The sequence below is a fragment of the Oryctolagus cuniculus genome, chromosome 5 (assembly GCF_051225735.1).
Source record: "Oryctolagus cuniculus isolate XC-2025 breed Fujian yellow rabbit chromosome 5, ASM5122573v1, whole genome shotgun sequence".
Taxonomy (NCBI): domain Eukaryota; kingdom Metazoa; phylum Chordata; class Mammalia; order Lagomorpha; family Leporidae; genus Oryctolagus; species Oryctolagus cuniculus.
The window spans coordinates 26,416,513-26,704,870 of record NC_142871.1 but is presented as its reverse complement, the minus strand read 5'-3'; the positions used below and the strand labels follow the sequence as shown (position 1 = coordinate 26,704,870).

Sequence of the window (288,358 nt, the reverse complement as noted above, 5' to 3'; positions counted from 1 at the left end):
TAGTGAAATAAGCCAGATCCAAAAAGACAAATATCAAATTTTTTCTCTGATTTATGTTAGCTAATATATAGAGAACAAAATTTTATATATATATATATTTGTGAAATTGATATCTTGGGATTTGAGTGCTGATTGTAGCCCTTGTCTTTATGTCTGCTGAACAGTGGTCTTTCTACATTTTATTTGTTGAACTCTATTTAATGGAAAATTAAACCTTTGATTATAAAGCAAATTAAAAATGGTATCACAGAAATTAAAAGGAAAGAAAGGAAAAAAGAGGAATGAAGTAAGAGAGGAAGGAAGATAGGGATGGAGGGAATGGGAGGGAGAAATGTAGGGAGAGAAGTATTTATAGAATTGTATCTACGAACTGCATGAAATCTTGTCTGTTCATATTAAAGATGTAAATATAAAACTTTAAAAAAGAAAATGTAGAATATAATTTAAAGTAAAATTAAAAAGTCATAATTTAAATCATATTAATAAATTACTATGATTCAAAATAACTTTTGCAATTTGAATCAAAATAGAACATAGATTCCCAGTTGTCTTATTGAAAAGAATGCAGGTGAGTTTGCTGCTTCTTGGTTCTGACCTCAAACTATAACATATTTCACCTAGAGGACAACTGAAAAAGACCCACAGTCATTCCTTTTCATTCTTTGAGAATTTAGAGATTTTTTTTCTTATAAACGCCTCATCAGATATTGTCTTCTGAAAACTTTGTTCAAGGATTTTAATGGCCTGCACTAATACCACAATTCAGACACCCACAGCTCCATTTTTAAAATCAAAAAGCAATTTTGGGCACAATTGTCTACCTTTACAATCTCATTATTAACACAAGTCTCCAAAGGAATGTTTTTCTTCCCAATATGACTTCTACTTTATTCATGATTCTTTTTTGTTATACCAATGCATGTTTTATGATTTCAAAAATTCCTCTCTCTTTCTCTCTCTCTCTCTCTGGCTTAGTCAATGCTTTTGCTAACTATTTCACTGATTTTCGCAGAACATACTGGATTTTAGATCATCTGTCTTCTCTTCCCACATATGAAAGTCAACAGGACAGTACTGCAGGACTGAGTTTTTGCCAAACTGATATCATTGCAAATTTGTGACATCTGCTTTACTTGAACTAAATCATTAATATCACTAAAAATAAAATACACACACACATACACACCAAACACACACAAACACACAGACAGTAGGTTTCCTTTGCCAATCTCCAAAGCAATAAGCTACTCTGTCTTAGCAAATAAACATACCTATTAATTTACAGTGAAAACTGAGCCTCAGTGCAGTACCCGTAGCTTTATATCCCACCTTCAAAATACTGCATATATTTACCTATATTTCCTCATTGGTTTTGAAGGAAAATTACTTCATATTTTGTTTTTTTTTTAATCAGGAAACTTTTATTTAAGGCATATAAACTACATGCATTTCATAAATACCTGTAGTTCTCATTCTCTGTTGCATCATTTTCAAGTTCAGGAATTAAGGTGATCCTGTCTTCACAGAAGGAGTTTGGAAGATTCTCTCCCTTTCAATTGCTTTGAATAGCTTGAGAATAATTGAGATTAGCTCTTTTTTAAATGTCTGGTAGAATTCAGCAGTGAAGCCATCCAGTCCTGGGCTTTTAATTTTAGAAAAATTATTTCTTGCATTCGTAGATAATTAGTAAAATACAATGAGCTACATTAAGATTCAGATACTTTGTTACTTACATGGAGAGTAGTCCTAGTGTCAGCTCTTCATAGGCCTTGCCCCACCCCTTACAAAAAAGATGCAATGAAATGTATGCGACAAAAATGCAAGCTGTGGGATTCCCCAATTGCTGAGCAGACAGTTCTAGAAAAACAGCTAACAGATTTACTTACTAGTCTGCAGCTACATACTGAGAGGGCTAAGACAGAAAGCCTGGTACTCCCATCAGAATGTGGAAAACAATGTGAAACGCAAGAGAAGAACCAAAGGAGACAAGATGCTGAGTAAGAGATGGTTTCAGGAAACTCTCCACAGGCCTTTTCATCCCCTGAACTGCTAGAAAAAATCTGGAGGGTTCTGGTAAGGCTCAAATTAGGTGAAGCTCAAGCTTTTGCATGCGTATCTTATGTGTATATGTGCAGCATTTCCAGAGAGCCATGGTGGAGCCGCTCCCCTGCAGAAGGACCACACCATTGCTATGGTACTGAATTAGTTATAGAGAAAAAATTACTCTGGATATGCCATATCCACAGATCTACAATGACTCAAGTTTATGCCATAACACATTGTTTTTTTTTTTTTTTAAAGATGTTTCTACTGTGCCACAATGTGAGGAACTTGCATGCCATGCTGGAGTGCCTGGTTTGAGTCCTGGCTATTTCACTTCTGATCCACCTTCCTACAAATGCATCCTGGGAGGCAGAAGGTAATAGCCTTAGTACTTTTGGTGTGCCTCCCATGTAGGAGACCCAAATAAAGCTTTGGCCTCCTGGCTATGGCTTGGCTCAGCTCCTGTTATTGCATCCATTTTTGAAATGAACTTGTAGATGGAAGACCTTGCTACTTCCTTCCACCTCTCTCTCTCTCTCTCTCTCTCTCTCTCTTTCAAGAGGATACAAATAAATAGTTATAATAGAAAGCAATACAAGAAAATCTAACAAATGCCTATTTAAAACTACAACATCTAGAACACCTTCAAAATGACTAGGAAAAGAGTAGAGAAACAAGAAAATAAGATTTGTACAAAGGAGAAATTTGAGCACAGAAACGATAGATATGAAGTTACTAGTATTAGTGGAACACAAGGGATCCATTCACTTTGGGTGTTATTGAATAATGAGTCTCAAGAAGTAGTTGCAAAATTCACATTTTGAGATTTAGTTATTGTTTACAACCCTTGTCTCTACAGTTGAGGAACAGCATTTTGTTCTTAATATTTGTTGAATTCTTTAATTAGTGGAAGATTAAGCATATGATTATGAAACAAACTGAAATATGTCTTTGCAAAAATTAAAAAGAAAAAATAAGAAAGGCAGAAAAGGGAGGGTGGGAGCATGGGTGGGAAAGAGGGTGGAGAAGGGGGAATATCACTATGTTTCTGAATCTGTATATATGTGATAAATGAAATCTGTTCATCTTATATAAATAAAAAAATTGAAAAAAAACTCTAATGAGCAAACTGTTTCAGATTCTCTGTTATTGCTCCTGTGCCTCCATCTTGCCTAAATCTCAAACTCTTGGTTATAGTAGTTAACAAGGACTATAAGACTTCTAGTATCAATTTTATAAAAGTGCATGGGTCTTCTCACATTTAATTGAATCTGACTGTTCATTTTATGCACAGTATTCCCCAAATAGAAGCAACTAACGTCCATCAGCAGGTGATTGATTAAACAAAATGTGGTGTGTTTACACAATGGGATATTGCTTAGAAACAAAAGAAACTAGTGATGCATGTAACACCATGGATGGCCTTAAAATTTTGGGAGTGAAAAAAGCCAGATGCAAAAGAACACAAATTGTAAAATTACATTTGTGTGAATTTTGGAATAAACATAATTAATCTAATCTGATAGAAGTCAGAATAAAAGTTGCCCTTGCTCAGTAGGAGACACTGTCTGGAATATGATAAGAGAAAATTTTCTTGGAAGATCAAAATATTCAATACTTTGGGAGCAAAGTTATATGAACACATGCATTTTTCAAGATGGTTAACTGTTCACCTGTGCAGTGCATCATACATAAATTAAGTCTCAATTTAGAAGGAGAATTATAAAAATGTCATAAGACAATTGAGATGAATAGCAGACATCTGTTGAGTACTTGGTTTTGTCTAAAACTATCACTATTTTCTTATTTTTAAGAATCCTCCTCTGCCTGATTTTGGCTTGGGTATATTTAATATTAATTACTCAGGTGAGAGTAGCTACTCATAAATATAAGATATATGTGGAATATTTAGAGGATAAAGGTGTCATAATATGAACTTATCAGCGATCCCCAAATAATATTATCTTATCCTTCTTTTATATCTAAATGTGGAATAATATAATCACAATAGTACTATGATATCCTTTATAGGATGTTTTCACATCATATATTTTTTCCAATTTTTATCTTCAGTACTTCAACTTCTGATAGCCAATAAAAACTGGAGATGTACTTTTATTTCCAACAGTGAAATGGAAAACTGACTAAAACTAAGGGAGTCAAGACAGTTAAATGAATTTTACTAGCTTTTATAAAAAGCTTGAAAGAATAACCTTCTGCGATAAGGAATGCCTTTTTCTTTAGAAATGAAAAAGGCTTCATAAAAGAACATTTACTGGGCTCATAAAATTCAAATGAGTATATTATTACCAAGTTTCACAATATTAGAAGATAGATGATAAAAGAAGCAATGAAATACATGAGAGAAGATTGAAATTGATCATCAAAAATGCTAGAAATAAGAAACCTAAAAAATTCACTGGTAAACCAATTAGGATTATATTATATTTAAAATGATTACCATAAAAGCTGTTATAATCTAATATTATATTTCATTTTTCAATTTTGTCAAGTAAAAGACAGAGCTAAGCTAAGTATATTCAAAATGCTAATCATTTATCAAGTGTCTGATAATGCAAAATAAATCAAACTCTGGAATGGCAATGTAATATAGTTATTCAATAAGAGTCTGGTTAATTGACTAAATTAATGTGTTCCTTAATCATATTTTCTAGTCATTGAAATGAAAAAAAGGCAACAATTTAATCTGTGAGGATAATCATGAGAAATCATTTGATTCTTACATCTCTTTTGTAAATATATCATTTCCGTAAAATGAAAGCGGAGGCCAAATGAAGCTTCCATTGTTTATCTGAGTATCAGCCATGAGATATTAAGAGAAACTACAGCAACTTATAAAATCACACCTTCAGAGTGGCTACCAATGAGCAACATAATCCCCTCTGTTTCATCAGCAGTTTTTGTGTTAAATAAGAGGAGTAATCACTTTTCTTAAGCACATGACTACAGTTATTCTATCCTTTACCACATACTTCCTGAAATTTTTCTAAGTAACCCAATTAACAATGATATTTCTATCATTCTCTGTATAAAATTAAAACATATCAACTATAAAAACAAGAAAGTAAACATGAACTTTTACCATGAAGAGACTATTTTAAGGAGCTTCAGGTTTAGAGAAACAACAGAAACTATGAAGTTCCTATACACACCCTCTCACATGCAATTTCCCAATTAGTACCATCTTACATTCTGAGTAGTATACTTATTACCAATGATAAACCAATACGGTTATTAAGTAAATTCTGTAGTCTACATTACACTTTCCTGTTTGTGTTATACAGCTCTTTGGATTTTTACAAATGCATAAAGTAACACATTCATCATTATAGTATCATACAGAACAGTGTCACTTCCCTAAAACCTCAGGGGCACTCACCTGCCATCTGTTAATCGTTCCTCCAAACCTCTGAAAACCACTATCTTTTACTGTCTGTATAGTTTTATCTTGTTCGTATTATAGTTGAGTTTCCCTCCAGACTGGCTTCTTTCACTTAGCCATATGTATTTAAAATGCTTCCATGTATTTTTACAGATTAACAGATTTTCCTTATTGAAAAATATTTCATTATATGGATGTACTACAATTTATCTGTTCACCTACCAAAGGACATAATTCAAATTTTGCTTTCAAGCTTAGGCAATTATAAATAAAGCAACTATTGGAGCAAGAATTTAGTGCAGTGGTTAGGACACTGCTTGAGATGCCTACATTCCATATTGGAGTTCCTGGGTTCCAGTTCCAGTTCTGCTTCCAATTACAGCTTCCTGCTAGTGACTGCTCTTGGAGGCAAACAGGTGATAATGCAATTATTTTAGTCTCTGTAACCCATATAGAGGAACTGGATTGATTTCCAGGATCCTGGGTTTGATCTGCTTCAGCTTCCAGCTATTGTGGGCATTTCAGAAGTGAACCAGCTAATGGAACATACGTATTTTTCTCTCTGTTTGTTTCCATCTCTCTTTCTTACTCCTTCAGTGTGTGTGTGTATGTGTGTGTGTGTGTGTGGTGTGTGTGTGTGTCTGCCTTTCAAACAAAAATAAATATAAAGCCACCATTAAGCCTTATGTGAAGGACTTTGTATGGACATAAGTCTCTAATCCATTTGAACCAGCAGCAAGCAGTGCACTGTGAATATAAAGACAGGAAATAACTCTCTTTTTACCAAAACTTAAGGGTGAGCTTCATATTGAATATAAACAGGTAGAAAAAATACTAGATATATGGTAAAACTGTTTATATTTGTAAGAAACCTCCAAAATATATTCAAAAATTCCTATACCATGTGTATTCTCACTGAAATTGAATGAAAAAATTCTTGTACTCCAATGACACATGACTAATTAATTCAACATTAGTAAATCAATTAATGCAATCCTTCACATCTAAAAACTGATTAAGAACATCAGGTGATCATATCCATAGGTGTAGGAAAAGCATTTGACAAAACCCCATGTCATTCATGATGCAAACTTTCAGCACATTATACACTAAGCTGTGTTTTGTGATGAGTCAACTTCACCTATGATGTAGTGTTTATTGTTGCTTTATTTGCTCCTTAGAGTTACATGTCTTTCTCTATATTCAATCACTTTTCCTTGCTGTTACTAAATAATGGGGACTGGATAACTTTAGAAAAAAATAGAGCTGTTTTCTTTCATGGTCCTGAAGTTCCAAGGTCATCACATCACATTGGGTAAGATTCTTGATGCTGGCAGAGTTCTGAAGTGATGTGGTACATAACACAGTAAGACACGGGGTCTCACTTATAAAGTCACTAAAGTTCAATTATAGAGACCACATTCAGATGATCTTATCTAATCTTTTTAAAATTTATTTATTTTATTTCAATTTTAAGGAATACAAATCCCATAAATACAACTTTAAGAATATAGTTATTCTTCCCACTATACTCACCCTCCTACCCACACTACCATCCTTCCTCCTCCTCCCTCTCCCCTTCCTAGTACCATTCTCCATTAAGATTCATTTTCAATTAACTTTATACACAGAAGACCAACTCTATACTAAGTAAATATTTCAACAATTTTCACCCACATCATGCATGTGCACACACACACACACACACACACACAGTTTGAGAACTAGTTTTATAATTTAACTCTCATAATACAACTCATTGAGGACAGAGGTCCCGCATGAGTAGTTAGTGCTCAGTGACTCCTGTTGTTAATTTAACACTTAATACTCTTATGTATGACATCAATGACCACCCAATGCTCTTGATATCAGCTGGCTAGGCTATGGAAACCTCTTGAGTCCAAAATACCCGTCAGTATTTGGACAAGGCCATAAGCAAAATGAAAGTTCTCTCCTCCCTTTAGAGAAATGAATATCCTTCTTTGATGGTCACTTCTTTCTGCTGGGGTCTCACTCACAGAAATCCTTCATTTGGGATATATTTTGCCACAGCATCTTGGCTTTCCATACTTGAAATGCTTTCCTGGGCTTTTCATCCAGTCCAGGAAGACTTAAGGGCTGATTCTGAGGTCATAGTGTTACTTAAAGTGATTGTCATTCTATGAGTCTGCTGTGTGAACTGCTTCCCATGTTGGAAAATTCTCTCCTTTTTAATTTTATCTATTATGATTACCAGACACTTGATCCTATTTATATATAATACTTAATCCGCCCTTCTCTTTCCCTTGGCCTCTTGCCAGGAGGGGGCTTCCTGTAGCCCTCTATCTCCAGGCAGGGTGTATGACCTTCGGGCCACCCGCCCTAGGTTTCCAGGCCTAGGTGCTCCTCAACGTGGCCGGTTCCTGGTGCTCGGTATGAACCCAGATTTACCTCTCTCCCTTAGATAAATCCCTCACTTTTCTATGCACCTTTTGCACTAAATAAAAGCCTAAAAATGTTAAAAAAAATACTTAATCCTATCTATGTATTCACTTTAACACTGAATATGATCACTTTAACAATTAAGATGGCATTTTTAACACCAAGCTTAATGGGATTTGGAGCCACATGACAATTTTTAAAACTGTGCCCTTAGAAGTAAGTCTGTAGGAATTTGTGCAGAACTATACAGCTTAACAGTTACAAACTTATCTGATCTTAATCATCTCTAAAAGCCCCAATTCCGAACAGCCTAGTCTAAGTTTCTGCCCTCCTTATTCCTCACAATGAGAATTAAACTTCAACACCTGAATACCTGGGCAACACTCACACCACATCCAAACCACAGCCTTTGTCTCACATTACTCCTCCATTTCCTGTATGTCATTCATATTTCCCACTGGTGGCTTTAAAATATCATAGTCAGTCTTAATTCTTAGTCTGATAATTCCAAGTTTCTATCACTTCTGTATATGGCATAGAGTCTAAGTCTGTTTTGTCCACTCAGACTGTTTTTGGCCCATTAGTATCACCTGTAATTTTTTGGTAGAAAGTTAGACATGAGGCAAGTGATAAAAAGAGCTGATATAAATAAAGACTTTGGTTTTATGTTGATCTGTTCAGAAGCTAGACTGTTGTTTGTTGCAGCTGTAAAGTTAGTCAATAAGTTTTCTCAAGTGTCTTTTTTTTATCCTCTATTTTCTTCATGTTTTTGTGGAGATTCTTTTTAAAACAAACTCTGAGCATTGCAGTTCTTTCAGTTGTAAACCCCTCTTATTGAAGAAGAACCCAATGAGACGTGTGTTCACATTTAAAGGGGTGAATGATACAAAGCACCGTGTTGTCATCTGTTGATGGTGAACCCAGAAGCAGTGATCTCAGGTTTTATCTGAAAATATTTATTTTTATCATAAAAAGTAAGAACTAAGGATCGGAGGCAAGATGGCGGAATAGGAAGGGAGCACATTGATAGTCCGGGGAGAGACAGTTTAATAAAAGTGGAGATACTGCAGGTTCAAGGAAGAGTAGGGGAAGAAACAGCAGAGGAAACTCTTCCAGAACGTGTGATTCACAGTGGACCTGCGTGGAGAGCTTGGGAGCCCACAGTTTGGGACACCAGTGGCAGACTCAACACACCAGCACTGGAACGCGAGGTGAGCTGAACCTCAATAGCCCGAGACACCGGTAGGCAAGCGGAAAGAGGAGACTAGAGGGAACGATCCCTGTGGGGGAAAAGTTCACCAGGCTAACTAGAAGAGAGAGAGAAAGAAAAAAAAAAGTGACTGGTATGGACACGGGTTTCTCTCTCTCCGCTCACCTCTCAAAGGCGAGCAAGACAAAGAGCAGGCGCCATCTTGTACATACGTCATAAGCAGAGTGACCTCAGGTCTGCACCGGCCCTGAGCCTAGCAGAAAAACCTGACTCCGGGCAGGGCGAATTAACAGGAGATTAGGACCTAGTAAATTTGTGGTGCTACTGAACTGAGACTGTGAAAAAAGAGATGGTGGGGGAGAGAACTCACGGAATTCACATGAGTACTCTCCAGAGACACTACAATTCCATAACTTTGGCAACCCAGTGGGAGACTGAAGGAGAATTTGAGCCCACTCTGAGGGCCGAACAGATTCCCTGTGTGGTCCTTGGGAAACAGCTTCTGATCTCTGGCTCCTATGGGTATATCATTTGCCTGCTAACTACCTCCAACTTCGTTCACCTGTACGGAATTACTTCCCTTTTGAATCAAAAAAAGAAAGAAAGAGAGAGAGAGAGATCTACCACGCCTAACCTGGGAGTGTCACCTTTGGCACACCAAACAGAGTTCTCAGGCCACACCCATCTCAAGCCTCTAAGGCTCCATCAAAAACAGACAGTCCACTTAATCTAGAGTCATAGTATAACAAGAAAAAGCACCACAGTGAAGAAACCAAATATCTCCAATATGCCAAATAACAAACGCAAAAACCAAGGTAATAAAAACAAGGAAGTCACCATGACGCCCCCAAATGAAAAAGACACCCCAATTCAAGATTATGAAGATGATGACATAGAAGAAATGCAAGAAGCAGATCTCAAAAAATTGATAAGAACATTAAGAAGTTCTCAAAAACAAATTCTGGAACTACACAAATCCTTAATGGACAAGATAGAAAATCTCTCTCGTGAAAATGAAATATTAAGGAGGAATCAAAATGAAACAAAACAACTAGTACAACAGGAAACTGTGATAGTGACGAGAAATCATAATGAAGTGAACAATTCAATAGATCAAATGAAAAACACAATACAGGGCCTTACAAACAGAATGCATGAAGCAGAAGAGAGAATATCGGCCTTAGAAGACAGAGAACAGGAAAGGATACAGTCAAACCAAAGAAAAGAAGAGGAAAATTAGGAATCTAAAACATATTGTCGGGAATCTTCAGGATACTATTAAAAAACCCAACATTTGGGTTCTAGGAGTTCCTGAAGGCATGGAGAGGGAGAAAGGATTAGAAGGCCTTTTTAGTGAGATATTAGCAGAAAATTTCCCAGGTTTGGAGAAGGACAGAGAAATCCTAGTAGAGGAAGCTCACAGAACCCCTAATAAACACGACCAAAAGAGATCCTCACCACGACACGTTGTAATTAAACTCTCCACAGTGAAACATAAAGAAAAGATCCTAAAATGTGCAAGAGAGAAACGTCAGATTACTCTCAGAGGATCTCCAATCAGACTCACAGCTGACTTCTCATCAGAAACCCTACAAGCCAGGAGGGAATGGCGAGATATAGCCCAGGTACTAAGAGAGAAAAACTGCCAGCCCAGAATATTATATCCTGCAAAGCTCTCACTTGTGAATGAAGGTGAAATAAAGACTTTTCATAGCAAACAGAAATTGAAAGAATTTGTTGCCAATCATCCAGCCCTGCAAAAGATGCTTAAAGATGTGTTACACACAGAAACACAGAAACACGGTCATCAATATGAAAGAAGGTAAAGGAAGGAAACCTCACAGCAAAAGATCACAGGGAATTCAAAGCATATATTAGAACTTATCTTTGGCAAATGGCAGGGCAAAGTTACCACTTATCTTTAGTCACATTGAACGTTAATGGCCTGCACTGTCCAGTTAAAAGACACAGATTGGCTGATAGGGTTAAGGAACAAACCCATCTATTTACTGCTTACAAGTACACATCTTTCCAAAAAAGAACTTTCCAAAAAATCAGCCAAAGGAGGAGCTGGTTTTTTGAAAAAATAAACAAAATTGACACCCCATTGGCCCAACTAACTAAAAAAAGAAAAGACCCAAATCAATCAAATCAGAGATGAAAAAGGAAACGTAACAACAGACACCACAGAAATAAAAAGAATCATCAGAAATTACTACAAGGACTTGTATGCCAGCAAACAGGGAAACCTATCAGAAATGGATAGATTCCTGGACACATGCAACCTACCTAAATTGAACCAGGAAGACATCGAAAACCTAAACAGACCCATAACTGAGACAGAAATTGAAACAGTAATAAAGGCCCTCCCAACAAAAAAAGCCCAGGACTAGATGGATTCACTGCTGAATTCTACCAGACATTTAAAGAAGAACTGACTCCAATTCTTCTCAAACTATTCAGAACAATCGAAAAAGAGGGAATCCTCCCAAATTCTTTCTATGAAGCCAGCATCACCTTAATTCCTAAGCCGGAAAAAGATGCAGCATTGAAAGAGAATGGCAGACCAATATCCCTGATGAACATAGATGCAAAAATCCTCAATAAAATTCTCGCCAATAGAATGCAACAACACATCAGAAAGATCATCCACCCAGACCAACTGGGATTTATCCTTGGTATGCAGGAATGGTTTAATGTGCGCAAAACAATCAATGTGATTCACCACATTAACAGACTGCAGAAGAAAAACCATATGATTATCTCAATAGACGCCGAAAAAGCATTTGATAAAATACAGCACCCGTTCATGATGAAAACTCTAAGCAAACTGGGTTTGAAAGGAACATTCTTCAATACAATCAAAGCAATCTATGAAAAACCCACTGCCAACATTCTATTGAATGGGGAAAAGTTGGAAGCATTTCCACTGAGATCTGGTACCAGACAGGGATGCCTACTCTCACCACTGCTATTCAATATAGTTCTGGAAGTTGTAGCCAGAGCTATTAGGCAAGAAAAAGAAATTAAAGGGATACAAATTAGGAAGGAAGAACTCAAACTATCCCTCTTTGCAGACGATATGATTCTTTATTTAGGGGACCCAAAGAACTCTACTAAGAGACTATTGAAACTCATAGAAGAGTTTGGCAAAGTAGCAGGGTATAAAATCAATGCACAAAAATCAACAGCCTTTGTATACACAGACAATGCCATGGCTGAGGAAGAACTAATAAGATCAATCCCATTCACAATAGCTACAAAAACAATCAAATACCTTGGAATAAACTTAACCAAGGACGTTAAAGATCTCTACGATGAAAATTACAAAACCTTAAAGAAAGAAATAGAAGAGGATACCAAGAAATGGAAAAATCTTCCATGCTCATGGATTGGAAGAATCAATATCATCAAAATGTCCATTCTCCCAAAAGCAATTTATAGAATCAATGCGATACCAATCAAGATACCGAAGACCTTCTTCTCAGATCTGGAAAAATTGATGCTGAAATTTATATGGAGACACAGGAGACCTCGAATAGCTAAAGCAAACTTGTACAACAAAAACAAAGCCGGAGGCATCACAATACCAGATTTCAGGACATACTACAGGGCAGTTGCAATCAAAACAGCATGGTACTGGTACAGAAACAGATGGATAGACCAATGGAACAGAATTGAAACACCAGAAATCAATTCAAACATCTACAGCCAACTCATATTTGATCAAGGATCCAAAACCAATCCCTGGAGTAAGGACAGTCTATTCAGTAAATGGTGCTGGGAAAATTGGATTTCCATGTGCAGAATCATGAAGCAAGACCCCTACCTTTCACCTTACACAAAATTTCACTCAACATGGATTAAAAACTTAAATCTACGACCCGACACCATCAAATTACTAGAGAGCATTGGAAAAACCCTGCAAGATATAGGTACCGGCAAAGACTTCTTGGAAAACACCCCAGAAGCACAGGCAGTCAAAGCCAAAATTAACATTTGGGATTGCAACAAGTTGAGAAGTTTCTGTACTGCAAAAGAAACAGTCAGGAAAGTGAAGAGACAACCGTCAGAATGGGAAAATATATTTGCAAACTATGCAACCAATAAAGGGTTGATAACCAGAATCTACAAAGAAATCAAGAAACTCCACAACATCAAAACAAACAACCCACTTAAGAGATGGGCCAAGGACCTCAATAGACATTTTACAAAAGAGGAAATCCAAATGTCCAACAGACACATGAAAAAATGTTCAAGATCACTAGCAATCAGGGAAATGCAAATCAAAACCACAATGAGGTTCCATCTCACCCCAGTTAGAATTGCTCACATTCAGAAATCTACCAACAATAGATGCAGGAGAGGATGTGGGGAAAAAGGACACTAACCCACTGTTAGTGGGAATGCAAATTGGTTAAGCCACTATGGAAGTCAGTCTTGAGAATCCTCAGAAACCTGAATATAACCCTACCATTCAACCCAGCCATACCACTCCTTGGAATTTACCCAAAGGAAATTAAATTGGCAAACACAAAAGCAGTCTGCACCTTAATGTTTATTGCAGCTCAATTCACAATAGCTAAGACCTGGAACCAACCCAAATGCCCATCAACAGTAGACTGGATAAAGAAATTATGGGACATGTACTCTATTGAATACTATACAGCAGTCAAAAACAACAAAACCCAGTCATTTGCAACAAGATGGAGGATTTGGAAAACATCATGCTGAGTGAATTAAGCCAGTCCCAAAGGGACAAATATCATATGTTCTCCCTGATTGGTGACAACTAACTGAGCACCAAAGGGGAAACTTGTTAGTGAAATGGACACTGTGAGAAACAGTGACTTGATCAGCTCTTGTCCTGACGGTTGATATACAATGTAATACTTTATCCATTTTAGTATTTTTTGTTCTAGTACCATTGGTTGAACTCTGTAATTAACACACAATTGTTCTTAGGTGTTTAAATTTTAACTGAAGTGATCCCTGTTAGGAATTTGGAAAACATTATGTTGAGTGAAATTAGCCATTCCCAAAGGGACTTCTTCTCCTTGATAGGTGACAACTAACTGAGCACCAAAAAGGAAACCTGTTAAAGTGAAATGAACACTATGAGAAATGGTGACTTGATCAGCCCTCGCCCTGACTGTTGATGAGCAGCTTAATATGTTATCCCTCTTAGTATTTTTTGTTTGTTTGTTCTACTTAATACTTTTGGTTGAATACTGTAATCAATACACAATTCTTCTTAAGTGCTGAAACTTAACTGAAAAGTGATTGCTGTTAAATATAAGAGTGGGAATAAGAGAGGGAAGAGATGTGCAATTGGGACATGCTCTAGCTGACTTACCTCAAACAGTAGAGTTAGAAACATACCAGGGGATTTGAATTCAGTCCCATCGAGGTGGCATGCACTGATGCCAGCTCACTAGTCCCAGTGATCAATTTCTGTTCACAATTGATCGTAATGATAGGACTAAGAACCAAGGGGATCACATAAACAAGAATAGTGTCTGCAAATACTAGCTGATAGAATCAAAAAGAGAGAGAATGATCCAACATGGGAAGTGAGATACACAGCAGACCCATAGAATGTCAAATGTCCTAACAGCACTCTGGCCTCAGAATCAGCCCTTAAGGCATGCGGATCCAGCTGAAAATCCCATGAGAGTATTTCAGGCATGGAATGCCAAGACACTATGGGGGAAATAAAAAAAAAAAACTAAATGAAAGATCTCTGTGAGTGAGATCCCAGTGGAAAGAATGGGTCATCAAAGAAGGAGGTACCTTTCTCTGAAGGGAGGAGAGAACTTCCACTTTGACCATGGCCTTGTCTAAATATGATCAGAGTCAGTGAACTCAGGGGGCTTCTATCACCTTGGCAGCTCTTGACAAGAGCCTAGGGTGATTATTGATGCCATAAACAAGAGTGTCAATTTGTTAAGTCAACAACAGGAGTCACTGTGCACTTACTCCTCATGTAGGATCTTTGTCCTTAGTGTGCTGTACATTGAGATTGAATGCTCTAACTAGTACTCAAACAGTATTTTTCACTTTATGTTTCTGTGTGGGAGCAAACTGTTGAAATCTTTACTTAATGTATGCTAAACTGATCTTCTGTATATAAAGAGAATAGAAAATGAATCTTGATGTGAATGGAAGGGGAGAGGGAGTGGATAAGGGGAGGGTAGTGGGTGGGAGGGACGGTATGTGGGGGAAGCCATTGTAATCCATAAATCGTACTTTGGAAATTTATATTCATTAAATAGAAGTTAAAAAAAAATAAAAATAAAAATAAAAATAAAAAAGGGAAAAAAAAAGAACTAAGGATCCTTCTATTTGTGTTTCAAGGAAAATTTCCACAAAAGAGATAACATTTCTTTTCATATCTCAAAAGAGGAAAAGTCAGGAGGGATATCCCTCTTCTAAACCATATGCTTAGTTTGTGATTTCTTGCCTATAGCACAGACTCACACTTATTTAGGATAACATCTAGCTCTCACTGAGTCACTTGGGAAAGAGGGAATTGGAGTATGGATGAGTTCATGCAGCTATTACTATATTTGAGTAATAATTAACAAGTCCCTAGCTCAGAACCCTCATATCTACTTGTAGGATAATATGAAAAAGTGTAAATATGGAAAACTTAATGTTACAGAGGAAATTACTGATAATCCTGATAACATTAAAATTTTTAAAATTTTATAGAATGAAAGACACTATACGGAAATTGAAAAAAAAATAAATATTTCTAGATAAATATGACAGTCATTCCAAATGTTGATGGAAAAAATGGAACTAAATGTTAAATTTATTTTGATATAAAAGATCTGGAATCCATGTAGGTTTTTGCATCATATGTGCTTTCTATGAATGTACTGAAAGTTCTTGTATTCAAGATTTTCAAAATTTGTGCCAAAATAGCCATTCTAGTCTGTCTACTTTTTCATAAAATTTTTTGCAGTCCCCTCACATTATTTATTTAAAAAGATGTATTGATACATTTAGCCACATAAGAGAAACTTTTTTATTGTAGAAGACAATATCCTGAAAAACTAATAGTATGACAATGATACCGACTCATCCATGAATTGCATGTTGGAATTATCTTAGTTTTTGGTTTTTTTTTTGTTTTTTTTGTTTTTTGTTTTTTTGTTTTTTTTTTTTTGCCTTTTTTTTAACTTTTATTTAATGAATATAAATTTCCAAAGTACGACTTATGGATTACAATGGCTTCCCCCCCATACCATCCCTCCCACCCACAACACTCCCCTTTCCCGCTCCTCTCCCCTTCCATTCACATCAAGATTCATTTTCAATTATCTTAATATACAGAAGATCAGCTTAGTATACATTAAGTAAGGATTTCAACAGTTTGCTCCCACACAGAAACATAAAGTGAAAAATAATAGATGATTTTTTTTAAATGATGATGAAACCAGATCAGACCTATTGTCATGTTTAATCCCAGTGAGAGTCAAGTTGGGAATTGATAATTTCTTTTTTTTTTTTTTACAGAAGATCAGTTTAGTATCATTAAGTAAAGATTTCAACAGCTTGCACCCCCATAGAAACACAAAGTGAAATATATTGTTTGAGTACTCGTTATAGCATTAAATCTCAATGCACAGCACATTAAGGACAGAGATCCTACATGAGGAGTAAGTGCACAGTGACTCCTGTTGTTGACTTTACCAATTGACACTCCTGTCTATGGCATCAGTAATCTCCCTATGCTCCAGTCATGAGTTTCCAAGGCTATGGAAGCCCTCTGAGTTCTCCGACTCTTATCTTGTTTAGACAAGGTCATAGTCAAAGTGGAGGTTCTCTCCTCCCTTCAGAGAAAGGTACCTCCTCCTTTGATGAGCTGTTCTTTCCACTGGGCTCTCACTCACAGAGATCTTTTGCCAGAGTGTCTTGGCTTTCCATGCCTGAAATACTCTCATGGGCTTTTCAGCCAGATCCGAATGCCTTTAGGGCTGATTCTGAGGCCAGAGTGCTATTTAGGACATCTGCCATTCTATGAGTCTGCTGAGTATCTCACTTCCCATGTTGGATCACTCTCCCCTTTATTTATTCTATCGGTTAGTGTTAGCAGGTACTAGACTTGTTTATGTGCTCCCTTTGACTCTTAGTCCTTTCATTATGATCAATTGTGAACTGAAATTGATCACTTGGAATAGTGAGATGGCATTGGTACATGCCACCTTGATGGGATTGAATTGGAATCCCCTGGTATGTTTCTAACTCTACCATTTGGGGCAAGTCAGCTTGAGCATGTCCCAAATTTTTTTTTTTTTTTGACAGGTAGAGTTAGACAGTGAGGGAGAGACAGAGCAAAAGGTCTTCCTGCAGTTGGTTCACCCCCCAAATGGCTGCTATGGCCGGCATGCTGCGCCAATCCGAAGCCAGGAGCCAGGTGCCTCCTCATGGTCTCCCATGCGGGCTCAGGGCCCAAACACTTGGGCCATCCTCCACTTCCCTCCTGGGCCACAGCGGAGAGCCAGACTGGAAGAGGAGCAACCAGGACAGAATCCAGATCCCCAACTGGAACTAGAACACCCATTACCGGCACCACAAATGGAGGATTAGCCCAGTAAGCTGTGGCGCCGACCAAGATTGTTTTTTAAATTATCAATATCCACATCCCACCCTAGACCAATTAAATCTAAATATTTAGGGGCTGGCACTGTGGCATAATGGGTAAAGCCATTGCCTGCAGTGCCAGCATCCCATATGACACTGCTCCACTTCCGATCCAGCTCTCTGCTATGGTCTGGGAAAGCAGTGGAAGATGGCCCAAGTCTTTGGGCCTCTATACCTGCATGGGAAACCCAGAAGAAGCTCCCAGCTCCTGGCTTCGGATCTATGCAGCTTCGGATGTTGCAGCCATCTGGGAAGTGAACCAGCAGATGGAAGACATCTCTCTCTCTCTGCTTCTGCCTCTCTGTAACCCTGACTTTCAAATTAATAAATGAATCTTTTTTAAAAAATCTGAATATTTAGGGTGAACAGTTTCTGACACTGATACATACAAAGTAAATAAACATGCTCAATATAGCATAATGATGGGAAAATATAGAAAGTAGCAAATTCATAGAGAAATATAAACAAGTCTAATCTTACTAAATTCAGTGAAATATAAATTATTATAATTTGAATACATATGCTAGAGAAGATTAACAAGATTGTTAATGCTTAACATCTATAAATCATTCAGAAATGGAAACCTTTACATATTTTTGATAGGGATACAACCAATTTGGAGAAAATGGTGCTATTTATGAAAATCTTAATTTTGTCAGTCACTGAACACATAATTCATCTTTTTGTTATACAATGGAAGCATATAAAATTTAGAGTAAAACCTCTTCTAACTGACCTTCACTTAGCTAATATACAAGGTAAATTAATATTCATTTATAAACGACTTGAGTAGACAGATTGCTGTGGCTTGCCACATGTTAATGAGCCCACTAGAACATGCAGACACTCCTGCTCACAATGAACTTGATCCCCACCAAGTCAGTGTGTTTATAGCCAAATCTGATATCCCATGGAATTTGTAATTCTAATTATGGAATTTTATTAATTTAGATACACAAGGAAAAATGAGACAAAATTGTGACTCCTAAAAGTTTTGAAAAGAGTTAAAAACTCAAGTCTCTAAAATGTACTGTCATATTGCTTGTAAAAAGTAGTAAGAAAACAACCTTAAAATTATCCTGCAATTCAATATTTTGTAAATGTGTTTAAATTCTCACTGAACTTTTATAAGAAAAGTAAACCTGAAAAACAAAAGAACAATGACTTATAAAAGACAGCATATAAATTTAATTATCATTAATCAAATATATAAAGTGATAAAGCTGTACATTTAAGTAAATCACACTTAAAAATTATATTTCTACATAATGTTTATTATAAGTCTTCATTTTAGCTATCTTTGGATTACTCAATCTTAAGTCCTCAATGAATTGTATAACATCATTTTAATTATTTACACAACTATTTATTACAATACTTTTGTAACCAGAAACTGGAATCAAAATTAATGAAATATTATAACATTATAAGTAGTGCTTCATTATATTAATAATGTTAATTTTATAGTTAATTAATAAACAATGTTAATAATATATTACAATTAGTAATGTTTGAATATGATTAATTTCATTATCATTAATGAAATATTATAACATTATAAATAATCAAAACTATATAAAGTACTAAGAAAAGATATCCTCCCAAAATTGTTAATTGGAAATTCAAGGAACAAATAGAATATTAAGGAAACTATGTATCTCACTTTTTGTTTGGCAAAAGTATGTTCATATAGAGTAACACATTGTTAACTAAAAAAAAAATGAAAATTTTCCTTTTTCTTGATACTTTTTTATGTAAGTATATGATATATGGGGAAAAAAATCTTAATTTTTTTACGAATAGCCTGTACCAGAGAATATATAACCCAATTTGTGCAATTTTCTTCTAAAAATGTTTTGTACAACATTATACAACTTTACAATATTATACAATTAAACAATATTGCATTTGTTTCGAACTAATAAAATAGATTTCGAATAAATGGCACTTCCTTTCTCTATCATCTTCGCTTTTGGAGACTAATGCTGAGCATGCACAGTTATGTGGCAGAGCTTCAGATTTTAAGCCACCTGTCAGTCACTTAAATTGCTGATTAATTTTGGCTTGGCACCACTTATCATTTTAGATCAAGTGCTTGATGAAATAATCAGTCATCTGTGCCTGCTTTGAGAAATTAGCATGCGTGTTTATTTGTCAAAATGTCAAAGTGAGTCTTTAATTCTTAATTACCGTCCTGCACAGCATATGTCAACATTTCTCAACGTTAAGAGGGCAACATTCTCAAAGCAAGGGCAACCATGATTCTTACAGCAAGGCCACCATTCTAAACCTTCCTCAGATGTTTTCCGTTAGGAATTCCTTAAGTAGGGGGAGAGCTGGACAGTGGTGATGGATTTCTCAAGATTTTCCTATCAAATCCATAAACTAAACTATATATTCCTTTTTCATCTCTTAAGAAAGTGTTTTGGCATTATTTTATTAAATGGAGTTATTAAATAGAAAGTAAATAACTAATCTAGGTGTTGGGAAAATGAGCCAACCATTATCCCCAAGGTGGAGGATGGGTGCCTGTTGAGCATAGAGTGAGCATTTTGACATCAAACCACTTCAGTATTTATGGCTTAATATTTTTTGAGGTCACCATGTGTAAAAAGCTTTAATTCTAAAAGTACATAGAAAGCCAATTGCAGAAGTGTTCATAATTGGCAGTTATACATCACAGTCAATCAGTGTCAAACATAAAGGTACCATCCCTTCCTTGAACTAACACAATGTCATTAACCCATTAATAGTAGCATCTAGAATTGCAGATGCTTTTTCAGCAGAAGATATAACTTGTACTGATGCAATATTTTCTTCTTTCCATTAATAACTCTATCATTAACACTTAACTATTTATTCAACTGTTGCTTGTGGTAAATTAGAAAAAGTTTGTACTGCTTTTAGTTTTGTTTTTTTTTTAGATTTTATTTATGTATTTGAGAAGTAGAATTACAGACAGTGAGAGGGAAATACAGAGAGAAAGTTCTTCCATCCAGTGGTTCACTCTCCAAATGGCCACAATGATAGAGCTGAGCCAATCCAAAGCCAGAAGCCTAAAGCCAGGAGAGTTTTTTCTAGGTATCCTACAAGGGTACTGGGGCCTAAGTGCTTGGGCCAGCTTCTACTGCTTCCCCAGGCCATAGCAGAGAGCTGGTCAGAAACGGAGCAGACAGGGCTAGAACTGGAACCCATATTGAATGCCAGTGCCTCAAGCAGAGGATTAACCTACTGTGCCACAGTACCAGCCCCCCTCTTTTAGTTTTATTATGTGTCTTAAATAGCCTTCTCATAACAATATGTAGATAAAAAATTAAACTGAAAAGAATTTTTTGTTAGTTATTATTTGAAAGGTCAATGTGCTTCTACAGAATAAAAGAAAACAAAGCATACATGGAAGAAGTTACTATTCTCTTGATTGTGGAGCATATAATCAATCCCATGAGTGAGAGATAGCTTTGTTAAAGTTCCTAACTTTTACTTGCTTTATAATACATATAAATGGGCAAGTGTTGGGCAAGAATGAATATGAAGAGTAAGAAAACGTCAGCAAAAAAGAGTGGCTGACACATAAAGGAAGCCAAGTCTATAAATAAATGTTTACTAAGTAGCTGCTATGTTCCAGACATCCAGATGACCTGTGAACAAGATATTCCACCTGTAGAGAATTTCCTAATATAATTATTAAGCATTACAAATAGACCTGTATTACTGTATTAGCTTTATCTCCAAATGTTATATATGTATTATAATTATCATTTATTTCAAACATATTTTTAAAGAATTTTATTTTTTTATTAGAGAAGTGGAGTTACAGACAATGAAATGGAGACAGAGAGAAAGATCTTCGATCCGCTGGTTCACTTCCCAAATGGCCACAACAACAAAGCTGAGCCAATCTGAAGCCAGGAGTCAGGAGCTTCTTCTGGGTCTTCCACACGGATGCCGAAGCCCAAGCACTTGGGTTATCTTCTACTGCCTTCCCAGGCCATAGCAGAGAGCTGGATTAGAAGTTGGTACAGTGGATTCGTTCTGAGAGGAAGAGCGTGGTGGGGGCAAGGGGCTTGGATTTGCCACACAGACCCCAGGAGTCAGGTGAAAGTGGGCCAGAGGTGAGCAGCCCGCAAACTTGTTTATTTCACTTGGTACAACAGCTTATATAGCTAAGACAGCCAATCCGGTCAAGGGGCGGTCTATGCCCTAACCAACCACAGCCTGTTGCCAGGCAGTATCCAAAGCCATCCAATCATAGCTTGTTGCCAGGCAGGCTCTGTTGCCAGGTGGTTTCCCAGGGGGTTTCCAAAGCCACTCCTGAGTAATTGACACTCGCTTGCCAGCGGCCATCTTGGCATGGCTTTCTCATTCCACCACATTTCTAATTCCACCACAAGAAGTGGAGCAGCTGGGACCAGAATCAGTGCCCATATAGGATGCCGACATCACAGGCAGAGGATTAACCTACAGCGCCACAGCCCTGGCCCCTCATATTTTTAAGCTTCCCATGTAGCTTAGTATTCTGCCCATGGATTATTCAGATAACTGCTGTTTGATTTCCAAGTATTTGTAGATGTCTCTATATGTCTTACTATATAATTGGCTTCTATTTAATTTTATAGTGATCAGAAAAGCTGTTCTGCATGTTAATCTTCTTAAATTCATTGAGATTTGTTTTATGGCCCACCATATGGGCTCTTTTTTTGTTAATGAATAATATGCATTTGAACTACAGTTTTATGATGACAGCATTTGGTGGCTAATTCATTGAAGATAATGGGAAAGGAGCAGAGTGAAAAATACATATCTTTTCCTAGATAGTCACTCACTCAAACACACATGCACACACATATATACACACACACAAAGTAAGATCAGAAGAGAGATGTGGATGTCAGTGGATCTGTGGGGCACATGTATAAGTATGTGGTAGAAAGATAAGATGGTGGCCCAAAATGCTAGATGTTTAGACATGATGATTTTTAACCAACTGAGAAACTTAGTTGAGGGTAACCAGTGATAGCTCACTGTACAAATAGTGAACTCAGGTAAGAGGTTTATAATGAAATACTACTAAAAAAAAAGGTACAAATGAAACTGTAAAGCATCTCAAAAAGTTTGGAGAAAATGCAATTAAAAACAACTTTAGGGGTGGGCATTTGGCAAAGCAGTTAATATGCTCATTGGGAGGCCAGCTTCCCATATTGGAGTACTTGGATTCCAGTCCCAGACCTGCTCTCAACTGTAGTTTACTACCGAGGCAGACACTGGAAGGCAGTGGTTTCGGCTCAAATAATTGGGTTTGTACCCAATATACAGAAAACCTGGATTGTGTTTCTGGCTCCTGGCTTCAGACAGCCCAGTCTTGAATGTCATGGGCATTTTAGTGATTGAATCAGTGAATGGCAATTTATCTCTCTTTCTCTATCTCTCCCTGTCCATCCCAAATAAAGTAAATAAATAAAATAACAGATTATGTTTCCAATTTTGAATTTTTCCTTTTAAAAAAAGATTTATTTATTTGAAAGGCAGAATTAGAGAGAGGCAGAGGCAGACAGACACACACACACACACACACACACATACACAAACACATAGGAGGAGAGAGAGAGAGAGAAAGAGAGAGAGAGAGAGAGAGAGAGAGAGAGAGAGAGAGAGAGAATCTTCCATCCATTGGTTCACTCCCCAAATGGCCACAGTGGTCAGAGCTGGGTCTATCTGAAGCCAGGAGCCAGGAGCTTCTTCCAGGTCTTCCACAAGGGTACAGGGGCCCAAAGACTTGGGCTATCTTCTACTGCTTTCCCAGGCCATAGCAGAGAGCCGGATGAAAAGTTTAACAGCCAAGACTCGATCCAGAGCTTATATGGGATGCCAACACTGCAGGCATTGGCTTTACCTGCTGTGCCACGGCACCAGCCCCAAATTTTTACTTTTATAATTTACACATGATACCTAGCCAGCTTTGCATATTTTTTCTGATCTTTGTTAGTATGGATATATTGTGGTAAACAACTAAGGGAGAAGGGCTAATAGGGCAAAAAAATTCAAACAAATTCACTATTCCAACCATTTATTTTTGAATCTGTGACACACACACACATGCACGCATGCACACACAAAGTAAGGAAAGAACAGCAAGTCTATTCATCGGGAGGACATTTCTAAAGGCTTTCCTTTCTAGAAGTATTGAGTAGGACTACACCATTGAGAGAAGTCTTTCTTTCCAGAAGAAACAAACACAGGATTTGGTGAAAGAATCGGAGGCTGGCTTAGCTACCCAGATGAGTCAATAAGCTCAAGGATCTGTTCAGCACAGGAGCCAGAGGCACACACCTTCAGATCTTTTGCACATAGACCGTAGAAGCCTTATTTCATTTTTGAACCATGACTATGAGTAATCCCTCCAGGAAAATAATAATCCTTACTTGTAGCTGGCTTAAGCAATTATATTTAAAGTCCTTGAATTCACAAGGCAATTACTTTTGGTTTGGGAATAGTAACATCTAATTAGAATATTAAATTAAGTTCAGTATGATTCTATACTTCTTTATAAATATAAACTAATTTCTGTAAAGTAAATTTAAACAACAAAGATTATTTACCTGGTCACTATCCATTATAATAAAATTATGAAGAAGATTTTGAGATTGGATAACCAAACAACTCACTCAGTTTCCCATTGAACAAGGGAAGATCAAAAGGAGGGTTGAGGAAGAGGAAAATATACACCAGGAGATCAAAAGTACAGACACCTTTGGAAGGCAGCAATATTAATCAATGCTTTTCCAGGCCTCAGAAAGAATACTCATTAATCAAATACATTTGAATTGCTGAAAGCAAACTAACAGAGCCCCGGACATCTACTACAGAGACAATGGACAACCATAATCCAAAAAGTCCTGGCAGTCAATCTTCATCCATACCACACCTCTTACCAAAGGTTTTCTCTTCATTTTACAACAAAAGATCTATTTATGAGACAGTTTGAATGTGTTAATTATTAATTACTTTGTGTTTTGACAACATGAATCACAGTTCACCTTGATCTTTTACAAATGATACCACCAAGGACTCCACCATCCATCTCTCCAGATCTGGGGCTGAACAAGAGCTTATCTTCTTGAATTGTTGAGACAAATCCCAGCCTGCCTCTCCAGCAGTATCTGGCCATTGTCTCCACAGTTTCCAAGAGCCAATGATTCCTTCCTTTGGCAGGAAGAGGAGATCTCAGCAGACTGGTAAGCAAGGGAAAGCCTGGGGCTGAGGGTGAGGTTGCCACACTGGAAGCTCTATGTCTTGCTTCTCTCTGGACCTGGTTTGACTCAGAGACAAAGACTTGTATTTTGGCCAGGGTTGTGTAGTAAAGGGGTCTTCAAAAGCTTCATGGACACTACCTATCATGGAAAAAAAACTATGCATGGATTTCAATTTTCTTTTCTTTTTTTTTTTTTTTTTGCACACTAATGTGAACTTATCTTTTGATTTCCATTTTTCCTCAAGCTTTTTCATGCACCACAGTAGAGCAGCAAAGCTGAGATTTAGTTGGGTTCCTGATGTCTCTTGGTTCTATTCCATCCATGGTGATCATTTTCAACTTCATGGCATTGAATACTTGTTCTGCAACAGCCATTTAGGGGACTGAACCAGCAGATGGAAGATTTCTTCCTCTCTATTTCTCTGCCTCTCATTCTCTGTCACTCTGCCTTAAAAATAAATAAATGGATGGATGGATGGATGGATGAATAAATAAATAAATCTTTTTTAGAAAATAATATAGGCTCTGTCTACAGTATTTACAAGGACACCACATCCCATATCAGAGTGCCTGGTTTGAGTCCCATCTACTCTGTGTTCCAATCCAACTTCCTGCTGGTGTACCTGAGAGGCAGTGGATGATGCCAAGTACTTGGATTCCTTCCACCTATATGGTAGACTCAGATGGAGCTCACGGTTCCTGGCTGTTGCAGGCATTTAGGGAGTGAAGCAGCAAATGAAAGCCCTCTCTATCTGTCTCTAACTCTCTCATTCTCACTCTGTAACTTTGCCTTTCATTTAAATCAATAAATCTTAAAACAAACAAAAAAGGAAACTTAAAAGTAAGCAAAAAGAATAGGCATTTATTCTAGAAGTTGAGATGCCCACATTCCACGTCAGAGTGCTTAGACTCTATTTCCAACTCTGACTCCTGACTGCAGCTTCCTGCCAATGCAGAACCTCAGAAGCAATAGAGATGGTTCTAATGATACAGTACGTGCCACTCACTTGGGAGACTTGAATTGAGTTCCTAGCTCCTGGCTCTGACCCTGGCTATAACAAGCATTTGGGGAATGAACCAACTGATGCTTGCAATCTCTCTCTCTCTATCTCTCTCTCTCTCTCTCTATCTCTCTCTCTCTCCTTCTCTGTGTGTGTGTGTTTCTATGTGTGTCTGGTTTTCATATGTAAATTTTAATTTTTTGACTCAGTAGATTTTATCATTGTGGTTAAGATAATGAGTAGAAGTGTAACATGGAACAGACATATGAAATCTCTGAAGTTGACACATTATATAAACAGAAGCCATAGGAGTCAATGTCGGTAATTCTCCAACATAGAAACAAGTAAAGAGGTGAGCATGGCACAAGAGGTTAAGCGGCTGCCTGTGACTCCAGCATCCCATATAAGTACTGGTTTGAGTCCCAGCTCCACTTCTAATACAACTACCTGCTAATGACCTGGTAAATCAATCAAAGAGGGCCCAAATATTTGATCCCCTGAACCCCTGTGGGAGCCCTAGATGGAGTTGCAGACTCCTAGCTTCAGCCTGGCCCAGCCCCAACCATTGTAGCTGTTTGGAGGAGTGAATCAGTGGATTTAAATATAATCTCTCAAGTAACTAACTAACTAACTAAATAGTCTTAAAAATAAAGCAGTAAAACCAAGGATGGGTATTGTGCTGAATTCTTCTCAATCAGTACCCATCAGTCAAGGAAAATACCATTCCTGGCCCTGAAAGCAAATCCAAGAGTTTAAAGGCTATATCAAAGATAACTCCATTGAAGGACTTATTTTCAATGAACTAGTATTCTAAGACCTCTGGTGCACTGATGCAAAATAGACAGCATCTCAATAGCTGTTTGTAATGAGTCATACATTGAGTTGAAGGCTACATCTTCAGAGTGTACACTTCCCAAGAATTTGCCAACCATAACCTAAGTGAAATTTTTTACTTTTGGAAATCTACTGGCCAAAGATGCATTCTATCAATGTGAATCTCAATACACTATCCCCATCTAAAAAGTGTGCATTGCTATCTTTGGCAGTTGGACTCATGCATGCAAATTCCTAGGAGCAACTTCAATCATCAGCTTTAAGTTTGGATGAATTCCCTCCTAAGCAAAAGAAAGAAATTGAGGCAGTTTGGCTAAGGCAATTATTCTTCAAATCCATTGCTCTATTTCACTATGATTTTCTGAATGAATGATGGAATAAAGATAGCTCTTTATAATGTTTCCATCTCTTTCAAAATGAATTTGCACTCAGGGAGAGATGTCTTCCTGGTCTCTGGTTATCACTGTTCTCCTTAATCAGTATGGTTCTGTATTAGGTGTGTGTACACGTTTCAATTCACAAAATTTGTTTGTGGTAGTGCTGATTTATAAATTTTGACCTTAGATCTCAAATTTACAACTATACTTTCAATTATTTTCCCTATCTTAGAATTTAGAATATGAAATAAATTTAATACATTTTTCTGTTTTAAACATTTCTTGGGGCTTTTTAAAATTTACATCTTCCCCAACTTTCTGAGCATAGGAAGCATTTTGATAAAAGTTTTTAAAACATCTCACCCTCTCTACTATCTTCTTAAGATTTCCAAGCAAATACTCAGAGGGACTTCACTTGTGACTATTCATTAATATATTCTAACATATGAGAATATATCTGAATAGCAAATTTCAATACATCTAATCTTTTCTTATTCAAGTGTAAGTTATAGTTTTTATTTTGTAAATAGAGTAGAATTATCTATTTCTTCTTATGTCAATATCATTGGAAAATGATGGATGTCAATGTCATCTAAACAATACTATCAACGTGTAGACTACTAACCTTAAATAACTTTTATGAAGTTTGTTTTAGGATACCAAGTGCCTTAATTCTACTTTCAGTTTTCACAGTTTTATCTTGCAGCTTGCAACACTGTCTCCCAACATCACTGAAATTACTTGTTCAGGACATCCTGAACTTCCACTCTTACAGATGAGTCAACTGTCAAATGTGAAGTGATTTCACAGTAGGATTTTTAGAGAACAAATGTTCCCTGCTGTATGTAATCTTGGAGATTCTTCCTAAGGAATAAAATCAGGTAGATACAAAGGGCAGTAATACTATGTGACATGGTGACAGAGAGAAATTTTTTTAAGATTTATTTATTTATTTGAAAGAGTTACACAGAGAGAGGACAGGTGGAGAGAGAGAGAGAGGTAGAGAGAGAGAGAGAGAGAGAGGTCTTCCATCAAATGGTTCACTCCCAATTAGCCACAATGGCCGGAGCTGTGCCGATCCAAAGCCAGGAGCCTGGATCTTCCTCTGGGTCTCCCACATGGGTGCAGGGGCCCAAGGACTTGGGCCATCTTCTACTGCTTTCCCAAGCCATAGCAGAGAGCTGGATCAGAAGTAGAGCAGCCGGGTATGAAACCAGCACCCATACAGGATGCCAGCGCTTCAGGCCAGGGCGTTAACCTGCTGCACCACAGCACCGACCCCAATGAGTGAAATGTTACATCAGTAAATCTTGGTAGAAGGATGGACATAAGAATGTCCAAAGAATGAATCACTATCTAGAAGTGCAAGTCTTGGAGGATCACAAATCTAAAAGACAGGCATGGGAAATCCAAAGAAGCAGTAAGAAAATGAAGCAATGTCTTGCTGAAACACATGAACAGGAAGGAAAAATTTTCCATTAACAATATGGTCAAATTGTGATAAATATGTAGGCCATGCGATCTTTATATATTTACTCTTACTTGATAAGACAAGTTATTCTCATCTTCTGGCTTTAATGAGTCTTTTCCCCCTTCCTATGTTATCTTAAAGTGTACTCTCTGGATTTTATCACACTGAATTCTGACCACTGGTTTGATTAAAGAAGCAAATTATACTTTTTCTTCCTTCTGCCTTGACCACTAACTTATTTATCAAGAAGAATGATTAGATATCCGACAATTACAGAAACAATACTTCAAAGCCAAAAATATATGTACTCTTTTTTTTTCTGAATTTCTTCTCTTTCTCTAAGTTTCCTTATATTCTTGAAAAACAAACAGAAAAAGTTTTATTGTTAATAAAACATGGGTCAATAAATTTTTATCCCTCACTTAGTCCTCTTTGCCTTACTGTAAAGACATGATCTTAATTACTTTTGATAAGAGAAAGCAAAAGCTTACTGCTGCTTAAAAATGTAATTTCATTTTATTACAAATAGACATGATATTGGAAGAATCAGATAGTATTCCAATGAAATATATGCTAAATTTTGTTCTCTGTAATTCAGAATACATTGTCACAAAGATTTTTTTTCCTGATGAACAAAAACAACTTGACATATACAAACTTATCAAGAGTCTGTGGGGCATTCAAATGAATTATGCTTTTCTGCACTAGAAACATTAAGAGCAGGATGACTAAATATGTTAACTATTTTTCAGTTTAGGCACTAACAAAGCTCTCTATAAAATCTAAAATTATCTCCAATTTAGCTTTCAAGAGACTGAGTTTGCCTCACTTTTTATTTTTCATTAATGATGAATGATTGCATTCTTTTTTTTTTATTCTCCTGCCTCTTGTTTAGCCCCAAATTCTAAAGGAGCTCCCCCAACCCATGGGTCTACAGCTTGAGGAATGCATCTTTATAGGAAGGCTGACAACCTTGGTGCACTCCCCCAAGGTGGTGGTTTAATGAACTTGGCATTGTTAGCCTCCTGATGCATACACGTATTTCAGCTCATTAAGAGAGGCCAGAGTAGACAGCAGAAGCCATGCTTCACTCTGCAGACATCAGTGTGGTTAACATTGAGGGAGCAAGAATAGCAGCAAGAAAATGAAACCAGTGACACTAGTCACAATCCCTAAGCTGGCTTTCCTATGGACACGGTAGTGTGATGGGGGCCCACTCTGTCTCCCTGTGTGTTTCTTTTTTTTTAACTTTTATTTAATGAGTATGAATTTCCAAAGTACAGCTTATGGATTACAATGCCTTCGCCCCCCATAACTTCCCTCCCACCCGCAACCTTCCCCTCTCCCACTCCCTATCCCATTCCATTCAAATCAAGATTCATTTTCAATTCTCTTTATATACAGAAGATCAGTTTAGCATATATTAAGTAAAGCTTTCAACAGTTTGCACCCACACAGAAACTTAAAGTGTAAAATACTGTTTCAGTACTAGTTATAGCATTAATTCGCATTGAACAACACATTAAGGACGGAGATCCTACATGGGGAGTTAAGTGCACAGTGACTCCTGTTGTTGAATTAACAAATTGAAACTCTTGTTTATAGCATCAGTAATCACCCTAGGCTCTTGCCATGAGTTGCCAAGGCTATGGAGGCCTTTTTGGTTTGCCGACTCGGATCATATTTACACAAGGTCATAGTCAAAGTGGAAGTTCTCTCCTCCCTTCAGAGAAAGGTACCTCCTTCTTTGATGACCCGTTCTTTCCACTGGGATCTCACTCGCGGAGATCTTTCATTTAGGTCATATTTTTGCCAGAGTGTCTTGGCTTTCCATGCCTGAAATACTCTCATGGGCTCTTCAGCCAGATCCGAATGCCTTAAGGGCTGATTCTGAGGCTATAGTGTTGTTTAGGACATCTGCTATTCTGAGTCTGCTGTGTAGCCTGCTTCCCATGTTGGATTGTTCTCTCCCTTTTTGAATATCAGTTAGTATTAGCAGACACTAGCCTTGTTTATGTGATCCCTTTGACACTTAGACCTATCATTATGATCAATTGTGAACAGAAATTGATCACTGGGACTAGTGAGATGGCATTGGTACATGCCACATTGACTGGATTGAATTGGAATCCCCTGGTATATTTCTAACTCTACCATTTGGGGCAAGTCCAGGTGAGCATATCCCAAACTGCAAATCTTCTCCCTCTCTTATTCCCACTCTTATATTTAACAGGGATCACTTTTCAGTTAAGTTTCAACACTTAAGAATAATTTTGTATTAATTACAGAGTTCAACCAATAGTATTAAGTAGAACAAAAAAATAATAAAAGGTATAAAGTATTAAGTTGTTCATCAACAGTCAGGGCAAGGGCTGAACAAGTCACCCTTTCTCACAGTGTACATTTCACTTCAACAGGTTTTCTTTTTAGTGCTCAGTTAGTTGTCACCTATCAGGGAGAACATATGATATTTGTCCCTTTGGGACTGGCTTATTTCACTCAGCATGTTTTCCAGATTCCTCCATTTTGTTGCAAGTGACCATATTTCATTGTTTTTACTGCTGTATAGTATTCTATAGAGTACATGTCCCATAATTTCTTTATCCAGTCTACTGTTGATGGACATTTAGGTTGATTCCAGGTCATAGCTATTGTGAATAGAGCTGCAATAAACATTAAGGTGCAGACCATTTTTTGTTTGCCAATTTAATATCCTTTGGGTAAATTCCAAGGAGTGGGATGGCTGGGTTGAATGGTAGGGTTATCTTCAGGCTTCTAAGGAATCTCCAGACTGACTTCCATAGTGGTTTAACCAGTTTGCATTCCCACCAACAGTGGGTTAGTGTCCCTTTTTCCCCACATCCACACCAGCATCTGTTGTTGGTAGATTTCTGAATGTGAGCCATTCTAACCGGGGTGAGGTGAAACCTCATTGTGGTTTTGATTTGCATTTCCCTGAGTGCTAGTGATCTTGAACATTTTTTCATGTGCCTGTTGGCCATTTGGATTTCCTCTTGAAAAATGTCTATTGAGGTCCTTGGCCCATCTCTTAAGTGGGTTGTTAGGTTTGTGGTTGTGGAGTTTCTTGATCTCTTTGTAGATTCTGGTTATTAATCATTTATCTGTTACATAGCTTGCAAATATTTTTTCCCATTCTATCAGTTGCCTCTTCACTCTCCTGACTGTTTCTTTTGCAGTACAGAAACTTCTCAGTTTGATGCAATCCCAATTGTTAATTTTGGCTTTGACTGCCTGTACCTTTAGGGTCTTTTCCAAGAAGTCTTTGCCTGTGCCAGTATCTTGGAGGGTTTCTCCAATGTTCTCTAATAATTTGATGGTGTCAGGTCGTAGATTTAGGTGGTTAATCCATGTTGAGTGGATTTTTGTGTAAGGTGTAAGGTAGGGGTCTTGATTCATGCTTCTGCAGGTGGAAATCCAGTTTTCCCAGCAACATTTATTGAATAGACTGTCCTTGCTCCAGGAATTGGTTTTAGATCCCTGATTAAATATAAGTTGGCTGTAGATGTTTGGGTTGATTTCTGGTGTTTCTATTCTGTTCCATTGGTCTATCCAACTGTTTCTGTACCAGTACCATGCTGTTTTGATAACAAATGCCCTGTAGTATGTCCTGAACTCTGGTATTGTGAAGTCCCCTGCTTTGTTTTTGTTATACAAGATAGCTTTAGCTATTCGAGGTCTCTTGTGTCTCCATTTGAATTTCAGCATCATTTTTTCCAGATTTGAGAAGAATGTCTTTGGTATTTTGATTGGTATCACATTGAACCTATAAATTGCTTTTGGGTGAATGGACATTTTGATAATATTGGTTCTTCCAATCCATGAGCATGGAAGATTTTTCCATTTTTTGGTATCCTCTTCTGTGCCTTTCTTTAAGATTGTGTAATTCTCATCATAGAGATCTTTAACATCCTTGGTTAAGTTTATTCCAAGGTATTTGATTGTTTTTGTGGCTATTGTGAATGGGATTGATCTTAGCAGTTCTTTCTCAATGATAGCATTGCCTGTGTATACAAAGGCTGTTGTGTGTAAATTTTATTCATTTTTTCAAAAAACCAGCTCCTCATTTGTCTGATTTTTTGTAATTTTTTTGGATTCAATCCTGTTGATTTCTTCTCTGATTTTAATTATTTCTCTTCTCCTACTAGATTTGGGTCTGGTTTGCTGCAGTTTTCTAGATCCTTGAGATGCATTGAAAGCTCATTTATTTGGTGCCTTTCCAATTTCTTGATGTAGGCACCTATTGATATAAACTTTCCTTTTAACACTGCTTTTGCCGTATTCCATAAGTTTTGATATGTTGTGTTTTTATCCTCATTTACTTCCAGAAAGTTTTTGATTTCTCTTTTGATTTCTTCTATGACCTATTGTTCATTTAGGAGCATGTTGTTCAGTCTCCATGTGTTTGCATGTGCTCTAGGGATTCCTGTGTTGTTAATTTCCAACTTCATTCCTTTATGGTCTAGAAGCTGCATGGTATGATTCTAATTCTTTTGAATTTGCTGAGACTTGCTTTATGGCCTAGTATGTGGTCAATCCTAGAGAAGGTTCCATGCACTGCTGAGAAGAATGTGAAGTCTTTAGATGTAGGATTGAAAGTTCTGTAGATATCTGTTAGATCCATTTGGGCAATAGTGTCAATTAAATCTGCTGTTTCCTTGTTGATCTTCTGTCTGGATGATCTGTCTAATCCTGAGAGTGGAGTATTGAAGTCCCCCAGTACTACTGTATTGGAATCTAAGTCTCCCTTTAAGTCCCTTAACACATATTTTAAATAAACCAGTGCCCTGTAATTAGGTGTATATACATTTATAATAGTTAATCTTCCTGCTGAATTGAACCGTTAATCATTATATAGTTCCAGTCTTTGTCTCTCTTAACAGTTTTTTGTGTCAAAGTTTATTTTGTCTGATATTAATATGGCTACACCTGATTTTTTTTTTGTTTCCGATGGCATGGAATATCTTTTTTCAACCTTTCACTTTCAGTCTACATACATCTTTGTTGGAAAGATATGTTTCTTGTAGGCTGCAAATAGATGGGTTTGTTCCTTAATCCATTCAGCCAGTCTGTGTCTTTTAACTGGAGAGTTGAGGCCATTATGTTCAATGTGACTATTGATAAGTAGTAACTTAGCCCTGCCATTTTCCCAAAGATATTTCTAGTACATGCTTTGAGCTTCCTATGATCTTTTACTGGGAGGTTTTCTTCCTTTACCTTCTTTCATATTGATGGCTGGGTTTCTGTGTTTTTGTGTGTAGCACATCTTTAAGCATCTTTTGTAGGGCTGGACGAGTGGCAAGAAATTCTTTCCATTTCTGTTTGCTATTAAAGGTCTTTATTTCACCTTCATTCACAAATGAGAGCTTTGCAGCTGAGCAGAATTGAGGGTAGTCAATGTATGAAATCTGGCCCTTGTGGGTATAATATTCATCTGCTCTGCCCCAAGGACCACACAAAGGGTCTATTCAGTCCTCAATGTGATCTCAAATTTCTCTGCAGTCTCCCACCGGGTTGCCAAGGCTACTAAGTTTGTATACTCCATGAGTTCTCTCGCCCACCCTCAGATTTTCACAGTCTCAGTTCATTAGCTCCACATCTTCACTAGATCCTAACCTCCTGTTATTTCTCCCCACCAGAGTCAGGTTTTTCTGCTTGGCTGATGGCTGGCATCATTTTACGTATGTCCAAAATGGCGCCTGTGCTTTGTCTTGCTTGCCTTTGTAAGGTGAGTGGAGAAAGAGGTTAGTGTCCATGCCAGGCCCATTTATTTATTTATTTATTTCTCTCCTCTAGTTAGCCTGGTGAACTTTCCCCAGCAGGGTTTCAAGCCTCATTCCCTCTAGGCTCTTTCTGCCATTTCCCCACCAATGTCTCAGGCTACTGAGGTTTCACCTCACCTCCCCTTCCAGCACTGGTGCATAGATTCTGCAGCTGGGCTCCTGAGCTGTGGGCATCCTTGTTCTCCCCATAGGTCCTCTGTATCACATCCACTAGATCTGGAAGAGTTTCCTCTGCAATTTTTTCCCGAGCCTTTCCCTAAAACTACAGTAACTCCTCTTTTATTAAACTATCTTTTCCCGGACTATCAGTGCACGCCCTCACTATTCCACCATATTGGCTCCACCCCCTAATTATATTCTTGATCCAAACACATCAATTGCAGGTACATTATAAGTGTATCTTTTATTGTAAACATAACTATTCTGTTGTCTTAAATTTACATATATATATATTTGTAAAAACTTATTTGTATTTGGATAAATATAATCTTAAATACCAATGTGTTGATTTCCTTGTCATTCTCTCCTATGGTGGTTTTTACCTGCAATGTTTTTATGTAAACAAAAGACCACTTACTTATCTAAGGTTGAAAAATCCTTAGTGAATAATAATAGTCATCTCTGGAAAATGATTTCACTTTGTGAAGCCTTTATTTCTTACCTGTAGAGTAAATAAAATGTTGAGATGTCTTTTAGAACCCTATAGAAGCCTTATTCCCCATTATTCTAAGGAAGATTAAGCAGAGTCATCTCTTATAACTTCAATATAGGTAACACATTTCATTAAAATTGCATAGAGCTACATAAATTCTTGAGTCCTGAGCCATTCTCAAGAACAGTTAGTAGAGCAACTGGAGAATTGGATACTTTTTAAAAGAACTACATTTAATTTGGGCTGCAGTACCACAAAATTTGCCTGCTGTGTATATTTGCAAAGACACAGTTCTAGTACAAAGGAAGAAAAAGTTAGAATGAAACCAAGAAAAGTTAAAATGAAAAAATCTCTGGCCAGGATTGCCTTAAAGCTAGTTATTCAATTTCACTCTTAGACTTGGCTGTCAACGTTTCAATCATTATGGTGCTGTTTTCATGATGTTTTACATCTTACTTACACATTCCTCACTGATTTTCCTATTTTATTGTCTCAATCATTTCTAACTGGATCTGTAACTACTACCAAACAAAAATTTCTCAAAAACATCACTGCATCAAGCCATTACTCTTGATTAAGAATCTTCACTCTCTGATATTCAGATCTTACGCTTTCCATGTTTGAAGTGCAACTGTTCCACAAAGGTAGCCCTCACCTCACACAAATATTGGCATTCTAAATTTTTACTTGCAAATTAAGACATGAAAATGTTCTTCAAATTGAAGCTCCCACAAGTTGAACCATAACATTAAATTTTTCTTGTAGTTGGACTTCCAGGATATTTGAAGAACAGCTCTTTGAAGTCTCTTCGTAGTTAGCGTGAGAGAAAATTGTCCTGGACCTGAAAGTGTAGCTGATTTTTGAAGCAACTTGGGGAGAGGAAGAAGCACATCAAGGTTTCTCTGTTAGATTGTCCCACAGACCAAGGTAGCTGATGATGAAAGGGGGCAAGAGATAGATGAGGGTATGGACAATGACTGTCCTGCATCAGGAGGTTTGTAGTGGTTAAGATCTAGGTAGGGAGGTAGCTAACAAGAAGGAGTTGAGATTTGAGATCCCTGCAACCCTGCCTGCACTGGCCAAACCACTCTCCCATACACACAGTGGAAAACCACATCTTCCAGGGTTTTGCTGCTTAGAACCAGTGCTGGCTAAAAATATCCAACATGGTTATCATCTGTGTCCCCACAATGACTTCTAGCTCATCCCAGGTTCTAGTCGCAGTTGGGCGGCCAGATTCTGTCCCGGTTGCTCCTCTTCCAGTCCAGCTCTCTGCTGTGGCCGGGGAAGGCAGTGGAGGATGGCCCAAGTACTTGAGTCCCTGCACCCACATGGAAGACCAAAAAGAAGCACCTGGCTCCTGGATTTGGATTGGCACAGCGCCAGCCGTAGCAGACATTAGGGGAGTGAACCAATGGAAGGAAGACCTTTCTCTCTGTCTCTCTCTCACTGTCTATAACTCTACCTGTCAAATAAAAAAAGAAAAACACCATTATAATGAAATTATCTTGCATGGCACCCCCACTACCATCATGTATCTCATACCATAACACTTCGGTAATTTAAATTTAGCACAGGGGAATGGGAAATATTCAAAATCCACCCCCCAAACTCTACCTCACTTGAATATTCAATTAAGCTCCAGTTCAGACACCACCTCTTATGCCTACAGATCATATAAAGGGAAGACCTCAGACCCTATTGAGTGCATTTCACTAACTGCACATACCCAAACTCCATTTTTTTCTAAAATTTACTTATTTACTTGAAAGGCAGAATTACAGAGAGGTAGAGGCAGAGAGAGAAATAGAGAGAGGTTTTCCATCTGCTGGTTCACTCCCTGGATGGCTGCAATGGCTAGAGCTGGGCCAACCTTAAGTCAGGAGCCTGGAGCTTCTTCCAGGTCTCCCATGCAGATGCAGGTGCACAAGGACTGGGGTCATCCTCTACTGCTTTCCCAGGCCAAAATGAGGGCTGGATAAAAAGTAGAGCAGCTGGGACTCCAACTGCTGCCTATATGGGATGCCGGCACTGCAGGCAGCAGCCCTACCCTCTATACCAAAGCACCGCCCCCCACCCAAACTCCTTCTTGAGTATGTGCTTCTGCTTTGCATGTAAATAAATCTTGCTTCTCTGGTGACCTTTATCTATGTCTCATCCTTGAATTCCTTCCTTGCATTGAAGTCGAGAACCTGGATCCAGCCACCCCACAACAGGTAGATTGAACTTCAGCACCCGAAACAAAACTTGAATAGAGCAGATAATGTATTTTAATAGCAAGGGAGAAAGAAAGATAAGTAAATCCATTATGCCAAAGAAAATGTTCTCCTGTTACAGCAGGAGACAGTGCAAACAGATCATATTTTACTAGTGAATTACATCAATTTTCTGTCTAGAACACCCATTTCTAACCCCAGGGGATAAAGTCCCTGATAATGAGCAGGTTATAGAATCTTCTTGGTTCTAGGTTTTCTTCTCAACTTGCTAATAACCTTTTGCTCCTCTTGTACACATTGCTTCATTCTATCCATATTTCTTTTCCTTCTATGAGGGACCTTCAAAGAGTTCATGAAAAGGAAATAATAGATGTTTGTTTTGATGCAAAAATTTTTAAATCCACATATTTGAAGAGTTCACAAAGTTTAAAAATAGGTATTTTGAAGAAATTATGCATAGATTTCAGAAAATTTTGTACCAAATAAACGTTTTTTTGTTATTTGTAACATTTAAATATATTTAATAGAGAGAGAAAATACTCCTTCATATCTGCTAGTATATGTATTCCCAAATGCCCTCAACAGCTGGATCTGAACAATGCTGGGAACCAGGAAATCAATCCAGGAACCCAAATACTTGAGCCATTACTACTGCCTCCCATGGCCTAAATTAGCAGGAACCTGGAATCAAGGCCAGAGCCAGGAATTGAACCCAAGTGTTTTGTTTTGTTTTGTTTTGTTTTTTTGGTTTTTTGTTTGTTTGTTTGTTTGACAGGCAGAGTAGACAGTGAGAGAGAGAGACAGAGAAAGGTCTTCCTTTGCCATTGGTTCACCCTCCAATGGCCGCCGCTGCCGGCGCACTGCGGCCAGCGCACCACACTGATCCAAAGGCAGGAGCCAGGTGCTTCGCCTGGTCTCCCATGGGATGCAGGGCCCAAGCACCTGGGCCATCCTCCACTGCACTCCCAGGCCACAGCAGAGAGCTGGCCTGGAAGAGGGGCAACCGGGACAGAATCCAGCGCCCCAACCGGGACTAGAACCTGATGTGCCGGCACCGCAAGGCGGAGGATTAGCCCATTGAGCCACGGTGCTGGCCGAACCCAAGTGTTCTAATGTGGGGTGTTAACACCTAGGCTAAACATCTGCTCCTAAACTTAAGTTTTAATCTGACTTTCCAAGAACTTTTTGAAATACCCTTATACATCAGAGTGTTGATTCAAATCCCAGCTCCTCTGTTTCTGATCTGACTTCCTGCTAAGGCACCTGGGCAGGGAACTGTTGGTAGCTCAAGCACTTGGAACACTACCTCCCTTGTGAAAGACCCAGATGCAGTTCCTGGCCCAGGAACTGGGCAACCATATGAGGAGTAAACCAGTAATCCAGCAATGAAAGATCTCTCTCTCTCTCTCTCTTTCTCTCTCTCTCTGTTTCTCTCTCTCATCTCTCTGTATATAGATAGAGGCACACATATATAATATATATTATATATATAGTAATTTCTAACCCATCTCTTATTTAAAAAACCCTGTATACAAAAAAGTAGGCTTGCTCTCTCTCTCACTCTCTCTCTCTCTCCCCCTCTCTCTCTTTCTCTCTCTCATCTTTGTATATAGACAGAGACACACATATATAATATGTATATTATATATATAGCCATTTCCAACCCGTCTCTTATTAAAAAACCTATATACAAAAAAGTAGGTGGACTATCAGCCTCCAGTTAGATTACTATAGCTTTACAGATTCCTAATTTCTTCCTTGTGCTGAAGAAAGGGAAGATTACTCCTGTATCTGTTCCTAGCCTTCTCTCTCCAGTTTTAATTTTCTCAGAACTCCAAGGTCTCCATGGAGACCATGAAATTGAACTATTGCCCAAACAGGAGCAGATAGGATGTGTTCCTCTGCTATCTTCTTCATTTTTAATGCTTTTCACAGTTTCTCTAAGCTATTTCCATTGTAAAATGCTCTCCAGTAAATCAGGTCTAGTACCTTCTTTGGCCATGCACAACTTAATTTCTTAATTGACTTGACTTTTCATTCCCCAAGATCTTCTTATGCATGGGCCCTCCTCACTCAAATGGGTAGATGATTTCACTTCTTCATCCAGATCAAGATCAGTGTTAAACCAACACCAAGAGCAAAGTTCCCTCATTTTTCCCTTCAGAAGCAACTGTTTCCACGACTCCTGTCTACTTGATTATACCCCCTACTTCTTCCCCAATCCATCCACTCTCCCCTAGTAACTGAAATTTAATTTGTTCTCCTAGCATCCCTTACAATACTGCCATTCCACCACTGTAAAGGAAGTAAATTGACTATCCATCCCCATTATTTTCTTCAAGACATGACATATTCTGCAGTAACTATATCAATGATCCTCTAGTATATCAAAATGAGGCTTCATTTTGATCTTACCAAATATATGATGAGCATTCTCTGTGTTTCCGGTGCTGTATTAAAAAACACCAATGTTGAAAATATTGTTTTTAATTATGCAAAAATTATCTCATTTTATGTCAGTAGTGTGTGATCATAGAACTTTAAATATGTTCTTACTAATATTTACAGTAAGATTTGTTAAAAATCAGCTAATGTGTATGCATAGCACTTGCTTCGGACAGTCATAAATTACTTCCCTTAGTTTGAGATACTTTAATAAATAATTAATTTGCCATATTGTGTATTCATGTATTTAGAGCTAGTATTCCTTCTAGGAAACTGCAAGACTTTATCTTTCAATTTCATGGAATGCATACATCTTAAAAAGAAGTCAAGACGGATTCTAAGACAAGATGCATATAATGTCTGGTATCTGGACCTTTTTCTTTAAAAATTACAAATGAAATATTTGTTCTCTGAATAGAACAGAATTTCTGATATTGTAAAAAGAGACAAAGCATCATTTTATCTCTGGTAATTAGTGTCTCTTATTTCTCTGTGAAGAAAGAAAAAAAAAAAAAAAAACAAAGAATGAGAGTGATCATCATTTAAAAGCAGAAAGAAAATATATCCCAAAGCATTTTCCCTTCCTTTCCAATGAATCCAACCAAAATTCCTAGGTTCCAGTACAAGAAATCTGTTTCTCCTTATCTCCTAAAATCAATCACATAAGCCATCCCACACCACCTATTACTACTGTATTCAACTAAATTATGAACCTCGCATACATTTAAAGCAAAATTCCAGGAACTGAAAGAGAATGGTTTTTATTTTTTTATTACCTACCACTAAGAATTTAATAGCTCCTATTTGTAAGGCATCACATGTTACTTTGTAGATAGATAATTACAAAAATTATCACTTTGCTTCTGCCAGGAGCTGCCTGATACTTTAATACACAGTGAAGTGAAATTTTTTTAATTGTCGCTGTTCTAAAAGGTGATAATTTAAGTTGTTTCCTAGAGGGATCGTGTGGTCCCATCAATTGGTAACATGTAATGCCATGTACACCTAAGGATGAATACAGAGGTTGTCATGGCAACACTGAAATTTGGTGAACTGCTCAAAAAGCTAGTGTTCCTGTGAATTCAGGAGTGGGTATCTAATGGTTCTTGCTTGTAGACCTTAACACTAATAAAATGGAAGTGTTGCAAGCAAAGTGCAACTAACGTTTTGGTCTTGCTTTTGCTTCTCCTGGCTTACATCTGTCCGAGCAGCTTTAGGTATTGTTTCACACCCTTTATCATCATCACTATAAGCATTTGGAAGACATGTACTGACCAGTCAATATCATGATGGTGCTTTTTTTACTTAGTTTATAGCAGAGCCTAATTAGACAAAAAGATTGTGACTTAGCTGCAAAGATAGTGAAATTTGGAATTATTAGGAGCACAGAAATTGATTTCAAATACTCCTCTGCTTCCCTCACCCACCCCTGTATAATGTGGAAATACTAATGAGGCAAATTATCTTAACACACTCATAATATTTTAGAGCTGTGATCAAAGATTGATCCTACATCTAAATTAACGTGCATTAATAACATTAAGGGCCTTCAAAAGCAAAGTTCTAACTTCCCTTTTCAAACAGATAAAAAAGATAAAAGATTAAAATATTTTGCAGAAATACATTTAGCTGGCTGATAGAGTTCATGCACTGTATTTAATAAATTCTAGTTGTTTCTGGAATGAAACTTTATAAATCTTATCTAAAACTTCAAAGATGTAGATATTATTGCATCTTATTAGTAAATTGTTCTTCCAAATATCTCCTCGGCACCAAGCTATTTATAATTAACTTGATCTGTCCTCAATAAATATAAAATCAAACATATTTAATCCAACCATTCTTGAAATATACAAAGTGCTAAACTAAACTACTACCATGTACTGCTTTGCATTTTGGTCAATGACAAGCCATTTATAGGACCACAGACTCCTAGACTATAATGGAGCTGACAAATTCCTATTGGCTATTTATGCTATACTATTCAAACATCCTAGTGCAGTATTGCTCATGTGTTTATAGTGATGTGGGTACAAATAAATCTGTTTAGATATATCTAGTTGCACAAATATCTACCATTGTGTTAAAATTATCTCCAGGGTTCAGTACAGTAACATACAGTTTGCATCCTAAATATGCAGTGGTCTGTACCATCTAGGTTTCTCAGTACACTGATGTTCCCACAGCAATGAAATCAACTAAGTGTGCATTTCTCAGAATGTATCTCCATTGTTAAATAATGAAAGGGATGTGTGTGTGTGTGCATTATAGTTGATAATTATTTGGAGAAGGAAAGAGACAAGATATAAGCAAAGGGGAAAACGTGAACACAGAGACAAAACTGACAAAGAGCAGTAGTTAAGAAACAACCTGGTAAGAAACAAAGAGAAGCTGAAGTGTAAGCCATGGGTGAGGAGTTTCTGGAAGTATAGTATACATTTCAATATGTAACAAAACACATTGAATGTTTTCAGAAGTGATGTGATAAAATCCTATTTGTAACTCCTGTATCATTGTAGAAATGAATTAACATAGAGACCAAGATCAAGACAGTGAATAAGCACAGAGCCAAAAGTGATGGAGAAGCAAACCTGACTACTGCAATGTCAATAAACTCTTATTTACCACACATTTTCAAATTAACACTTTTCAAAACAATGTCTCAGATAATTCACCCTAGACTTTCTTCAGGCAGGTTTTGAATGGTTAAATAAAGTCACACAACTTAGTCTTTTTTTTTTTTTTTTTGACAGATAGTTACACAGTGAGAGAGACAGAGAGAAAGGTCTCCCTTCCGTTGGTTCACCCCCCAAATGGCTGCTCCGGCCGGAGCTACCCCCATCTGAAGCCAGGAGCTTCTTCCTGGTCTCCCATGTGGGTGCAGGCGCCCAAGTACTTGGGCCATCCTCCACTGCCTTCCCAGGCCACAGCAGAGAGCTGGACTGGAAGAGGAGCAACCAGGACTAGAATCCGGCGCCCATGTGGGATGCTGGTGCCGCAGGCACGGCACTGGCCCAAGTCACACAACATAAGGAGACTGGATAAAGTCGGTCTGATTTTATAGGCACACCTATTGAATAACTATAAACAGAGTAAGGAGAAAAATGCCTCATGATTTAAGCAGCAAATCGGTCTGCTTGATCTCTGCTTTCTATAAACAGTATTACTTTAATTAAACACTTTCATTAAAATAGAGAAAAGTAATGGATCAATTGCAATGCTTTTCATTAATTTCATGGGGTTGTAAAGAAACTGCAGTGCTGTTTAATGGAGATTCATTAACAATCATTATGATAGTAGACTATTTTAGAGGCTGAGAAAGATTCATAATGTTTCTGGTTTTATCTTCTCATATCCTGCACCAGCTACAGTAGGTGAGACAGACACACAATATATTGCTCAGTACAGTCTTAGGTGTTACTTGGGCCAACCTCCTTGTTTTACAAATGAGCAACCTAAGATCCAGCTTAGTTGTGGGACTCAATAAAGCAGGGCATAAAACTCGCACCTTCTGATTCCAATGAACTCAGGATAACGCTTATAAATTATCTGCTTTAAGAGAATATATACAGGAAGAGCACAGAATATCTATAGTACAAATATGCCTTTGTATATACATGAACTCAGTTATATAAATATAGTGAATGGAATGCAGCATATAATAATTTTTTTTTCCTTTTCGATTCTCTTTATATACAGAAGATCAGTTTAGCATACATTAAGTAAAGATTTCAACAGTTTGCTCCCACACAAACATAAAGTGAAAAATAATAGATGATTTTTTAAATGATGATGAAATCAGATCAGACCTATTGTCATGTTTAATCCCAGCGAGAGTCAAGTTGGGAATTGATAATTTCTTCTTTTTTTTTTTTTTTACAGAAGATCAGTTTAGTATACATTAAGTAAAGATTTCAACAGTTTGCACCCCCCATAGAAACACAAAGCAAAATATACTGTTTGAGTACTCATTATAGCATTAAGTCTCAATGTACAGCACATTAAGGACAGAGATCCTACATGAGGAGTAAGTGCACAGTGACTCCTGTTGTTGACTTTACAAATTGACACTCCTGTTTATGGCATCAGTAATCTCCCTATGCTCCAGTCATGAGGTTCCAAGGCTATGAAAGCCTTTTGAGTTCACCGACTCTTATCTTGTTTAGACAAGGTCATATTCAAAGTGGAGGTTCTCTCCTCCCTTCAGAGAAAGGTACCTCCTTCTTTGAAGACCTGTTCTTTCCACTGGGATCTCACTCACAGAGATCTTTCATTTAGGATTTTTTTTGTTTTTTTTTTGTTTGTTTGTTTTGTTTTTTTGTTGTTGTTGTTTTTGTTTTGTTTTGTTTTGTTTTGCCAGAGTGTCTTGGCTTTCCATGCCTGAAATACTCTCCATGGGCTTTTCAGCCAGATCGGAATGCCTTTAGGGCTGATTCTGAGGCCAGAGTGCTGTTTAGGACATCCACCATTCTATGAGTCTGCTGAGTATCTCGCTTCCCATGTTGGATCACTCTCCCCTTTATTTATTCTATCAGTTAGTATTAGCAGGTACTAGACTTGTTTATGTGCTTCCTTTGACTCTTAGTCCTTTCATTATGATCAAGCACTAGGGAGGAGGCAAGATGGCAGAATAGGAAGGGAGCACACTGATAGTCTGGGGAGAGACAGTTTAATAAAAGTGGAGATACTGCAGGTTCAAGGAAGAGTAGAGGAAGAAACAGCAGAAGAAACTCTTCCAGAACGCGTGATTCACAGCGGACCTGCGTGGAGAGCGTGGGAGCCCACAGTTCGGGACACCAGAGGCAGACTCAATACACCAGCGCTGGAACGCGAGGTGAGCCGAACCTCAATAGCCCGAGACACCGGCAGGCAAGCGGAGAGAGGAGACTAGAGGGAACGACCCCCGGGGGGGGAAGTTCACCAGGCTAACTGGAAGAGAGAGAGAGAAAAAAAAAAAAGGTGACTGGTACAGACACGGGTTTCTCTCTCTCCGCTCACCTCTCAAGGGCGAGCAAGACAAAGAGCAGGCGCCATCTTGGACATACGTCATAAGCAGAGCGACCTCAGGTCTGCACCGGCCCTGAGCCTAGCAGAAAAACCTGACTCTGGGCAGGGCGAATTAACAGGAGATTAGGACCTAGTAAATTTGTGGTGCTACTGAACTGAGACTGTGAAAAAAGAGACGGTGGGGGAAAGAACTCAAGGAATTCATGTGAGTACTCTCCAGAGACACTACAATTCCATAACTTTGGCAACCCAGTGGGAGACTGAAGGAGAATTTGAGCCCACTCTGAGGGCAGAAAAGATTCCCTGTGTGGTCCTTGGGAAAGAGCTTCTGATCTCTGGCTCCTGTGGGTATATCATTTGCATGCTAACTACCTCCAACTTCGTTCAGCTGTGCGGAATTACTTCCCTTTTGAATCAAAAAAAAGAAAGAGAGAGAGAGAGAGAGATTTACCACGCCTAACCTGGGAGTGTCACCTTTGGCACACCAAACAGAGCTCTCAGGCCACACCCATCTCAAGCCCTAAGGCTCCATCAAAAACAGATAGTCCACTTAATCTAGAGTCATAGTATAACAAGAAAAAGCACCACAGTGAAGAAACCAAATATCTCCAATATGCCAAATAACAAAACACGAAAACCGAGGTAATAAAAACAAGGAAGTCACCATGACGCCCTCAAATGAAAAAAACACCCCAATTCAAGATTATGAAGATGATGACATAGAAGAAATGCAAGAAGCAGATCTCAAAAAATTGATAAGAACATTAAGAAGTTCTCAAAAACAAATTCTTGAACTACAGAAATCCTTAATGGACAAGATAGAAAATCTCTCTCATGAAAATGAAATATTAAGGAGAATCAAAATGAAACAAAACAAATAATTTTTAAAAACTAAAAAAAATTAGCTGCCACTAATAAGAAATGTGTCTGGTTTTAAACTATCTAAGCTTTTTTAAATATTCATTTATTTGAAAGATAGGGCTACAGAGAGAGGGAGGGAGAGATATCTTACATCAACTCATTCACTCCCCAAATGGCTGCAACAACCAGGACTAAGTCAGACTGAAGTCAGGAAACTGGAATTCCATCCAGGTCTCCCCTCTGGCTGGCTGCTTTTCCAGGTAGATTAGCAGGGAGTTGGACTAATGGTGGAGCAGCCAGAACTCAAACTGGCTCTTGTATGAGATACCAGAGTTGCAGGCACTGCACTACAATGTTGGCCCCCAAAATATCTAAAATGTGATAGCGTACAGAATAATCCAGTAAACTTTTTTGCACTTATTGTATAATTTCCAGCACCTGTATACAGAAACATTGTGATTTGTCTTAGTTATTTATGGCCATATATTTATACTAAAAGTCACGCGCATGTGAAAATGGAGCAATAACTGGCCAGTATCTGATTCTGTGGCCTGTGTTTTAATCAATTATCATATCTTTGGTTATCTTTTGTCCCACTGTCCCACACTAGCAACTATAAATAATAGGAAGACAGATTTTGTTGTTGATTTGAACATAAAATTTCCTTGCAGATGATTTTAGTATGTTCTCACCACATAGGAAATATTCTATTAGGATGCTTTTTGGTATACTGCAATGATTATACATTTGCCATAGATAGCAAATAGGACGTTGTCATTAAAGAGATCCAACAGCAGAGCTTCCTGGTCTTAGAAGTGCAAATCTAACCCCCAAGCAATGCTTTTGTACCAGAACCCAAAAGTGAAGTTTATCAATCAGTGGACTTCTGTTTTTATTAGATTTCACAGGGTGCCAAATGACCAAACAAGAAAGAAGGATGTTTTCATGGCCTGTGGTGTCAACTTGAGTAATTTCTTGCTACTCAGATGTTTTAACACCCCTTTATTTGTGGGCAATAAAAACCTATTGTAGCAATGCTATCAAAGTGTGGACACCAGACTGACTGCTGTCCATAAATTGTCTGTTAGCACATTGATAGCTAGATATTGACACTGAGTCGGATTATAAATCCACTATGTCATCAAGTGCTCTATTTAGTATGGTTGGCACCTTGTATGTCTAGGGGTTAGGGAAGTAAAAATACTTTCTCTCTGAAGGGCACACTGCAACTGATTTTCATTCAGGAAGAAGCCATCTACTCTCAGCCTGGAACCTCAGGGAATTCCACTCATATATAGTCTCTCTTCTCCTTCTGATGGAGGTCTGCAAACAAGGGCAGTGCAAATGCCAGAAAACAAAACAGAAGCCCCATAAAGAATTTTAGAAGATCCGTTGTTTTTTCACTGCATTGTGTATAAAATCAGCTGACCTAAATAAGTATTGTGTATTATTAGCCTAAGAATAGAATATAGACATCTTTTTTAAAGATTTATTTATTTATTTGAAAGTCAGAGTTAAACACAGAGAGAGAAGGAGAGGCAGAGAGAGAGAGAGAGAGAGAGAAAGAGAGGTCTTCCATCCAATGGTTCACTCCCCAGATGGTTGCAACAGCAGGAGCTGCACCCATCCGAAGCCAGGATCCAGGAGCTTCCTACAGGCCTCACATCTAGGTGCAGGGGTCCAGGATTTGGGCCATCATCCATTGCTTTCCCAGGCCATAGCAGAGAGCTGTATCAGAAGTAGAGCAGCCAGGACTCGAACTGGCACCCATATGGGATGCCAGCACTGCAGGCGGTGGCCTTACCCACTACGCCACAGCGCCAGCCCCACAATATAGATACCTATAATTTTCCTGTGATTGAAGATGTCATTTGGCTCTAAAAATCTATTAAGACTATGGCCTGGGAAAGCAGTGGAAGATGGCCCAAGTCCTTAGATCCCTGCACCCACACGGGGGCAAAAAGGAAGCTCCTGGCTCCTGGATTCAGATTGATGGAGTCCCGGCCGTTGCGGCCATCTGGGGAGTGAACCAAAGGTTGGAAGACCTCTCTCTCTCTCTCTCTCTCTCTCTCTCTCTCTCTCTCTCTCTGCCTCTCTGTAACTCTGCCTTTCAAAACAAATAAAGTAAGTAAATAATAATAATAATAAATCTATTACAGAGTTGGAGCTGTGGCATAGCAGGTAAAGCCACCTCCTACAATACAGCAGGTAAAGCCACCTCCTACAGTGCTGGCATCCAATATGGGCACTGGTTCAGGTCCCAGCTGCTCCAATTCCCATCCAGCTCTCTGCTATAGGCTGGGAAAGCAGTCTTTGGGCCCCTGAACTTGCATGGGAGTCTTGGAGGAAGCGCCTGGCTCTTGGCTTCAAATTGGCCTAGCTCTGGCCATTGTGGCCATTTGGAGAGTGATCCGGAAGATCGAAAACTCTCTATCTCTCTCTTTCTCTCTCTCTCTCCTTCTCTCTCTCTGCCCCTATCTCTCTGTAACTCCACCTTTAAAATAAATAAAAAATTTAAAAATCTATTAAGTTGTTTTCTATTGGCCTTTTTTAACTTACTACTTCATCAATATTCATATCAAGAATGGAAAATTTAGTGTTCTCAGCTCCTGGAAGGTAGCATACATAACGTGCATATGAAGATGTTTTGAATTCTTGCCTATTATTGTCTTCATATTCAGGATTTGCTACATTAAAATCAATCTATAAATCATATGGATAAGGGAAATAAATTTTTCAGATTTTATATGTATTTTATCTTTAGTAAAATCTGGCAATCAGATTTTGTTTTCTTAATCTGGAAAATTGAAATTATTTTAATTACTCAAAAACTTCTCCATTGTTCTAAATCATCACCCTAATGTTAACTAGTTACAATTCAACAGAATACAAGACTTTAACAATCCTTAAAAAATGGATTCAATGTATTTTGTTACTTTCGAGACTCAGACATATTTATTTTATTTTTATTTTTCTTATCAAAAAACAATTTAAGAAGCAAAGGCAACATATCATAAATATTTTGCTTTCACATTGATTTCAAAGACAAAAGAGGTAGTGTAATGGAGTGTGAGAAATAGCATCAGTTCTATAAGCACTTTATTGTCAGTGTGGAAGCTTTTAGAGACATTTTCTTATCAAAATACAATATAATGGGAAAATTTAAATTCATTATTTTTTCTGTTTTTAAGACTATTCTACAACCATGTTTTGCAAAGCAATCTATATTAGTAAAGCATCTGAAAGATTAAATGATAATATTAACACCATTTCAGGGCTAAGCAAAATATTATGAAATACTATTACACTTTGTAGTTCTGAAGATAAAACCCATTTCTGTCAACAAGACATAGAACTGCAGACTCATAAGAACATTTGTTCTAAGTTACCTCATCCTTTAAATCAGATATCAAATGCCTTAAAATGCAGAGTACTATCAATCAGAGTACAATAAGCTATATGACATCTCCGAAAAATGCAACCTACTTGAAATTAGTAGTTTATGTGACTGGCTGCATGTTTCAGGAAATGAGTTACAAAGATGCCAAAAGATTCTTAAGATTGACTGAGATTATCATGGAGACATTTGACTACATTTCTCACAGAGATGGTCTACAACATTATAGAAATCACTAGCCAGAGCATCTGTTAGTACTTGAAGACTATAGCAGTATTATCTGTCTAGATATGACAATATATGTGAAAAATTCTTTCAATTAAGAGCTACTTACAATTATTTTAATTTTCATATTTTTGAAATTTCAAAAGAAATTTTTAAGGTGAGATTTAACTAGACAAACTAACAAACTGTAATAACTTTACACATAGATACAGATGACCCTGCTTACAATATATTTAATGTATGATGCTTGAAATGAGTAAGAAATAACCAGCATCCTGACGTTGCAAGAGTCTATGATTGTAATCACTTGGGTTATGTCTCATCCCCAAGAAATGGGGCAGATTTTTATTTCCACTGAATTTTGGAAAAGTTACAGCTTGTTTAGATTATAATTGTTTATCTCTGCTGCATTCTTTGTCTTATACTCACAAAGAATGAGGAGTATAGACAAAGAAGAGTGAGCAAAGCAAAGAATCTTATTAAGCAAAAAGAGCAAACTCTTGGCAGGTGCTGAGGCTCAATAGGCTAATCCTCCGCCTGCGGCGCCGGCACATCGGGTTCTAGTCCCTGTCAGGGCGCCGGATTCTGTCCCTCTTACTTCTCTTCCAGTCCAGCTCTCTGCTGTGGCCCAGGAGTGCAGTGGAGGATGGCCCAAGTGCTTGGGTCCTACACCCCATGGAAGACCAGGAGAAGCACCTGGCTCATGGCTTCGGATCAGCGTGGTCACACTGCGCACAGCGCCACAGCGCGCCGGCCGCAGCGGCCATTGGGGGGTGAACCAACAGAAAAGGAAGACCTTTCTCTCTGTCTCTCTCACTGTCCACTCTGCCTGTCCAAAATAAATAAATAAATAAAAGCTCCTAGCAGAACCATGAGGGTTCCCAGAGGGGGTAGTCAAAGAAGAGTTCATGTCTAGGGTTCTTAGGGGCTCCAAGGGGAATTTCTCATGGTTGGTGTGGGAGAGATGCAAGTGAGACATTGAGCAGTGACTGTTTTGATTGGTCAATATAATTGATAATAAGGTGAGAACCTATAACACTGCATATGGGCCACTCATGGAACAGATTCCAGAATCACTTATTTTTTTGTGTAAATAGGCTAACCAGGTGAAGCTGAAGCACTCATGAAGAGCCACTCATGTCAGAGACAAGTAACTTGTTTTGCTTAATGAATTTGATCGAGTGCTCAAGCGGGTCTACAGTGGTTGGAGGCCTTTGACCGTGATGACCTTGTCTGGTGACCCCAGTGATTGCATTATTATTCCTCAGATCCCATTGTTCCTCTCTACCTGACTGTATTGAGAATCTGTCTGCCTCCTTATCTATCAATCCCCTGCTCTGAAGAGGTGACTCCAACTGCCAATAGGCAAAGGGGTGACAACCATTCTGGCTGCTTCAAATTGAAAAGGGACAGCATTGAAGGATGGGAGTCAGAGTTTCTCCAGAGGTCTATAGGGTCTCTACAGAATGAAGTCTACATTCGTATGACCATCAAAGGATATTATAGCAGCCTTCATTCTCCATTTAGGTTCTGGAGAATTACAGGGATGATTGCATGCGTTTAAAAGTCCCTGTGACTTTAAGTTGTCTATCATGGATTTTTTTTTTTTTTTTTTTTTTGGACAGGCAGAGTGGACAGTGAGAGAGAGAGACAGAGAGAAAGGTCTTCCTTTTGCCGTTGGTTCACCCTCCAATGGCCGCCACGGCCAACATGCTGCGGCCAGTGCACCGAGCTGATCCGAAGCCAGAAACCAGGTGCTTCTCCTGGTCTCCCATGGGGTGCAGGGCCCAAGCACTTGGGCCATCCTCCACTGTACTCCTGGGCCACAGCAGAGAGCTGGCCTGGAAGAGGGGCAACCAGGACAGAATCCGGCACCCCTACCGGGACTAGAACCCCATGTGCCGGTGCCGCAGGCGGAGGATTAGCCTAGTGAGCTGTGGCACCAGCCTATCATGGATTTTAACCCTTGTTGGGTTGGGCAGTTATTGCACAGTCAATCTTTCCCTGAGTTGCTCAAACCTCTAGATTAATGTCTGTATCAATTAGGGGAGGGTATAAGGATTGCCCTAAAGCCACGAGTATAGTGGTACCTATCTGAGCTAAGATGTCTCTCCCCAAAAGGGCTGTTGGGCTCCCTGATATAATCAGGAAGGCATGGTATAAAGCAAGTTATCTCAGTTACTGCTTAGGAGCAAGATGAAATATCTAACTGAGGGCTTTTCTGAGACACCTCTCAAGTTCATACCTAGGGAAGAACAGAGACCTGTATTTGAAAACAGGATAGAAAAAGCAACTTCAGGATCTAGGAGGAAGTCAACTTCCTTCCTTTAAATGGTTAGGACCTGCCAGGGCTCCTTACTGCTGATGATCTCAGTGGCGGGATGGTGTAGAAGCCACAGGCCCCTTCCTTCTTGTCAGTCATCTGAAGAAGGGGGCCTGATCCTAGAGGCCTTGGTCTCTGGGGATAGTCAGCCCCACAATGACCCCCATTGCAAATAAAAGAGGGCCATGTGGACTTTCTCTGGCAATAAGAATAGGGATATTTCTCTTGAAGTCGCCCCTGACAATATCCGTAGCACATTGGAGAAGGGTGTTATAGCTCAAATTTATCTCTGGGGGCCATGTTTCTACAACTCCTAGCTTGTATCCTGGTCATGCAGTGTACAGAAAAAGACCAAGCATTCTTTATTCAAAGTTTGAGGCTCAAAAGAATCCCAGAGCCTGACAATGCCCTCCAAAAGGGGTGCATGCTGAAGATAGTTTATTACACACCCAGCTTCTAATAATGAGCAGCCTTGGAGGCAGCCAGTGAAGCCTCAAGTGCTTGGTACCCTGTCACACATGTGGGAGGCCTGGACTGAGTTTCTTGCCCTTCACTTCACTTTGGCCCGTCTTTAGTTGCTTTGGGCATTTTGGAGAAAACCAGTGGATGAAAGGTTTGTGTTTCTGTATCTCCTGCTCTCTCTCTGACATTCAAAGGATTTCTAAAAATCTTTTGAGTGTTTGTATGGTCCTATTTTGGGTTTTCTGATCTGTTCCATTGACCTGTGTGTCTATATGTCCACCAATCTCACACTGTATCATTTACTATAACTGTATTATAAGCCTTAATATTGGGTAGAGTGATTCCTTGAGCTTGATTCTTCTGTGTTAGATTGTTTTGTAGCTATTCTAAGATCTGGCCCCTTCAATATAAATTAAAGAACAAGCTTATACATGCCGGGAAAAAATTGTGATTTTTTTTCATAGGAATTATATTAAATAAACCTTTAGGTAAACTTGATGAGAAAAGACAGCTTTACTATGTTGACCTTCCAAATCATAAACATGGTATGTCTCCACATTTATTTAGGTATTTGATTTTTTAACAATATTGGTAGTTTTCAGCATATGGACTCTGTTGATTTTGTTAAATGTTTACCTCAATCCAGTTTATCAGCTAATAGGAATCTATCCTTCAATTACTACATGATTTCCACTCATATTCGCAATTACATATTTCATAATAATGATACTACTTCACAATTTGTTTGAAATCTAAAATTCTGTTTGTTTTTCAGATATCCTCTCTTCTGTGTCAGATCATTTCTGTATGGTACATTCTTCTCAAAAGCCTAAATGTGCTAGCAGCAGAATACATGACATGTTTTATAAATTCAACTATTGTTACCACAAGCAGATGAGGTTGCTGAACACAGTCATTTCACTTTAAAGAATTATGAAAATTACCAAATTACTAAATTATAAATTTAGAAGAATCATAAAGGAAAAATGCAAAATAAAGGTATTTAATATAGATCTGATACTTATTTACTTTAATCAAATATTAATAATTATGATATAGCCCAAAGACATCTTCTGAATAATTCCAGTATGACCTAAGCCTATCCAAAGATGTACTAAGAGCTTATACAAGCCTCATCAACTACATTTTTTCCTTCCTACTTTAAGTGAGGTCTCAACAGAATGTGGACATGACATTCTGGAATCTCCAGTTTTTTCCACTAATGTTTTCTTTAATTTCAGTAATATCTCTACCTCCTTCCTGCAGAGAGAAAATACATTATGTATGTATGTGTGTATATATATATATATAATTTTATCATTTATCCTAGATTTTCCAAATTTTTCCATGTAATTATTCATAATAATCCCTGCTTACCCTCTGTGTCTCTGCAGTATCACTCACAATATCTCCTTTTTCATCCATGAACTTATTTGAGTCTTCTTTTTCTTAGTCTAGCTAAAAGTTTATCAATTTTGTTTGTAAAAAATCAATTGTTCATTTCAATGATCTTTTGCATTACTTCTATAGTTTCTGTTTCATTTATTTCTGCTATGGTCTTTATTATTTCTTTCCTCATACTAACTTGGAATTTGATTTACTCATGTTTTTTGAGACTTTTGAAATGCTGTGTTAGGTTGTTTATGTGATATCTATCTGTTTTTAGTACACACTGCTATAAACTTCCATCTTAGTACAGCTCTTAATGTTTACCATTAGTTTCAGGAAAATTTTTATTTCACTTTTGATTTATTCAATGATACATTGTTTATTCAGAAACATGTCACTCAGTCTCTATATATTGGATTTTGTTGTTATTTCAAGTTTTATCCCATTATGGTCAAAAAAGATACATAATATGATTTTCATATTTTTTAATTTATTAAGATATGTTTTGTGGCCTAACATATGTTCTAGGCTAGAGAATATACAAGCTGATAAGTAGAACGTATGCTCTGTAGCTGTTGGATAGAATGTTTTATTAATGTCTCAGTTTCATTTGCTCTGTAGTACAGTTCAACTCTGGATTTTCTTCATTGATTCTTATGTCAGGATGATTATGTCTGTCAATGAAAGCAGGGTGCTGAGGTACCCAGATATTACTGGGTTGGAACATACCTCTCTTTGGATCTAATAATGTTTGTTTTATAAAGACAGAGGCTGTGCTATTACATGCATATACATTTACAGTTTTTATATTTTCTTGTTGAATTTATCCCTTGATCATTATATAGTGATCTTTGGCTCCTTTTTCAGATTCTGTCTTAAAGTCCATTTTGCCTCATGTAAGTGTAGCTACTCTTGCTCACTTTTGGTTTGCATGGACTATCTTTTTCCATCCTTTCACTTTCAATCTGTGTGTCTTTATTGAGGTGAGTTTCTTTTAGGCAATATATCTTTGGATCTTGTTTTGTAATGTATTTAAAAGTTTGAATTTTTATTTTTTGAATTTTTATTTTTTATTTATATAATATGAGCAAATTTCATGTATTTAATATACACAGTATTAGGAGCCTAGTGATACTTCCCACCATACTCTCCCTCTCACCCACATTTCCATCTTCCTTTTCATTGAAGAATTTAGTCTATTTCCATTCAAAGTTATTATGGATAATTAATGACTTAGTTATACCATTTTGTAACATTTTATGTTTACTTTTATTATAATTTTTTCATAGTGGGTTGTACTTTCACATATTTTTTGTTTGTTTTCTTTTTCTTCCATACATAGGATTCCTTTAAGTATATTTTGAAAGATGGCAATGATTTCTCTCAGCTTTTACTTGTCTTGGAAATCCTTTATTTCTCCCTCATTGTAAAAGACAACTTTTCTGGAAAAAGTATTCTGAGTTGGTGTTTGTTTTTTTCAAAACGTGGAATATGTCATCTCATTCCCTTTTGGCCTATAACGTTTCTGTTGAAAAATATGCTGTTGGTCTAAGGGAGGGAGGGCTCCCTTAAAAGTTACCTGGTGTTTTTCTCTTGCAAGTTTTAGAGTTTCTTTTTTGCGTGTTGTAATTTTGAGGGTTTGACTATGAGTCATCGTGAGGATCTTTTCTGGTCATGTCTGTTTGAGGTCCTATGGACTTTCTATGGGTACTTGGATGGCCATATTGTTCTCCAAATTGAGGGATTTTTCAGCAATTTTTCCAAGCCTCTACTCTGTTCACTCTCAGGAGTCCCCATAACTCAATTATTTGTTTGTTTAAAGGTTGCCGAAAATTCTCAGAGACTATATTTCCTTTGATGTTTTCATCTTTTGTCTTATTGGGATATTGTGAAAATCTTGACTTCAGGTTCAGATATTCTTTCTTCTGTTGTTGAGGGTTTCAACTATATTTTTTATTTGACTTGTTAAATTTTTCATTTTCAAGATTTCTGTTTAGCTGTTTTTTAAGATCTGTATCTCTTTACTGAATTTTGTTCATATTATGCATTGTTTTCTTTATTTCATTCAACTATTTGTATTCTCTTGTATCTCTGTGAGTGTTATTATAATCAGGCTTTGAATTCTTTATCAGCCATTTCATCAATCTCCTTTTCTTTAGTGTTTGCTACTGTGGGATTATTATATTCCTTGGAGTCTGTTACTATAGCATAATTATATTCATTGCCTTTTTGTATTTTCTGGGTTCTTATGTTAATATTTAAACTTCAGGTGGATTACCAGTTTCTACAACTTTAAAAATTTTATTTTATTTATTTATTTTTATTTTCATTTGAAAGGCAGAGAGATGGGGGAAAATATAAACAGAGAGAGATCTTCCATCCACTGGCTAACTCTCCAAATATCTGCAACATCAGGGCTAGACCAGGCAGGAGCTGAGCAATCAGTTCAGGTCTTACAATTCAGTGTGAGGGACTCAGGTACTTGACCCATCATCCAGTTCTTCTCAGGGTATGTGTTAACAGGAAGCTCTACCATAAGCTGGGGAGTTGGGACTTGAATGAGGTACTCTGATATGAGAAGCAGGCATGCTAGGCATCCTATGCCAAATACATGTCCTACCCATACAGAAGGGATGAGTGTCTTAGTAGCAGCTTATGGGACAGGATCCAGGTTCATGGGAGCTCTGGAGACCCAAAAGGGTCACTCAGGTACCCACATTGGCAGGATCATAGTCACTGTTGCACTAGCACCATTCCAAATTCCAGCTGGGGCACATAAGTCTCTGTGGTGCCAACCTCCAGTTTCTTTGCAACATCTTGGACTCCACCTATCTTTTTTCTCTGCAATGAGTTGGTCTCTCTATGTTATGATGCCTGAGTAAGGATGGAGGCCTGAGTTACCCACAGGATCCACAGAATATAATTGAAATTGAGGTAATTTTCTCAACCCTTTTCATCAAATGTGTTGCCCCATTTCTTCTCCACATTGTCAGTGACATACTGAGAGGATTTCCCAGGGAGCGTGTTTCTACAGAAGGAAAAGAGATCTGGAAACAGCTATGCAGCTTCCCTACTGTTCTGAGATACTTGTTCAGAAGCCTACTCTAATCACAATTCAGAAATAATGCAAAGGGAAACTTGATAACTAGACAACTAGGGGTCAGACTGAAACAAAGCAAGGAGGCAGAGTCTACAGAGACAAGTGTTTAGATACTAGGGGTAGCTCCCTGTGCCTGTGAAGGGTATCACCTGCTCAGAGGTATCAGCTAATAACAGAATCCACCCAGAAAATTGATCAGTCACACCCTGTACTATTCCCCAAATGATGCTGAATTTTGTCAAATGCTTTTTTATGTTGCAATGAGATGACTATATGAAGTTTGTCCTCTATTCTGGTAATATCATATATCACTTTTTTTTTACTTGAATATGCTCAGTCTCCCTTGCATCCCAGGGTTGTATCCCACTACATCATAGTGAATGGCTTTGCCTTGAACCTCAGTGCCAGGCCTTCCGTGAGATTTAATAATTGATTAAGGCCAAAGGCCTCTAACCCAATCACAGCCTCTAGATCAACCCTGGCATTAGGTAGACAGGCTTCCAAAAGACTCATTCTAGCCTATATCACACCAGCATCATATTTTCTGACATACAGCTTGAGACTGTGGACAGCCTGGTGACAGAATAAAATGTGGCCAGGATTAGTGTCAATCTGGGTTGCCTCATGGGAAAAAAAAGCTATGCATGGATTCCACAATTCTTTTTTTAAGTATGAATTAAAATGCAGATTTTAATTGACGATATCTCTCAAATTATCTAAAAAACTGTAAAACTTAGCAGAAAACACCTTGTTGATATTGATACATTTACTGAAAAACACATTGATATTTTAAATTTAGCATGAATTTCAGGTTTGTAACATTAATTTCACCTGTTTTTAATATGCATTACCTTCTTTTGTTCTCAATATGATTTATTGTCTAAATTTTAATCACCACCTATCTGAGCACATGTGAATTCAATAATTCAGCATGAATTAGTAATAATGTGTTTTAGTATTTCACAAATTTTGAGTAATTAATTTCTCTTTTTATTTCAAAATTTTATTAGATTTTGTTTAAGGTCCAAAAATTTCATGTATTTCATATATACAGATTTAGGAACATAAGGATACTTCCCCCCCCACACCTTCCTTCCTGCCCAAGCTCCCACCCTTCTTCCTCCTCCCTCTTGTATCCCTCTCTTACTTTTTATAAAGGTCTACTTTACTTTACTTTATACTCATAAGGTTAACTCTACACTAAGTCAAGAGTTCAACAAATAGTATGAAAAAAAGCACTGTTCCTCAACAGTAGACAGGGCTATAAATAATCACCACATCTCAGAATGTCAAATTCATCCCTATACATTACATTTTAGGTACTCTATTAGTTACCACAGATCAGGGAAAACATATGGTATCTATCTTTTGGAGACTGACTTATTTCACTAAGTATAATGGTTTCCAGCTGCATTCATTTTGTTGCAAAAGACAGGATTTCATTTTTTTTTTTACTTGTGAATAGTATTCCATATACCACATTTTCTTTATCCAGTCATCACTTGATGGACCACTGTTGCTTCTGTATGATGATGTTAAATACTTACCTTCATCAGTTCAAATATGAGGTCTTGCACCTAACCAACAAAAAATCGAGTGTGAGATTTAACAGGAAAACCAAAGACTTTGGTGATGAATGTTGACAAAAAAGAAACAAGTACTAGCTTATGACATTTCACTGTCACGTGTTGTCGGTGTTAACAGAAACAAGATTGTTCTTCCTTACACCTAGGCTAGTTCCAATGTGCTTTTAACGTATTAGTTTTTCTGTGGCATTTCTTAAAATGTTGTGACTACAAAATACATTCATATTTATGGTGAAAAACAAATAATGAGGTATAGGGGGAAAGAAGAAGAAATATTATGTTAAACCTCTGGCAAGGTCATCTGTTCTGTGCTTCTATCAACTTGCCTTTTCCAGAATGTTATGTAAATATAATCATGCAATGTGCAACCTGGAAGTTGCCTTCTTTCACTCAGCCTCATGTCTTTGAGACTCACAGAGGTCATTGGTTTTATGGTTTTATAATAACTATTTCATTGTAAAAATCTAGCTGGGTTTGCTTTACATCCACCCATTGAAAGGCGTTTGGGTTGTTTCCAGTTTATGTCAACTATGAAGAAACTTGTTATAAACATTTGTGCATAAAATGTAAATATCTAGATATAAATTTATTGGTATTTTTTCTCATTATACTTTCCAGTCACCACATCTCTCCCTCTCTCTCTCTCTCCCCCTACTTTTCCCTCCTCCTCCCACCACCCTATGAGATAGAAATTATACATTTCTTCTTGTGTGTTATTCCATTCCTGCCATTAATTGTGAAATAGGAAAACAGCAGCAAGGAGAAAGGTTTAGGGTAAAATGAATTTAATTTGCAAATACTGAATTTGAGTTTTATAAATTATGTCAAAACAGATATTTTCAGTAGATTGTTCATTTCTTCTAATAGTTCTCAACCACATTTAGAGATTGATGGGGGGGGGGGGCTGGCACTGTGGCACAGTGGTTAAAGCTGCCATTGTTGTTTAGGCATCCCATATGGGCACCAGTTCGAGTCCTAGCTGCTCCCTGCTAATGTGCCTGCAAAAGCAGCAGAAGATACCCCAAATGCTTGGGCCACTACCATCCACGTGAGAGATCTGGAAGAAGCTACTGGTTCCTGGCTTTGACCCACCCCAGCCTCATCCATTGTGGCCTTTTGAGGAGTAAACCAGAGGATGAAAGATTCTCTCTCTCTCCCTCTCTCTCTCTCTCTCTCTCTCTGTGTGTGTGTGTGTTTCCTCTCCCTGTTGTTTCTGTCTACCCCCTCCTCTAATTTATAGGCCAGGACCTATAAATACATAAAATATGTTTCAAAAAGGAAATTGATTAGGAAAAAAGCAGAACAAAATAATAGCTACTTTCTCAGGCAGCTAGTATAGAAATCCAGTACAAGGAAGCACTTTCATGATCCTTTCACCTCTGGTTGCTAAGTTCAGGAAGAGAATCATAAAAACAGATTTAGGTTATATAAATGGAAGAAATAAATGTCTGGAGTTGACTTGTGTTTAGCAAAAGTGAAGATAGAGCAATTATATAGAGAAAGCTGTATGAAGAAAATAGAAATTGAATGTATAGACATCAGGGAACAGCTAGAAAAAAGCTAGAAATAAAGCAATGAGAAGAATGTCTATGAGGCCAGGGAAGGAGATGATAATGGTGAAAAAGAAGTTTGGGCCAACAGTTCAATCAAGAAACTCTGTGATTTACTATGTGCCCAACAGAGAACTAAATATGAGAAAAGGGGAAATGCAAAGACAAGAAAAACAAAGTTTCTTCTCCCAAAAAGGCCACGATCCAGCAAAGGCATAAGCTAAGTACATCAATTACTACATTTCAAAACTAATAACCAGAGCCCTAATTAAGGAATACTATTTTAAGAGCCCTGAGCAAGACACAAAATAAGCCCTCATAGCCTGTTGGGAAATCTGAACCAGTTTCACAGAAGAAGGGCAAAATACATTTGAAGGATAAATTGGACTCATATGTGTAGACTAACAAACAGAAAAGTAAGCAAACAAACAAACAAAAAAAAAACCTTAGAAATACCTGAAAATAAAAAGCTGCAGAATGCCCAGATGGCAGCAAGCAAAGGAATTGGGAAGACTAAAGGGAACAGACAATTAAAATAAAAACCTTTTGAAATTTTGAATCAGTGGGAGTGCTATTTCCTCTGCAGGTCTTTAAGCACCTCAATGCTTCTGTTGCGTAAAAAATAGAGTCGATATATATATATATATATATATATATATATATATCTTATCTTCCTATCTGCTTTGTCTCCTTGGGTGATTATCTGTTTTTATCACTGATATTGTAAAGGAATTATCACTCACACACACAAATAAATTGGTCATTATAGCATTTTCTGCTCTAGCATAGATGATAAGTTGCAACAACAAAGAAGAAAATTATGAGCATATTGCCTACCATGTTTGGCAACCATTCACAAGACTAATACCATTTTATGCTTCAAGGTGTTTGGAAATGTAAATACATTTTTCAGGGTAGGAACAATTTGAGAAAGCACAGTTTTCCTTAACTCATGACTGGGAATGGTAATTAGTACATCAGTGAATTACCTGCAGAGTTTTATTTCCATGAACAAGAAAATAATGTTATCTTACTCAGTGCAGCAGGTTAATGTGAATTATGACTTTCAGAATAATGAAGCCTGCTGATTATGCACCAAAGGTGCAAGTACACAAGGATGATGTTGCTATTCTAGCAGCAAACTATTTGGAAGTACAGAATAATTTAAGAGAATATTCTAAGGTGCCTAGAATGGCTTTGGAACTCAAGGACGTCCCGCATCCTTTCCTTCCTCTGAGATAAGGGTGCTGAACATTTCGACTATTTGGTTTGGTGTTCTTAAACAGTCCAAGGAAGTCTCTTCAGAGGTATTTGCAGAGGTAGAGCTGCTAAAGAATCACCAAAAGACATCATAAACAAAAGAGTGAATTATGTAATCAAATATCAAAGAAAACCTAAGAAACTCTTTGAAGAAAATCCAAGAAAATTTTGTACAACAGAGTTCCTTATGACATGTTGACAGTAAGAGGAAAGTGTACATTTTTTATAACATCTCTACACCTCTGACATCTTAGACTAATACCAATGTCCTTGAAAGATTAGATTATTAATAAAATGCCTGATTACTAGTGCCTTAATATATTGCTGTTTTTGATCTAGTTGATTACCAAACAATCTTAACCCTTTGAAAAAGACAAAATGATGCAGATACTGCTTATAAAATAATAAAACAACAGAAAGACATAGTGAAAATAAGTTTATTAATGTGTGTGGTGATAAATACCTTTGACAATATGAAATTCAGTAAATTGTAAATATTAAGATTAAATTGTTATTTTTGAAAGATTTGAGTAAAGACAGGAGTTTTCTTCATCTCCTAAAGAAATTACTATTAAAAAGCATGAAAAAGAATCAGCAGTAATTATAATGGTAAAAAGAAATATATTTATTTAACAATTTTTTATCATATTGCTAACATCCTCTAGATATTGTACGAAGAGTAAAATAAAGATGAGTTTTTTCCACACAGAATTTAAAATCTACTGCAAGATTAAAACCTATCAATATTTTCTACTACTGTAACTGAATGACAATAACTTATTTTGCAAAATTGTATAATTAAAAGAAGAAATAACATAATTACAATAGGCAGAAATTATGAGACAATTCTAATATGAATATGGCAAAATAGTTTAAATAAATGTGAGAGTGCTGATTTAGAAATGATTTAATTATGGACTAGTATTTTTGCCAATTACTGTCACTTCCTTTTTATACGCAATGAACATTTTGCACAGTATAATGAATAGAATGTACTATGTGTCCTGTATAAAACAAAAAATTGTGTTGGTATAATGCCAGTTTCTTTCAATGAAAAACATTTTGCACTCAAAACTACTACTGAGATTTTCAAAAGTATTTTATTTAGAGAATAAAATTTTCAAAACTACAGAATGTGGTATCATTATTTTTTTAATTTTTAGTTGAATACTTATGGAAAGCATATATTCATCACTTCAAAACAGTTACTATGAGCCTGTTAAGCAAGGGGTCTTCAAAAACTTCATGGGAACTGTACTATAAAACTATGCATGGATTTCAAAAAGTTTTTGCACCAAATAAACTCATATATTAATTCCATTTGTCCACAAATTTTTAAAAACCTTCATAAATAAAATCTTAAGGTGTCAATATATATTTAAGTTGAAAGTTTTGTTTCTAAATAATCTCTACCCATTAAAAAAACGCAAAACAGTCTAATACCTAATAAAAATGAGATATTTAACTCTCAAGATACATTAAATGATAGATGTCTTTAAAACTAGATGAAGTGTTGTTGGAATTCAAACAGTAAAATTGAATTTATATTTTAATTTATATTATTTATTGATTGAAAGGTGGGTTGACAGAGAATGATAGGTTCTCCCATCTGCTGGTTCATTCCTCAGTTGCCTACCACAGCTGGGTCTGAGCCAAGTAGAAACCAGGAATTCAATCTGGATCTCCCACACTGAAGTTAGGGATACAAGTACTTGACTTATCACATGATGCCTCCCAGGGTGGACAATAGCAGGAAGATGAATTTTAGAGCAGAGCTGGGACTCGAATTCACGCACTTTGATATAGGATGTGGGTGTCCCAAGTGTTTTCTTACATGCTACACCAAAGACCCACCCCTCTAAGTTTAAAATGTGAGATTAAGGACAGACATTTTCTTTATTCACTCAGCAAATCATCATTAATTAACAAAATTCTGTCCTTCCAAGCCTAGTTTACAAAGTATTTCCCCAAAGTTGGTGCTACCTTGGGGTGGGGTGGAGGATCAGTAATCTCTCACTGGAACAGAAGAAATCAGTACATGGACAAAATAGAAAGAGAGATTGTTGAGTTCAATCTGGCAAAAGTATTGAGAATCATATGACATGGGTTATTATGAAACATTATATAAGGGGGAAACGTATTATTTAATGGACCAGCATGTTGGTGAAACTAAAAGTGGAGAAAGATTGAATTCACCTACGGAACACTCTGCATTCAATCATAATAGCTCTGTTATTCTGGTCACCCTGATTTATAGCTCCAGCCCTTCTCTGCCCTTTGAATGATTTAAAAACAGCCAGTCTAACAGAGAACTCATCTTACCATGCATAAGTAAAAATAATCATCATTTGCCATATCTAAGGGTATTTTAACCAAAAGATTAACACAGAAAAAAGAACATGAAAAGTAATACACAGATTGAGTACTCTCTCTGTCTCTTTCTGTCTCTCTCTCTCTCTGTAACTCTGTCAAATAACTAAACAAAATCTTTAAAAAAAGAATACTCACTAGAAAGATAATTTTCACAAAAATTAGAAAAAATATTTAATATATGGTAACTAATATTATTTAAGAACTATCTTATGTAGATTAAATTGCGCTTCTTTTCTGGTTCCTTAGTAATTGTTTATCTTTTTTAAAAAACAGATTTATTTATTTATTTATTTGAAAGGCAGTTACAGAGAGAGATATACAGATAGACAAAGAACTTCCATCCACTGGTTCACTCCCCGGATAACCTCAATGATGTGAGCTGGGCCCAACCTGAAGCCAGGAGCCAGTAGCTTCTTCAGAGTCTCTCGTGTGGGTACAGGAGCCCAAGGACTTGAGCCATCTTCTACTGCTTTCCCAGGAGTCTTAGCAGGGAGCTGGATCAAAAATGGGCAGCCTGGGCAAAAACTGGCACCCATACAGGATGCCAACATCACAGGCAACAGCTTAACCTGCTACACAACAGTGCTGGCCCCTAATTTTTTATCTTCTTGACTTGGAATATCTAGATATTTTATTTTGTGCCTTGTAGTTTCTGCTTCATGATGGTAGTTACTGTGACATTTTTACACATACATATTCATAGATTTTAGATATGTATTATAAATTATGAACTTTAGCATTACTAGTATCCTGCCAATATATTTTGCTAGTTGTATTTTTCACATTCATATTCCTTTAACCCTATGTATCTGCAGCACCAAATAAATTGCGGTTTCATTCATGTGTTCTGCTTTAAATCTTGTTTCATCTCTGTGAAGCATAGTGCCCTAGTTCACCCGGCACTTAAACTTTTTCTTTTAAGATTTATTTATTTATTTGAAAGTCAGAGTTACAGAGAGAGAGAGGTCTTCCATTCAATAGTTCACTCCCCAATTGGCCACAATGGTCGCAGCTGCATCGATCTGAAGCCAGGAGCTTCTTCCTGGTCTCCCAAGTGGGTGCAGGGTCCCAAGGACTTGGGCCATCTTCTACTGCTTTCCCAGGCCATAGCAGAGAGCTGGATCAGAAGTGGAGCAGCCGGGACTAGAACCAGTGCCCATATAGGATGCCAGCGCTTCAGGCCAAGGCACTAACCTGCTGCACCACAGAGCCAGCCACACTTCAAGTTTTTCATAAAGACTTTGTTCAGAATCATTCTTTTCCTTTTTCTCCCAGTAAACCACAGCATAAAACATAAAGAGCTAATTACTAACTACCATTTACATTCTTTTCTGGAATATGGACCTTTTAAGGGTAATTACTCTGTGCATTATTTATCCCTGTGTCCTCAAGCCTGGAATATAGCAAAAACTCAATGAATGTCCCTGATTCTAGTTGATATGATGAGGCTAAAGCTGTATTCCATGCATCAGCAAAGAATAGAGGATAAAAGGTTTGGTTACCATGGTGAGCAGGGCTCAAGGCAAAGATCTAGTTAAAGCTGCCATCAGATAGACTAGAATAAGATACAAAAAACCAAAGCTTATTACCTAGCATAGTGCTAGACTAAATAAAACATAGTTTAAAGGAAAAATATCTTCCATTAGTGAGGAACATAGATGTACAGAAGCCCATGTCAAATTATAGAATCTGTGTAGGCATAGCAAGAAGAATTCTAAGATTCCAAAATCTCACCACCTAGGATTCATAAACTTTCTTCTAAGTATTCAATAAACCACTAGTCTAGGTTCTTCTCGAAGGGAGTTTGCAACTGTAATTAGATCTCATAATAATCAACGTTAAGAAAGTTGACTTAGCCTCATTTAATTATCTGAGCCCTTAAGACAGACTAGGCTTTTCCTGTTTAGAATGTGAGAGAGGTTCCACAAAAGAGAGATTATTTATGGCTGGTTTTTGAAAATAGAGAATATATGACAAGATACTATGAGTGATCTCTTCCAGATGAGATTGGCTTTGACAGCTGGCAAGGGAACCAGCCTCACTCTTTAAAAACAATGCTGAATGAACTTGGACCAGGATCCTAGGCTCCAAATATGAACACACTAAAATGGTTTACATATGACTTGAGGTACCCAAAGGCATCGTATATTGAAATTTATTCCCCATTGTGAGGTCTTAAGAGGACAGAATGGAATCCAGTTATGGATTATAGATCTGGGCCTTTGGGATGAGGTTAAGATTACGGATTAGTGTGGTGCCCCATTGAGTGAGTGCTGGTGGTTAGTAAGCAGCCCAAACAGGAAGACATGCATGCACACTCTCCTTTCTCTTCCAAGGTGATGCCGTCATGAGATGCAGACCCCCAACCTTGCTCTTTCACAGATGTGAGTCAAAATAATCTGTTTTCTTTATAAAGATATTTGGCCTCTGGTTTTTTTGCTATAGTGGGTATATTAGTCGCTTTTTGGTTGTTACAACAAATACATGAAGCAGGTTAAATTTATGAAGGAAATGTTTATTTAGCTCACAGTTTTAGAGGCTGAAAATCTAAACAGCATGCTTCAGATCTTGACTGGGTCCTATAGCAAATGTTATGAAGTCATGCAAAAGGAAAATAGCACATTTCCAAAAAAAACAGGATGCCAGAGATTAGGTAGAGCCAGGTTCCAGCTTTTATTAACAATCTTGCCTCTTGAAAATTCATCAGGGTCCTATGAGAGATTCCTTAATTCCTTTTGAGGCTATATCACTCAATGACCTGGGACCTCCCACTAGGCCCTAAGTCTTAAAATTTTCATCATCATTCAACACAGCTACTGTGAAGGCCAAGCTCCAAGGCATAAAACTTTGTGATGGCAAATAACATCCAAATCATAGCAGAAATTAAAATACATATATTTTTCAGAATCCTTTATCTCAGCTTGTGAGACACATCCCAGTTATGCCAAGCCTATACTTCTACTCTGTGAGCCAACATAAATAAATACTGTTTTAAGCAGTATACTTATTTAAGATGCCTTAAACATAAGGTATTGTGTGTCAAATTTCAGTGAATATATTGTGAAACAATGGAAATTAATACAACCTATAAATGCCTTTCTAATATATTTAGTCAGGCTTGTGTCAAGGCTAACAGGTAGAACTTAGCCTCTAACTTGCTGACATTTAAAATCTGTATCTGGATCACAAATTTGGAAGGCAGGACTGACTTTACCAAACCTTCGAGTTTTCTGAAGGTCCTTTCCTTGAAATTCTGTCCTCATTATCGGAATCTAACTTCCTGCTGTAGGAGATGCCTGCTTCTGCCTGCGGTCCAATCTTTCTCATTGAATTTTGAAGCTATTCAGATGCTCCCAAATCCCACTCTACCTTTTAATTGCTCAGTGATCTCAGACAAGATATTTCCCTAACAAAATCTGTACTTCCTCATCTATGGAATGGGGATTAGAGTAATTATTTTATAATTTATTATGAGCTTTAAGATAATGCCCTTAAGCTTTTAGTGTATTTCCTAGAATATAGTAAACACTCAGAAGTATTAGACAGTATTAATTAACTACCCAAATTTCTTTCCTTCTCTAGTGTTCTTCCCTGGCTTAAAAAAAAATACAAGTGTGTGTATACAGGCCAAAAGTAAATATCCACATGTTCTGAGTGTAATATACAAAATTTTTCAAATAATGTCTTTCTGTAAATGTTAGAATATAGATGCAAATAAACATTTGTCTGGCTTCAACAGCAGGTGGATTTACATAAGTAGAAAATAGTTAAATAGCTGGCACTGTGTCCATTTTACCAACACATTTTCTAATATGCTGTCTGTTTTTTAATGGCAGCACATGTTACTGATTTCTAAAAAGAAAAGTTTTGTTTGCTTATGTTTTAATTAGGTTAAGTGTATAAATATTGCCACATTACTTATTACTCAACATATATTCTATAATTATTTAACATTTTAGCAAAATATTTAATTTTGAGAAATATGAAAGTAAAAATTTATTCAAAAATCTATTAAGCTCCCTACTAGATGCATGATTAACTAATCTGTGTAAAGACATTGAAATGTAAAGTCATCACCCTGTCCTGAAACTTGGGAGATAAGGGGTAAGAGGCATTAATTATAAAGCTATTATAATAATTACTAAAAGAAGGGGAAAAAGTGAACTGAGGAAGCACGACCTGAAGGAAACAGGAGATACTGATGAGAAAATGTTCTTAAGACAAATAAAGAGCATTCGGAGACTGTCTATGTGTGGAGAATGAGCAGCAAAGTGTTCTCTTCTGTTTCCTAGTCCATGACCAATGAGTTAGCAAGCCCCATCAGGTCTTCCTCCGCAACTCTGAAATTAGTTATAAAACAAAAAGAACACAGTTTTCTTAAGATGGATAACCTGAATTTGAATTTCAATTCTACCGCTTATGATCAGTAAAAATGTAGCCAAACTCTTTATTCCCTTGAGAGTTGATTTTGTTATTGATAAAGTAGTGACAACAATTGTCTTTGTTTCTCTCTCCCACTCAATTTATTTGAAATCCAAATGAAATGATGAAAAAGACTTGGTAAGTTTTATAAGATGATGATGTCATTGACTGCAGTATTTTTCAGAGGTACAGAAGCAGGCTTCAAGGAAGAAGGAGAGTGCAGATCACAACATGTTATATTTAAGAGAACAGCAGGAAATGTAGGTGTCAGTTTCTAAAAGTCATTTGTAAACAGCCCTGGAACTCAGGAAAACAGTGATGACTAAACAAACAAAAGAATTGCACAAGCAAATAAACACAAAAAAGACTTGAGTCATTTATGTATTATGGTTGGTTGAAGCTGTGGGAGTATTTCAAATTATCAAAAAAGTTTATAGATTTTGACAAAGATGGAAGAAAAGAGAAAAATAAATCATTTATTCTCTCATTAACTTCCTCATTCATTTATTAATTTTTATAAGAATTACTGCAGACCTACTATATGCCAAATATACAGGGTTTAGCTCTAGCTACATAGAGATGATTAGGACACATTCTTTCCCCTTAAGATGCTTTTATTTCACAAGCAGAATTATACTTGAGCACAACTGTTGAAATTTTTTTTATTTTAATTTTTGATTAGTTTTTACACACTCAATGTGATTTGTAAATATAATTCTAAGAACATAATGGCATTCTCTTCCTCTTTCTCCCTCCCCCCTCCTTTTTTCTACCTCTCACCTTCTCTCCTTCTCCCTTTCTTCTTTTTATTTATTTTTATTTGAAAGTCAGAGTGAACAGAGAGAGAGGGAGAGGCAGATAGAGAGAGAGAGAGGTCTTCCATCCGCTGGTTCACTCCCCAATTGGCCTCAATGGCCGGAGCTGTGCCAACCTAAAGGCAGGAGCCAGGAGCTTCCTCCAGGTCTCCCACCAAGGTGCAGGGGCCCAAGGACTTGAGCCATCTTCTATTGCTTTCCCAGGCCATAGCAGAGAGCCGGATCAGAAGTGGAGCTGCCAGGACTAGAATCAGTGCCCATATGGGATTCCTACATTGCAGGTGGCAGCTTTACCTGCTACACCACAACGCCGGCCCCTCCCTTTTTTCTTTTCTTTTTTTTATTATTTTTTGAGGTAACACATTTTAAAATTACATTACAGTAATAGAATAGAGTGGGATGATATATTCAAAGTCTTAAAAACTTCCAACCAAGGCTATTATATACAATGAAGTAATTCTTTAAAAGTGAAGGAAAAATAAAGTATTTTCTAGATAAGCAAAAACAGAGAATTCACCACCATCAGACCAACCTTACAAGAAATTCTGAAGTGCCTCTGGCTTTTGAAGTAAACATCATGAAAACACATGACACCACCCAATTCATTAACAGAGCAGATAGAATCATTATCCAATCAACAAAATGACAGGTCTTAGTTCATATCTATCAATACTCACCTTGAATGTAAAAGACTTAGGCTAGCTGAATGGATAGAAAGCCATGACCTTACTATAGGCTGCCTACAAGAAATTCACTTCACAAGCAAAGATACACACAGACTTGAAGTGAAATGTTGGAAAAAGATATACCAGGCTAATAGAAACCAAAAGGAAGCAGGTGTAGCTATCTTGACATCAGATAAAATAGACTTTAAATCAAAAACTGTTAAAAGAGATAAAGAAGGACAATATGTTTTGATAAAAGATTCAATTCAGCAAGAGGACATAACAATCATAAATACATATGCACCCAACACAAGAGCACATGGATCTATACAGAAAATACTTATTATAGCTCAAGGGAGAGATAGACTCCAAAGCAATAGCAATAGGTGACTTCAACATCCCATTCTTATCAATGGACAGATCATCCAGAAAAGAAATCAATAGAGATACATTTGAGTTGAAGCATACTTTCAATTAAATGTACCTAACAGACATTTACAGGACATTTCATTGAGCAACTACAGAATACACGTTCTTATCAACACATTGAACGTTTTCTAGGATACACCACATATTAGGCCACAAATCAAATTTCAGCAAATATGAAAACTGAAATCATACTATGTATCTTCTCAGACCACAAAGGAATTAAACTAGAAATTAGCAACAAACAGTGAGATTAAAGCAGTAATCAAAAGTCTTCCAATTGTGGAAGAGTCCAGGACCTGATGGTTTTACTACTGAGTGTCGCTCCCCCTCTTCATGGAGGAACGACACAGGACCCTGCACTGTTCTTTTCGTCTGCTCGGCCCTCCCCGGGTTTGCTGCTGGTTCTTCCCGGGTTGGCTACCGTCCCTTCCACCTCCGTGGAAGGGCAGTTCCCCCTGCCACATTCCCCACTTCCGCGGGGGAGCGGCACACCGCCGGCCGGCTCTCTTGGGGGCTGCACAGGTGTTCCTCAGGTGTTCCCCTTAGATGTTCCTGGTGCATGCTGTCTCTCTCCTCCTTTATAGTCCTCTTCCGCCAATCCCAACTCTGCTACCCACACGCCGAGTACGCTGCTCTCCTCCAATCAGGAGCAGGTCCTGCTGTTTATTGGTTGAACTGGAGGCAGCTGTGTAGAAGCTGTTTCTCCCTTCTCAGTGCCATATTGTGGGAGAGCAGATGCATAGAATAAGTCTTAATTCCAGTAACTTAGTCTAGTCCGAGTTGCTCCCCACACTGAGTACTGCAAAACATTCAAAGAGGAAGTAACCCCAATACTTTTCAAACTATTCCAAAATATTGAAAAGAATGGAATTCTGCCAAATTCTTTTTATGAGATCAGCAATACTCTGATACCAAAACCAAAGACACAACACAAAAAGAAAACTACATACCTAATGAACATAGATGCAAAAATTCTCAACAAAATGCTAGCAAATTTAATCCAAAGCCACATTAAAAATGTCATATATCACGATCAATTGGGATTTATCCCAGAAATGCAAGGGTGATTTAACATTTTCAAATCAATAAATGTCATTTATCACATCAGTATAACTAAAAAGAAAAAACATATGGTCATCTCAATAGATGCAGAGAAAGCACTTGATAAGATTCAGCACCCCATCATAATAAAAACCCTCCACAAATTAGGTACAGAAGAAACATCCCCAAAGATTGTAAAGACTGTATATCAAAAGCTAATAGCCAATATCAACTGACTGGGGAAAACTGAAAGCAATTCCTCTCAGATCCGAAACAAGACAAGGATCTTTCACCACTCTTATTCAATACAACACTAGAAGTTTTGGCAAGAGCAATTAGAGAGTAGAAAGAAATAAAGGGCATCAAAATTGGAAAAGAGGAAGTCAAATTCTCTATGTTTACAGTTGATATAATATTGTACAAGGAAAACCTAAACAATCCACCAAAAAGCTGTTAGAATTGATAAAGCAATTCAGTGAAGTTGCAGGTTACAAAATAAACATATAAAAACAGTAGTTTTTGTATGTCTTTGATGAAGTCACAGAAAAAGAAATCAAGAAAGAAATACATTCATAATAGCCACAAAAAATCAAATATTTGGGAATAAGTTTAACCAAAGTTAAAGATTTCTATAGTTAAAATTATCAAACATTGATTTAAAAAAATCATCATGGATACACAAAATACACACATCAAGGATATACAAAAATATTTCTTGCTCATGGATTGGAAGAATCAATATCATTAAAATGTCTATACTACCTAAAGCAATTTACAGATTCAGTGCAATACCTATCAAAATATCAATGGCATTCTTTACAGAGCTAGAAACAAGAATGTTAAAATTCATGTGAAATCACAGAAGACTCCAAATAGCCAAAGAGATCCTTAGCAATAAAAACCAAGCTGGAGGCATCACAATACCTGATTTCAAGGCATACTACAAAGTTATAGTAATTAAAACAGATTGATACTGGTATAGAAACCGATACATAGGTCAATGGAACAGAATAGAGAGTCCAGAAATTAATCAACATCCGTACCACCAACTGATTTTTGACAAAAGCACTCAGGCAATACAGTGGAGCAAAAATAATGTCTTCAACAAATGGTACTGGCAAAACTGGATGTACATATATAGACAAATAAAATTAGAGCTAAACCATTCACCATATACAAAAATCAGCTCAAGATGGATCAAAGACCTAAATTCAAGACTTAAGACTATGAAATTGCTAGAAGAAAACATAGAGGAAACACTCCAAGGCATCACTTGTAGGCGCTGATTTATTGGACAAGACCTCCAACCACAGACAACAAAAGCAAAACTAATGAAATGAGAGTACATGAAACTCAGAAGCTGAAGGAAATGATCAATAGTGTGAAGAGACATCCAACAAAATGGGAAAAACATTTGCAAGCCAGGTATCTGAGAACAAATTATTTCAACTCAATAATGGGCACGAATGGATTGTGGATGTTCTGCTTCTGAAATTTACTTATGGGAAAGAGAGGTCATAAGAGAAGTTTCATGGGGTTCAGTTGATGCTTTGGAAACTGAGGGAAAACTAAGGGGGAAACTAAGAAATGAAAGGCTTCCATGCAGGTGGGTTGATTCTTGCACACACACATGTACACACACACTCTTACACCCATGTTAAGACATAAAAGCCCATGAGTCATCCATGAAACAACATATTGTGAAAGACTACTTTAAGTGGGGAGTGAGGTAATTTCAGAAGAATCCAGAGAAGTTGAAAAGGGGGATTCCATAAATGGTAATTGCTAAAGAAATCCAACTGTCTTTTTTCTGTAGGTGTTAAGCAGGTATTGATATACAGAGAAGGAAAAGATGGATACAATTAAATTCTATGCAAATTAAGTACCATTTCTCAGACATTCTTGGAAGCAGAGCTATTTTTGAATTTTGGAGTTCCTGGGATTTTAAAATATTTGCATATATATTTATATGCAAATATATATTTATATATATCATATATAAAATGATATGCCTTATGGATGTGAAATTCCTTCACAATTCATATGTATCTTATAGATACAGAATTAATTAAATTTTATAATATTATATAGTATTTTCAACAATTTTGTCCATTAAACAAAATTTGTGTACATTTAACTATCAAAGAGCAAAAGTGTGACTATCTCAGCCATCCTTGTGCACAATTTATGGCTATTTGGCATCTCCATAATTCTTGACTTAATTTATATGTTATCAATCAGCCACCCTTTTCGCAAGTTCACTCACATATAAGTAAATGGAAAAATGTTATACACCAGTAAAGCAGTGGGAAAATAATGTGCTTAGGATAACTAAGCAGCAGAATAGTATAATCACAACACCTATATCAAATGTTAGACAGCAGCAAAAGCAATAGAGGCAAGTTTTTAATGCAATGGTATTTTCATTAAAAGATTGCTGTACACTGCATTTTTTAGATGAAAGGAAACACCAGAAACAGTTGAGAGAACATAAAGTGAGTCCTCTAATGATGAGGAGGATTCTTGAGGGTGTTTTAAAATGTTTACTTCAGAGTCATCTTCCCCCCAATTGATGGGTTTTTGCCTTAGAAGTACCCCTTTGAATTTATAAACTGCCATGATTTCTTATCCTATTATGAACAACACTGTTCTAGTTTTTCAATAAGCCCATCACATAGATTCACCATGTCATCTGTACACACACTTTCTGCAGTATTAAAACTATCATCTTTGTTTTTTTTTAACTTTTATTTAGTAAATATAAATTTCCAAAGTACAGCTTATGGATTACAATGGCTTCCCCCCCCATAACTTCCCTCCCACCCGCAACCCTGCATTCTCCCGCTCCCTCTCCCATTCCATTCACATCAAGATTCATTTTCAATTATCTTTATATACAGAAGATTAATTTAGTATATGTTAAGTAAATATTTCATCAGTTTGCACCCACACAGAACATAAAGTGTAAAATACTCTTTCAGTACTAGTTATAGCATTAATTGAACAACACATTGTTCACATTGAACAACACATTAAGGACAGAGCTCCTACATGAGGAGTAAGTACTCAATGATTCCTGTTGTTGACTTAACAATTAGACACTCTTGTTTATGGCGTCAGTGATCTCCCTAGGCTCTAGTCATGAGTTGCCAAGGCTATGGAAGCCTTTTGAGTTCGCCAACTTTTATCTCATTTAGACAAGGTCATAGTCAAAGTGGAAGTTCTCCCCTCCCTTCGGAGAAAGATACCTCCTTTGATGACCTGTTCTTTCCACTGGGATCTCACTCGCAGAGATCTTTCATTTAGGTTTTTTGTTTTGTTTTTGCCAGACTGTCTTGGCTTTCCATGCCTAAAATACTTTCATGGGCTCTTCAGCCAGATCCAAATGCCTTAAAGGCTGATTCTAAGGCCAGAGTGCTGTTTAAGACATCTGCCATTCTATGAGTCTGCTGTGTATCCCACTTCCCATGTTGGATCGTTCTCTCCCTTTTTTATTCTATCAGTTAGTGTTTGCAGTACAATTTGGGACATGCTCAATTGGACTTGCCCCAAATGGTGGAGTTAGAAATGTGCCAGGGGATTCCAATACAATCCCATCAAGGTTGCATGTAGCAATGCCATCTCACTAGTCCAAGTGATCAATTTCAGTTCACAATTGATCATACTGATAGGTCTAAGAGTCAAAGGGATCACATAAACAAGACTAGTGTCTGCAAACACTATCATGTTTGTTACAATTAACCCAATGATCTTGATTTAGAAAAGTTCAGGTATTTAATCACTGTTCAATAAATGAACAACTGGAGACTCATTGCAAATACTAAAAAATTTCTTTGATTTCCAGTTTGATGACAGACTAAAATTATATATGCTGCATATGTAAAGAGGACAGACTTTTTTCTCACTTTACATAACATAAAATCTTTCAAAGTCACCACCTTGTTCATCATCGTCACTAAACAGAAATGAAGATAGCTTGTGCCAAATATACACATATGTGTCTTTAGTTATTGCTTTCCAAGTTTCGGAAACAACATATACAACATCCTTCATGCTAAACTCCTTTGTAAAACCTTCCACGCCCACATATCTATTCATTGCTGCTGTTCAAGAAACACTTTTATATCTACTATTGCTTGATGTAAGGATACCTCTTTGCATGGCTGAATTAATGAAGTTACTCTGGGAGAAAGTATATGCCATATGCATTATTTTTTATTAGAATTTTAGGTGAAGGTTGAACAGAATAGTTATCAAGAAATAATAAAATTCTGCTATTGTCATTGAGCACAGCTTCTTTGTAGTGAGCATGAGCCACTGTACATAATGTTTATGAAAATCATCAGGAAAGATGTCCCTGGTGATCCACATGTTTTGTTAGTGTTAATAAAGGTCTAGCAAGAAATTAGTCCTTTTAAATGGCAAAGACACAACCTTTTGCCTATCACAGCAAGTTTATATGGACAAATGCTTGTTGCATTAGCAAATCCCAGCTCAGTTATTCTTCCCTTGACATCTTTAACTCCTGTGTATGCAGTCACATCCGTAGTCGTCAGTGTCTTTCTGGGGCAATAATGCCAAAACGGTGATACGCCAATTAGCTTCCAGCTGACCTGGCATATGACCACTGTCATATAGAGGGGTTGAACCAAAAGCAGACTGCCCAGCAGTACTAAGACTAAACTGCAAATCTGCAGAAGCCTGTGCAGAAATAAATGGTATGGTTTCAAGCCATTGGATTTTTAAATTTTTTTGTTACACAGCAAAGATAACTGAACAGAATCTGCCAATTACATATCAATAGAATCAACATGTTCATAAACAAAATTCCTCTTGTTTTATCTTCCTACAACAAATTGGTCATACCATTTGTGGCCAATTATTCATGTTTTGTTGGTTTTTCATATATAAAATGTAGTAAAATTATTGTTAGGAGTCATCAGTTGAAATGGTGTCACATGAACTGGGAACATTTGACTTAGCATAAAAAATAGTTTTTCCTACTGTCATGAGTGATATAAATAGAATGTGAGAGGGAGGATGTATATTACTTTCTAAACAATTTAGTATTTAGAACTTTCATTAAAGTGCAAATGACAGAAAAAAAATAATGTGGCAAATCAGGTTGCTCTATCTTCACAGCAGTCCATTAGAATGTAGCAGTTTGTACAGTAGAGTAAATTTGTAGTTTGAGACACTCAGTTTCACATTGTATTGATTTGGAAGAATTTTCTTAATTATAGGTTTCAAATTACTGAAAAGTTTTTGATATTTGCCAGTCACCAATTCTCCCACTGACAGAGGGTCATATACATGATAGCTTTTTTCTCTCAGCAGCCAAAAATCTAAGCCTGGTCCTTAATTTGGGTCTTAGCCCTTTGCATTTTTTTTATTTATTCATTTTTTGACAGGTAGAGTTATAGACAGTGAGAGAGAGACAGAGAGAAAGGTCTTCCTTTCGTTGGTTCACCCCCCAAATGGCTGCTACTGCTGGCACTGCACCAATCCGAAGCCAGGAGCCAGGTGCTTCTTCCTGGTCTCCCATGGGGGTGCAGGGACCCAAGCACTTGGGTCATCCTCCACTGCCTTCCTAGGCCACAGCAGAGAGCTGGACTGGAAGACGAGCAACCGAAACTAGAACCTGGTACCCATATGGGATGCCGGTGCCTCAGGCAGTGGATTAACCAAGTCAGCCACAGCACCTGCCCCAGCCCTTTGCATTTTTAAAACTAAATACTCTAACACATCAAGTCATTATTTCATTTCACCATTCTATAGCTATATTCTTTCATCTGAGCTATTAGAAAGTATTGAAGTTTATATTACAGTATTATAAAATTTAGATAAGGGGGGAATAAATATGGGAGGAGGATTTTTGAATACTTTAGCCTCTAACATAGCTCTTTATATGCTTGTAGTTCTCTTTGAGAAATCACTCATACCTTCTTTATAGTATGCATTCCATCAGCAATGTCTACAAATTCCTATTTTGCTCTACCCTTTACTGCATCATCACTGTTAAAAATGTTCCTGATTTTGGCCGGCGCCATGGCTCAATAGGCTAATCCTCTGCCTGTGGCGCAGGTACACTGGGTTCTAGTCTCGGTCGGGGCGCCAGATTCTGTGCTGGTCGCTCCTCTTCCTGTCCAGCTCTCTGCTGTGGCCTGGGAGTGCAGTGGAGGATGGCCCACATGCTTGGGCCCTGCACCCGCATGGGAGACCAGGAAGAAGCACCTGGCTCCTGGCTTCGGATCAGCACAGCACGCCAGCTGTAGCGTCCATTTGTGGGGTGAACCAACAGAAAAGGAAGACCTCTCTCTCTGTCTCTCTCTCTCTCACTGTCTAACTCTGCCTGTCAAAAAAAAAAAAAAAATGACATTCTGAATATGCATTATATCAACCTCCAACTACAGGTGAAGCTGTAAATTGAGTTTTCAACATACCTCCAGATATGTGATGCAACTTTGTTTTGACCAAAAATAATGTAAAAGATAAGTTCAAATTACCCAGCATTTCAGATGCCCAGTTGTCAAGGAAATACTTTGTCATTAAATCCCAAGGGACTGGAGAAGAAAGAAATAATCGTAGGTTAAGTGCAGTACAGATTTTCAACACTGATGAAGTCCAACAAGGCAGGTTAGAGGAAAGGAGCTCAAAATTTATTACAAAAGGAGAAAACAGAACAAAGCCAAATTTTAATACTAAGTTCCTGCACTCTGTTGAAGTAGAAAAACAAGTCAAGTGCAGAGTGGTAGGAATATCAAAATATCCATTAAAAAAGAACAGCATAGGACATGAAATAATTCTACCAGTTAGTAACAATTCTATGCTTCCTACAAAGATAAGTCTCTTCTGTGACCAGAGAGCGAAGAATAATTTCACTCACCCAGGAAAAAATGAAAAACAGGATGAATCTTAAGAGCAGGCAACATAGCTAGTTACTCACTGCAACTGCTGTGAGATATAGTTTTTCTATTTTTCTATGATTTTATGTATCTGTACTTCTATCATAAAAAAATTAAAAAGTATATATATTTTTTATATTTTTCCACCATTTTTCCACCAGGTGACTAGGCTGTATACCATGTTCTGGGCCTTGCACTTCTCATTTGACAATATATTGGAGTCATCTATCTATGATATTATAGAAAATCATTCTACTGTATAGTTGAACATCATGATATTTACTGAGAGACTTTAATTTATCTATTTGGAGGTATAAGGTTTGTTTCCAATGTTTTCATCTACAAGTAATTCTTCAATTAATAGCCTTGTTTATGAATCTCATCACAGCAATGAATTCCCAGAAGCAAAACAAAAGAATCAGATTCTATTTGTCTTTGTGTTTTTGACAAGTATTAATAAATTGTCATCCATAGAGATAGTACAAACCTATATTCCCACCCCAGAAATGGATGACATGACCAATGACACCAGAGCCTGGCCAAAAGTATATCAAATTTTAGTTTTGTTAACTTGTTAGATGGAAATTAGACATTCAACAAACCTCTATTATGAATCAGGTTAAGAATCTTCTCATATGCTAAACATACATTTTACATTATTTTTTGTGAACTATTTATATTATTTGTCATTTGTTATGTTGAGTTACTGGAAAGTTTGATATTCAAAGATCTTACTCAGTTTGCACATCTTAAGCCATTAGCCGAAGACACCAGCTCAACTGAAATGGATGCCAGATGTGGACACTTTGTATGGCCATAGCATCATGGTTCAGTGGAAAATTTGGTCTAGTTCTCAATCTTTATCTAGATTCTTTAGTTATTTAAGAAAAGCTGAATGTGTTTTTCCCAAATATTTCATTTATATTTTGATTTTGCTCATGCTATTTTAAAGAAGAATTCAAACATTTTTAAATTTTAGATCATGAAATATTCAAGACTTTCTTTCATGTCATCTACATTTTCATTTAGAAAGAGTTCTACATTCCAAAAAGTTTTAGCCAATTCTTCTATTTTCTGAGTGTACATGATTTTGAATTTTCATGTTTAAATTTTTAAAATATTTCAGTATTTGTACAGCATAAGTTGTGAAATATCAAAATAAACCCAACATTTTTCCAGATATTCTCTTAACTTTCCATCTCTATTTAGTGATTACCTCATCCTTTCCCCTATTTTTCTGAATGCTATCCTACCTATATGTAAATTCTCATATGAATTTGGATTTATTTGTGCATTCTATTTTTAACTAAATTTTATCTAATTTATTTATTTGAGTGCTATGAGGCAGAGAGAGAAAGCCCCCATCCACTAGTTCATGTCTCAAATGTTTGCATTCTATTTAATTGATTGTACCATATTGATTTGATTAGCCTGTACTTCAAATCTGCCGTACGCTCCTAGCTATTCAAGTTTTCTTATTTGCTCTCACTGATTTTCCTACAATGACCAATATCACAGTCATATCTACTGATGGGAATAAAAAATCAAAAGGGAAAATTGATAGTAACTACCAAAATTTCATGTGTATTTCACCTTTGAACAAACCATATTAATTCTAGCCTAGAGAGTAATTAGTCAAAAAGTAAAAGTCATGTCGTATAATTCTTTACAGCACTATTGGTAATAGCAAAAAACTACTAAAGCTATAGCTATTATTAAGAAGAGGTTGATTGAAAAAATGCATATACCCACACAATGGAGTGAAATGTAACTATTCGAAGGATGGACAATCACCTCTGTATACAATAATATTATGGAGTGATCTGAGTAAAGTGCTACCCAGTGGGTATTTAATTTCCTTTTTTTCTCTGGTTTTTATTAATAAACATCTTTTGAAAATTTGAGTTTATTTCCTTTTTTGGCCTTACTTAGTATTTTTAATGCATTTATATGAAAAGAACAGATTTCGTCTTTCAATATACACAGTTTCTTATTATTAGTTATTTAATGAGATTCTCCTACAAAATTCAGAACACCAATTTGTGAGGGTAAATTCCATTCATTAGAGCAAAAACAGATTGTAGATAGCCCTGGAGCTGAGGAACAGCCTTGACTTTTGGCAGTATTTGCGCATCCACAGCCTTAAAGGATACAATCTGACTTCAACAAAGAAATATTCTTTAGTAACTTACTCTTAGTATAATGATTGCATTATTGGATTTTTCATTTTTGTGGTTTCAAATTCAAGAGAAATTATTGAACATTTTCCAGGTTTCCATATTTTGAATGCTAGTCTACTCAAAATTTGTCACTTCTCTTTTCCAAAAATCATGAAGCTTTAAAATGTAAAATAATAAGATTTCTCTGAAAAATGTTTTTATTATGTTAATCTTTTGTAATAAAATGCAAGTGAGTCAAACATAGTTTTTAATTTGTAATTGTCTTCTGAGGAAAAAGACCCACAATTCTCATTGACACTAGTTAATACCCTCAGTAAAAGTATATGGTATCATTAAATATTATCCCCTGGTGTGAAGGATAAAAGACACTTGAACAATCTTTTCAATTGATTGTTTCACATTATATCAGGACAATCATAATTATATAACCGTAGTCTCAATTTTTTTGCTTCACATAATTTTAGTCAACTGATTTTTCCTGTTTAAGAGGTGTTGTTGGCTATGTCAAGCCAATTATCAAGAGCCAACATTTAAACTGCTAATCAAAATTACAAAGCAGAGCACCATTCTTGTGATGTAAGTTTTTGTGTTAACCCTCATAATACATGAGGATTTGGATTTCTTTGTATTCCGCGTGGATAGAGGCTATATAAGAAAATTAAAATTTATATTTATTCTAGTGGATACATTAATTTTATACCAGTCAATATTCTTTTAAGGATGAGTGAAAATTCAGTCTTCTCTTTCATTGCAAGTACAACACTCAGAGATTGCTCTCACTCTCTCTCTCACTCTCCGTTTCAAATAACCAAAAATAAAATAAATGAAACTTTATGTGTGCACACATACTACTATTGTCTAAATAATAAAATGCTATAATTTTTATAGGTTTTATATTATTTTGTGGCATAGGTATGCCATAGTTAAATTTTAAACAGTTAGGTAGTTGCTTATTTTTAACAGCATAAAACACATTGTAAATCCTTATTCTATAACTGTTTACCTACTCTTAAAAGTGTACCTTAGGTCATATACTCAGAAATAGAATATCTGGGATAAAGTATGTGGACATTTTCAGGCTCCAGATCATAGTAACAGTTTCAAAATAAACCATATCTATCTTATTTTCCAATGATACATCCACTGGCATTAAGTAGTAGATTAATTGCTGAGGTTTTACACCTTTGGTAATTTGCTGAAAATAGTATAGTATAGTTATGAATTACCTACTCATTATTAGTAATAATAATCTTCAAATGTTAATTAGTCATTAGCCTTTCTGGCTTTGTGACTGCTTCAGGTGCTTTGTCCAATTATTTGTGGCTTACATTAGGGTTTAATGTCTTTGTAAATTAAGAATACAAATAATCCTTCACATTTTATTTCAAATACATTTGTACATGTTCTATTTCCATTTTTTTCTTTATTGATTTGAGTGAGTTTACATTACATTCAGAAAGGTATATTGATCCTTTTAGTATTAGATTTTATTCGGCCTCATAAAACCTGTATCCATTCACAGGTTAAATAAATACCCACTTAAATTTTTCAACTATTTTTAATTTCATTTTCTACATTTAGCCCTTTCATCTTTTATAATTAGTTTTGATGAAATGGAATGAAATAAAATAAAAATGGATTTTCTAAACAAGAATATCAATGCACTCAGTAATATATTTTGAATGATCCATCTCTTTCACCTGATTCATCAGGACTCATTAATCATGCATAACATTATACAGTCTGGTTCTACAATAGTTATGCTATTCCATTGATCTATTTTGTATTGCTAATTGCTGTAGCTTAATCATTTAAATTATACACTTAATAATTCTAGTTTCATAAAATGATTATCTTATAGAATTAATTTTTACATATTATTCTTCCTTTCCAAAATTTTCAAAATATTTCATAGCTGTTTGCTTTTTTCTGATAACAATAAAACTTATTTTTGTGGCATACTTGAACACTGAGAGAATTAACTAAATCTAGGCTACAAAGAGTCAAAATCCCAAATTGATGACCTGCTAGCACTATTACCTTTGATAAGTTACGTGAATTCTCTGTGCCTCAGTTTTGCATTTGTAACATGAATATAATAACATAGGGTTGTTGTAATGAAAAGGTGAATGATTAAATATATACAAAACACCTAGTATAATACTTGGTAACATAACATAGAAATGGTTCTTATTATTTTTTACTAATCATATGCATACTATAAATGAAACTGTTTAATTTTAGTTCTCGGGACAGTCCCCTTCTGATTTAATTATCTTGTGAAAGCTAATCAACTTAAGAGAATTTCATGTTTGTTGGGCATGAGCAAAGAGGGCAATGGAGAAAGAAGGAAACAAAATCCAAGACTCATATTCCATTTACATTTAGATAATTTTTCATAAATGTTGCCTCATCCAAGGCTACTAAATTCTCATGGCTTTCCAACCAACAGAATGGGAAGAAGAAAGATAAATTCCATTATGAATATGCATATTCAAAGGATTTTAGATAAAGAGTAGGGGAAGCTGCATGTGGTTCACTAATGATGACAAAAATACTAATAGGAGATATTAATAGGGGAAATGAGGTTAGGGATAATGGAACCCTTTGTGTGGCTACCTCACAATTTTTTTATAAATCCAAAAGTATTCTGATATAATATATAATAGTATATAATAGTCCTAATTCATTTTTATTAAAACATTGCATTATTGTATGTTGTGGCTTTTTCTAATCTATGCAATAGAAAATTTAGGAATGACTCTTTGTAACTTACAGTTAGTTGCACTTAGAGACCTGTATGTTGATAATTTTATCTGAGTTGTTCCTTTATGATGCAGATTGAGATCTTTGTTGCTAATGTGCACAAGATTTATCAAAAAAGCATGTTAAAATTGAAGGTTATACACACACACACACACACACAAAGGGAAGCATGTGATATTGCTTATATTGTGGCAATAGAACAAAAAAGAAAGACCAACTTCTCAAATTAAGAGGAATGTCTTCCTATTTCAGTGTGAAGCAAATAGAGTCAGTGAGGGAAAGAAAATATACACATAGTTCAATTCACTCTAGTGCCCCAATAACAGCTGCTTAAAGTCAACAGTTGCTTTGTGAAGCAGGATCTAAAGAAGCTTTTTCTCCATTAAGCTGCAGAAGTAAGCTCTCCCTCCTCAGGGCTAGCTCTCCTCCAGTTTCTACTTCCCCACACACATAAAAGCCTTGTAAGACAGTGGCCTTTTAACAAAAGACCATGTAAAGCTATAATCTTCACTTATAAGTCTTTCAACACATGTCTCCTGAATCATGCCCTTCCCTAATGAGTACAAAACTGGGTTGAAGCATCTGAATTTCCACCTATCATGGTTGACTCTTCAAAAAATAAATTATGGATGGTCCAACAGGGAGAAGGGAAAATAATTATATCTTTCTATACTTAAATATACATGATGTTGTATTTCAAAGTGCCTCCAATATACATCCCCAACAGCAATGTAGTATTGGAGATTTTTAACCATAGAAATGTCACCACCAATTCCTAGGAAGTTTTCATTAAACTGTGCACTTTTCTGCTTGGTCAATATAGATGTCTTTTACATATATCATTTCCATCTCTCTGGTCTCCCTGGTATCTTCTCCTATGGTAAACATTGTAATGTAATCAATTCCATGTGTCAATGAGATCTGTGGTATTTTGAGAATTGTTCTAAGTATTAATGTCTCAGAAACTTCATACAGAGTGCAAAATCTGAATAATAAGTATGAGAAAAATTGGTTCTCTTGAGAAGCATTAAGAACATTTAACTTGAAACAAGTTAAAATCCCCATAGTCTAACATACTGCAAGTATATAAGATTCTATACATAGAAAATTGTGCTGAGTACCCCCTCCACAAAAAATACCTATGACTTACTGAATATTCTTAGTGGTTTAGTATTTTCTTACAGCTTTACAGATCACTCACTAGGTTACTCATTATGTAGTGTGCTTCAGGATGGTAGATTTTGATATTGTCAGTTATATGAGTAGTTATAAAATCATTTTAGGTAATAGCATCCATTATTTTCAACTGACTGAAGGCAGGGAGTTAGTGAAAGAGTTGTGAATTGATTCATTTGCTTATTTAAGAAACTAAGTAGTAGCATAAAGCTCATGAAGCAAAATTTCAAAGAAATACAGAATGAGCAAAAAATATTACATGAAAAGATGATGGTTCAATAACCAAGAACAAAGAAGTGGAATTCAATACATACCAAAAATCTCAGATATGAAAACATTTGGCTCTTCATAAAAATGAAGCAGAAATGGATTCCATCTGAGGCCATTTGTAAGACATTTGGGTGGTATTAACTATCCTCAGAAACAGTTTCTATGAGGTCAACTAAGAAGTTAGGAACCAAAAATTCACAACATTTTAAGATTACTGGACTACCAATAGGAAGCACCCTAGGGCATTTTAATATCCTCAAAGCTATTCTTAAAAGGACTTTCCCTTTGGTGCTTGCCATAGCCTGGTTACTCAGTGACTATGGCCTTCCATCAACCCCATTCTTACCTCACAGATTGGCTTAATGTCCAGGGAATACCATGAGAACATGGAGTCACTATCCTGGGCCAGCTGGAGAAGTTTTGAGCTAAAACAGGAAGCAATGAGTGGAGGTGCACCATTTTGTGACAAGGCTCTGGCACAGCGGCAGTAACTTCAGATGTGGGATTGGGAGTTCTGGGTTCAAATTCTTTTATCTTTTGTTTTCTATATGTGCTATGTTTAACAATTTATTAATTTATTTGAAAGTCTGAATTACAGAGTGAGAAAGGGAGAGACAGAGATAGAGATCTTCCATTGGCTGGTTCACTCCCCAGAAGGCCGCCATCACAAGGGCTAAGCCAGGCCGAAGACAGGAGGCAGGAGCTTCTTCCAAGTCTCCCATGTGAGTAGTGGTGGCACAAACACTTTGTTATTGCTTTTCCAAGGCCATTAGCAGGGAGCTGGATTGGGAGTGGAACAACCAGGACACGAACCAGTGCCATATGGGATGCTAGTATCACAGGCGGCAGCTTTACCCACTACACCATAATGCCAGCCCCTATATTAAGACACTTGTGTGATATTAACTATCCCTGAAATAAGGTCTGGTAGGTCAACTAAACAGGAATCAGCCATCAGCAACATTTTAAGATTACTGGAATATCATTCAGAAGTACAATATGACATTTAAGTATCCTCAAGGCAATTCTTTTGAGCAAGGACTTTCTTTGATGCCTGTGTAGACTTGTTAAATTGCATCTCCCTCTAAGCCTCTATTTCCTCATTGTGAAGCAATGAAGGCAACTCCCAACTCATTAAGTTTATCACTGCATGTGAATATTTGTGCTTATCTAGCAAGTGACATAGAACAAGTTCTAAGAATTATTGCTGAAACTAAATCTAAATGTTGAGATTTCAGGACTCCTTACTGAATTTCTTTTCTCACTCAGACCTAAACGTTCACATCAACGTCACATTGGTTGCTTTTTCAGTGCATCCACAGCTTCAATAAAAGCCCTAGTTGTTACACATCAGGGGTCCATAAAGTCTTGAAACATACTTGATGTGCAGTCCACTCAGTGTTATAGGAAATAATTTAATAAAATTACTGATTTAAATAAAAATAATAACAAATGTGATGTAGTAGACCCTGTTATAAGTGTATTACCTGTATTAATTTACTTAATCCACAAAATAAGCTAACAGAAAACAAGTTAATTCATTCTGTGCTTAAAGGCACAGGCAACAGACAGAATAGAATTCTCTGTGTTTTAGAAATGCTTCTAAAATAATGAGAAACCTGATTTTATGCAGCTGTTCTCTGCATCCCTTTAGCTCTGGTTTGTCTTAAGAATGAGGAAATCAATCCAAATCATTTTAGTGATCATAGAAAAGGTTCAGGCAGCTGGCTCTCTAGAAATGAGCGTAGTGGTCGGACCTGTGAGCTTTCACAGCTAAGGAAGAGGAAAGGTCAACCTAATTTAATCACAATGCCATTTATCAAAACAACTTTTCCATCAACCATAAAGTATTATAAGGAATAAAAGACATTTTCTTCCTTTCACTATTTCACTATTTACTCTTTCTTGATTTTGTGTGTACTCCAAATCAAGCTTTTTTCTTTTCAGTATTAATGGCTGCTATAGTCATTTCTAGAATTCTATCAGTTGGTTAGAAGTATTAAGATTTCATTCTAAGATGTCAGAGCAAGAAACAGAATAAAGAGAGAACTACACTGAATGCAGTCAGCAGCATTGGGTGACATTTTCACCTCTTAAGTAGTTCTGATTCTTACTATTCTTTTATTCCCCATAAACTTACAGCTATTATATAAATGCTATCCAGGATTTTTTTTTGCTATAAAGTAATGGATAATTTTAAGGTATCAAATCATCTTTTCTCAGACCCGGGAGGCACAGGCAGTCAAAGCCCAAATCAACTATTTGGATTGCATCAAATTGAGAAGTTTCTGTACTGCAAAAGAAACAGTCAGGAGAGTGAAGAGACAACCGACAGAATGGGAAAAAATATTTGCAAACTCTGCAACAGATAAAGGGTTCATAACCAGAATCTACAAAGAGATCAAGAAACTCCACAAAAACAAAACAAAAAACCCACTTAAGAGATGGGCCAAGGACCTCAATAGACATTTTTCAAAAGAGGAAATCCAAATGGCCAACAGACACATGAAAAAATGTTCAAGATCACTAGCAATCAGGGAAATGCAAATCAAAACCACAATGAGGTTTCACCTCACCTCGGTTAGAATGGCTCACATACACAAATCTACCAACAACAGATGCTGGCAAGGATGTGGGGAAAAAGGGACCCTAACCCACTTTGGTGGGAATGCAAACTGGTCAAGCCACTATGGAAGTCAGTCTGGAGATTCCTCAGAAACCTGAAGATAACACTACCATACAACTCAGCCATCCCACTCCTTGGAATTTACCCAAAGGAAATTAAATTGGCAAACAAAAATGTGGTCTGCACCCTAATGTTTATTGCAGCTCAATTCACAATAGCCAAGACCTGGAACCAACCTAAATGCCCATCAACGGTAGACTGGATAAAGAAATTATGGGATATGTACTCTTTAGAATACTATACCACAGTAAAAAAACAATGAAATCCAGTCATTTGCAACAAAATGGAGGAATCTGGAACACATCATTCTGAGTGAATTAAGCCAGTCCCAAAGGGACAAATATCATATATTCTCCCTGATCAGTGACAACTGACTGAGCACCAAAAAGGAAACCTGTTGAAGTGAAATGGACACTATGGGAAACGGTGACTTGATCAGCATAGCCCTGACTATTAATGAACAACTTAATACGTTATCCCTCTTGGTATTTTTTTGTCTGTTCTACTTAATACTACTGGTTTAATTCTGTAATTAATACACAGTTATTCTTTTTTTATTATTTTTTTAACTTTTATTTAATGAATATAAATTTCCAAAGTACGGCTTATGGATTACAATGGCTTCCCCCCCATAACGTCCCTCCCACCCACAACCCTCCCCTTTCCCACTCCCTCTCCCCTTCCATTCACATCAAGATTCATTTTCGTTTCTCTTTATATACAGAAGATCAGTTTAGCATACATTAAGTAAAGATTTCAACAGTTTGCTCCCACACAGAAACATAAAGTGAAAAATACTGTTTGAGTACTAGTTATAGCATTCAATCTCAATGTACAGCACATTAAGGACAGAGATCCTACATGAGGAGTAAGTGCACAGTGACTCCTGTTGTTGACTTAACAAATTGACACTCTTGTTTATGGCATCAGTAATCACCCTAGGCTCTTGTCAAGAGCTGCCAAGGCTATGGAAGCCCCCTGAGTTCACTAACTCTGATCATATTTAGACAAGACCATGGTCAAGTGGAAGTTCTCTCCTCCCTTCAAAGAAAGGTATCTCCTTCTTTGATGACCTGTTCATTCCACTGCGATCTCACTCAGAGATCTTTCATTAAGGTTTTTTTTTTTTTTTTTTTCCCCCAGAGTGTCTTGGCTTTCCATGCCTGAAATACTCTCATGGGCTTTTCAGCTGGATCCTCATGCCTTAAGGGCTGATTATGAGGCCAGAGTGCTGTTTAGGACATCTGCCATTCTATGGGTCTGCTGTGTATCTCACTTCCCATGTTGGATCGTTCTCTCCCTTTTTTATTCTATCAGCTAGTATTTGCAGACACTATTCTTGTTTATGTGATCCCTTTGGCTCTTAGTCCTATCATTATGATCAACTGTGAACAGAAATTGATCACTGGGACTAGTGAGATGGCATTGGTACATGCCACCTCGATGGGATTGAATTCGAATCCCCTGGTATGTTTCTAACTCTACCGTTTGAGGTGAGTCAGCTTGAGCATGTCCCGAATTGCACATCTCTTCCCTCTCTTATTCCCACTCTTATGTTTAACAGCAATCACTTTTCAGTTAAGTTTCAACACTTAAGAATAATTGTGTATTGATTACAGTATTCAACCAAAAGTATTATGTAGAACAAAAAAAAATACTAAGAGGGATAACATATTAAGTTGCTCATCAACAGTCAGGGTGAGGTCTGATCAAGTCACCGTTTCTCATAGTGTTCGTTTCACTTTAGCAGGTTTCCTTTTTGGTGCTCAGTTAGTTTGGGTGTATTTCTATATTGCACAAGCAAAGAATTAAAGTTGGACAGAGAGATTAGGGAATGGGTAAACCCAAATGGGCTAGTAGAAACTCTATAACCATTTAAGGACTTTGAACTTCATCCTGAGTCAGTGGTTCTCAAACAGAGGTGTGCATTGCAATCACCTGAAGAGCTCAGTAAAACAGAGTAATGGACCCCACCTCTGGAGTTTCTGATCCAGTAGGTCTGGGGTGGGGCCCAAGAATTTAGATATTTGGCAAATTCTCTGGAACTGCAGAAGCTAATGATCTATCCACTGATCACACCTTGAGAAAATGTTTTAAGGGAAATCTCTGTAGAACTTTGACTTGCTCTTTCAAAAATTCACTTTTCCTATTTAGTGGAAAATGTATTAAATAAGATAAAACATGGGGACGATTAAGAAGTGGTTGCTACAGTACAGACAAGGCAGCAACAAAGGAGAAAGAAGAGATAGGGAAGACTTTTGGACAAAGATTGTTCCCAAGGTTCTGGTTGAACACCAGGAGAAATGATGGTCAGATTTTTGGGGATGAAACTTTGAGGAGAGTGCAGTGTGAGACCTGTAAAGATTGAGAGATAATGGTGTTTGGGTAAGTATGGGGAGGGCAGGGAGAGGAAACCCAGTGTCCAACGCCAGATGCACTCTGCCGTTAAAGGCAAAAATGCTGAGCTGTGGGTCATGATAACTTCCATGGTCTAAAATAATCAGTAGAAATTTATACCTCTCAGATGAGGAAAAGGCAATTTGTAGGGGCTGGCAATCAAGCAGAGTTTAACAATCACACAGCTGACTTGTGCTAGTCCCTCTCAATCTGCCTGCAGAGCATGTCTTCCTCATGAGAGGTCAGTGTTCATGGGCAAGTGAGTTTTATTCCCAGGGTAGAGAAGAAAGTTGCTTTCTTAAAATGCAACTTCATATGTATCGCTTCTACTCATTAGTTAGCAGATTTCATGTAAAATTAAAATGTAATAGAACATAGAACCCACCAAGTCCTAAATTTAAAGGAGCTTGGCTGCCCTAATGTTAAATGTGCTTTTTCTTTTTTTTTTAAACTTTTATTTAATGAATATAAATTTACAAAGTACAGCTTATGGATTACAATGGCTTCCCCCCCATAACGTCCCTCCCACCCACAACCCTCCCCTTTCCCACTCCCTCTCCCCTTCCATTCACATCAAGATTCATTTTCGTTTCTCTTTATATACAGAAGATCAGTTTAGCATACATTAAGTAAAGATTTCAACAGTTTGCTCCCACACAGAAACATAAAGTGAAAAATACTGTTTGAGTACTAGTTATAGCATTCAATCTCAATGTACAGCACACTAAGGACAAAGATCCTACATGAGGAGTAAGTGCACAGTGACTCCTGTTGTTGACTTAACAAATTGACACTCTTGTTTATGGCATCAGTAATCACCCTAGGCTCTTGTCAAGAGCTGCCAAGGCTATGGAACCCCCCTGAGTTCACTGACTCTGTCTAAATATGATCAGAAATGTGCTTTTTGAAACTTTCAGCTAGAGAAATCAAAAATGATCAATCTATCTCATAAATCACCTAGCAAATAAGTTCAATAAAAGCAATTGCAAAATTACATGAATTTATAGGATTTGGAGGTGTGGAGAAACAGAATGTTTATCTTCTAAATTCTGCACTGTCTTAGATTACTTCTGTATTATATTTCTTTTTATTCAACCAAAAAGCATGAAACATGTCTTGCTTCATTTCTTGTAATAAAACAAATATTTCAACCTTCTACTTGTATAATTGTTGCACTTATACTAATACAATTTTAATTTGATTTTAAAAATGGGGAATTTCAAAAGCCAATTTTAATATTTTTCTGTTAAGTAAAAAAACTATTCTAAAGAATTTATAATGATCCAGGAATTTCCAAATGTTTCCATATTGAGGAAAAATCAAATGTTTTCTTTCATTTTCCCTAGCATTTTTTTTCTGGCACTCTTTGTTGCTTTTTATCTGATTATTGAGACTGTTTCTTTAAAAAGGAAAAATTCAGTCATTCCATTTGGTTTCTATGGCAACAAAAACTAATTTCTGGGTTTTGTTATGAGCTATGATCACGCTGAAACCAAAGAGGACTCATGGGTCTTGCAAAATTCATAAAGTCAAACAAATAGGACTGCCATCTTCTGGCATTTGTCTGAAATGACAGACAATTGTACAAATTCTGTATCCTAACCATGAAATTGCCCCCTCTTACTTCCATTTGCTATTTCTAACACAGCATAATGACATGGCACGTGCTCAGATGGTTTTGGGTTACCTCAATTTGCAAATAAGCTACTTGTCCCAAAGAGAACATGAAGAAGTGAAGAAGTCTTAATATAAATATTTGCTCCAGAAAAAAGGCAAATGCATTGGGTACATAAAGCATTAAAATCTTTCTTCTTCTTTCAAGAGGTTATTTAATCATTTTACAATCAAAACAATTCAAGCATAGGCCACATAGTTCAAGGGGATATTTCACCAATGATTACCATGATAGAGTTTTTCTCTCCTGGGAAAGAACAGAAAGAGAACTAATAGAAGAAGGCATATAGGATCTGGAAACTTCCTCCCACCCTTTCTGCTGACAGCAGTGAGTTATGAGGTGTTACAGAGCAAAACAGAGTTACCGTAAGAGCTGTCCAAATAACTTATGGCGTTGAATCACAACACGATCTTCAGGAGATAATTCATGTCACCAGTGAATGTTCAGTAATGTGGACTTTCTCCAAAACACCATATTTAACAGGCAACACCATTGAGAGGTGAATTTAATGGCAAAGTGAATTATTTAATAGAATTGAAGTGTTCTCTAACATGGAAAAAGAGCTGATTAAAATGTATGTATAGCTGAAAACATCATTTGAATTAAATGCTGGATTTGAGCAGCAAATAACAATGACTCCAAAATGTTAGGAGGCCAGTTGACTCAAATATTAAAGAGAGTTAAGAATAATGTAAGTAGGATTTATTTATCTTTAAACACTGCCTTTCATTATTATGGAAAAATAGTAAATTAAATTTTAAATATATAACACATGTATTTATGCTATCAGAACAAGTTTATTATTGTAATACCTATTCTTTACAAATTGGGCACACAAATAATTACTTGAATAAAAGAATAGTACTTTGAAACCTTTTTGAATTAAAAGACTATGTGTAGGCTTCCCCAAATGTGAGCTAACGTCTGTTCATCAATAATTGATTAACTGAGATGACAATGAAACATTCTAATATACAATGATAGTAGTAACATAGCATTATTGATTCCATTTAAGCAATATTGCTACTATTCACCTCAAGTCTGGAAAAGCCCAAACTGGGACTTTGAAGCCTTTATCTACAGATTGTGCTTCTATGAGACACTATTGGTCTTGGCTGCAAGATCATTGTGACATTCTGTCCTAGATTGAAAACCCAACCTGGATCCATTGCTGAGGAATGAAAACCCAACCCTAATCCATTGCTGAATGCATCTGGTCAGTTTACCCTGCAAGTCTACAGACATTTCTCTGGAATTGGTGATGCAATGTACCTCTCTGAACTCTGTTGACTGCAAGTTCCTTTCTCCAAAATTTAAAAATCAGTCAGAGTGCCCTTCCTCTCTTTCCAGATCAAGTAATTTTCCACTCCACAGATTCTCTCAATAAAAAAGCTAATTGTACTAGCCAGAAAGTTCATATACAGGCAAGAAAGAAAAAAAAAATAGTAAGTCTCCAGAACGATTCTTTATACCCTGTTGAATGCTGTATGCTATACCTATCACTAAATTGTCTTTTGCACTCACCATTCTCTTTCTATCCCCACTCCAGCACCTTTGTCCTCAAATATGGCCTTCTGCACTATTCTAGGCCATAATCCTCCTTATTTTCCTGACAACTTGTACCCCATACAAACCTCCTGCATTGTACTTTCAGTAGTCATACAAAAGAACAAATATGATGAAGTGACATATATACTCACAAAGGCTGTTCTTCATTTGCGATACAGAATTCAGTCTTAGCATGACTTGAAAACTGCAAAGTCTGACATCGACATACCTCCCAGCCCTTGTTTCTATAGTTCCCTCTGGGAAGTCTATGTTTCATCCAAAATAGAGCCATTATAGTTCTTGAGATAGCTATTGAACAAAATCACAGTATAGTATCACTTGATATTAAGTTTATAGGCAGATATATCTCATGCTAAATCTCCACTTAGGGAATCCTGACTGTCCTTTGAGGCCTTGCACAAATGCTACCAGTTCTCCAAGCCCTGACACCCAAGGATCAGGGCACCGCAAATCCCTGAACTCCCATTGTTAGTGCACTTCTTGAGTTTTCTAATGCATTTCACAAAATAGTATGTGTTTGCCTTTAGCAGCACAGTAAAGAATTCCTTAGGCAATTTTATTTATCCTTTTATTCATAAGTTCAATAAAGTTTTGTTGAGCACCTACTAAATACCAATACCCATAAAAGGCACTGGGAATAGAGATAAATACATGACCAAAAAGACCCATGCCCATAAGGAACTCATGTTCCAGTGAGAAAACAGACCATAGATAATGAACTAGATTTAAAAAAAAAAAAGAAGCAGTTGGATACCAAGAAAAATTCTAAAAATAAAATCAATATCATGATGTAAATATGAGAGATAATATTATCCAGGATAACAGAGAATACTGCTAAACTGAGGGTTGCAGAATGAAGATTGAAAGAATCAGGACTTGGCTGTTAATAGCTGCTGCCCCTTGGAAGGAGGCCTATGCACTGGGCCTTAAATGAAACACTTGATCACTGCATACAGTAACACCCAAGAAAAAGTTAACACACTCAGAGACGATGCGGTGGATCAGAAGATTTCTCTGATTTCTTCTGGTATTTTTAATCAGGGGCTATATGGATCATGTAAACTAATGCTTGGAAAAGGGAGAACAGTACATGTTTTCATTCCTTAAATAATTTTTAAAGACTTATTTATTTATTTGAAAGGCAGAGTTACAGAGAGGCAGAGGCAGAGAGAGAGAGAGAGAGAGACAGGTTTTATATATGTTGGTTCACTCCCCAAAAGGCCACAATGGCCAGAGCTGAGTTAATCCGAAGCCAGAAGCCAGGAGCTTCTTTCAGGTTTCCCACGTGGATGCAGGGGCCCATGGACTTGGGTCATCTTCTACTGCTTTCCAAGGCCATAGCAGAGAGCTGGATCTGAAGTAGAGCATCCAGGACTCAAATTAGCACCCTTATGGAATGCCAGCACTGCAGTGCAGGCAGTGGCTTTTACCGCTATGCCAAGCCACAGGTCCCCACAATACATTTTTTTTTTTTTTTGACAGGCAGAGTAGACAGAGAGAGAGACAGAGAAATGTCTTCCTTTTCTGTTGGTTCACCCCCCCAATGGCCACTGCAGCCGGTGCACTGCGCTGATCCGAAGCCAGGAGCCAAGTGTTTCTCCTGGTCTCCCATGGGGTGCAGGGCCCAAGCACTTGGGCCATCCTCCACTGCACTCCCAGGCCACAGCAGAGAGCTGGACTGGAAGAGGGGCAACCGAGACAGAATCCGGCGCCCCAACCAGGACTAGAACCGCCGCAGGTGGAGGATTAACCTATTAAGCCGTGGCGCCAGCCTACAATACATGTTTTTAAAAGGACAGAAATAGAAATAAAAAATTGACATAAAGTTCAGAAATAATATATGGACTTGGATACACTTTTGCCTAATTCTCTAATGGGTTGTTAGGCTTCTCAATCAGATGAAGCAATAAATTATTTTCTAAAATCTAATTTTAATTCAATTTCTTTCATGTGCAGTCAAAATAGTCTAGACTAACATACAAATCTCAGACACTTAAGTAAAATTTGCTCATTCAAGAACTGAAGTTCCCACTATTAAAACTAGTATGTAATTCATCAACAATTCTTCAGAAGCATCCTTCCATTATGTCTTAAATTTGAGTACTTCTCCCCCATCTGCATTGCCACCATGTGAATACAAGATTTATCACTGTCATGTGTACCTTTACAATAGACTTTTTTCTTATGTCCTCTCTCTAATCTATTATCTGCATAGCAGACTAGTAATTAACATATGATATATTGTATTTTCCTTAATAAATATAAATAATAAGGATATTGGCATGGTTAAAACTTCCCCTTTCACCTCAATAAAATTGCAGAATCTGGCATGATTGCCCTGCTGCCTAACTCCCAAAGTCATCTCCTCACCCACCCATTTACTTCAGCCACAGTAGCCTCCTCCGGGAACATCAGATGCACGCTGCTTTTGTCTATCACCAAGATGTGCCATTGCCTCTGCCTCACATTCCACCTCAACGACCACGACCCCCTTCCACATTCTAGCCCCCAGGGTCAGACATAGCTCCCTCAAGTACAAATGATGTAATAAACAATATAAAGAATAAATTAAAAAAGAACATACTGGAAGCTTCATTTCTTAAATGCCAGATATCATCCTTTCCCACATAACTCACAGACCATGATTCTCAGCATTCTCTTTCTTTAACAGGAGCGACAGCACATTATAATTATAAGTGATTTTTATTTTGTTTTCTTGGCCATTGTTTCTTTCCCACCATTGTTTATAAAGTCTTAGAGAATAGGACACTTTGATTATTTGACTATCCAGCATAAATATTTGTTCCAGCCTAACTGTCAAGTTTACATTAATCTCAGAATCCTCAATATCCTTCCCCAGGATTTTTCTTCTGCTTGAGTTAATTGGAAGTTATTGATTGCCACAGATTCTCCAATTCTCCGACCATGTCTGGCATTTACAACGGATATGCAAAATGTAATCAAGTATCCACTGGATACTTGTTCCAAAAATATTTGCTGAATTGAAATATTTATTCTATTTCATATAAAAAGCATATTTCCTTATAAGGTCTTTTGTTATTTTTCTCCACCAAAAAATCCTAAAAACTAAAAAGTGATCAAACGTAGTTGAAAACAAAAATCCCTGCTGACATTCAGGCAAATAAGCCCTTTTCATGACTTCGATCTCAGTCAAAGATTTTGAAATCTAGGATATCAATGATTTTGCAGCTGGTCAGGGCAGCATTCATCTCAAAATATTGAGATTAAAATCACATAATAAAATATAAATTGTCAGAGCCTATGCTGTGGCATAGTGGGTAAAGCCGCCTGCAGTGCCGGCATCCCATATGGATGCCAGTTCAAGTTCCAGCTGCTCCACTTCCAATCTAGCTCTTGGCTAATGGCCTTGGAAAGCAGTAGAAGATAGCCCAAGTCCTTGGGTCCTTGCACCCACATGGTGGGAGACCTGAAGGAAGCTCCTGAATCCTAGATTCAAATCTCCCAGCTCTGACTATTGTGGCAATTTGGGGAGTAAACCAGCAGATAGAAGACCTCTCTCTCCCTCTCTCTCTCTCTCTCTCTCTCTCTCTCTCTCTATATATATATATATAATAGACCACTGGGCAAAGTAAAAAAGTTAAAAAGAGCATCATAGGCTTAGATTATATTGTTTATAAATACTTTCCTTTTCTTTGTGATGAGCATTTAACATGATAAAAATATTTTAAATATTGAGGGAGTACTCATCTAGCCCAGCATTTGGATGCCTGCAACCCACATCCGAATACCTGTCTTCAACTCTAGGCTCTGGTTCCTGACTCCAGCTTCCCGCTAATGCCTACTTGGGTAGCAGCAATGATGATTCAAGTGATTGGGTTCTTGCCAATCACACAGGAGACCTGGATAGCATTCCAGTTTCTGTCCCAGCACCCCATCACCCACTGTGGGCAAATGAGGAATGAATCAGCAGATGGAAGATTCCTCTCTCTCTCTCTCTCTCTCCCTTCCTCCCTCCCTCATTCTCTTTCTCTCTCTCTCTGCTACCTTTCAAACAAATTAAATATTTTAGAAGTATTATCTTGGGAATTCAAACCCTGGAGTTTTGTTTTGTTTTTATCTCTAACATGATCCACAATAAAAAACAAAAGTAAAAGGAGCTATCACGAAAAATTTTCTGACATTGAAGTTGTACCCTATCATGTATCTGAGAAAAATGCATGGCTGTTACCCATAGGTATTTAAAGATGACACACTAAATTTTTTTCACCAGTGGCTTGTTTTATTTATTTTCTTTTTTCACTGAAAGGTGTAGAAAAACAGACAGAAAACTTACATTTGCCTGTTCATTCCACAAATGCCTACAACAGCTGAAGCTGGACCAGGTCAAAATAAGGAAACTGGAACGCAATCCGCATCGTACACCTGACTGGCAGGGACACAAGTACTTGAGCCAGCGCCTGCTGCTTCCCAGGTATACATTGGTGGGAAGCTAGAACAGAAAGTAGAGGCAGGACTTGAGCCCAGGACCCCTGATATGGAATTCAGACTCCCAAATTTTTCTTGACCACTATATTAAACATCCACCCCTACTGCTGGTTTAGATGTCATATTTCATCCAAATAATGCTTTGACATAGACTTTGGTTTTAATAAACTACAATTTTTGAGAAACTAATATAATGAATTTATAAGAAGCCACCATGGTCAAATTTGCTCTTCACCTCAGTTAAAAATGCCATTTTTTGTTCTCAATTTTTTTATTTATTTTTTATTTAGTAAATATAAATTTTTAAAGTACAGTTAATGGATTACAATGGTTTCCCCCCATAATTTCCCTCCCACTCACACCCCTCCCATCACCTGCTCCCTCTCCCATTCCATTCACATCAAGATTCATTTTCAATTATCTTTATATACAGAAGATCAATTCAGTATATATTAAGTAAAGATTTCATCAGTTTGCACCCACACAGAAACACAAAGTGTAAAATACTGTTTCAGTACTAGTTATAGCATTACTTCACATTGGACAACACATTAAGGACAGATAACACAGGAGAAGTAAGTACCCAGTGACTCCTGTTGTTGACTTAACAATTTGACACTCTTATTTATGGTGTCAGTAATCTCCCTAGGCTCTAGTCATGAGTTGCCAAGGCTATGGAAGCCTTTGGAGTTCGCCGACTTTGATCTTATTCCGACAGGGTCATAGTCAAAGTGGAAGTTCTTTCCTCCCTTCAGAGAAAGGTACCTCCTTCTTTGATGGCCCCGTTCGTTCCACTGGGATCTCACTCGCAGAGATCTTCCATTTAGGTCTTCCTTTTTTTTTTCCAGGGTATCTTGGCTTTCCATGCCTAAAATATTCTCAAGGGCTCTTCAGCCAGATCTGAATGCCTTAAGGCCTGATTCTGAGGCCAGAGTGCTGTTTAGGGCATCTGCCATTCTATGAGTCTACTGTGTATCCCGCTTCCCATGATGGATCATTCTCTCCCTTTTTTATTCTATTGGTTATTATTAGCAGACACTAGACTTGTTTGTGTGATCCCTTTGACTCTTAGACCTATCAGTGTGATCAACTGTGAACTGAAATTGATCACTTGGACTAGTGATATGGCATTGGTACATGCCATCTTGATGGGATTGTATTGGGATCCCCTGGCATGATTCTAACTTCACCATTTGGGGCAAGTCCGATTGAGCATGTCCCAAATTGTACATCTCCTCCCTCTCTTATTCCCACTCTTATATTTAACAGGGATCACTTTTCAGTTAAAATTTAAACACCTAAGAAAAATTGTGTGTTAATTACAGAGTTCAACAAATAGTACTAGAACAAAACAAAGAGAAAATACTAAAATGGAAAAGTATTACATTCTACATCAACAGTCAGGACAAGAGCTGATCAAGTCACTGTTTCTCATAGTGTCCATTTCACTTCAACAGGTTTCCCCTTTGGTGCTCAGTTAGTTGTCACCAATCAGGGAGAACATATGATATTTGTCCCTTTGGGACTGGCTTTATTCACTCAGCATAATGTTTTCCAGATTCCTCCATCTTGTTGCAAATGACCAGATTTTGTTGTTTTTTACTGCTGTATAGTATTCTATAGAGTACATGTCCCATAATTTCTTTATCCAGTCTACTGTTGATGGGCATTTGGGTTGGTTCCAGGTCTTAGCTTTGTGAATTGAGCTGCAATAAACATTAAGGTGCAGACTGCTTGTTTGTTTGCCAATTTAATTTCCTTTGGGTAAATTCCAAAGAGTGGGATGGCTGGGTTGAATGGTAGGGTTATATTCAGATTTCTGAGGAATCTCCAGACTGACATCCATAGTGGCTCTACCAATTTGCTTTACCACCAACAGTGGGTTAGTGTCCCTTTTTACCAAGCAAGACTTAGGAACAGAAATACACTGAGAGCCTACCTCTGATCTGCAAAGAAAAATCCCTGGTTTTCATCATTTGTTATGCTTTGCAAGGTTGTTTTAACCCCTTGCTAGTATTTTATCAATGTCTACATCCCAATAACTTCATTTTGTTTTTATTATTGAGTATATGAAGATAAAAACAATAAGAGATCAATCATGTTTACCTTCCTCTATTTGAAGCAATGAATCATCTGTCTAGATCAAGAACACAACTAGCATCCATCTGGAGACACAGCAAAAGTTATAACTCTATGGTTCTTCAGTGCTGCTACCCTATTCCACCCAGCATTTTAGGCAACATGCATCTCAAGGCTAAAAGAACCAAATGTCAGGGCTGGTGTTGGAAGCAGCAGCTAAATGCTGCCTGATATGCCTGAATCCCATATCAACAATGCCTGGAATCCAGTGAGTTCCAGCTCCACTCCCCATTCCAGCTACCTGTTAATTTACACTCAGGGAGGCACCAGGTGATGGCTCAAGTAGTAGGGTCTCTATCATCAATGAGGGAGACCAGACTGAGCTCCTGGTTCCTGGGTTAAGCCTGGCCCCTTTCTGGCTGTTACTGGCATTTGACAAGTGAACCAGCAGATGGAAATCATCTGTCTCTGTCTCTGTGCCTTTCAAAAAATAAAAATAAATTTTGTAAAAAAAAAGAGAATCAAATTTCAATTTTAAAAAGGTGGCAAATCATAGAAAGAATGGAATTCACAGCAATCAGAATTTCAGAGTTTTCAATACAGTAGACCGGATAGCTATAGTCACATTGATAAAGGATATAGCTGACCTAAAAACACTGGTTTTTGTATTCTAATCAGTCAAATTTATCTATCCATAAAGCATTTGTTTTGGAAAATAATTTAGCAGATTTGTCATACAATTTACAGATTGTCTTAGAAATTTGATTTACCCATTTTACCAATATCATAATGATATCTAGGACTATATTACACAATGACTCTCTCCTCCCTATTTTCCCTTTGTGGAACCATGAGACAGAACAGAATATGATCCTTTTTTTTTTTTTTGGTTATATGTCCACAGTAATGGAAGGAAGTTGCTGTAGTTTGAAGACGGAATGGTTTGTCTTCACACATTCATGCAGGAGTTTTATCCTCAAAGCCATATGTTAGTGATTTGAGGATGGAAACTTCATCCAGCTATGGTGTTTAGAGGTAGACCTTTGGAATGTGATTATAATTGGGTAAAGTCAGCAAAATATAATCCCCATGATTGGATCCTGGTGGTTTTGCAAGAAGGAGAAAGAGCAAAAACTGTCCTCTCCCTGTCATTTTTTAAAATACTTTTATTTATGTAATGTGAACAAATTTCATGAAGTACACATATACAGATTTAAGAGTATGATGATACTGTCAACCTTCCCTCCCTCCTCCTTCCTTCCTTTTTTCTTTAATTTTTACATGACATACTTTCAGTTTATTTAATAGACACAAGCTTAACCCTCCACCAAATAAAGAATTCAGATAAAGTAGTAAGTGGAAAAACCACTGTTACTCAACAGCATAGACAACAGCTGTAAACAATCAAATCTCAAAATGTCAGCTTCACTGATACATCACATTTTTGTGCTCTGTGTATTAATTGCCACTGACCCAGTGACCCCATTACCTGTCCCTTGCCATGTGATGCCCTGTGTTGCCTCAGAATCTGCCAGGAAGAAGCGATCACCAGATGAGGGTCCTCAACATTGCACCGTCAGAATCATGAGCCAAAATAATTTGCCCTTCTTTATAAGAAGTCTGCCTCAGGTGGTTCATTACACTAATGCAAAACTTACTGATTCAGAAGTCTTCATGCAGGTATAACAGGAATCAACTACTGTAGAGTCAAGATCCCACATCTCAAGGCGACTGATTTAACATACAAAAAGAATTCTCAGGTGGCATGAGAAAGTTGTTTCCTAATGAACAACTTTGAACTTCATATCATTTCAAATCACAAGGTATTTGAGAAAAAAAAAGCATGAGTTTCTTCTGTGGTTTTCAGGACAAAAAAAAAATCCTATATATATATATATTTTTTTTTTTGACAGGCATAGTGGACAGTGAGAGAGAGAGACAGAGAGAAAGGTCTTCCTTTGCCGTTGGTTCACCCTCCAATGGCCGCCACGGCTGGTGCGCTGCGGCTGGCACACCGCGCTGATCCGAAGGCAGGAGCCAGGTGCTTCTCCTGGTCTCCCATGGGGTGCAGGGCCCAAGCACTTGGGCCATCCTCCACTGCAGTCCCTGACCACAGCAGAGAGCTGGCCTGGAAGAGGGGCAACCAGGACAGAATCCGGCGCCCCGACCGGGACTAGAACCCAGTGTGCCAGCACCAGTAGGTGGAGGATTAGCCTATTGAGCCGCGGCACAGGCCAAAAAATCCAATTTTGATTTTTGCTCTTCTCATTTCTCCTTTAAGATACCAGCTGACATTTTATCAGAAATATCAGCCTCTGGGAGGTCAAAGATGCAAATTTGTCAAATTCCATGAGTGCATGAAGAAGTCATGTTTATCTCTGCAGTGGTCCAGAGAATATATAAGCAAAGTATGAGATAATGATAAGTTCAGTACTTCTTAGAGTTGGATCAATTATCATTTAATTCTGGTCAAAAGAAGTGTTACCATTTATGTTAAGCAAAAAAAGAGTACTGTAGAATCAGCCCCTAACATGACATACCATACTTTATTTCCAGGTATACCTTTCATCTCTCAGTTCAGCACCATCCAATGCTTTATCTATTTAGATGACAGTTACTTGGGTTAAAGCCAAATATATTCAACTACATTTCATGAACTATTTCTAAGCCCTAGGATATTGTATGCATCGACACAAATAAGTCCATTGCTCTTAAAGGATTATATTCAAGATAAAGGAGGAAAATCATATAACTAAGTAAATAAACAAGAGCTATAAGAACATAAATCAGGACAAAATAATATGAAGACACAGTTTGAGAGTGGCTGCCTCAGAGTGATCACAGACAGTTTCTCTGCCATGAGTTAACCCTGTGAATATCTGAGAAAGGACAGTCCAGACATAAGGCACAAGTGCAAAAAGTATTGAAATAAGAGCAAATTTACCTGCGGAAGTAACACAAAAGAGGGCCAGAGAAGCTGAAGTTCAGCAAGGTAAGTAAAAAATGAATTTGAAAATGGAATGAGCAGCCAGATCATGTAAAATAAGCAAGTAGTTTTGTAAAAAATATTTGTATATTTATAAGCCGGCACTGCAGCTCACTAGGCTAATCCTCCGCCTTGCGGCGCCGGGACACCGGTTCTAGTACCCGTTGGGGCGCCAGATTCTGTCCCGGTTGCCCCTCTTCCAGGCCAGCTCTCTGCTGTGGCCCGGGAGTGCAGTGGAGGATGGCCCAAGTGCTTGGGCCCTGCACCCCATGGGAGACCAGGAGAAGCACCTGGCTCCTGCCTTCGGAGCAGCGCGGTGTGCCAGCCGCAGCGCGCCAGCCATGGCGGCCATTGGAGGGTGAACCAACGGCAAAGGAAGACCTTTCTCTCTGTCTCTCTCTCTCACTGTCCACTATGCCTGTCAAAAAAATTTTTTAAAAAAATTTGTACATTTATTATTTGAAAGGCAGAGCAAAGATAGAGAGAAAAAGAGAGAGAGACATCTTCCACCCACTTGTTCACTCCCCAATTAGCTGCAATAGCCAGATTTGGGCCAGGCCAAAACCAGGTGCTAGGAACTCCATCCTGACTTCCCCCCAAGGGTGTCCAGAGCCCAAGTACTTGGACCATCTTCCACTGCCTTCCCATGCACATTAGCATGAAGCTGGATTGGAAACTGAGTACCCAGGAGTGGAATCAGCCTTCTGATATTGGATGGCAGCATCACAAGTGGATGCTAAACCCTGAACAAGCCAATTTTTATTTGATTCTAAGGGTCAGGGAAAAAAGTTGCAGGGTGATCTGATTCAGGTGTATCATTATCTCTGTTTGCAGTGTAGAGTATGGATCTGGTACTAGAGCAAAAACAGGAAGATTAAGAACTACAATATACTTCAAGGCAAAAAAAAAAAAAAAGAATGGTCACTTTGAGTATGTAGTAATAAAAGAGGAAAGATAGTGAAATGTTCAAGATATACTTTGAAAATATAGTCCATAGAACTCACTAACAGATTAAGTGTTGGAGGGACAGAGAATCGGAATTTAAAGATGAGGATCTTGGCTCTATCTCACTTCAGTAAAAGGTGAAAGGTATGACATTTACCAAAATGTAGAAAAAATGAGGGATAGAGTTGGAAATAAGTTAACTGCAGGTACATTAACTTTGAGATGAGTTTGAAATATCCAAAGCAGATGTCTTAGGAATAAGGCATGGTGGATTTTCAGGTCTGGCCCTTACATCGCTGTTTCAAGGCGCCATACAGTACCTTCTTGGGCAAATCAGTCCCTGTCCTAACTTGAAAATGTTTGTCACAAACTCAACAACCCCTCACATTTTCCTCTCTTTTATTTTCTCACTCCATACTGGAAACCTTCTTATCTTTACTCCCTAAGAGTGAGAATGCCCAGTACACTGGAATCTACTTCAGCATGGATTTGGAACTTAACATTATGCTTTATTTGAGCCTACGCACATATACCCTACCAAAAAGTATCCACTCCTACTCTGTTATATCAGTAGTGGCTGCTGGTGACTTACTTTGCATCAGACCACTTTCTTTTATGCACAAACTTTGACAGCTACTTCCAAATCACACTGATACCCACTCCATCTCTAGTTTTGCTGAGTGATTTTACTCAAGTATTTGATTCCACTTCAAAGTCATCACTACAAAGGAAAGCAGTAAATAAATACTCCTTGATTGTTTCTAAGTCATGGAGTAATTTATGAAAAAAATTTATTGGCTGCAGAGATAAAGTGTAATTTCTAAAGTCCTCCAGAATATTCATAAAAGAGAACATTAAAGAGGGAAAAGAGCCCATACTAACTAATTAAAACTGAAATACATAAAAGCTATCATCTATAACATTTTGGTTTCATTTCTCTGATAAAAATATTGAGCAAAATAAGTTCTCTTTAGTGATATTTCTGAGTTTTATACCACTCTGAATATTTTTAGTGTAAAACATGCAAATTTCTACCTATGCACAGGAAGTAGGATACAAGAGGCAATAACTTTCTATATGTGTCTTTTTTTTTTTTTTTTGACAGGCAGAGTTAGTGAGAGAGAGACAGAGAGAAAGGTCTTCCTTCCATTGGTTCACTCCCCAAATGGCCGCTCCTGCCGGAGTCACACCAATCCAAAGCCAGGAGCCAGGTGCTTCCTGCTGGTCTCCCATATGGGTGCAGGGGCCCAAGCACCTGGGTCATCCTATATTGCCTTCCCAGGCCACAGCAGAGAGCTGGACTGGAAGAGGAGCAACCGAGACTAGAACCCAGCACTCATATGAGATGCCAGCGCCACAGGTGGAGGATTAACCAAGTGAGCCACGGCACCGGCCCCTATATGTGTCTTAATTATTTTCTCCTATCTTATATATCTGATAAGCAGATCCACAAATGCCTTTGCTAGTTATTATTTGTAATGGTTATTATTCCTAAGAATGCAGGATGCTCAATTATTTAAACAAATATATCATGTATTCATTATTTTTCTTTAATGGTGATTATTAAGTAGGTAGAATTTTTAAGCAAAATATTGATTTCATATGTGTTAACTGATTCAATCTAAGAAATACATAGTAAACCTGCAGTAACAAAATAATTTATAATTAACCTATCCACTTGAATCTGATAAGAATCTAAACAGTATCAATATTAAAGTATTGAGATATGATGAAAGATTCACATAATCATGCAAATTTTATTTCAATGCCAAATAAGAAACAAATGGTTGTTTGGATACTTTATTTTTTAACCAAATGTTTGGCTCTCTGTTAAAATATTACCACTTTGAAACTCTCCAAAGAGTAAGAATGTTATCTTAGCATAAAGTATGTATGCAAAAAGGAATGAAAGCTATGTTTTAACAGTAACTAAGTGCAGCAAATTTTTTTAAATTTTAAATATTAAATATTTAAATATTTAATTTTAAATTTTAATTTAAATTTAATTTAAATTTAAATTTAAATTTAAAATTAATTTTAAATATTTTTAAATATTTCAGTTTCATCTGTCATTTTGCCCTGCATTATCTTACAAAAATTTAAGACATTTTCATTTGCCACCACTTTTAATTTTGCTTTATTTATTTGAGAAGCAGAGAAAGAGAGAGAGAATTATAAAGAGACAAACAGACCAAGAAGGAGCTCCCATCTACTGATTCACTCCCCCAAATGCCCACACTGGTAGGGTAGACCAAACCAAAGCTGAAAGCTAGAAATTCAGTCCAGGTCTTCCAAGTGAATGGCAGGGATCCAACTACTCAAGACAGCAAGACTGACTCCCATGGTTTGCATTAGAAAGACACTGGAGGCAGGAGCCAGAGCTGGAACTCATGCTCAGACACTCTGAGCTGGGATGTGGGCATGCTAACCGAAATCCCAACTATCTAGACTAAAAATCAGCTCATCATAATTTCTGCAGCTTTTCTAATAAAGGATATAGAGAGTACTGGCACCAAAACATGTTTTTCTTATAATACAATTCTGAAAAAAATATGTCAAGAAATACTGTCTCTAACAGTATGATTCCATCCACACAAAAACATTCAAGAAACTCAAATAGTCTCCAAAAATCATGATGTATCAACCAGCTATATAGTTAAAGTAGAAGACAGTCTCACATATTGAATATTGAAGTAAAAAGTCTCAAAAAATATACTGAAAGTACAAGATTTTCTGATTTCTTAGAATATGCAGTTGAAATTGGGGCATTCAGTGCAGTGGTTAGGTTGCTTTTTGCTATGCCCACACTCCATATCAGAGCACCTGGTACATATCCAGGCCCCTCCACTTCCAATCTAGCTTCCTGATAGTACACATCCTGGGAGGCAGTAGATGATGGCTCAATTAGTCAGGTCCTTTCCACCCATATGGAAGACCCTGGATTGAGTTCCAGGATCTTGACTTCAGCCTGTTCCAACCTGGGATGTTGTCAACATTTATGGAGTGAGTGAGTAGACAGAAGATTTCTTTCTCTTTTTCTTTCTCTCTCTCTCTCTCTCTGGGTTTGAAAAAAAAATGAAAATAAATTTTAAAAAAACTTTCAAGATCATGTCTTAAAAGAGAAATTTCAAAGGTTTTATTTGTAATTCTTATAAATTTCAAGTTTCTGAAATACTACTTTTCACATCTTTGTAAGCAAAGTCCATACATTCTTTCTGTATATTTTTCTCCAATAATATCCCCCAAATCTACTTTTATGATGCTATTGTTTATTATACACTAAGATTTTTTAATTATTAAATTGGGGATCATAGAAAGTAATCACACATGCATCAAATAAGTGGAATAATTATAATTAATGATCTCTGACTAGTCTATCAGTAAGCACTCACTCACAGAAACCCACAACATTCACAATAAATTCAAAAATACTTATTCCAGAGATTCTGAAATGGAAATGGAAAATATCTCATGTTGGCAATGCTAATTTTATTTTAATGAAATTCATTATGCCTGGGGTGGACCTTATGGTGCAGGAGGTTAAGCTACTGCTTGGGTTGCTTGATTCCCACATTCAAGTGCCTGAGAGCCAATCCCAGCTCTGTTTCTGACTTAGCTTTGTAGATTTAAAAGTAGTGAAATTGGCTCCCTTCAGAGTCTATTGCTAGTTTTGTAGCTTAAATTACTGCAGAAAAAAAATAAAATACTCCTGATAAATATTTAGCAGGATTCTAGTTGGGATTAAGAAAAATTATGTAATTACATAGAGAGGAAATTATTTTTACATGAAAATTAGATTTTCACCAATTGAAGGAATTGTTAGTAAAGGCAAAGGATGTAATCAGGAGATAATTTAAACAGAAATTTCCCTACTTGACATCAAAAGAATGTTCTAAAAAGATTGTGGTACCCACCTCCAGAATGTTGTGATTTTTATCTTCAATTGGGCACCTTTTCCACCCTGATTTCATTAGGTAATGTGTTACGAATTAAAAAGAAGTCAAAATGCTGAGGTCCACATAAACCAAAGAAGTAAAAGTCATCAAAAATGTTCAAATATTTATCTTTGTTTTCTATTTCTTGCATTAGTTCTTTAATAATAAATTCTCCTGCCCTTTTCTGTGAGATATGCCAAGCCATTATATTCAAACAATGCTACATTTTAGTAATATGCTTCTTGGCACACTGCCAGATAGGAATGACAAGTTCTAATTTTTAGACAATCTAGACAATTTATTAGAGCTTAAGCAGGAATACAAAAATAAAACAGACAGCTCAAGCACACCTGAAATCCAGCATGTACATTTGTAGGTTTCTTATTAATTCCAAGAGATGTGTTTGATTAAACACGTAAGCAGACATAACACCACTGTCAATAGTTAGCTGAATACATTTCTGCTTTCAAAGTAAATTAGAAATGCACACTAAATTGAATTTAATCAAGTGCCTCTCAAGGACAAGGAAACATTTTTCTACCAAGGGCCATTTGGACATTCAGAACAACAGGCCATATATAAATGTCAAAAGTTAGCCTGCTATTTTTCTATACATATTCTTATTGTTTGCTTTGGATTTACTTTGTACTTCTACTAGGAGATTTTCTGCCTTCACATTCTTTCATTATGATGACTATTGTTCTGTTTGTGTGTGTCACAACCTTAAGAATCATTTTATAAGGCTGGGTAAGTGATGACAAAATCTTTCAGTTTCTGTTTGTTTTGGAAGGTCTATATTTCCCTTCATTGATAAATGAGAGCTTTGCTGGGTACAGTATTCTGGGTTGACTCTTTTAGGACTTGGGCTATGTCTCTCCATTCTCTCCTACCTTGTAGGGTATCTGATGAATCAGCCTTGAATCTAATTGGAGATCCTCTGAAGATAATCTGGTGTTTCTCTCATGCATATTTTTAGAATTTTTAATTCATGTTTTACTGTTGAAATTTGACTATGATGTATCATGGTGAAGATCTTTTCTGATCATGTCTATTAAAAGTTCTATGTGCTTCCTGTACTTGGATGTGATTTTCTTTCACCAAATTAGGGCAATTTTCTGCTATTTCACTAAATAGGCCTTTTAATGCATTCTCTTTCCATGCCTTCAAGAACTTCTAAGACATGTATGCTTGATCATTTGATAGTATCCCATAAATCTCAAACACTATTTTCAGTTTTTTTCTAAGTTTTTTTCTAATTTCTCTCTCTCTCTCTCTCTCTCTCTCTCTCTCTCTCTCTCTTTCTCTTTCTCTCTCTCTCTCTCTCTCTTTTTGTCTGACTGAGGTATTTCAAATGATTTGTCTTCAAGCTAAGATAGTCTTACTTTGGTCTCACCAAGTCTGTTGTTGAGGCTTTCTACTGTATTTTCTTTTTGACATATTGAATTTTTCATTTCTAATGTTTTATTCTGATTTCTCTCCAATATCTCAATCTCTCAGCAAAATTTTTCACTCATATTATGTATGGATCTCTTTTATCACATAGCTAAGATATAGAATCAACTCAGATGTCTATCAACTGATAACTGGATAAAGAAAATATGGGGGAGGGGGGCAGCGCCATGGCACAGTAGGTTAATCCTCTGCCTGTGGCGCTGGCATCCCATATGGATGCAGGTTCTAGTCTCAGTTGCTCCTCTTCCAATCCAGCTCTCTGCTGTTGCCTGGGAAGGCAGTGGAGGATGGCCCAAGTGCTTGGGCGCCTGCACTGCGTAGGAGACCTGGCTTCGGATTGGCATAGTTCCAGCCTTTGCGGCCATTTGGAAAGTGAACCAACAAAAGGAAGAACTTTCTTTCTCTCTCTCTCTCTCTCACTGTCTGTAACTCTAGCTCTCAAATAAACAAATAAAAATGTTTGAAAAAAAGAAAATATGGTATATATAAACACTATGGAATACTACTCAGCCATAAAAAATAAAATCCTGTATTTTGCAGCAAAATGGATGTAAATGGAAACCATTATGCTTCATGAAATAAGTCAATGTCAAAAAGACAAATACCATATGTTTTCTTTGATATGTGACAGTTAATACAGAATGCAAATAAAGTATAGGAAAGAAATGGTCACTTTGGGATATGATTGTTATTTTTAGCTTGTATATATACTCCTATGGAACTGTGGTCTTCCTACTTTTTCTTGTTGGATGTTATGATTAGTGGTGAATTAAGCCTGTGAATATAGTATGGATGAAAAGCATGTCTTTGCAAAAACTGATGAAGAGGAAGAAGGGAGGGAGGAGGATCAGGGCCAGCAGGGGAGTGAGGGAAGTGTGGTTGCCTTCCTGGAACTGTAACTAAGGAATACATAAAATTTGTTCTTTTTATATTAACTAAAAAAACCTTTTTTAAAGATTTATTTATTTATTTGAAAGTCAGAATTACACACAGAGAGAGGAGAGGCAGAGAGAGAGAGAGAGAGAGAGAGAGAGAGAGAGGTCTTCCATCCAATGGTTCCAAATGATCACAATGGCTGGAGCTGCGCTGATCCAAAGCCAGGAGCTTCTCCAGGGTCTCCCATGTGGGTGCAGGAGCCCAAGCACTTGGCCCTCTTCTACTGCTTTCCCAAGCCATAGCAGAGAGTTGGATCAGAAGTGGAGTGGCCAGGTCTCGAACCGGCACCCATATGAGATGCCAGCACTTCAGGCCAGGATGTTACCATAGCGCCAGCCCCAATAAAATTTTTTTTTAAAAAAAGTTAGCTTGCTATAGATTTGTTGAATTTTGAGTCCTGCCTGTGCCTTGGCAGGGCCAGATCACATGATTCCCCAGGGCTGGTATGGCTCACAGGCTGGACATTCTTCACCCCTGATAGATGCCACGTAACTGTCGATCATCTCTTCACTGGAGAAACTTCACCCACTGAAAACCATAAACTCCTGAATATAAATCTAATGGAAATGACACGATCACATTAAAAAGATTTGTGATTCTTTTCCTTCTTCTTCACTCTTATAAATTCATGTCCTGAGAAAGAAAAGAAAGGAGTCTTCTTTCATTCATATAATCGTGTAAATAAAATATGCACAAAATAGTAAAAGACAGATCATACTGACATACTAGGAGGTATGAAGAATACCACATACCAGAAGTAAATAGATTTCCAACATTCAACAGAAAATTAGTAATTCTCAGAATGGACTCATGTTTCCCAATTAAATCTCCTCAATATATAAAAACAGCCATTTGGACAATCTAATTCTTGATTTTCAGAGCTCACTGAAAAACTTCACTTTTGTTACAGGTTTTCCACTTCAAATAATCCTGTTGAATATCAATAAATATTTTGTAAAATATTTCTTAATTTGCTAAAGATGTTATATTTATATTATTCTTCCACTAGGGGAAATAATGAGTAATTATAATCTGTTTATTGCCCAAAAGAATAGTTCCCAGAAATGAAATCGTGGTTAAGTTTTGCTGTGTACCATTTCAAACACAAATTGCCTGCTTCAGATTAAGACTTGGCTCCACATATAAGAAAATTTCCTGTTTTGAATTGTGTTAAGACACAACATATGGAAAAAATAGAGCACTTGTAAAACTTGGTAAAACAATTTAGAAAATGAGGTGGTATAAAATACTGTAACCACACTTATAAGTTATGTTTCCTCTAATACTCACTAAGGATATAGTTAGAATCAGACATTCTGTAGCACACTTCTTTTACAACTTTACCAAAATGTCTGCACCAAAGCTGACCATATATCCTCACACTTTTCACCCTTGTTTTGAAATAGTCTAAGGAAAATATGCACATATGTTATATTATTTGAGGTTGAAATACATATACTTATTCTAAGAGATGCCTAGTTGATGAAGCATTTCATTTTTCTGAAACTTAGTGGAACTATTTCCTAGTGAGCAATGAAGCCACTAACAAAATATTAGTAAATGGAGAATTACATTTGTTTTTTTGTTTTTTTAGATTTATTTATTTATTTGAAAGTCAGAGTTACACAGAGCGAGTAGGAGAAGCAGAAAGAGAGATTTTCCATCTGCTGGTTCACTCCCCAATTGGCTGCAACTGCTGGAGCTTCACCAATCCGAACCCAGGAGCCAGGCCTGCTTTCCCAGGCCATAGCAGAGAGCTGGATTGGAAGTGGAAAGAGAACTTTAAAATATGGTGATACAAGCTACTTTCACTCAACATTATTATGGCAGGCTCTGTGTAAGCACATGTAAAGCACTACCTGATTTAACCCTTATGGTATCATTAAACAATTTTCCAAATAATACAAGTGAAGGGGACAGTCTCTGATGCTAGTCATTCCAGGGATCTTCTTGTGTTTCTTTTGAACAACTCCTGGTTTAAAAAGAGATTCATATAAGAGTACATATTTTACATCTGCATTAAAATAATAATTTGATAAAATTTCTGTTATGCTAGATATTACCACCTTAGGTACATTTTTTTCAGAAATATTTTCTTGAAGATACCACTAAATGGGATTATGCAAATCAGTCATTGATTAGCTCTTAAAATATGTTTCAATCCATGCATTTTTTTAACACTTGAAATTCAATGTTTTCATTCTCCTTCTAACACATATCATTCTATTGGTTTACTTCCATGGTGTGATTTTATGAATACATTTATGTTTTATTTCTATTTTTATTTATTTTCATCTACTTAGAGAGAGAGATAGAAATGAGAGAGATTGAGAGAGAGCAAGCTTCCATCCACTGGTTCACTCCCCCAGATGCCTGCAACAACCAAGGTTGGTACTAGCCAAAGCCAGGAGCCTGGGATTCCATATGGTTCTCCCACTGGGCGGCTGCCTCCAAGGGTGCACATTAGCAGGAACATGATTGGAAGCAGAGGCAGAGGTGGAGCCAAGACTCATCTCAGGCACTGTCACACAGGATGTGGGCATGCCAAGCAGGCTCTTAATACCATAACACTCAAACTGCGGTTAATTTCTTTGACATTGTTATTTGGTAACAAGAATTATTAGTCTGCTTTACGGTGTTATAAGAAAATATTTGGTAATTTATAAACAACAGAAATTTATTTGACTCATAGTCTGGACGCTGGGAAGTACAGGCCGAGGTGACGCAGCTGCCAGATAACATGGAGGAAGGCATCACACGGGAGAAAGCATCTGAGAGCGCAAAGGTGGGGCCAAACTCACTCCTTATAAGGATGCCATCCCTAAGATAATGAGCTGGTGTAGGCCAGGTTATCCTAATTTGCATTCCAGGTCCTTACTCCAACAGAGACTAGAATTCAAAGTGGAGACCTCTCTATATATAAATGTATATGTACATTTATATGTACATATAAAACAAGTATGAGCTGGATTTATTGGACTATAAGGGAATAAATGTACATTCATGGGTTATTGTGGGTCACTCCATGCAGAGAAACACTCATAATGAGTAGGCCAGAGGGTTGCCGATGAAAAGGGGGAAGAGCAAAAAAAGCAATGTTTCCAAATATGGTCCTTGCTTTAAAGAGACCTCTTTCCAGTCCTCAGCCTCAGTAGAGGGTGACACCTTTTCAGACACAGAAATGAAGTGGGGTCTTAGAATGCATCCTGATCCCAGAAGAAGCAAGTGCATCCTGGGATTGTGGGCATATCAAGCCAATAGTTAACAAGAAAAATATTACATTGCAGGGCTGCAAGCATTCCAGCTCACCTAGAACTTAACTAGCTGAGTAGTTACACCATATGGAATCCACTCCCATAATCAAGGCATTAATCCATGTGTGAAATCAAAAGCTCATGAAATAAATACCTTTTAAAGTGCTTATCTCTCAATACTGCTCCACTGTGAATGAAATTTCTAAGATGAATTTGGGGGGACACATTCAAATCATAACAAAAACAATGAAATCTTCAAATCCTCATAAACAAATATAGATGTTCCTCAAAACGGGGTTATATCACAATAAGCACATCAATTGGAAATAGTACAAGTCAAAATTGCATTTCACACCTCTAACCTTTTAAACATCATAGCCTAACCCAGCCTGCCTTAAATGTACTCAGAACACTTTCACTAGCCTATACTTGGCCAAAGCCATTTATACATGAAGCCTAATTTCTAATAGCATATGAACTATATCATATAACTTATTAAATACAGTGCACTGTACAATGTTATTTGTTGAGCAGAAGCTGCAGCTCACTGCCACCATCCAGCAACACAAGAGAATATCATACCAAATACCACCAGGCAAGAAAAGGTCAAAATTCAGAATCTGAAGTACGGTGCCTACTGAGTATGTATGATTTCATTCACTCATACATTGAATCTAAGAGAGCACTTGCATTAACATTTCTAAAGCTCAGTACATAAAATAAGTGCATATAAACTAAAAACATAAAATGTAACACATGCTGAATTTTAAACTCTAATACAAACCCAATCTCATATATGCATGATTGTAAGTATGTGTATGTAAAGCATGAAGCTTTGTTTGACTTAGGAGTATATAAGAAGAACAGATATCAAGTACTTGCTTTAATTTTATTATTAGAGGAGGCTTCAAAGAACTCTTAAAGAAGTAGAATTAAAGGATAATGCACAATTTCCATGAACACTTCAAGTCCCCTTCATTTACACAGATTGATTATACATCATAAAATACATACTACTGTAGTAACACTCAGGTATGTGTTTTAAAGAAAGAATATTTGAAAAAATAGCACCATTCACAGAATTTCTTCAAAGTGAGAAATCATAACAGTTATTGATTGAATTAGGATTGTAACTCAGTTGTAAATGCAATAGCCAAATGAAAAAAATAGTCTTCACAGATAACCCTGAACCTGTTTAACTTGTGAACAGAACTATAGGTATTGACTAAGTCTCCAAGAAACAGGGGTCAATATTGAGAGAAATTATGACTTTCAACATCAATATTGAAAAAGAAAATATTTTAAGTGAATGCAAAAGTTTGATAATATTGATAAAAATTATATATTCAGATATATTTTCTTTAGGTGGGCAGGCATTCTGATACAGTGAATTAAGCCACTGCTGCTTAGGACATCTGCATCCTGTATGAAGAGTGCCTGCTATCTGTATGCTTCAACTTTCTATCCAGCTTCCCATTAATGCATTTGGGAGGAAGCAGAAGATGGCCAATGACTTGGGAGACGCAAATAGAGTTCCAGGCCCTGGCTTTGGCCTAGCCAAGCTCCAGCTATTGCAGGCATTTAGGGAGTAAACCTCTCTCTCTGTATCTTCCAAATAAATAAATAAACTTTATAAAAAGGAAAACTGAAATTTATGATGCCATTGTTATTGCACTAGGTGCATTATGGAGATATTTTTATTAAAATTGTGAGTAAGGCCGGCTTCGTGGCTCACTAGGCTAATCCTCCGCCTGCAGCACTGGCACTCCAGGTTCTAGTCCCGGTCGGGACACCGGATTCTGTCCCGGTTGCTCCTCTTCCAGTCCAGCTCTCTGCTGTGGCCCAGGAGTGCAGTGGAGGATGGCCCAAGTCCTTGGGCCCTGCACCCGCATGGGAGACCAGGAGAAGCACCATGCTCCTGTCCTCGGATCAGCACGGTGCACCAGCCACAGCGAGCCAGCCGCAGCAGCCATTGGGGAGTGAACCAGTGGAAAAGGAAGACCTTTCTCTCTGTCTCTCTCTCTCATTGTCCACTCTGCCTGTCCAAAAAAAAAAAAAAAAAAAGTAAAGTGAGTAAAACTTTTGCAAAATATTTCATGGATATACATGTGTCATTCTTGAAAAACAAATCAGATATCAGGCTACATAATAATAAGTCTCTTAAAATTGGGGATTCACAGATAAGATGCACATACTCCTATTTAATTTCATATTTACATGTATACTCGTAATTTCAGATACATATGTCTTACAAGATACATATTCATCTATTTTAATATACATATATATGTAAGATATATGTATATATGAAACTAAATGAATCTTGCAACAAATGTGTGCACAAATCTTATAATTTTTCATATATACTAATATACCTTCATTTAGACATGAAAAATACAAATATCTTTATATCAGCAAGGAGACTCTCCACCAACCAGATTTTTTTTATTACTTCTTAGATTTCAATGGGTAGACTTTAAGAGAATTATAAAATCATAGCATGAAAATTTATGTATGCTACATAAGGTATTTTTAATGAGTGAATCTATTGCTTTCCTAAAGGTTATGACAAATTATTCAAGTAGAAGAAACTCACATCTGAGTTTTGATAGCGCACACATACTATGGTTGTAGCTAGTTTATAATCCACATTTTTCACATGACTATCTTAAAGTTATTTAACATCTCTGAATCTCAATTTTCTAATCTATAAAATAAATATAATAGCATGACCTGCTCAGAGGTACATTTATCATGAAGTTAATGGTGTTCAGAGCTCTCACAGTATGGGCAGGTTACCAGGTGTTTTATAAAATTTACAAACTTGTACATTCTTGTGGATAAAGATACTCCCCCAAACTGTGTAATTTAGTACCCATCAAGATTGGACTCGTGTCTTGTTTACCTGAGTGATCATGCTGATGATTAAACTAGATAATTCATGTAAATCTTTAGCACTATGTGTATAACACACAAAAAAAACAATTAGTGCTTATTATCCTTAAAGTATCACAGACAACTTTCTTGTGTTTATTTTACCTATTGCTACATACAATTGATTTTGAGTGAGTAGAGTTTACAGACTAACTTAATATATTAAGTCGTCCCAGGAGATTTAGAAAAGGAAAGAGTATGAAAGAGATTGACTTAAGTATAAGAATTACAAGTATTCATACATGTTTAAGAAGGAATTATCTTTTAGGATTTAATCGAGATCATGTTTGCCTTGTGCTGAAGAAAATTCAAGACATTTATTCAGAGAAAAATGTGATACCATGTAGAGAAAATCGCCTCAGTGAAACCTCACACACTTGTCAGTTGGCTATTAAAAGAAAAAATGAGTAAATGGTTGAGCTCACCAGAATTACCCAAGTCTTATCACGTCTGTGCAGAATCATCTAAGTATTCAAAGATTTAGACATGTACACAAAAACAGCCACGCAAATATCTGAGTCACGGTTTTGCAGTTTGGAACACATACTTATTGTATATTCATGATGTAAACCATATTTATATACCTATTTTACAATTCATAATATAAATTATATCATACTTTTAAATCACATACCTATAAATAGCAAATATGAACTATTTCTCTAAAGTTGATTAATCACACAAAGAATCACAGTGAATATTATTGACTTATGATTAACTCTGCCATTTGGCTTTTCTGCTGTTTTCATCAAATGGAGATTTATATAATATATATATGTGTGTATGAGCTAGTTATGAATAAAATTCACCACCAAAATATGACTTGTATTTCAAATAATAATAATTTGAATATAATCTTCATTGAATCAATGAGTTAAAATAGGAATTTATTTTACGCTTCAAGACAGAACTAGTTTAAAATTAATATGATAGACTTGAATCTAATAAGAACCTAAATCTTAAAACATTAAACCCTCAAGAATGTTGATTTATATACATATATCAAATTGCTTTTTGAACAGTTTCAATGTTATAAGTATGCACGCATAATGTAATTTAATGTTTACAGATTTATTTTCAACTACTTGAAAAGCTGAGCGGGAGAGAGAAAGAGAGACAGAGACAGAGTTCTTCTCTTCACTGACTTACTCCCCAAATGCCCAAAAAAGTTAGGATTCGAAGCCAGAAACTCAAAACTTCCTCAGTCCTCCACATGGGTGTCAGGGGACTAAGCATTTGAGTCATCATCTGCTGCTGTCCAGGGTACATAGCAGGAACTGGATAGGAAGCGAAGTGGCTGGGTTTCCAACCAGTACACCTACATGGGATTCAAGCATTGCAAGGGATGGTTTAACCTGCTGCAACACAATACCTGCTCCATTTATAATGTACAGTCCTGTTCTGAGAATAATGTTTGTCTTGCCTTTCCTGAGTCAATCGAGAAATGTTTAATGAATTAGCAGAGTAAGAAGGGTCAAATTATTTGTTTCTGTTCTGCTCAACAGGAATAGAAAAGTCAGTAAATTCTTTCCAGATAGTTGAGTTGAATGGCCAAAATCACAATGCCATTTCCTGCTTCGTGCTGTTTCCATTTGGTAAGACAGCATTGGTCACCATGTTCTTAGTATTGCTTTTCAGGGATGTCATTCGCACTGCGGAAGAGCTGAGTAGGTAGCTGGTTGATCTTTCTGGAAAGGACTTCCTCCCACAACAGAGCTGGCTATTGAAATGCTTCCGGAAGCTTTCACTGAGTAGATAAAGAGCAAATGGATTGACACAAGAATTGCAAAAACTCAGAACCCTGGCAACCAAGGTGACAATCATGTGTCCTAGAGATGGGTCAATCTCCTTATAGTTGAAAGATCTATACATGTAGAGGATATGATTTGGGAACCAACAGAAGGCAAAGCATCCCACAAAGACCAGTACAATCTTAGCCAGGCGTTTCCGTGTTTCCATCTGCAATATAAGGAAATAGTCCCATTGGTTAAAATGAAAATGGACCCAGCCACATTTAAACTTATAATGTCACAAAAGGAGTAAAAGTCATAGCATAAACAATATATCTGAAATATGTGAATTATTTATTTTCTTTCTCAAAGTGATGATGTTAATAGTTTGAAAAACCCATTTTGATCACGATGCGATTTTCATTTAACAATATATTATAGCTTATACAATATTAGAAGAGAAATTATTAATAAATGGCTATGTATTCATGTGAAAACTGTAATCTTCAAAAATTAACTTATTTTGAGCTCTTTTCCTTTTGCTTAGTCTCTTTGTGTTGATATTAAAAATAACTCATTTCTATTTGTATTAAATACATTAAATTAATAGGGTGGAAGAAATGCAAGCTTAGATACTTTTCAAAACACAAGGTAGTTTACACTTTATTATTTTTGGCTTTATTTGAGAGGCAGAACAAGAGAGACAGAGAAAAAACATCTCTCATTTACTGGTTCATTCCCCAAATGCCCACAACAGCTGAGTCTGGACTGGGGCTGAGGCCTAGAATTTGGAACGCCATCCAGATCTCCCATATGCGTGGCAGAACACAAATACTTGAATCATCACTGCTGCCTCCAAGGATCCACACTGATAGGAAGCTGGAATCAGGAGCTGGAACCAGGAATCAAACCCAGGCACTCTCATGTGAGAGATATTTTAAATAAGGAAAATAGATTCATTGAAACAGACTGACATTTTTAATTCCTACTTCATAAAAAAAGAATTTGAGATTTAAACTCTTGATTCAAGTGAAAGCACCTGATATAAGTGCAAAATCAAACAAACATTATTATCTTAGGTCACCTTTACAAATAAAAATGCATTTTCTTGTTTAATAAAATGTGACACTGTGTTTACTTTTTTATAAGGTTTTCATAAATGTGATAAATAGAAAAAATTCAAATACTGGATATAGCATTTTAATCTAAAAATAATTTCCTAACATCCATAGTCCAAGGTTTAATTCATGCTTGTCTAACTTGTTTAAATATTTAAATAGAGAAATGGAAACATTAAGTCACAATTCACCAAAAAACACACTAATGGTAGGCATCATGATATTTTCTGATCTAATACTCTTGTCCATCAGTTAGAATTTCCAGAAACCAATGAAAAGTTTAGGATTGGAACAAAGCTGATGTCGATGAGTGACAGAGATTGGTGATGAGGAAGCAAAAGAAGGTGCAAATAAAGAGGAGTACAATTCAAGACACAAATGAGAGAGCACTTCAGAAAGTTCATGAAAAACTAGAATTAAAAGGGTTTAATTTTGGTGCATTTTCCATGACCTTCGTGAAGTACTGTCACATGGTACTACAGATATTTTCCAATGCCGTCGGCTATGCATCCTGGAAGTTCTAAGGAGGTCAAATGTGAACTGTTTATTTCTAAGCAGTGTCCTCTCTAAACAGTGGAGCATGGATGCAAGAATGTCACAGCTATCTGCACATGGAGACTCTAGTGCATAGGCAGGCTGTTGACATTGAGATTACCTCTTGGCAAATATTAAGACCCACTGGCCCAGTAGGGAGGAGACTCACCAAGACAAAGAGAACCAAGGCCATTTTTTCAAAAAGTGGGGTAGAGTTTGTGTGCGCGAGAGAAACTCAACCTTAGATATCAAAAGCCAAAACTTGCATTCCCAAAATTGAGATACAAATTGAATCAAAGGACCCCAAATAAAGAACAGTTTATGTACAGCAAAAAGCACAGTGAGCCCAGGGCATGGATATTTTGTTTCAGGGGCATCAGATATTTAAATAATAAATCTACTAATTTACCTATCAATACTTTCAATAGCTGATTAATTTTTAAGTATTTAAAGCAGATGTTGATCTTCGATGTCCATGGGCATTCAAAAGGTTACTTTCCATGCAGGAAACATTTACCCACTTCTACTGCTAAAGTATACAGGACCCCCACCAATTACCCCATCTATGCCTCAGAAAATATTAATAGTCTGAGATTCCATTTGTTTGCCATCAAATTGAGAACAGGCACCCATGACCTCCCTGTACCTACAGAACATTTTAGAAGTTCTGCTCTAGGTGTACACAAACGTATAACCAGAAACTTCCCACAAGAACATTATTTCTGTATGTTTGTGGATTAACACAATGAGTTTTCACCTGAAATCATTACTGCATATTTTTAGGGAACAAAAAAGATATACAGTGTATGCTGTATTTTTATGTTGGTAAAATTTGAGAATCCCTAATCCCAAATGTCCCAGATCCCAAAATGTCCCAAAATCCAAAATCATTTTGAATTTTCAGATTTTCAGAATAAGGTAAAGTCTGTGCAAATATTCTCAAATCTGAAAAACTAATAAGTTTAAAACTCTTCTGGTCCCAAGCACTTTGAATAATGATATTAAATTTATAAGTAATCTCTGGATCATACTCATTCTCTTTCTGCTGTTCTCACTTTTTCCTGACCCTCTCACTCTGGCATCCAACCCAAGTCTCATTCCCAGGTTCCAGGGTCAGTGTCACACAGCCCTTTCCTGATAGATCCTTCTTTACAAATTATTTAGTGGCCTAATGACAGAAATGTATACTGACTAGGTTAAATTGTTTTGGCTTACTATGTTCTTTGCATAAACTTTTGCACAAAAAGAGAGGCCTTCAAAGGCATTAATTTCTAATGATGAGATTCCTGGTCTTGTCACAAACCCAGTTGGGGCTTTGAGGGGCTATGGCATAACCATATACTAGAGATCCCCCCAAAACACTTCTAGTTAAGGCTAGCGTAGTGCAGGTGCAACTCTTCTAATCAAATCCAGTATTGAGAGCCCATGAAACAGAACATTGACCGATACACCCACAGCACACATACCTACTAACCTTACCTGCTTTTTGGTATGTTCATTGTATTCTCCAGGAAGATTATGTGCACTTTTAATTAAGGTCTTTGCAATGTGATAATAATAAACACTAATAATAGTAAGTGGTATGAGAAAATAGACCAAGAAAATGAGCACTGAATGAATCTTTGGATGTAATTCGTCTGTCTGAGGGTAGGGTATACACGCTGTGAAACTGCTGTTATCCAAGCTACTGATGCGCACCACTTCCGAAAACACAGCTTCAGGTACTGCCAACAACACAGAGACCACCCAGATGCCCACGACTTTCACACAGGTCCACAGCAGCGCCCCTGATGTCTGCATATCCATAGGGTTTACAATGGCTCTGTACCTGGGAAAGCAAATATGTCTCAAGTTACTCTGTGAAAAGGAGGGAAGGGTTGGGGAGTAGACATCTTACTTGATGACAGAAGTATTAATACCCCGTTAGTCCCTGGTTGTCTTAAAGTCCCCATGTCTGTGTACAAGCAAGTAATTTCACTGCATATAACACAGGAAGATAGAAGCAAATAATTTAAAATGACATCTCCCAAATTGTGATCATTTGCTTACTTCTTTCACAAGTACTTTCAAAGTTACGCATACTATCATCCTTCACTGAATATCATTAATTATCTAATATTTTAAGTGTTTTATTTTCAAAAAGTTATTATTACTGTAATTTTTATAAATGCACAATAATCTTCTATAGCTTTTGCTATAGAGACCTGCCACTGTTTTTCCTAAGGACATGAATAAGTTAGAGAAAAATAGAGACTGAAAATTTTTGTCTATAAATATGAAGACTGAAAGAATAGCAAGTCAAACAATATCCTATTCTCTCTCTCTTTCTCTCTCTCTCTTTCCCTTCCTCCCCTTTTTCTCTCTCCCCTTCTCATCTTGTTGCTGGTGACATTTCCAGCCCCTCCAGGGGAAGGAGAGTTCACAAAGTGGAACACCACATGTGAAACATGAAACGCATAGAAATTAAGGAAGAATAACAGCAAAAAGCCTAAATGCCAACTTAAAAAAATAACACATATCATGACATTTATCCATGTCCTACATGGTGATACTCAATAGGTAGGTATTTCCTTCCCTGTATACTTTGTAATTACATGTAATGAAGAGATTGAAAATACTATTAATTCATAACTAAAATGAACTATTTTATGTTATTTAATCAGATTAATGTGTCTGTTTTAATCAGAAAACAGAGGTTACTGTAAATAAATGTAAAAGTCCCTATTTCAATTCATGTTCCACTCCTGAACCAAAACAAATCTCATATCATTACCTCCATACTTCTAAGGAATATAATTCTATCACTGTTCCACTGTTTCTCAAATTAACTATATTGCCTGACATCCTTTCATGGTAATTGAAAATATTTCTCTCTTAGATATCTTCTACTCTTCCATTCTAAATGTCCTGATTTAGTAATCAATATAGTTTTTATATAGTTAAATACATAATTACTGTGACTAGAATAGTGAGTAGTGTTTTATGATGATGCTTTATGGTGATGCACTTTTTGTACACATCTCTGATTTCCCTAGAGTTAACTCATGTTCGTTTTTTATTTTACATAATTTCCATGTATCTGACTTTAACTTTTTAAAAGTTCTTATACTACTTTCCTGCATGGTATTTTCTACTTCTTTAATTTTAATGTGTCTTTTTACTTTTTTTAAGATTTATTTTATTTATTTGAAAGACAGAGTTACAGAGAGAGGTAGAAACAGAGAGAGAACTCTTCCATCCGCTGGTTCAGCCCCAGATGGCCGCAACGGCCAGAGCTGTGCCGATCCAAAGCCAGGAGCCAGGAGCTTCTTCTGGGTCTCCCAATTGGTGCAGGGGCCCAAGGACTTTGGCCATCTTCTACTGCTTTCCAGGCCATACTAGAGAGCTGGATTGGAAGAAGAGCAGCCAGGACACAAACTGGCATCCATATGGGATGCCGGCACTTCAGGCCAGGGCTTTAACCTGCTGTGCCACAGCGCCAGCCCCAATGTGTCTTTTTTTCTTAGTATTTTTCATATCTATGAAGCATATCTCCACCTCTTTCTTCATTTACCTTCTAATATGTTCTGTGCTTTAGCGTCCATCTCTTTTTCTGAATACTTAATTTCTGCTACCATATTTTCTTTTTCTTAAAATTCTTTGTTTTTAAAGCTTTCATCTTTCATAGTATACCATTCCTATTATATGTTTATAGTCTTGTTGTATTACTTATGAAATTAATACAGAAAAAAATTGAATCATCTCTTGCTGACATGGTTCAGGGTTTTATTTGTGTAGTGCCTTTGGCCTTGTTTGTCTTCCCAAAAGTTAATATTGATTGACAATTCATATTTAATAGCAAAGTACCAAAAACTACTAAATTATTTTTATGTGGATAAGAGTGTAGAGAAGTGATTACTACAAATAGATTGTGCTCTTTTTAGTTTATCAAGAAACTCAAAAGCTAGTCACTTCTCTACCCCATATCTGAACGCATACTATTGGAGAGGCTCTGTCTCAGCAGATTGGGGCTGCTGTAATAAAATGCCACAGTCCAGGTGACTCACAAACAACACAAGCTTAGTGATCACAGTTCTGGAGACTTGGCAGTCCAAGATCAAGGTGCTGGCAGAGTCAGTGTTTGGTGAGCGACTCCTTACTGGCACAAAGACAATGCCTTGTCACTACTTCCTCATAGTGCTTCCACTATGGGTCTCTCAGTCTCTTTTATAAGGACTTTTATCTCATCTATAGGACCCCTCTCTCATGACCTAATCAACTTCAAAGGCTCCACCTCTTAATACTGTCACCTTCAGGGTTAGGGTTCCAACTTATGAATTCTGAGGATGTATAAGCATCCAGGATGTATCAGGCACTATGATCATAAAGGATGTTCAGAAAGTTGAAATAGAAATTAAAACCATAGAACTCTCGTTACAATAAGATTTCTAGCCCAGAAAGAGCCTTCCTGATTTAGGGAAAGCAACACAGTGGGAGTGCAGGGCAGGATAGGGCAGGTCTTTTTTTTTTTTTTTTTTTTACAGGCAGAGTTAGACAGTGAGAGAGAGAGAGAGAGACAGAGAGAAAGGTCTTCCTTCCATAGGTTCACCCCCAAATGGCCATTACGGCCAGCGCACTGCGCCAATCCGAATCCAGGAGCCAGGTGCTTCCCCCTGGTCTCCCATGCAGGTGCAGGGCCCAAGCACTTTGGCCATCCTCCACTGCACTCCCGGGCCACAGCAGAAAGCTGGACTGGAAGAGGAGCAACCGGGACAGAATCCGGCACCCCAACCAGGACTAGAACCTGGAGTACTGGCACTGCAGGCGGAGGATTAGCCTAGTGAGCCGCACTGCCGGCCAGGGCAGGTCTTTTCAACAGGGATCATCCTAAAGCACCTCCTGTGAGAAAGAGAGGACAGACCCCAGGATAGCTCCTAAATCATATACACTTAACAAAAGTTCAGCATTGTAAAATCTACAAAACCAGAAATCATGGGTGAAAAATAAGAGATTACCAAAGTGTTGTTATCATTACTAAAGCATAGCTTTCATTTGTCAAAGAATATGTTACGAACTAACTAACCAATGATGGACAAAAAGCAAAAAAGCACCAGAGGACAAATCTTTCTAGTTATACTACTGTAGTTTATTTTTTTTTATTTTTCTTATAAGCATTTATTTCTTTCTTCAAGCAGGGAATAGGCCTACAACAAAGGGTCTAAGTGTGACCTATATGACAACAGGAAAGTTCTGCTCATTGTTGTATGTCTCATGGATAACACCACGCCTGATCCATAGTAGCTTCTCAATAAATGGTTGTTGAACTATTAATGCAAAGATGGCCTGAAAAACAAGGCGATCACTTATTAAGAGCAATTGCGGAGGAATGGGGTTGGAGTTATTAGACACTGCTCTGAAGTAGAAATGGTGCAGAGAAATGAAGACAGAGTCTACCCTAGTGCTGCCCAGAATGTGTCAATCTTCAAAATCACCCAGAAAATTTGTGAAAAAGAAAGATCGCTAGTATTTTTCTCCCCACACTTATTCATGTAGGGTCTTTAAGACAGGAAGTATGAGATTCTGCATTTCACTGATTTTCAGGTGACTCCAAGCATAAGCCAGGTGTTGAAACCCCCTTTCAAGAGGACCAAGTGTAACCACTAGCATCTTCCCCACAGGGTTCCTGCAAGGTTGTCCATGCAATGGCTGCCTGTTCAGCAGCAGCTTGGAGAGCATCTGGAAGCCAACAGAAGTCAGATATTTGAAAAATCAGATGCATGTCCTTCACAATATTTCCCATCACATTAACAACATTATTCTTATTTTGTAAATAAGAAAAACACTGCCTTACAAAAGTGTTTTTTTCTGTTTTGTTTTGTTTTGTTTTTTTTCTCCAAATAAGATATTTGGACATAGTGCAAGATCAGCACCCAGGTGTCATAAATACTCCACCTGGTGTACTGCCTCCTTACAGTGTATTCTACAGGTCTCAGGTTAAGACAGACAAATTATCAACAACTATAAAACAACACATGAATTCTAACAGTAATACGAATATTGTCAGAATTCTATAGTGTCTCCCTAATTCAATATAAAATGATCCTTCCTCCTGAAGAGACAGACAAAAGAAATAAGCAACAGAAGTTTGAGGTCAATGAATAAGTGATATTTAATTTATTGCATTGAAGTATAATGACTTTTAGTTAACAATAAATCATGAAATTTCAAATTAAAGTCAATAAAATCAAATGTAGGTATTATAATGGTTATGTAGAAATAGCAACTGAGCACTTGTTTTGAAAAGCTGATTTTTCTTTTTGAACTGGCAGCTAGAAAGCTTCTAGAAAAACCTATGACTCACTTTTGGCAACAGTGTCAGTCATCTTTTATTTTTCAACTTCCTACCCTTAGTTTCCTCTTTTTGTTTCTGTTGGATGTTGTCTGTATCTTTATTTTTAAGCTGCTTTAAATCCTTGGGAACAAACTGAAGAAAAGCAAGAATAGTCCATGGCCCAAGTGAAAGAGTCAAACTACATTTCCTTATCATTATTACTAAAATATTCATTCTATACTCACAAAACACATCCTATACGAAGGAAACAGCAACAACCAAAAGGCCAGGGAATATATGAGATTTAGCATTTTTCTCTGATCTTGACTGAGGGTTCCCCATGACAAAGGATTGAGAAAACTGGTGTGAAATAAACTCAAGACCTAGGTCTTGCTACTAATGTTGCATTCTAAAGCTGAAAGCACAATGATTGGAATCTTACTATTATTATAGCTGATCTTTAGGTTTTCCCCTAATAATAAGGTAGATTTTTTTTAACTTTTTAATTAAAATGGATGCCATAAATAGGGGCAGCTAAAGTAAAAAAGTCAAGTTTTAATTTTGATTTTCAAAGAAAACTTCTTTAAATCATTGAATAAGTGTGATATAAATGAAACGAGGTGCTTAATTTACATGACACCCAATTTTTCAGGGATATGGTTTTAGAGATATATTACATGAACTACACACTGAAATTTTCAACTCAAAATGATTATGGCTCTCAGCTCCTCACAGAATTATTTTCTTATCTTCAAAAATGCTTAACTCCAATCCAACAATAATGTAAGATAAAATTGGGAATAACAGGAAATTCATGTCCACAGTCCTTTTTCATTAATCATTTAATATATAAATTAAAGAGGAGAGTGAACATCAGTTTAATTATCTTTGTCAAATTGTTTAGCTAAATAGTTTAAGTCAGGCTCCCATTCCCCAGGGAATTGGATCACAGCTTTGTGTAATGATGTCTAATTATACATATGGCCCCACTCCCTCTCAGACGTTACCTCCTGCATAGATATCGGGGAATGATAGTACTGAATCCCAAGTTAGGAAGCCTAGATATTCCTCCCAGCTCTTCCAGGAAGTCTTACATTCCCTGGACTTCAATATTCACACCTAGAAAATGACAAGGTTAAACTCTTTGATCTGCAAGATAGAAAATAGAAAACTTCACACACTTAAGATATGTGGGAAGCAGATCTGATATGAAGGATGGATTTTTCCAGCATTGTTTTAAGATACTAAAAGTTAGCACCTATATGTGAAAAATATGTATTTCCTAACTTGAAGTATAAAACAAGAATGTGACATGTGAACTATGTGAACTGTCTGAAGATCATTTATAATTATAATTTTTTGCTTCAAATAAGTAATATAATTCAGTTAATAAATGTAAATGATGTCTCCTAATATTTGAGAGAAAAAGAAAATTAAGCATTTGGCTAACATAAGCAAACATTATTACCTATCAGATTATTATCCTACTGAATAAGGAAAATGCACGTCTAAGATTTAGGAACACATATAATTACTAGATAGTTGCATTTTTGCATGTTTATTCTATAGCTTTTCTATGAAATACATAATAAAGGTCCCAAAGTGGCTGCAGACAAGAAGGTCCAGGAAATGCAATTTTAAACCTACTTTCAAACTAATGCAATTTTAAGTATTCTTAAAGTAATAGTTATATTATTTCTTTTTCAATTTTTATTTAAGGTATACAAAGTTCATGTATTGCATGTATATAGATTCAGGACATAGTGATACTTCCACCCTACCCTCCCTCCCACCTTCCTCCTCCCTCTCCGATTCCCATTCATTTTTTCTACAAAGATCTATTTTCAGTTAACTTTATACTCATAAGATTAACCCTACATTAAGAGTTAAACAAACAGTATGAAGGGGAAAAAAGAAAAAGAAAAAAACACTGCTCCTCCACAGTCCAGAAAAGCAAGGGCTGTTAAAAATCATCTCACAGCGTCAGTTTCCCTCCTGTAGGTTACTTTTTAGGTACTCTACTGGTTACCGAACTTCACAGCTCAGTCCACCCTTACTCCTTTGACTCTACTTCCTGGATACTCTGTTCCTCTCCATCCCCAGCCTCTCCCCACCCACACCCTAACCTCCCCTCTCCACCACTTTTCTAGGCCACCTCATGCTACCTGCGCTCTCACCTGTCCGCGCTGAGGGCAGTGAGAGTGAACACAGAGACGCCCACGGAGGTGAGCTGGATGGCCGGGATCAGCCTGCAGCCCACTTGGCCGAACATCCACTCGTCAAAGAAGTAGCGCGAGGCGTCCACCGGGACGCAGGTGAGCAGCAGCAGCAAGTCACCAGCCGCCAGGTTGGAGATGAAGATGTTGGGGACGCTCCTCATGGCGCTGTTGCTGATGAAGATCTTCACCAGGAGGATGTTGCCGAGCAAACCCACCGTGATGATGCACAGGTAGAGCGACGGGATCACGCCGCGGATCACCAGCTCGGCGGTGGACCCGTCGGGGGCAGGCAGGAAATCCCTTTCCCACACCTCGGGAAACAGACTGCTCTGATTCGCGCTGGTGCCCTGGGAATGGCTAGGAAGGGACGTGGCGGGCATGGTCTCTGCTCCGGAAGAGTGCACCAGAGTTGTCATGCACTCTGGTGCCCTGCAAAGTGCAAAGCTCACGACTTGGCGTTAAGCGATTACCCCCTGGCCCCTGCAGGTTTAGGACCGCGGGGCAGTTGTTGCAGCGCCACGTCCCGAGCAGGACAGGACCCCGGAAGACATCGGTGTTCACTTTCAGAATCTCCACTCTCCAAGGGATACCTTGGCTCCTGCTAGCTCTGAATTTAAAAACGGCAAGGAGGGCGGAGGAGCGGCAAGGCAGCTGCGTCTCAGTTTCTTCTTCGGTAGTTTGTTCTAGCTTGCAGCTAGCAGAGACCAGTCCCTTGGAAAACGAGAATCTGTTCCTCTGGGGTTCGCAGAAGCACCTGCCCTGCCCAGAACCGGGCAGGCAGGAGCGGAAGTGACCCGGGAGCTGTCCAACCAGCCGCCGCTGAATCGCTGGGGGCGACGTGGAACCGTGGGCACTTTGTTCGCCCCGCAGTTCCTACTGTATTATGTGGACCTGGAGGGGCGCTGATTCCTCGCTCTCCCACCCTGTGTCCCTACAGCCACCCATCTTTGCCCGCCTCTAAGCGGGAGGAGCCCCAGGCAAGAAGTTTGGGAGGATTTGGGCGTTGCTCAAATCCCTGATGTTTAAAGGCTTAATTTAGGAATGAAAGTGGTGACAAAGGGTGAATGAAATGAATGGAATTCCCTCTCCGTGCTTCTTCCTTTCACTCTGCCAAATGTGAAACAGTTTTCTACAGTTGGCAATATTACTTTTAGTTATAGGTTATTAACTGTAGTGCCCAGTCTAGCCGCTATTCAGAACAGTCCTCTAACCATCCTCTCTCAGCCTGTTACTGTCTTAGATTATTTTGCTTTCCCAGAGAATGGATTGAATGGAATCATTCAGTAAACTTTTGTATCTAGCTTCTTTCATTCACCATTACATATCTGAGATCCACCCCCCCAATAATTTTTTGTGTAAGATTTTTATTGCTGTGTGGTATTCAATTTTATAAATATCTCATTTATTTTTCCATTCTAGTGTTGACAGACATTTGGATACTTTAAAATTTCAGCCTATTTAAATAATGTTTCCACGGATATTCTTGTATGTGCCTTCCGGTACACATCTGAATAAATTTCAGGTATGGATTTGCTAGGTCACAGTGTGTGAATACACTCAGCCTTAGTAAAAACTGACAGTTTTTCAAGATGAATTGGAAATTTTTCTCTTCTTTTAGAAACTGACTTGAGAATCTCTATTAAGACTGAACAAATGTATGCCTATGATGGAGCAATGTAACACCTAGGTATATACTAAATAAATATCTAATATACTATTTTAAGTCATTTATTTATTTATTCAGTTAGCTAGTTAGAAAGAAGACCAACAGAGAGAGATCTTCCACCCACTAGTTCATCTCCAAATGCCCACAACAGGTAGAGTTGGACTAGGATAAACCCAGGTGCTTGGAACCCAATCTGATCTCTCACACAGGTATCAAGGACTCAGTAGCTTGAGCCATCTCCTGCTGCCTCCTAGGGTATGCATTAGCAGGAAGCTAGACTAGGATACAAAACCAGAACTGGAACCCAAGCACTCCAATGTAAGCAAGCATTGCAGGTGACATCTTAATTGGTGCACCAACATCCCACCCTTGATATACTATTTTTTTTTTTGGACAGGCAGAGTGGACAGTGAGAGAGAGAGACAGAGAGAAAGGTCTTCCTTTTGCCATTGGTTCACCCTCCAATGGCCGCCACGGCACACCGCGCTGCTCCGAAGGCAGGAGCCAGGTGCTTCTCCTGGTCTCCCATGGGGTGCAGGGCCCAAGCACTTGGGCCATCCTCCACTGCCTTCCCAGGCCACAGCATAGAGCTGGCCTGGAAGAGGGGCAACCAGTAAAGAATCCAGCTCCCCGACAGGGACTAGAACCCTGTGTGCCGGCGCCGCTAGGTGGAGGATTAGCCTATTGAGCCGCGGCGCTGGCCTGATATACTATTTTAAACAGGATGGTTCCAACAATAAAATAATTGCTTAAACTCTCACCATTTGAGCCTTACATCAATTATCCATAATGGTTACCCAGCTCTGGAGTTAGCTAAATAATATTCTTTTTCATTAAAAAAAAGCATTTGGCTAGTTTTTGTTTATTAAAGGATAAATTTGTTCAAGAACAAGGAAATTAACCAAGGATTACCTACAATGATCTAGTCATAAACTGATAAAATGTGTACCTGTACAAAGTCATTTATAAATTAAGCCATATTTTCAGATATTTTCCACCAAGAACAGTGTTTCATTATCATTGTTGAATTAGACAAGGCAGACATCGGCTTTGTAATCAATTTTATGTTCACTAATTCACTTAAAAGTTCATATGACCTTTCTTATATTTCACTGCTTGAAATAATGCACAAACCATAGGGTTTGTGATAGCTAATATAGAGAGAAAAAACACCCTTAACATATGAGTGAAAATGATATCTTGGGAATTGATTATTGTTTATAGCCCTTGTCTATATTCCTACTGAACGAAGGCCTTCGTACCTATTACTTGAACTCTATTTAGTGGAGTATTAAGCCTGTTATTACAAAGTAAATTTAAAATGTTATTGCAAAAAGCAATTTTTTAAAAAATAAAATAAACAGAGTAATAGTACACTGTGAGAAATTTTAAGTGGTTCATTATGATTATAACTGAGCCCTTAAAAGGACAAGACAGAAAGAAATAAGAAAAAAATATTTTTGAAGAAATAATAGCCCCAGAGCCTGCACTGTGGCATCCTAGGTTAAGCCACTGCCTGTGGCCCCGGCATCCTTTATGGGTGCCAGTTCAAGTCCCAGCCACTCCACTTCTGATCTAGCTCCCTGCTAATGGCCTGGAAAAGCAGTGGAAGATGGCCCAACTGCTTGGGCTCCTGCACCTACGTGGGAGACCCAGGAGAAGCTCCTCACTCCTGGCTTCAGATTGGCTCAGCTCCAGCCATTACGGCCATTTGGGGAGGAGTGAACCAGCGGATGAAAGACTTCACTCTCTGAATCTCCCTCTCTCTATCTGTAACTCTTCTTCTCAAATAAGTAAATAAATCTTTAAAAGAAAAAAAAAGAAAGAATAGCCCCAAATTTTCCATATTTAATTAAAGCTAAAATTCCTCCTAACCAAGAAGTTTGATAAACCACAAGCAGAAGAAACATAAATTCTACCAAGATGAGAAACAAAGCTTTACCACTTAGACCAGAACCAAGGAAAGGATAACCTCTCTCCTCAATCCTTTTCAGCACTCTACTAGAAGTGCTAGCCAATGAAATGGACAAGGGAAAGAAATGAGAGGTAAATTGGCTAAGCAGACATAAAATTGTCTTTGTTCACAGATTTGCATGATTGTTTAATGTCAAAAATCCGTAACAACAGACCAAAACCCTCTTTCCACTAGGAAAAAATTATGCAAGGTTACAAGATACAAAGTTAATATACACAACTCAATTGTTTTCCTGTATAAGAAATGTCTTCAAAAAGGTCATGGAAGTGAAATTAAGCAGGGATATTAAAAATTTCTGCACCAAAATAATATTTTTTAAATCTACATTCCCACGACCTTTCAGAGAACCTTCATCTACCCTTGATGTTTGACTGGAATTTTAAATTAAAAATACTAAAACATTACAAATATTTAGAAAATAAAATATTTTGGTATAAATTAATAAAATCTGCACAAGATCTATATAAGAAAAACTGCAACACTCTAATGAGTGAAAGCAAAGAACTAAATAAACGGAGAAAGCCGGTGCCGTGGCTCAATAGGCTAATCCTCCGCCTGCGGCGCCGGCACACTGGGTTCTAGTCCCGGTCAGGGCGCCGGATTCTGTACCGGTTGCCCCTCTTCCAGACCAGCCCTCTGCTATGGCCCAGGAGTGCAGTGGAGGATGGCCCAAGTGCTTGGGCCCTGCACCCCATGGGAGACCAGGAGAGGCACCTGACTCCTGGTTTCAGATCAGCGCAATGCGCCAGCCGCAGCGCGCCAGCCGCGGTGGCCATTGGAGGGTGAACCAATGGCAAAAGGAAGACCTTTCTCTCTGTCTCTCTCTCACTGTCCACTCTGCCTGTCAAAAAAATAAATAAATAAATAAACGGAGACAATATCTCCTATTCACAGATGAGAAGACTAAATGTTGTCAATAGTATTTTTCCATGCCATTTTTATAGATTCTAGGAAGTATCAATCAAAATCCCTGCAAGGTAATTGGTGGGTATCAAAAAACTGATTCCAAGTTTACGTGGAGAAGTACAAGATCCAGAACAGCCAACACAACATTAAAGAAGAAAGTTGGAGGACACGTCCTGCCTGACTTGAAGCACATTGTAAACCTACAGTAATCAAGAAAATGTGGTATTGTCAAAAGTACAGACAAGTAAATGACTGGAACAGAATAAAGTGCCCAGATGTAGACCCATATTAACACAGTCAACTGATCTATGACAAAATAACAAAGACAATATAATAGTTTTTGCAACAAATGGTGGTGCAACGGTTGGATATCCAAATGCAAATAATAATAATAATAATAATAAACCAGAGACTGACCCTACACCCTACACCCTACATACACACAGTAACTCCAAATGAATCATAGACCCAAACGTATATTTAAAAACAAAAAAAGCCATTAAACTCCTAGAAGTTCACAAAGGAGAAAAAAAAATCAAATCCAAGTAATTCTTAGATGTAACACCAAAGACAGAATCAATGAAAAAATTACTAATAAGTAGTATTTAAATGCTTAATCAACATAGAATGGCGGATGTCCTAAATAGCATTCTGGCCTCAGAATCAGCCCTAAAGGCACTCGGATCTGGCTGAAAAGCCCATGAGAGTATTTCAGGCATGGAAAGCCAAGACACTCTGGCAAAAAGATCTCTGTGAGTGAGATCCCAGTGGAAAGAACAGGTCTTCAAAGAGGGAGGTGCCTTTCTCTGAAGGGAGGAGAGAACCTCCACTTTGACTATGGCCGTGTCTAAACAAGATAAGAGTCGGAGAACTCAAGGGGCTTCCATAGCCTTGGAAACTCATGACTGGTGCATAGGGAGATTACTGATGCCATAAACAGGAGTGTCAATTTGTAAAGTCAACAACAGGAGTCACTGTGCACTTACTCCTCATGTAGGATCTCTGTCCTTAATGTGCTGTGCATTGAGATTTAATGCTATAACGAGTACTCAAACAGTATATTTCACTTTGTGTTTCTATGGGGGTGCAAACGATTGAAATCTTTACTTAATGTACACTAAACTGATCTTCTGTAAAAAAAAAAAAAAAAAAAAAAAAAAAGAAATTATCAATTCCCAACTTGAATCTCACTGGGATTAAACATGACAATAGGTCTGATCTGATCTCATCATCATTTAAAAAAAATCATCTATTATTTTTCACTTTATGTTTCTGTGTGGGAGCAAACTGTTGAAATCCTTACTTAAGGTATACTAAGCTGATCTTCTGTATATTAAGATAATCGAAAATGAATCTTGATGTGAATGGAAGGGGAGAGGGAGTGGGAAAGGGGAGGGTTGTGGGTGGGAGGGACGGTATGGGGGGGGAAGCCATTGTAACCCATGAGTCGTACTTTGGAAATTTATATTCATTAAATAAAAGATAAAAAATAAATAAATAAATGCTTAATCAAAATTTAAAATTTTTGTGCTGCAAAAGTCACTGTCGAGAAAATGAAAATAAATATCACAGACTGCGATCTGTGATCTAAATCATGACCAATATTACAAGGAACTATTGCAATTCAAAATATACAAGATATACCAATAATTATTAAAATTAAAATTTAAAAATAAGAAAATGAACAGTCCAATGAAAAAAAGTGAACCTGAGACTTTAATAGGCACTTCAGCAAAAATTCATACAGATGCAAATGACGAGTGAAAGATGTTCCATATCATATCGTCCTAGGAAATTGCATGTTAAAACAACATATAGGCCAGCACTGTGGCTCAATAGGCTAATCCTCTGCCTTGCGGTGCCGGCACACCAGGTTCTAGTCCCGGGCAGGGTGCCGGATTCTGTCCCGGTTGCCCCTCTTCCAGGCCAGTTCTCTGCTATGGCCAGGGAGTGCAGTGGAGGATGGCCCAAGTGCTTGGGCCCTGCACCCCATGGGAGACCAGGAGAAGCACCTGGCTCCTGCCTTCAGATCAGCGCGGTGCACCGGCGGCCATTGGAGGGTGAACCAATGGCAAAAGGAAGACCTTTCTCTCTGTCTCTCTCTCTCACTGTCCACTCTGCCTGTCAAAAAAAAAAAAAAAAAAAAACATGTAATACCCCTATATATTTACAAGATGGCTGAAATACAAACCATTGAAAATATCAAATTCTAAGGAGGCTGTAGAAGAACAGAGATCCTCATTTATTGATGGTGGGAATGTCAAATTTGGAAGATAGTTTGGCAATTTCTTACAGAACTAATCATTCCCTCGTCACATAATCTAGCAATCATAAACCTTGGTATATCCAAAAGAGTTGGAAATCTGTATCTATCCCAAAACCTGCATAAGGATATTTGTAGCAGCTTCGTTCATAAATGGCTAAAACTTGGAAGCAACCAAGATGACCTTCAGTAGGAAAATGGATAAATTATGATATATCAGACAATAGAAAATTATTTGGTACTAAAAGGAAATAAGGTGATGAGCATTGAAAAGACCCAACAGAAATTTAAATGTGTTACTAAATGAAACAAGTCAATGTGAAAAGGTTAAACACCATACAATTCCAACTATATGACAATATGGAAAATATGGAGAAAGAAAATATCTGGGGACAGAAAAATATTAGTGGCCACCAGCAATGAGGGGGCAGAGAAAGTGTAGCACAGAGAATTTTAATTCAGTAAAACTACCCTTGGTGATACCATAAAGATAGATAAATGTCATTATACATGTGTCAATATGCATAAAATGTACACCAAGAGTGAATCCTAACATACACTATGAGTTACGGGTGATTAATTGTGCTGTATCAACAAGCGTGCCTCAGTGGTAACAATGTACTACTCAGGTTGGAATGGTGATAATGAGGAAAGCTGTTAATGTATGGAGACAGGAAGTTACACAGGAAATCACTGCACAGTCTTTATTTTGCTGTGTCAAAATAGCTTTTCACTATCTTAGTCTCTCTGGACTACTTCAACAAAATATAAAGTGGGTAGCTTGTAAAGAACAGAAATTTATTTCTCATAGTTCTGTAAACTGGGAAGTAGATGACCATGTAACTAGCAGAATCACTCTCTGGTGAAGTCCTGTTCCTTGTTGTTGCCTTCTCATTTCTTCCTCACATGGTAGAAGAGGTCAAATATCTCATTTGGGCCCCTTTAAGAGAATACCAATCCCTCTGCTATCAGAACCTAATCACACTCTAAAGACCCTACCTCTTAGTACTATCACATTAGGATTAGATCTCAACATACAAATTCTGCCAGAACATATACAAGCCATAACACTTACCTTTTTTTTTCCAAGAACATAATGTGGAGGTTGTTTGAAACAGATCTACACAGATCACAAGAGGACAAAAGTACTGATTACCACAGTATCTACAACCTTGTACCAGGTCATCAGCTACACATAGATAAAGTCTTATTAAAGGGTTACAACTGGCCAGCACAGTGGCTCACTTGGCTAATCCTCCGCCTATGGCGCCAGCACACTGAGTTCTAGTCCCAGTTGGGTCACCGGATTCTGTCCCGGTTGCTCCTCTTCCAGTCCAGCTCTCTGCTATGGCCTGGGAGGGCAGTGGAGGATGGTCCAAGTGCTTGGGACCTGCACCCACATGGGAGACCCAGAGGAAGTACGCAGCTCCTGGCTTTGGATCAGTGCAGCGCGGCCATAGTGGCCTTTAGGGGAGTGACCCAACAGGAGGAAGACCTTTCTCTCTGTCTCTCTCTCACTGTCTTTAACTCTCTGCCTCTCTCTCACTGTCTAACTCTGCCTGGCCCAAAAAAAAGAATTACAACTACCACATGACTTTGTCATGAGAAATAAAAGTGTTTCCTAATTTGCGCCAGGTATTTAGCAATATATATAGTAGATAAAACAAAATTCTATTACCAGATCAAGTACACATATAGGTTAACTATAACAAAGCATAGCAAAATTACAACAAACAGAATTTGCATTTAATGAAAAATGACATTCAGAGAACAGAAGCTTCTGGCAAGAATATGAGGCTCCATTGTTAAGCTATCTGAGGAGAAAGGCAAATGATAACAAGCTTCTAAGTCTAATAAAGGAATCTCTAAAAAGGGCAGGCTTTTGGTGCAGAGGTTAGGACACCACTTGGGACAGCTATAACCCTTATCAGAGAATATCAGTTTGAGTACTGGCTCTGCTTCCACTTCCAGCTTCCTGCTAATGCACACCCTAGGAGGCAGCAAAATGGTAGCTAAAGTAGTTGTGTCCCTACCACCCATGTGGGAGACCCGATTGAGTTCTTGGCACCTGGCTTCAGTGTATCCCAGCCCTGGGAGTTGGCAGACATTCAGTAAATGAACCAGTGAATGGAAAATCCCTGTCTCCCAGAGAAGGGAAGGGAAGGGAAGGGAAGGGAAGGGAAGGGAAGGGAAGGGAAGGGAAGGGAAGGGAAGGGAAGGGAAGGGAAGGGAAGGGAAGGGAAGGGAAGGGAAGGGAAGGGAAGGGAAGGGAAGGGAAGGGAAGGGAAGGGAAGGGAAGGGAAGGGAAGGGAAGGGAAGAGAAGAGAAGAGAAGAGAAGAGAAGAGAAGAGAAGAATAAGTAAATAAATTTTCAAAAGAAGGCATAACAAAATAGTTTTTCCATATGGAATAAGTGTCAAGAAAACATGAGCCAACAAAGCAACTCTAAACCAAGCAGGACTTTAGATATACTATTACAAAAAGAAGCAGAAGTAGCCCTGGATGAGAACACAACTTCTGAACAGTGGTATTAAGAGCACCACAGACAGCAATTCTGTGAAAAACCATAACTGGTAAAAATTATAGTTACATAGGCCGGCGCCGCGGCTCGCTGGGCTAAATCCTCCGCCTTGCGGCACCGGCACACCAGGTCCTAGTCCCAGTCGGGGCGCCGGATTCTGTCCCGGTTGCCCCTCTTCCAGGCCAGCTCTCTGCTGTGGCCAGGGAGTGCAGTGGAGGATGGCCCAAGTGCTTGAGCCCTGCACCCCATGGGAGACCAGGATAAGTACCTGGCTCCTGCCTTCGGATCAGCGCAGTGTGCCGGCTGCAGCACGCCGGCCGCAGCGGCCATTGGAGGGTGAACCAACGGCAAAGGAAGACCTTTCTCTCTGTCTCTCTCTCTCTCACTGTCCACTCTGCCTTTCAAAAAAAAAATATATAGTTACATAAGCATGCAACATTGTAGAGATTGCCCAAAGTGCATACAGCAAGTGAAGAATCTTTACTCATCAGTATTTACTAAACCCCAGTGAAAGTCTGGGATATTTGCATCTCAACCTTCTCTCTCTATCATCCATGTCTCTTGTTCAGCATAACATAAATTTCTCTCCATCTGTGCAGCCAAGAACACAGAAATCCTTCTTCCCCTCTCTAAGTCAAGTGCTTCAATATCCCCCAGGAGGGACAGGTCACCTCCAATTCTCTTCCTCCCCAGATCCATGCTCTACTCTAGGTAAAAGCCACTGAGCGGTCTGGGACTATCTTATTAACACATGGTAGCAGCACTAGTCATTCAGAAGTTCTACCCCAGGTGCAGTAGGCCACAATCACTGAGCCCTGATCACTCTCACCCTATCTCCCTTGTAGGGAAGAGATTCTAGGACAGATAAACAAAGGAGATCAAAGGCCACTACTCTTGCACATGGTTCTGCTCCCAAGGTTGCAGTGTCACTCAGGGTAAGAAGTCAGTTGTCCCTACCCCCAAAACTGCGACAGAGGTTTTTGCCCAGGAGAGCAGAGGAACAGGCCATAAAAGAACAAAGTTCCAAAGCTCTCTCCAAAGGAACTTGTGATACAATGTGGGAAAATACAAGTAGAAGGACACTCTTGAAAACAATAAAGATTATAGGGGCAAGAAATTACGAGGAGGCTTATAGCTCCATAAGATCAATAATCTAAATTGTAAACCAGCTACAAGTTTATCAGAGAAAGCTGGAGAGACAGCTAAGAGCACTCCTGGGGTTGGAACAAATGTTAAAAACTGGCCTCAAAGACTACTATTGTAAAAGGTCCTGGATGTAATTGGATCTTACTGTGGAGTAATTAATGCCCCCAAGGCATTATTAAAAACAATATAGCAACCAGCCAGCAACAGCTGACTAACAGCTGGATGTAATACCTACAGAGACAGACAGATTAATAAAGAGATCAACAAAACAATCAAAAAAGAATACTGCTAAAATCCCTTCATCCCAGCATGACTGCACATACTCCAGGCTTTGTCCTGTGAGGCGTCATGTCAGAGACTGCACAATGTGGGGAAAAAAGACACAGCTGAAATAGCCCAACTTAGTTACTAAGCAAATAACCACAAATTTGGAAGAGTAGTGAGGCTCAATATACAGAATTGCTACCACATATTATCTAAGGCATTCAAACATATTATAGATACACACACACACACACACACACACACATATATATATATACATATGTAAAGTAATAGAAAAGTGTGATCCATATGCAGGAAAAGTACAGACAACAAAAATTTGTCTTTACAAGGATCCAAATGTCAAACTGAGCAAAGATTTCAAAGTAACTACTTTCAATCTGGTCAGATATCTAAAGGCCAACATAAAGTGAATGAAGGCATGGTAACAACATCTCATCAAAGAGAGAATTCAAAAAGAGTTAAAAGACACTTGTTAAACTTCTTACTGAGTGAACTTTTATGTCTTTTTACTATAATGTAACTTTAAAATATGTTATCTTAAAAACCAAAAAAAAAAAAAAAAAAGAATAGGAAAAGAAAGGAGGGAGTGAGAGGGGAGGGAGGGAGGGAGGGAGGGAATATCATACATTCTTGGAATAGTATCTACAAATCACAATGAATCTGTTAAAAATGAAAATAAAACATTTTAAAAGAGATAAAGATTATTTTTAAAAGAACAAAATGAAAATTCTCGAGTTGAAAATTATTATAATTGAAATGAAACGTTCTCTGGAGTGTTCAACAGTAGATTTGAACCAGCAGGCTAGTCAGTGAAGTTGAAGACAGGATAATAGATAAATGCGATCTGAAGAGCAGGGCGGTAACTTAAAAAAATTAGCAGAAACTCAGAGAAATACAGAGCATCATTCAATATAAAAATATGCATAATCAGAGTACCAGAACAGAAGACAAACTATAAGGAGATTAGAAATACACCAGGAAGTAACAGTAAATTTATTGGAAAACACTAATCTATATATATATTGAAGAATCTCAGTGAATTTCAAATAGTACAAACACAAAGAAATCTACATCCAGACACATTAAAGTGACAATATCCAAAGACAAAGCCAAAAATGAAATATGGAAAGCATCAAAAGAAAAACGACTTGCGAATATATAGGAACACCAGTAAGGTTAACGATTGACTTCTCATCAAAAATGGTGGAGGCATATTACTTCCAATGGGATGATATATTCAGAACACTGAATAATGAAAAAAACAAACTCAAACAATCTTTTTTGTGCTACCTTTTCTCTATTTTATTTTTTCTTCTTTTAAGCAAAGACCTCAATGTAGTGGGAATATAGACAAATGACCATAAACAATAATTGAATGGAAAAATGACCACACCCATACACAGTAAATTTTGAAGTAATCACAGATCACTAAAACTATAGTAGTATAACATCCTTAACCATTGGTTTCAAAAAAGTATAAAGCAAAGTTCTCAAAACTATGTTTACAGCAATACTGGTAAACACAGATATTTCTTACGTTATTCTTTTTTCTTTTTGTTTGTTTTTTTTTTTGTTTTTTTTGTTTTTTTTTGCATTTTAGTGCCAAATAAAAGGGAGAGCATGCATAATATGTCTTTATGGGTCCAGCTTATGTCACTCAACATGATATCCTCCAGATGCATTGTGGGGAGCAACTCGGACTAGACTGTTACTGGAATTAAGACTTATTCTATGCATCTGCTCTCCCACAATATGGCGCTGGGGAGGAGTAAGCTTCTACACAGCTGCCTCCAGTTCAACCAATAAACTGTAGGACCTGCTCCTGATTGGAGGAGAGCAGCGTACTCGGCGTGTGGGTAGCAGAGTTGGGATTGGTGGAAGAGGACTATAAAGGAGGAGAGAGACACCATGCACCGGGAACATCTATCTGAAGGAACACCTGTGCAGCCCCCGAGAGAGCCGGCCGGCGGTGTGCCGGGGGAAAGTGGCAGGGAGGTGGAAGGGTCGGTAGCCAACCCGGGAAGAACCAGCAGCAAACCCGGGGAGGGCCAAGCAGACAAAAGAACAGCGCAGGGTCCTGTGTCGTTCCTCCATGAAGAGGGGGAGCGACAATGCATTAATTTTGTTGTAAAAGGTAGAATTTCATTCTTTTTTATAGCTGAATAATATTCCATCATGTGTGTGTATGTGTGTGTGTGTGTACCACATTTTCTTAATCCATTCATCTGATGGTGGACACCTTGGTTGGTTCCAAATTTCAGCTATTGTAAGCAGTGTTGCTATGAACATGGTGGTGCAAATATCTCATTGATACATTCCGTTCAAATCTTTTCGGTAAATGCCCAGTACGGGGTTATTGGATTGTATGGCAAGTCTATTTCAAGTTTTTTTTTAATAAATTTCCATGCTGTTTTCCATAATGTCTGCACTAATTTGCATTCCCACCAACAGTGTATAAGTGTCCCATTCGTCCAGATCCTGGCCAGCAGCTGTTACTCTCTGTGTTTTGTATTTTAGTCATTCTGACAGGAGTGAGGTGATATTTCATTGTGATTTTGATTTGCATTTCCCTGATAGCTACTAACGTTGAGCATGTTTTAATATACTAATGGGCCATTTGTATTTATTTTTTTGAGAACTGTCTATTGATGTCTTTTGCCCATTTCTAAGCTGAATTGGTAACTTTTTGTTGTTGAGTTTTTTAAGTTGCTGATATATTCAGGATATTAATCCTTTGTCAGATAGGTGGTCTGCAAATATTTTTCCCATTTTGTTGGATGTCTCTTCACATTATTGATCTTTTCCTTTGCTGTGCAAAAGCTTCTGAGCTTGATACAGTTCCATTTATTTAAATCCAGCATAACCATCCTTCAAAAAGTTAAGAAAAACTATTTTTGGATAAATAAAAAGAATTTTTTTGTTGAGTGACTTTACAAGAAATACTAAAGGAGGGGCCAGCACTGTGGCATAGTGGGTAAAGCCTCAGCCTGCAACACTGGCATCTGATATGGACCCTGGTTCGTGTCCCAGCTACTCCACTTCCCATCCAGCTCCTTGCTAATGGCCTGGGAAAAGCAGGGGAAGATGGCCCAGGTGCTTGAAGCCCTGCTACTCAATATGGTAGACCTGGAAGAAGCTTCTGGGTCATGACTTTAGCCTGGCCCAACCCCAGCCATTATGGCCATCTGGGGAGTGAACCAGTGAATAGAAGATCTTTCTCTCCATCTCTCTCTCTCTGTGTAACTCTGACTTTCAAATAAATAAATAGTATTTTTTTTTAATTTTTTACAGGCAGAGTGGACAGTGAGAGAGAGAGACAGAGAGAAAGGTCTTCCTTTTGCCATTGGTTCACTCTCCAATGGCCGCTGCGGCCGGCGCTCTGTGGCCGGCACACCGTGCTGATCCAAAGGCAGGAGCCAGGTACTTATCCTGGTCTCCCATGGGATGCAGGGCCCAAGGACTTGGGCCATCCTCCACTGCACTCCCTGGCCACAGCAGAGAGCTGGCCTGGAAGAGGGGCCACCGGGACAGAATCCGGCGCCCCGACCGGGGCAGAATCCGGCGCCCCGACCGGGGCTAGAACCCGGTGTGCCGGCGCCGCTAGGCGGAGGATTAGCCTAGTGAGCCACGGCGCCAGCCCAATAAATAGTATTTTAAAAATAGAAACACTAAAGAAATTTCTTCAAGCAGAAAGCAAATGACACTAATTCAAATCTACATGTAAAAAGCACAAGAGCACTGGAAAATATAATTACATAATTGTAAAAGAGAGTATGATTGTAAACAGTAAGATTAATATAGCAAACTATATAAAGATCTGCTTGCTCTCCCTTCTTTTCCCAGCTTCTTTATAACAATTATGCATGTAATATGTATAATATTAGCATGAAAATAGAAGAGAGGATATTCCTGTATAGGACTAACATTTTTATATCTTGTTGTAAATGTTATTATAAACCTGAAGTGGATTCTAATACGTTAAAATGTATATGGAAACCACTAAAAACACAAAAGGTGTAAAAATTATGTATAAGGAATTAAACATACTGAACTAGAAAATATCTACTTAATGCAAAAGAAAGCAGTAAAAAAGGAACATAAGTACAAAACAATAAATGGGACATACATAAAAAAGAAAATATTACATATAATTCCAACTCTATCAATAATGATATAAAATATTGATGGAGGAAAAATCAAATCAAAAATCACAGACTGTCAGCCTGGATGAAAAATTAGGCTCCAACCCTATGGAAGACATACTTTAGATTCCAAGACACAAATAAGTTGAAAGCAAAAGGGCAGGAAAAGGAATACGCAAACAACAACTGTAAGAGAGCCAGAGGGCTACACAAATGTCAGACAAAATAAACTAAAACAAAAAGTTTACAAGAGATAGAGAGGGATGTTTTACAATGACAAAAGTGTTGATCCATTAAGAATACTTAATAATTTTAGCCAGATAGGTACCAGCAACCAAGTCTCAAAACTGCCTGAAGCAAATATTGACAGAAATAAAGGGAGAAATAGATAACTCAAATATTCAAATATTTGACTTTCAATAATGGCTAGAATAATTAGGCAAAAGAGTAATAAGGAAAAAGGAACTTAAAGGGGCTGGCGCTGTGGCACAGCAGGTTAAAGCCCTGGCTTGAAGCGCCAGCATCCCATATGAGTGCCAGTTCTAGTCCCAGCTGCTTCTCTTCTGATCCAACTCTCTGCTATGGCCTGGGAAAGCAGTAGAAGATGGTCCAAGTCCTTGGGCCCCTGCACCAATTGGGAGACCCAGAAGAAGCTCCTGGCTCCTGGCTTCAGATCAGTGCAGCTCCAGCCGTTGCGGCCATCTGGGGAATGAACCATCAGATGGAAGACCTCTCTCTCTGTCTCTAACTCTCTCTGTAACTCTTTCAAATAAATAAAACAAATCTTAAAAAAAAAAAGAACTTAAAAATATAAACCAAAGACACATCACTAGCATCTATAGAACAATTCACCCAACAATAGAACACAGATTTTCAAGTGAACACGGAAACTTCCCGCAGGATAGACTATATGCCAGGCCCTAAAACAACCCTTAATAAATTTGAAATAATTGAAAGCAAACAAAGTATGTTCTCTGATAACAAATGAACCAAGTAGAAACAAGCAACTCAAAGAATTCTGGAAATTCACAAATATATAAAAACTAAAGTCCAAAAAAGAAATAGCAAGATATATTAAAAAAATATTTTGTGGGGTTAGTGTTGAGGCATAGAGTTAGCTGATGCCTGCAATGGCTGTCATCCTATATGAGCCCTGGTTTGAGTCCTGGCTTCTCCACTTCTGATTATCTCCCTGCTATTGGGCCTGGGAAATCAGTGGAAGATGGCCCACATCCTTGAGTCTTTGCAACCACAAGAGAGACCCGACAAGAGTCTGGCCCAGCCCTGCCATTGTACTCATTTGGGGAATGAATTAGCAGATGGACGATCTCTTTCTCTCTCTGTCCCTCTCTTTCTCTCTGCAACTCTGTCTTTCAAATAAATAAATAAAAATAAATATTTTTTAAAAGAAAAATACTTTGTGATTACAATAAAAATGCAATATACTATATGTTTTTGAAGCTAAAGACCTCCTTTTAGATGATTACATTGGTATAAAATGAAATGCACAAAATTGATGAAATGTTAAAAACAGGCAAATGTGTAGAGACAGAAAGTTGATTAGTCATGGCCTGTGACCATAAGAACTACAGGAAAGTGGAAAACAATGGGGGCAATGCTAATGCTGTGAGGTTTCTTCTGGAAGTGATTTAATATTTTAAAATCTGTTGTGATGATCACACAAATATGAATTATCTAAAAAATATTTTTGGGGGGCCGGCACTGTGGCTTAGCTGGTTAAACCACCTGCAGTGCCGATATCCAATATGGGCACCCGTTTGAGTCCTGGCTGCTCCACTTCCGATCCAGCTCTCTGCTATGGCCTAGGAAAGTAGTACAAGATGGCCCAAGTCCTCGGGCCCCTGCATCTGTGTAGGAAGACCCGAAGGAATCTCCTGGCTTCTGGCTTCAGATCGGTGCAGTTTTGTCAGTTATGGTCAATTGGGGAGTGAACCAGCACTTGGAAGACCTCTCTCTCTCTCTCTCTCTGCCTCTCCTTCTCTCTCTGCATAACTTTGCCTTTGAAATAAAAAAATAAATCTTTAAAAAATATTTTTTTATCTGAAGGCCACAGTTACAGATTGGGGGGGTGGACAGAGAGTGAGAACAAGAGACAGAGAGAGATCTTCCACCCACTGGATCACTTTCCAAGTGGCTACAACAACTAGGGCTAGGCCAGACAAAGCCAGGAACCAGAAGCTTCTTCCAGGTCTCCCGCCTGGGTGTAGGGTCCCAACACTTGGGCCATCTTCCACTGGTCTTCCAGGCACATTAGCCAGGATATGGTTTAGAAGTGGAGCAGTAAGGATTCAAACTGGAACCCATATGGGATGTCACCATGGCAGGTGGCAGTTTTACCTGCTACACCACAATGCCAACCCCTAAAAAATCTTTTAATTGTACACTTTACATGGCTAAATGGCATGGTGTTAAGAAGGTTTTAAGGAGAAGAAGAAAGGAGAAGGCAAGAGAAAACCTGTCCAGGCTTATGTTTATTGTCAAATCCATTTACAGAAAAATCAATTGAACCCCACCTAAATAATGAAAATTTTTAAACTGCGAATGTAATTTACATTATCTCTTTAATAAACTGGCCCCGCACATAGATCAAAATAAAATATATTTAACTGAGGAACTTATGGAGACTAGAAATATATTCCTCAAATATATTCCTCAAATAATCCCATTGAGAAGTTGATTGGTTATCTTAGAAGATTCCTCATTTGGACAAATATTATATGTTCTCCCTGAATGGTGACAACTAACTGTGCAACTGAAAGGAAACCTGTTGAAGTGAAATGGACACTATGGGAAACGATGACTTGATCAGCCCTTGTCCTGACTGTTGAGGAGCAACTTACTGTTTTATTCCTTTTAGTGTTTTGTTGTTGTTGTTGTTCTACTTAATACCATTGGTTGAACTCTATATTAATACACAATTATTCTTAGGTGTTTAAATTTAACTGAAAAGTGATCCCTGTTAAATATAAGAGTGGGAATAAGAGAGGGAGGAGATGTACAGTTCAGCACATGCTCAATCAGACTTACCCCTAATGGTAGAGTTAGAAACATGCCAGGGGATTCTAATTCAATCCCATCAAGGTGTCATGTACCAATGCCATCTCACTAGTCAAAGTGATAAGTTTCGGTTCATAATTGATCATGATGATAGGATTAAGAGTCAAAGGGATCACATAAACAAGACAAGTGTCTGCTAATACTAACTGATAGAATTAAAAAGGGAGAGAACGATCAACATGGGAAGCGGGATACACAGCAGACTCATAGAATGGCAGATTTCCTTAACAGCACTCTGGCCTCAGAATCAGCCCTTAAGGCACACGGATATGGCTGAAAAGCCCATGAGAGTATTTCAGGCATGGAAAGCCAAGACACCGTGGCAAAAAAAAAAAAACAACAACAACAACAACAACTAAATGAAAGATCTCGGTGAGTGAGAGCCCAGTGGAAAGAACGGGGCCATCAAAGAAGGAGGTACCTTTCTCTGAAAGGAGGAGAGAACTTCCACTTTGACCATGACCTTGTCTAAATAAGATCGGAGTTGGCGAACTCAAGAGACTTCCATAGCCTTGGCAGCTTATGACAAGAGCCTCGGGTGATTACTGACTGACATCATAAATAAGAGTGTCAATTGTTAAATCAACAATAGGAGTCACTGTACACTTACTCCCCAAGTAGGATCTCTATCCTTAATGTGTTGTAGTATGTGAATTAACGATATAACTAGTACTCAAACAGTACTTTATACTTTGTGTTTCTTTGTGGGTGCAAACTGTTGAAATCTTTACTTAGTATATACTAAATTGATCTTCTGTATATAAAGATAATTGAAAATGAATCTTGATGAAGAATGAGATGGGAGAGGGAGTGGGAGATGGGATGGTTGCAGGTGGAAGGGTGGTTATGGGGGGAAAAAGCTGCTATAATCCAAAAGTTGTACTTTGGAAATTTATATTTATTAAATAAAAGTTAAAAAAAAGAAAATTCCTCATTTGGAAACCATTTAAATTCAACACTGAAAAATGATAAAGAAAATGTGTGCCAATGCTCACAAAACACTTGTATGTTCAACTAACTGAAGCATGGCCTTTTGTTTCTTTTCACAGCACCCAAAGAACCTGGTATGTGAGAAGAGGAAGGGGCAATGAATATAAATGTCATAATTTCTGATTTATTGATCGAAAGCAAACAAAATGCTTTTCCTTGTCAAAAAAAAAAAAAAAAGTTGCTTTGGTTACCTAATCATGTGATTTCTATGAGCTTTCCCATTATTGTTACTGGTAAAAAAAAAAAAAAAAAAAAAAAAGTCAAACAGACCATACTTATGTACTAGTTTCTTAACCTTTGTCATGCAGAATGTCTCTGAAATCGTTTTATCCATGTACTGATTTCAAATACAATTTTAAAAAAATAAGTGAAGTACATCATTTTATAGAAATTACAGCAAATAATTGGGATGAGATTGGTTTTTATTGGAAGAAAATTCAAAAGTAAAGAACTTGAGATTCCAGAAACAACAGTGTTGATTTAATCATTGTAGAAACATGGCTTTGGAGCAAACACCTTTGATTCCCATTTAAAAATGCAGATTTTTCTTTCTTGGTCAGGTGGTTCTCAAATAATTTGTTCAGGGGTCACCAAGGCACTTCCTAACACACAGGCCAATGTTACCTTTGTAGTTTCATTCTTAAGATAAGCACATATTTCAATTGTTCCTAATTAAATAGCATTTGCTTATCCTTAAAGTTCAGTACATCTGATTTTCATCCTGCCTATTCAGTACAGTAAAAAAAAATGTAATTTTCTAATTGGGAACACTTCAGGAAACTGATAAATAGCATTCTATAAATTTCTCAAGGGAAAAAAGCTTATAATTTTTTTAAAAAATTGTATTTCTCAATTTTTAAAATTTTGTTGTTCACAATAATTATATATATTTATGGGCTATACTGTGACGTTTCAAAACACATACACAATGTGCTGATCAAATCAGGGAAATCATATTTTCATCTTCTTTGATATTACTTTATGATTGCAGCCTTGGAGTGGCTTTCTTTTTTACTCAGAATGTACATGATTGTCTATTGTGACCTATAGTAACCCACTACACTGTGTAGCACTAGGAATTTATTCCTTCAATCTAACTCTGATTCCATAACTGTTATCCAACCCTGTCATTCATCCCAGCCTCTAATCACTATTCTGTGTTCAGATTGAAGTTGTTTGGCTTCCAAATATGTAGGATTACAATTTCTTAGCAGTTAGTAACTCCAAAGTACCTTATTTCTGTACTTCATGTTATCAGAACAACTAATGCAATGCAGGTTTTCTCCTGTTGCAGCATATGACTTAATTGCACTGTATGTAAGCAAAGAGTAGGCTTACTTGTCAGCAAAAATAAAAATGCTGTTTCTTGCTTTCCAAATATTATGAAGTAGACACAAAAGAAAAAGCATTATCTTCAAATTCTGTATAAGGCAAGGATTTAATAAGTCTCTACAATAATCTGATGTGGCTTCAGCACTCCCCACGTGATCAGGACTACTATCTTTACCCTCAACATCCACGTTACTAAACTATAATAAATCTCTGGTAATAAAAGGATTAGACAATTCAATATTGCATGTCTCATTGGCGCCACCTACTGAGCAATGTTTACATTTTGTAAATCCATGTACAGGTAAACCACAAAGGGAACCAAAATCAAAATAACAAAGGGTGACAACAGAATGATTATGTCTCCAGCAATTCATGTCACCCGTACTACTGAAGTATAAGTGCAGTAACCCAAGCAGTGTCAAGTCAGAAAAGAATTCATTTTAGGCTTCCTTTACAAAAATCCAACACTTATTTTTATTATATATATATGTACATACATGTATATATATATACATATATATGTATATATACCTTACTCATCAGATAGGTTTATTTTTAGCTACATAAAATAATTCAAGTGGAAAACCTTTGCAAATTATAAAATATTAAAAATGAAAAAACTTTTATACAATTTAACCCAAATATGATGGCATTTTGAATTTCATTTAATTATTTTCAAAAAAAATTTTTTAAATGCCTCATAACTGGACCTGTGAACCCACCTACTTTTAGGTTCACTTGAGCCTAACCAGTGGAAAATCTGAAATATGCAACTTCACTGGAAAGAAATACTATGTCAGATGGTTGACAACTGCTTTCTTATTCTCTTGTCATTTCCATAAAAATGGAGGGGTTATTTTTATAGCCTAAAGTCACTTGTATTGTTCAATTTTGAAAAGGGATTGAATCATACATACCAAGTGTGGCCAAGGAAGACTCCATTAATTGAAGTATCCTTGATGACTCAAGCTTGTGCTGGTATTGAATGACTGAAAGATTCATGAAGCACAAGAAGTTAGTGTGGTTAAGCATCAAATTCATTGACATTTGACTGTTGGTAAGATTTATAAAATAGAACTCTTCTATATAAAATGTTCCTCTCACAAACTTTAGCCCTTTCATGACTTCTCTGTAGAGATGATCTGAAATAATAACCAATATAAAATATTACCAATAAAATCAAAAGAAGTAATTCCATCTACCTGATTAAACACATTCATTACACTCATCTTTTCTATGCGATGCAAGCAAAACACCAGTTTTGAGGATTTGAACAGCGCATGCTTCCTTTTCCACAGTGTGTATAACAAGCAACCTTACCACATCTGGAAGCATCTCCATATCTGTAAATATCTACATGATAATCATAAATATAAAAGATAAACTCCTGGAGTGTTACATTTTCATAGGGAAATTTTGTTATTCTGTAAATATGTTCCTAGCTAAAACATATTCCACTCTCTGCATGTAAATAAATTGTCTAAAAAAATTGTTCTTTGGTCCAATTCTCCCTACATTCGCATCTTCGTGGCTATCCCTCCTGATCCCCGAGAGGTTTCTCAGCATGAAGAGCTCAATTATGAAATAGGAAAAGCTCCACTCAAAGCTGATACATGCAGTTGCAAAGTGTTCTGGAGAGGTTAAAAGACTGATATGAATTTGGCCCACTGAATATAACCTGCAGTGATATTGCCAGAGAAGACAAGAATTTGAATGAGCTTAGGTTGAAAAAATAAATTACCTTGTCGCCTTGAAGGCAATCTCCATGGGTCAAGGCTAAAGCTTTTTTCCTTGGTATTTTGTGGAGAAGCATCTTTTTTTTTTTTATATGACTAGGTGGTTTTTATATTTTTGTGATTAGTAATCTACTATTTCTTTGTAAATTGTTTTTTCAGAACAAGGAAATTGTTCTTATTAATTAATAGGAGCAATGAGTCATGCTAAAAAGTCTCTTTTTCTAAATCCATTACAAATTTAAATCAAAATCAGGTATTAACAAGACTAATATCTGTCTCATGTTTCTTTTCCCTCTCAGGTTCATTCATCTCTATGTGTCTAGCAGATGTCAACAGTAGAAGAAAAGAACATCATAGTTCAAAAAATGTAGTTCTTATTTTATCTATTTAAGAGATAGATACTTGATCATGATCAGCAGTAAAAATTTTGATAAAGAATTTATTTCTAGAAATATATTTAATTTATGCACCAAAAATTTGAATTCAAGGAGAAAAATAGACCACCATTGAGAGTAAGAATGATTAAATCATACATAATTATTGATATGGCCACTACATAATTACTGATATAACCAGTACAATTTGATGATTAGGGTTCATGTGTCGAATATCAAGCCAGGTAATTTGCATCCATTATTTGTTGTATATTCATAGCAGACTAGGATCTTCATATTATTTCCATTTTATGAGTGACAAAACTAAATCTAGAACAATTATTTTCAAGGTCATCCAGTTAGACTGTGACAGAATATATTCAAAATTCAGCAAATCTCCATTCAACAAGCCATGCATAGAAAAAAGGAGCTATAGCTAAAAAGATTATGTGAAATACGTCAAGCACACACAGATAAATATCTCATATTCTCACTTTCACAAAGGATTTTCAAGAAGTTCATTAAAAATGTATATTGTGAGAAAACTGCATGGGTTTCAAAAAAAGGTTTTTTTAATTATTTTTCTATATTTTAAAGGCAGAATGACAGAGAGAGAGAGAAAGAAAAACAGGTGAGAGAGAGAGCGGGCTACTGTTAGGGATCACTTTTCAGTTAATTTTAAGCACCTAAGAATAATTGTGTGTTAATTAAAGAGTTCAACCACAACTTCTTAATCTGTGGGGTGTTTCAAATGAGGAGACAGGACACGGGAGCATCCATTTTAAGAGCACACCACTGGATAGCTATGCACTCCCACTTTTTTTTTTTTTAAAGATTTTTATTTTATTTGCTTGAAAGTCAGAGTTACACAGAGGCAGAGAGAGAGGTCTACCATCTGATGGTTCATTCCCCAGATGGCTGCAATGGCCAGAGCTGTACCGATCCAAAGCCAGGTGCCAGAGCTGTGCCGATCCAAAGCCAGGCGCCAGGAGCTTTTTCCAGGTCTCTCACGTGGGTGCAGGGGCCCGAGGACTTGGGCCATTTTCTACTGCTTTCCCAGGCCATAGCAGAGAGCTGGATCCCAAGAGGAGCAGCCAGGACACAAACCGGCACCCATATGGGATGCTGGTGCTTCAGGCCAGGGCATTAACTGGCTGCACCACAGCGCAGGCCCCTGCACTCCCACTTTTATTTAGAGGCTACCAGCAAGTCTATAAGCCAGCAGGCTCAAAGGCAAGGTTATACATCAACTTAAGGATTTGGGAAAAGGAATTCAGTCTGGTGGCCTAAAATAAGGATTAGAACTGTGTTGTAAATCTTCAGAGACAGGCCCAGTTAGATGTTCATGCAAATTTACAAATTCCTGAAAATACTCCAGGTACCAATTCATGTCCATTAGCCCCCTGCTGCTCTCACTGCCACATACCTTTGGGGGCAGGCCTGTGTGTCCAACCCCAGGCCTCTAATTTTGGGGAGTGGGGTGTGCCCCCCTGAGAGGCACTTAGGCAGCATTCTCTACACTAATCTGACAAAAAGATACATCTACCCAAACACACATATCCACTCTTACACAAAATACTCTTGTAGCCTACAGTTACTATAGGAAACTGTAAACAGAATACTTAGATCTGAAGGGATTTGTACAGTGAAAATCTTGATCAGATGGATTAAGGCCTTCAAGGAGTTTGATTTTCAGAGTTTTTTAGGACTTTTCAAAAATAAGGCTGGCGCCATGGCTCACTAGGCTAATCCTTACCTGCGGCACCTGCATACCAGATTCTGTCCTGGTTGCTCTTCTTCCAGGCCAGCTCTCTACTGTGGCCCGGGAGTGCAGTGGAGGATGGCCCAAGTGCTTGGGCCCTGCACCCGCATGGGAGACCAGGAGAAACACCTGGCTCCTGGATTCAGATCAGCTTGGTGCGCCGGCTGCAGCGTGCTGGCCGCAGCAGCCATTGGAGGGTGAACCAACAGTAAAGGAAAACCTTTCTCTCTGTCTCTCTCTCTCTCTCTCTCTCTCACTGTCCATTCTGCCTGTCAAAAAAAAAATTACTAGGACCATCCATCCACTGGTTTTGAAAACCTGCAAAATTGTTGATGCTACTGAGTTATAAATGTTAGGAAATAAGAATGCTTTTCATCAAGACATCCTTGTATTACTTAATTTTTGATAAGTCATTTTTAGCCAAGTGTTGTTAGGAGTCATTCATCTTTAATGCTTACTAATTCTATATTTAATTAATAATTCAGTGTTGTATATGCTTCCTAACAAGTATACTGGCATAAAATCATCTTTCAGTTTATTATTACTATAAGTTATATCCAAGCTTAGCCAAATAAGACCTAATTATTACCATTGTTATTAACATGATATTTTTTATTTTTTAAAGATTTATTTATTTATTTATATGAGAGGCAGAATTACAGAGAGGCAGAGGCAGAGAGAGAGAGAGGTCTTCCATCTGCTTGTTCACTCTGAGGTGGCTGCAATGGCTGGAGCTCTGCTGATCCGAAGCCAGGAGCCAGGAGTTATTTCTGCGTCTCCCACTCGGGTGCAGGAGCCCAAGGACTTGAGCCATCTTCTACTGCTTTCCCAGGACACAGCAGAGAGCTGGATCATTATTGGAGCTGCCAGGACTCGAACCAGTGCCCATTTGGGATGCTAGCACTGAAGGTGGTAGTTTTATCCACTATGTCACAGTGCCAGCTTCTAACAAGCTAATTTTTAACTAATTAACATCTAACATCATAAAGATTAATATCATTGGAAACCTGCCATTTCACTGAAAATAAGAAATTCTATGTACATTTCATAGATTAAAAGCTGATGTTGGAGGGGGGCTGGAGTTGTGGCGTAGTCAGTTAAGTCTCACCCTGCAGCACTTGCATCATATATGGCACTGGCTCAAGTCCTTGGCTGCTCTGATTCTGATCTAACTCCAAGCTAACTACCTGAGAAATCAGTGGAAGATGGCCAAGTGCTTGGGTCTCTGTGTTCACCCATGAAGCCCCTGTCTCTTGGCTTCAACTTGACCTAGCTTTGGCTGCTGTGGCCATTTGGGGAGTGAACCAGCAGATGGAAGACTTTTCTATCTGCCTCTCCCTCTCTCTATCTGTAACTCTGCCTCTCAAATAAATAAATATTAAAGTTAAAACCTGATATTAGAAACTTGCAGTATGTGAAATCATGTATTAAAATTTATACCAATCCTGATAACATATAAATTCTGTGATCGACTTCCATTTATTTGTGTGTGCAATATGGTTTGCAATGATAAGGTGATTGAGGCCGGCGCCGCGGCTCACTAGGCTAATCCTCCGCCTAGCGGCGCCGGCACACCGGGTTCTAGTCCCGGTCGGGGTGCCGGATTCTGTCCCGGTTGCCCCTCTTCCAGGCCAGCCCTCTGCTGTGGCCAGGGAGTGCAGTGGAGGATGGCCCAAGTGCTTGGGCCCTGCACCCTATGGGAGACCAGGAAAAGCACCTGGCTCCTGGCTCCTGCCATCGGATCAGCGCGGTGCGCCGGCCGCAGCGCGCTAGCCGCGGCGGCCATTGGAGGGTGAACCAACGGCAAAAGGAAGACCTTTCTCTCTGTCTCTCTCTCTCTCACTGTCCACTCTGCCTGTCAAAAAAAAAAAAAAAAAAAATGATAAGGTGATTGAAGGTCTTCAAGTTACAAAACATTTCACTATACCCCTAACATGTAAATCTGGAAAAATAATTCCTTCTGAAACTACCAAAGAATATGTCATGGTTTTAGTTTATATGACTCATAAAACTCAAATAATTATAGGCAGTAGCATACTAATATAACCATCGCACATCTGGTTTCATATTTTACCAAGTCTAGTACATCTGCATACCAAGATATGTATTAACATTCTAAGGATAAATTAGCACTTCCAAATACTTAATAAGGAGAAATTCATAAGAAAATTGACATTAAATTCCTCTTTCCAAAGGGAGCAAAGGTGTTTTATAAATTAGTAGTTCATAACAGGGAAGGACATTAATCAGTTTTCAAAAGCTAAATCTGTCCCAAGCTTATTATTATTCAAAGCAGTGAATTTTCTCTGGTAACATGTCACAGAGGGAATAAGGAACGGAAGTTCTAATGATAGCCCAGCAATTTAGTATTAGGTTTTAATTCAGTAATCTGGAATTTATGCACATAAGACTAATTATATGCACTAAAGTTCAATTTTACAAGCATTTCATAAGTTAAAAGAATGGTATGTGTTTCAGTAATACAAAATATGATTTCATGTATACTGAAATTAAGAAGCAGATACAATACACTGCTCTGCTAAATATAAAGCAATTAATTTTCTTCACAATGAGGCACACAACAAAAACACTGACAATGTTTCATTATGTTCAGTATTGAAAACTGACAACACGTTGATAAAATGGAATTTCTTATGGATGAAAATTGGGATGAAGTCAGGAATAAGCACTGATAAAGGAGTACTAGTAAGCATGGGTGTTCTGACTTTGATTCTCTAGCAAATAACTTCACAAAAATTCATTGACTGTCAGGTATTGAAGTTCCTACAGATATTTGGTTTACAAGAAAAGAAAAAAGGGAAACTGAACATAGACAAGTTTAGAAACTGAGTATTTATCAGAAAGATAACTGTAATCTCCCTATCAATGACTCTAAATGATCTATTTATTGCGTATAAAATTCTCTAACTCCTTTGGTATTAAAATGATTTGATATAACATGAAAACCTGAGCATGGTGAATGGCATATGCTAATATTAGTTTTATTACTCTTGCAGTCATCACTAAGTTATTTCCATGAATATTAATCATGTACCTATAGCCAACTCTGATGCTCTAAGTTCCTTATTTGGTAATGTGATATCTTCAGATAAGAGCTCTCCAAAGCAGGTTTATAGGATGCACATTGTCTCATAATGGAGCAACCTATTAATTGAAGAATTATCCCTATGTTCTCTCCGGTTTAGCAAGGAATTGCTCATATATTATAATTTGATTATTGTTTATAGACCTCAATGAACCATGGTCTTTTTACTTTTTGCTTGTTGTACTCTTTGTTTAGTTGAGCATTAAGCTTTTGACTTTAATGTAAATTAAAAATGTTATCTCAAATATTTAAAAAGGAAAGAAGGAAGGAAGGATGAGGGTAAAAGAGAGAGAGATGAGGAGGGAGAGAGAGAAGTATTGTAATCTTAGAATTGTACTTATGAACTACATATAATCTGTTCTTTTGTACTGATATCACATTACCATGAATATTGATGAGAATTGTGTTGTAGGAATTATCATACACTTTCTGTGACCCTGGGAATATAATATATTAATACATTTTTTTTAAAAGTGGTAGAAAGCATTTTAGAAGCTTTGGGGAAGTTGATATGAGTTTCAGAAATTGGAAATAATATATCTGCTAGCACAACTAAAGGGTTAGCACCTTGGCTGCCTGGAGCTACCATTTCTTAATTTCTGAAGGAACTGTGCTGGTTGGTCTAACTATCGCCTCCATTTCTATGCGTTCCACATATCTTTTTTTTTTCTTTCTCAGTAGGCATGAAATGTGTTCAGAAAAATATGTAGTATAGGGTTTTCAGATAAAAAAAATTTCAAAACAGGTAAGCTAATAGATTGTGGATAAGAAGCACAGGGGGCCAGCGCCATGGCTCTATAGGCTAATCCTCTGCCTGCGGCACTGGCACCCCGGATTCTAGTCCTGGTTGGGGCCCCAGATTCTGTCCAGGTTGCTCCTCTTCCAGTCCAGCTCGCTGCTGTGGCCCGGGAGTGCAGTGGAGGATGGCCCAAGTACTTGGGCACTGCGCCCGCATGGGAGACCAGGAGAAGCACCTGGCTCCTGGATTCGGATCAGCGTGGTGCGCCGGCCGCAGTGCACTGGCCGCAGCGGCCAATGGGGGATGAACCAACAGAAAAGAAGACCTTTCTCTCTGTATCTCTCTCTCACTGTCCACTCTGCCTGTCAAAAAAAAAAAAAAAAAAAAAAAGCACAGGGAAGGGAGGATATGGAAACCATCCTTACAAATTTACAACGACTGCTGATCTTGATACTTCTAATAGGGATGTCTAATCAAATCTCAGGGAGACCTAACACTTAATTGTCTGCCTTGGAAAAATTCATTTGTGTAGGCCTTATGTCCATCCACTGAGAAGTAGATTATTTGGGTTGTAAGCCCAAGTTTATCTTAACTATAAGCTAGCCTAAACTCACCTAAACAATTCTTAAACCAAGCCTCAAATGTATTCCACTGGTTCTTGAAACTGAATAATGCTGCAGGACAAATTCTAAATTTTTTGAAAAGAAAAAATTCAACAATCAACAAAATGAAATATAAAATATCAGACACACTAAAACTAGGAAAACATTATTCATAATAAGAATATGTTTATAATACACAAAATCATAAAACCAAAGAACAGTGAAATTACTTAAATAGTATCCAGGTCTTTCTTCTTGAAGAAATGGAAGCACACTCCAGAAGAGTAAATCATTGGCCCAAAATAACATCATTGATTATTGGCCCTTTTAACTAAGCTATGCCCAATTCCATTCCAGAAAACATAAATTATTCATGGAGAAAGACAAACCCAATTTTGGCAGGTCAGATATTTCAGTGAGATGTGAATTGGTAAGGGCTGTGATTTATGAATCTAGGCAGCTATCCAGATTGCCTTATCTCAGCTGCCATTCTGGGAAGCATACTACTGTGAATACCTAAATTGACCTCTATTCCACCCATTCAACACTCATTGGGTATCTCATGAGGAGGACAGTAAATTACTGTGACAAGTGCTAACTACCAAGAATCAAAGAATGCTAGAGAGGAAATTTACATAGAGATCATTTCCCCCTATTTGTCAGATGCAAAATCAGCCAAGACAGTTTGTGATCATTTTCTGAAGGATTAAATATAAACCATGCCTTATTTTAAGCAAATCCTCAGCAGCATATATCTCTATCATATACACATATAAATATATGCATACATACATGGCATAAGCACACGTGCTCCATGTAAGCCACTTGAAGGCAAGAGTTGCATTGTGCTCACAAATTCATAACATTGCAAAGCTACCAGTCCTGTAGGCGTTTGTTATATGGATGGATAAAAAAATGGGTGAATGAGCACAAAAAGAGAAAAAGGTATAGTTCTATAAGACATGCAGCTTATTTTCAATTTTCAGCCATATTTAAAATAGTTATATATATTTAACGTGTACAACATAATGTTTTTATATTCTTATACATGGTGAAATAATCCCACAAACTAACTTACCCATCACTTCTTATAGTTATGTGTGTGCATGTGTGTGTATTAAGAAAACTTAAGATCAACCATTTTAGCAAATTTCAAGTACACAACATAATGTTGTTGACTACACATTCATTGCTGTACGTTAGATCTCCCCAAGTATATTTCTCTTGCATAATAAAAATTTTGTAGCCTCTTGGCTAGCATCTTCCCATTGCCCCCTCCTGGGAACTACCATTCCACTCTGATTCCATGAGTCTGAAGATTTGAGATTCCATAGTTAAGTGAGATCATGCAGTATTTGGTCTGTGTCTGTTTGATTTTACTTGGCATGATGGTCTCAGTTCCATCCATGTTGTTGCACGTGGCTAGTTTCATTCTTTCATAACATTGAATGTTATTCCAGTGTATGTGTGTGTGTGTGTGTGTGCGCACGCGCATGCATGTGTATTGCATATGCATTTGCACATTCAGAAGTGCTATGGTTTAAATATTTTTCCCCCTAAAGCTTCAAGTACTGGGAGCTTGGGCCCCAAAGGTGATATAGGGATTGATGGAACCTTTCAGAGTCAGGGTCTGGTGAGAGTTCCTTGGATTCATTGGGTGCTCTCTACACAGAAGGGAATGCTGGTCTCTTGGGATGAGTTCTCACTAGAAGTTGTTAATAAAAAAGCTCGAGTCTCTCCCCTGAGTCTTTCTCTGGCTTCTCGTCAAGACGTAATTGCTTCATTGTGCATGTGCTCTTAACGTTGCTTCCCACCTTGAGATGATCCAGCTGAGGGAACTACATTAGAGACAGCACTATGCTGTTCGGACTTTTATTTTCCAAAATGGTGGGCTAAATGAACCTCTTTTCTTCATAAAGAAGCTTGCCTCAGATAATTCATTAGAATATAGTAATGAAAAGTTGACTAATACCATATATACACACATATATAATCTTCATATAGATAGACATTTGGGTTATTTCAACACTTGGCTAATGTTGAATAATGCTGCTATGAATATGGCAATGCAGATATTGGTTTAATTCCCTTTGGGTACATACTCAAAAGTAAAATTGTCGAATCATTAAGGAAGTTCTATTTTTAGTTTTGGGGGTAAACTTCAAACTGTTTTCTCTAACAGCTGTAGCAGTTCACATCCAACAACAGTGTACAGGTGTTTATTTTTCTCTATATCCTTGCCAACATTTATCCTTTTGGGGGAAAGTAGTAGCCATTTTAAAAGATATAAGATGGTATCTCACAATTTTCATTTCTTCAATGATTAATGATGTTGAGCACATTTTGATAAACATGCTGGGCTTTTGGTATGACTAATGATCATCTCAAATATACAAAAAGTTTCTAAAATTTTTAGAAGCATGATTTTTAGATTTCAGAGAAGACTGATCTAAAGACAGTAATTGGGAGCAGCGCTGTGGCGCAGTGGGTTAACGCCCTGGCTTGAAGCGCTGGCATCCCATATGGGCACTGGTTCAAGACCCAGCTGCTCCACTTCTGATCCAGCTCTCTGCTGTGACCTGGGAGGGCAGTAGAGGGTGGCCCAGGTCCTTGGGCCTCTGCACTCATGTGGGAGACCCAGAGAGGCTCCTGACTAGTGGCATTGGATCGGTGCAGCTCTGGCCATTGTGGCCAATTGGTGAGTGGGCCATCCGATGGAGGACCTCTCTTTCTCTCTGCCACTCCTCTCTCTGTGTAGCTCTGATTTTCAAATAAATAAATAAAAATCTTTTAAAAAATAAAGACAGCAATCAATATATATGTAAAAAGGGAGAGAGGTATTTAAAATAATTGTGTGACCATTTTTCAAACTACATGTGTTAAATCTAATGTATAGAAAACAAAAAAATTAAATTAAATATCCACAAAAGAAGCACAAATTTAGGTTAAAGGGCCAGATACTGATGAAGTTATATATATATTTGTGTGTGTGTGTGTGTGTGTGTGTGTGTATATATATATATATAATTCTTCTGGTTCCCCAACTTTCTTCTTTCAGGAAGCATTCTGAGGAAGGTATTCAGCTTCAAGCACAACACTTTCTTTTTAATAAAATGGTGAAAACACTTTCAACCAGGAACCCGGAGTATAGGTCATTGATACAATGGACCAGGAAACTACTTCCTTTAAGGAGCAGAGAACAATAAACTTGAGAGCAGCTTTTAGAGAATAATATTATGCCTTAACTAATGGATATTCCAAGTATTCAGGGTAGGAATAACTAGTTTTTTCCTTAAAGTTTTCAGAATTGTTGTGGACTAGTGAGAGCTGTCTATCTCCTTTTGTTGTGGGAGTGATTGTTATCCTCTCCCTGCATCACCAGTGTACACTGATGTTGTTCAGAAGATTGCTGCTCCTTTTGTTCATTCGGACTCTGGGTCAAGAGCAGTCATGGCTGACCACATGCAGATATAATACAAATCACAACACCTTAAACTTAGATCTTAATGTTATAATTAAATTAGAGTTTTTACATCTGGGGATGATGGTGAAGACAAGTGGGAAAGGTGTGAATATTGTGATCAGAGGGCACATAGTGGTAGAATATATAATTGTCCACAAATCTTTCCTCTTATTGCATGCACACCTCTGCAAAGTGGCTTTGCATATCCATCAAGAAGGAGAACTTATTTCTCAAATGTGATGTGGTATTGATTGTAATGTGCTTTACTTAATGTAATATTAGTAAACATGTAACAAGCCTAAGCAATGCATTGAGAGTTGTCCCCTGGTTACTTTTGAAACCTGCAGCTTTTAAAACATGCAACTGATAGCATCTAAAGGTGCCCAGGTTATCTCCCTAACAAATAATCCACCAATTGACATACATATGAGACTATAGTATAGCTGCTATCTTATCTGGTGAGTTCCCCTTATCTTTGGGAAGGTATCACTGAGCATACATCCTTTATTGCCTGGCACCGTCCCCTCATGAGCAAGTTGCCCACAGAGATCAACAGCTCCTTCTGTTCGCCTCTTGCCTTAAGACTTCAAGAGGTAGCAAAGTACTCCATGCAAGAAAAGCAGCCATGATACAGCACTGACCAGAGCAGCAGCAATATATTTGTCTAAGTATCACACTTTCCAAAGGAAAACATCATAGCATAGTTGATTGTCACTTGGAACACCCACGTCCCATATCTGATTGTCTGTGACCAAGTCCTGCCTCTGATTCTGATAGAGCTTCCTTCTAATATGCACCCTGAAAGACAGAGATGATGGCTCAAGTACTTGGTTCCTTGCCACACACATATGATACCTGGATGGAATTCCTGGCTCTTCCTGGCTATTGCAGGAATTGGGGGAGTGAACCAGCAGATTTCTCTCTCACACACACACACACTTTTGTTCTCACTCTCTTGTTCTTTCAAATAAATAAAAATAAATAAATAAAATTATTAAAATCATTTCCTACTTTTTGAAAGTCACCCTTTCCCAAAGATAGAGGTCATGGCCCATTGTCAATCTAATTTTTATGTGATATTTTGGCCTCCCATATGCATCATTCCCTTGTGTCTTTAGTAAACTTGGCAAAACCAATAAGGGGTAGACCAGAATTATTTTATTCCCCCCCACACAATGAGCCAGCAATGATGGTGAAGCCATCATTTTTTCTGCCAGTGCTTCAACTATATTAACACACTCTTAGAATAAGCAAATATTATTGTTATTTGATGCTCCAGAAAGTCATCAAGCAAAATGCCTTGGGCATCCAAAAGGCTGTTGCCATGACCTTTGGTATTGACCAGTCCACTTTTTTTTTTTCTGTACTACCACCACCTCCCAGTAGCCATGGCTGCCAACCCTAAAGACAAGAGATCACACTAGGAAAGGCATGTTTCATCTCCTGTGTCAATTCTTGAAGAAATGCTTCAAGATTTTTATCTAACTTGTTTAAAATTTCCACTGAAAGCTCTGCTCTTTATCTACATCTGGTCTGGGTACAATAGTCTGGGCACCTGTCGCTCCCCCTCTTCATGGAGGAACGACACAGGACCCTGCGCTGTTCTTTCGTCTGCTCGGCCCTCCCCGGGTTTGCTGCTGGTTCTTCCCGGGTTGGCTACTATCCCTTCCACCTCCGTGGAAGGGCAGTTCCCCCTGGCCACATTCCCCACTTCCGCAGGGGAGTGGCACACCGCCGGCCGGCTCTTCTCGGGGGCTGCACAGGTGTTCCTTCAGCTAGATGTTCCCCATAGATGTTCCTGGTGCATGCCGTCTCTCTCCTCCTTTATAGTCCTCCTCCGCCAATCCTAACTCGGCTGCCCACACGCCGAGTACGCTGCTCTCCAATCAGGAGCAAGTCCTACAGTTTATTGGTTGAACTGGAGGCAGCTGGGTAGAAGCTGTTTTCTCCTCTCCCAGCGCCATATTGTAGGAGAGCAGATGCATAGAATAAGTCTTAATTCCAGTAACTTAGTCTAGTCCGAGCTGCTCCCCACAGAGGAGAGCAGATGCATAGAATAAGTCTTAATTCCAGTAACTTAGTCTAGTCCGAGCTGCTCCCCACAGGCACCCGTTGAGCAGAAAGTTTGTTCCTTTTTAATTTTTCAATTAAAATTGAAAGTCAGCTGAACTAATGGAGATGTCTATGATGTTGGCTATTATTTACCTTATTAATCATCAGTCCTCTTCAATTAGGTCATGAACAAAATTAACTTTTTTCCTCTCAAGTTGATATGGATAGTCTGCTTCTGCAAGCTTCAACTTCAGCATAGACTCATCCCTTCATAGAGCAAATTACAATGTTCACCATCACTAGCCATCAGGGCAGTGCAAATCAAAACCATAATGAGGTATCACCTTGCCCCTGTCAGAATGGCTATTATCCAAAAGGCAGAGATTAACAAATGTTGACAAGGATATGGAGAAAGAGAAATTTTTTACACTGCTGGTGAGAATGTAAATTATTGCAGCCACTATAGAAAACAGCATGGGAATTTCTTAAAAGCTAGAAATAGACTTGTCCTGTGATCCAGCCATCCTACTACTGGGGTATACACGAAAAAGACGTGAATAAAGGCCAGTGCCGTGGCTCACTCGGCTAATCCTCCTCCTGCAGCGCCGGCACACTGGGTTCTAGTCCCGGTTGGGGGCTCTCTCTCTCTCTCTCATTGTCTAACTCTGCCTGTGAAAAAGAAAAAAAAAAATAAAAAAAGGTGTGAATACATTGTATGAAAAAGATACCAGCACCACCATGTTTATAGTAGCACTGGAATATTATTCAGCTGTGGAAAAGAATGAAATTCTATCATTTGCATCAAAATTAATTAATATGATTAATTATTAATCATATTAATTAATAATTAATTAATATGACTGGTTTAATTCTGTAATTAATACACAGTTATTCTTAAGTGTTGAAATTTAACTGAAATGTGATCCCTGTTAAACATAAGAGTAGGAATAAGAGAGGGAAGAGATATATAATTTGGGACATGCTCAAGCTGACTTGCCCCAAATGGTAGAGTTAGAAACATACCAGGGGACTCCAATTTAATCCCATCAAGGTGGCATGTACCAATGCCATCTCACTAGTCCAAGTGATCAATTTCAGTTCACAATTGATCATAATGAAAGGACTAAGAGTCAAAGGGAGCACATAAGCAAGTCTAGTACCTGCTAACACTAACCGATAGAATAAATAAAGGGGAGAGTGATCCAACATGGGAAGTGAGATACTCAGCAGACTCATAGAATGGCAGATGTCCTAAATAGCACTCTGGCCTCAGAATCAGCCCTAAAGGCATTCGGAGCTGGCTGAAAAGCCCATGAGAGTATTTCAGGCATGGAAAGCCAAGACACTCTGGCAAAAGATCTCTGTGAGTGAGATCTCAGTGGAAAGAACAGGTCTTCAAAGAAGGAGGTACCTTTCTCTGAAGGGAGGAGAGAACCTCCACTTTGACTATGACCTTGTCTAAACAAGATAAGAATCGGAGAACTCAGAAGGCTTCCATAGCCTTGGAAACTCATGACTGGAGCATAGGGAGATTACTGATGCCATAGACAGGAATGTCAATTGGTAAAGTCAACAACAGGAGTCACTGTGCACTTACTCCTCATGTAGGATCTCTGTCCTTAATGTGCTGTGCATTGAGATTTAATGCTATAACGAGTACTCAAACAATATATTTCACTTTGTGTCTCTATGGGGGTGCAAACTGTTGAAATCTTTACTTAATGCATACTAAACTGATCCTCTGTAAAAAAAAAAAAAAAAAAGAAAAAGAAAAAGAAAAGAAAAGAAAAGAAACTATCAACTCCCAACTTGACTCTCACTGGGATTAAACATGACAATAGGTCTGATCTGATTTCATCATCATTAAAAAAAAAATCATCTATTATTTTTCACTTTATGTTTCTGTGTGGGAGCAAACTGTTGAAATCCTTACTTAAGGTATACTAAGCTGATCTTCTGTATATTAAGATAATTGAAAATGAATCTTGATGTGAATGGAAGGGGAGAGGGAGTGGGAAAGGGGAGGGTTGTGGGTGGGAGGGACGGTATGGGGGGGAAGCCATAGTAATCCATTATTCGTACTTTGGAAACGTATATTCATTAAATAAAAGTTTTTAAAAAAAAAAAATTGTTGTCACTGGAGGACATCATGTTGAGTGAAACAAGCTGGACCCAGAAAGACATGTATCACATATCACATGTATTTGTTATATGTGGGAAATAAAAGTTTTTAAAAAGTCAAAAACAAAAAAGAAATGCCTATGTGTATCAGGGTTGCTGTAAATCTAGTTTTATCACACTTTGTTTTATATCTTTGTCAAACGAATTGTTAAGAATGATATAACACTACAGTTTTAATGATCTGTGATTATTTTTAAACTGACCATAAATGAGTGAAATTGACATCTTTTCATTGGATTATTATTAACAGCTCTTGCTATATTCCTGCTGAACTATGGACTTTTTACTATTTTCTTGTCAAAGTCTTTATTTATGGGCATTAAGCCTTTGACTATAATGTAAATTGAAAATATCTCAAAAATAGGGAAAAAAATCAAGTTATCCATTTGTGTATGATTGGATCCTTTGGGGCACCTGTGTATTATTGGTTCCATAAACTTTTCATAAAGTATAAATTATTCACATTTCTTCCACTCAAAGTGCACCCTAAATTTGATATTCATTCCTCAATTTTAGCATAATTCATATTGGTCTGATAAAGGTGGTTTTCAAACTGACACATGATCCTTCTTGGTGCCTTAAACTAGATCCTATTCACCATGTTAAAAACATTTGATTTGGGCCAGCGCTGCGGCTCATTAGGCTAATCCTCCACCTGCGGTGCCAGCACCCCGGTTCTAGTCCCAGTTGGGGCGCCGGATTCTGTCCCAGTTGCTCCTCTTCAAGTCCAGCTCTCTGCTGTGGCCCAGGAAGGCAGTGGAGGATGGTCCAAGTGCTTGGGCCCTGCACCTGCATGGGAGACCAGGAGAAGCACCTGGCTCCTGGCTTCAGATCGGCTCAGTGCGCCGGCTGTGGCGGCCATTTGTGGGGTGAACAAACAGAAGGAAGACCTTTCTCTCTGTCTCTCTCACTGTCTAACTCTGCCTGTCAAAAAAAAAAAATATATATATATATATTTGGTTTGGGGCCAGCGCTGTGGCGTAACAGGTAAAGCCACCTCCTGCAGTGTTAGTATCCCATATGGGTAGTTCCAGTCCCAGCTGCTCTACTTCTAATCCTGCTCCCTGCTGGTGCACCTGGGAAAGCAGTGGAATACCGCCCAAGTGCTTGGGCCCCTGCACCCACATGGGAGACCTGGCTCCTAGCTTTGGCCTAGCCCAGCTCTAGCCATTGCAGCCATTTGGGGAGTGAACCAACAGATAGAAGTTCTCTCTCTCTCCTCTCTCTGTAACTCTTCCTTTCAAATGAAAAAAAAAGTTGGTTCGAGTTTACTTTGGTGCAAATTTTTAACATCCAGCAGAGGTTTTTCATAATATCCATTTTGTATACATTTTTAAAGATTCCTCTTACCAGTTAGAAGTGGTTATTTGTCTTCTTTGGTGCCTGGTGATCCTCAGTGCCCCCAACATTGTCTAGCAGATGATGTGTTTACTAGAGGACAAAATAAAGCATGGTTTGTGCTCATGATTTGTGCTAGATCCTGCTCTTACCTTGTTTAGCAGTCCCTTGTGTTTTTCCTTAGAGCAGAGACATGCTTGCAGAGCTTTCCATGTTGACAGCAATCATTCAGCAAAAGAGACAACCATAGCAACACATCAGTGATATTTAATGATGGAATAGCTATCACAGCCTGTGGATTACAGTTTCTTACACTTATCACAAATTAGTTGTATTCCATGAGGGTAAGCAAGAAGGAAGTAGGTATATTTCCCATGTGTTTATCTTTTAAGACATACATAATTGAAAAAAATCACTACATTTTCAGAGAAAACCTTAACCTAGAGTTCACTGATTAACCTATGGGTGGTTCTCAGGTAATTGCAGGGGAATTCAGCACTCAGTCTTTGTGGGGTTGGCCTCTTGCTTTGTTGGCACTCCTGGCTGGCTGACTGGCTGGCTATGCTGACAGTGCAAGTGAAGGGATTATTAGATTGACCACATGCCCTCTGCTTTTGTTTCTTTGTATTTGTTTTGTTTTAGGATAGAGATAGGAAAGTTGACTGGGGCCCCAGAGATCTATGAAAAAAAAAAAGGAAAGAAAGAAAGAAAAGAAGGAGGAGGGGAGAGAAATTTGCAGTGATAGAATTTTCTGCCATAAGAGTCATGAGAGAATACAGGAGTTTCATCTGGCAGAAGGAAACTGGCAATGTGGGTCAAGAGTAAACCTGTAGGGATGCCAAGGTAACATCTCCTGAGACATGTCTCTAAATTACATCAAAAACTTCTATGAAGGATGTGTAAGTATATAACAAACAAAACAAATCCATCTTATGAGTCTTGTCTGTATTTCAAACTGATTTGCATGATTGTTGATGAGTATCTCTATAAACAGAAAAATTCAGGAAGTACTTTTAGCTGTTGGTGTTTTAAAGTAGTTTATGCTCTCAATTCCATAACTAACAAGTAGAATAAAAGCTATCATGATAATTAATAAGCATTATCTGCTTGTTCTGACAGTATGTATACTGAGTTTAATACTGAATTTTTAGATCTAATTTTCTTTTAAAAGGATTGGACATTCTAAGATTCTAATAACTTGATTTCCAAGAAATGACAGGGGTAGGGATATTAATTGAATTCATGATTGTTTAAATATTTCCATAATTACACATTTGATGGACAATATGTCACTATTCATCTGTTGCATTTCATAATCTAAAGTGAAATTTGAGTGAAAAGGTTTGTATTTGACTTGATGATCTCTAAGGGCCTATCATGATTCAAACCGTCTTGAATCTTAAATTATAAAAATGTGATAATGAAGAGAGACTTAAAATGTGCTCTTCAATGTTTCTTTTCCTAAAGTTTTTTTTTCCTCCTAAAACCATAACAGGTTAAACCTCCGACTGTGATTGGCCAATTCCACACCCTTTTCTTTGGATCTGTCCGAATGTTCTTTCTTGGGGTGCTAGGCTTTGCAGTTTATGGGAATGAGGCTTTGCACTTCAGTTGTGATCCAGACAAAAGAGAAGTAAACCTCTTCTGTTACAATCAGTTCAGGCCAATCACTCCACAAGTAAGTTTTCCTGTGGGGTCATGAACATTGACTCAGCAAGCAATACAGGTTTTGTTTTTTTTTGTTTTTGTTTTTTTTTTGCAATACAGTTTTTAGCTTTCTAATGTAAAATATGTCATAATTAGATGAGGAATACTCTAACAGGTACTATTTTTATAATTATGCTACTTTTTCTCTAACTAGTTGCATGTTACAAATAAATTAATTTGAGGTGGTCAGGACTTTCAACTACAGCATTCTACTATCTGTTGATGTTGTTACCATTATACTCCATATATTTCTAGATACGTTATATTTATACATTAATGTTATATAATGTTATATTATATATATTATGTTATGCAATATTATACATTATTGTTACATTATACTCCATATTTCTAGATAGAAAGTACATAACCACTAAAACAAATCATTTCACTATTATCAGTAATAGTATAGGCAATGACAGTAAAACGACTATATTTTCAAAACTGCCATACGTTTAAAATTTTAAACATCTTACTAAATAAATGAGATATGTTTAACTTTATTACCTTCTCTGTATTACTTTACTGCTTATAACATTTTTACAAAACCAAAATTTTCAAATTAACCTCTATTGAGTCAGTGAATTGTTTTTAGTGTACTCTTGGTTCCACATTGATTAATTAATTTGACTAAGATATTTCTGGCATCTTTAGGTATTCTGGGCATTGCAACTAGTGATTGTCCTGGTTCCTGGAGCCATTTTCCATCTTTATGCTGCATGTAAAAGCATCAATCAAGAATGCATTCTTCAAAAGCCCATCTATACTGTGATATATATTCTCTCAGTTTTATTAAGAATTAGCTTAGAGGTAATAGCATTTTGGCTTCAGATTCACCTCTTTGGTTTCCAAGTAAAACCTCTTTTCCTGTGTGATGCTGGATCTCTTGGGGGGAAATTGACTATTATAAGATGCATGGTTCCAGAACACTTTGAAAAGACCATTTTTCTCATTGCTATGTATACATTTACTGTAATTACAATTATATTATGTATTGCTGAAGTTTTTGAGATCATATTTAGAAGATTATGCTTTCTAATTAGGCAATGACCAAAGGGTTGTTTAACTGTTATCATGCCACATTTACTTATAATTCATTTTATTTAGTTTGTTTTATTCATTGAGTATCCCAATTTAAAACACAACTATCTGTTCTTTAAACTTACTTTAGTTGTATGAAATTTATGTCAACTATAAAACATTAATACTAAGTTCTAAGATAGTGTTCCTTGAAAAAAAACACTTAATTTTAATTTTGTCACTTATTTTATTGGAATAAATACATAGAGGCAATGTTAACTCATTTTTAAGCAGTGCTTTCAGAGAGACCTTTCACATAGAGCATATTCATTGATCACAGTGTTTTGTGGTTAGAGAAAATTTTATTATATTAATTAATTGATTAATTATATTATTAAAGTTGATATTCAGGAAGATTAATTTATGTGCCTGAAGTCATACAACCAGACTAGGCTCCAGAGCTTCCTATTCCCTTTCCACTGAGCCATGCAGTGTTCACTTTGAAGATGAAACCATTTTCTCATTCATGTAAATTGTGATTTAAGTAAAAAGTTAGAAATTAGTTACTAAAGAGTAATTCTATATTTTGGTCACTAACTTGAAGAAATGGAAAAATTGTATTTTAGTATTATAATCCTGTTTTCTTGAAATTTTTAGTATCAAGTGGAATGGAAATATAACCAGAGAATAAATTGTAAATGCTATGGATTATATTGTGCATGGGTTCCTTGTTTATTGTTGGTAAAAGAGAAAAAGGAAAAACCTCTATGTCCTTAGATATACTGTAACAATAGCTTCTATATTCAATGTTATTGAAATGGAAAATTATGCTGATATTAAGTTATATATCTTCAATAGCTAAGAAGTTATTTCAAAGACAGTTTCATATTAATTCAATGTGTTTCTTTTTATCTGCATGCCTTACCAACAATCATCTTATCATCTTCATTTTGTATCATTTAAAATCTTTATGTGTTACTGCATTATACTGGTGCCTGCCTAAGAAAAGGATAGTCCGCCGCGGCCTAATAGGCTAATCCTCCGCCTGCAGCACCGGCACACCGGGTTCTAGTCCTGGTCGGGGTGCCAGATTCTGTTCCGGTTGCTCCTCTTCCAGGCCAGCTCTCTGCTGTGGCCTGGGAGTGCAGTGGAGGATGGCCCAAGTGCTTGGGCCCTGCACCCGCATGGGAGACCAGGAGAAGCACCTGGCTCCTGGCTTTGGATCAGTGCGGTGCGCCAGCTGCAGCGCGCCGGCTGCAGCGGCCATTGCAGGGTGAACCAATGGCAAAAGGAAGACCTTTCTCTCTGTCTCTCTCTCTCACTGTCCACTCTGCCTGTCAAAAAAAAAAAAATTAAAAAGAAAAGAAAAGGATAGTCAAATACTGAGGTTTTCAATTTTTTTTATCTTTCATTCTTCAGTCTATTTTTGATATTATGAATTTGTGGATTTAGAATTTTTAAATCATTGCATTTTCTCCACATAAAAGTGCAGGAAAGAATCCAATTTGTATCCATTCAACAAGTGCCTCTGAGGATATATTATTTAGCATGTACTGCATTGACAGTCCAAATATAAGGATAACCAAGATGTAGTTATTTTTATCAGACCACATCATAGTGGGTGGATATGGTGTGCCAAGATAGTAGGAACTGATGCAAATAGCCTTCCCTGAAGGGAAAAAAAAAAAAAAAAACTATTTAGTTACCGTCTTGTATTTAGAATCACTTATGGTTCGTGTTAATAAACACCATTAATCTATTTCATTTAAATAAACATTATTATACTTAAATTGTCTGCAGATAATAGACTCCTTTATTGCCTGAATCCAAGGGAGATTTCTCCCACCCTTCTTCCCACAAACACACATATCATCATTACGGGAGATACTTTCCTCCCTGCATCTTTTCAAGGCTTAGTAATTTTTGGTTGAATGTCAGATATCGTGGGTTTTACCTCGATGGAAGCTGGGGTTTTTCCTAATCATAAATATTCTTAATATTTATTTTGGGACACAATTAAGTTATTTGGAAAAAGATGGTCCTGTTTGTTTGTTTTTAAGCTTTGCTAGATAGAATCAGTGTAGTTTTTACCAAAGGGCTAAATTTGCTTCATTACTAAGACAAATCCTTTCTGAGTGATTTATCAGGTGTCCCTTTGCTGGTTTGGAAATCCTGTCCTTCCAGTATTCTCAAAGTCTTGAATTTCATCCTCATACTGGTTGGCTCATAGTTGCTAGATGAATGGATGTATGTACAAGAAGGAAGTCTTCTCTGCATCCAAGGGAAAAAAATGGAGAGGGATAAAGACATTATCTTGGCCTGCTTTTCAGGATTTTTTACAGGGAAGATATTTTTTCTAAACACCCCCTAACGTCATTGCCATTCATAGATGAACACTCTGATATACTCTTATTCATTCTTGAGAGTCGGCCATTGTTAAAGTATGCCCCTTTATTAAGAAATTTTCCACTCTGGCTACTGGAAACAGCTACTATTCTCAGTGTCCTCTGTGAATCATGAGTTCAGTTCATTTTAATCCTTTCCTGATGTTCTTTTCCAAGAAACATCTTTAAAGGCGTTGCACTGATCAGAATTCAGGTGAAGATGCATTGGAAATCTCTGGAGTTCTCTTGCTTTGCTGCTCTCCCCTGGGTTTCAGTCTGCCCTTTGAAACCCAGCCTCCCCGACATCCCTGGACTCCTCCACAGGTAAGGCGGAAGGATAGGATATCAAAGCCCCAAAAGAACACTGCTTACCTCCACTTCCAATGGCACTGCCATGGTCTGAATTCCCTGCCCCCACCAATTCATGTTGGCAACTTAATTCCCAGCGCAACCATATTGAGAAGTGTGACTTTTAAGAGATGATTACATCATGAGGGGTCTGTCCCCAGAAAGGAGTAATGTTGTTATTGAAGGAGTGAATTTGTTACTGCAAGATTGGGTTTATTGTAATAGGCAGTTCAATTTTCTGTCTCTCTCTCTCTCCCTCTCTCTCTCTCTGATGATGCCACTGTGTGGTGCCTTCCATTGTGTTATGATACTACAAGAAGGCTCTCACTAGATGTCTTCCCTTTTTTCTTAGGCTTCCAAGAATTCAGAATTGTAAAAATAATAAATTCTTGTCTTTATAAACACCTAGTCAGTGGTGTTCTGTTATAGCAACACAGAAAGGACTAACACAAGTACATATTTTTATAGTCAAAGATGTATATAAAGTGAAAATACTAGATTAAATTATTTGCTGATCTATTATACTACAGTTATATTTTGTTAGTAACTGTATCAGGGTTGGTAACACACAGCCATATGATCGTAGACAATAAATGCTATATAAAATTGTTTCATATATAAAAACCTAATTTATCTGACAAAAATACAAATATAATAAAAACTGAGTGTCAAAACTAAATAAATATCCAACCATTTAAAGATATATTTAAAACTATTTAATAAAAATTATTGGGTCAAATAAAGTCAAGATGAAGTTTTTCAGGCTATTTATAAATGAAACACACTCACAGGCTACACAGTTAACACTCAAGAGATTTGGAAAATTTGTAGTGTACAGATAATTGACAGCTGAAGATAAATCCACTGTGAAAAAAGAAGCAGCATAATTCAAAAGCAGACATAAGAACTTTAAAATAGGAGCAAGTATTGTGGGGCAGCAGGTAAACCCACTGCCTGCAACATCAGCATTCCATATGGGTACTGTGTTGAGTCCTGGCAGCTCCTCTTTCTGATCCAGCTCACTGCTAATGGCCTGCGAAGGTCAGCAGAAGATGGTTCAAGTACTTGGCCTACTTCCACCAATGTGGAAGACCCAGATGAAGCTTCTGGCTTCTGACTTTGACCTGGCTCAGCCATGGCTACTGCAGCCATTTGGGGAACAAACCTGTGGGTAGAAGATCTCTCTCTGTCTCCCTCTTTCTCTCTGACTTTCAAAAGCAAAAAAGGAAAGAAGAAGAAGAGGAAGAGGAAGAAAAGAAAGAAAAAAGATTTCAAAATAAAACTAAGAAGAATAAAAATAATTTAATAAAGATATTGGCAAAAAAGTCATACATTAGAAAAATAACAATAGATAAATCCATGATGGCTCTTTAAAATAAATAAAATAAGTAAGACTGGCAAATGAAATCAAGAAAGTAATAGATTATTAAGATTATTATAATTATATATATATATATATAAAGTATATCACTGGGAGCACATTTTATTTATTTTGTGTGTGTGTGTGTTTTATATTTTATTTAATGAACATAAATTTCCAAAGTACAGCTTATGGATTACAATAGCTCCCCCCCACCATAACTTCCCTCCCACCCACAACACTCCCCTCTCCCACTCCCTCCCCCCTTCCATTCACATCAAGATTAACTTTCAATTATCTTTATATACAGAAGATCAATTTAGCATATATTAAGTAAAGATTTCAACAGTTTGCACCCACACAGAAACACTAAGTGTAAAATACTATTTGAGTACTAGTTATAGTATTAATTAAACACCTAAGAGTAATTGTGTATTAATTACAGAGTTCAACCAATAGTTTTAAGTAGAACATAAAAAATACTAAAAGGGTAAAGTATTAAGTTCTTTTTTTTTCTTTTTCTTTTTTTTGTTTTTATATAGTTTTTTTTATTTAATAAATGTGAATTTACAAAGTGCAACTTTTGTATTGTTGTGGCTTCCCCCCCCAACCTCACTCCCTCCCGTGGCCCTCCCCTCTCCGACTCCCTCTCCCATCCAGCCCTTCATCGAGTTTCATTTTCAATTACCTTCCTATACTGAAGATCAACTTAGTATATACTAAGTAAGGATTTCAACAGGCTGCACTCACACAACCGCACAAGGTAGAGGGTATTGTTCGACTAGTAGTGTTGTTTTTAGGTTTCATAGTAGAACACATTAAGGACAGAGATCCTACGTGGGGAGCATGTACCCAGTGACTCCCATTGTTGATTTAACAATTGGCACTCTTATTTATGACGTCAGCAATCACCCGAGACTCTTGCTATGAGCTGTCTAGGCTATGGAAGCCCCTTGAGTTCACCGACTCCGAAACTTGTTTAGCCAAGGCCATATCACAGTGGAGGTTCCTTCCTCCCTTCAGAGAAAGGCGCCTCTCTCTTTGATGGCCTGTTCTTCTGCTGGGGTCTTGTTCACCAGGATCTTTCATTTAGATTGTTTTTTGCCACCGTGTCATGGCTTTCCATGCCTGCGAGACTCTCATGGACCTTTTAGCCAGATCCGAATGTCCCAAGGGTTGATTCTGAGGCAGGAGTGCTGCCATTCTATGAGTCTGCTGTGTGTCCTGTTTCCTCCGCAGGATCATTCTCTGGGAGCACATTTTAATAATTTAAAGATGTACACTGTAAAATGTAAGACAAACAAGCAAAACAAAGTGACATGATATTTACTAATAAGCTAACAAAATAAATTAAATAGAATCATAAAACATTCAATTAATACAAAAGATAGCAGAAAAGAGATTAACAAAAACAGTTGAGATAAATACAGAACAATAATAAGGCAGTAGACCTAAACCCAAACATATCAATATTACAATAAATATAGAAGGTCTTGAGACCTAAATAAAACAGATATTATCTGAAAGTATTTTTATATCATACCAAATTATCAAGACCCTCATCTTAAATATTTTTAAATATTTAAAGATTTAAGATTTAAGGCTGGCGCCGTGGCTCACTAGGCCAATCCTCTGCCTGCTCGCCAGCACACCGGGTTCTAGTCCTGGTTGGGGCGCCAGATTCTGTCCCGATTGCCCCTCTTCTAGGCCAGCTCTCTGCTGTGGACCAGGAGTGCAGTGGAGGATGGCCCAAGTGCTTGGGCCCTGCACCCGCATGGCAGACCAGGATAAGCACCTGGCTCCTGCCATCGGATCAGCATGGTGCGCCGGCCGGCCGCAGCAGCTATTGGGGGATCAACCAATGGAAAGAAGACCTTTCTCTCTGTCTCTTTCTCTCTCACTGTCCACTCTGCCTGTCAAAAAAAAAAAAAAATTAAGATTTAAAATATTTAAGTATTTTGTAGATAATTAGAAACAGAAAAAGATATATCATGAAACACTAAAATTCAGAGACTTGGACTGAATATAGTAATATGACAGAAATCAAGAACATGTCAGAGCAAGGACAACTGAGAAAGTTTTAAAAGATTTTTTGCAACAATTAAAGTTTAATTTCATTAGGAAGCGTAACAGTTATAATGTGTATGTCACCAGTTACAGAGCAAAACTTGATGAATTGAAAAGAGAAATAATTGCAATTATATTAAATAACTGCAAAACATCTCTCTCAGCCAATTGACAAAGTAAATAAAGCATCTGATAGAATACATAGGATTTAAATATTGCTGTAACTATCATGAACTGACATACATATAACATTCTACCCATCAGCAACAGAATATATATTCTTTTCAAATGTATGTGGAATATTCGCCAAATGAGACAATTTGAGCCATAAGAAAATCTCTAAGATTGACATCACATAGGGTATAATCACTGAAAACAATGGTTTTAAACTAAGAAATCAATAAAAATCAGATATCAGAAATATGCCAAAATGTTTGAAAAACTAATATACATTTACATTTACTAGACCACGAATCAAAGAAATTACAAAAGAAATTTAAAATAACTTTAGGGGCCAGGACTGTGGCACAGCGGGTTAAGCTGCCAACTGTAGTCTCAACATTCCGTATGCAGACCGGTTCAAGTTCCAGCTGCTCCACTTCCAATCAAACTCCTTATTAATGCACCTGGAAAAGCAGCAGAAGATGGCCCAAGTGCTTGGGTCCCTGCACCAATGTGGGAGAACCAGATGAAACTCCCAGCTTTGGCCTGGCCCAGCCCAGGACACTGTGGCCATTAGGGGATAAACCAGAGTATAGAAAGTATCTCTCTCTTTCTCTTTCTCTCTCCCTCTTTCTCTCTCTGTCTCTCACTTTCTGTAACTCTGACTTTCAAATAAATAAATCTTAAAAAAAGTTAAACAAAATTATAATGCAAACACAATTAATCAAAATTGTGGAACGCACTAAAACAATGTTCAGCCGAATAACAGTTCTAATATTATATTAGGAAAATATATAAAATGCCTTTTGCTTCCTGTCTTAAGAAGTTAGAGAAGAATTTAAATACAAATCAAGTAGAAGGATGGAAACAAAAATCAAAGTTTAAAACAAAAACTGAGGGACAATAGAGAAAATCAATTAAACAAAAAGTCGGTCCTTTGAAAATATTAGAAAAGCTGATAACTTTCTAGCTAAATAACTTAAAGAAGAAGAAAAGGAAAGTTGGTGGTATGATGAATGAAAAAATATATCACAATAAGACATTGAAATGATTATAAGGAAACACCATGAAAAATGTTATGGCAGTAAGTATGATACCTAGATAAAATGGAAAAAATCCTTGAAAGACATTTTCTAAAACCTGAATCAACAATAAGCATAAAGCATTAGTATGCTTATATCTATTAAATAAGTTAAATTTAAAATCCAAAGACTTTCCATGAAGAAAACTCCATGTTTAAATGGCTCCCTAATGACCTGCATCAAATATTGAAGGAGGAAATAATATTCTAAAATTTCTTTTGGGAATTAGGAGGGAACAAGTGCCATTTTGTTTAATGACATCAGCATAATCTGGATATCATAATTTATATTTAAGTGTATTATTAAGTATAATGTAGAAAAATATACGCAAATAATATATCGTGTTCAAGTGGGGTATATTCCATACATGAAAGGTTATTTTAACACCTGAAAACAATTAAAGTAACTGAATTAATGGAATAAAGGACAAAGACTACACAGCAATATTAATTGATACAGCTAAAAGTGTGACTAAATTTAATACCTATCAATGATGAAGTAAACAAACAAAATCCAAGTCTTTCATTCCAAATGGGAACAATCTAAACTTGATACAAACTATCTAAGGAAACCTATAGGAAACATCCCATTTAATATTGAAAGAATGAACAATTTCCCCTGCAATCTGAAAAAAGACAAAGCTATCTACTTTTGCTACTTCTATTGAATGCTAAACTGGATTTCAGTAAGACAAAAACAACAACAAAATAAATGTACATGTTGAATATATTTTTCAAAAGTTATAATAAGACTGAGATAAGCAATGCAAACTGGAAAAGAATAAATATTATCCTTATTCATGGACAAGATAGTGTACACAAAGAATTCTAGAGGATGTAAAAAAATCTAGAGAATGATTAAATTTATCAAAGCTATTTGCAGAGTAATAAAAAGTGAAAATTAAATTTGAAAATATGGTGTCATTTACAACCAAACATAAAACATGAAATACATAAGGATACATTTTACAAAATATGTGCTAGACTTGCACAAAGAAAACTGTAAAATAGTAAGGGTTGAAACCAAGCATAATTTTAAGTTAATGGGAACAATAACCATATCATATCCATAGTTGGAAAGCCTTAATCATTTATAACATCAATCACTCCAAATTAACCTGTATATTCAATCCAATTGCAATCAAAATTTCAGCAAATTTTTGCAGAAATTGAAGCACTTTACAAATTTAAAAGGAAACGTGAAACACCTAGAATAGCCAACACAACTTTGAAATACAATATAAAAGACAAGACTCACATTACTCTCAAGACTTCTCTGAAAGTACAATAATAAACCAGTGTGGATCTGGTATCAGGACAGGTAAGTCAAACAGGAATACTACAGAAACCAGAGACCGGAAGCCATTCTGCACATATGTAGCTAATTGTTTAAAATATGTGATAGTGTAGCTCAAAGGTGCTGGGACAACTAAATATCTTTGCTGAGACTATAAATTAAAATTTTTATCATTTCAATGTTTTCCAGCCACCATCCTATGGACCAAACCACATCTTCAGGGTCTTCTCTGTTACTCTTCTGATCTCTGTTAGGGGCAATTGTAAACAAATAGGATATGACAGTGAAAAAGAAACTAATGCCACATACACAGTATCCAAAATATATAGATATAGATATGTAACACCCAAAGTTGTTCTAACCACAGCTGAAACAGAAACTTTTATAATCACAAATACACACGGAGCTCAGGACATGGTGCAAGTGTTTATCATCAAAACACCTGTCAGTTCTAGTGTCTTTTCTTCTTCCTTTTGTAGGTCTTGTCCCCTTGCACATCTCTTCTCATCCCCCTTTTGCAAAGGTCAAGCCCCATCCCAGCATCCATGATGCCAGATCCTTCAACAACTGGTCGGTGACTGGCAGGTATTTGGGTCAGCAGAGTATTATGTTTTAATCTGGGCTTCACTTCATATTCCAACTTCCTGATAATGCACACGCTGGGAAGACAGTAATAATGGCTCAAGTACTTGGGTCCTTTCCACCCATGTCGGGTACCTGGATAGAGTTCTAAGCTCCTGGCTTCAGTTCCTGGCCCATCCCCATCTGTTGGGGGCATTTGGAAAGTAAACCAGTGGTTGCCAAATATCTCTATCCTTCTGTGTGTGTCTCTACCTTTCAAATAAAATGAAAATATTTATAATCATTCATATATTTATTTGAAAGGCAGAGTGACAGAGCAAATAGGACAGACAGAGATGGACAGAGATATTCCATCCACTGGTTCACTCCCCAAATGGTGGCAATGGCTGGTGATGTGCCAGGCCCAATCCAGAAGTCTGGAACTCCATCCAGGTCTCCCAACATGGGTGGTAGGGAACCAGGTACTTGGGCCATCATCCACTCTTCTCCCAGGCATACAAGCAGAGAGTTGCATCAGAAATGGAGTAGCTGGGACACAAACAAGTGTTCTGATATGAGATGTTAGTGTCACAAGCGGTAGCTTAACTCACTACACCACAACACTGGCCCCTAAGATGAAAATTTTAAATAGGCTGGTCAATGCTGGATGGAGGAGAGTTTAGATCCTTCTTCATACTAAAACATCATGATAAATTATTAATAGCAAAACCAGAAAAACAAACTTCACTGTTGTTGGTATTTGCTTTATAGTGTAATTGCAATGTGCTGTCTTGCTAACAGTGTCCCTGTACCTCTGTCCATCATATCAATTAGCCTCTCCTAAAAGCAGTCACATATGTGTGCATTTGGAGTAAAATCCACTTCTATTTCACTTACTTTTTTATTCCTTCCCCAAATGTTTGCCAATGGGAAAGGAATTGGCAGTCTCCAGCCCTAAAGGAAGAGATGAGAAGAATAACAGAAAGGAACAGCCTTCACCAGGAGGAGAAACATTCTTTTTTCAGGTACAGAAAGATAGAATAGAGCAAAGATAAATCACAAGAATATGTGCTGCATAGTGATATCACCACCAAGTAATAATGATGAGGTGCACAAAGTCTATATCCAAAATGCCTAGATTTGGATGCTGAATATTAATCCTTGCCGTTGTGACTTTGTGCAAGAGACCTAAAATCGGGACCTGCGCTTTGGCATAGTGAGTAGAGCCGCCATCTGCAGTCTGGCATCCTATATGGGCACCGGTTTGAGTCCTGACTTCCACTTCTGATCCAGCTCTCTGCTATGGCCTGGGAAAGCAGTAGCAGATGGCCCAAGCCCATGGGCCCCTGTACCCACGTGGGAGACCCACAAGAAGTTCCTGGCTTCAGATCAGTGCAGCTCCAATCATTACGGCCTATTGCGGAGTGAACCCGTGGACGGAAGACCTCTATCTCTCTGCCTCTCCTTCTCTCTCTGTAACCCTGACTTTTCAAGTAAAAATAAATAAATCTTAAACAAAGAGACCTAAATCTATGTCTCATTTTTCTCATTAATGAAATGTTGGCCATGATAATATACTCCTCACAGGGTTTACTGAAGACTAAACAAAAAAATGTAAATACCATAGAAACGTTCATGATACATGGTAGATGTACAGCAAAAGCTAAGTACATATTACTTTTGAGTTGTAGCCAAGTGAAGTAGAAATAATTCACATCTTACAATCTTAATCTCAATAGCAGGAAGTTCAGGTGTCGCTCAAAGCAATCAGAGCAGAGGGAAGTCATCTATGGACGTTCACTGGGGCACTGGTTTTCAGCCCTGGATGTCCCATTAAAATTTCATGGGGACATTTGAAGAAATTCTGACATTTAGGATCCAACAAAGAAGAATAAAATCAAAATGCCTGGGAGACTGACCTCCATATGAGTTCAGTCATTTAAAAACTTCGGAGATTAAAGCAACCACAGCTGAGAGTCAAGAACAGGAAAATAATATGTGAGAAGTTATCAGGAGGAAAAAAAGGCATTTACGGTTATCCTAGTCTTCTTTTCTTCATTAATTTCTCTTTAATTTCAGCAATTCCTGAGTGAAATGTCATGGAAATGGGAATAACAGAAAGAGAAAGAACACATATCTGTGGCTCAGATTGAGAGAGAATACAGAACTCAGAGCCCAGCTGGGTGAAAAAGACCAAGAATAAGATGATGTACTCTGCAAATAGATACAGACAAAGGCTGTGGATGACATAAGGCCATGAAGCTAGTCCTTCCAGAGTGGGGGAATGGGAGTGATTAGAAAATGGCACGCAGAGGGAAATCTCAGAACTATGAAAAGGAGTTTTAAATGAATCCTCAACACTGGGACTAAAACAGATTGTAAATAAATACGAAGGTGGTTGGAGGAAGTAAGCTGTAAATTCCTGAAGAATGATAGTTTGTGAAAGAGGCAAGAAAATGAGTTAAAGTCACTGAGGATAGAAGGTAAAGCTGATTTCTTCTGTATACTAGTAAGAAAACAGGAAGTCCAAATACCCTGCCTGTGCATTACAAGATAATGAATGTAAAAATAATCTCCAAATGGTTAAACACTATCCAGCGATAAGCTATCTACAGATGATTCATCTACCAAAACATGCATTAGCCAGTCCAGAACAAAGGCACGATTTTCTGTAAGCTTTATGTATCTGAATATGTTTAAGCTTGGGGGAAAAAAAATACAGTTATTTTACCAATGTGTCAACATAAAAAATTTTAAATTTAAACACACCATTTCTCTCCTCATACAAGAATTGAAATTAAAGTTTCTAAAATCAAAAGCCTTCTGCAGACATTGCTGATATTTTAAGAACTGGAATTGATCATTCCCGAATGATACCAAAGTCTATCCACGCCCATAACCCTTCTCCTAGTCAAGAAACATGACTTTCTTGTTCTGTCCTATTTTTTTCAAGGATTTATTTATTTGAAAGGTAAAATTCCAAGGAGGTGGAAAGAGAGAGAATCCTCCATCCTTTAGTTACAAAGAGAACAAATAAAACAAAGCAAAGCAAAACAAAACAAAAAGTCTTCCTCCTACCAGCAGAGCGCGCTGGTGCCATGCGCCATAAATTCCCGAGGCTGCAGGCGCAACGAGTCAGGCGCACTGGTGATGTCCCTGTTGGGCTCCCGTAGTCGACCCGATTTCGTGGAGTAAAGGAACAGCGCGGGGATTTGCGCTGAGCGATCGTGCGCGCGACCGGCCAGACGGAAGCGGAAGTGTCGGCGGCGCGCAAGTAGGAAGTGGTGATAGCCTAGAGTGGAGATGGCTGCGCTGGCTCCGCTGCCCCCGCTCCCCCCACAGTTTAAGAGCATACAGCATCACCTGAGGACGGCTCAGGAGCATGACAAGCGGGACCCGGTGGTGGCCTATTACTGTGAGTCTTTTCGAGTCGCCGCGCCCCCCCTTACTCAGTTACGTTCCGGGGCCCTCCCACCGCCCCTGGGTGTTTGGGGCATGCCACGCCTCCCGACTTTAGACTTGAGCTTCGACCTCTGGGCCTCCCTGCGAACGCCGGGGATCCCCGCAGTCTTCGGGGCGCCAAACATTTTCACAGAGCCCAGGAAGGCAAAAAAAAAAAAAAATCCTCAAAGCACCTTGAGTTAGTTAAATGCCCCAGAAGTGACTGCATGGGCTCTGGAACGCGAACACACTTCCCCGAGGTTGTCTGTGTCCACACCGGAGAGCCTTCTGTCTCTGGCAAATAACCCGGGTAGGGCAGTAATTGAGTCTGGGGTTAAACGCAGGTGAGTGCCTCTAAGGGAGTAGTGATGTGGACAAAAGGAAGACGGATCGGTTGGAAACGTGGTAACATGCACAGGCTGCAAGCCCGTTCGGAAGCGGATAAATGGTTCAATGGAGAGTTTCTGTTACTAACCTGTCAGGACTTTAATACCTGCAGTTGAGACCTTCAGTAGCAACGTGCCGACTTCTGTTGTGATACACAGAAGATTGTCCAGACGTCTTCTAAACGGTGATAAGAGGAGTGGTTCCCGTAATTTCACGTAAATTTTTCATATCCCATACTGTACCTTCAGTGCAATTAAAACAGGTGACCAAGCACCTGTCAATCTGCTGAGAAGGGTTTGGTTTGGTTTTAGTGGAGCTCAGTACTGTATGTCCTCTGTTGTGGGCGTTGTTAGGTTAGCTACAACCTGCTCCACTTCATCCCTGCCATACTCCACACCTCATTTTTAAAATGCAAGACCCCCTGCCCAACCACCATGTTCTCCACTCTCTTGCAACATCGACCTTTTTTCTGTGCTTGGAAAACTCTTGAGTCAAAATCTAAATTCAAATATCTCCTCTTCTGTAGTCAGTCAGTTGATCATTCTCTGTGGATTTCTCTCGTGTCGTTCAAATCTTAGAGAATTATTCCTATTATATTTGTTCTTCAAGTTCCTTAAGCAGGGACCATTAATCATTCAAAATGTATTATTGAGTTTCTGCCTTGTGTCAAATCACTGGGCACTTTTGCCATAATTCCTGTAGTCTTTGATCTTACATATAATAACATGAGCATGGATAGAATGTTAGGTTATGGAGAAAAATACAGCAAGGGAAGAGAATAAGGAATACCAGGAATGATGGTAGGGAGTGCAAAGGGTATTTCAATTTCCAAGTGTTTGGAGAACAATTCACTGAGTTCGCTGGAAGAAAGGCATGAAAGGCAGGCCTTGCTGTGTGTGTGAAAGGAGGAGCAGGGGAGCTTTTGTGACTGAATTGGATATCAAGAGGGGGAAACTCAGTGTGACATGGACAAAGAGGTAATCTCTCTTAACAGTGGAATAGGACCCCTTGTTCCTGTCTAAAACTAATCCCTATTCATGAACTATATTATAAGCTTTTGTGACTGCCCAAGGGACCCTTTATTTCCTATGTTAGTATTGTCTCCTAGTTCTTTCCAAGGTGTCCCACTTTGCTGTCTACCGAACCTTGTAGATTGAAATAGTTGTCTGTGGTTGTCTTTACATCCTTATCAATAAAGGTTTTTTCAACCCAATTCAGAGTAGTGTTGATGCCCAATATTTTACTGAAATTACTCTCACCAGGGTTATGAACAAACGTTTTAATCACAAAGTCTAGACTTAATGAAAATTTTGTTATCAAACAGATGCATATAAAAGAATATATGTCATGTGCATGTAGAGTTTAAGGAATAATGGACAGTAATGTTCCCACTATATTTGATAGGTTTTTAGATTTTGTAATTCTGCCTGCCTGCTGGGTGTGAAATGATGTCTCCTTGGAGCAGAAATTTACAATTCTGAGTCTTAATAAGGGTGAACATCTTTTCATATGTTAATTAACCATTTGTGACCCCCCCTTTGAAATGCCTGTTTATTGCTTTTGTCTGTTTTGTATTGCCCTTTTTTTTTATTAATAACGTAGATACTAATTCTGCTTTATATGTGTTGGAGATGTCTTCTAGTTCGAAGTTTGGTTTTTTACTCTATTTAAGGAGTCCTGTATTCAAAAGTAGTTAATTTTAAAATATAGCCAACTTCTCTATTTCTTCCTTTATGGTTTACATTCTGATTTCCTAGGCCTTTTTCTCTTTTTGTATACTTTTTGGGACTTTGGATTCTGAATATCTCAATGGATTTCGTATTAGTAGCTTTTCACTACTATAATAAATTACCTGAGGCAGCCTAACTCTATAAAAGAAAAAAACTGTGTTTTTTTTCTTTTCATAGTTTTGGAGGTTCACAATTCAAGATCCTAGGTTTGGCCTGTTTCCAAGGCTTTCCTGCTGGCAGGAGTCCTGAGGTGATGTGGAGCATCATAAAACAAGAGGGTGCATGTATGTCTGTGTCTCTGCCTCATCTAAAGCTGCCAGGATTCAATTATGAGGACTTCACCCCAGTGACCCAATCCAATCCAATTACTGCCAAATGCCTCACTTCCAGCTTTATAATTGGGTTAAGTTGGTGCATTCTCAGTGCCAGTAAGACTCTGAAGTTTAGCCTACTATATGAGTTTGGGGGCCAAAATATGTTCCAGCTAGCAGGTATCTCCTCAGTTCTGGAAAGTTCTCTGTTATAATCTGATCACATAATGCTTCTGTTTTATTATCTCTGTTTCCTTATAAATTTTGATTAACATAGCATTTTTCATTCCCATGTCTCTTAATTCTTTCATGTTTTTTACTTTTTGTCTCTGGTATATCCCATGAGTTTTTGAGGCCTATTTCCACATCCATATATCCTATTGTTTAACCCACTTATTGAATTTTTCTCTTTTGTTTTTAAATGCCACTATATTTGTTTTCAAATTGGCCTAGTTATTTCTGATACTTTCTTATTACTGGTGATATTTTTAATCACTTTTTTATTGAAACACTTTTAATGTGTTCATTTATACTTGCTGTCTGATCATTTCCATAGCTACTATATTTATGGGTCTGATTCTACTGGTCAATAAAATACCATTTATAGGAACTTCTTTCCTTATAGTTGTGTGCTAAGCATAGGAAATCAGTGCTCTTCAGACTGGGCTCCAGTAATTTAAAAGGAATCAGGGGCCGGTGCCGCGGCTCAATAGACTAATCCTCCGCCTTGCGGCGCCAGCACCCCGGGTTCTAGTCCCAGTCGGGGCGCCGGATTCTGTCCCGGTTGCCCCTCTTCCAGGCCAGCCCTCTGCTATGGCCAGGGAGTGCAGTGGAGGATGGCCCAAGTGCTTGGGCCCTGCAACTGCATGGGAAACCAGGAGAAGTACCTGGCTCCTGGCTTTGGAGCAGCGCGATGTGCCAGCCGCAGCACGCTGGCCGCGGCGGCCATTGGAGGGTGAACCAACGGCAAAAGGAAAACCTTTCTCTCTGTCTCTCTCTCTCTCTCACTGTCCACTCTGCCTATCAAAAAAAAAAAAAAAAAAAAAAAGGAATAAAAAGGAATCTGTCCCAGTGTCCCACTTTTAAATTTCGATGCTTTGTTTCCTAAAATTGATCTTCTTGACAAAACTCCTGTGGTAAGAATAGCAAAGTAGTCTTTTGCCATTTCCTGTTCACAATTGCCCTTTTCCTTTAAAGAAAGCATATATTCAAACATGATCACTTTTTTTTTTTTTAAGATTTATTTATTTATTTGTAAGTCAGAGTTACACAAAGAGAGGAAGAAGCAGAAAGAGAGAGAGGTCTTCCATCCACTGGTTCACTCTGCAATTGGCCGCAACCGCCGGAGCTGGATCGATCCAAAGCCAGGATCCAGGAGCTTCTTCTGGGTCTCCCACGTGGGTGCAGGGGCCCAAGGACTTGGGCCATTTTCTGCCAATTTCCCAGGCTATAGCAGAGAGCTGGATTGGAAGTAGAGCAGCTGGGTCTTGAACCAGCACCCATATAGGATACCAGCACTTCAGGCCAGGGCGTTAACCCACTGCGCCACAGTGCTGGCCCCAAACATGATCACTTTTATGGTGTATTGCCCCTTTCAGGAGTGAAGAAGGAAAATCTTCCAGGATGTCCAGAAAAAGAGACTATTCAAATGATTACTATTTGGGAAGCATGCATTTTTAGCCAGAGCTTCCTGTCTCTTCTTGTCTTTTAGGAAATAAAATCAAACAGAGCAGACATTAAGCCTTTATTAATTTTTTTTTAAAGATTTATTTTGTTTATTTGAACAACTGAGTGACAGAGGTAGAACCAGAGAGAGTTCTTCTATCCACTGGTTCACTCCCTAAATGGCCACAATGGCTGGAGCTGCAGTGATCCAAAGCCAGGAGCCAAGAGCTTCTTCCAGGTCTCCCACATGGGCACAGGGGCCCAAGGACCTGGGCCATCTTCACTGCCTTCCTAGGTCAAAGCAGGGAGCTGACTAGGAAGTGGAGCAGCCAGGACTCTTAACTGGTGCCCACATGGGATGGTGGCTGCAGGCCGGGGCTTTAACCCGCTGTGCTACAGTGCTGTCCCCAACATTAAGCCTTTATTTGAGAATGCTGGGCAAGAAAAGTTCTAAAAGTATGTTCTGATGTGAGGGAAGAGAGTAGAACTTTATGTACAGGGGATGCACTGAACCGCCTGGATTTTATCTCTTTTCAGGAATAGTTGCTCAAGAATGGATCTGAGGATTACCATTGTTTGATCATTTTGTATTTCATCAAGGGGGAAAGGGTAGCAATTTGGGGCCAAGGTGAAATAAGGACATGAAAGGACAAAAACAGAAAATTCTCTGTGTCTCTCACAGTCTTTTACATGTGAACATGTATACATGTACACACGTATCTGTTAATTGTAATGCCTCTGAAAAACTCTCCTGTGTTAAAATGTTCTAAATTTCCAGAATGATAAAATTTTTTGTTGTTACCATACTGCTTCATTTTCTGTTCATTCTTAAAGAATATCATGCTTGAATTGAGAACAGAATTAAAAAAGCAAAGGAAGAATACTGAAGTAGCAGTACCCTTTTCCATCAGAACAGCACATTCCTGTAAGGCTATGTAGCTTATTGTTTTAGAGTTAGAATTCAGAAATGAGATAGGGCCTGGGTTGATATTCTAATGGGAAAATCATTCACATTTTTCTGAAAAAGTAAGTCTTAGTTGGTATAGCATTAATTGACTTTGCCAGTTATCTAATCTAGTAAATATTCTCCTTAAATGAGATTTTGAAATACATTTAAAACAGGGTTGATTGGAACTGGTGGTGGGAGACTAAGGGATGTTCAAACTAATAGTATTTCCATTTTCTTCCCAATCTTTTCTGTTCTATGATAAAGTAGAAAGCTCTGATTGAAAGTAAAATAATGAATTTTTGTAGTAACATTTTTGTGTATAACATAGGAATTGAGTAAATAAAATAATTATAGAGTAACACATCTTTTATAGTTTTTTTTTTTAATTTTCATTTATTTGAAAGATAGATAGAGATAAGGGTGGACAAATTCCACCTGTTGGTTTACTCCCCAAATGCCTGCAACACAAGGGCCTAGTCCTAGCTAGATCCTGGAGCTTGGAACTCATTCTGAGTCTTCCAACTGGGTAGCAAGGACCCAAGTACTTTAGCCATCGTTTGCTGCCTCCCAGGGCGCTAATCAGCAGGCAACTGTAATCAGGAGTGTAGCAGGGACTGGAACCTATGCACTCTGAAACAGGATGTAAGCATCTTAAGTGGTATCCTGACTACTGTGCCAAATGCATGCACATTTTCTAGTTTTTAAACAAATTTTGAAGCACACCTGTTTTTTTTTAAGATTTATTTATTTATTTGAAAGAGTTACACAGTGGGCTGGTGCCGCGGCTCACTTGGCTAATCCTGCACCTGTGGTGCCGGCACCCTGGGTTTTAGTCCCGGTTGGGGTGCCCGATTCTGTCCTGATTGCTCCTCTTCAGTCCAGCTCTCTGTTGTAGCCCGGGAAGGCAGTGGAGGATGGCCCAAGTGCTTGGGCCCTGCACCCGCATGGGAGACCAGGAGGAAACACTTGTCTCCTGGCTTTGGATCGGCGCAGTGCGCCGGCTGTAGTGGCCATTTGGGGGGTGAACCAACAGAAAAAGGAAGACCTTTCTCTCTGTCTCTCTCACTGTCTAACTCTGCCTGTCAAAAAAAAAAAAAAAAAAGTTACACAGAGAAAAGGAGAGACAGAGAGACAGGTCTTCCATCTGTTGGTTCACTCTCCAATTGGCTGCAACAGCCGGAGCTGTGCCGATCCAAAGCCAAGACCCAGGAACTTCTTCAGGATCTCCCATGTGGGTGCAGGGGCCCACAGACTTGGGCCATCTTCTACTGCTTTCCCAGGCCATAGCAGACAGCTGGATCAGAAGTGGAGCAGCCAAGTCTCAAACTGGCGCCCTTATGGGATGCTGGCTCTTTAGGCCAGGGCGTTAACTCACTGTGCCACAGTGCCAGCCCTGAAGCACACTTAATTGAAGTATCAGCCAAGATATTATTAAGAAATATTATTCAGTGAGAGGTGACTATATGGTTGTTAGCCTGTAACACAGAAGAAAGAATTCAGATTTTGCTATGGCACAATTTCCATTCTGATTTGCTTCTTTATGTGAATGAGATTTTTCCCCATGTTAGATTCAAAAGTAGGAATGGAACTTCAGTGTTCTAATCTAGCTCATGATGATAATAAATATAACTTAGTTTGATCTGATTCATTTTTTAAAAGATTTATTTATTTGAAATGATTGTTACAGGGAGAAGTGGGCAAGAGAACAGAGAGATCATCCATCCTCTGGTTCTTTCCCCACATGACCACAAAGCCAGGAGCCTGGAAATCCATCTGGTGGGTGGCAGGATCACAAATATTCAGGTCATTTTCCATTGCCTTCCTAACTCATTAGCAGTTAGTTGGGTTCTAAGTGGAGCAGCCAGAACTCAAACCAGCCCTCATGCAGGATCTGGCTTCTCAAGTGAAGACTTTACCTGCTGTACCCCAATGCCAAGCCCCAGTTTAACTCATTATAAGATGCATTTCCAATACAACTTTTTATATTTAGTGGTTGTTAAGAAATATAATATTTATGTTGTTTTGATCTATTATGTATTAAATAATGCAGGTTATTCAAGAAGAAAAATTTTAATATTTAGCATCTTATTTCACAGGAAATTTGGTAAAAATTTATATTTCAATTTTTGTATTTTTTTGCAGAAATAGAATAATCAAGTAACTACTTTTGAGCATGTATACACATTCCTTTTAATGAGATTCTAAAGTTAGTCAATACAAATATGGGTTAAAAGAATAAAGAAAAATATAAAATTTCTGACTCTTGGAAAAGAGATGTCAATATTTGGTATTGCATAGAAATCACATTTTTTTCTTCCTGTTTAAACATATAATAAAGAGGTCTATTTATCAACTTAAAATTGTATGAAGAGATACATTTCTGTAGTCTTAGAGCACATAAGACTTTCTAAATTCCTAGAGCAAGGAAGAATTTTAGGGGAGAAAAACAATGTAAGATTACTTGCTAAGCTATATACTGATACATGAAAGCGTTATTTTCTCTTTTACTTCTGGTGCTTTACATGCGATGCTCTGCCTGGAATTCCCTTCTCATTTCTCTTAATTTCACTCATTTAAATCAAGTGATCAAGTACAAATTTTAATTTTTGTAGTTTTTTTTATGACTGCTTAAGGTAATCTAGAAATTGTTCCTGTATATCCTTAATCTTATTACATTGTCTTATAAATATCCGTTTACTTTTTTTTAAAGATTTATTTATTTATTTGAAAGTTAGAATTAAACAGAGAAACAGGGAGAGAGAGATCTTCCATCCTCTGGTTAACTCCCCAAATATCCTCAATATCCAGAACTGGGCTGATCCAAAGCCAGGAGCCAGGAGTTTCTTCCACATTTCCCACATGGGGTCAGGAGCCCAAGCACTTGCCCCATCTTCTGCTAGAAGTTATTATTCTAAATAATTTGGTGTTTTCTTTTTTAATCAGGAAGGAATGTTGAAATGTAGATTAAATTACTTTTTGGCTTTCTGTAGTAGTGCTATGAGGCTTATTGTTTACTTCTCTGAACTTTTTATTTTAGTGAGTAATAGCAAAATAGTAAAATTTTTCATATTTGTAGCAACTGTCCATTTTGTAAAGGATCCCACTAGTTTTTTCTTTCTTTTTTTTAACTAGACTTTTCTTTTTTAATTTTATTTATTTGTAAGAGAGAGTTACAGAGAGAAAGAGAGAGAGAAATCTTTAATTCATTGGTTCACTCCTCAGATGGCCACAATGGCCAGGGCTGGGCCCAGCAGAAGCCAGGAGCCTGGAACTTCATCATGGTCTCCCATGTGGGTGCAGGGTCTCAGGTACTTGGGCCATCTTTCCATTGCTTTTACAGGCACATTAGCAAGGAGCTAGAATGGAAGCAGAACAGCCAGGACTTGAACTGGTGTTCATGTGGGATGCTGGCATTATAGGAGGCAGCCTAACCAGCCTAACCACTATGCCAGCCCCAACATTTTCTTTTTGAGGTAATTCAAGATTTACATGCAGTTGTCTAAAATAATACAGTATGGTCCTCTGTGTTCTTTGTTCAGTGACCCCTGCCCCATGGTAATATTTTGTAAAACCATAATATTATAACCAGAATATTGACATGGAAACAATCTGCTAATCTTATACTTTCTCAGACTTACATGTATTTTATGTATATGTTTAGTTCTAAACAGTTTTGTCAAAATACTGAACAGTTTTTAAGAAGGATCCCTTGTGTTTCCCTTTTATAACAATACATACTGTCCCCTCTACCCTGCCTTACTCCCAAATCCTGGCAAATACTAACCTGTTCTGCATTTCTAAAATTTTAGCATTTAAACACATGCTGTATCAATAAAATCCTATCTACCTACAAACACGTGTACACATACATTTATGTATATATATATACACATATGTGTTCATATATAAATTATATCTTCACTGGAGATTCATTCAAATTAGTTTGTTCCTTTTTAACTACTGTATCCGTGGTATGTATGCCACATCATTAAAACTTCATGGAAAATATATTTTAGGGAAAAAAAAAAAGTGTGACTATCAAAAAGTTGGGGCACTAAAATAAACTTTTTATTTTTATGAGATTTAAAAGCAAGATTTATTAGAGTCAGAGACCTCCAGCCAGAGGATCATGGATGGGGGGGTCTTCCAAGAGAGGAAAAAAAAAACCCAGAAGGTCCCTTGGTACTGGGGTTTTTAAACACAGTTTTGGGGAAGAAAAGAAAAACTTGTCAGCTTGACACTCAGTTATAAGGCAGGGACAAAACCCATCAAAAGACCTGATTTTCAATCTTTTATCCTATCTGGCTTGCTCATGATAAAGCAAAGAGCCATAAGAAGGGTGAGATAGGTAACTTGTTTACAGTAAACTGACCTCAGGAAGATGGAATCACCATTCCCTTGCTATTCTTAAGTAAAATTAGAAGCTTTCAAGGAGTGGGCAACCTGGCATTTTTGACCTTGCTAAAAACAACCCTAGTGAGAAAGCAAGCACTCTGCACCCCAGTTTCTACTACCTGTTAACCCATCTGATTCCTAACATTCCCGCCCCCGAAAGAATGGACCCTAACTTCTGTTAGGGAACTGGGTGATGATCACTTTGGCTGCTTCATGCTGAAAAGGGGTGTTGTTGGGAACAGGAGTCAAGACAGGATTCCAGCAGGAAATGGCTTCTGGAGGGGGACAGCAGTACCAGTTTGCAGAAACTGCTTCCATCCGAGGTTTCATGTGCATGGCCATCTAGAATTTTATTGTTTCAAGTCTAGAGAAAACAAATCTAGCAAGCAGATTAAACTGACAGTTTCAGTCTGGTGGGATGATTCTATTAATTCTATTTTTCCACAACCTGTTTTAAGTGTTTAACAGTTAACCATTGAAGGACATTTGTGTTATTTCCAGTTTATAACATGAATAGAACTGGTATAGTCACATATAGATTTTTCTGTGAAAATTAAGTTTTTATTTCTCTAAGCTAAATACAAACAGGTATATAGTTCCTGGATCATATGGTAATTGCATGTTTAGTTTTATAAGATATGGACAAATTGTTTTCTAGAGTGGCTGCATCATTTAGACTCAGATTTGCTAAACATGATACGTGATATGGTTTCTCCATATTCTTGCCAACATTTTGAGTGTCAATATTTTTAATTCTAGGCATTGTTACAGTTACAGTGAGACCTGTTGTGGCTTTATTTATTTATTTATTTTTGGTTTCCCTGGTGGCTAATGAAGTTGAACACCTTTTCTTGTGCTTGCCCACTGTATGTGTATTGTCTTCAGTGAAATGTCCATTCATGGTTTTAGCCATTTTTTATGATTGAGTTTTGAAAGTTCTTCATAAGTTCTCATAACTAGTCTTTTGTCACATGTGTTTTGTAGTATTTTCCTCTAGTCTATACCTTGTCTTTTCATCTTCATAACATGGTCTTTCACAGACCAAAAGTTTTTTGTTTTTTTTTTTTAAAGATTTATTTATTTATTTATTTGGGAGGTAGAGTTTCAGACAGTGAGAGGGAGAGACTGAGAGAAAGGTCTTCCATCCGTTGGTGCACTCCCCAGATGGCCGCAACGGCTGGCCGGAGCTGTGCGGATCCGAAACCAGGAGCCAGGAGCTTCTTCCAGGTTTCTCAAACGGGTGCGGATGCCCAAGGACTTGAGCCATCTTCTACTGCTATCCCAGGCCATAACAGAACTGGATCGGAAGAGGAGCAGCCAAGACTAGAACCGGCGCCCATGTGGGATGTCCGCACTTCAGGCCGGGCTTTAATCCGCTGCACCACAGCGACGGCCACAGATCAAAAGTTTTTCATTTTGATCATGTCCAGTTTAGCAGTTTTTCTTCTTTTGTGTTCCATTTTTGGTGTCAAAGCTGTGAATTTATTGTGTTTTTCTTACTGTGCTAGTCTATTTTTTCTTTTGTACCAGTCTCCAACACCAAGAATATTACAAGTAAGGTCTTTTTTCTAAAAGATTTTTTCATTTTGAAATTTTTGGTTTAACATTATGATAGTTTCCTAAATAGTATTGAGAGATTTGCTTCTTTTTCTGAAATACAGGTTGGGTTAAAAGGCAGCAGATTTTTCTTTAGGCTTTTGTTTTTAGATTAAAAAAACAAGGCTTCAGTAGGACAGAACTTCATGCTTTAGGAGGGATCTGTTTTACTGTAATTTTTTTAATTTCTTCCATTAAATGTAAATTATAATGACCTGCTTGTTTTTGACTGAAAAAATTGTAACTGCAAATGAGTACAGGGTAAAAATATTTTCTGAAATGGCCACGGGAATTGGTACAAAATTTTAGAAAGCATTTTGGTAAAATTTAAGGCAGCTATACTTTAGAAATTCCAGTTTTGGGGCCAGTGTTGTGGCATAGTGGGTAAAGCCGCTGCCTGTGTGCCAGCATCCCAAATGGATGCTGGTTTGAGTCTCAGCTAACCCACTTCCAATCCAGCTCTCTGCTATGGCCTAGGAAAGCAGTAGAAGATGGCCCAAGACCTTGAGCCCCTGCACCCCAGTGGAAAAGCCAGAAGAAGCTCCTGGCTCCTGGCTTCAAATATGCTCAGCTCTCCTGTTGCAGCCATCTGGAGAGTGAACCAGCAGATGGAAGTCCTCTCTTTCTCTGCCTCTGCCTCTCTGTAGCTCTGCCTTTCAAATAAATAAATCTTTAAAAAAATATATCTGACAGAACATTCATTGTATTTCTAGGAAAGGGTGGCAACTTACAGGAATTAGGGATCTCTTGTATGGTCAACTACCTTAGCTTGTCATGACAGTTGTAAACTGTAAGGATGCAAGCAATTTTTACTATGCTAATATTATTATAATGAAGGTATAATAGGGTTTTAGGTCTCCTTGAGGTTAAGTTAGATGCCATCTTTGATCCAGCTGATGTTAACCAATTCTTTTGCCTGATTACTTTGTGGGATGTTATATTTTGGGCCTTTTCCTGATGGGTGAGCTGAAGTTTGTCACATACTGACTCACTTTTTTACTAAGTGATGGACCCAGGATCTAAATGACAAATTCAGATGAGAAATGTTTTACTGAACATTGTTGGTAGTAGATAGTAATTAGAGAATTAGTTGTTGAGCGAGCAAGGGAAAAGGAACTAGTTAAATTGGTGGTACATGAAGGGGGAGAAAGCCAGTAAAATAATCTGGGCAATTCCTGAATGGAAATTAACGACAGCATTTCTGTTATTAACAATATATCTCTTAAGTTCTTTCCTTCCACCCCTTTAGCATAGCCAGGAAATACGCTTGAGTCCCTATTAAAAGTAGAGACTTTATGATAAATATTCTGAGCCTGCAGGCTTAGTGCCATACATAAAGCTAAATCCCAAAGATCTTTCCATCCTTTTTAAATTTGTTTAAGTAACCAAATACATAAAGTTTCATGTTTTGTTTTTTGTTTCCTCTAGGGGGTGACATTGTAAAATTAATAGACTTTCAGAAAATGTTTTCGAGAGGGCCTCAGTAATATATTAGGAAAATTAGATACAATTCAGGAAGTTGCAAGTACATATGGTTACATTAGTTCTGAGATGTAACAGGACATAGGAATAGAAATTTTAGCCTGGTTTAATCAAGACTAAGTGATAGTGGATTTCCTTGTTGATCAAGGTTGTAAGCCACATGGATATTAGCATTAATAATCAGTATCCTACTGTTTTGTTGTTAATCATGTAAAAATTGGATTTAAAATTCAGATACAAAGCAAAAAAAAGCAGTTAATTCTTTCTTTGCTGTTTTCTGAATCTGTATGATAAATTAGTTTCAGTAGTCTTATTGTCTATTTTTTTAATATATGCTGACTTAGAATACTATATTATAGGAATGACAGGTTGATAATAAAAACACACAGGAGATTGGACCACTGATTTATCTACTTGGATTCATTAATCTTTTGGTTTTTACAAACATTTATTCAAACATGAGTTTTATTTTGTGAGAATAATCTATTTTTTGAGTAAGGTATTTTTTTAAGTAAGGTCCGTGTCTCTTAATATATTGCCACATTTCCATTCTGTTTTCTTTGGTGGGCATTTTTTTTAAGTAATTAAAAGTTAAAGTTATGTAAACATTTCTGTTCTATAACTTCAAGTGCTAGCTAATATCCCTGAGCCTCAGTTTCTTATAAGAAAAAAACGAACAGTGAAACAATTGGATCAATAAGGTTCTTAATGAGATTAATATATTAATCTGTAATAATCACAAATTAAAGCGACTCCATATGAAGACACCAAATATTGGACTTCTTAAAGGGGAGGCCTAATTTATTAGAATTTACCTAAAGGAGATGATAACATTGTAAAAATAATAATAATACCGTATCAGAGTATTATGTAACTGTGAAAGTGATATGAGACTACATTCATTACAGAAGTTTTCCACAGCATAGTGTAAAAACCAAATGGTGCAAACAAATTATATAGTCTCATGTATGTAAAATTATGGTTATATTTAATTTTATGTGCATATATAGAGATGTTTTGATATGGTGAATCTTGAGCCAGACTGTACCTGAGTCAAATTCTAACTCACCAGTTATTGGCTACAAGACCTTGGGCAAATATAATTTTTTGTGAGCTTCAGTTTCTTTGTTCATAAAATCAGGATAATGGTGTTCATTTCAGAAAAATTTTTGATGGATTAATTTGTTTTTCTACTTTTAAATAACTATATCAGTGTTCGACTCATGATAATTAGTTTTTATTTTTAACTCCAACTCACCGAAATCTTGTAGACAGTATATTGTCAGATGTTGTTAATTTTTTTATCCAATATGATAACCTCTGCCTTTTAACAGAATATTTAAGTGATTTCTATTTTTAGTGCCTTTGTTTGTATTCATCAGAAACTAGAAATAATTTAGATGTTCTGATATTCAAGTTAAATGAACTGATTATAGTATTTCCATGCAGTGGAATAAATGGATCATTGCTTAGCAATCAAAATGTACTAAAACATGCAACCTCATGAATTAACAGCAGTTTGCTAAGTGAAAGAAGTTAGGGCTAAGGATGCTTATATATGACAATGTTTATATACTTTTTGCTGAGATAAAATGTTGGGGGCACAATTACCTGTGGTTAGGCCACTTAATTTAATGTAATCTTTAATGTGTTTGTGTTTAAGTTTACTATGCCTCATTTGTTCTTTTTTTTTTCCTGCCCTTCAATTTTTTTTTTTTTTTTTTTTTTTTTTTTGACAGGCAGAGTTAGACAGTGAGAGAGAGACAGAGAAAGGTCTTCCTTTTCCATTGTTTCAGCCCCCAATGGCCGCTGCAGCCTGCGTACTGCGCTGATCCTAAGCCAGGAGCCAGGTGCTTCTCTTGGTCTCCCATGCAGGTGCAGGGCCCAAGGCTGGGCCATCCTCCACTGCACTCCCGGGCCACAGCAGAGAGCTGGACAGGAAGAAGAGCAACTGGGACAGAATCCGGCACCCCAACTGGGACTAGAACCCGGGGTGCCGGCGCTGCAGGTGGAGGATTAGCCTATTGAGCCGTGGCACCGGCCTGCCCTTCAAATTTTTAAAAGATGTCATTATGCCTCCACTGTGGGCTTATTAAATAGTTCCCCAGTTACCTAATGGTTACTCTAGTGCTTACAACACAATCTACCACTTAACCTAAGTTTATTGATTTATAATACATAACATCACATATGAGGTAATTATTTTCTTTATTCTCTCCTGTCCTTTTGCTATAGTTACTATACATTGTTCTTACACATATTCCTTAAACCCTATAATACATTTTTTAATTTAAAATTTCTATTTATTTGAAAGAAATAGAGCTATTCCATCTTCTGGATCACCATTAAATGCCGTAACAGCAGACTCTGGGTCCAATTGAATGTTGCCAGGAGCCCTGAACCCAGTCTGGGTCTCCCACATAGCTGACAGAGATCCAATGACTTGAGCCATGACCTCCTGCTTACCAAGGGTACGTCAGCAGGAAGCTAGAATCAAAAATTAAATCAACTTGAACCTATACACTCTGATAAGGAATGTCGGTATCCTAAGCTGTCCAAATGCCTGCCCTGTTTTGTTTTGTTTTGTTTTGTTTTGTTTTGTTTTGTTTTGTTTAAATCACCCATTCTGTCTCAAAGAAATCTATACATAAGAAAATAAGTCTTGGCCAGCGCCGTGGCTCACTTGGCTAATCCTCTGCCTGTGGTGCCGGCACTCCAGGTTCTAGTCCTGGTTGGGGCGCCGGATTCTGTCCTGGTTGCCCCTCTTCCAGTCCAGCTCTCTCTTGTGGCCTGGGAAGGCGGTCGAGGATGGCCCAAGTGCTTGGGCCCTGCACCTGCATGGGAGACCAGGAGGAAGTACCTGGCTCCTGGCTTCGGATTGGCGCAGTATGCTGGCTGTAGCGGCCATTTTGGCGGGGTGAATCAACGGAATGGAAGACCTTTCTCTCTGTCTCTCACTGCCTAACTCTGCCTGTCAAAAAAAAAAAAAAGTCTTTTTTTAAATATTTTACCATATAAATACCATTTTCAACACTCACATTCCCTTTTATAGTTATGTTTTAGATCTGATATTTTTCTTTCTTTTTGAAGAACCCTATCTATCATTTCTTATGCAGACTTCCTGCCAATGAATACTCTTAGTTTTATTGTGTGAAGTAAGCTTTAATTTCTTCTTTAATTTTGACAGATATTTTTGGTGGATAAAAAATTTTAATTGGTTGATTTCATGTTTCAACACTTTTTATCGTCAGCCCATTCTTCCCCTCACCTTTTTTTTCCACATATGATACTTTTCATACCTCAGGAGACTGACCTTTGAATTCTTTTTTTTTTTTTTTTCTCATTTTCTTAATTCTTTTCCTCCACATTGTATTTTCCGTGATTTCCATTGCTGTTTTGCAAAGTTCACTATTTCTTGTTTGGCATCTTGCTTTTAATCCTATCCAGTGAATTTTTCCTTTCAAATACGTTTTTCATCTCTAAAAGTCCCTCTTGATTTCCTTTGTGTATGTTCCATGTCTTTAATACATGATTTCTTTAAGTTCTTTGTTAATGATTTCTTCATATTTTAATGTTAGTATCTGTTATTTCCATTATTTTGTCGTTGCTTGATGTGTTTGGACTGTTGCTTCTTGTTATGTGTCAAATTTTTCTGTCTGCTAGCATCTTGATTCTTCCAGTCCATGAACATAGAAGATTTTCTTTCTTTATGTTTTGTAATTCTCATCATAGAAATCTTTGACATCCTTGGTTAAATTTATTCCAAGGTATTTGATTTTTTTTTTTTTTTTTTGTAGCTGTTGTGGATGGGATTGATCTTAGAAGTTCTTTCTCAACCATGGCACTGTCTGTGTATACAAAAGCATAATTTGATTTTTGTGTGTTGATTTTATATCCTGCTATTTTACCAAACTCTTCTATGAGTTCCAATAGAATCTTAGTGAAGTCTTTTAGATCCCCTATATATAGGATCATGTCATCTTAAGTAGGGTTAGTTTGACTTCCTACTTCCCAATTTGTATCCCTTTGATTTCTTGTTCTTGCCTAATGGCTCTGGCTAATACTTCCAGGACTATAATATCAATGGTGAGAGAGGTCATCTTTGTCTGGTTCCAGATCTCAGTGGGAATGCTTCCAACTTTTCCCCATAAATAGGATGCTGGCCATGCACTTGTCATAAATTGCCTTGATTGAGTTGAGGAAAGATCTTTCTATACCCAATTTGCTTAGCATTTTCATCATGAAAGAGTGTTGTATTTTATCAAATGCTTTCTCTGTGTCTATTGAGATAATCATATAGTTTTCTTCAGTTTGTTAATGTGATGTATCACATTGATTGATTTGTGAATGTTGAACCATCCCTCTATACTAGGGATAAGTCTCACTTGGTCCACGTGAATGATCTTTCTGATGTGTTGTTGGATTTGATTAGTTAGTGTTTTATTGAGGATTTTTGCATCTGTGTTCATCAAGGAAATCGGTCTGTAGTTCTCTTTCTCTGTTGCATCTTTTTTCAGGTTTAGGAATTAAAGTGATGCTGGCTTCAGAGAAAGAATTTGTGAGGATTCCCTCCCTTTCATTTGTTTTGAATAGCTTGAGAAGAATTGTAGTTAGTTTTTTAAATGTCCAGTAGAATTCAGCAGTGAAGCCATCTGGACCTGGGCTTTTCTTTGTTGGGATGTTCTTTATTACTGATTCAATCTCCATCTTAGTTATTGGAATGTTTGTTTCAGTATCTTCATTCCTCTGTTCTGGTAGATTGTAAGTGTCCAGTGATCTATCCATTTCTTCTAGATTTTTCAGTTTGTTTGCATAAAACTGCTTATAGTAGTTCTGGTGATTTATTTATTATTTTTATATTTGTGGTATCTGTTTTTACATCTCTTTTTTTCATCTCTGATTTTATTGATTTGGGTCTTCTCCCTTCTTTTTTTTTTTTTTTTTGTTTTGTTTTGTTTTGTTTTGTTTTGTTTTGTTTTGTTTTGTTATTGGTTAGTTGTGCCAATCCTGTACCAATTTATTTTTCTAGCAACAGCTCTTCATTTCACTGATCTTTTGTATTCTTTTTTGTTTATTCTCTCATTTTGATTATTCCTTTGATCCTACTAATTTTAGGTTTTGTTTGTTTTTCTAGGTCCTTGAGATAACTTGATAGCTCATTTATTTGATGCCTTTCCACTTTATTGATATACTTGCTATAAATGTTCCTCTTAACATTGCTTTTGATGTATAACATAAGTTTTGATATGTTGTATTGTCACCTCCATTTGTTTCCAGAAATTTTTTGTTTTTTATTTCTTCTGTGACCCTCTTTTCATTCAGGAGCATGTTGTTCAGTCTCCATGGGTTTGCATATTTTCTACAGATTCTTTAGTAGTTAATTTCCAGCTTCATCCCACTGTGGTCAGAAAAGATATTTGGTATGATTTCATTATTTTGAATTTGCTGAGACTTGCTTTATGGCCTAGCATATAGTCTGTCCTAGAAAAATTCCATGCAATGATGAAAAGAATGTGTATTCTGCGACTGTGGAATGAAATGTTCAATAGATATCAGTTACATCCATTTGGTCCATAGTATAGATTTGCTCTGTTGTTTATCGTTTATTTTCTGCTAGTTGGTTTGTCCATTGATGAAACTGAGGTGTTGAAGTCCCCCATTAATATTGTGTTGGAGTCTTTGTCTCCCTTTAAATCCGTTTATATTTGTTTTAAATAGCCAAATGTCCTGGCATTGGGTACAAGTACATTTATTATAGTCACATCTTCCTGGTGAATTGATCCCATAGTCATTACATAAAGCCCTTGGCTCTTTTAACAGTTTTTGTGTTAAGTCTTTTTTATCTGATATTAGGATAACTACAGTTGCTCGTTTATGTTGTTAGCATGGAATATCTTTTTCCATCCTTTCACTTTCAGTCTGTGTGTATCTTTGTTGTTGAGTTGTGTTTCTTGTGAACAGCAAATATGTGAGTCTTGTTTTTTAACCCTTTCAGCCAATCTGTATGTTAATTGGATAATTTCGACCATTAGACCATTTATCTTCAAGTTTACTGTTGCCCTGCTCTTTTTCCTTAAATATTCCTATTGTTTGCTTTGGATTTCCTTTGTACTTTTAATAGGAGATTTTTTTGTCTTCACCTTCTTTCAACTATTTTTCTGTGTTTCTGTTTATAGCATATCTTTAAACTTCATTTGTAATGCTGGACCAATGATGACAAATTCTTTCCATTTCTGTTTGTTATGAAAGGTTTTTATTTCACCTTCATCTGTAAATGACGAGAACTTTGCAGGGTACTGTATTCTGTGTTGAAAGTTTTTTTTTTTTCTTTTAAGACTTGTCTGTGTCTCTTCATTCTCTCCTAGCCTGTGCTGTTTCTGATGAGAAATCAACTAATTGTAGATACTGTGATCGTAATCCAGCATTTCTCTCCAACACATTTTAGAAAGTTTTCTTTATGTTTCATTGTTAAAAGTTTGACCACTTGTATCTTATTGGAGTTCTTTTCTGCTCTTGTCTAAATGGTGTTCTGTGTGCTTCCTATACTCAGATGTTCCTTTCTTTCTCCAAATAATGGAAGCTTTCTGTTACCATACTGAATAGGCCTTGTTGTCCAGTCTCTTTTTCCACACTTTAGCAATTCCAAAGACCTGTATATTGGGTCAATTGATAGTATCCCATAAAGCTCAAACACTGTTTTTAATTTTTTAAATTTTTTTTCCTCTTCCTCTTTTTCCTCCTCTTCCTCCTCCTCTGCTTTTTCCTCTTCCTGCTCTTCTTCCTCTTTCTCTTCTTCTTCTTTCTTTGTGTTTTTTTTTTTTATCTGACTGAGAAATTTCCATAGATTTGTCTTCTAGCTCAGATATTCTTTCCTCTGCCTCAGCAAGTCTGTTGTTAAGGCTTTCCACTGTGTTTTTTATTTGATACAATGAATTCTTCATTTCTAATATTTCAGATTGATTTCTCTCCAAAATCTCTATCTCACAGAAAACTTTATCATCCATGTCACTTATAGATTTCATTAACTCGTGAATTTGCTTCGCATTGTTTTGAGTAACCCTAAGATCATTATTTTGAATTCCTTTTAAGGCATTTCCTCAATCTCTTCATCTTCACATTCTGATATTGAAGTGATATATATCTTTTGGGGAGTCATGTTATCTTCCTTGTTCTTGTTTCTTGTATTTGTGCATTTATTTTTAGACATTTGTGAAAACACTTGTTGGTTTTCTCCATTGATTTTTATTTTTGAACTATGCCTCTGCAGCTTATTTGAATATCTGTTCCTTGAATTCATACCCAAAGGCATGTTCTGAGTGGAACCAGGGAGTTCTGGTCAGAGTTCAAAGGTTGGGTGAGAATCCAGGGTGACACCCAAGTTGGGTAGATCTCTATTGTTAACAGTAGGGATGGTGTGATCATGGCTGTTGTGTAATCATACCATCACCTCCTCTCTTCCAAGGTGATTCAGTGCTCAGGGTTAGTCCATAGAGGCTACAATACTCTTCCCATGCTAATCATGAACTTCACAAAAGTCCTCTGCAGTCCTTAATGTGAGCACAGAACCTGCTGCAATGAACCACTCCATAGTCAGGAAGGTCTGAGCCTCAGACACTAGACCACTGACTGACCAGAGACCCAGCTACACTCCCGCCCTGTCATGCAGTCAGAATTCCCACAGTCACAGCTCACAAAGCTCCCACAGTCACAGGATGCAGAGGATTCCCTCTCCTCCCTGCAAGCCTGCCCCATCCACGGAGAGAGCAGAGTGTTTCCAGAGCCAACTGCCTGTGAGTGCTCCGCTTTGGCAGTTTGAGCCCCAGAGCCTCTGATGGGTTGAGAGGATGGGACATCTCGCAGTCCTACATGAGTGCCTAGCCGCCTGCCAACCCTCTCAGCCAGCCTCAAAATCGATGGGAGGTGTGGATTTTTCCCTCATACAGTCTGGCCGCCCACAAGAAGTGCCACAGCCTCCACTCTTGTCAAGATGGTGCCTTCCCTCCACTGGTTGCTGAGCGCCCTTATGAGGGGATGGGGAGAAAGAAATGTGTTTTTCCTTCACTCAGTTAGGTGGGCACCATGCCCCCCCAGCAGGACTATGGGCCAGACTCAAAGTCAGTATGGTCCTCAAGATTTCCCTCATGAAATATCACCAGTGGCACAGCCTGCCAGTCTACCATCACCAAGCTCTCAGAAGCTGGGGTCTCCTCCAGCCTGCAGCTACGGGAGTCACGTGTGGTGTCCACGCTTGGAGCTTCATGTCTGTTCTTTCCATGCTGCTCTATGGTGTCTCTCTTTAGAATTTTCACTGTAAACATCTCTCCAGCTCTCCTCTTCAGCACACTTTCTCTGCATTTCTATTGCTGTCTTTACCTCATCAAAAATATCATGTCGTTTTCCTATTCAGCCATCTTGTAATCCAAATTTTTTATAGATATACTTTCTCTGGGGCCTGCACTGTGGTGTAGTAGTATAAACCTTGGCATGTGGCACCAGCATCCCATGTGGGTGCCAGTTCATGTCCTGGCTGCTCTTTCAATCCAGCTCCCTGCTGATGGCCTAGGAAAGCAGTGGAAGATGGTCCAAGTGCTTGGGCCCGGGCACTCACATGGAAGACCTGGAAGAAACTCCTGGCTCCTAGCTTCAGATCGGCCACCTCTGAGCATTGCAGCCTTTGGGGAGTGAACCAGCAGATGGAAGACCTTTTTATCTGTCTGTCTACTTCTCAAAGAAATAAATAATCTTTTCTTAAAAAAAAAGATATTACTCTAAAAGCTACAATATTTAGTCTTTGAGAAGTCCCTTTACAAATGATAGTGCTAAACATGTAGCTGGTATTTACAGTATACGTACTTAAGAGTAGAGTTAGCAGAGTCGGCATTGTGGCGTGGTGAATAAAACCACCACCTGCAATGCCTGCATCCCATATGGGTACTGGTTCTGTCCTAGCTGCCCCATTTATGATCCAGCTCCCTGCTAATGACCTGAGATCAGCAGAGGATGCCCCAAGTGCTTGGTACCCTGCCACACACGTGGGAGACCTGGATGAAGCTCCTAGCTCCTGGCTTTCACCTGGCTCAGCCCTGGCCGCTGCATCCTATTTGAGCCAGTAGATGAAAGATCTCTCTGTCTCTCCCTCTCTCTCTCTACTTGTGCCTAACAAATACATAAATAAATCTTCAGAAAAAAAAAGAGTAGAGTACTTTACTCAATTCTATTTCTTGGAATAAAATTTACTTTTAAGCATCAGTACATATAAATCCTATTTGAAGCATCATGTTTATTTAACCAGTAAATAAAACATCAGTTTATGAAATTGATTTTCTAAATCTTTATATGTATATTTATATCATGCATTTTTTATTTCTCATGGATAAGCATAAACATGTCAGAATATTAATGTTCAGATTCTGTGAAACTGAATTCTGCATACCTTCAAATTTATAATGTTTGTCTCCTAAATGCCTCTCATTAAATTAAAGTAGTTTGGAAAGTATTTAATCCTGTTGCAAATATGCCTCATTACTCATCATCAAATAATATTTATTCATAAAAATAAACATTTCCTTGATGAAATAAATCAGCTATATTTTCTTACAGATGATTTTAGCTATAAATTTAATTGTTTTGGTAAGTATTTTCCACGTTAGACATTCATGTTTGATTACATTGCTGCCACTAGGATAAATTGTCTTGAACAGAATTCTACATAAAAGTGATTTTTTTTCATCCTTATGGGAAAATTTCATCCTTATGAGAAAAAGACTAATTTTCATAGGTGGATTTTGAGGTCTTTTCACTTTTTTTAGCATTAGAGAATGTATCTTGTTATATACTTTTTGTGCTACAAATTATAAGCCACATAAGAAACTCAGCAAAGCCATGCTAGTTTATGTCCTCATGCTTTCTAATGCAGAGATAATCCCATTCTTCAATTTCTTCAATTATAGATGTTATGTTATAATGTCATTGTAGTGGCAAAGACTGAATATGTGTATAAACTAAGATTAAAAAAATGTGTAGGCCAGTGAACAGGAAGCTTGTATTTATGTGCATAGCTGAATGTTAGAAGAAAAAGAGTTAGCATTCAGAATGGTTGCTTTGTAGTACAGAAGTTTGAGATGGGAATTTAATTGTGGAATGGCAAGTGTGTGAGTGAAAGTATATGAAATTATTTAGAGGTGAAATGATTGATAAGAATTAACAACATGATGCTGTTTTTGCATTATTAGTCTGAAGTTTCTTGCTTATTGTGGAAAGTATAAAATAACAATGGCTAAGGAAATAAGGATTTACTTCCTTGTGTAAAAGAATGTGGTGTTGACAGTACCTAGTGATAGTGTGCCAACTCCATGAAGTTATGTGGGACCTAAGCCCATTCCAGCTAACAGAGCTACTAAGCAGCACAGGATTGGCATTTCCAAGGTTTCCTTAAGGTCCAAATGGATAGTAGAATTCCAGTCATCAAATCATGCTTTCTGTGACCTCAGCCAAATCAGTTATTTGGGAAATATAAATAGAGATTAAGATTTATTTATTTATTTGAAGGGCAGAGTTACAGAGAGGAGGAGAGAGAGTTTCTTCCACTTGCTGGTTCACTTCCCAAATGGCCACAACAGCCAGGACTGGGCCTGTCTGAAGCCAGGTGCTTCTTCCTCCGGGTTTCACTAGCAGATAAGCTGGTTCAGAAGTGAATCAGCTGGGACTCGAACCAGTGTCCATAGGGGATGCCGTCGCTGCAGGGCATGGCTTTAACCTGCTATGCCACAGTGCCGGCCCCCAAGCCTTATTTTGAGGGGAACAGGAGTGACTGATTAAAACCTGGCATAAGCAGGTGGGAAAAGGACTAGGACAACTTCATACTGAAGTATGGCTGGTTAATAGAAGAAGAAAGAAGACAAAAAATTCCGTAACATTTGTGGTGAAAGCAGGGGCTGTTTAAGTGAAGTTCTTTTTTTTTGGCTTCTCAGATTAGTGTCTGTGTGAAAGTGTTCTCATGCTGCGTAGTGTGGCAGTGTAAATCTGGACACTTGTGAAATGCCATTGTTTTCTCCTGTTAATAGTAACTAAATGCATCAAATCCTTAAATTTGAGGTGAGAAAATAAATATATTAAGAAATTAAATTTCAAATTCTATAACATGAGGTAGCCATAAAGCCTCATGATTAAAAGGCAGTTCCTTCAGGGCCAGCGCCTTGGCTCACTTGGTTAATCCTCTGCCTGCAGCGCCAGCATCCCATATGGGCTCTGAGTTCTAGTCTCAGTTGCCCTTCTTCCAGTCCAGCTCCCTGCTGTGGCCCAGGAGGGCAGTGGAGGATGGCCCAAGTGCTTGGGCTCCTGCACCCGCATGGGAGACCAGGAAGAAGCACCTGGCTCCTAGCGTTGGATCAGCACAGCGCCAGCCGTAGCAGCCATTTGGGGAGTCAATCAATGGAAGACCTTTCTCTCTGTCTCTCTCTGTCACTGTCTATAACTCTACCTGTCAAAAATAAAAAATAAAAAAAGGGAATTCCTTCAATAAAACCATCAAAATTAAAAACACAGTGATGCAGATACTGTATAAAGGTGTATTAAATACATTTTTTAAAGATTTTATCAGGCAAACAGAATTGAATTTGAAATCATAAGAGTAATTAACAGATACTAAACCCTGTTGTGAACCTCTAGTATAGAAAACAGTGATAGGGCAATAGCCTAACAGGATAGAAAATACACAGAACTGGACCCTGTTATCCCAAGAAAATTTAATATATTATAATGAATGAGAAAAGTGACATTTAAATCAGTGGGCAGAATGAGCTATTCTTTCATTCATGTATTTATCTATTCAGAAAAATGTTTATTGAGCACTCTCTTAGATGCCAGGGACACATCAGCAAACCAGATAGACAAAAATCCCTATCATCTTGGAGTTTCAGTACTAGTTGGCATTGAGACAAAGAATGCATAAATAGTAGTTGATTATGTGCTAGAGAGAAAAGTAAAGCAAGAAGGGAGGGTAGGTTGACAAGACTGCATTGGGGGCTAGGATGTTACATTTCTATTTATGACTACATAAAGAATTGTTATAAATCAATTTGTTAAAAAAAAAAAAAAGCTGATTTGGCAGATGCTTTTTCTTATTTATGGATGGCTACACCTAGTTCAGAATGGAAAATATAGAGCTACCCAGCAAATACTTAATACCTTTTTAGTAGTTGAGACAAAACAGAAACCAATGAGTCTTCAAATTGACAGGAAGAGTCCAACAGGGAGATACTGCTTTCAGTCCTCAGATTCACAGAAATTTGAGTTTAATATCAATTTTTTTAGTTTGGGGAAAATAGATGTTTACATAATGTTGCAGGTATAACTGCATGTTACTACTTTGTTTTGGAGGACAGTGGTTTTTTTTTTTTATTTTATTTAAGGTATACAAATTTCATGTATTTCATATATATTCAGATTCAAAAACAGTGATACTTTCCACAGGAACCTCCCTCTCACCCACTTTCCCACCCTTCTTCCTCCTCCCTCTCCTATTTCCATTCTTATATTTTACAAAGGTCTATTTTGTTAACTTTACACTCATAAAGTAAACCCTACACTAAGTAAAGAGTTAAAAAAAAAGTATGAAAGAAAACAAAAACTATTCCTCAGAAGTTGAGACAAGGGTTGTTAAAGATCATCATATCTCAAAGTGTCAATTTCCCTCCTATAGATTACCTTTTAGGTATAGGTACTCTGTTACCACAGATCAGAGAAAACATGGTATTTGTCTTTTGAGGACTGGCTTATTTCACTAAGTATACTGGTTTTCAGTTGCATCCATTTTGTTGCAAATGATGGATTTCTTTTTTTTTTTTTTTTACCACTGTTTAGTATTTCATAGTGTATATGTACTGTAATTTCTTTATCCAGTCTTCAGTTGATGGACATCTGGGTTGATTCTCTATCCTAGCTATTATGAATTAAGCTGCAATAAACATGAGGGTGCAAATCACTCTTTTCCTATGCTGATTTCTTTTGTTTTGGGTAAATTCTCAGGAGTGGGATGAGTGGTTCATATGGTAGGTTTATATTCAGATTTCTGAGGTATCCCCATATTATCTTCCACGATGGCTGTACCAGTGTACATTCCCATCAGCAGTGGATTAGGGTACCTTTTTCCCCACATCCTTGCTAACATTTATTGTTTATTGATTTCTGTTTGAGAGCCATTCTAACTGGGGTGAGGTGAAACCTTATTGTAGTTTTGATTGACATTTCCCTGATGGCTAGTGATCCTGAGCACTTTTTCATGTGTCTGCTAACCATTTGAGTTTCCTCTCTTGAAAAGTGCCTGTTTACATTTTGAGGACAGTTTTAAGATCATCTCTCAAAATGAAAAAGGCTACGATATAATTTATAATGTAATGTACATGCCATTGGTAACACCAATTACTACGTAAAAGTTCCCAGCTCTCACTAGGAGAGTAATTAGGATTGTGGTGTTAGTAGTAGATGTCTTCAGCCTTTGCTTTACCTCAGATGTTTTTACTTTTATTTTTTAAGTTTCAAAAATTCTTGAGATGCAGAGAAAGAGCTCGCATCTTCTGGTTAGACTGCAGCTACTGAATCTGGGCTGGATGAGCCCAACTGAGCATTCATTCACCTCTGCCTCCCAAGATCAGTACTGGCAGGAAGGCAGAGTCAGAAGCTGGAGCTATGAATTGAACACGGGCACTCCTATGTGATTTGTGAGCCTCCTAACTACAGGCTAATCATCTACCCCATTAGTTTTTTTAAAGAGAAGTTATGCATGTATATTTAAAAAGACCATATGCATAAAATTTGTTAAAAATGGAGTATATCATAAAAGTGAATTCTTGCGGCCGGCGCCCTGGCTCACTAGGCTAATCCTCTGCCTTGCCGCGCCGGCACACCAGGTTCTAGTCCCGGTTGGGGCGCCGGATTCTGTCCCGGTTGCCCCTCTTCCAGGCCAGCTCTGCTATGGCCTGGGAGTGCAGTGGAGGATGGCCCAAGTCCTTGGGCCCTGCACCCCATGGGAGACCAGGAAAAGCACCTGGCTCCTGGCTTCCGATCAGCGCGATGCGCCGGCTGCAGCGCGCCAGCCATGGCGGCCATTGGAGGGTGAACCAACGGCAAAAGGAAGACCTTTCTCTCTGTCTGTCTCTCTCTCACTGTCCACTCTGCCTGTCAAAAAGTAAAAAAAAAAAATAAAAAATAAAAAATAAATAAAAATAAAAAAGTGAATTCTTGCTATAAACCTTAATTCAAGTCTCATTTTTTGCTACCATAGCCCACATTGTCTATTTTGTCAGTATCACTTATCTAATACTTGGCAAGTGTTCTTGTACATTTGACTGTTCTGAGTGCCCTGATTCTCCAATTAAATTATAGGTACTTTTGACAGTTTAGGACCTACCTAGTCATTCTTGTATTTTTTTTTAATATACTACAAAAAGAAAGGTATTACTTGATAAAATGTTGTTGCTATTTTCTATTTTTATCATTCTTTATATAATGTTTGTGTTCTTTATAAGTAAAATTGTCAAAGTTTTATTTTTAAATTTATGTTTTAAATTATTCACTAGGCAAAACATATATTTTTAAGCTTTCAGCCATAGAAAAGAATGTTTTAAAGAAAAATTGTTTAAATCACCTTATCTTTCTTTTCTTTATAGGTCGGTTATATGCCATGCAAACTGGAATGAAGATTGATAGTAAAACTCCTGAATGTCGTAAATTTTTATCAAAATTAATGGATCAGTTAGAAGCTGTAAGTTAAACCCTGATCATTTATTTTCTGGCTATGCTCAAAATACCATTTTATTTAATTTTCATGTATATGTTTTCATTTTAGTTTGTTTCTCTTGGCAACAGTCAATAACACTGTACCTGAGGGAAAGTTAGATACAATTTTTTTATTTACACCATACTGTCAGGGGAGTTGTAAGTAAAAGTTAAAGTAGATTCAGCCATCTTTGCAGATATAAGTATCTTGTTCCACATTGTTGTACATAGCTTTTGATATCCTTTCATAAATAACAAGCTTTCAAGCCTCCCTTCATGCAGTCCTGTGGATTGATTTGGGAGTTCTTAAATAGCTCTTTTTTTGTTTTAAAGATGTATTTTGATTTGGGAAGCAGAGTTATAGACAGAGAGAGGGGGAGACACAAAAGAGGTTTTCCATTCTCTGAATCACTCCCTAAATGGCAATAATGGCCAGAATTGGGCCAATATGAAGCCAAGAGCCAAAAGCTTCTGGGTCTTCCGCGTGGGTGCCAGGGCCATCTTCCACTGCTTTCCCAGGCACATTAGCAGAGAGCTGGATCGGAAGTGGAGCAGCCGGAATTTGAATCAGTGCCCATGTGGGATGCCAGCACTGTAGACAGGTTTAACTACTAGGCCACAGCACCAGCCCCTTACATATTGAAATTATCCATTTATTTAGTGAAATGAGCCATTTATTAGTGAAAGAGACTATGAAAGAAATGTTATTGATTGCTTATGCTTATCCTCCCTCTTTCAGTCCAGGGTGAGGTACAAGTATCCTCCCCTCTTAGCAGGAATGAGGTAGGTGACTAAAGAGTCACCTTCTTGAGCCTGATGTAATGTCACAGATCACTGTGGGTGGTGCGTATGGATGGAAAATTGAATGAGTTGTATTGGGAGTCAGTGCATGAAGAAATAGATCTCACTCAGTAATCGGGCCAGGCTGAAACCAGGATCCAGGAACTCAGTCTGGGTCTCCTACATGGATGACAGGAACCCAAGTACTTGAGCCATCACTGGCTGCCTACCAGGGTGCATATGAGCAATAATCTCAGTAGAGAGTGGCGCCAACTCAAAAATCCAGGCTCTACAATATGGGATATAAATGTCCCTGGCAGCATCTTAACCATGGTGCCAAGTTCCCACCCCGTAATTGCTTTCTTTTGTTGACAGAAACAAAATTTAGACATACTAAAAATCAAGTCAAAACATTTAGACTCATCATTCTAGGGTTTTGTATTTGTTTTTTATTATTGTTGGGAGAGTATTATTCAGATGAAAGCATATTCCAATGTAGAACTTTCTTGCCTCATTGTGTTTAAGTAACTATGGACAGAAGTGTTCTCTGTAACTTTATGTGATTCTCTGGCCTACTGACTCAGAGTAACTGTCATCTGCTGCAGTTAGATTTCAGGTGCCACAGAGGGAATTCAGCTGCCAGTGGAGCCTTTCTGGCCTACTTCTATTGCTACTTCTATGGAAACATGAAAATTTAAATATTCTCTTTTGGAGGGATGAGGTTGGGGCAGGAAGGAAAATTTTTTTCACTCATGGAAATATATTTGTCAAATTCCAACTAACAAACATGTGGAATATCTCTTTATTAATTTCACAATATAATAATAATAACTAAGATAATAGCTTTGGATATAAAGAAGCCAAGCTGTTTTTTATAATAATAAAGTGTAAAAGCACATTTATAAAGGAACTTAAATAAATTCCAACATTAAATCTCTTCTGGACTTAAATTATGTCTTTACATTTATGAGAGTATTTGCTGATTCTGTGACAAATTCTGAGACCCTTTTCTGTTTAAATTTTTACTTCATAACATCTTTAAAAAAGTAATTTTTAAATAATAGTTTGCTACTGAGATCTGGTATTCCAGAAAGTCATTTTATTCCAATATGATAGTCTGAATAAAAAGGTAGAACTTTGTTGTTTTTAAAGATACTTTATTATACTGTATGGGTAGGAAAGAGATAGGCAGACTTATACATTTAAAAGTTATGTATTGATTTGAGGTATGTGTCTGCATTTTAAAAATTTCCATTATCCAATTCTGAGTTTATCATCTTATGCATTACTTACTATTGAATCTTTGCTTTGTTTTGAGTGGTACTATTTAGGACATAACACAATGCTTTTATTTTTTTTAAATATCTGATAAAAATGAAATTAAAATTTTAAATTATATATGTTTAGAAAAGACTAATTCCAATTTTAGGTAATCTGATAGTACATTTTAGGCTTATTTGTACTTGAAAACACACTTGTCAGGTTCCTAAATTATAAACTATGTATCTGATTTTATTTTAGCTTAAGAAACAGTTGGGTGATAATGAAGCTATTACTCAAGAAATAGTTGGCTCTGCCCATTTGGAGAATTATGCTTTGAAAATGTTTTTATATGCAGACAATGAAGATCGTGCTGGGCGATTTCACAAGTAAGTAAAAAAAGAAAACTTGAGAGGTTGCATACTGAACAGAATTATCTAGTTTTTTTATGGAACAACTGTCTTTCTTGAGTGATGTAGATTGATTCTTTCCTTCCTCCCTCCCCCCCTCCCTCCCTCCCCCCCTCCTTTCCTTCTCCTTCCCTCCCTCAATCCCTCCCTCCCTCCCTCTCTCCTTCTCTCCTTTCCTTCCTCCCTTCCTCCCTTCCATTTGGCAGAAAGACAGAAAGGGATAGTTCCCAGCCACCAATTCAGTCCCTACAGAGTTTAGGATTGGTCTAAGATTAAGCCAGGAGCCAGCAACACAATCCTGGTCTCCCAGCTAGCCTCTAACCAGTACACTAAATGCCTGAAGCCCCTCCCACGCACACATACCTTTTTTTTTTTTTTTGTCTTCACCATGGCACCTTAGAATCGTTTATGCTTATAAATGCAGGCCTTTGAATTTAGAGAAAATAACTGAGAGTCAGGTGTTTAGCTTAGCATTAAGTTATCAGGATGTGTGGGTCTTACATTGGAGTACCTGGATTCAAGTTCTGACTTTGCCTCCACATTTCCTGCTAATGTATACTGTAGGAGGCAGCAGTGATGACTGAAGTATTTGGCTTCCTGGCTCCCAGCTTGCAGGCATTTGGGGAGTGAACTAGTTGATGTAACCATGCAATCTCTGTCTCTTGTTCTGCTTCTCAAATAAGCAAATAAATAAATAAATAAAAATTTTGAAAATAAGATGAATAAAATGGCTAAAATATCCATATTATCAGGAAATATATCCTAATTAGTCTTTTTTTTAACAATCAGTAAAATATGTGTTGATTTTAGCCAAAATTACAGCCCAGTCATTATTATGATAATATTTATTTGCAGATAATGTGTTAAGGTTTGATATGGATTCACTATAATTACATTTTCTAAAATCCAAAGCATACAATTAATCTTTGCTGTAAATATATACTTATAATGTGAGTCATGTTACTTTCTCCTGATAACAGATTAGAAAAAGATCTCTTGTATATTTTTGAAATCTGATTTCATTTAAGATGTTGTTTTCAGAGTACATTTATGAACATTGTTTTTTTAAATAGCTGCATGAATAATACTACATTTGTTTTTCATTTAAATAAAACCTGCTGTTTGTCTTCCAGAAACATGATCAAGTCCTTCTATACTGCAAGTCTTTTAATAGATGTCATAACAGTGTTTGGAGAACTCACTGATGAAGTTAGTATGCATTTTTTATTGTCCTACTAGCTTAAGATCAGTAATGTTATCTGTTTTCTTATTACTTAGAACTGCATGTTCATCAGAAATATAATACAAGCAAAAGTAATATTTTAATTTTTTATGAGATCCTTTAAAAAAGTAAAAAGGTCATATTCTTTTTAATAATCTTAGACTTTTGGTTATAAGTTATTTAAATCCAGTGTGTCAGCACGTGTATAAATACTATATTGGCAAGCACAGATAGTATTTGATTTATTACGTGTCTAGGTATTACTAATCCTATATGCTGTTAATTACTACATGATATTTGATAAATATACCAGAGATTTTTAAGACTTTTTTTCAGTTTCATTTCTAGTCAGAAATATTTGTTGTGTTTTTTTTTCCATTGTAAAATACATAAGACTTGGCATTTTATGATACTTCATAAATGTATGATTCTGTCAACAACTCCAAGATAACTCAGCACATACCACTTATATATGGACACATTGAGACTGTGACAAATTTACTGCTTGGTTGTTTTCATTGTAGCAGGCTTTACCATTAGCATGAAAAATATGTTTTGAGATAGGATATATTAATCTAGAAAGAGAAAACCACAAATGAGACTGCTATAAGCAGGTTATATTAGTGACTTGAATAATGAGGCACATTGCTTTCTGTGATAGGATTGTTTTCAAAGTAATAAATAACTAAAAAAAAAAAACAAAATACATTATATGTTTGAGGTGCTTGCATTCCTGTAAAAAATTGTACTGTATTTTAAAACTGTGAAGAGTGATACAGAACAAGTTAAGCTCTAGACTTGACAGTCATAAGCAGGGTTTTATTTCAAAACATCTGCATTCATTGCCCTTGTCCACACAATTCTGAACCATTACTCAGTTACTCAGATACCCAGAAGCCTCCTGATAGATTTTTGAAACACCCTGTAGATTGTGGTGCAATGCCTAATTGAGAGCCATTGCTCTCAGTTATTCTTGAGATAGAGTAGTTTAAAAAGGAACTGAGATCTGGAGAGTGAAGACCTAAAATGATTCCCCATGAGTGTTGTGAATTCTGAAGACCTGGTGGATCAGCTCCTATCTCTTACTACCAATTTACATTTATATTTTTCCTCTGTTTTACTAGCATCAGACATTGTGCTGGATACTTGGAGACACAGAGGCAGTATAGACATTGTGTTATGTTTTGAGAGTAACAGTTGGGTGAGGAATAGTGATAATACAGTAGAAAAGTCATAACCTGATTATACAGATAATAGAAGGCCTATTATCCTCAGTGGAATTTTCAAATAAAGAACTATGGTTCCAATGATAGGTTTCTGTAGAATGAGCTGGAGTGAAGAAGTACAAGTCTGTGGTTTGAAACTTGATAATTACTGTGGACTTTAGATGAGTGATGGAGAATCATATATGATAGGTTGTTTTCAACTTGAGAAAAAAATACATTGAGACATTGATATTAAATTTTGGAGTGCACTTATGGTATCAACAATGAAATAACCAGAAGACTTGTACAAGTAAATAGGCAAGAAATCAGCGAAGTAGAGAGGATGGTTCAAGTTACAAGATTAGACAAACCCTTCTGGTAAACTTTGTTTTGCAAGTGGAGGTGGTGAAGTAAATACCCTTGGTAAACATTTGTGTTTAGAATGCAAGAGGAAGAAGTGAATAAAGAAACAAAGTAATGGAAATTGATAGGATTTCAAGATACCAGAGCAGATCATGATAACACAAAGTAGTAGATCAGAATGTAGAATGCTTCCAACTACTGTCTTGATTCTCCTTACTTGGTGAAACTACCTTTGCCCACATATCTCAGATAAAGACAAATGGTCCTTTGAAGTTATAACTGCTAATAATGGGAAACACAGATAAAAGGTAAAATCATAGATAAAGGAAAAAAGCAGACTTCCAAAAGTCTTAAGTATGGGATAGAACCTTCTTACTTTTGATACATAACATTTCCATACATATAATGTATGTGTTTCATCTGCATTTCAGAAGTAGAATCTAGGTTTACTTTTATATACCCTCAACAAAGAACAGGTTCCTTACCTATGTGAACATAGTAACAAACAGAGAAACTCCAGGTGAGTTCAAGGAGAAGCCTTCAGGAGAGATTGGGGATGGGATTTGTTTAGATACTGACATTATTTTTTTTTAACTTTTATTTAATGAATATAAATTTCCAAAGTACAGAATATGGATTACAATGGCTTCCCCCCCATAACGTCCCTCCAACCATTATTAAATGAAGTGAGACATTTTTCCAAATCAATAACCCTCTTTTATTTTTTTTCTCCATCTCATTACCCAGTTTGCTACCTAAGTTTCTCTGCTACCTTGTAATGGCACTAGGATAAAGTAGGAAATAGCATCTTTGTTGGATAAAAATTTCAGCTGGAGGAGCCTAGACTGTTTTGGAAAGAAGAAATTAAACATTCTGAAGACCAGAATGAAATGTGTTTTGTGATTGGACTGAGGCTTAGTCTTGGGCCTTTATATAAAGTCTGTATATTTGAATTATAAAATGTGTGTGCACACAATTAATGTGTAATTATATTGATACTTTCCATTGGCTTATATATTTTACTTACAAAATGCAAAATTTGTACTTTTCAGCAAAAGCATATATATGAAAATTTAGAAATAGCATAATACTGATTTTTTTTATATCTAGTATGTTATAGCGATCTTATCCTAACATGAGTTCTGAGCTACAAACTAAAGTTGACTAAATGTATAAAGACAACCAACAAAAAAAAATGGTGAGCTAAGCCATATACAATAAGCATAATCAAGCCAACCAGTTTGATCAGCCTTGTTTCAAATTTGTTGTCCCTTTCATTCAGCATTGTTTCTGATTCTATCCTTTTATTTCTGTAAATGGAGACTTCATAGTGTTTACTAACATTTAGATTTTTCAAACATAGAGCTTTAAAGTGCAGTTTAAATAATGCTTAACTTGAACAAAAGAGAGAGGAATTACACTCGTGATTTTACTAGCTTTCTTAAAAAATAAAACAAAGCCAGTTTACTTATTTATTTTTTTTGAAAGGCAAAATGACAGCCGGTGAGACAGGAGGTTGGGGGAGAGGGAGGGAAAATCTTCTATCCATACAAATATAGATAAACAAGGCATTCAGCATCACCAGCCATCTCTCACAGGTCCCCCTTATGATCCAAAAAAATCTAAGGCTTGTATTTACTGGTGATTTAAGAAGTATATGCCTACCTAAAACAAAGAACAAAGAATTGCAACATTTCTAATTTCAAAAATTACTAAATGGATTAGTTGTTTTAAAAAACCAAGGATGTAAATGATTATTCAATCCATTTAGTAGTTTTTACTTATTCCCTCCTTTCAATTTCCACTTTAGTTTCATCCTATACTTTGAAACCACTAGCACAGAAAAAACAGGAAGCAGAGTAGTAGGAACAGAAAACGGGTAGGCAGATTTTTAAAACCTGTATAGTTACTGTGCTCTAGGTATATTTCAGGATTTTCTATAAACAATTCATTTTTATTTTAATTTTTAATTTAGTTTTTAACAGATTCAGTGTGATTTGTAGGTATAATTCTAAGAATATGATAATATTCCCTCACTCCCTCCAGCTCCTCCTCCTACCCTCTCTCCTTCTCCCTTTCTTTTTCTTTTTTTCAGTTTTTGAAATAGCATTTTAAAATTGCATTACAGTGAAAAAGCTTGATGGTTCACTAAATAAGAAGTTTAACCAGTAAAAAGAAAAAAGCAAAAGTGGGAATATAGACAATGGCTATAAACAAAAATAGAATAAAAAATGACCATTTCACCCATATACAGTAAATTTTAAAGGCATCACAGCTCATTAAAACATTCTGTTTTTAATTTTATTTAAGGTATACATATTTCATATATTTCATATATACAGATTCAGGAACACAGTGATACTTCCTACCCTATCATCCTTCCTGCCCATACTCCCACCCTTCTTCATCCTCTGTCTCCTATTCCCACTCTTAATGTTTAGAAATTTATTTTCAGTTTACTTTGTACTTACAAGATTAATCCAATACTAAGTAAACAGTTCAATAAATAGTATGAAGAAACAAAACACTGTTCTGGACAGTCCAGACAAGGGCTGTAAACAATCATCAAATCTCAGAATGTCAATTTTACTCCTATAAGTTACCATTTAGGTATTCTATTAGTTACCGCAGATCAGGGAAAATATATGGTATTTGTCTTTTTGGACTGGCTTATTTCACTACGTATAATGGTTTCCAGTTGCATCCATTTTGTTGTGAAAGACAGGATTTCATTTTTTAAGCACTGTGTAGTATTCCATAGTGTATATATACCATAATTTCCTTATTCAGTCATCAGTTGATGGACGTCTGGGTTGATTCCATGTCTTAGTTATTGTGACTTAAGCAGCAGTAAACATGGGAGTACAGATAACACTTTCATATACTAATTTTATTTTGTTTGGATTAACTCCAAGGAATAGGATGCTGGGTCATGTGGTACATAACATATATATAATACATGTACATATATATATAAAATAACATATATATTAAGATTTTGGGGAATCTCTATACTGTTTTCCACAATGGCTACACCAGTTTATATTTCTACCAACAGTAGGTTAGGGTACCTTTTTCCACGTATCCTCACCAGCATTTATTGTGTTTTGATTTGTGTATGAGAGCCATTCTAATTAGTGTGAGGTAAAACTTCATTGTGGTTTTGATTTGCATTTCCTGGATGACTAGTGATCCTGAGCATTTTTTCATATGTCTATTTGGTCATTTGAATTTCCTCTTTTGCAAAATACCTGTTCAAATCCTTTGCCCATTCCTAAACTTCATTGTTTGTTTTGTTTTGCTGTTTTGAGTTTCTTAAGTACTTTATATATTCTGGGTATTAATCCTTTATCAGTTTCATAGTTTACAGTATTTTCTCATGTTCTGTTGGTTGACTCTTCACTTTGCTGAGTTAAGAAACTTCAGTTCAGAAGCTTCTCAGCTTGATGTAATCCCATTTTTCATTTTTGGCTTTTCTACATATGCTTCTAGGGTGTTTTCCAAGAAGTCTTTGCCTATGTCAATGTCTTGCAGAATTTCCCCAATGTTCTCTAGTAATTTAATGGTATTGGGTCATAGATTTATGACCTTGATCCAATTTAATTGGATTTTTTTGTAAGATGTAAGGTAGGGGTCTGGTTTCATAGTTCTGCATAGAGAGATCCAGTTTTCTATTGAAGAGACTGTCCTTGCTCCAAGAATTAATTTTAGCTCCTTTGTCACAGGTAAGTTGGTAGATGCATAGATTAATGCATGGTAGATGCATAGATTAATTTCTGAGTTTCTATTCTGTTCCATTGGCCTACATATCTATTTTTGTGGGAGTACCAGGCTGTTTTAGTTATTATTTCCCTGTAGTATGTTTTGAAATCTGGTGTTGTGATGCCTCCGGCTTTGTTTTTGTTGCTCTAGATTACTTTAGCTATTTGGAGTCTCTTGTGTTTCCATGTGAATTTCAGCATCATTTTTTCTAGATCTGCAAAGAATGTTGTTGGTATTTTGGTTGCGATTTTATTGAACTTGTAAATTGCTTTGGGTAGTATGGACATTTTCGTGATATTAATTCTTCCAGTCCACAGACTTGGAAGAGTTTTACATTTTTTGTGTCTTCTGTTTCTTTCTTTGATGTTTTATAATTTTCATTCTACAAAACTTTGACCTCCTCAGTAAATTTTATCCAAGGTGTTTAATTTTTTTTTTTTTTTTTTTTTTTTTTTTTTTTTTTTTTGTAGCTGTTGGGAATGGAATTATACTTAGAAGTTCTTTCTCAGCCATGGCATGGTCTGTGTATACAAAGGCTATTGATTTTTATGTGTTAATTTTATATCCTGATACTTTTAACAAACAATTTTATGAGTTCCAATACTCTCTTAGTGGAGACTTTTTGCTCCCCTACATATAGAATCATGTCATCTGCAAATAGAGCTAGTTTGACTTCCTCCTTTCCAATTTCTATCCTTTTGCCTTACTTTTCTTGCCTAAAGGCACTAGCTAAAACTTCCAGGACTATATTGAATACCATTGAAGACAGAGTGAATCCATGTCTGTTTCTGGATCTTAGTGGGAATACTTCCAACTTTCCCACATTTAATAATATTCTGGCTGTGGGTTGTCAAAAATTGCCTTGATTGTATGGAGGAATGTTCCTTCTAGTCCCAGTTTACTTGAGGTTTTCATCATGAAAGGATGTTGTGTTTTGTCAAATGCTTTCTCTGCATCTATTGAACTAATCATGTTTTTATAGAAGCATACTTAATTTGTTAATATGATATATCACATTTATTGATTTGTGAATGTTGAACCATCCCTGCATACCTGGGACAAATTCCACCTGGTCCTTCCTGGTGAATGATCTTTCTGATGTGTTTTTGGATAGATTAGTTATTATTTTGTTGAAGATTTTTACATCTGTTTTATTAAGGATATTGTTCTGTTTTTCTGTTGTATCTTTTTCTCGTTTAGGAATTAATGTGATCCTGGCCTCATAGAAGGAGTTTGCGTAGAGGATTCCCTCCCTTTCAACTTTTTGAATAGCTTGAAAAGAGTTGGAGTTAGTTATTCTTTAAAAGTCTGGTAGAATTCAGCAGTGAAGCCATCCAGTGCTAAGCTTTTCTTTGTTGGGAGGGTCTTTATTACTGATTCAATCTCCATCTGGGTTATTTATCTGTTTAGGTTTTCTGTGCCTTCATGACTCTAACTCAATTTTGGTAGATTGTATGTGTCTAGGAATCTGCAGTTCTTCCAGGTTCCCCAATTTGTTGGCATACAAGTCTTTTTAGTAATTCCTGAAAGTAATCTGACACAGACCCTACTCATTTCACAATGGTGCCAGTTTCTGGGTACGCACAAGAGCTTCTGCAGCTGCTACTGTTGAAATGGCTCCTTCTCCCCGCCCATTGTGGGGTCTTTGCACCTGAGCTGCTACTGCTGTCAAGACGACACCTTGGCCCCGCCATTGCTGGGCACACACACAAGAGCTGCCTCAGTTCCTTCTTAAATCCAGACTGTCACCCACTTCCTTTCAACTGGTTGCCTGTTGCCATTGTGGGAGGGATGGAGAGAGAGAAACATGCCCTTTTTCTTTTTTCTTTCTTTCTTTCTTTTTTTTTTTTTTTTTTTTTTTTTTTGGAGAGGCAGAGTGGACAGTGAGAGAGAGAGACAGAGAAAAGTCTTCCTTTGCCTTTGGTTCACCCTCCAATGGCCACTGTGGCCAGCACGCTGCAGCCTGCGCACCACGCTGATCCGAAGGCAGGAGCCAGGTGCTTCTCCTGGTCTCCCATGGGGTGCAGGGCCCAAGCACTTGGGCCACCCTCCACTGCACTCCTGGGCCACAGCAGAGAGCTGGCCTGGAAGAGGGGCAGCCAGGAAAGAATCCAGCACCCCGACCTGGACTAGAACCCGGTGTGCTGGCACCGCAGGCAGAGGATTAGCCTATTGAGCCACGGCACTCGCGAAACGTGCGCTTTTTGTTGCTGGGTTAGTGGGCACTCTGTCCCCCTCAGGGCCCCATGGCAAACTCAAAGACAGTATAGTCCACCAGGCTCTCTCTGGCTGTCTGACCAGTGGCCTGGGCCAAGGCAGTCTGATTTCACCTTGTCTCCAGAGCTGACGCTTTCTCCGGCTCTTAGCTGCTTGGGTCCTGTGTTGTGTCAGTGCTTGTTGCTGCACATCTGCACCTTCCACACAGATCCACAGCATTCCTTGTCCTTCCATAGAATCTCCACTGCAGTTTTTAACTCCCCCTGAAAATGCACATTGTCCACCTTTTTTTTTTTTTTTTACTAATTTCCCCTAGCCTAGAGCAGTACACCTTTCCCTATTCCACCATCTTGAAACCCTCTAATATTCTTAACCATTGATTAGACAAAGGTATAAAACAAAGTTTTACAAAATATACACAGTGTATCTTTCTTTTTTCTTTATTTTTTGTTTGGTTTTTAAATTTCCCACATATGAGGAAGAACATGATGTATTTGTCTTTCTGGGTCTGGCTTATTTCAACCTAACATGCTTCCTCCAGTTGAGTCTATTTTGCTGCATTCTTTTTTATTACTGAATAATACTCCATTCTGTATATAAACCAGATGTTCTTTATCCATTTGTCTGATAATAGAGACCATGGTTGGTTCCAAATTTTGGCTCCAAATTGTGAACAATGCTACTACAAACATGATGGTTTAGGTATCTCTTTGATACATAATGTTCAAGTCTTTTGGGTATATATCCAGTAGTGGGAATGCTAGATCATATGGCATCTCTGTTTCTAGTTTTTTGAGAAATCTCCACACTGTTTTCCATCATGGCTGTGCTGACAGTCCCACTGACAGTCTATAAGTGTTCCCCTTTGTCCACTTCCTTCGCAGCATTTATTAATCTAAGTGTTTTGGATTTTAGCCATCCAGTAAGGATGGGGTGAGGTGATTTCTAATTTTGGTTTTGATGTGCATCTCCCTGAAGGCTAGTGATGTTGAGCATTTTACCCATTTCTTAACTGGAGTGGTTGTTTTATTACTGTTAATTTTTTAAGTTTCTGATATATTTGGGATCCTTTGTCAGATATGTGGTTTGCAAATATTTTTCCCATTTTGTTGGCTGTCTCTTCACTCTATTGATCATTTCCTTTGCTGTATAAAAGCTTCTGATTTTGATAAACTGCCATTTTCTTTTTTTTTAGTTTTACTTTTGTTACCTGTGCTTTGGAGGTCTTGCTCAAGAAGTCATTCCCTACACCCATGTCTTGGAGTGTTTCCCCTACATTTTCTTCCAGCAACTTCATAGTCTCAGGTCTTAAATGTCTTTGGTCCATATTGATTTGATTTTTGTATATGGTGAGGAATATGTATCTAATTTCATTCTTCTACATATGTATATCCATTTTAGCCAGCACCATTTGTTGAAGAGATTATCCTATTCCACTGTATGGTCTAAGCATTTTTGTCAAAAATCAGTTAGCTGTGTTTACGTCAATTAGTTTCTAGGTTCTCTATTCTGTTCCATTGATCTATGTATCATTTTTTATGCCAGTACCAAGTTGTTTTAATTACTAAAGCTTTGAATTATGCTTTGACATCAGGTATTGTGATGGCTCTAGCTTGCTTTTTTTTTTTTTTTATTCAGTATTGCTTTGGCTATTCAGGGTCTTCTGTGATTTTATATAAATTTCAAAATTGTTTTTTCTAAGTATGTAAAGAATGATATTGGTATCTTGATAGGTATTGCCTTGAATCTTTAGATTGTTTTTGGTATTATAGACATTTTGATGATGTTGATTCTTCCAATCCATAAGCAAGAAATATCTTTCCATTTTTTGTGTGTCCTAGATGATTTCTTCCATATCAGTGTTTATTAATTTTAATTGTAGAGATCTTTGACTTCTTTGGTTAAATTTATTTCTAAATAGTTGATTTTTGTGGCTATTGTGAATGGGGATATCTATCTTGATTTCACTTCCTGTGAGTTCATCATTAGCATACAAAAAAAAAGGTACTGTTTTGTGTATGTTTATTTTGTAACCTGCAGCTTTACTGAATTGCTTTATCAATTCTAACAGCTTTTTGGTGGATTGTTTAGCTTTTTCCATGTGCAACATCATCCCAGCTGCAATCACGGATAATTTGACTTCTTCTATTCCAGTTTTGATGCCCTTTTCTTTCTCCTCCCTAAGTGCTCTTGTTAAAACTTCCAGTACTGTATTGAATAAGAGTGTAAAAGTGGACAACCTTGTCTTCTTCCAGATCTGAGGGGAAATATTTTCAGTTTTTCCTCATTCAGTATGGTATTGGCTGTTGGTTTGTGGTACTTATCATGGAAATGTGGTAGTGTTATTTAATTGCATGATGTTCCATAGCTTTTTAAATATAGTTTTATTTGTTTGTTTATTTAAAAGGCAGAGCTACAGAGAGAGACGGACATCTTCCATCCACTGATTCATTCCTCAAATGGCTACAACAACCAAGTTAGGACTGTGCTGAATCCAGGAGTGAGGAACTCCATCCAGATTTCTCACATTGGTGGCAGGGATACAAGTACTTAGACCATCTTCCACTGCTTTCCCAGGCCATTTAGCAAGAAGTTGTATTGGAAGTGGAGTAGTCGGGACTTGGTTGCCAGTCTCTCAAGCAGCAGTTTAACCCACTGTGCCACAGTGCCTGCCCCTGTTCTTAACAAAGATGAGACTTTCTTCTAAATTGGTTCCTTCCCTTGCTTCTCAAAATACTGTGATAGAAACTCTAAAATAACAACAGAAAATGAGGATGGAAATAACAATTGTTTTTATTCATATAACTGTTATCTTTAAATCAAGACAGTGATGGTTTTTAATTGTATTTTAAACTTTTAAAATTTTGTGGTTATTTCCTATAAGCTCTGAAAATTTGTTCTGAAAAAAGAGACAAAGCCAGTCTCCACTGTACACTTGGCCAAGAAGTTTTTCTTCCCTGTCTGGACTTGACTTTAAGTAAAATGGAAATTTTGCACAAGAGGATCTCTGAGGTCCTTTGTAGCTTTGCCAGGTCTATGATTATTTGTCCAGGCATATGAAGAGTGTTGAAGAAAATAGGAGAAAGAATGAGGTAAAAATGCAAACCAGAAAAGTGAGAAGTAAAAATAGTTTTAGAGGGTTTGAACTTTTGGCACAGTGGGTAAAGTGCAACTTGAGATGACTGTATCCCATGTTGGAGTGCCTTTTTTGAGTCCCAGCACCACTCCCTAGTTCTAGCTTTGTGCTAATGATACACTGAGAGGCAGCAGATAATGACTCAAGGACTTCTGCTGTGCACATGGGAGACCTGAATTGCAAATGGCATTCCCAGTTACTGGCTTCAGCCTGGCCCCAGCCTGGCCCAATGCCAGCTATTGCAAGATTTTAGGGAGTGAACCAGCAGATGGGAGATGTCTCTCTGTATCTATCTTTCCATCAATCTACAATCTGTAGATCAATCAATCTGCCTTTGCTCTTCAAATAAATAAATAATTAATTAAAGGAGTAATACTAACTGATAGAATAAAAAAGGGAGAGAATGATCCAACATGGGAAGTGAGATACACAGCAGACCCATAGAATGGCAGATGTCCTAAACAGCACTCTGGCCTCAGAATCAGCCCTTAAGGCATGCGGATCCAGCTGAAATGCCCATGAGAGTATTTCAGGCATAGAAAGCCAAGACACTCTGGGGAAAAAAAAAAAAAAAAAAAAAAAAAACCTAAATGAAAGAGCTCCACGGGTGAGATCCCAGTGGAAAGAACGGGTCATCAAAGAAGGAGGTACCTTTCTCTGAAGGGAGGAGAGAACTTCCACTTTGACCATGGCCTTGTCTACTTGTCTAAATATGATCAGAGTCAGTGAACTCAGGGGGCTTCCATAGCCTTGGCAGCTCATGACAAGAGCCTAGGGTGATTACTGAGGCCATAAACAAGAGTGTCAATTTGTAAAGTCAACAACAGGAGTCACTGTGCACTTACTCCTCATGTAGGATCTTTGTCCTTAGTGTGCTGTACATTGAGATTTAATGCTATAACTAGTACTCAAACAGTATTTTTCACTTTATGTTTCTGTGTGGGAGCAAACTGTTGAAATCTTTACTTAATGTATGCTAAACTGATCTTCTGGCTACTGGCTTCAGTCTGACTCAGCCCCGGCCTTTACAGTCATCTGGGAGTGAACCAGCAGATGGAGGGGATCATTCTCATGCTCCCTTTCACTCTCCCTCTTTCTCTGTAGGTATTCCAAATAAATAAATATTTTTTAAAAAATAATAAATAATAAAATATAACCCTTTCATAAAGGCCACTGGTTCACAAGCTAGATTTCCACAGTTTTCCTAATTTATTTATCTTCCTATTTTGAGTTCCATTTCCCTGCAGTCCATTCTTATCTGTCATTTCATTGAAGAATCTACAGCAGGAGTGGGGGAATTTTTTTCTGCCAAGGACCATTTGGATATTTATAACATCATTCATAGACCATACACAATTATCAACTTAAAAATTAGCCTACTATAGATTTATTGAGTTTCAAGTACTGCCTGCAGTTGCCTTGGCAGAGCCAGACCAAATGATTTTGTAGACCAGACATTTCTTCTACCTCACCTCCCACCTCCACCCCACCCGCTATCTACAGAGAATTCTTATTGCTTGGCAATGCAAGCCCAGACTCCTACAATGTTCTAAGTTATACCTTGTCATCAAGTCTTAGCTACATTATGCTAGCCATTGTATGAATTTCTCCATTCTCTCAATGCTTCCATTCTTTAAGCTCTTAACTGTGTGAATATTATGCAATGGATATATTGACATAGTATTTATTATATTTTAGAATAAATTATACTGCAAGTACTTGAAAGGAATACTTGTGCTACTCTAGATCTTTTATCATTAAATGTAAAATTTTACACTAAATAAAATATTGGAGTTTAAAAAGTAGCTGATTAGTTGATATTTCAATCATTGATACGGTTAACTTTTCATTTTTCTATCTTTAGATGGAAATAATGTTCATTTTTCTTTATATCTTTCTTTCATACTTGCCTAAATATAACAGCTTTCATTTCAACATCACTTTTGCTTGATCCATTTCCTCATAGTTTTCCCTTTTTTCATGTCATTACTCATAGTTGTACAAAATTGCATGCAAAACATAAATATATCATTTCCCTATAGTAACATCTTACATAATCTATGAGGGTATGTCAGAAAGTTCATAGAATGAAATGGACACTATGAGAAATAGTGACTTGATCAGCTCTTGTCCTGACGGTTGATGTACAATGTAATACTTTATCCATTTTAGTATTTTTTTTTTGTTCTAGTACCATTGGTTGAACTCTGTAATTAACACAAAATTATTCTTAGGTGTTTAAATTTTAACTGAAAAGTGATCCCTGTTAGGAGTTTGGAAAACATTATGCAGAGTGAAATAAGCCAATCCCAAAGGGACAAATACCACTTGTTCTCCTTGATGGGTGACAACTAACAGAGCACCAAAAAGGAAACCTGTTAAAGTGAAATGAACACTAGGAGAAACGGTGACTTGATCAGCCCTCCCCCTGACTGTTGATGAACAACTTGATATGTTATCCCTCTTAGTATTTTTTGTTTGTTTGTTCTACTTAATACTTTTGGTTGAATACTGTAATCAATACACAATTCTTCTTAAGTGCTGAAACTTAACTGAAAAGTGATCACTGTTAAATATATGAGTGGGAATAAGAGAGGGAAGAGATGTGCAATTCAGGACATGCTCAATCTGACTTACCTCAAACGGTAGAGTTAGAAACATACCAGGGGATTCCAATTCAATCCCATCAAGGTGGCATGTACCAATGCCATCTTACTAGTCCCAGTGATCAATTTCTGTTTACAATTAATCATAATGATAGGACTAAGAACCAAAGGGATCACATAAACAAGAATAGTGTCTGCAAATACTAGCTGATAGAATAAAAAAGGGAGAGAATGATCCAACATGGGAAGTGAGATACACAGCAGACCCATGGAATGGCAGATGTCCTAAACAGCACTCTGGCCTCAGAATCAGCCCTTAAGGCATGCGGATCTGGCTGAAATGCCCATGAGAGTATTTCAGGCATGGAAAGCCAAGACACTCTGGGGAAAAAAAAAAACAACTAAATGAAAGATCTCTGCGAGTGAGATCCCAGTGGAAAGAACGGGTCATCAAAGAAGGAGGTACCTTTCTCTGAAGGGAGGAGAGAACTTCCACTTTGACCATGGCCTTGTCTACTTGTCTAAATATGATCAGAGTCAGTGAACTCAGGGGGCTTCCATAGCCTTGGCAGCTCATGACAAGAGCCTAGGGTGATTACTGAGGCCATAAACAAGAGTGTCAATTTGTTAAGTCAACAACAGGAGTCACTGTGCACTTACTCCTCATGTAGGATCTTTGTCCTTAGTGTGCTGTACATTGAGATTTAATGCTATAACTAGTACTCAAACAGTATTTTTCACTTTATGTTTCTGTGTGGGAGCAAACTGTTGAAATCTTTACTTAATGTATGCTAAACTGATCTTCTGTATATAAAGAGAAACGAAAATGAATCTTGATGTGAATGGAAGGGGAGAGGGAGTGGGAAAGGGGAGGTTTGCAGGTGGGAGGGACGTTATGGGGGGGGAAGCCATTGTAATCCATAAGCTGTACTTTGGAAATTTATATTCATTAAATAAAAGTTTAAAAAAAAAAGAAAGTTCATAAAAAATTGATTAAAAATTAAGTTTTTTGGGGAGCCAAGTTACACTGCAGTAGGTTAATCTGCCACCTGCCCTGCTGATATCCATATGAGCTCTGGTTCAAGTACTGGCTGCTCCACTTCTGATTCAGCTCCCTGTTAATGCACCTGGAAAGCAGCTTAAGATGTCCCAAGTGCTTAGGCCCTTGCTGTCCATGTGTCCAACATGGGTAGAGTTCTTGTGGTCATTTGGGAAGTGAACCAGTGGGTAGAAGATGCTGCCTTTCAAATAAATAAATAAAATTCTTTTTAAACATTATTTTGGTGGAAAAATTTTGGAATTCATGTGTAATTCTTATAATACTTTTTGAAGACCCTGTCTGTATATGTATAGAGTTCAAACTTTTTGTACCAAAATAATTTTCATTCTTTTTATTTTAGACTTCTTTTGTTATTAGCAGTGTTTGAGGAGCAAGTAACATGTTACCTTTCTTCTTCATAATCTTCAGTTCAGGCTTAATACTGCTAGCTTAGTGAAAATTGCAAGTGAATATATTACTGGATATTGTTTTTATATCATTTTTTTAATTTCTGCTAATTTGAGAGGATAAAAGTGTATTTTCTACCCTCACAGTGCTGGTATTCTAATTTAGAAAGGATAACCGAAATAACTGTGCTAACATATGATGCATTAATGATGAAATGCCAGGAACGATCCATTTACAGTGCCTGCCATTTTCCTGATATTTTACATTGACACTTCCGATATATTTGTTCACTATTCAGGACTCTGAATTACAATGAGAAAAGTACTCAGCCCTTTCTGTTATTGTTGTTGTTAGATGTCCAGTCTTTTGCGGACTGATTGTTTATAAAATACAAATACCAGTAATAAAAGAATGAGTGCAAAAATTAAACTTCCAAAAGTCATGAAAAGTAAGTTTTCTAAATACTCTCAAAATTTCTGTACAGTTTGCAGACCTGCACTGTTTTGGGAACCATGTCCTAATTGTATGTGATTCAAATGTAGATCTGTTTGGACTCCACTTTGGGACTTCATGCTCAAAAAACAGTGTTGCACAAATATTGAAGCACTAATATAAATGAATTGTTGGCTATAGAAGAGGTAGTCTGTTTAGCAATATCCAGTTGCAAGAGGTTCTGAACTAAGCAACAACTTCCTGTTAGTTTAGAAAACCATGCTAATGGAAAAATTCTGTTTATAAAAGCATGTGTTCTATATATACATTATATATATACATATATATATATTCATCTTATCCTTATCTGTGTTCATTAGGTGTTCATCTTCTTACTGTATCTTAAAAGTGTCATTGTTAATCATTGTAACAGTAAATAGATGAGAAAGTAATAGTATCTCTAATTGGAGTAGAAATTCTGTGTGTCTTGGATTTACTTATGTGTAATTGTGCAGAACTATGTCTTATATCTAATCAGTGAATTATGAATGAATGACGCATTTTTTGCAGTACTATTAGTATAAAGTAGTTAAGGGTACAGGCATGGCCTCAGAATCCCATTACGTCACATCATAACTCTATGAATTATGTTAGTTAACGTCTCTAGTTCTGTTTCCTCATCTGTAAGACAAGGAAAATTGTAATAACTAACTTTTTCAAGTTGTCCTGGGAATCTAACAAAAAAAGGTAAGGCCTTTAGCGAAGTACCTAACACATAGTTAAAACACATTAGCTCCTACTTTTACTCATTTGATGAAAAGACTGTTAGTTGATAGATTGAGGAGACCAAATAGGAAATTATTGTAACACCCAGAAAATCAGTAAATGCATTAGATTAACTCACATGAAATCTTTGACATAGACAAAAGGGAATTTTCAAGTGAACTATTCTAAATACTAAATTAGGGGTGGGCATTTGGCCTAGTGGTTAGTTCCACCCCAGAGTCCAGCCTCCTGCTCATGTGTACCCAGGGAGGCAGCAGATAATGGTTCAGGTACCTGGGTTCTTGCCATTCATGTGAGAAACAAATTGAGTTCCCAGCCCTGGCTGTTGTAAGCATTTGAGTTGTGAGCCAGGGAATGAGAGCACTCTCTTTTTCTCTTGCTTTCTGCTTTCAAATAAATAAAATATATAAAAGTTAAATATGAATTTGTATCCATTGTTGATTGCAGCCTATAACCTGAGTCTGAAGCATAACTCTCTCATACAATAATGAATAGTAACATTTTAATAATGTCTTAGTATACTATATTTAGAAAGGTAGTCAGTGAATACTTGAAAGTTTTAATGGAAACTATCCTAAACCTATCAATCTTAAATATTCACTTTGTATTAAGATAAACTTACTGAAAATATATAAAGACATTATATATTATTGCTTCTATATTTAGAAGTCTAACATGTGCAATTGGAGTACAAAACTAGAGTCAAAAGACAATATATTTGAAGAATACTTATAGTTTTTCCAGAGTAGGTGAAGAAGTGGTTACAGATCCAAGAAAGTTAATGAAACTCAAGGAAGGTATATAAGGAGAAAATCACACCAAAGAACATCAGAGTCATATCAGTGAATTCCAGTGATGAAAGAAAATCTTGAAAAGCATTCTTATAAAAATAACACATTATACAAAGGATTAACAATGCTTTGAAGGATGGTTGAGGGAAAAAAAATGAGGAAACCAGAAGATAATGATATAACATATTTTAAAATACTGGATGGACAAACGAACAAGAAAAAATAAATCCATCAATGCAGAATTGTATAAACAGCAAGCTGTGCTTCCAGAAAATGAAGGTAAAACTAAAATATACCACTAATAAATCTGCAAAGAACAGTTGAAGGAAGTTTTTTTCAGTTTGAAGAAAAATGCTACTGAATGGAAATTTGGATATGGAGAGAAATATGAAAAATACACAGTAATGTAGCTAAATTTAAAAAACTATTTTTCATCTCTTTAAATGATGTATGACTATAAAATAAAAATAACTAGCTGTACTTATATGTTGGATAAACTGAAAACAGAGAAGGAAAATAGAGAAAACCAAAAACAGATGAGACTAATAAAAAGCCAGGAGCAAACTTTAGGCCCAAGTACAGCTTTATCAAAACATACTATGAATTTAAATGGACTAACACTCCAGTTTAAAAGTAGAGATTTTTAGAATGAATTTAAAAGGCAAATACTTACTGTATGCTGTTTTTACTAGGTCTGATCTCTAAAGCCAAAAAGACATTTTGAAAATGAAAGCATGGAAAAAGACATTCATTGCAGATATAAGTGAACAAAATTCCATAAAGTAGACTTTTAAGATGTGTTACTAGAGGTAAAATGGGATGAGACATTTCATAATAATAAATGGGTCACTTCATTAAGAATATATTATTGTTACAAATGCCTGTGCCCTAATAAGAATTTCAAACTACATGAAACAAAAATCAGAATTTTTTAAAAATACAAACTCATAATTGTTGTGAGTGATGTTTAACATCCTCTCTTAGTCATTGATATTATAGTTTTTTAAAATCAGTAAAATGAATAAAAATAGGGCACATCAAATGTAGAGAAACAAGAGCTTTCATACATTGCATAGTGGAAATGTTATGTGTTAAAACCACTTTGGGTAAAGATTTGGCAGATTTTTGTAAAGATAAACATACTCCTAACCTTTTACCCAGCAGTTCCTTTTTCTGGTATTTATCCAAGAGAAATGAAAACACATGTCCAGAAAAAGACTTGTTGAAGAGTGCTCATAGAAGTTTATTCATAATAATCCAAAGCTGGAAACAACCCAGATATCCATCATCACAGAACTGATAAACAAATTGTGATATTATTGAGATATATAAAAAGGAACTGTCTACTGGTATAGCCTACAGCATGGAAAACTTGTAGATGTTATGTCAAACAGTGGAAAAGTGAAAAGAATCCATACTGTAGGATTCCCTCCTTTTATAATTTTATATATTTGATGGCATTATAGCTTAGTGGGTAAAACTGCTGCCTACAACACCCATATCCCATTTGGGCACCAGTTCATGTCCTAGCTACTCTACATCCAATCCAGCTCCCTGCTAATGGCCTGGGAAAAATGGAGAAAGAAGGCCCAAGTGTTTGGGCCCCTGCCACCCAAGTGAGAAACACAGATGAATTTCCTGACTTCTGGCTTTGGCCTGGCCCAGCCCTGGCCATTGGAGGCACCTGGGTGGTGAACCAGCAATGTACGATCAATCTCTCTCTCCCTCCTTGCACCCTTCCTCCCTCCCTCCCTCTTCCTCATTAAGTCTTTCAAATAAATAAATATTTTAAAAATATGTATATTTGATGAATAGATATATGTATATAGATATTATATGCATGTGTATCTTCTATACCACATATGCCCATGTTGGAGTGTATATGTAGTATATAAGTACATACACACAAACACACAAGACAGTCCCAACATCTGTATACTGAGAGAACTCAGAAGCAATCACCAGTAGCAAGAAGCACATAGAAATCACACCCACTAACTAAATTTTCGATGTTGTTTTCCTATAATGAAACCTAGGTGCTTGTACAAAAATTGAATCTACAGCTGGCTGGAGAAATCACTAGATGAAGCTAGACATTCTTGTGTCAGAAAACAGAACTGTTTATCATAGTTGGGACCCAGGACCAGTTTAAAAGGACCCCCACTATCCAATTCAGGGACAATTTGAGAATCAAAATGGATGATAGTAGTGGATGATAATCCATTGAGTAAACTAGGAATCTGTGGAACTGTACAGACATAAGCAATAAAATAAATGAAAAAAAATAATGGAAGACAAAGAAGGCTCTTTATGCTAAAAGTCTTATTTATTGGCTGGTACTGTGGCGCAGCGGGTAAAAATCCTGGCCTGCAGCACCAGCATCCCATGTGGGCATCAGTTCGAGTCCTGCTGCTCTACTGATTCAGCTCCCTACAAATGCACCTGGGAAAGCAACAGGGGATGGCCCACATCTTTGGGCGCCTGCACCCATGTGGGAGACCCAGAAGAAGCTCCTTGGTCTTGGCTTTGGATCAGCCCAGCTCCAGCCATTGCAGCCATTTGGGGAGTGAGCCAGCGGATGGAAGACCTCTCTCTTGTCTCTACCTCTCTCTGTAACTCTTACAAATAAATAAAACAAATCTTAGGGGAAAAACACAGAAGTCTTATTTATAATTAGTACATTTCTAATCTAGAATCTGGAATTTGAAATTTTTGAGTGTTGATATTCAAAAGCTTCCGATTTGGGAGCGCTTTGAATTTTGGATTTTTATATCAAAGATACCCTTCTGGTAAAGTCTATGCAGACATTACATAGTTTGTCAGATTCAAAACTCCAAATCACTTCTAGTCCCAAGCATTTTGGATAAGGGATACACAACTTGTAGTAAATACAGAAGTAATGATGAAGTTAGGAAATTAGCAGTGGACTTTAAAAGTAATGGGTAGTAGGGGCCAGCGCTGTGGCACAGTGGGTTAATGCCCTGGCCTGAAGCGCTGGCATCCCATATGGGCACTGGTTCGAGACCAGGCCGATCCACTTCTGATCCAGCTCTCTGCTGTGGCCTGGAAAAGCAGTGGACTATGGCCCAAGTCCTTGGGCCCTTGCACTCATGTGGGAGACCCAGAAGAGGCTCCTAGCTCCTTTCGGATCTGCCCAGCTCTGGCTGTTGTGGCCAGTTGGGGTGTGAACCATCGGGTGGAAGACCTCTCTCTCTCTGTCTCTCTGTGTAACTCTGACTTTCAAATAAATAAATCTTAAAAAAAGGTAATAGGTGGAAATTTGAAGGACATGTTTATATTAATTTCTAAATATTACTCCTCCAATTGCTTATTAATTTCAATAAGGAAAATAGTAAAATCTATGGAGGAAAAGTCTCCATATACCTCTTTAATCAACTCATCAAACTGAATGCCACCAATGTCACATGCATCCTAAGATGACCTGAGAAAGAAAATTAACAGTAGTAATCCTGTTAAAAATGTTACTTGAACCAAATTGTGAAAAAATTTCAGAAAATCCAAATCAACAAACCTTTTATATCTAAGCTAACTTTTTTGTTAATGTCATGGTTAAGAAATACAAATGCTGTTCCATATTGAGACTAGAATGACATGACCACTAAGTACTGTGCATTCTCCTTTTCTCCTTTGGTTAGATCTTGTCAGGAGGGAGAAATAACTACAGAGAACATGATTGGTGCCATTGACAATTTATTAGGACTGATGTTAGACAATGGTGTTAAATTTCCTTATTTTGATAGCCATAGTATATGAGATCGGTCTTAGAGGATGCATAAGGTGAGGGTAAAGGAACACAGTGTCTCCAACTTACAGGGTAGAGGAAAACAATGTATGTGTATATAAATAGATTGATAAATTCAAAATGTAAACAATGGGAGAATCTGAGTAATAGGTATATGGTGGGAGTATCTTGTACCACTATTAAAATGGATGAAAACAGTTATTTTCAAAAGATAGTTGGGGCCGGCGCTGTGGTGCAGCGGGTTAACGCCCTGGCCTGGTGCACCAGCATCCCATATGGGCGCCGGTTCTAGTTCCGGCTGCTGCTCTTCCAATCCAGCTCTCTGCTATGGCCTGGGAAAGCAGTGGAACATGACCCAAGTCCTTGGGCCCCTGCACCCTTATGGGAGACCCGGAAGAAGCTCCTGGCTTCAGATCAGCACAGCTCCAGCCATTGCGGCCATCTGGGGAGTGAACCATGGGACAGAAGACCTCTCTCTCTGCCTCTCCTCTTTCTGTGTAACTCTTTCAAATTACAAAAAACCAAAAGCTAGTTAATGTTGTTTCCTTTTCTTACCCCCATAAATTGATGTATCGGATAGTTAACACCGATACCTTGTTTGGAAAAATGATTGAAATATATATTCCAATATCTTGATAAAAAATAGGTGTTAAAATTAAGTATTTGTATATAAGATTACAATTAAAATTTGGTATGATTTCACTTTCCTTTTTAAAACTTGTTTCATGAAATTTTAGTTGGCTTTGAAAAAAAAATGCAAAAGTATAAAATATTGAATTTCTCAAAAAATACTTTATATTCTCTCAAAAGTACTTTTGTATCTGACTCATTGTGGTAATCAATTTGTTTTAATATGTGTTTTTCAGATATTTCTCATTATATTTTGTTCCATTGTTTCTGGGAGTTGTATAGAACCCTTATTTGTATAATATACTTAACATAATTGAGAAACTAAAACTATAAATATAATATTTGATTTCAACACCCACTTAGAAATTATTCATCTGTTTGTATCACTTATTACTTTGAAAATTTTATATAAGGTTTGTATTCTCTCCCACTAATGTATGTATTGCATATAATTTGAGAAACTTCACAGATACCCTTAACCCTACCTACTGACTCTTCCCTGCAAGCCTAAGTTGAACTGTGTTCTCAAGTTTAATGCATACATTTTCTTTTATTTGCAAAAGGTGCTTTGCTTCAGCTCTATGTTTTTCATAGTGTGCTTGCAGGACAAGCAGCTTTTAGAGCTTGATAAAGGCATGGATTCCAGAATTTAATACCCATTTATTTCTGCACTAAATATTTGTTAAAACCTGTGTACTAGGCACTGGTTATAGGCATTAGCAGTGCACCAGTGAACAAACTCTCTGCCTTCACAGGAATCACATCCCTGTAGTGTAAATAGACAATAAGCAAAGCATGTATTGTGTTAAATGATAAAATGCCATGTAGAAATTCAGGTTGGGGATAAAAGGTCAATTTTTAAGTAAGGTATTGGGGAAGAACTCCCTAAGAAGGCAATTTTAGCACAGCCTTGAAGGAGATAACACAGATGTTTCAAATAAAATAAAGTACAAAGTTTTGAGATTGTAACCTGCTGCCTGTTCAGGTTCAAGAAAAAGCAAGGACAATGTGACTGAATCCAAAGTAGAAAGGAGATTGATAGGAGATGTGTGAAGGAAGTTGGAGTTTAAAAAGAATTGATAAGATTTGGCTTGTGTTTTTAAAATAGTATTCCTTTCACTAAAAGGGGCAAGAGTGGAAAAAAGGAGATCCATTAGCGTATTACTAAATAATGAAGATGAAAAATAATTTTGGTTCAGACCAGAATTTGCACTAGAGGAACAAGAAATGGATTCTGAATATACTTAGAATACAAAGCTGGCAAAATTCAAGAGCTTCACTTTGAATCTTAGAAGAGAGAAGTAGAAGACTCAAAAATGACTCTGAGGTTTGGGCTAGAACAACTGTTAAAAATTGAGTTTCCTTTTACTGACAGGTGGATGAACAGATTCAGTGGGGGAAGATAAGTAAGTGTTTTGAAATTATAGCAGGCTATAGGCTATAAGACATATGAGTAAAATGTCAAGTTGGGTGTATAAGTCCTTAAGTTCAGAAGAGAGGTCTGAACAGAAGGTAGAAATTTTGGAGTTGATGGCATGAGGAGGTAATACATAGAAAGAGAAGATCAGGAGTCTAACAACTGAAGTTTGTGGCACTGCAGACCATGGGACATGAGAAAGAACCAGTACAAGGCATTGGAGGAGCACCAGTGAACTGAATGGCAAGCCTGTGGACCTAATAAATAGGAAACCAAGTGAAAAGGGAGCCTCAGAGTTTGGAAGATGATCATCTTTTCATGCTGATGGAATTATCAAGAAAGATAATGTCTAAACACTAGATTTAACAATGTAGAAGTGATCAGTAACCATGACAAAAACATTTATAGTAATTAATGAGGATAAAAACTTGAATGGGTTCAAGAGAAAACTGAAGATGAAGAAATGAAGACAACTAATACAAAACCTTTCTTCAGATCACAGTTTTGATTTGCTGCTGGAAAATGGTTTAAATGGGATTTTCGATTGTTTCAGTCACAAATATATATTATACTCATATGATTCTTATATGTACTGGATTTTAATACTTATATAAGGTGCACAAATTTCATGTATTTCATATATACAGATTTAACAGCATGATGACACTTCTCACCCTCCTGCCCATCTTCCCACCGTCCCACCTCCTCCTTTTCTTATTTTTTTTAATTTTTACATTGATATACTTTCAGTTTATTTTAAAGTCACAAGCTTAACCCTACAAGGAATAAAGAATTCAACAGTTAGTAAGTAGAAAAACCACTGTTCCTCGAGAGAATAATGTAAACAATAATCAAATCTCAAAGTGTCAGTTTATGTGCTCATTTTTGAGAATACTTTTTATGGCCTGTACTTGAGGTTATTTGTCACTGTGGCAAGTAAAAATGAATTTAAAATTAAATGAAAACTCTTATATACTACTGCTGACTCTAGTGGCCAAAATCTGCAGTTGTCAGTGATTTTCATTAATGTAGTTACAAAACAGGAACTTAGAGGCCAGGCACAAAAATGAAAGTTCCTTTTGTAATTCCTGTTTCCCAGAAAGGATGTCTAATCAGCCAAAAGGAATTTCATAAATTTAAGAAATACTGACATCTTAAAAATTTCCTTTTAAAATGTTGTATAATATGTAGTATTCTTTATTCTAAAGAAAATGTGTTAAAGTTACAACTGCCAAGAGTTTTCTTATAAATGTTATGCACACAAGTTTGTGGGAGTAGTAATATCTTAGAAACAGTATGGAGTGAAAAATACTTTACTGCTTTATTTCCATTTGGGACAGTTTTCAAAAAATGTGCCTAATGAACACTTTTTGGCTTAAATTGATCCTTTCTCAAACTTCTAAAACACTAATGAAGAACCTCAAGGTGCTTTAAATTTCTCCATCTAATTCATTCTATAAAGTTGGGACAGAAAAAACCTTCTGGGCCGGCGCCGCGGCTCACTAGGCTAATCCTCCGCCTTGCGGCACCGGCACACCGGGTTCTAGTCCCGGTCGGGGCACCGGATTCTGTCCCGGTTGCCCCTCTTCCAGGCCAGCTCTCTGCTGTGGCCCGGGAGTGCAGTGGAGGATGGCCCAGGTGCTTGGGCCCTGCACCCCATGGGAGACCAGGAAAAGTACCTGGCTCCTGCCATCAGATCAGCGCGGCGGCCATTGGAGGGTGAACCAACGGCAAAAGGAAGACCTTTCTCTCTCTCTCTCTCTCTCTCACTGTCCACTCTGCCTGTCAAAAAAAAAGAAAAAAACCTTCTGAAGTCATTATGGTACTCTTTTCCCATTATGTCTTTAGACGGGACTAAGTTACAGATCAACAGAAATTTGGCTTATTTTTAAAGCTCCCCAAAGAAAGCAATTTAAACCTTGCTAAGCTATGTATTCATTTATTTTCAAAATGATCCAGTATATCTACCAAAATATATATTACATTAGTATACATTACGTAGCTGACCTTTAAAAGTCCATTTTCCATCAGTCCACATATTTCCTCTCAATTGAAAACTGTAGTGTGATAATTGTAGGTGACCAAAGCCCTAAATTGAGTGGCTTTACTACTAAAATAGTGTGACGCAGGGCAACTCATTTTACTTTTGGCATGACATTTCGTAATCTCATAATGGTGAGATTGTAAAACCCTAAGAAAGGCCGGCGCTGCCCCACAATAGGCTAATCCTCTGCCTGCGGCCCCGGCACCCTGGGTTCTAGTCCCGGTTGGGGAGCCGGATTCTGTCCTGGTCGCTCCTCTTCCTGTCCAGCTCTCTGCTGTGGCCCAGGAGTGCAGTGGAGGATAGCCCAGCCTTGGGCCCTGCACTTGCATGGGAGACCAGGAGAAGCACCTGGCTCCTGGCTTCTGATCAGCACAGTATGCCGGCTGCAGCAGCCATTGGGGGTGAACCAACAGAAGAGGAAGACCTTTCTCTCTGTCTCTCTCTCTCTCTCACTGTCTAACTCTGCCTGTCAAAAAAAAAAAAAAAAAAAAAAAAAGAAAGAAAAGAAAAAAGGAGAAGAAAGATTATGGGACTTCAATAAAACAGGAACATTTAGGGATAGCCCTTACTGCCTGGCTTTCACCTTGGACTTTAATGTGCATGCCTGATTCATTCCTCCTGTTATCCCCAGTACCTCTTATAGTGAGTACTGGTCAGTTTACTTATGAGAAAAAAGGAAGAGAAAACAAGTTTGTGTGAATATTGGCATGTGTAAACACAGAAAAAAATGCCACATCACAGAATGGCAGTGAATAAATGGCATAAGGACATTGACAAGAGATTGAACAATCAAGGACCAAACTGTAGTTTTTTTTGTTTTTTTAAGTGCATAAACATCTGAAAAGATTGACGTGAGTGGATTTATATTTTAGAAAGAGCAGAGTACTAGATGTATGTAGGGCAAATGTGGTAGGGGTAGGGCTAGAACAGAGAAAGTATATTGCAGATCAGATCGGGTGATGAAGACCAATTCAGAGTATGTTTGAGAAGTAGATCAACTGGAGAAATACATGAAGGAGTACAAAGAAGGACAAAGAATGAAAGAAATGCCAAAAAATTACTCCCACATAATCAGATATGAGAGTATGAAGTGTTTGTTAGCCAGTAGGGTAGGTATGGCAATTGGTTTGGGTCAAGTTAATTTCAATTGTTTGTGAGACATCCAAGTGGAGATGTCACAGTCAGTTGGATATTTGTCAGAAACAAAATACTAGCTTGATTAAGAATGACCAAGGTTTTTAGAGCAATGGAAATGTGTATAGGTAGATAACAATATTGGCTATCATTGTCTTCTAGGAAATCTGGTAGATGGTATAGTGAAAGAAGACCTGATCAGGTAGTGACTGGATGGATATATTCCTATTTCTACTGCCGACCTTTCATGTGAAACCATAAAAGAGAACTATAATTGTGTCTTGAGAAAGATAAATTTTCATGAAATCTCTCAAGCCCTAGAAAGTTTGTAGAATCTAGTAATATAGTTAGGAGATTCTAAAAATAGATTTTATTTCAAAAATATGAAATAGGTCATTGAAAATGCTTTTCTCTTTCCCATCGTCTAATATTGATACAAATTTATTCTTTTTTAGAATGTGAAACACAGAAAGTATGCAAGGTGGAAGGCAACATATATCCATAATTGCTTAAAGAATGGGGAGACTCCTCAAGCAGGCCCTGTTGGAATTGAAGAAGATAATGGTATGTATTTATTTATTCTAAGTGAAATGATTTAGTAGTATCATAATTTTTCATAGATCATTCAAAAATTTTTGAAGGAACAGTATAATTTTGTTTCTATCGGGTCTAAAATCTTTGAAAATTAGGAATAAATTTATAAATGTAAGACAATGAGAAATCAAACCCAGACTGCTGTCAGATCTGTCTCTCAAAACAGAGACTTGCCTTCTCCTTGTCAGAGTAATTTTTCATTCCTACATAGGAAATGTAATCCATTTGTAATTTATGTAATGTTTGTTTGGCAGAAATAGCTCATTTTTTTTAATAAATCTGTTTGAAACATATGAGGTGTTTTTTGTTGTTTGAGCAAGGAAGATAAATAATACATTCATATGGTTCAAAAATTAGAGTACAGGTTAAAAACGGAAAATATATTTCTCATTCCACTTCATCTCCCATCTTCTAGATTCTACCAAAATTCAAATAAGTAAATACTGTTTTACATCATTTTTTAATGAATTTACAAGCAAGTAGGGGTCCTCCCTTTTTTCACACAATTGATAATTCATACTGTTCTGCATCTAGGTTTTTGTTTTTAACAATATATACAGGGAAATTTCCATCAAATACTAACTTTACAAAATTTAGTCATGAATAAATGAAGATCTTGTTCTTTCATTTGGCTTTTAGTTCATTTTTGATGGAAAAGGAAAAATGTTTTCACTTGTTTTACTTGATTAGACAAACAGGAATAGATGATTAAAAGCTAACAAGCTTTGTTCTCTAAGCTGCGGAAATTCCAAATGATCCTTGCCATTTCATTATAAACTTTCAGACATCTTTGAGATGATCATCTAATATTGATAAACTTTTTCTTAAAGGATCAATAGTAAATATTTTAGGCTCCTTACAGCTGTTCATCTCTGCTATTGTAGTACAAAAGTAGCTATAGAAAATATCAAGGATAAAACTATAAAACAGGCAACTAGCCCACTAGCCATAATTGGTTAACATTACTCTGTCTCCTTAGATATCTTATTTTAGTGGATTGTGTTAAAAGATTGTCCAGTATTGAACTAAATTGGCATTGTGTAGTAAATCCCACTTGGTCATAATATAGTATTTCTTATTATGCTAATGGATTCAGTTCACTCTTATAGTATCATTTGTGATTTTTATATTGACATCTTAATGAAAAAAAAATTTTAAGGACAAAAGTGCAAAATTTCATGGAAAAAAACAATTAAAGGGTAAATTAATTTTGCTGTAAAAAAAATTTTGAGATCCATGCCTCATTTCTTCATAATAGGCATTTTCCATGAATTTTCTGGATTCATTCACATGGAGTTCAAAATTATTTTCTACCAAATAAATATTTATTTTAATTCTATTTCCCTCAAACTTTTTGAAGTACTGTCATATCCAATGATATGCTTACTTCATAAATATAAAATGTTTTTTGGTCTCTTGCTATACTTTGAAACATTTTCAACAGCCTTGGAATTGTCTCCTCTTTAAGTCTCTAGGGATAGAAAACTTTTGTGAAACCAACTGGCCCTGGTAGTAGAGTTGCTTTTTGACATTATTCTATGCAAGTCTATTGCCTCGGGTTTTATGAGTGTGTGCTTTCTCAGTCAGTACCACATAAGTGAATATGCACTGATGAAATAAACAATATTTTAGTTCTTTTAGCCTTTAGTGTTCTCTGCATATGTGTTTTTCTCACAGTTTTCCAGTTCTGGGTTGCAGTTTTACATAAGTGAGAAACATATCTGTAAAAGGCAGTATCCACTTACAAAAGATGACAGCTGTGTTTAATATTTCCATATATCATTTAGGAATGAGTAGATAGCTGGGAAAGTTCTTTGCACAGTGGTCAAGATACAGCTTGGGATGCCTGCATCCCATATTGAAGTGCCTGAGTTAGTGCCAACTCCACTTCTGATTCCAGCTTCCTGCTAATGTGCATCTTGGGAGGCAGCAGACGTTGGTTCAAGTAGTTGGGTTCTGTCATGCACATAAAAGACCCAGATTGAATTCTAGGTTCCTGACCTTTGGCCTGGTCCAGCCCCAGCTGTTACAGGCGTTTCTGGAATAAACGAGCAGATAGAAGATTCTCTCTTTCCCTCTCTCCCTCCCTCCCTCCCTCCCTCCCTAACACTGTGTGTGTGTGTGTATTTATCTTTGTCTCTCTCACCTTTTCAAATAAATAAAATAATTAAAATTTAAAACAAAAAATAAGTAGGTGACAAATAAACACAGAGGAAAATATTGAAATTTTTCATCCTTAGTGATAAACAAAATCACCATAAGTTACTCTATACACTTAGGGCTAAAATTTAACAAACTCATAGTACCAAGTGCTAGCAAGGACATTAAGCAGCTAGAACTCTGTAATATTGCTTATGAGAAAAAGTTGTATTTAAAATTAATCATAGTCTTAAAACAAGATCTAGCAGTCCTCCTCCTAGGTGTGTATCCAAGAGAAATAAAAATGTGTGTTTACCCAAACACTTGTACATGAATGTTAATAGCAGCTTTATATGTAGGTGCCTAAAACCAGAAATACTCTAAATGCTCCCAGTTTATGAATGGATCAATAAGTTGTGAAGCATCCTTGCAGTGAAATACTAGTCAGCAGTTAAAAGCCAGGAGCTGCTGTTATACACTTTAATATACACTAAGCCTCAAAGTCCTAAAAGGCCTAAAACAAATAGCTATACGTTATGAGATTCTGGACACTTTGGAAACTATAGTGCTGTATAAACAAGAATCAAGTCAGTGAGCACTTGGAGGTGAGGGGAGGGGATTTACTACAAAGATGAATGAGGAAATTTGGAGAATAATGTAAATATTCCATATTATGGCTATGGTGCTAGTTGCACACTATATTTTAGTTCTTCAATGCTATCTACCTAAAAAGCATGAATTTTACTATATGTAAACTACACTTCACTGAAAGTTTAAAAACTTGAGTGAGGAAGAAAGGAAAACTCTTCTGTTTATCTATTCAGAAGACTTTAAGAACTTTATAGTGACACTCAGTAAAAAAGAAACACTGCACTTTTACATCTGAATACTTGGTATAATTTATTTTGCAGTTCATCTCTTAGAAATATACACTTCCATACAACATTTTAAGGTTAATTTACTCTTGTTTATTCCTAAAGCACACTTCGTGATCTAATTTTTGAAGTTTTCTTCATATAAAATGCTTCTCTAATTTCTGTATTCTTTTCATTAACAATGTAGCAGAAATAATATAATACTAAGGTTGTGTAGTGTTTAAAATTGAGTATTCTAAAACATTAAGTTTTTGCATTATTCCTTATGAAATTTGAAGTGAAATGTTTTTGCTGCAACGTTTATTTTTCACTTAATATCCTGGAAGGTGTTGTATAATCATGTATTTACTAATTTAGTAACTGTCTATAATATGGGATGTTTTTACGTCAGTTCTACTGCTTACTGTTTCCAGTTTTCCACAAAAAAATATTCAAGATCTTTACCAACAAGAATCACCACTATCTGACACCACCAGTATTTTTTCAGTTTTATTTCATACTCACTTTAATGTTGTCAGGCTTCCATAACAAAATAGCATAGTGAATTAACAGAAATTTAGTTTCTCACAGTCTGGAGGCTAGAAGAGTCAATATCAAGATCTGACAAGGTTTGGTTTCTAGTAAAACCCTCTTCCCAGCTTTAAGACAGCCACTTTCTCTCTCTGAACCCACATGGTGAAATGAGAGCATTCTGCCTTCCTCTTTCTAGAAGGCCATAGTCTTACTAGATTAGAACCCTATCCTTATGACACACTTAAATAATTACTTTCTAAGCACCTATTTCCTGATAAAGTCATATCCAGGTAACATGTGAATTTTTGGAGGGACATATTTCAGCCCATAGTATTTTATACCTGGCCCTCCAAAATTCATGACCTTATTACCTACAAAATACATTCTTTCCATCTGAAAAATGGTAATAAATTCCCACATCAGTTCTAAAGTCTAAAGACCAGTCTCCTCTAAATAGCCTCTAAATTAGGTTAAGTGGTAAGGATTGAGGGTACAATTCATCCTGAGGTAAAATTGCCCTCCACCTGTGAATCTGTGAATCCAAACAGATTATGTGTTTCCAAAATACAGAAATACACTCGTGAAATAGGCATAGGTAGTATAGACATTCCCAACCTAAAAATGGAGAAATCAAAAAGAAGAAAATAAAAACAGGTTCTAAGCAAATTCAAAACCTCGCAAGGCAAATTTCATTAGAGTTTAAGTTTTGAAAATATTTTACTTTGAGTCAGTGTTCTGCTTTCTGGAATCATTGGGGTGATAGTTCCACCTTACAGATCAGCCCTAAGTCTGCAGGCAGAGGGCCCTGCCCTTGTAGCTATGGTTAGAGGAATTCTAGCCTGTTGAAATAGAGATGATCCTAGGTTGAAACCATAGAGGTAGCCCTGATGATATTACATTGTGTTTGGAGTCATTCTTCCTTTTTCTTAAAGAATAAGTATACACTTGCTGCTAAATAGCTCCATGGTTCAATACTTTAGATATAAGAAATGTAACAGGCTTTTCTTCTATTTGGGTTTTTTGTTTTTTGTTTGTTTGTTTGTTTGTTTTCAGTCCTCTTTAGTCCCTTCTGGCAGTTTTTTTGCTGCTATATTCCCATATCAATTCCTGGCTTCTGCTAAGACAAATAAATCTTTGGGTCTCACCCATGATCTCTCTTTATTAAATTGTTGTTCAGCCACACCCTAAGTGTTCTCTTCAAAAAGCTTTCTTGTTTTTTGCAATATAGATGGAGTAAAAATTTTACAAATCTCCAAGTTCTGATACCCTTTTATGTAATAATTACTTCTTAAGTTTTTTCTCTTTCCTTTTGCACTTTACTATAAGCAAAAGGGCCAAGCTGCATCTTCAATACTTTGCTTAGAAATCTCTGCTAAATACCCTCTTTCAGAAATGGGATTGTGTGGTGTGGCAGGTGAAGTCATTGCCTGCAATGCCAGCATCCCATATGGGAAGTCCCAGATGCTCTACTTCCCATCCAGCTCTCTGCTGATGGCCTGGAAAAAGCAGCAAAGGATGGCCCAAGTGATTGGGTCCCTGCTACCCATATGGGAGCCTTCGAAGAAGCTCCTGTCTCCTGGCTTCACTGTGTCCCAGCACTGGCCATTGCAGCCATCTGAGCAGTGAACCAGCAGATGGAAGAGCTATCCTTCCCCTCCCCTCCCCTCCCCTCCCCTCCCCTCCCCTCCCTTCCCCTCCCCTCCCCTCCCCTCTCCTCCTCCCCTCCCTTACTCTCCCCTCCTCTCCTCTCTCTGCCATTCAAATAAATAAATCTTTTAAAAAATACTGTTTCATCTCACATTTCACAGAACACTAGAAGACAATTTAGTCAAGTTCTTTGCTATTGTATAGAAGAAAAAAAAAATCTTCCTCTGATTTCCAATGACATACTCCTTATTCTGATACCTCAGCAAAATCACTCTTAAATTGATATTTCTAGCATGCACCTGAAAATTCTTTGAGCCTCTACCCAATCTCAAAACCATGTTCACATTTTTAAATATTCTTTAATAGCAGCACCCCATTTCACAGTAACAGAATCTGCCTTTAATTTGGCTGTCACAGCAAACCATAGGCTGTGTGTCTTAAACACTTTCTCACCATTCTCAATTAAGGTCTGGTGGAGCTGATTTCTATTCACATGCTGTCTTTGTACCTTGGAACTGGCCATCTTCTTGCTATGCTGTTGAGAGAAACAGAAATTTCTCTTTTCCTCCTCACAGTTGTCTAAGACTAAAGTCCCACCCTTATGACCTCATTTAATCTTAATTACCTCTTAAAGAGGCTCTATCCAAATGTAGTCACATGGAGAATTAGGACTTCAGCAAATGAACTGCAGAGGGAGTTCTCCCTATCACCTGTGTAAACCCTTCATTATAGCCCGGGAAGTTAATGGGAAAAAAAATACCATTTTTCTTTAGTTAAAGCCATTTCTTCTCTTAAAATGCTCATCTTTGTTTTCTAATCTGATACTGCTGATCTCTTTCATCTGAATTTCTTCAAAGTTGTTATGTATAGTCTAATAAAATATATACTTAAAAATGTTAGTATCTTCATAACAAGGTAATATTTATAATATATTTTATACTTGCTAGATGTAAGTCACAGTGCTAAATGTTTTACATAGGCAGATATTATCTAACTTAGTCCTCCTAATTTCTGAATGTAGAAGGACATCTGTATTTAGAATTAGAAGAATGAATACTTACAGAATATAAATAACTTGCCCAAGCTCTAATTAGTGAATATAACCACGATTTTAGTCCGGACCTGTAATTCTAAAGTCTATGCTGTTGTTTACATTTAAGTAGATACCTTGTTTTCGTCAACCAATTTAACATGAAATAACAAACCTTATACATAGTTATCTTCCCTAATAAGCATTTTAAGAAAATATCTCAGTCACCTACCATTGAACATGAAAACTGTTCATTTAGCCTTCCTTTGAGAGCACAGTGTCAGCATTATGAAGACTATCCATATGCTTTAGACATGATCGAGAGCCCTGAATTTGTAATGCCTGCCACCTCCCAGGACTTACCTTTGTGCTTGCATTTTTTAAATAGTTCATATATTTTTTCTTGTTAGTCTTAATGTCATTTCTAGTATTAGGCAAGTACATGGCATGTATACAACGTAGTCACTTTCATACAGGAGCTTATATTCTCATGAGGAGCAATAGTTTAATAAGCATTTATAATCTATGATTGTAAGAGATTGTGCCTAGATGAATATTGAATATTAATTGAACCAAACCAGGTAGCAAGCTACAACTGGTGGTGGGGGTGGGGTGGGGTGGGGCAGCATTGGGTGCCATTTGCCCTAGCAATTAAGATGCCACTTGGGATGCCCAGCCTCTCCACATTTATTCCAGATTACTGCTAATGCACATACTCGGAAGCAGCAAGAGATGGCCCAAGTACTTGGATCATTTCCACCCATGTGGTAGACTTGGGTTGAATTCATGGTTCTAGGCTTCGACCAGACCCTGCCTTCCTGAGCCATTTTAGGCATCTGGGGTGTGTATGGCAGATAGGAGTTCTTTCTGTTTCTCTTCTCTCCCTTCTCAGATAAAATTAATAAATAAGTACATATTTAAATATTAAAAAAATCCTTCTGCAGAGAGTAAAAGATTGAAAATTGACTGGAATATAGAAACTTAAATATTATATATTTTTGACAGTTAATTTGGGAAGGATAAATCTATAGGTTGTGAGACAAATTCAGGGGCTGTTAGTAATTTAAATGAAAAGTAATGGCAGCCTGAGTAAGGTATTGGCCTTGGAGATAAAGAGAACAAGGTAGGGGCCAGTGCTGTGGTGTAGTAGGTAAAGCCACTGCCTGCAGTGCCAGCATTCCATATGGGAGCTGGTTTGATTCCCAGCTGCTCCATTTCCAATCCTGCTCTCTGCTATGGCCTCGGAGGACAGTGAAGAACTGCCCAAGTCCTTGGGCCCCTTGGGAGACCCGGAAGTAGCACCTGGCTCCTGGCTTTGTATCAGCTCAGCTCCAGCCATTGCAGCCAATTGGGGAGTGAACCAGCAGATGGAAGACACCTCTCTCTCTCTCTCTCTCTCTCTCTCTCTCTTTCTGCTTCTCTGTGTAACTCTGACTTTCAAATAAATAAATAAATCTTAAAAAAAATGAGAGAGAACAAGGTAGAGTTATAGAAGTATGATCAGTGGGACTTGATCAATGAGTGAGAGAAGGAAGAAATGAAAGATGTTCCCTATAGGTCCACCTTTGGAGGTTGGACGCATACTGTTTCCATTCAAAGAAATGGCACAAGATGAACAGATTTGTTAAGAAAATTAAAAGAACACTGAAGTTCTAATTTGTACTTGAAGTAGTACAATTGGCAACTTGATATTTTACCAAAGATTTCAGAAGAACCATCTGTGATAAAATTAGAACTTTGAAGTTGTCATCTCAAAAGCAAGAGGGATGTCCACTTTCAACATTACTATCCAATATGGTTCTAGAAGTTTTAGCCAGAGCCATTAGGCAAGAAAAAGAAATAAAAGGAATACAAATTGCAAAGGAAGAAGTCAGATTATCTCTGTTTGCAGAAGTACATGATCGTTTATATAGGGAAACCAAAAGACTCCACTAAGACTATTGAGACTCATAAGAGAGTTGGGTGAAGTTGCAGGATATAAAATCAACAACAAAAATCAGTAGCCTTTGTATACACTAACAATGTCATGGCTCAAAAAGAACATTTAAGATCAGTACCATTCACAGTAGCTGCAAAAAAAATTTAAATTACCTTAGAATAAATTTAACCAAGGATGTGAAAGGTCTCTACAATGAAATTACAAAAGATTCAAGAAACAGAAAACACACAAAAAAATGGAAAAATCTTCCATGTTCATGGATTGGAAGAATGAATATCAAAATGTCCATACCACCAAAAGCAATTTACAAATTCAGTGTGATCCCATTAAAAATACCAATGACATCCTTCTCATATCTGAAAAAAATGATGCTAAAATTCATATGGAAACCAAGAGACCCACAAATAGCTAAAGCAATATTATATAACAAAAAATAAAATTGTAAGCATCACAATGCCAGCTTTCAAGATATACTTCACAGTAGTTACAATCAAAACAGCCTGGTACTGACCAAAAAAAAAAAAAAAAAAAAGACATGTAGATCAATGAAACAGAATAGAAATCCCAGAAATCAATCCATGCATCTACAACCAACTAATCTTTGACAAACAAGCTAAAACCAATTCCTAGAAAAAGGGCAGTTTCTTCAACAAATGGTGCTGGGAAAACTGGATCTCCACGTGCAGAAATATGAAGCAAGATCCCTACCTTACACCGTCTACAAAAATAAACTCTAATTGAATTAAGGACCTTCGTCTATGACCTGATAACATCAAATTACGAAAGGAAAACACTGAGGAAACTACAACACATTGGCATAGGCAAAGACTTCTTGGAAAAGATCCCAGAAGCTCAATCAAAGCAAAAAATAGACAAATGGGATTACATCAAGCTAAGCAGCTTCTGCAATACAAAGGAAACACTCAACAAGAATCAACTGACAGAATGGTAGAAAATATTTGTAAACTATGCCACTGATAAAGGATTAATATCCAGAATATATAAATAGCTCAAGAAACTCAGCAATAACAAAGCAGTCAAGAAATGGTTGAAGGACATGAACAGGCATTTTTCTTTATATATATATATATTTGAAAGACAGAGAGAGAAAACAGAGAGAGAAAGAAAGAGAGAGAGAGAGAGGTCTTCCATCTGCTGGTTCACTCCCCAAATGGCCTCAGTGGCCAGAGCTGCACTGATCCAAAGCCAGGAGCCAGGAGTTTCTTCCGGTTCTTCCACATAGGTGCAGGGGCCCAAGGACTTGGGTCATCCTCTACTGCTTTTCCAGGCCATAGCAGAGAGCCAGATTGGAAGTGGAGCAGCCAGGATTTAAACCAGTGTCTAAATGAGATGCCAACACTGCAGGCGATGGCTCTACCCACTATACCACAGCACCAGCCCCCAGGCGTTTTTCAAAGGATGAAATTTAGATGGCCAAGACACATGAATAAAATGCTTAGGATCATTAGCCATCAAAGAAATGCAAATCAAAACCACAATTAGGTTTTACCTTACCCTGGTTAGTATAGCTATATATAAATGCTGGCATGGGTATGAGGAAAAAAGGTACCCTAAACCACTATTGGTAGGCATGTAAACCAGTACAACCATTATGGAAGACAGTACAGAGATTCCTCAGAAACCTGAAAATAGAGCTCTCGTATTACCCAAATCCCCACTCCTGGGAGTTTATCCAAAAGAGATGAAATCAGCATATGAAAGAGTGATCTGTATCCCCATGTTTATAGCAGCTCCATTCACAATAGCTAAGATAGGGAATCAACCCAGATGTCTATCAACTGATGACTTGAATAAAGAAAATGTGGTATATATACACTATGGAATACTACTCAGCCATAAAAAGAATGAAACCCTGTCTTTTGCAACAAAATGGATGCTACTGGAAACTATCATGCTTAGTGAAATAAGCCAGTCCCAAGAAAGACAATATATCTTTTCCCTGATTGGTGGTAATTAATATACAGAGTATAAAAAATGTAATGTATATGAGTGAAACTGACATTTTGAGATTTATTGTTTATAGCCCTTGTCTTGAAGAATAGTAATTTTTCTACATACCACTTGTTGAAATCTATTTTGTGGAGGGTTAAGCTTGTGACTATAAAATAAACTGAAAGTATATCATTGTAAAAACAAAGGAAAGACGAAGAGATGTGGGATGTGGACAGCAGGGAGGTTATGGTGGGAAATATCATTATCCTCAAATCTGTATATATGAAGTACATGAAATTTGTTCACATTATATGTTTTTTAAAAAGTAAAAAAAAAAAAAAAAGAGGTGAAGCCAGAGTGAAATGAAAGAGGTGAAGCCAGAGTGAAATGTTAGATCTCTCAAAAAGAGTGTGTACTCTTAGAGCTAAGTACCAAAGATTGAGCTCATCCTCACATTTAGTAATTATACTGGGAAAGCTACTTCTACTTTCTGATTACATATAAAGTATTATATACATACATATATTTGTAGTAAATGTAAAGATACATGCTGTATTATTCCACTTCTCATTGATATAACAAAATGTCTGAATCAAGCTACTTTGTTTTCTTAGGATATTGAGATGCAGAATTTTATCAAGTTCTTTTTATGCATTTGTTAAAAAGATAATGGTTTTTTCTTTTTATTCTATTAATATGTGTTGCATTGATTGATGGATTTTCAAATGTTAGACCAACGCTGCCCTCCTTGGTAAACTCCCGTATTCATGATAGAACCTTATATAACTAAATCTAGTTCTAATAGTAAGGATCTGTATCTACATTTATTTATGTCTTTGGGAAGCTTTGGCATTAGGGTTACACTGCACCATAAAACAAATTGACAGTAATCCCTCCTCTACTGTTTTCGGAAGGTGTTTGCTTAAGATTGGTGTTTTTTCTTATTTAGATGACTGATAGAATCCACCACTTAATCCCTGTAGGCCATCCATTTCTTTGTTGGAAGGTTCTGACTGTGCATTAGATTCCTTCAATAGATATAGGTATAGCCAGATGTCAGCTCATCTCTTCCTTCATGGGGTTTAGTAGTTTGTGTATTTTGAGTAGGTGTGACATTTTCTTAGGTATTCTAGTTAACAGCTTAATATTGCCTTATTGTCCTCACTATGCTACTTTTTAAAATATTTATTTATTTATATGAGAGGCGGAGTTACAGACAGAGAGAGGGGGAGAAAGAGAGAGAGGTCTTACATCCTCTGGTTCACTCCCCAAATAGCTGCAGTGGCTGAAACGGGGCCATCCAAAACCATGAGCCAGGAGCTTCTTCTGGGTCTCCCACATGGGTTCAGGGGCCAAAGTACTTGAGCCACGGTTCACTGCTTTCCCAGGCCATTAGCAGGGAGCTGGATGGGAAGTGGAGCAGCCAAGACCCTGACCAGCACCCATGTGGATGCTGGCACCACAGGCGGAGGGTTAACCTACTACTCCAAAACACCAGTCCCCTCAATATACTTTTATTGTCTGTAGGATACAGCTTTTTCATTCTTAACATTGGTAATATCTATTTTTTCTCTCTATTCTACTATATCTTGACAGAGTTTTGTTTGATTGCTTAAACGAATGATTTTTAAGTATTATTTTTTAATTTTCTATCTCATTTTTTTCCTTCTCTTAGATTTGTGTTTTCGTTTTTTTCTGTAATTTCTTGAGGAAACATCTATCTTTGATTCTTAAATTTCTTCTTTCTAATAAAAACATTTAAATCTATCAGTTTCCCTCTAAGAACTAATTTAGTAACATTCTGTATTTCTGATTTCCTTTTTGAGTAATGGATATTTAGAAGTATATTGTTTAGGCCAGCGCTGTGGCTCACTAGGCTAATCCTCCACCTTGCGGCACCGGCACCCCAGGTTCTAGTCCCGGTCGGGGCGCCAGATTCTGTCCCGGTTGCCCCTCTTCCAGGCCAGCTCTCTGCTGTGGCCAGGGAGTGCAGTGGAGGATGGCCCAAGTCCTTGGGCCCTGCACCCCATGGGAGACCAGGATAAGTACCTGGCTCCCGCCATCGGATCAGCGCAGTGCGCTGGCTGCAGTGAGCCGGCCGCGGCGGCCATTGGAGGGTGAACCAACGGCAAAGGAAGACCTTTCTCTCTGTCTCTCTCTCACTGTCTACTCTGCCTGTCAAAAAATAAAAAAATAAATTAAAAAAAGGAAGTATATTGTTCAATTTCAAAATATTTTGTATGGGATCAGCACCATGGCATAGTAGGCTAGGCCTTTGTCTGTGGTGCCTGCATCCCATATGGGCACAAGTTCATGTCCTGGCTGTTCCACTTCCAATCCAACTCTCTGCTATGGCCTGAGAAAGCAGTGGAAGAGGCCCCAGTGCCTGGGCCCTGCACCCACATGGGAGACCCAGAAGAAGCTCCTGGCTCCTGGCTTCAGATTAGCACAGCTCTGGCCATGGTGGCCATTTGGGAAGTGAAGCAGCGGATGGAAGACCTTTCTTTCTGTCTCTTCCTCTCTCTATATATACAACTCTACCTCTCAAATAAATAAATAAATAATCTGGGATATTTTTAGATATCTTATTGTTATTTAATTCAATTCCATTTTTGTCAGAGAATAAAATACTTTTTAAAGATTGCTGTATTTTGAAGTTTATTGAGTTTATAATTCAGCATATGATTAGTCTTGATCAACATTCTATGTGCAATTGACAAAATGTTCTGCCTTTGGTGGTTAATAGTATTCTGTGAATATGACTAATAAAAGGGTGTTAAAAATCTTCAACTATGGGGATTTTACTAGTTCTGTCAGGTTTTGTTTTGTTTAAAGCTCTATTTTGTTAAGTACATGTAATTTTATAATTGCTTAATTTTAATGAACTAACCCTTTTATTATTTTTAAATATTCCACTGTATTTAACTGCTACTCCTTGCCATAAATTTTGTTTTTCCTAATACCACAATTAGCACCTTGCTTTCATCTGGTTGACTATTTATGTGACTTTTTATCATTATGAAATATTGCACTGTATCTCTGCTAATATTGCTTATCATCAATTCTGTTTGATCTATTAAAATTAGTCACTTCATCTTGTGTTCCTTAGAACTTACATGATACATCTATTTCCATCCTTTATAAAGTTTAGGCATACCAAAGTATTTTTCCTAATTTTTCATTTTCATTTTATTTGAAAGAGAAAGAGATCTTCCATCTGCTATTCACACTCCAAATGCCTGCCAATAGTCAAGGCTGGAACAGGCGAAAACAACAGCTAGGAACTGAATCTTAGTCTCCCACATGGGTGGCAGGGACCCAAGCCCTTGTGTCGTCTTCTGCCTTCCCAATGTGGACGTTAGCAGGCAGTGATTGTGGAAGCGGAGCCAAGACTCTGACCTGGCACTCTGATATGGGAAGTGAGCTGCACAAGTAGTGTCTCAATCACTGCATGTGAGCATTTCTGTTTTATTCAGTCTTTCAGTACATCCCTTCAAAATAGTGTTCAGTCCAAGCCTACTATTTTGTCATTCGTTTTCTGTTTCTTATTTTTTTTGTTTCCCTCTTAGATTTTTCTTTTCTCTGATGAATTATGCCATATTTTTCTTAATAATCTTTAATATATTTATAAAAGCTGTTATAAAATTCTTTTTTATTGATAAATCTCTGAATCAATTTAAAATCTTTTTCTCTGTTTTTTTCCTTCTTTCTCTGGTCATAATGTTCTTTATTTCCCCTATACCTCAAATAATTTTTATTGTTAATAGCATGTTGTAACTCCTTTGCATACAATTTTCTTCTACAAAGCCGTAATTCTTATTTTAATAGTTAACTTGCCTGAACTCAGATTGATAACTTTTTCCTTCAGCTTTAAGCTATTACTTTATTCTAGGGCTACCTGGAGTCTTCCTTGAGTGTGTCTGCATACTTTCAGGGTATGCAGGTAGCTAGCTGGAGTTTGTAGATATTTCAAGACTAAACTGTCAGTTACTCTTTCTTCTGCATAGACTGTTTTGGGAAAATGACATGTAAGTTAGTCCATCTCCCAGGGTCACGTTCACTCTAGTTTCTGTCAGCGTTTGGCGAGTTTTCAATGCCTTTAAATAGTGGGGTGGTTTTCATTCCCAGAGTATATAAGTGTTAGAATTCTCTAATAGAGAGGAAGATGATTTTAATGTTTATAAAGTATAAATGTATCAACAAGATTTCCTAGTAGAAAGCCCATCTCAAAGTAATTGGTAACCTTGATTTTCTTTTATTTAAATTACCTGCAGAGAATATATGATATAGTATAATCAGATAAAGAAAGATATTTTTTAAATGCGGTAAGCAGGAGCTGGCACCGCAGCGCACTAGGTTAAACCTCTACCTGCGGCGCCAGCATCCCATATGGGCGCTGGGTTCTAGTCCCAGTTGCTCCTCTTCCAGTCCAGCTCTCTGCTGTGGCCTGGGCTAGCAGCGGAGGATGGCCCAAGTGTTTGGGCCCCTGCACCCACATCGGAGACCAGGAAGAAACTCCTGGCTCCTGGCTTCGGATTGCATAGCTCTGGCCATTGCGGCCATTTGGAGAGTTAACCAATGGAAGGAAGACTTTTCTCTCTGTCTCTTTCTCTCACTGTCTGTAAACTCTACATGTCAAATAAAAAAAAGTCTATATCCTATACTTATTCTTCTTTAATTTTAAGTCACAAGATTCACAAAATTGGCATGTTATCCTTTAAATATACTATCAACATTTAATTTTCTCAAAGTTTTCAGCTTTAGCTAATAATACAGTATACTTTAAAAGTATATTTCAAAACTTATCAAGATAAAAAACTTACCACTTTCAGATTTTTGTCTATTAGTAGTTTGATACACATTCCTAATCATTTAATAGCTAGTACAAAATAATATTGACTAAAAGGCAGCAGTCATAAAATAGAGTTCTTATTTAAAGAAAATTATTCTACATGCAAAGAAGTTAAAATATTCAAAAATATGAACCTGAAAGAAGCATTAATAATAATGTCAGGTACAATTGTATTTTAATATCATAGAAAAAATTAAAACTATTATCTAAAGAGATAGGACCTGCTTATCAAATTTATTAAATAGAATTCCCTATGTAGACTGTAATATGTGTACAATAAAATAAGAATGCTTATCATTTCAAAATACCTACTTTTAGGATCTCTGTGAGTGAGATCCCAGCAGAAAGAATGGGCCATCAAAGAAGGAGGTACCTTTCTCTGAAAGGAGGAGAGAACTTCCATTTTGACCATGACCTTGTCTAAATAAGATCAGAGTTGACGAACTCAAAAGGCCTCCATAGCCTTGGCAACTCATGACAAGAGCCTCGGGTGATTACTGACACCATAAACAAGAGTGTCAATTGTTAAATCAACAACAGGAGTCACTGTGCACCTGCTCCCCATGTAGGATCTCTGTCCTTAATGTATTGTACTATGTGAATTAATGCTGTAACTAGTACTGAAATAGTACTTTACACTTTGTGTTTCTGTGTAGGTGCAAACTGTTAAAAGCTTTACTTAATATATACTAAATTGATCTTCTGTATATAAAGATAATTGAAAATGAATCTTGATGTGAATGGGATGGGAGAGGGAGCAGGAGATTGGGAGGGTTACGGGTGGGAGGGAGGTTATGGGGGGAAAAAGCCACTGTAATCCAAAAGCTGTACTTTGGAAATTTATATTTATTAAATATAAGTTTAAAAAAAAAACAAAATACTTTTAACATTGTATATATATTATATATATGTATATTATATATAATTATATATATATATATATATTATATAATAGATGGTGAAGAAAATGAAGATGCCGGAGTAGCCTCTTTGCCCACTCAACCACCTCAGCCATCATCATCCTCAGCATTTGACCCAGGCAGCATGCCATCAGGCAGCTATAGTGGCATACAGATTCCTCCGGGTGCACACGCTCCAGCCAACACACCAGCGGAAGTGCCTCATGGCACAGGTAGGAAATTAAAGCTTAATGACTTTTGGATTTCTCTTTTATACATATGAACTACACTTCTTATCATGTCTGTGCCTTATTAATGGTATTCATGAAGTATAAGATCTTAAATTCCATTTGATGCCACAGAAAACATTTAATTCTTTTCATTGAAGTTTTAATGTTAGTTGTATTTTATGTTTGAGAAATAACAAGTATTTATATGTAGATTACAGTTAACTTTATAACTTACTAATGGGAGTAGTGTCTGTGTTTTTTATGTATAGTACTCTTTTTTTCTTTTTCTTCCTTTACCCTTCATCCCCCTTCAATATTGTTTAAGAAGAGCACTGAGTTGAGTGAAGTATGTCCTAGGCTGTGTGATGGTCGCACTCCAATAGCAAGAGTAGATTTTCCTTGCTTTGTTCCCTTAGGACCCTGCTGCTGCCCGTCACTTAAGGAGGAAGTAGAGGGTTTGAAGCTCAGAATCTCAGTAGCCATAAAATCTCTAGACAGGTGAAAGCAGGAGCTTCATGTTATTTTTTCTTTAACATGATAGACATATGACTTTACAAGAAAAGAAATATCTGTTACCTTTGAGAAAATCTATACTGTGTGGTCATAGACAAAAAGATCTGATAGAATGAATCTCCAGTAGTCAGTGTCGATAGACAAACTGAAGGTAGTCTTTCATTTAATCGTATTGTTGACAAAGTATTACTCTTACTTCCAAATAGAAAGTTCTTCACTGGGGGCCACTGCACATATGCCTGTGATACTGGCATCCCATATGGGCGCCGGCTCAAGCCCTTGGTTACTCCACTTCCAATCCAGCTCTCATGTGCCTGGGTAAGCAGCAGCAGATGGTTCAAGTAATTGGGTCCCTGCCATCCATGTGTCCATGTGAAAGACCTGGATGGAGTTCTAGGCTTCTGGCTTTGGCCTGGCCCAGCCCTAGCTGTTGCAGTCATTTGATGGGTGAACTGGTGGATGGAAGATCTATGTCTGTCTCTCTCTGTCCCTCCCTCTTTGTAACTCTCCCTTTCAAATAAATTAGTGCAAGGAGAGTCATCAATTGAACTCTGGTTTCCATTTTTAATATGTAACATACCATTGCTACATTAGCTTTCAATTGCCAGCCTCCGTTTACCCAAAATGTTTAGATTATTTTGTATGAGTTGAATAACATTTAAAGTTTTCCTATTTTGACCTTTGTACTAGCTATCATGTTGGCCATCTTCCTTCTGTTTTAAAACTTTCAACTTTATGTTATATAAAGATACTACTAATATTTTGTCTTTAAGATTATTAATGTAAGTGTTCATTTTGATACTGATTTCCTTTGTATATCTTTTACTGTGGACTTGTCAATGCATATTGTTCTGGGTGGTGACATTAGTAGTAAAACTAGTTTGAATTTCTTTTGCAAGTAAAATTTCATGGAACATTGTTTTAAGTATTTTACTGTCTTTTAGAAATGTTCAGTATTTTCAGTGTAGAATAATGTAGCAGAACTAGTTACTTCAGTGTATTTACCTTGGATGAATACTGTTTTAGTTATACTTGAAGTTTAAACACTAATTAAGAGTTTCAGATACAGGCATTCTCATAGAGAGGTCAAGTGAGAATGCAGTATATTTTGGAATCAAAGACTGTTGGTTATTAATTTCTATCCATTACTAATCATAAACTTAACTAATAATCAACTTCTATAACATTGAATTTTTCTCTTTCTAAAATGAAATTGATCATGTCATGATTATTTCAGTTATTAAAAGGGAAAAATAAAAACTGACTAGTGCTGTGCCTAACACAAAATCAGCTTTCAGCAAATTAGCTTTCTTTCCTTCTTTCCCACCCTGTTCCTTCCTCTTTCTGTGCCAGAGATAGACAGGGTATTTAATGGTAAGTTAATGAGCATTTACAATCATTTTGTGTATCAATAAGGTATCACACCTGGAGAAAGATTGCCCATGGACTTTTGCTTTAGGCAAAGCTGTGTGTGTGTGTATGTTTGTATGAAAGAGAAAATAGCTTTCTTTTTTTTTTTTATTTATTTGACAGAGTTATAGACAGTGAGAGAGAGAGACAGCGAGAAAGGTCTTCCTTCCGTTGGTTGACTCCCCAGTTGGCCGCAACAGCCGGCGCTGCACTGATCTGAAGGCAGGAGCCAGGTGCCTCTTCCTGGTCTCCCATGTGGGTGCAGGGGCCCAAGCACCTGAGCCATCCTCCACTGCCTTCCCAGGCCACAGCAGAGAGCTGGACTGGAAGAGGAGCAGCCAGGACTAGAACCCAGCGCCCATATGGGATGCTGGCACTGCAGGCGGAGGATTAACCAAGTGAGCCATGGCTCCAGCCCCAAAAATAGCTTTTATTAGTAGGGCTAAAATAAACTGATCCATATAAAATTGCTATTTTTGAACAACATAAATGATAAAATATTGGTAATTTCCTGTGTTCAAACTAATATAGTATCTTCTGGGTAAAATATTCATGACATAAAAATAGATATTAGGAGGTGGTATTCTATTAGGAAATTTCCAGGCATAAACAGTATATTTTGATTCAGTTTAATAGTTATCATGGGCCCTGTGTTAAGGCATAGCAGGTAAAGCCACCTCTTGTGAGGCCAAAATCCAATATGGGCACCAGTCCAAGTCCCAGCTGCTCCACTTCCAATCTAGCTGTCTGCTAATGTGTCTGTGAACGCAGCGGACAATGGCCCAAGTGCTTAGGCCCTGTACCCACATGGAGGACCTAAATTAAGCTCTTGGCTCCTGGCTTCAGCCTGGCCCAGCCCCAACTGTTGCAGCCATTTGGGGAGTAGATTAGCGGATGGAAGACCATTCTCTCTGTCTCACCCTCTCTCTCTGTAACTCTGAGTTTCAGATGAATAAATAAATCTTAAAATAATAATAATCATAATAGTAATCATAGCTAATTTATACTTATAGTACAGCAACTTTATTTATTTATTTATTCATTCACTCATTCATTCATTTAAGTCAGAGTTGGAGAGAGAAAGATCTTCCTTCCTTTGGTTCACTCCCTAGATGGACACAATGGCCAGAACTGGGCCACGATGGAGTCAGGAGCCAGGAACTCCATTTGGTTCTACCATGTTGGTTGCAGAGGCCCAACCACTTGGGCCATTTTCTGCTGCTTTTCCAGGCCGTCAACAAGAAATTGAATCTGAAATGAAGCAGCTGGAAAATGAACCAGCAGACATATAGGGTGCTGACATCGCAGACAGTAGCCTTACCTGCTACTCTACAACACCAGCCCAGATATTACCCTAAATTAAAAAGTCTGAAGAGATTAGGCAATTATCTCAAGAAAACAAACATACTTAGTAAATGACATAACCAGAATTTGCACCTAACTCTCTCCAACTTAATATTTTTCCACTTCAGTACTGGCTTTTGTTTGTTTGTTTGTTTGTTTTAATTTGTTTTTTGAAAGGCAGTTAGGGCCGGCGCCATGGCTCAATAGGCTAATCCTCCGCCTAGCGGCGCCGGCACACGGGGTTCTAGTCCCGGTCGGGGCACCGGATTCTGTCCCGGTTGCCCCTCTTCCAGGCCAGCCCTCTGCTGTGGCCAGGGAGTGCAGTGGAGGATGGCCCAGGTGCTTGGGCCCCGCACCCCATGGGAGACCAGGAAAAAGCACCTGGCTCCTGGCTCCTGCCATCGGATCAGCGCGGTGCGCCGGCCGCAGCGCGCCGGCCGCGGCGGCCATTGGAGGGTGAACCAACGGCAAAGGAAGACCTTTCTCTCTGTCTCTCTCTCTCACTGTCCACTCTGCCTGTCAAAAATAAAAAATAAATAAATAAATAAATAAATAAAAATGAAAGGCAGTTAAAGAGAGAGAAGGAGAGAGAGATTTTCCATCTGCTGGTTCACTTCCCAAATAGCTGCATCAGCCAAGGCGGGGCCAGACTGAAGCCAGAAGCCTGGAACTTCTTCCAGGTCTCCCACATGGGTGCAGGAGCCCAAGCAGTTGGGCCATCTTCTGCTGCTTTTCCCAGGCCTTCAGCAAGGAGCTGGATCAGAAGAGGAGCAGCCAGGACTCGAACTGGCACCCACATGGGATTCCAGCATCTCAGTCAGAGGCTTAAGCTGCTAGGCCATGGCACCAGCCCCGTTTTCTCTTGTAAGGATCTAAAATCCTATCAAATCAAAAGCTACATTTATGAAACTTTATTTCTCTTAAAATTGATTCAAGATGTTGGGATCTCCAACTAGCCCCCGGATTTTTTTCCATTATATTTGAAAGAGTAAAAAAAAAAAAAATCAGTTCATAGTTGTCTAATAAAAAACAAAATAACATTTATAGTTTATAAATATAGCAGATGTTTCCCCTCTTACTCACTTTAAGAATGATTTACTTTCTCTCATATAAAGGTCCAGGATGTACTTTTATCAAAGGGAAATCCTTAAGATAGCTGAGAAGAATAGTATGTACTAATTTACAGTTTTTAGTTCTTCCACAAGAAAAGCAAAAGGGGTGCTAGGAGGGCAGGCATAGTGATTGTTTAAGCAGGCGAAGTGTTTGCCTCTTGTGCTTTACTCTGCAAATATCTTATGTAGGTAATAAAACTATACAGTTTTTTCTTTCTCTATAAACATGATTTTTGCAGCCTGTGAATATTAGGGGGAAAGATCTTACTGAAAAAAACTAATTAGATTAAATAATAGGATTACGTTATGATTAATGCTAAGCTTGTCATTGTAAATGCATCTCACCTCATCCATAAAGCAAAAACGGACCTGGGTTATACACTTCATTTCAGTTCTTTTGTTAATCTTTGGTATTCAGTTCTTGATATTCTGGCCTCAGCATTTTTCTCAGTGCTGTATCAATGAAGTTCCATTCAACCCTATTCTTCTAGTATCTTAACATTGCCTTTCCTATTCCTCACAAGTAGCATGTTTTTCTCCATTTTTGTCTGCTTTCTGAATCCTACTTACTTTGAGCATTCTGTTTAGTAACACTTTCTGGATAACCTTCTTTAATTTTTTTCATTTATTTTTTTCATTTGTTTGAAAGAGAGAGAAATCTTCCATCCACTGGTACATTCCACAAATGCCCGCAGTAGCCAGGGGTGGGCCAGGACAAAGCCAAGAAAATGTTTGTGACAAGGACCCAAGTACTTGAGCCATCACTTGTTGTCTCCCAGAATGAGCATTAGTAAGAAGCTGGAACCAAAAGTGGAGCCAGGAGTCGAACCCAGGCACTCCAATATGGAATGTAGGCCTTCCAAGTTGCAGCTTAACCCTTCAACCAAGTACCCACCCTTTTTCCAGTTTTATTATCTATTTTTTTTTTTTTTTGACAGGCAGAGTGGACAGTGAGAGAGAGAGACAGAGAGAAAGGTCTTCCTTTGCCGTTGGTTCACCCTCCAATGGCCGCCGTGGCCAGCGTGCTGCAACTGGGGCACCGTGCCGATCCGATGGCAGGAGCCAGGTGCTTCTCCTGGTCTCCCATGGGGTGCAGGGCCCAAGTACTTGGGCCATCCTCCACTGCACTCCCTGGCCACAGCAGAGAGCTGGCCTTCCAGTTTTATTATCAACACCTATCCCTTTCCTAATGTAATGCCATTTAGTCTGTAGAACAAGTTAGTACTTAAATAGAAATCTTGTAGTATTTAATTATTTAACATGTATTGATCCTACCTAATATGCTACATAAGCATCTACATAAGAATTAATTAGAAACTACTAATTATCACTAGTAGTTTTGTTAAGTAATAGGAAGAAATTTCCAGCACAGTTCTGTTTTCTGCAAGAGTATTTTTATGATCTCATTACTCTGCCATACTGCAGTCTGGGGTTTGTTACCCATTTGCAAATTGACAAGTGAGATCAAAAAAAGAAAGAAAAATGACCAGAATTGGGCATCTCAATAAATAAATAAGTAGCTTAAACTAAAACCTATTTTACTAGCTTAACAGGTGCTTATGAACTTGTGGTGAGCTAATACCTTAGGCCCCAGTGGAAGCATGTTCTCCATGGCTGCCATAAGGACAGGCCTTACTTCAGTGCTTCAAGACAAATGGCAGTGTCAGGCATGACTGGGCTGCCTGAGGCATGTTGGATCTGTGTTGTCATTTCAAGCCTTAACTGAATGTCTATGACCAAAAGTCTTCAGATGCAGCCTACATTTATTTTTGTGTTACCACTCAAATAATATTATTGTACCACATAGCTCAAATTTTCTGTCTCTTAAGTTGTTTTGTTCTTGTTAATACTAAGTTGAATTTCACGTATTGGGCTGTCCCAATAAGCATTTAAAACCCAAAGCAGAATACTAACAAGAAAAGTATTCCTTTTCAGTAAATCTGTTTGGTGGATTTTAATTTGAGCAAAAATACAAATTGCTTCACAGAGAATGATGTTGCTATTAAGGTTGGGTCGTGAGAGGATTGTACACTTGGATTTATAGCATATTTATGTGCCTTTTGATGTTTGGCAAGTTCTGTGGAGAAAATTATGTCATGTATTCTTAGTCTTTGGTTAGCTCTTATCAAAACCAAGCAAAAAGTAGTCATTGAATTGGTCAGCTTGAAATTCATGTGTTTGTTGACTTTGTAATCCTACTTCTATAAATTTTTATGTGAATATATTCACACATATATACAGAATAAGAATATTTCCTGTAGTAGCAAAGATCAGCAACAACTGAAGTGCCCATCAGTAATGGACTGGTTAGTGAACTGTGATACAGACATAGAATAGAACACCATGTAGCTATTAAATCAGGCAGACTTATGAGTTACTCTCGAATTATTGCTAGGAAATATGAAGTAAAAAAATGCACAAAACTGAATAGTATGGGGCCGGTGCTGTGGCGCAGCGGGTTAAAGCCATGACCTGAGGTGATGGCATTCCATATGGGTGCTGGTTCGAGACCCCGCTGCTCCACTTCCAATCCAGCTCTCTGCTATGGCCTGAGAAAGCAGTAGAAGATGGCCCAAGTCCTTGGGCCCCTCCACCACCGTGGGAAACCCAGAAGAAGCTCCTGGGAAACCCAGAAGAAGCTCCTGGCTCCTGGCTCCTGGCTCCTGGCTCCTGACTTTGGATCAGCACAGGTCCAGCCATTGCAGCCAATTGGGGAGTGAACCATCAGTTGGAAGACCTCTCTTTCTCTTCGCCTCTCCTCTCTGTGTGTAACTCTGACTTTCAAATGAATAAATAAATCTTTAAAAAAAATGAATAGTACGCACAGCGTTGCTTAAAGAGAAGCAATGTTAGGATGGAGGTGAAACATCCTGTTCTCAAAGAGGAGCAATGTTAGGGTTGGGGTAGAAACTCAGGCATAGCCCTAAGTAACATTAATAATGCATAATGTATTTTCCTACATGTCTTCTATGCCAGCCTCCACATCACATAATTGTATCCAATTAAAATACATACAGTTTCAAGAAAACAAGTAAAATTAGAAAATTCTTCAATGATTCTTTAAGTTCTTTCCTGGCACATAAATTAAGAAATGTCATACTTTATACCCATTTGTGATTTTCTGATTTGCAGGTGTAACAAGTAATACTATCCAACCTGCTCCACAGACTATTCCAGCCATTGATCCTGCACTTTTCAGTACAGTTTCCCAGGGTGAGTCAGCTTACTGTTTTGTGAAATGTATTTTTTTCTCCTGTCAGGGATTGGTGGGGAGGGGAAAGTATTACTTTGTAATTTGACTTTGAGCTATACTTTAAGTGTTCTTAGTTAAATTTGAATCTCTAGGTAGTTCAAAGCACATTTCTCTTAATACCTTTGTTCACTAGATTCTCAAATGAAACAAGAGCATTTCATACTATCAAAAATACCTGAATACAAAGGGGTAACCTTTTGTTACAGTTCCTTTTTTGTACAGTACTGGATATGGTGACACAAACATCTAACTACAGGTGCCATGAAAGTTTGTGCTCGATTACATCTGTTTGCTCAAGGTTACTATGTGTTGTGATTATGAATCTTCCTTACCTACACTAAGTTTATTTTTATTGAGTTTTTTATTTTTTTATTTTTTTAACTTTTATTTAATGAATATAAATTTTCAAAGTACAGCTTATGGATTTCAATGGTTTCCCCCACCATAACTTCCCTCCTACCTGCAACCCTCCCCTTTCCTGCTCCCTCTCCCCTTCCATTCATATCAAGATTCTTTTTCTATTCTCTTTATATACAGAAGATCAGTTTAGCATATATTAAGTAAAGATTTCAACAGTTTGCACCCACATAGAAACACAAAGTGAAAAATACTGTTTGAGTACTAGTTATAGCATTAAACACACAATGTACAGCACATTAAGGACAGAGATCCCACATGAGGAGTAAGTGCACAGTGACTCCTGTTGTTGACTTAACAGATTGACACTCTTGTTTATGACATCAGTAATCTCCCTAGGCTCCTGTCATGAGTTGCCAAGGCTATGGAAGCCTTTTGAGTTCACCGACTCTGATCATATTTATACAAGGTCGTAGTCAGAGTGGAAGTTTTCTCCTCCCTTCAGAGAAAGGTACCTCCTTCATTGATGACCTGTTCTTTCCACTGGGATCTCACTGGAGGAGATCCTTCATTTAGGTTTTGTTGTTTTGTTTTGTTTTGTTTTGTTTTGTTTTGTTTTGTTTTGTTTTTGCCACAGTGTCTTGGCTTTCCATGCCTGAAATACTTTCATGGGCTTTTCAGCCGGATCCGCATGCCTTAAGGGCTGATTCTGAGGCCAGAGTGCTGTTTAGGACATCTGCCATTCTATGAGTATGCTGTGTATCTCGCTCCCCATGTTGGATCGTTCTCTCCCTTTTTGATTCTATCAGCTAGTATTTGCAGACACTAGTCTTGTTTATGTGATCCCTTTGACTCTTAGTCCTATCATTATGATCAATTGTGAACAGAAATTGATCACTGGGACTAGTGAGATGGCATTGGTACATGCCACCTGATTGGATTGAATTGGAGTCCCGTGGTATGTTTCTAACTCTACCGTTTGGGCCAAGTCAGCTTGAGCATGTCCCAGATTGCACATCTCTTCCCTCTCTAATTCCCACTATTATATTTAACAGCAATTACTGTTCAGTTAGGCTTCAACACTTAAGAATAACTGTGTATTGATTACAGTATTCAACCAAAAGTATTAAGTAGAACAAACAAAAAAAAATACTAAGAGGGATAATGTATTAAGTTGTTCGTCAACAGTCAGGGCAAGGGCTGATCAAGTCACCATTTCTCATAGTGTTCATTTCACTTTAACAGGTTTCCTTTTTGGTGCTCGGTTAGTTCACCGATCAGGGAGAACATATGATATTTGTCCCTTTGGGACTGGCTTATTTCACTCACCGTAATGTTTTCCAAATTCCTAACAGGGATCACTTTTCAGTTAAAATTTGAACACCTAAGAATAATTGTGTGTTAATTACAGAGTTCAACCAATAGCACTAGAACAAAACAAAGAAAAAATACTAAAATGGATAAAGTATTACATTGTACATCAACAGTCAGGACAAGAGCTGATCAAGTCACTGTTTCTCATAGTGTCCATTTCACTTCAACAGGTTTCCCCTTTGGTGCTCAATTAGTTGTCACCGATCAGGGAGAACATATGATATTTGTCTTTTTGGGACTGGCTTAATTCAATCAGCATAATGTTTTCCAGACTCCTCCATCTTGTTGCAAATGACCGGATTTCATTGTGTTTGACTGCTGTATAGTATTCTATAGAGTACATGTCCCATAATTTCTTTATCCATTCTACTGTTGATGGGCATTTGGGTTGGTTCCAGGTCTGAGCTATTGTGAATTGAGCTGCAATAAACATTAAGGTTCAGACACCTTTTTTCTTTGACCAATTTCATTTCCTTTGGGTAAATTCCAAGGTGTGGTATGGCTGGGTTGTATGGTAGGGTTATATTCAGGTTTCTGAGGAATCTCCAGACTGCCTTCCATAGTGGATTAACCAGTTTGCATTCCCACCAACAGTGTGTTAGTGTCCCTTTTTCCCCACATCCTCTCCAGCATCTATTGTTGGTAGATTTCTGAATGTGAGCCATTCTAACTGGGGTGAGGTGAAACCTCATTGTGGTTTTGATTTGCATTTCCCTGATTGCTAATGACCTTGAACATTTTTTCATGTGTCTGTTGGCCATTTGGATTTCCTCTTTTGAAAAATGTCTGTTGAGGTCCTTGGCCCATCTCTTCAGTGGGTTGTTTGTTTTGATGTTGTGGAGTTTCTTGATCTCTTTGTAGATTCTGGTTATCAACCCTTTATCAGTTGCATAGTTTGCAAATATATTTTCCCATTCTGTTGGTTGCCTCTTCACTTTCCTGACTGTATCTTTTGCAGTACAGAAACTTCTCAGTCTGATGCAATCCCAAATGTTAATTTTGGCTTTGACTGCCTGTGCTTCTGGGGTCTTTTCTAGGAAGTCTATGCCAGTACCTATATCTTGCAGGATTTCTCCAATGCTCTTTAATAATTTGATGGTGTCGGGTCGTAGATTTAAGTCTTTAATCCATGTTGAGTGAATTTTTGTGTAATGTGAAAGGTAGGGGTCTTGCTTCATGATTCTGCACGTGGAAATCCAATTTTCCCAGCACCATTTATTGAATAGACTGTCCTTACTGCAGGGATTGGTTTTTGAATGCTTGATCAAATATAAGTTGGCTGTAGATGTTTGGATTGATTTCTGGTGTTTCAATTCTGTTCCATTGGTCTATCCATCTGTTTCTGTACCAGTACCATGCTGTTTTGATTACAACTGCCCTGTAGTATGTCCTGAAATCTGGTATTGTGATGCCTCCGGCTTTGTTTTTGTTGTACAAGATTGCTTTAGCTATTCAAGGTCTCCTGTGTCTCCATATGAATTTCAGCATCATTTTTTCCAGATCTGAGAAGAAGGTCTTCGGTATCTTGATTGGTATTGCATTGAATGTATAAATTTCTTTTGGGAGAATGGACATTTTGATGATATTGATTCTTCCAATCCATGAGCATGGAAGATTTTTCCATGTTTTGGTATCCACTTCTATTTCTTTCTTTAAGGTTTTGTAATTTTCATTGTAGAGATCTGTAACGTCCTTGGTTAAGTTTATTCCAAGGTATTTGATTGTTTTTGTAGCTATTGTGAATGGGATTGATCTTAGGAGTTCTTCCTCAGCTGTGGCATTGCCTGTGTGTACAAAGGCTATTGATTTTTGTGCATTGATTTTATTTCCTGCTACTGTGCCAAATTCTTCTATGAGTTCCAATAGTCTCTTAGTAGAGTTCTTTGGGTCCCCTAAATAAAGAATCATATCATCTGCAAAGAGGGATAGTTCGAGTTCTTCCATCCCAATTTGTATCCCTTTAATTTCTTTTTCTTGCCTAATAGCTCTGGCTAAAACTTCCAGAACTATATTGAATAGCAGTGGTGAGAGTGGGCATCCCTGTCTGGTACCAGATCTCAGTGGAAATGCTTCCAACTTTTCCCCATTTAATAGGATGTTGGCTGTGGGTTTTTCATAAATTGCTTTGATTGTATTGAGGAATGTTCCTTCCATACCCAGTTTGCTTAGAGTTTTCATGATGAAAGGGTGTTGTATTTTATCAAATGCTTTCTCTGCATCTATTGAGATAATCATATGATTTTTCTTCTGCAGTCTGTTAATGTGGTGTATCACATTGATTGTTTTGCCCACATTGAACCATCCCTGCATACCAGGGATAAATCCCACTTGGTCTGGGTGGATGATCTTTCTGATGTGTTGTTGCATTCTATTGGGCAGAATTTTATTGAGGATTTTTGTATCTATGTTCATCAGGGATATTGGTCTGTAATTCTCTTTCAATGCTGCATCTTTTTCTGGCTTAGGAATTAAGGTGATGCTGGCTTCATAGAAAGAATTTGGGAGGATTCTCTCTTTTTCGATTATTCTGAATACTTTGAGAAGAATTGGAGTTAGTTCTTTTTTAAATGTCTGGTAGAATTCAGCAGTGAATCCATCTGGTCCTGGGCTTTTCTTTGTTGGGAGGGCCTTTATTACTGTTTCAGTTTCTGTCTCAGTTATGGTTCTGTTTATGTTTTCTATGTCTTCCTGGTTCAATTTAGGTAGGTTGCATGTGTCCAGGAATCTATTCATTTCTGATAGGTTTCCCTGTTTGCTGCCATACAAGTCCTTGTAGTAATTTCTGATGATTCTTTTTATTTCTGTGGTGTCTGTTGTTACGTTTCCTTTTTCATCTCTGATTTTATTGATTTGGGTCTTCTCTTTTTTTAGTTAGTTGGGCCAATGGGGTGTCAATTTTGTTTATTTTTTCAAAAAACCAGCTCCTCGTTTGGCTGATTTTTTGTAATTTTTTTTGTATTCAATCCTGTTGATTTCTTCTCTGATTTTAATTATTTCTCTTCTCCTACTAGATTTGGGTCTGGTTTGCTGCAGATTTTCTAGATCCTTGAGATGCATTGAAAGCTCATCTATTTGGTGCCTTTCCCATTTCTTGATGTAGGTACCTATTGATATAAACTTTCCTCTTAACACTGCTTTTGCTGTATCCCATAAGTTTTGATATGTTGTGCTGTTATCCTCATTTACTTCCCGAAAATTTTTGATTTCTCTTTTAATTTCTTCTGTGACCCAGTGTTCATTCAGGAGCATGTTGTTCAATCTCCATGTGTTTGCATATGCTCTAGGGATTCCTGAGTTGCTAATTTCCAACTTCATTCCTTTATGGTCTGAGAAGCTGCATGGTATGATTCTACTTCTTTTGAACTTGCTGTGACTTGCTTTATGGCCTAGTATGTGGTCAATCCTAGAGAAGGTTCCATGTACTGCTGAGAAGAATGTAAATGCTTTATGTGTAGGATGAAAAGTTCTGTATATATCTGTTAGATCCATTTGGGCTATAGTGTTGTTTAAATCTACTGTATCCTTGTTGATCTTCTGTCCTGTTGATCTATCTATTTCTGAGAGTGGAGTATTGAAGTCCCCAATACTATTGTATTGGGGTCTATGTCTCCCTTTAAGTCCCTTAACAAATCTTTTAAATAAACCGGTGCCCTGTAATTAGGGTTATATACATTGATAATCGTTATATCTTCCTGTTGAATTCACCCCTTAATCATTATATAGTGCCCGTCTGTCTCTCCTAACAGTTTTTGTGGTAAAGTTTATGTTGTCTGATATTAAGATGGCTACACCCGCTCTTTTTTCATTTCTGTTGGCATGGTATATCTTTTTCCAGCCTTTCACTTTCAGTCTGTATGGATCTTTGTTGGAAAGATGTGTTTCTTGTAAGCAGCAAATAGATGGGTTTTGTACCTTAACCCATTCAGCCAGTCTGTGTCTATTAACTGGACAGTTCAGGCCATTAACGTTCAATGTGACTATTGATAAGTAGTAACTTTGCCCTGCCATTTGCCAAAGGTATTTTCTAATGTATGTTTTGAACTTCCAGTGATCTTTTGCTGTGAGGTTTCCTTCGTTTACCTTTTTTCATATTGATGACCATGTTTCTGTGTTTCTGTGTGTAACACGTCTTTAAGCATCTTTTGCAGGGCTGGACTAGTCGCGACAAATTCTTTGAATTTCTGTTTGCTGTGAAAGGTCTTTATTTCACCTTCATTCACAAATGAGAGCTTTGCAGGATATAATATTCTGGGCTGGCAGTTTTTCTTAGTACCTGGGCTATATCTCGCCATTCCCTCCTAGCTTGTAGGGTTTCTGATGAGAAGTCTGCTGTGAGTCTAATTGGAGATCCTCTGAGAGTAATCTGACGTTTCTCTCTTGCACATTTTAGGATCTTTTCTTTATGTTTCACTGCGGTGAGTTTAATTACAACGTGTCATGGTGAGGATCTCTTTTGGTCATGTTTATTAGGGGTTCTATGAGCTTCCTGTACTAGGATGTCTCTGTCCTTCTCCAATCCTGGAAAATTTTCTGCTAGTATCTCACTAAAAAGGCCTTCTAATCCTTTCTCCCTCTCCATGCCTTCAGGAACTCCTAGAACCCAAATGTTGGGTTTTTTAATAGTATCCTGTAGATTCCCAACAATATTTTTTAATTTCTAATTTCCTCTTCTTTCCTTTTTTTGACTGTATATTTTCCTGTTCTCTGTCTTCTAAGTCCGATATTCTCTCTTCTGCTTCACCCATTCTGTTTTTAAGGCTCTCTAATGTGTTTGTCATTTGATCTATTGAATTCTTCATTTCATTATGATTTCTCATCACTGTCACAGTTTCATGTTCTAGTTGTTTCATTTCATTTTGATTCCTCCTTAATATTTCATTTTCGTGAGAGAGATTTTCTATCTTGTCCATCAAGGATTTCAATAGTTCAAGAATTTGTTTTTGAGAACTTCTTAATGTTCCTATCAATTTTTTGAGATCCGCTTCTTGCCTTTCTTCTATCTCATCATCTTCATAATCTTGAATTGGGGTGTCTTTTTCATTTGGGGGCGTCATAGTGTCTTCTTTGTTCTCGTTACCTCAGTTTCTGCGTTTGTTGTTTGGCATATTGGAGATATTCTTTGGTTTCTTCGCTGTGGTGTTTTTTCTCGTTATACTATGACTCTAGATTAAGTGGACTGTCTGCTTTTGATGGATCCTTAGAGGCTGTGATGGGTGTGGCCAAAGAGCTCTGTTTGGTTCTTCAGGGTTAAGGGTGTGCCAATGGTGGCTCACCAGATTGTTCTTTCGCTTGCTCGATCTCTCTTTTTTTTATTTTTAATTTTTTTTGACTCAGTTGGGAAGTAATTCCACACAGCTGAGTGGAATTGAGGGTAGTTGATGTTTGAAATCTGGCCCCTGTGGGTATTCGTCTGCTCTACCCCTTGGGACCACACAAAGGGTTTATGCAGCCCTCAGTGTGGTCTCAAATTTCTCTGCAGTCTCTCACCAGGTTGCCCACGTTACTGAGTTTGTGTACTCGGTGAGTTCCCTCACCCCACCTCAGATTTTACAGTCTCAGTTCATTTTCTCCACACTTTCACTAGGTCTTAACCTCCTGTTATTTCTCCCCACCAGAGTCAGGTTTTTCTGCTTGGCTAATGGCGGGCACCACTTTACATACATAAAATGGCGCCTGCTCTTTGTCTTGCTCGGCTTTGTAAGGTGAGTGGAGAGAGAGGCTAATGTCCGTGCCAGTTCCCCTTATTTATTCATTTTTTTCTCTCCTCCAGTCAGCCTGGTGAACTTTCCCCAGTGGGGCTTCAGGCCTCGTTCCCTGTAGGCTCTTTCTGCCTTTCCCCGCCAATGTCTCGGGTTAGCAAGGTTTTTGTCTCACCTCCCCTTCCAGCGCTGGCCCGCAGACTCTGCGGCTCGGCTTCTGCAGCTTGGCTCCCGCAGCTCGACTTCCACACGGTAGGCGACCTTGCTCTCCCCGTAGGTCCTCTGTGTCACATCCACTAGATCCGGAAGAGTTTCCTCTGCAATTTTTTCCTGAGCCTTTTCCTGAGGGTACAGTAACTTCACTTTTATTAAACTATCTTTTCCCGGACTATCGGTGCGCATCCTCACTATTCTGCCATCTTGGCTCCGCCCCTCGCCTACACTAAATTATTAGGTTATCTAAAAATTCCATAAACCACAGAGCCTCCCTTCTGTATCATGTTATTAAAATGCAACCATAAATGAGAGGGAGATATTTGGTATTTAAATAAGGAAGTAACATCTAGTAAAGAGCAATTAAGTATGAAATGGTAAAACTTGGTAGAAAAAAATGCACAAGAATTTAAGTAAGTAATGCAGTTGTTCAATGAATATATGAAAAAAGCCCAGCACCTTACTAATAATCAGGGTAATTGAGAACTAAAGTAAATTTGATTTCATGTCATTAGATATAAAAAACAATTTTATTAGCTAGAATATGGAGAATGACTTTTTTTTTTAAAATGACTCTTAATCTTGTTGGTGGAAATAAAAATTGGTAAAGCTTTAATTTTTTTTAGTACTATGTCACTATCAAAATTGCAAATGCTTATGCCTTTTGACCTGGCTATTCCACTTTAGTAATGTATCTTAAAGAAATACTTAGATGGGGCAGACATGTGGCACAGTTATTAAGTTACTACTTGGGATGCCCAACATCCTATATGAAAGGAGTACACAACTGGCTACTCTGTTTCCAGTCCAGCCTGAGGACTCACTACTCTGTTTCTAACTCAGCTTCCTGCAGATAGCACCCTGGGAGGTAGCAGATGATAGATCAAGTACTAGAGTCCCTGTCACAGGTGTGGGACACCCAGACTAAGTTCCTGACTTCTGCCTGGCCCACCAATGGTTGCTGTGGGCATTTGGGCATTGAGCCAGCAGAGGGAAGATCTCTCTACATATCCATCTAAATCTATATATCTCCCCTATCCTCCCCCTTATCTCTTCTTTCAAATAAAAGGAAAATAAATTTTAAATATGAAAAAAAATGCTTAAGCATGGATACAATGTATTTACAAAGATATTTATTTTTGTATTGTTTATGTTTAAAGTAGAAAGCAGTCTTAAATGTCAGTTTAATGAGTACACAGTCCTGAGTAGTACTGTGCACATATTGAAGAGCATATGATCACTGTCATGTCAGAAGACCAGTGAAGAGCTGATAAGCAAGTTAAGCCACTACCTGTTTCACTGGCATTCCTGTTGGAGAGCCAGTTCAGGTCCCCACTGTTCTAATTCTTTTCTGTTTCCCTGCTAATGTCCCTGGGAAGCAGCAGATGATTGTCCAAGTACTTTAGGTCCTGCCACCCACATGGGAGACTCAGTTGGAGTTCCGGCTCCTAGCTTTGGCACTGCCAAGGCCTTTCCATTGCATCCATTTGGGAAACAAACCAGTGGACAGAAGATCTCTGTCTCTTCCTCTTTCTCTGTCACTCTTTCAAATAAATAAACTAAGCAAATATTCTCTTAAAAGAATTTGCAGAACATTTTATGTACTGCAGCCCTATTCAGACATGCACAAAAAAAAGCCATTTAAGGCAAAACTGTATTGTCTAATGTGTTTGTGTTTGTAAGTGTGTAAATGCACAAACTTAAAATAGTAGTTTTGGATATACCAAATTTGAGACCATAAGACAAACCTTTAAACTAGTTTAAAAAAAAATATTACACAATGTGTGCTATCAGACTACACTGGAATTAAACTAGAATTCAAGAAGAGAAGATAGCTCGAAAGTCCCCAAATACTAGTAGGTTAAACAGCATACTTATATAGAAAACATCTCAAGACAAATTTAAAAATACTTGAATGAAAACACCAGACTTCCAGAATTTGAGGAATACAGTAAATGTAGTGATTAGAGGGATTGCACATATTAGAAAACATATATAAATCAATCACCTAGGCTTCTACCTTAGGAAACTAGAATGGATAACAAATTAAATCCAGAGTAAGCTGGTAAGCAGAACAGATAATAAAAATTAAAGAAGAAATCAATGAAATGGAAAATAGCTAAGTAAAAAAAAAAGAATAAACTCAAATGTAGCTTCTTTGAAATGATAATAAAATTCAAAATCAGTAAAATTCATCAGCCTCTAACAAGTAAGGCTAAGTGAGTGGAAACAAATTATGAATATCACAGATGAAAGAGTGGTCTGCTATAGATCCCATGGGCACTAAAAATAAAGAATATCCTTTGAACAATTCTGTGCCCACAGTTCCATCTTGTTTAGAAGATAGATGTAAAGGGAATGCTTTCTAGCTCATTCTCTGAACCCAGTATTACCTTGATACCAAAATTAAAGACATTACAAGGAAAGAAAACTACAAACCAGTATCTCTACACAAAAATCCTCAAAAATACTAGCAAGGTAAGTCCACAATGTTTAAGAAAAAGATATACCATGGCCAAGTGGGACTTTTTCCAGGTATGACAGATTCAGCATTTGAAAAATAAACTATCCCTTTAATAGGCTAAAGAAGAATAATCACATGGTCATATCAGTAGATGCCAAAAGGATTTTTTAGTTTGTTTATTTATTTTTACTTTACTTATTTGAGCAGTATAGTGACAAGAGACAGCTCCCATCAGCTGCTTCATTCCCCAAAAGCCCACAGCTATCAGGGCCAGGATGGATAGAAGCCAACCACCTGGAACTCAATCCATATCTCACACATGGCTGTCAGGAGCCCAACTACTTGAGCTTTCACTGCTGCCTTCCAGAGTCTCCATTAATAGGAAATCTGAATTAGGAACCAGAACTGGGGCACAAACCCAGGTATTCTGATGTGGGACACAGGAATATTTTTCTTTCCTAAAATATATTTGTTTATTTGAAAGGCAGACTTAACAGAGAGAGAGCGAGAGACAGAGGTTGTTCATCCACTGGCTCATTACCCAAGTGGCCATGATAGCCAGGGCTAGGCCAGGCCAAAGTCAGGAGAAGGAAATCCATTTGGGGCCCCCACATGAGTGGCAGGGGCCCAGCTACTTGAGCCATCTTCCTCTGCTTTTCTAGGCACAATAGTAGGCAGTCACATCAGAAGGGAAGTAGCTGGGGTTCCAAATGGCGTCATCACATGCAGTGACTTAACCTGTCCCCAGATGTGGGCATCTTAACTAATGTGTTAACCACTAGGCTAACTGCCCACCCACCCACCAAAAAAAAAAAAAAAAAATGAAGCCAGTTCATCATGAAAACTCTCCATAAACTAGGAATATGAGGGACTATCCTCAACTTAATATATCAACAAATAGCTACAAAAAGAAAAAAAAAGAACTGCAGCTATCAAACTTAATGGTAAAAAACTTGAAACTCCCACTATAGCCAGTAATAAAGCAATGATACCCCTTTCACTGTGTCTTGTCAACATCATACTGGAAGTCCCTGCTAACACATAAGACAAGCAAAGGGAAGAAAATGAATATAGATTGGAAAGAAGAAATAAAAATATCTTGGTTCACAGATAACATGATTGTCAGTGTAGAAAATCTGAAAGAATTTGCAGCAACAGAAAAATGAGAACTAATAAGTGATTATAGAAGGGTTGTAGGATACAGAATTAACATGCAAAAGTCATTTGCCTTCTAGCACAGAAAAAAAGTGGAATTTGAAATTTAAAATCCAATAACAATTTGTTTTTATACAAGCACAGTAATACAAAACAATACCATTACATTTATACCCCAGAAAATGAACTCAGGTTTATGTCTCCCAAAATACTTACAAAACCCATGTATTGAAAAAATAAAAGAACAAGTAAATAAATGAGCAGATAATTCATTTTCCTGGATTGGAAGATTCATTGCCAAGATGTTAGTTCTTCCCTACTTAACCTATTGAGTCAGTGCAATTTGATCAAGATCCTAGTGAGTTATTTTGTTTATGTCAATAAACTGATTCTAAATTTTATGTAAAATTACAAAGTGAGAAAAAGAATATTCAACACAATATTTAAAGAGAATGAAGTTGGAAGACTGACAGTACAGTACTTCAAGACATACTATAAAGCAACAGTAATCAAGACACTGGTATTGACTAATGAGTAGACAAATAGATCTGTGGGATAGAATAGAGATCCCAGAAGTAGATTCCTGTCGCTCCCCCTCTTCGTGGAGGAACGACACAGGACCCTGCGCTGTTCTCTCGTCTGCTCGACCCTCCCCGGGTTTGCTGCTGGTTCTTCCCGGGTTGGCTACTATCCCTTCCACCTCCGTGGAAGGGCAGTTCCCCCTGGCCACATTCCCCACTTCCGCAGGGGAGCGGCACACCGCCGGCCGGCTTTCTCGGGGGCTGCACGGGTTCCCTTAGATGTTCCCCATAGATGTTCCTGGTGCATGCCGTCTCTCTCCTCCTTTATAGTCCTCCTCTGCCAATCCTAACTCGGCTGCCCACACGCCGAGTACGCTGCTCTCCTCCAATCAGGAGCAAGTCCTACAGTTTATTAGTTGAACTGGAGGCAGCTGTGCGGAAGCTGTTTACTTCTCTCCCAGCGCCATATTGTGGGAGAGCAGATGCATAGAATAAGTCTTAATTCCAGTAACTCAGTCTAGTCCGGTTGCTCCCCACAGATTCCCATAACTGTTGTCAACTAATCTTTGATAAATAAACAAAGGCCATGCAATGGAGAAAGAATACTTTCTTCAATAAAAAATAGTGGAGTCACAGAATATCCACAAGTTAAAAAGATAAAGTCTAGATGCAGACCTTATACCCTTCTCAAAATTTAACTCAAAATGGATTGTGCATCTAAATATAAAATGCAAAACAATAAAAGACTTAAAAGTGTGGGAGAAAATTTTGAGTTTACTAGTATATTTTTAGATGCAGTACCAAGGAAGGGGTCCATGAAACAAAGAACAAACTGGTTTTCATTAAAATTAAAATTTTCTGCTCTGTGAAATACATAGTCAAGAGAATGAAATGTGATAGGCCTCAGCGTGGAAGAAAACAATACAAAAGTCATAGCTAATAAAGGACTGTAGTAAGTATACACAGAAAACTTCCAAACACAACAAAAGAGCACAGATGCCCTGATATAAAGTGGGTAAATAATGTTAATAGACACTTTACCAAAGAACCTACATATATGATAACTAAGCACATGAAAAGATGCTCCACATCGTGTTATTATCAAGGAAATGCAAATTAAAGCAACAGTGTTGTAAGACTAGATACATATTAAAATGGCCTAAATCCAGAGTGTTGACAATATCAAGTGCTGGCAAGGATTTCATTCATTACTGGTAGGTATACAAAGTGGTACAGCAACTGTGAAAGACAGTTTGGCAGTTGCTTGTCAAACTAAACATATTCTGTTATCATACAATCTTGTAGTCAGCTCCTTGGTATTTCCCAAAAGAGAATTAAAAGGTATATTCACAAAGGAAAAAAAAATTTACATGAATTTTTGTAGCAGCTTTCCTTCAAAACTGCAAAGAGCTGGAAGCAACCAGAATGTATTTGAGTAGATGAATGGATATGATTGTATATTATTCAGCCTTAAAAAGAAATGAGATATCAAGCCATGAAAAGACATAAAGGAAACAATGCGTATTATTAGGTGAAAGAAGCCAGTCTGGAAATAATGGCAGATTAGGAAGCTCCACAATTCTCATGCCTAAGAAGAAACAGCAAGAAGAGCAGGAGGTATATATTCAACAGAGATTAGGAAAGAAAACCACCCAGGAAACCCCACAGAAGGAGGGGAACCAGCTTGAACCAGCATGGTAAAGGTGCTCACCCAAAGAGCTCAGAAACCAAAGCTGTGGACAGCCGGAGCTGGTGGCATTTTTAAGACAAAGGCGAAGGAGCAAGACAGATGGCTGCAATCCATGGGTCACAAGTCCAGTCGAGAACTCTGGGGAGCCAGAGGTTACTGGCAGCAGCCTGAGGTCCAAGTGCAAGTGGAGAGAGGCAGCCAATTTAAACCAGTGTCTCCAAAACAAAATCCACAACCCGGCCCAAAAAGGGTGGACACCATTTTAAATCAGAATTCCAACTAGGGTAGTCTGTGGGCACACACATAACAGCCCACAGAGATGGGGCACCTGAACACAGCACTGGCGGCAGCAGCAAGCAGGCATTAAGCCAGTGACTTAGCTTGAGATCCAGAGCTAGAAACAGAGGGTAAAGCCCGCAGGCCCCACTGTCTCAGAGATCCCCTGGGAAGTGGCTAGGCAACTACTAGAGGCAGGGGGCACCCATGCTGGCAGCTTCTGGGGGAACTTTAGGTGCTGAGACCTTGGGTCCTAGTAGGTGGCTACATGAAAAACTGCAGGGCTTAGCTGGAATCCTTACCCTGGAAACTCGCCCTGCCGTAGAGCATTGACCTGAGCCCCCAGGCCATACCTACCTAGTATTTACTGAAAGGGCAAACATGCCAAGAAGCCACAGAAGCATAGAAATAAATCCCAAAAAATAAATAGGTAACAGAAGAAAAAAAAATATAAATCAATTTGAAAAATAAGAACCAAAATTCAAACAAAAATGAGAAAGTCACAATAAGTCCCCAAGAGGAACACAACAAAATTTCAATATTAGAACATGAAGATGAAGAGATCTAGGAAATGCCAAAAATGGAATTTAGAAAATTAATCATAGGATTACTCAAAAAAATTAAAAGCAAGTCTATGAACTAAAGAAAACTATACAGAACATGATTGAAAATTTTTCCCAGAAAAATGAGAATATAAAGAGAAATCAAAATGAAATCTTAGAAATGAAGAATTCAATGGATCAAGTACTAAATGCAATGGAAAGTCTTAACAGCAGACTTGATGAAGCAGAAGAAAGAATATCCAAACTAGAAGACAAATCTTTGGAAATCTTACAATCAGACAAAAAAAAAAGAAGAAGAAGAAAATAGAAAACTTAAAAACAGTGTTGGAGACTTATGGGATACTATCAAACGACCAAACATATGTGTCTTAGGAGTGCCTGAAGTGGAAAGAGAGAAGGAAATAAAAGCCTATTTAGTGAAATAATTACACAAAACTTCCCCAATTGGAGAAAGAAAGGAGTGTTCAAAGCACATAGAACCCCTAAGACATCACTAGAAAAAGATCTTTCCCACGACATGTTGTAGTCAAACTCTCCACAATAAAACATAAAGAAAAGATTCTAAAATGGGCATGAGAAAAATGCCAAATAACTTTCAGAGGCTTGCCAATTTCTCACAGCTGACTTTTCATCAGAAATCCTGCAATCTTGAAGGGAATGGCGAGATATAGTCAAAGTCTTTAAAGAAAAAAACTGTCAACCCCTAATACTCTACCCTGCAAAGTTTTCATTTATGATTGAAGGTGAAATAAAGACCTTCCATAACAAACAGAAATTGAAAGAATTTATTGGCACTTGTCCAGCCTAGAGAAGGAATAGAAGAAGATATAAAAAAATGGAAAAATCTTCCATGTTCATTGATTGGAAGAATCGATATCATCAAAATGTCCATGCGACCAAAGCAATACACAGATTCAATGTGATATACCAATGAAAATATCAAGTACATTCTTAGAAGATATAGGAAAAAAATGATTCTGAGATTCTTATGGAAACACAGGAGACCCCAAATAGCTAAAGCAATCTTATACAACAAAAATAAAGCTGGAGGAATCTCAATTCCAGTTTCAAGACATAATACAGGGCAGTTATAATCAGAACAAGCTGGTACTGGTACAAAAACACACAGATAGACCAGTGGAATAGAATAGAAACAGCAGAAATCAACCCAAGCATCTACAACCAACTTATCTTTGATGAACAAGCTAAAATCAACTCCTGGAACAAGGACAGTCTCTTCAACAAATATTGCTGGGAAAACTGGATTTCCACATGTGAAAATATGAAGCAAGACCCCCTACCTTCCACCTTACACAAAAATTCACTGAAAATGGATTGAATACCTAAATCTACAACTCAATACCATCAAATTATTAGAAAACATGGGGAAATCCTGCAGACATTGGCACAAAGAGTTCTTGGAAAAGACCCCAGAGGCACAAGCAATCAAAGCCAAAATTGACAAGTGAGATTACATCAAATTGAGATGTTTTTGTACTGCAAAAGAAACACTCAGCAAAGTGAAGAGGCAACTGGCAGAATGGGGGAAATTATTTGCAAACTATATAACTGATGAAGGATTAATAAACAGAATATATAAGATATCAAGAAACTCAACAACAAGAAAACAAACAACCCAATTAAGAAATTGGCAAATGACTGGCCGGCGCCGCGGCTCACTAGGCTAATCCTTCGCCTAGCGGCGCCAGCACACCAGGTTCTAGTCCCGGTCGGGGTGCCGGTTTCTGTCCCTGTTGCCCCTCTTCCAGGCCAGCTCTCTGCTGTGGCCAGGGAGTGCAGTGGAGGATGGCCCAAGTGCTTGGGCCCTGCACCCCATGGGAGACCAGGATAAGTACCTGGCTCTTGCCATCGGATCAGCGCGGTGCACCAGCCGCAGCGCGCTGGCCGCGGCGGCCATTGGAGGGTGAACCAACGGCAAAGGAAGACCTTTCTCCCTGTCTCTTCTCTCTCACTATCCACTCTGCCTGTAAAAAAAAAAAAAAAAAAAGAAATTGGCAAATGAGTTATACGGGACCTTTTCAAGAGAGGAAATTCAAATGGCTAACAGATACATGAAAAATGCTCAGGATCACTAACTGGCAGGGAAATGCCAATCAAAACCACAATGAGATTTCACCTCACCCCCATTAGAATGGCTTTCATAAAGAAATCAACAAATAATAAATGCTGGGAAAAAGGTACCCTAATCCACCACATTGTCTGTACTCTGACTTTTTAAAAGGAATGGAAGATAGAAAAAAATGGAAAAATCGTCCATGTTCCTGGATTGGAAGAATCAATATCATCAAAATGTCCATACTACCAAAGCAATCTCCTCCTTTTTGAAATGTTTTGTAATTCTCATTGTAGAGATCTTTGACATCCTTGGATAAATTTATTTCAAGATATTTGATATATTTTTGTAGCTACTGTGAATGGGAGTGATCTTAGAAGTTCTTTATCAGCCATGGCATTGTCTGTGTATACAAAGTATTACATACTATGTCTATACACTGACTTGTCTAAATACAAATGTGGGGAAAAGGTACCTGAATCCGCTATTAGTGGGAATGTAAATTGGTAAAGCAACTATGGAAGAGAGTACAGAGATTCCTCAGAAGTCTGAATATAGACCTACCGTAAGGCCCAAATATCCCACTCCTGGGAATCTACCCAAGAGAAATGAAAACAGCTTATGAAATAACTGTACCTCCATGTTTATCGCAGCTCAATTCATAATAGCAAAGACATGGAATCAACCCAAGTGCCCATCACAGAATACTGGATGAGGAAATTTTCAGGGGCTGGCATTGTGGCATAACTAGTAAACCCACCACCTGCAGTGCTGGCATCCCATATGGGCACTGGTTCAAGTCCTGGCTGTTCCACTTCCAATCCAGCTCTCTGCAATGTCCTGGGAAAGCAGTAGAAGATGGCCCACATCCTTGGGCCCCTGCACCTGCATGGGAGACCCAGAAGAAGCTCATGGCTCCTGGCTTCAGATCAGCTCAGCTCTGGCAGTTGCAGTCATTTTGGGAGTTAACCAATGGAAAGGAAGACTTCTCTCTCTGGCTCTACTTCTCACTGTAACTCTTTCAAATAAGTAAAATAATTCTTTAAAAAAAAAAGATTTACTTTATTTTTAGTGTGTTAAGTAGAGGATATTCTCATGTCTCATAAGTGTTTGGTAAGTCTAGGGGCCTAACACCATTGCTGATTCCTTAGGTGCTTCTTCAATTGATGATAAAACTTGTTCTCAAAGAAAGAAAAAATGTATTATTGCAAAAATTAAAAACAAGAAAGGAAGTAGAAGGAACAGAGGTGGGGAGGGAGGGAGGTTAGGGTGGGAGGAAGGTTGGGGTGGGAAGTGTCATTTTGCTGTTAACACTGTATGTATAAGATACATGAAATTTGTTCCATTTATATAAATTAAAAAATTTAATAAAGGAAAAAACACTTAAGGAAGAAATACTACCAATTCTACAAGAAGTCTTCAAGAAAACACAGGAGGAAAGTATACCTGACACTTCATTTAGGAAGCTAATATTACCCTAATCAAAACCAGATTACCATTTACAAGAAAACTAATTCACACAAATACCCTTCCTAAGACAGACTGTCAAATTATTGGCAAATGGAATCCAACAATATCATTACCTTGGAAAGCAAGGTTGGTCTAAGATTTGAAGATTAATTAGTATCTCCTCATATCAATAAGCTTAGGGAAAAGAATACCATCACTAAAGAAAAGATCATCTTAACAAATCAACAGCATTTGACAAAATTTATGATAAACTAGTTGCTCAGAATACTAGAAAAAAAAAAGGAAACTTTCTTAACCTGATAAAAGGCATATGTAACTAACCTACAACTAAAGTTGTTTAATGGTAAAAAATGAAATACTTCACCCCTAACACTGAGAATAAGGCAAGGATGCTTGTACTCACCATGGCTATTTAAACCTTATTATGTTTATTATGCTTATAAGGTAAGTAAAAGATATAAAATGTATGTAGGTTATAAAGGAAGAAAGAATACCATGTCCAGTCAGATAATGCAACTGTCTACATAAAAAAATCCCAAAGAGTCTTCAAAGGAACTTCTAAATAGATTTAGCAAGGCCACATTCTATAAAGTCAATATGCAAAAATCAATTATATGTCTGTGTTTTAGCAATAATTGAAAAGTCTCAAAAGTAGCACTTATAATAGAATCAAAATACAGTCATGTGCTTTGCTGCACAATTTTTATTTTGGCCAATAAGGGATTGCATATATATCAGTAAATTCCTTCAGGCATTTGGCCTAGTGGTTAAGCCGCTGGTAAGGATGCCTGTATTCCATACCATAGTACCTGGATCTGAGTACTGGCTCTGCTCCAGAACCCAGCTTCTTTCTAATGCACATCCTAGAGGTAGCAGGTTGTTACTACCCACATGAGAGATCTAGATTGAGTTCCTGGCTCCTAGCTTCATGTGGTCCAGGCAGTGTGGGAGTAAATCAGTGGATGGAAGTTCTTTCTTTATTAGTCTGCCTCTCTCTCTCTGCCTCTCAAATAAATATCTTTTAAAAAATAAGTAAATGGGGCTGTGTTGTGTCATAGCAGGTAAAGCCACCGCTTGCAGTTCCAGCATCCCAAATGGGCACTGGTTCAAGTCCCAGATGCTCCACTTCCCATCCAGCTCTCTGCTGATAGTCTGGGAAAGCAGCGGAAGATAGCCAAAGTACTTGAGCCCCTGCTACTCACGTGGGAGACCGGATGAAACTCCTATTTTCCAGCGCCAGCCTGGCCCAGGTCTGGCTGTAGTGGCCATCTGGGGAGTGGACCAGCTGATGAAAGATTTCTGTCTGTCTCTGTCTCTCCCTCTCTCTGTAACTGTGATTTTTCAAATAAGTAAATAAATCTAGACAAGTGCTAGAACAAAGTTTCCTAGAAATACTGCAGGGGCTGGTATTGTGGCATAGCAGGTTAAGCCACTGCCAATGATGCTGGCAATCCATATGGGTGCTGGTTCAAGTCCGATTGAGTTCCTGCCAATGGGCTGGTAAAGCAGTGGAAGATTGGTCCAATTCCTTGAGCCCTTGCAACCATTTGGGAGACCTGGGTGGGTGAAGCTCCTGATTCCTGGCTTCAGCCTGGTTCAGCCAAGGCCATTGCAGCCATTTGGGGAGTGAACCAGCAGATGGCACATCTCTCCTTCTCTCTGTAAGTCTTCCTTCATAAATAAATAAATCTTTATTTTTTAAATAAAGCCAATCTGAGAAGGCTACATAGAATAAGATTCCAACTCTTTGATGTTTTGAAAAGAGCAAACCAACAGAGACAATGAGTAGACCAGTGGTTTTCAGAAGGGGTTAGGAGTCAGAAAGGGATGAATAGATGGAACAGAGAGTTCTAAGGCAGTGGAACTATTTGCTCTCTGGCTTCACCCTCTCCTGCCCCTCTTTCTCTACCTTCCTCTTACCTCCTTCCTTCACTTCCTTTCCTCTCCCTCTCCCTCTCCCTCTCTCCCTCCCTCTTGGTGTTACTAGAAAGTAAATATCAACTTAGAATTCTGAACCCAATCATTTATTAAATCATTAATTGAAAGTGATTAATTACTAAAAATTTCTACAGGATGTTTATCCCTCAGTAAGAAAGCCACTTCTCACTTACTAAATATTGAAGTAAAAACTCTCTCAGAAAACACATTGGTGGATGGGACAGGAGTTTGGCTTAAGGGTTAAGATGCCGGTCATTCCATATTGGAGTGCCTGGCTGTGCAACACTCGGTCCTGCTCCTGACTGCAGCTTCCTGCTAGCATAATCCATGGGAGGCAACATTGGCGGCTCAGATGGTTTGGTTTCTGCCACCCACGTGGGAGACCTAGATTGAGTTCCTGGTTTCTAGCTTCAGCTGACCACCAAGCACTGTGGTAGGGAATTTAGGGAGAGAGCCTGCAACAGGAGTGCTGTCTGTGTGTCTGTCTCTCCCTGTCACCTTCCTTCCCACCTCCCTTCTGTCTCAAACAAAGTTTTCAAAAGTCATAATTCAGTTGTTTTATATATTGTATTTTCAAAATGAAAGAAAGCCTGATGTGTTATAAAATATAATAACTATTTGACAGGACTTTTTAATTCTCTATATATTCTTAATTGTTAAAAATAAATCTAGGCCGGCACCGCTACTCACTAGGCTAATCCTCCGCCTGCGGCGCCAGCACCCTGGGTTCTAGTCCCAGTCAGGGCACCGGATTCTGTCCTGGTTACTCCTCTTCCAGTCCAGCTCTCTGCTGTGGCCCGGGAGTGCAGTGGAGGATGACCCAGGTCCTTGGGCCCTGCACCCGCATGGGACACCAGGAGGAAGCACCTGGCTGCTGGCTTCGGGTCGGAGCAGTGCACTGGCTGCAACGCACCGGCCGCGCCGGCCACTTGGAGGGTGAACCAACAGAAAAAGGAAGACCTCTCTCTCTCTCTCTCTCTCTCTCACTTTCTAACTCTGCCTGTCAAAACTAAATAAATAAATAAAAATAAATGAATCTAATGTCTCTGTACATCTATTACATTTTACATTTATATCTATAAATTGGCTATTAAGTTATTTAATATAATTGTTCATTTCTATAAGCTCTGTATATTATACATCTAATTATATTTTTCTGTTGAAAAACTTTCATTGACCTTTTTTAGATATTGTAATATGTCATGAAAAATGCAATATTTTAAGATAGTTTTATCATTGGTGAGTAAGTTTATAAAGACTAAAATAATAACAGAGTTCTTGCCTTGATATACATTTTATCTTATAAATAAGTGATATGTATGTCAGTAAGACAGTGCTAAAGCTAATGTTGTAAAAATACAATTAGTCTGGGCCGGTGCCGCGGCTCAATAGGCTAATCCTCTGCCTGCAGCGCCAGCACCCTGGGTTCTAGTCCCAGTTGGGGTGCCAGATTCTGTCCCGCTCTCTGTGTGGCCCAGGAGTGCAGTGGAGGATGGCCCATGTCCTTGGGCCCTGCACCCCATGGGAGACCAGGAGAAGCACTTGGCTCCTGGCTTCAGATCAGCGTGGTGTGCCGGCCGCAGCGGCCATTGGGGGGTGAACCAATGGCAAAGGAAGACCTTTCTCTCTCTGCTTCTCTCTCTCTCACTGTCTACTCTGCCTGTCAAAAAAAAAATACAATTAGTCTGAGCATTAGGGCTTTTGTCTAGCAAATCCAGTAAATTCTGGACACCTTGTGTATTTAAAAGGTTGCTCTGAGATAGGAGGATAGAGTATTAAAGCGCAAGCAAGCAGTGTTAGGTAAACTTGATTTTCAAATATGTCTCTCTCCCCTACACAGTGTATATGTCTAAGTAAGCAGAGCCTCTTGATGTGTTCTCAAAACCCGTTAAAGATTCTGATGGGTATTTTACAAGAGAAAATATTGAGCAGAAGCATTTTTAAGTTTAATAAATAAGAAATCTCCACTAAAATAAAGTTGTAGAAACTGTTTTTGTCTCTTAACAATTGTTTGTGCTAGTTGTTGATTTGTATTGCTTTTTAAGCAAAATTCAAAGAAATTAAAATAATTTCTGTTAAAATTGTAACATAAAATCTGATTTACAATAGGGGCCAAATTATAGTCTTCTTAGTAATATTAATTCAACAAATATTTGAAGATTTACAGTGTCCTTCCTGAGTTATTGTTCCATAAATATACATATACTATACATATTATCTTATATATAATTTAATTATGTTTGATTCTATATACACTTATTTTAAAATATGAGACTGTTGTACAGTACAGGCAGACAGCATTTTCATGTTCAGTCAGTAAATTTATTTAGCACCTACAGGTAGTACCTGGCACTGAGCTATATTGCTGAGAATATAATGTTTCAGTGATCTTTGAAAATCCTACAGTGTAATGTGGGCTGGAATTTAGTATTAGCTCACCTGGATTTGATACCTACTTTGAAGTCTTCACCCTCGCTAATATCGGTTTACTACTTGTTTTTATATATGGCAAAATTAAAAGTAGCTGAGCAATTTCATTCTATTTGTGAGGGCAGCTTTATCAACAGAATTGAAACATGTCATCTGTTCATTATATTCTGTGCTTCCAGCCTTCTGGTCACTAGTCCCTGGAGTCCTTATAAACATTTCCAAAGAAAACAGTGATTATTTCAAAGGACAAGATGACAGGATACAATGTCAGTTTTCGATTTAATCTTTAAAAATGCATTTGCAAGTGCATTCATATCTGAGATTAAATGAAATGCTATTACATGTTTTTGTACCCAAATTATTTAGTTGGGTACATACTACTCATACATGTAACTGGAAAACTTTATAGTAGTGAATTTTAGACAATTTGTAATGATTTTTACAGGTTTATTTGTATATTTTAATAATAAAGAATGTTGGTAAGCCTTCAAAATTTCTTACATAGGTGGCACAAAACAAATATTTTTAAGCTCATAAAAGTTAAGTAACGTAATTTTTTACAAAAAGTTTGTTACTCATCTTTTTATCATGAAGGCTATATTTATATTCCAGCTCAAATGAGGGTTGAATGGTTTAGTCTGTGTGTTTTGTTCCATCAAGAGACAGGCTCTGTGACTCTGACATAAACATCAAGCCACTATTCTTGTTTCCATGCATGTAATTTTCTATTCCAATTAATTTTCTGAAATATGAAAAGTGGTTTATTGCTTCTTGAAGGACAATCTTACTCATATGAATTACTATGTCTTCATATATTATAGCTTATATTAGTAATAAAACATTGAAGAAAATATCAAAATGTGTATGGAATTGAAAAAACTCTGTTTTTACTAACTTTAAATATTTTCTTTAATCTTGACTATTAGGATTTACCTAACACAACAGAGTATTTAGTATATGTTTATAAATATGTTAATTCTCCTCTTTTTCCAGGCGATATCCGCCTCACCCCTGAGGACTTTGCGAGAGCTCAGAAGTACTGCAAATATGCCGGCAGTGCTTTGCAATATGAAGATGTAAGCACTGCCGTTCAGAATCTACAGAAAGCCCTCAAGTTACTGACGACCGGCAGAGAATGAAGCCTTTGTACAACAGATCCATGTATTTTGGGCATAAGGAACTAACTCCATTACTCTGTCTTCAGCCTATCAGGAGTACAGTTTTAAGAAAGACTTCAGTTGAATTGAATATGACAATGAAATCTGTGTGTATCAGATTCCTTTTGAAGCATTCAGCAGCAGCCTCAACCAGTTTTTATTGTCCATTTAGTGACTCCAATAATTTATGGGTACATAGGGCTGATGTTGGCAAGACCCTAAAAATACCCTTTGAACCCTTCTTTAGCAGATGAAAACACAGGAAGTATCTATTGGAAATAAGCTTTATTCATTTACATACATGAAGAGAATTTTTTAAAAGCCATACTGTTTGGACAAATGGATCATATTACTTTTCTGTAAAATTCTAAATTTAATAAAAGATTCCAAAATAGTCTAGATTAGAGATTACCCTTTTGTTTTCCTTAAGACTTATAAAGCAAATACAAATGTCCTAAAGTATTAGATTAACCTGAAAAAATTATGTTCAAAACTCAATTTTTATTCATTTAAGTTTAAAGTTGACAGAAGGAAAAGTCATTCAGTAAAGAGGTAGAATTGCTTTCAGACTTAATAATGTTAATAATATTGGTTTCCCAAATGCTTTTCCTTATCCATTGAAGCTTAAGGTGAACTGGTATTTGCTGCATCAGCAGTCGTACTGCATGTCATAGAGAATGAAAAACAGAGATCTGTAGAGATGCCTGAAGACTTGGTGCTTTTAAGTTAAGATTCTTCTCAGCTGCTGTGGAGTAGGGTCCATAGAGTGCACAGCTGTGAATGATTCAGAGGATTTATAAGACTTAAGATACTCCATTGTTAAGTTTATAAATTTTGTGGGAAATTATGGACTTACTGTGTCACCTGAATTTGCTGTGTAAAAAAACAATAAATACAAGGATTATTTTTAGTTCAAAATTATTGTAAAGCCAGATGTCTGTTTTGATTTGCATGGCAAAATTGTCAATATTTTAAGTCATTGTCTTTAGTTACAGAAATATGGATACTTCTAGAGTAAGAAGCATTTTTTGAAACAAGGTAAATATGATAGATTTATCATAAATGTATCTGGTTCCTGTCATTCATGCCACTAACATTGAAATTCTTTAACAAAGGAAGTCAACAATTGGCTGGCCCTCTGTTGTGTAAAGTCTTTTTAAACAAAACCATATCCATTAATTTCTATTTTATATGCAGTTACTTTCCACAACTGCAGAGTTGTACATCTTGCAAGTCTAAAATAATGTCTGGCCCTTGAAGAAAAAGTTTACTGACATTTATTCTAACATGCTGTTTGAAAGAAAATGAATCACTAACTCATAATCACTTCTGCCTGTTTTTCTCTGCATCATTGTGATGTTGTTGTACAGGGTTTGGGAGAAGAAATCTGTACACCAAACGAACTGTTCTAATTATTGCACAAAACATGCCTTCTATGTGAACATTCATAAGGCTCATCATTTGCATCTAGTGCTGTAGTATAGTTTCTTAGAACATTATTTTCACAATAAGGTTGACTAGGATTCTCTTTAGTGTCACAAGAGGTAAGTACAGTTCAGCACACATTTTAATTCAAACTTTAACAAGTCTGGACACTGAAAAGTAAAGCTACCACCTCCTTCATACCTTTCCTGTTGGCTTCTAATTGAGAGAGCCTGTTGATGGAAGGAGACATGCAGAAGCCATGGAATCCGTGATTAGTGGGCTACATGTTGTAAGGGAATCCTCTGGGGAGATAATACCACTAACCCTCTCAGCATTTGTCATGAGAATTAAATGAGATACAATTCATGAAGTGCTTAGTACATGATATTATTTCATAAATGTTTATTGTTAACTTTAATGCTATGATGTTAATTGTTAATAATAATTTATTTCCCAAATATCAGGAAATCTCTATGTGGCCGAATGCTTCAGAATGCTTTCTTGCATGAAAAGACTGAACTGTATAATGATTTTTAACTCTTGTGTGTATTTCTTTATATACTGGTGATAAAATTAGGAAGAATTTTCTATGTAACACTAAGATAAGCAGTTTTCATTGATGCCTTCAACAGGTCCTTATTGAGTTGCTACTATGTGCCTGAATTGTTCTTTGCAAGAAGAAACAGAAAACAAGGAAGGAGGCTTGGATCATTACCTCATCCAGTTTACATTCTAATGAGGAAAGAAATAGACAAACTTAATAAAATGTATGTCACATATGGTACAGGACCAGTGGTTCTCAAAGAGTGGTTGTTAGGAATGCAAACCTTAGGTCCTACTCAAGTCTTAGCAAATCATATCAAGGAATGAGGCTGAGAATTCCTAGTTTTAAGGGATGCTTTGTAGTTCCTAAGAATTTGCATATTTAGCCCTACCTAAATCAGAAAGGTTTGAGTATAGAAAGATTTTCCTGAAGCAGTGGTTCTCAAAAGATGTCCCTGGGCCATCTGGATAGTCATCACCTGGAAACTTGCTAGAAATTTCTGGGGATCACACACCGGGGAAATTCTGCATTAGATGGTGATAAATGCTGTGGAGAAAACGAGTGCAAGGTAGGTGAGGATTTGTTGTGAGTAGACATACTAGTTTTTAAATAGGGTAGTCAGGATAGATCTGCCTGAGGTAGCAGTTGAGCAGCAGTGAAAGCGGGAGATACATGGAGAAAGAGCATTCCCAGCAGGATACCCCGGCTTTTGTAATTGAGTAAGATGAGGAGCTGTGAAAGGTTGTGAGCAGAAGAGCAGCCAGGTAACGGCTGACCTTCTAAAAGGACTGTGTGCGCGTCTGTGTTGAGAATACACCAAAGGGAGGGGTAAGGTGAAAGGTGAGAAGCCAGTTAAAAGATCAAGATCGTTGGGATAAACTTAGACCTCTGGTCACCATGGAGGTATAAAGATGTGATTGGTGTCTGATCGCAGTCCCCCCCCCCCTTGTTTTTTTTAAGTAAATCCGTAGGATTTCTGTGAACTGATGTGAAGTAGGAATATAAGAGGAATGAGGCTTGACTCCTGGTTTTTAGCTTGTAAGCCTGGAAGCTGATATTCAGATTAAAGTATAGTGTACCCAGGTTCTGGTGATCATCCTAAGTAAAACTGATGAGTGTTTGGGGGGAGGGTTGGAATAAGATAAAGTCCCACCTACAGTGATTGCCTCAGAACTTACCGAATCCCTGCTCAACTGGAGCTAGAAGCTCTAGGAACAGTTTCCATGGTTAGCATAACCAAGGAAATGTACTGCCTTGTATGTTATACCAAAAGACTCTAGTTACAAATCTTAAAAATTAAAATCCTGGGGTGTTCATAGAATTTACTTATATACAAACTTGTAGAAATCAGGATTTTGTGTCAATATTAAACCATTGCGTACTGTTACTCTATAGCAGCATTGTTAGAAATACCTTCATCTGTAAAAGAATAGTAACTGAAGCTGAGGGATTTTTGTGATCATGACTAGTATTTGAGTGCTTACTTTATACCTGACACTATTCTAAGTAGTTCGTGTATATTAATTTGTTTAATCTTGCCAGTGGTTCTAAGAGGTAGGCCTTATTATCTCTGTCATACAAATGAGGAAAGGGAGCTGCAAAGAGAAAAATGTACCTAAGAGAGCCCAACATTTCTAATATGAGACTCCCTATTTCAGATCATAGGAAGTATCACCCATGTAAGTAAATCATGTTCCATTATTATGAGTACAATGAGGTGTT

The 288,358-nt window shown here is 37.5% G+C and overlaps 3 protein-coding genes and 1 long non-coding RNA gene across 5 annotated transcripts; 2 read left to right on the top strand and 2 right to left on the bottom strand.

Annotated features, from left to right (window-relative positions):
- Positions 1-110,726: 110,726 nt before the first annotated feature.
- On the bottom strand, positions 110,727-128,147 carry NMBR (neuromedin B receptor). Its single transcript, XM_002714848.6, has 3 exons — positions 127,162-128,147; positions 120,154-120,502; positions 110,727-117,251 (listed from the first exon to the last, which is right to left on the bottom strand). Exons 1-3 carry the CDS (start codon positions 127,617-127,619, stop codon positions 116,850-116,852), a joined length of 1,209 nt encoding a protein of 402 aa, XP_002714894.4. The 5' UTR covers positions 127,620-128,147; the 3' UTR covers positions 110,727-116,849.
- A 37,573-nt stretch (positions 128,148-165,720) lies between these two features.
- On the top strand, positions 165,721-167,617 carry GJE1 (gap junction protein epsilon 1). Of its 2 annotated transcripts, none has more exons than XM_070073493.2 (3): positions 165,721-165,759; positions 166,356-166,538; positions 167,222-167,617. In XM_070073493.2, the coding sequence occupies exons 1-3, from the start codon at positions 165,721-165,723 to the stop codon at positions 167,615-167,617; spliced, it is 618 nt and encodes a 205-aa protein (XP_069929594.2). The 2 variants fall into 2 exon arrangements, with proteins under 2 accessions (XP_069929594.2, XP_089188485.1); XM_089332359.1 differs by having other exon boundaries at positions 166,356-166,550.
- A 5,373-nt stretch (positions 167,618-172,990) lies between these two features.
- LOC149126442 (uncharacterized) lies at positions 172,991-180,082 on the bottom strand. Its single transcript, XR_016233661.1, has 2 exons — positions 179,926-180,082; positions 172,991-173,592 (listed from the first exon to the last, which is right to left on the bottom strand). It is a non-coding gene; the product is annotated as an uncharacterized LOC149126442 (long non-coding RNA).
- Positions 180,083-180,123: 41 nt separating this feature from the next.
- VTA1 (vesicle trafficking 1) lies at positions 180,124-285,585 on the top strand. The gene is made up of 8 exons (XM_002714850.6): positions 180,124-180,262; positions 207,470-207,564; positions 209,880-210,007; positions 211,162-211,237; positions 237,439-237,547; positions 253,481-253,657; positions 261,166-261,246; positions 284,504-285,585. The coding sequence occupies exons 1-8, from the start codon at positions 180,151-180,153 to the stop codon at positions 284,647-284,649; spliced, it is 924 nt and encodes a 307-aa protein (XP_002714896.3). The 5' UTR covers positions 180,124-180,150; the 3' UTR covers positions 284,650-285,585.
- Positions 285,586-288,358: the final 2,773 nt, after the last annotated feature.

Coding starts and splice junctions, on each gene's coding strand:
- NMBR (XM_002714848.6), bottom strand. CDS start 127,619: ATGACAACTCTGGTGCACTCTTCCGGAGCAGAGACCATGCCCGCCACG. Junction 120,503..127,161: donor ACTGCCCTCAGCGCGGACAG/GTGAGAGCGCAG, acceptor TTGCTTTCCCAG/GTACAGAGCCATTGTAAACC. Junction 117,252..120,153: donor ATGAACATACCAAAAAGCAG/GTAAGGTTAGTA, acceptor CTTATATTGCAG/ATGGAAACACGGAAACGCCT.
- GJE1 (XM_089332359.1), top strand. CDS start 165,721: ATGTCTCTAAATTACATCAAAAACTTCTATGAAGGATGT. Junction 165,760..166,355: donor AAAACTTCTATGAAGGATGT/GTAAGTATATAA, acceptor AAACCATAACAG/GTTAAACCTCCGACTGTGAT. Junction 166,551..167,221: donor CTCCACAAGTAAGTTTTCCT/GTGGGGTCATGA, acceptor TGGCATCTTTAG/GTATTCTGGGCATTGCAACT.
- VTA1 (XM_002714850.6), top strand. CDS start 180,151: ATGGCTGCGCTGGCTCCGCTGCCCCCGCTCCCCCCACAGTTTAAGAGC. Junction 210,008..211,161: donor CGTGCTGGGCGATTTCACAA/GTAAGTAAAAAA, acceptor TTTGTCTTCCAG/AAACATGATCAAGTCCTTCT. Junction 211,238..237,438: donor TTGGAGAACTCACTGATGAA/GTTAGTATGCAT, acceptor ATTCTTTTTTAG/AATGTGAAACACAGAAAGTA.